We start from the raw sequence: 262,995 nt of genomic DNA, 5'->3' as shown, positions 1-262,995 counted from the left end.
AACACCTTATCTTCTTCTCTCATAGTGAGGTATGATGGGGAGAAGATAGACAAGAGATGCTCTGAAGTAATTTCTAATATCCAAATGAAAATACCAATTGCCTTGTTTTTTCTAGTTGAGTCTGATTTCTAACCCATTCTATACAAACAATAAAATATAACAGTTATCACGTACCTGAGTTGCTGAACTGCCAATACTCTCAGAAGGAGTATCAACAACCCTTGGAGATGGAAGCTGATCAGAGGACTCTTGGATTTTTTTCTGGCTTTCAGTGAGTGGATTTGATCTTTTCAAATTCTTTCTTGGTATAGGTATAAGAGGTTTTAGACGTTTCTTATTATAAACCTGAGTAGGTTCATCAGACTCCAAACTATTCTTTGAACATATTAAAGACAAAAATCCCAGGGGTCTTCTGCCAGGTCTAGAAATGCAAATGTAAAGATATTCAAGAATATCCAGGAAGATACACTCCTAATACCAACTTCTTTCCGTGAATGCTAAAATGGCACAGGTGATACCACATTAGTGGTATCAACATATCTACTAAAAATCATTATTATTTTGATCATTATATACCAGCAGCTGTTATACCATCATACCAGCATATGCCAATGCAGATTTTCTACCTAAAAAGTTAGTTTCAGCACTTAAAGTTAAGCTCTTGTTACACGGAATGTGTATTTATCTGAAGAGTCCTAAAAAAATGTTCACTACTGAATTTCCTTTGATAAAACTCCTTCCCTTTACATTACTGACAAAGGGATATGTTTATAAAACATCATCCTTAGTAGTGAACTTAGTCTTTACATATATGTTATATCCGTTGCATACAGGTTACATTTACCCGTTGAGAAAGAGAAATGGAGAGAAACATTTGTTAAAGATCATCTCACGGTACCTGGATAATGGGGTTTTTGAAGATGATGGGATGCTATCCATTTGTTCAGACTTCGAAGCAGCACAAGTTCTCTCCTCCTTATCAGACACACTCCTCTCATCCTGAGGTAACTGAGATGTACTTTTTTCTATATGTGTATCTGTTACTTTATCAGGAGATCCAGATCCTATACTCTGAAAAGTTGGTTCAAGTTGCTCTTTCTGAGGTTCTGGAGTTGTATGTGTGCTTCCTGAGGTAGGGAAGATACCTTGTTCCTTGTAAGACTCCCCTTCAAAAAACAAAGAGAAATCATAAGCACAGAGAACACATATTGAAATTTATATATCCGACTGAACTGCAATATTTGAAGGAAAGAAATCATGACATTCTATCATAAACCTATTCTAATAAGAGTAAGCTAAATTATAAATTATTAATATGTAAGTCATCTGGACTATTAAGAACATTGTAGCTGGTAAAAAAAAGTATGATTAGAATACTTTTTTCTGCTCCGCAGGAAGCCTGCTTCTCCCTCTCCCATTCCCCCTGCCAGTGTTCCCTCTCTCGCTGTGTCTCTCTCTGTCAAATAAATAAAATTTAAAAAAAAAATCTTAGAATACTTTTTCATTCAGATACAAAATAGTCCTATCAACATATTTTGACCTAGAAAATCTTTCTCGACAAATATATCTTCAACTAGCAAAATGAGAGTTATCACTTTCTGATCTCTGGGTAAACTTAAGGAACTATATAAAAACTCTTTTATCATAAGCTCAGCTAATTCCTAAAATATAATTGTTAAGCTTTTACAGGAAATCCTGTAGCCACATGGTTTTCTATTAATTATAGGATTAAAGTAGCTTCGTATGGCTATAGGAGTGCCAAATCCAAGATCTCAGCTGGAGAGAAAAACTTCTAATAATAAAAGCAAGATTCTTAGAGAAAGTGAGCAATACTCTTCTCTAATTCCAAATTTGAATAGAGGCATCAAAAACAGATAAATGTAATCACATTAAAATTTATTTCACTCACCTGTTTCCTCAGAAACATTTATCATTTCCTTTGAACACACCTGTTTTAAGAAAATTACCAAAAAAATTAAAAATCCTTTTATCAAGTAAATCTTTCTTTCTTTTTTTTTTTTTAAAGATTTTATTTATTTATTCATGAGAGACAGAGAGAGAGAGAGAGAGAGGCAGAGGGAGAAGCAGGCTCCCAAGGAGCAGGGAGCCCGATGCGGGACTCGATCCCAGGACCCTGGGATCATGACCTGAGCCGAAGGCAGACGCTTAACCATCTGAGCCACCCAGGCGCCCTAAATCTTTCTTTCTTTCTTTCTTTTTTAATAAAGAAAGCATGTACCTCCCAGAAACCCCTAGCATAAAAGATGTCTTATGGAAATTCTACCAACATTTATGAAAAACACATTGCTACTGCTACTTAAAATGTTCCAGAGCACGGCAAAAGAGGAAAAGTTTTCAAATGCTTTTTATAAACTAATATTAATATCAATTCCAATTCCGGGGCGCATGGGTGGCTCAGTCATTAAGCATCTGCCTTTGGCTCAGGTCATGATCCCGGGGCCCTGGGATCGAGCCCCACATTGGGCTCCCTGCTCAGCGGGAAGCCTGCTTCTCCTCTCCCACTCCCCCTGCTTGTGGGGGCTTTAATTTATTATTAAACAAATAAATAAAATCTTTAATATATATATATATTAACTGCAATCCCAATTACAACCAGTACAAAAATATCAAATATAATAGTACAAGCATAATTCAGCAACACATCAAAAGACTAACATCATAATCAAGCAGAACTGTCTCAGGAATGCAAAGATAATTCAATATGTGAACTAGTATAATTCAACTGAACTGGGGAGAAAAATCATACCCCCATCTCTCTGTTTATGGGGAAAGTGTCCAATAATATTCATGCTTAAAAAAAAAGACATTTTCTTAACACCATAAACTATAATTACTGCAATTCAAAACCAGCATCCCACTTCATAAACACTGGAAATATTTGCATTTAAATCAGGGATAAGAAAAAGATGTCTACTATCAGGACTATTTTCTGATATTTTTTGAGTTTTATTAGCTTATATAGAAAAGAGAAAGAAATTAAAGGTATACCAAGTATATGAGAAGGATTAAAATTGTATTTACAGATGATATGACTGTTTACTTAGAAAACCCAACAGAATCAAGTGAAAAATTACTGTATATGATAAGGGGAATTGAGTAAGCTCTCTACATAGAAAAGAATTCAATGATAACTGCAATAAACAAGATAAAATTCTTAGGAGATAACCTAGTAAGAAATGGACCAGAATTTAAAAGAAGAAGAACTGAAAATACCACTGAGACATAAAAGAATAATTAATCAAATGGAAAGACATACGTTTTTGGATTAAAAAAAATCCAACATGACAATGCTGACATCAACTTTCCCTGTTAACTGGTCAAGTTAATATGATCCTAATTTAAGTATCAGTATCAATAGTGTTTTTTTTTTAAGCTCTGAACAAGCAAATTCTAAAATTAACATAAACTTTAGGACATATACCCAACTAGGAAAAACTTGAAAAAAAAAATAAAATTACGTGCAGGGGAGAGAGAAACTTTCCATTTAAGATAGCAAAGTATTTAAAAACTACAGTAATTTAAAACACTGGGACACTGGCCCCAGAACAAATAAGTGAATCTCAAAGTAGAAGAAAATTCAGGAGGTATACCCAAATACATATGGGACTTAATATCCAGTAAGTGGAATTTTAAATCAGTGGAGAAAAAATGAATTATTCAACAAATGGTGCTGGGACTACTAGGTAGGCACCTGGAGAACATGAAGTTGGTTCCACTCTTCCTAACACCAAAATAAATTCTAAACAAATCATTAATGTTAACTCTTAAAAATTTACACTAAATCTCAAGGTAGATTTTCAATGTATAACACAGTCCCCAGAAGCCATACATAAAAAGAATGATAAATGGGATTACATAAAAATAAAAAATGTTTGCATGTCTATGTGAATGCAGTATGTGTGCATTCTAGAATTTACAATTATAACTTCAACATTTTATAAGCATTTTTTTATTGTTAGAATGCTGAAAACCAAGTTTAAAAAATAAAAATCACAAATAAGCTCAAAGACATTATACTGTTCTTATATACTCACATCAATGTACATCTATCATTTTTTTTAAAGATTTTTTATTTATTTATTTGACAGAGAGATACACAGCAAGAGAGGGAACACAAGCAGGGGGAGTGGGAGAGGGAGAAGCAGGCTTCCCGCTGAGCCATCTGAGCCACCCAGGTGCCCCTATATCTATCATTTTTAAATGGCTTATTATAAACTGGTAGCCTAGTTTTGCATATAGTAATGTACTATCATCCTTTCCCTATGTCACTGAATATACTTTTAAAACAGAACAATGTTTGGGGCGCCTGGGTGGCTCAGTCGTTAAAGCGTCTGCCTTTGGCTCAGGTCCTGATCCCGGGGTCCTGGGATCGAACCCCACATGGGGCTCCCTGCTCAGTGGGGAGCCTGTTTCTCCCTTTGCCTCGCCTGCCACTACCCCTACTTGTGCGCTATCTCTGTCCAATAAATAAGTAAAATCTTTAAATAAATAAGTAAATAAACAAACAGAACAGAACAATGTTTGCAAGGAATGCTGATAAATTGATGAAACTGGGTGACTGATACAGAGGGATGCGTTATACTTCCATGTGTATCTTTTTAAATGCTTGAAAATTTTCATATTAAAAAATCAGGGCACCTGGTTGGCTCAGTGGATAGAGCATGTGACTCTTGACCTTGGGGCTGTAAATTTAAGCCCTGCGATGGGTGTAAAGATTGCTTAAAAATAAAATCTTAACCGCACCCCCCCCCAAAATCAACCACAAAAAGTCTGCAAGAAAAAAAACACAAAAAGTAGAGTCAAAGGACAAAGTAGGGAAAAATATATGCAACTCATTCATGGACATACATAACATAAGAGTTCCTCCAAATCTCTATGTAAAAGATCAGCAACACAACTGAAAAATAGCTGAAGAATACAAAGTCATTTCACAAAGAAAGGAATACAAAAGACTCCTAAGCATATAAAAGACGTTCAGCCTTACTCATAATAAGAAAAATTAAAACCATCCTGTGATACCATCTTCTACCTATCAGGTATACAAGGATCCACTGCCTCTGTTGTCTACTCTCACCAAAGGACTACTGGTTTTCAACTGTCCCTTTGAGACTATAGATTCTAAATCAACTTTTCCAAAAATAAATTAACTAATTAACTCTTCCACAGTGTAGCTACACAGTGAGATAAATTATCATGAGTACTAGAAACAAAAACAAGGGGGTGCTAAGAAACCTTTAACATTGTGGCTGTTGATCAAACCTGCATACTATCTTCAGGCTTCCCTGAGGTAGTGATGACTGAGATAAAGACGTTTGTATGTTTGGCAAGAAAATGTTTCATAAAAAGATAATAAAAAAAAATGCCCTGGGACATGAAGAAATATGGTGCATTGAAAGACGGCCAATATGGTTAGAGAGTGAGGCACAAGGTGAGATCAGAGACAGAAATGGGCCAAATAGAGGGCCTTTAAGGTTCTGGTTTTTCCTCCTAAGAGCAATGCATAGCTTTAAGTATTATGATAATAGTGATGATGATACTACTATTACTATTTTACACAACGGAAAACTCACTCACAGAGACAACATATCCTGACTCAGGTCCCACAGCTGTCAAAGGGTACAGCCAGGATCCAGATTTACAAGATGCTTTTGGCCTTTTTTGAGCCAATAACAAAAAACTAGGAATGGGTTTCCTAATTAACGTCCATCAATTTTCACGTAGAACTATTGGAAATGAGAATCCAAAATCGGTTTTAGCTGGATTATTTGTGGTGAAAAGTATCAGAACTATCTTCATATAAAGAGGCTAAAGGAAGAAACAGAAATGTATCTGTTGTAATAGGACCATCTTATTTGCTTGATGATTCTATCTTACCTCAGAGGTATGATTTTGACAATCATCTCCTGAAGTGAGCAAACTTTTTTTGGCAGGAGGAACATGGTTACTTTCATCAAGCATACAGTGAAATCTCTTCCTAGATATAAGATCCAAATTAGCAGGAGGAGGCTTTTCAGAACCATCTTTTCCAGAATCAGATAAACACATGGTATCCTGACCAACTGAAGTTACTGGAAAACTAATAGAAAATGCAAACATATGAAATTAGCAAATCAGAAGCTACTTAATGAAGTAAAAGGCTGAGCTATTCCAGTGAAAACTGCCAAAAAAACTTCCAAGTAACTAATATATACATGGCCAAGGTCACAAAAATGTTAGTTTTGCGATCCATTCATACTTAAAAACTTGCAACTTAAATTCTGTAATACTGAATTAAATCCAAGGTATAAAAATACCGTTTTCCTTGTCTATAAAGTTAAAATTTTAATCTAAAATGCCTCTTACTAATATAAATGCCTTCAACATCTAATGCTACTTGACAGAGAATTAAGCACCTTAACCAATGACTGTAAAATACAACAATTCTATAGTAAGGAATTTAAAAAGCAGTATTAAAATATACAGAAATGGGGCGCCTGGGTGGCTCAGTTGGTTAAGTGTCTGACTCTTGATCTCAGGTCTTGCTTGATCTCAGGGTTGTGAGTTCAAGCCCTATGTTGGGCTCCACGCTGGGCGTGGAAGCCTACTTAAAAAAAAAAAAAAACACACACACACACACAGAAATGTTATCCTTCTTGCAACTTCTGTGAATGAATATTTATTTCAGACTTTAAAATATATAAGCTTACAAAGTAACCACACACTTTTAATAGATGACATTTTATAATCCAAATTGCTAAATTTTTTTAGCTTTCAAAATACTTAAGATACCAAACAAGTTTCATACAAAAGTATTATATTATACATTTAAATGGCAGCTTTATCAGGTTATATATAAAATCAGTAATTTCTTCTCTAACTTAACATATAATTATTAAATAAGATCTTTGGGACAATTACAAATAATGCTGGTGAACAGCTTATTCAGTCAATACTATTCAATTCATAAAGCACCTTTCCTCCTAGCAAAAACAGTTTAGGTCCCAGGTGATATATGGAAGTGTTGAATCCCCATACTTCACACCAGAAACTAATATTGCACTGTATTTAACTAAATGGAATTTAAACAGGTTAGCTCATTCATTACCTCATGTCACTCCTTTCTTCTGTATTCACGGATTTGATCAATATGGGTGCTGGCAGTAAAGGGTTTGGCATTAACTGTGCAGTGGTATCACTAAATTCTTCTACAGCATTGGTTGGGATTTCCACCAGAGTTAAAATGAATGCTTGTTCATCCTCACCATCTTGATGTACATTAGCAACTAGATTCACTATCAAAGTTTAAAAGTTAATAATGAAAAGCTGAACTATGAAAATCATTAATTTATTACATTTCTAAGAAGTCTCACTACAACTTATCCCCATGAATAAAAAGCAAATTACACCCATAAAAGTAAAAAGTAATTTCAAAAAGGATAAAGACGGTTCACTATAGAGGGGATTTATAATTCTGAATAACAAACTGTTCCATAAAATACTTCAAGTTTTTTTGTTTTTAATTTAAGACTGTCACAGACTAAAAAACTATTTTGTTTTTCCATAGTCAAATGAGGTAGAGAAGTAAAAGCTGTACTATTCAGTTCTGTGGTACTTTATTGAAGCACATTATCATACCTGCTAAGTCTTGAGAACTGATTACATTCTCTTGTTGGACTTCCAGCATACTAGTTGGTGTACCCTAAAAAAATTTTTAAAAATTAAAATGCAAAATGGGGTTGACCAAATTTTAGTTTTAAAAAATTTTCCAGACAACTGGATATAATAAGAATTATTATTTCAAAACTCAACTTTTTTTAAACGTTTTGAAACTTTTAGTTGTACCAATAACTTTTGATTCATTTATATAACCATATATGCACCAAGAAATTCTGGCTAAACTGTTAAATATGTGAATTTTATGAAATTATTTTTGAAGTAACAGGAAAGGGAGATTCAAACCTTCACTCTACCCCATTACAGCAGATCTTGTACTATTAGTAGGTGACATCTGAATGGAAGCAAACTGCCCGTCTCCTTGCCTCCAACACAGCTCCTTTGAATCTGTTTTCCACAAAATTGCCAACCCTGTATTCCCTAAAATGCAATTCTTATTGTAATTCTCTACTGCTTAAAATCTTCAAACTTTCAGGGGCACCTGGGTGGCTCAGTCGTTAAGCATCTGCCTTTGGCTCAGGTCATGATCCCAGGGTCCTGGGATCGAGCCCTGCATGGGGTTCGTTGCTCGGCAGGGAGCCTGTTTCTACCTCTCCCACTCCCCCTGCTTGTGTTCCCTCTCTAGCTGTCTCTCTCTCTGTTAAATAAATAAAATCTTTAAAAAAAAATTTAAAAAAAACTTCAAACTTTCATTTTGTAACCAACAATGTCAGTAATTGATTCAGGCAAGCATCACCAATGGATACTAAAACTACTGGGTATTGGGCACCTGGGTGGCTCAGTCGGTTAAGCAGCTGCCTTCAGCTCAGGTTATGATCCCAGGGTCCTGGGATCGAGCCCCGCATTGGGCTCCCTGCTCAGCGGGAAGCCTGCTTCTCCCCCTCCCTCTGCCTGCCGCTCCCCCTGCTTGTACTCTCTCAATCTCTCATTCTGTATCAAATAAATAAAATCTTTAAAAAAAACAAAACAAAACAAAAAACTACTGGGTAGAAGGTTGCTGGGTCTAAAATAACTTACTAACACAGTGTGCAAAAGATGCTGTTAAATGGAGAAATCTGGCAGGCACTTACATGCCTGAGGTGATGAAGACAACAACACCTAGGTAATAATTGTGCCAAACACTGTTCAATCTGAATCTAGTAACAGGGAAGACGAACAAAAATCCAGATTGTGAATTAGCCTGCAATGTCAAGTTCACAGAAGAGGGAAAAGAAGAACTACTCTAGATGAAAAGAGAATAAGGAGAATGACAACTAAATGCAGTATGAGAGCCCTGGTTGAAACTGTGTATTACATATTATTTTTAAATCAATATTAGATAGTATGGTAATACTGTGACAACAGTATCATCATTTCTGTATTAGAAACATCCTTAGTATCAAATTCAAGCTGGAGTATGTATGGGTGAAGGCTCATGTCTGCAACTTTCAAATGGTTCAGTTTCTTAAAAAGTATCTATCTACAGAGATGGAGAGCATGACAGAATAAGCAAATGAAGCAAAATGTTAATAATCAATAAATCTATATAGAGGGTCTATGAGAATTCTATTTAAGATTTTTGCAGGGGCGCCTGGGTGGCTCAGTCATTAAGCGTCTGCCTTTGGCTCGAGTCATGGTCCCAGGATCCTGGGATCAAACCCCGCACTGGGCTCCTTGCTCAGCAGGAAGCCTGCTTCTCCGTCTCCCACTCCCCCTGCTGTGTTCCCTCTCTTGCTGTGTCTCTCTGTCAAATAAATAAATAAAATCTTAAAAAAAAAAAAAAAGATCTTTGCAACTCTCAAACGAGTTTGAAATTATTTCAAAATAAAAAGTAAAAATAAACAAGCTGGAGGTTAGGGAAAATCCCGTAAATTTTGATATAGCCCAAACTCTAGCAAATCATAAAAACTCCTTTGATGATCTGCTCCCGGGATACCTAGCTCACTCATCTTTAACTACTTCTTCATTTATATCCTACTCATAACTACTTAGTCCCTGAATATGAAGTGCTGTTTCACACTTATTCTTTACACATGATCCTCTCCCTTTAACTGGTTAATTTACCTGTTCTTCTAGATCGAGGATTTTTTAGTCCTGGCTACACATCAGAATAACCTGAGGAATTTATTTATTTATTTGTCTGTTTATTTATTTAAGATTTTATTTTTTATTTATTTATTTGACAGAGAGAGACACAGCAAGAGAGGGAACACAAGCAGGGGGAGTGGGAAAGGGAGAAGCAGGCTTCCCGCAGAGCAGGGAGCCTGATGCAGGGCTCGATCCCAGGACCCTGGGATCATGACCTGAGCTGAAGGCAGACGCTTAACGACTGAGCCACCCAGGCGCCCCAACCTGAGGCATTTTAACAACAACAGAAAGCAAATGTCTACACCCTATTTCCAGAGGCTGATTTTACTGGATTGGGTTGAAGACCACTCCTTTATTAAGAGTCTTGTGCAACTTGCCTTCAGAATTTAACCATTCATATCCTCAACTGTTTCCTACAACTTTGTCCCCCCAGTACCTTACACAGTATTGAACACGTAGTAATAAAAATACCTGCAATGTGAAAGTATTTCTCAGATTCAGTGGCCAGCAAGCAAGAGGTAAATACTCTGTACAAAACACTTCTTTTTCAAAACTTTCACAGCAAAGCTACGTATTGGCTGTTTTATCTATGCTCCAAAGACTAAAAACACACTCAATAAAAAATTCTATCATAATACATTCTTGCAAAGGCAAAACTATAGGGAAAGAAAACAGATCAGGGATTGCCAAGTAGTCGGGGCGGTAAGGGGGGGTGACTAAAAAAGGGCCCTGGGGAATCTGGGGGATGATGGAACTGTTTATGTGTTGCTTACATGACTATATATGTTTGTCACAACTTGTAGAAGTACACACTGAAAAAGGTGAAGTTTATTTTTTGTAAATCCTACCTTAATTTTTTTTAAACAGGGAATAAACACCCAGCCACCCCATGTTATATTTTATATTCTTTTACCTCTGACACATGAACTGCAAGCACACTGTCTCCATTAGAGTCCTTTCTCTGGGGCTCTTTGATGGAACTCTCACTGAGAACCATATCTGAACCAAGTGTATGGGGCCTTGTCTCAAAGGAAACAACTGGAGCAACTGACGATATCTGAACCTTTTGAGATTCTTCTTCTTGATCATCGTTTCTGAAAAAGAAATTAGTATATATTCGAGTTTCAGAGTATGTATTAAAGTTCTATACTGAAACCAAGTGGACAACTACAGAGTAATGTTTAGAGCTAAGTGAATCAAAGATTTAATGGTGTTCAAATTTCTAAACTATATTTAATGCAACAGAACTCCCTTTTTCCAGTCAAATTCTTGCAGTTATAGCTAATGACTATAGTTGAAACATAATATAACCCAAATCCCAGAATCTCTCTTTTACCTTTCAGTTAGATTTGCTTCTTGAGAAATAGTCTCTTCAATACCATGTTCACAAGCCAATTTGCTCTGCTCCTTATTCTCTGCTGTTGTAAGTGATCCAAGGTTTTCATCTTGTAATTCCGTTGCTTCAGAAGCATTTTTCTCAGTTTCTTAAACAAAGAACACACTTAAGATATAGTCCAAAACAGTACAGCTAAAACTGCCATATTAGAAATATGTTCTCTCTTCAAAGACAGATCACTATATAGTGGCTCTTCCAAATTTCTCTTAATCCAAAAATCAAGCTTATTCACATGGCAGAAGAGTGGTCCTGGCCAATGAGATTTTTGATGCAAATGATTAACGAATCCTACACTGCACATATTTCACTTGTGGCTGCCACAGTTTTATGTCCACTCGATGGTGACGGCAGTGTAATTACAACCCCATATACAAAAAAGTTTAGAAGTGGGTACACATGAGGTCTGGCTAGTTCCACCTTGGGCAAAGTTGGGGAGGGAGCTATTCTAAAAAGAATATCACAAAGAAGAAAAAAATGACTTCTACATAAAAAGAGTTACCTTCAAATCGCTCTCAAAATACCAACAGCATTTATCATAAAACTAGACCAAATAATACTAAAATTTGTATGGAACCACCAAAAAGACTCTGAAGAGTCAAAGTAATCTTGAGAAAGAAAAACAAAGGTAAGAGGTATCACAATTCCAGATTTCAAGATCTAATATAAAACTACAGTAATCAAAACAATACCGTACTGGCACAAAAACAGATCAATGGAAGAAAATAGAGTCCAGAAATAAATCCACACTTATATGGTCAATTAATCTAGGACAAAGGAGGCAAGAATATACAATGGGTAAAAGACATTCTCTTCAATAAATGGTGCTGGGAAAACTGGACAGCTACATGCCAAAGAACGAAACTGGACAACTTCCTAACTCCATATACAAAGAATAAACTCAATATGGATTAGAGATCTAAATGTGAGACCAAACCATAAAAATCCTAGAAAAAAACACAGGCAATAATTTCTCTGACGTCAGCTGTAGCAACATTTTTCTAGATATGTCTCCATAGGCAAGGGAAACAAAAGCAAAAATAAACTACTGGGACTAAATCAAAATAAAAAGCTTTACACAGCAAAGGAAACATCCACAAAATGAAAAGGCAACCTACTGATTAGGAGAAAATATTTGCAAATGATACATCTGATAAGGAGTTTGTATCCAAAATATATAAAGAATTTATGTAACACCAAAAAACAAAACAATACGATTAAAAAATGGGCACAGATGGGGTGCCTGGGTGGCTCAGTTAGTTAAATGTCTGACCGCTGATCTCAGTTCAGATCTTGATCTCAGGGTCATGAGTTCAAGCCCTGCACTGGGCTCCATGCTGGGCATGGAGCCTATTTAAAAAAAAACAAAAAAACAAAAAAAGAGGCACAGGACCTGCATAGACTTTCTTCAAAAGAAGATATACAGATGAACAACAGACATATGAAAAGATGCTCAACATAACTAATCATCAGAGAAATGCAAATCAAAACCACAAGATATCACAACCAAAATGGCTAAATACAAAAAAAAACAAAAGAAGAAGAAATAACAAGTGTTAATAGGATATAAAGAAAAAGGAACCCTTGTGCACTAATGGTAGGAATATAAATTGGTTCAGCCACTGAAGAAAATAGTAGGGATGTTTTTCCAAAAATTAAAAATAAAAATTCCATATGGTTGAATAAATTCCAGTACTAGGTATTTACACAAAGAAAATGAAAACACTAATTCAAAAGATATTTGTACCACCCTGATATTTAGTGCAGCATTATTTACAATAGTCAAGATATGGAAGCAACCTAAGTGTCCATCAGTACATGAATGGATAAGGAAGATGTGATACACGAAATGGAATGTGACAATGCCATTAAAAGGTTGAGATTGGGCTGTTTGTGACAACATGGATGGACCTAGAAGGTATTATGTTAAGTGAAGTAAGTCAAACAGAGAGACAAATACCGTATGATTTCACTCATATATGGAACCTTAAGAAAGCAAATGAATAAACAAACAAAGAGCACATTCAGACCTATAAATACAAAGAACAAACTGATGGCTTCCAGAGGGGAGGGAGTAGGAGGACAGACACAGTGGGAGGAGAGTGGGAGGTACAGGCTTCCAGTTATGGAATGAGTAAGTCATGGGAATAAAAGGCAGAGCATAAGGAATAGTCAATGGTATTGTAACAGCACTGTATAGTGACAAATGGCAGCTCTGCTTGTGGTGAGCACAGCACAGTGTACAAACCTGTTCAATCACTATGCTGTATACCTGAAACTAATGTAACGCTGTGTGTCAACCACACTCAAATAAAAACAAATTTTTAATAAAATAAAAAAGGTAACTTCAGCCTGCACCCTGAAATAGCTTCTGGGTATTTCTGAACTCAGAGTAAATTAACTAACTGAATCATAAGCATTGCTGGTTGAAAGGAAATCCCAGAAATCAGGAACCCCAAAACACGGCAAAGATGATGCTAACTATCCAGATCGTCTACCTGTAGGGCTTAAGACAATCTAGACAGCCTACTACATACACTGTTTTTCCCGCTCTTACTAGCATGTGAAGGGGCTGGGCCCTTAACAGGGAGGGGAAGTGGAAAAGGAAGTAGGAGTAGAATTCAACATGTATAGCACAATCTAGTGAAGCCATTAAAAACACGAAAGAGAACAGTATGTAATCATATAGAAAGATCTTTTTCAATATACTAATCTTTAAAAACAGAGTGCTACTGGGGCACCTAGATGGCTCAGTCCGTTAAGTGTCTGCCTTTGGCTCAGGTCATAATCTCAGGGTCCTAGGATTAAGTCCCATGTCAGGCTCTCTGCTCAGCAGGGAGTCTGCTTCTCCCTCTGTGCTCTCTCTCCCTCCCTCACTCTCAAATAAATAAATGAAATCTTTAAAAACCGAGTGCTACTATATAAAGAACTCAATAATAAAAAAACGAGTATCCCAATTTAAAAATGAGCACAGATTGGGGCACCTGGGTGGCTTAGTCGGTTAAGTATCTGACTCTTGATCTCAGCTCAGGTCTTGATCTCAGGGTTGTGAGTTCAAGCCCCGCGTTGGGCTCCACGCTGGGCACTGGGCGTGGAGCCTACTTAGAAAAAAATAAAACAAAATTAAAAAAAAATGAGCACAGACATGAACACATGTCTCTAAATAAAATATATAAATAAGCACATTAAAAGATACTCAGTATCATTGGTCATGAAAGAAATACAAATCCAAATCAGGAGATACCACTTCAAGCTAACTAGACTATCTAATAACAAGAGTCAGAGAGGATACAGAGAAACTAAAACCCTCACAGAATGTTGGTGAAAAGACACAACGTTGGACCACCTGGATGGCTCAGTTGGTAGAGCATGTGACTCTTGATCTCAGGGTTTTTCAGGGTTTTAAGTTCAAGCCCCACATGGGGTACAGAGATTACTTAAAAATAAAACAAAACAAACAAAAATCTAAAAAAAAAGAAAGAAAAAAAAGAAAATACAAAATGTTACTACTTCTTTTTTTTAAAGATTTTATTTATTTATTTGTCAGAGACAGAGAGAGACAGAAGGAGCACAAGCAGGGGGAGCGGCAGGCAGAGGGAGAAGCAGGATTCCCGCTGAGCAGGGAGCCCGATGTGGGACTCGATCCCAGGATCCTGGGATCATGACCTGAGCCGAAGGCAGATGCTTAACCGACTGAGCCACCCAGGCGTCCCATGTTGCTACCACTTTTGAAACAGTCTGGTAGTTCTTCAAAAAGTTAAACAAAGAATTACCATATATTCCAGCAATTCCACTTGTAAATCCAAGACAAATGAAAACTTATGTCCACACAAAATCTTACATATGAATGTTCTTAGCACCATTACTTAAAACAGCCAAAAAACAGAAAACAACCTAAATGCCCTGAATGGATAAACAAAATGTAGTATGATGGAATATTTGGCAAGAAAAAGAAATATTTGACACATGCTACAACATAGATGAGCCTTGAAAACATGCTAAAAGAAACCAGACACAAAAGGCCACATATTATATGATTCCATCTATATGAAACGTCCAAAATAGGCAAAGCTACAGAGACGAAGTAGATCAGTGGTTGCCTAGGGCTGGGAAGGGTTGAAGGATGTGGGAAGTGGCTACTAATGGTGAAGGTTACACAACTTGAGGAATATACTAAATGCCACTCAAGTATACACTTCATATGGGTTAACTGTATGGTATACAATTATTTCAGTAAAACTGTTATTTTTAAAAGTACTGAACAAGGGGTGCCTACTTAACGCAGTAGGTTAAGCATCCAACTCTTGGTTTCAGCCCAGGTCATGATCTCAGGGTCATGGAATCAAGCCCTGCATGGGGCTCCAGGCTCAGCCCAGAGTCGGCTTGCAACTCTCTCTTCTTCTCCCTCTCCACGAGGTACTCTCTCTCTCAATCTTAAAAAATAAGTAAATAAATAAATGTGCTAAACAGTATATATGATATAGTTTGCTTATAATTTTGTTCTTTCTGAAAGGAGTAACATGTATTTATATACGTGTGTGTGTGTGTGTGTGTGTGTGTATTAATGTATCTATGTACACACACAGCCCCACATTTAGATGCTTATGTTTATAAAACACTTCTGGAAGTCCACAATAAAAACTTAATGGCAGTTTACCGCTAGACATGAGATTAGGGGACTAGGAACCAAACAAGTTTATTAAATTTTATACCTTATGGGCAATGTCTTATTTTTTGCCACATGCATGTATAGCTTTCTAAAAAATGTTTGCTTGAATATTCATGTACACAGACACACATAAAAAATACCTATGAAGAAAACATTAAGTAAATACAGTTAACCCTTGAACAACATGGGGGTTAAGGGCACAAACTTTCCATGCAGTAGAAATTCTGCATATCCGATTCCCAAAAAAACCTAACTACTAATAGTCTACTGTTGACCAGATAGATGCCTTACGGGTGACTTAAACAGATTAACATATATTTTTTAAGTTACATGTATTAGATACTGTATTCTTACAATAAAGTAAGCTAGAACAAATAAAATGTTATTAAGAAAATCATTAAGGAAGAGACGCCCAAGTAGCTCAGTCGGTTAAGCAACTGCCTTTGGCTCAGGTCATGATCTCAGGGTCCTGGGATCAAGCCCTGCATGGGGCTACCTGCTCAGCGGGAAGTCTGCTTCTCCCTCTCAGTCTCCCTCTCTCTCAAATAAATATTTTAAAAAAAGAAAAGAAAATCATAAGGAAGAGAAAATACATTTATAGGACTGTACTATGTTTATAAAAAAAATTCCATTTATAATTAAGTGTAAGCTTATATGCAAGAGGTATCTGGATGTTCTTTGTACTATTTCTTATTCTTGTAAGTTTTCTGTAACTTTGAAATTATTTCCAAATAAAATATATTTTAAAAGTTAAAAAGAAAAAAAAAATCCATTGTATAGGGGCACCTGGGTGGCTCAGGTAGTTAAGCGTCCAACCCTTGATTTCAGCTTGGGTCATGATCTCAGGGTCAATATCAAGCCCCGCATCAAGCTCCACGCTCAGCATGGAGTCAGCTTGGAATTCTCGCTCTCCCTCCCCACTCGCCGTCCCCTCTTTGGCTCTTAATTAATTCTTTTTTAAAAATCCACGTACAGTGGACCCATGCAGTTCAAACCCATGTTATTTTGGGTCAACTAAATAGAAAATAATAATGATGAATGAAGCTAGTTGACGGATTTATTGGTATTTCTTTTATAGCTCATTCTACTTTTTGAAACTCTTTAATACTAAATTAAAATAATTTTAACTGAATATTCCATTTGAAATGCAAATGCAACTTCTCCTGTAAAAGTAATTTTGTAGCTGTTTAAGGGAACGTAATTTACCTCTTTGACTTTCTACTACTTCTCCTTTGTTTACAAACACACTGGGAACTTCCTGATGAACACCAAACCTGTTGGTCCCTGAAGTCTCAAGATTTGGTTTAGGCTTGGCAAATCTACTTCTCATTCTCAAATTACCAGTCACTTCAGAAGTTGTATTCCTAGAAAAAGATGGGAAGAAAGAAATTCATCAACCATGTAATAACTATCTCTCTCACCTTCATACATTCTGATACAGTTATGTGCCACCTTCTCAGGTGCCACAATATCTGTAAGTGTTCATTTTTTAATGCTGAAAACATAGAGTGGTAAATTTTACTGACAGTCTAGAGAAGGGAAGAGAATCTGGACCATGTTTGTAAAATAGAGACCATATTTACATAAAAAACTATTTCATTAAAGCTTCAAAGATGCACATACTACATTTACTTTAATATGCAAACCATTAGGGGCACCTGGCTGGCTCAGTGAGTAGAGGATGTGGCTCTTGATCTCAGGGTCCTGAGTTCAAGCCCCATGGTGGGTGTTGAGTATACATTAAAAAAGTAAATTAAAAAAAAAAATGCAAACCACGGGCAACTGGGTGGCTCAGTCAGTTGAGTGTCTGCCTTTAGCTCAGGTCATGATCCCAAGGTCCTAGGATTGAGCCTCATGTCAGGCTCTCTGCTCAGTGGGGAGTCTGCTTATCCCTCTTCCTCTGCCCCTCCCCATGCTCATGCTCACTCTCTCTCAAATAAATAAATAAAATCTTAAAAAAAAAAAAAGCAAACCATTAAACTAAAATCAAACCAGCCTACCCTCACTTTGAAGACTGAGAAACTGGAGCACCTGGGTGGCTCAGTCAGTTAAGTGTCTGCCTTCTGCTGAGGTCATGATCCCTGAGTCCAAGGATTGAGCCCCATGTCAGGCTCCCTGCTCAGCAGGGAATCTGCTTCTCTCTCTCCCTCTGCCTCTCCCCCTGCTCCTTCTCTCTCTCTCTCTTGCTCACACTCTCTCTCAAATAAAATCTTTAAAAAAATAAAGGCTGGGAAATTAGCAGTGCCTACTTTACACTTACACAAGTATTACTCAAAAGCTATCAACTAAATTGATAGTTGGTTTAAATGTATTTATTAATTGAATACTATAAAACTCAAGAGTTTAATAAAGCAAAACAAACCTGGTTGATACAGCGTTTTCCTTTACTTTCTCCACTAAACCAATTTCTTCTTTAGTACTTTGCTCTTCCAATACAATCTTGTTTTCTTCTAATGAAGAAGGAGATGTACTATTGACAGGTGAAGAAAGCTCCTGACATTCACGAACAATTTTGTGATTTACATTATCTGGGCTAAAAGGAACACAGCTTTTATCCTTTGAATGAACATCAAGAAGTATACATACTCCTATTACAGAAAAGAACAGAAAATTAAAATTGACCCAATACAAGTAGATGTCCAAAGTAAATAAATCCCTCAACATTAAGCAACTGTAAAATTCTATATTATTTTTAAAGTTTACTCTTTTTGGTTCTGAATTTAAATATATGATCAGGGCGCCTGGATGGCTCAGTCAGTTAAAGGTCATGATCTCAGGGCCCTGGGATCGAGCCCCACAGTGGGCTCCCTGCCCAGCAGGGAGTCTGCTTCTCCCTCTGCCCCTCCCCCCCACTCATGTGTGTGCTCTCTCTCTCTCTCAAAAATCTTAAAAAAAAAATATATGATCATATAGTTTATGCCAGAGATCTGACTTGTTCTAAGCCTAATAATTCTTACAGACTAGAATTTTTCTGCTATTAGAAATAAAAATGAGGGATGCCTGGGTGGCTCAGTCAGTTGGGCATCTGCCTTTGGCCCAAGTCATGATCCCAGAGTCCTGGGATCATGTCCTGCTTCGCCTCTCCCTCTGCCTGTGCTCTCCCTGCTTGTGCTCTCTCTGAAAAATACATAATAATAAAATTAAAAAAAAAAAAAGTAAAAATGAATCTGTTACCTTGACTAACTACATAGCCTCAAATGAGTTTCAAGACAGGATCACCTTCATTTACAAATTTTTAAAACTCGTTTTTATGTACTAGAGATTTATGACAGGCTCCAAAGCAATCCTCTGCCATTGAGAAAGGAGCCGTATTCAGACACCTGCCTGGCTCAGTCAGTAGAACATGTGACTCTTGATCTTGGGGTCATGAGTTCAAGCCGCTCATTGGGTATATATTTTACTCAAAAAAAAAAAAAGAGAGAGAGAGAGCGCGCGCGCACGAGAGAGAAATGAGACTGTGTAAGGAACACAGACCAGAAAATTTACTGTATGGGGACTAATATAACATAATAAAAAAAAATTTCCTGATAAATATATAGTTATGGGCCTAGAAGTCTAACACCTAAAATAAATGGCAGGCCACTCATCTCCAGACAAAATAATTAACAGGAATATAATTAACTATCCATTTAGTAGACTTAAAATGGAAGGTATTCCATAAGGTCAGCCTAAAATACTGTGAAAATCTAGGTTGACCTATCTTTTGGCTCAGTCCAAACTAACAGAATAGTCGCAATTAAATTAGTTCAATGATTGTCTGCTATTGTCCCTTCATACTATATGTGATTATCAGGTTAACTGTGAAGACAATCCAAAGCAGAAGCTCCTTTGCTAAAGAAACATGTGTCAAGTGATCAGTGATCAATGAGCTCAGTTAACCAATGTTTATGATGAGAAAAGTAAAGGACTCACTAGATTATTCCAGGAATACAAAGTTTTCTTAATAAACCAAGTGCACTATTTTGAGATGGTGGCCACTACATCTAAAGCGACTAAGTTAGACGGAACAATGCACACATGTTACCTTTCTCTGGACAAAAACAAAGTTGGCAATGCCTACTTCAAATGTAAAAGGCCGGTACTGACTTATTACTCAACTACAGGTATAATTTCTTAAAAGTTGTATTTTAAGAGGTTTTTTCCAGTAGGACTTAACTTTCATTCTTACCATCACTCTGTTCTGTACCGATCTCTGATTGCAACACTAGATCTCCCATTGTAAGTAAAGTTATAGCAGCTTCAGTGCTTCCATCGTTGGTACCTTGTGAGGAAATATACCAACATTAAAACAGAAAAATGAAGCTGGAAATTGAAGTTTGCTTACTTAGAAAACATTTTTAATTCAAGTATTTATCCTTTGGAACAAGTTTCAATGTCCTGCATACCACTAATTCCTCACTAGAGCAGTGTTTGGTTACTACAAAAAAAGAAATCATTGTTAGCTTTTACTCATTGAAAATGCCTCCCTCCTATTAAATAACTTAATACCTTCAAAGAAAATATATCTGTGCAAATCAGAGGAGGGGAAATAAGTAATATTTCTTTATTAAACATTTAACTCTTAACTCACTTCAAAAGGTAATTATTCCAAGAATCCAAGTTTCTCCTGGAGATAACATATTCAACAGTTAAAACTTTTTCTTCAACTCTCCAGTGAAATTACTCATTTGCTAACTAACACCAATACTGAATCACTTTGTTAGTGTTAACTAAGTAGTTTTAGCAGTTTCCTTATTAACAGTTACCTGTTTCATCTTGGGTATGTTCACCTGTGTTGATTTCCTAAAAGAGGAAAAATAAGCAATGTCTTATGTATTTTCCCAAATATAGGTTCTGTGTCTCAAAAACCATGTTTTACAGTTCCTCAATGTTTTGATTACAAAGAAGTGGAAACTGTTTTTTCCCTATACAATTATTCATTAACATTTCATACAGAAATAATTTAAAAGCCAAGTTATTTTGTCTCTTGCTCCTTATTTTACCTTTTCCTTGTATGACATGCAAATTTTTAACTCTAATCATATAGCATTTACCATGTGCACCTACTGTTCTTAATTTACTTCTTCACTTTCATAATCCTTCAACTTCAGTCATATCTGCCATAGTTTTAAACCAGTGGAAACCAAAGACTTAAGAATACTGCCAATTTTTTAATTAGGTTAGTGAAAACTTAAATGAATTTTAACAAATGAAGAAGTTACAAGATTTATGTCCAATATGACATCATAAGGAGCTCTGCTGACCCTATTAAACACAAACATGTAAAGCCTCTGGAAATGGACCTAAGGCGAAAGAAACACCTTTTTGAGAAAACTGATGAAAATACAGTAACAAAGCGGAGAGACTGTGGTATTTGAACTAAGACTGCTCTCTCCCCCTCCTTCTTCTCAGCTCAGTGAAGCAGAGACCCCACCTCAGAACCTGCAACCAAGAAAATAGGGTCTTTTCTCCTTACCAGCCCCAGCTGCAGGGCTTTCTTCCTAGGAAGAACAGAACTTCAGCTCCTGACACCACAAGAATCTGGTGTCAGATTTGTAATCGAAAATAGAATTATTATGAACTTGCACATAAAAAAAAAACTCAATAAAATACCAGCAAACCAAATCCAGCAACATATAAAAATTGCAGGCCACAGCCAAGTAGGATTTATCCCAGGGATGTAATTTTTTATTTAACATCAAAATTCAATGTAATACATCATATCAATACAATAAAAAGGTAAAATCACCTGATCATCTCAATAGATGCAGAAAAAGCGTATGACAACTTCCAACACCCTTTCATGATAATACTGTCATGCAAACTAGGGAAAGACTAGAACTTCTTCAATTTGATAAAAATAAAACATCTATGGAAAGTCCACAGCTAACATCAAACTTAATGGTGAAAGACTGAATACTTTCCTCTAAGACCAGTAATGAGACAAAAATGCTCACTCTTGCCACTTTTGTTCACCAGTGTACTGGAGGTTCTAGCAAGGGCAATTTGGCAAGCAATAGAAATAAAAGACATCCAGATTGAAAAGTATCGTAAACTGGGGCTCCTTGGGTGGCTCAGTCAGTTCGTCTGCCTTCGGCTCAGGTCATGATCCCAAGGTCCTGGGATCCAGCCCCACATCAGGTTCCTTGCTCAGTGGGGAACCTGCTTCTCCCTCTCCCTCTCCCTCTGCCTGCCGCTCCCCCTTCTTGTGCTCTGTCAAATAAATAAAATCTTTAAAAAAAAAAAGGTAAAGTGTTGTATACTGAATTCTGTCACCCAGAAAGATATGTTGAATTCCTAACCCCAGTACCATGAATGTAACCTTATTTGGAAATAGGGCCTTTTTAGATGTAATAAAGTTAAGAGAAGGTCATACTAGATTAGGGTTGGCCCTATCCACTATGACAGGTGTCTTTAAAAGAAAAAAGTCACAGGGGCACCTGGGTGGCTCAGTCGTTAAGCGTCTGCCTTCGGCTCGGGTCATGATCCCAGGGTCCTGCGATTGAGCCCCGCATCAGGCTCCTCGCTCCACGGGAGGCCTGCTTCCCCCTCTCCCACTCCCTGCTTGTGTTCCCTCTCTCACTATATCTATCTCTGTCAAATGAATAAATAAAATCTTAAAAAAAAAAAAAGAAAAAGGTCACAGAGACACACATACAGGGAGATCACCATGTGGCAATGGAGGCAGAAATTGGAAATGTGCTGCCACAAACCAAGGAATGACAAGGACTGCTGACAACTGCCAGAAGGTAGGAGAAAGGCCTGAATGGTTTTTCCCTAAGAGCCTCCAGAAGGTGGCACCTTGATTTTGGAATTCTAGCCCCAGAACTATAAAAAAAATAACTTTCTGTAATTTTGAACCACCTAGTTCATGGAATTTTGTTATAGCAGCACTGAGAAACTAATACAGAAAGGCAGAAGTAGTTTGTCTCTATTCACATGTCATGATCTTATACGTAGAAATCCTAAGGAATCCACTAAAAAAAAAAAAACTATTAGAACTAAAGAGCTCACAATTCAGTACCAGTTTGTACATTTTAGAAGGCTTTTCACATTAACTGCCAATCTATATAATTTACAGTTTGACATGATGTGTTTGTTTAAAACAATTACAGAGTATAAACCCATTAAGGATCTGGGGGAAGAAAAGAAGCTTAATGTAGAACTAAGCTTTTAAAGTATGTTTTAGGGGCACCTGGGTGGCTCAGTTGGTTAAGCGACTGCCTTCAGCTCAGGTCATGATCCTGGAGTCCCAGGATCGAGTCCGCATCAGGCTCCCTGCTCAGCAGGGAGTCTGCTTCTCCCTCTGACCTTCCTCCCTCTCGTGCTCTCTCTCATTCTTTCTCTCTCAAATAAATAAATAAAATCTTTAAAAAAAAAGTATGTTTTATTTTTTAATTCTGGTCTTGGTGCAAATGTTAGTTATGCCTTATTCATATCACATTAGATCACCATGCTGTGACATGGTTTATATTCATGCTGCCCTAGATACTTTTGTAATTATTTGTTGCAAACTGTCACTATTAACTTTCTTTTATGTAAGTACTTTATAAAAGTTTCTTAAACTTTTGCTTATTTAATTTTGAATAAAAGCTAAATTCAAAAAAAAAAAAGAACTAAAGAGTTCAGCAAAGTTGCAGTACACAAGACCAATAATCAAAAATCAATTGTATTTTGGGGCGCCTGGGTGGCTCAGTCATTAAGCGTCTGCCTTTGGCTCAGGTCATGATCCCAGGGTCCTGGGATCGAGCCCCACATCAGGCTCCCTGCTTGGTGGGAAGCCTGCTTCTCCCTCTCCCACTCCCCCTGCTTGTGTTCCCTCTCTCGCTGTGTCTCTGTCAAATAAACAAATAAAAATCTTAAAAAAAAAAATCAATGTCAGTACAGAAGCTTGTATACAAATGTTTACAGCAGCATTATTTACAATAGCCAAAAGATGGAAACAACCTAAATGTCCATGAACACAAGAACAGATAAACAAAACGCAGTATTGTCTACATGGACTGTTATGTGACCACAAAAAGAATGAAGTACTGATACATGCTAGAACGTGGATGAACCTTGAAAAGAGTATGCTAAGTGAAAAAAGCCAGGCATAAAAGACCATACTGTATGAGTCAATTTATATGAAACATCCAGAATAGACAAATCTATAGAGACAAAAAGTAGATTACTGGTTACCTAACCCTGGGGAGGGCTGAGAGGAAATGGGGAGCAACTGCTTTGGGACATAAGGTTTCTTTTTGAGGTGACGAAAATGCTCTAAAATTGACTGTTACAATGATTGCACAATATCTATAAATATAGCAGAAACCAATGAATTGTACATTTTCAGTGGGTGACTTATTTGGTGTGTGAGCTATATCTTAAGTTGTTAAAAGGGGCACCTGGGCGGCTCAGTCGGTTAAGCATCTGCCTTCGACTCAGGTCATGATCCAGGGTCCTGGGATCAAGCCCCGCTTTGGGCTCTCTGCTCAGCAGGGAGTCCCCCTCTCCCTCTGTGCTCTCTCTCCCTCCCTCGCTCTCTCTCAAATAAATAAAATCTTTTTAAAAAAAACAATTAAAAAAATAAAGTTGTTGAAAAAGTATAATTCCCAATCTTCTTATCCAAAAACAAGAGAAAAACTAACCAAATAAGGAAGAGTACCAAACAAAATGCAACTAAATATATTTTAAGTAATTTATATTCAATATAGATTTAATGCAACAGAACTTTAACATAAGTTTATGAGGATCCTAAGAGTTATTCACGCGCACACACACAAAAATCAATGCCTTCCAAGTGAAATACAAAATCTATGAATTATTCACCAGTTTCTACTATTCATACTTACAGCTCCCTACATGAAAGAAATTAGTAAGAATGGCTTGTAAACTTAAAGATTTCAAAATAAATCTCCATTCTTTTGAAAGTAAACAGAGTTAAAAACAAAACATATTACAATGGATGCTTACAACAGATAATGCCTTCAAATTTTCTTCTTGTTTCATCTCCTGAGTAGTCACATCTGTGTTTGAGAGTGGATGTTCAACAACAGCTATGCCTATATCTGGTACATTCACAGTTATTTCAAGCTGTCAAAATGAGAAGTTTCATTATTTCATTTTGGCATACTACAGTCAGTAAAACAAAAATGACTAAGTAAAATAGAGTGTTAAACTGAATAAACAACCCACATTCATACACAATTAAAAACAAATATAGTAACTCGACATCAACTTGGCAAAGTAAAACATTTAAGCTTTGAGGGGTCTGTGATCCTTACAAATAGTAAACAGAATTTCCAAAGTAATCTTCTTAGTACCTAGCCTTTCACTTTCTACTATTCCCACTTTGTCTCTATGTTCCCATAATTTCTCTCATCAATCTGTGAATATTTATGGAGTGCTTCCTAAAAACTGGGCTACAGATACAAGGGTACAAAGCTGAAATAAAGCAAGTTTGGTCCCTGCCCTCAAGGAATTCACAATCTCACAAAAACAGACATGCAATTTTCTAACTATACACCATCTTCAGTGCTGTAATAAAGATGAGTTGAAAGCACTTTAAAAAGATTTACCGTACGTCCGCCCCTGCACCAAGGCAACTACCCTCTCCCACAACCCCATGATAGCCATGGCAATGGACACGTAAAAAACTGAATTCATTCACATTTACTCATGTAGTAGTCTTTTTGGTCATAGATCCCTATGATCTGGGGACTAAAGGACTAAGATTTATCTCCTAGACCATATACAAGACAATCTGGCTTCTAGTCTTTTATTTACAGAGAGGTAAGTATAAAAAACAATGATTCAATAGAAAGTGAGTAAAGAGTCAAGTATGAAAATCTGCCTTCATGATAGATATAATTACTATAGTAACACTTGTGCATTCTGTATCTGTTTTTTCAGAAGCAAATATTAGAGAAAAATCTTTGCTACTATCCTATAGGCCAGGGACGAATGAGAAAGTTAAAGTGATTTGAAAAAACCAAGTATTTTCTGAAGAGTTGGGAATGGATGACAAATGGAAATATTGTAGATATTCGAAAGTTGGCACTATCCAGTTTCAAAGCTTTATTTTTTTTAAACACCTTTACCGAGATAACGACTCACATACCAAGAATTCACCCATGTAAAGTATATAATTTGATGTTTTTAGAATATGCACAGATATGTGTAACCATCACCACAGTCACTTTTAGAACATTTTCATCACTTCAAAAATGAACCCCATATCCATTAGTTATCACTCTCTTAACCCCTCATCTCCAAATCCCTAAGCCAAACCACTAATCTACTTTCTATCTCTACAGATTTTCCTGTTTGAGACATTTCATATGAATGGATAATTATGTGATTATGTGATTCTTTTGCAACTGACTTCTTTCACTTAACAATGTGCCTTTCAACCAACAGAATCAGTAAAATACAAAACGTATAGCTAAATGAATTCTCATGCAGTGTTAACCAGGTGTCCTTGCAAAAAAATTAACTTTCCTTTTGCATTTTCTTGGTTTCAAATAAAACGTAAATTCACTATCTTCAACTTTGAACTTTCAGTTATAAGAAATTTCATTTTGCATCATTTTTATTTAATTTCAACCATTCTAACTCATTAACTTTATATCATCTAGTATGCGATTATTAACAGTGAATAAATAAACATGGTTGTGGACTTCCATTCATCATAAATGTGAAGTTACAGATTCAATAATCCATTAATTCTGGATTCAACATTACTTGAATTGGTTTAAGTTTCCTACTTCTTTCGTTATTATCATCACTACTACCTCAGTTAATTCCTAATTCTGTTGCAAATGACTCAGAAACAATCACAAATGCTTAATACAAAAGAGATGCAGTTGTGCTGCTCTTTAAGCCAAGTAAATTACTGAAAATTGAGGCAGAAACAAAGCTGGAATACTAGACCAAGAGGCAAAAAAGGAGCTCTTATAACAAAGTAAGTTGAAATATTATGTTCCTCCACCTCCTGTCCATTAAGATGGCTATTCTGAAAAATAAATAAAAGGGCTGGTGAGAATGTGGAGAAATCAGAACCCCTGTACACTACTGATAGGAAAGTAAAATGATACAACTGCTATGGAAACAGTATGGCGGTTTTTCAAAATAGTAAAAATTGGTGTACAATTTACCATATAATTCAGTGACTCCACTTTGAGGTATATCCCCAGAAGAATTGAGAACAGGGTTTAGAAGAGGTATTTGTACACCCATGTTCATAGCAGCACTCTCTGCAATAATAGCCAAAAGGTGGAAGCAACCCAACTGTCCACTGACAGATGAAAAGATAAACAAAATGTGGTATAACTACATGATTAAATACTATTCAACCTTAAAAAAAGACCATTCCGACACATGCTTCAATATGGATGAACCCTAACAACTTTATACTCAATGAAATAAGCCAGTTACAATGAGGACAGATACTGTATGATTCCAGTTACATGAAGTACCTAGAGTAATGTCATAAAGACGAAAGTAGAATGGTGTTTGCCATAGGCAAGAGGGGAGGAGGTAATGGGAAACTATCATTTAATGGGTACAGTTTTAGTTCTGCAAGACAAAAAAAGTTCTGTAGATTGGGACGGTGGTGATGGTGTAGCACAATAATATGAATGCACTTAATGCCGCTGAACTACACACTTAAAACGTGTGCTAAGATGATAAATTTTATGTGTATTTTACCAAAATTTTTAAAAAGAAAAAAATTTAAAAATGTCCCTTCTACATTCTCTACTAACCAGCCTCAGCCTATCAGAGAGTTAACAGAAAACACCTGCCAAAATGAAAAAGAAAAATGAATCAGAAAGTAGATTAAGCAGCCTCCACATACAAATGAAATTAGATTTCCATCCTTATTATTACAATGACTACCTCATGGTGGGCCTGGGTCACAGAGGTTAAATAATCACAGGAGGTTCCTTCTACTGGTTCCTTCAGATATCCCTCAGGCCTCAAACAAACTACATTTGTTAGAGGCTATTTAGAGAACAAACTTTTCAAATCTTAATAATCACTAAGAAGAAACAATGATACACTAAAAGAAAAAACAAGACAGAGTTCTAAGAATTCAAAAAACAAACTACCTCTTCCATCGTTTCCTCGATCTGAGCAGAAACAGGTTCAGGAGACCTGAGACCAATGGGAACAAACACTGGAGCTTTGTTTACTTCTTCTGGAGCAAGATGGTAACTTTCGTCTTCATAATCAGGCTCAAAATCTTCATCATCATCTTCATCTTCTTCCTGCGAAGCCCGAAGAGTCACCAGCGTGGCCTTGGAAGCTCGAGGTTCCTTCTTAAAGGTCTTACTTCGAACTCGTTTTGATCCACGCCCTCTGGTGACACTTGGTTTCATCTTGCGATGCATTCTCCTTCCACTATGATCTACCTCACACTCAGAAGCAGAAGAGACAGTTGCTCTTCGATCCAGACCAATTTTAGAGTAATTTGATTCTTTTAACAGCTGTGGAGAGCTGGATGTTTAATCAAAATAACAATTTAGTCATTACATGCACAAGGAGGATATTTTAATGAAATGGAAATTTCAGAATGAAATCAAACTTCAAGCCATTAAAATGAAAATGCCCACAACCCATAATGTCAAAAACTTACTCTGTGAAATGAAGAAAGAAATGTACTATTACTACTAGTTTCTTATTCAGAGTTCATTCTTAGTTATCTACCTACAAATTTTTCAGAGTAAGTTAATTCTGGGCCATTTTTTCCTTGCTATTTAAGTGAAAATGAGATACAAGGCTGGAAATTATTAGAAGAAAATGAGAAAAGGAAAATGGTCCCGTAAAACAAAATGAGCTCAAAAAGTGATACTACTGGGTAAACAGACTAGGTTAAAATAAAGAAAGGAAGGCAAAAAATCCATCAGAACAATGTTGTTTTCTAGAACTTAAGTTCTTTTCCACTCTCCTTAAAAACTACAGAACGTGAGTACCCTTCAGTTGTATTTGTGACCCCACTTGAACTAGCACTTTAATTACTTAGGTAATAGATACTACTCTTTGGTCAGGCTTCCGCTCAAGTCTAATATACTCAACATCCAGAAATTTTAACTGTAGGAAAGAAAAATCTTCCTAAGAACATCAGTAAAAGGTAAACTTTAGCAAATAAAAATCCTAAGTGGGAAAGGAACAGACCTGCAATTAACCAACAATCTACACTTCTGTTAACAGACCATCTTTTTACTCTACAAATAAGTTATGGCAGGACATCCATAAAATGTTATTTTTCTTATTCTGAAAGTATTTGTCAAATAAAACTTTACCTTGATAGTTTACTGAGACACTGCTCTTCAGCAACCGAAGACACAGATTTATCCCCTACAGTTTTTTCTCCGCTTCCTGATGGTCCAACTTCTGAAGGAGCATTGTTTTTGGCCAAAGAGGCCTCTGTGGAATCTACACAATCTTTTCTTGCTGAAACCTCCAAAGATGTCAGAAACTCAGCCTTTTCCTTAAATTTAAGAAGAAACAGCTAATATTACCATGGAAACAATCTTTATGATAATTTGGTTGAGTGGCTGGGCCTAAAGCTCTAAGCTTGCTTACACACACACACACACACACACACACACACACACACACACACACACACACACACACACACACACACACACACAGTGACTGGTTTCTAACTTTTTATAATATTAGAAAGTCACTCAATTTTTATAAAATTGGTTACAGTACAAAAGACAAAACTGTATTTTTTAAAATTTTCTCCTTCATGATCTTGACAAAACAGAGCCCACTGACAAAAAGTGTTTTTTTCAAACTTACTTTTTGAAGGAGATGAGTGTCAGAATCTCCTGGCTGCAGCAAATTATCTTCTGGCTTCCTTGCCTCACTCTGATCTGCTCTGTGTTTTTCTATGCCTGGTTCCTCTTTCTTACCATGTGCTCTTCCCAAATTTGGTTTAGCCTTTTGGAATTGCCTTCTTACCAAATGTGCTACACTGGGAACAGACCTTTTAGGTTCATGTCTAGAATGAAGTACAAATCATGATGAAAAACGAAAATCAGAATTCCTTATTGATAGGACAGCTGTTATATCAAACAATTTTGAACACAAACCAATACTATGTTCAAAGGACTATATATAAATTGGCTTTAAAACCAAGCACATAAAATGAAACCACACATGCTGATAAAAAGAATGTAAAAGCTTTTATAATTTCCATTTTCTGTACAGTCTGGAAAATAGTTTTCAGTAATATTAATCTTTTTTTACTTTCATTCATTGATTCTGGTGTGTAATGTCATGGTACTTTAAGTAATTTTCGGAGAAATAACTAGATATAAAAAAAAAGGCCAGTAGTTGAACATGGATTTCATAATGGTACTTTATACAAATATCTTCAACTGGGCTCTGAAGCATGAACAAATATACAATGGTCACAACATCCTTGATCCTTCTGGTTCAAGACCAGACTTAAAAGCCAGAGTCCATTCTCCCATCACAGACCTGTCAGTTTATGGAAAAGGGTTTAATGACAGCCAGTGTCATAGGACCTCAATATAATGATTTTATATCTGCCAAATCAGAAAAAGACAAGGTTTAACATTCGATAGAGTAGGTATAGCTCCCAAGACAACCCCTGAAGAGCTATCTTAAATTTTCCTGGAAACTATTTTAATAACTGGCAAGGATCTGAATTCTGAATTGGGAAGTTTAAAACTAATATAAACCTGGATATTATAAAGAAAATTAGGTATATAAGTATCTATCAGGAGTTCTCTGAAAGATTTATATTAAAGACTAATCTTAAGTAGTATTTCTAATAAATTAGTTACATTTCCAAATGTTCCAACTATGCTAAGCTCCTCCGGCAGTGAAACACAAGGAAGTTAACAGGAAATCCTAACAAGGTTATGACGCTGGCTAAATACATTCAAATGTAGGCCAATGTATTTAGGAAAATAGATTATATTTAATGTAAGCTATTTACAGTCAAGTGTGATTCTACAAAAGCAAGTAAAAATAAAATACATATATAAACCTAACATGCTACTTGAGTCAAAAAGGGACAAGACAATACTGGACTTAGGAACAATCTAATTTTAAAACTATAAAGATTTTTACTCTGAAGAAAGTATCAGTCATGATAAAGTGAACAGCTGGAATAAATTTCATGAACAGAAAAAGGTTTTTCAAAAGAAAAAAAGGGAGGTAGGGTGGGGTGGAGCATGGGTTTCCATAAAGAAATTAAAAGTTTGATTTCTCTCATTAAAAACACAAAAGTTCAGCATAAAATCTCTTGAAACATATAAGGTTTCTTTCAGGAAGGTCTGCTTATATAACTACACAAATCTGCTAGTCTGAAAGTCATAAATTCTGAAAACTTAAGTTTAAAAACTAATTTACCAATGTTATTTTGAACAAGCCATTCAAATTCTCTTGGTCTAACTAGTCAATTATAAATGCATTAGGAGAGGCTGACCTTGAAGGTCACTAGTCTTTAAAGGCTCAGTAGAGTCAAAATCAAATTCCTTACAATGGTCCTATATAATCTGCCATTCTCCCTAGTCAGCCTTTACCCTTTCCTACATCTGCTACTCCCTCCCTTTCCCCGTTTCATACTAGCTCCCTTCACGGTTCCTCAAACAAGCCAGGCATGCTCTTTCCTTAAGTACTTTCGAGCTGCTGTTCCCTCTCCCCTTAAACATCCCCTGGGCCTGCTGTTCCTTCACTTTTGGGTCTTCTCTCTAGTGGTACCCTTGCAATGAAGCATTCTTAGATCACTGATAATCAAAATGTAGTATTAAGGTGCCTGGGTGGCTCAGTTGGTTAAGAGTCCAACTCCTGATTTTGGCTCGGGTCATGATTTCAGGGCCATGAGATTGAGGCCTGCATGGGGCTCGGTGCTCAGAGGGGAGAATGCTTGAGATTCTCTCTCCCTCTCCCTCCGCCCCTCTCCCTGCTCACTCACACACATGCACCTACATGGGCTCGCTCTCTCTCTAAAACAAATCTTTTTTTAAAAAAAGTAGTATCAGTAATAATAAAGCAGATTGTAAGTAATTAATAAAAGTGGTAGAGTACTGAAAGATCTTCACCTTTCTAGTCTAACTCATTTAAAAGATACTATTCTTACCATTTGGTTTGGGACACAATTCTAAATATAGCAGATACTAAGTACCTGGTAGCAATTCCTACTTACGAATTTTAGTCAGTAGGATATAAATTTCTAAATATACAAAGAACTTAAGAACTTCTGTCTACTACTAAATTTTGGTTTTGGTTTTTTTTAAAGATTTTCTTTATTTATTTGACAATGAGAGAGAGAGAGCACAAGCAGGCTGAACAGTAGAGGGAGAGGGAAAAGTAGACTCCCCGCCGAGCAGGGAGCCTGACGCAGGGCCGGATCCCAGGACCCTGGGATCATGACCTGAGCCGAAGGCAGACACTTAACCATCTGAGCTACCCAGAGGCCCCTAAATTTAGTTTTAAAATAAAAAACGAGGAGGCTCACCAAACTTTGTACAGAAATTATAAATTAAGAGAATATCAATCACGCAACTCTTACAGCATTTGAAGAAGCATATTTAAAATATTGTTTCATAATTATTGCTTTATCCTTCCACAAACTTTTCTTGATGTCAAGTTATCCAAACTTTATCTTTAGAAAGTTTTACACTTTTCTGATTAAAAGCAAACTCACCTCATCTTTTCATCTAAAACACTTATTTTGTTAAGATGAAGAGGTTCTACAAGAACCATGTGACTCTGGTTTTCATACTGTGACTCTGAAACTTTGGAGGATACAACTTCAATTTCAGTTCCAATTGGAGAATTTGGCTAAAATGACAAAAGAAAAGTACCATTTTTTTTAACAACTGAACACACCTCCTAAAATATTTCAATCATTTAGAAAGGTATTGAGTTCTTCAAAACTAAGAGTCAAACTAGGTATGCAATGTTCATGTTTTGCTGTCCAAAATAAAACTAATTCAGAGAAAGTTTCAATTATTGCAATTATTATGTTTACAGAACACTTCAAAAACTAAATAATTATCTGTTGTGAACAGTCACCACCACCACCACCCCGCCACCAAAAAAGTTTAATGATTTTTTCCCAAAAAGTCTAATGATTTCTTCTGGGGATAGGGATGTTTCAAACAAGGATTACAATCGCTCTCAATCTAGATTTTTCCCTTGGTAGACAGAGAAAAAGAAGGACAAAGAAACAAGATCTGTTGAAAAGGGCATTACACTACTTAGATTTATACCAAAAGATACATCAATAAAAGACTGGTTAAACTGTCAAACAGCAGAATGTTATGCAGCAATGAAAAATGATGTATCTCCATACATCAAGTACCTGGTAGCAATTCCTACTTATGACATACAAAAAGTGACTTAATATATTAAGTAAAAAATAAGTCACAAAATACCATGTACACAATGACTTTACTATTTAAAAAAATTATTTTATGTTTCGGTAATCTCTACACCCTATGTGGGGCTTGAATTTACAACCTGAAGATCAAGATTTGCATGCTCTACCACCTGAGCCAGCCAGGTGCCCCAGAGATTTTATTATTTAAGTTTACATAAGTGTACACATATGCATGCATGGAGATATACCCAGTAAGATATGTCAGAAGGTTTTCAGGGGTTACCTCAAGGTAATAAGCCTGGGGTAGTCATTATGATATTTTGTATTAATTGAACATTTTCATAATGAATACGTTCATTAGTTAGGAAAAAAAAAATCTATTTTCACTTAAAAAAAAAATCCAGAATGGTAAATCTGGAACAGAACTAGATATGTTATATATTCATTGATGAGAGTGTCAGATGCCTATATTCTAAACCCAGTCTGAGCTGTCATTTCATATTTTAACATGCATTAAAAGGCTCAATTACATCACAATAACTTACCACAGTCAAGAACTTTTTAATTTCATCTTTTTGTACTATCGTTCTTTCTTCCTTAATTATGCCTTCAGCTTCACCTTTTTCTATTTGCCTCTGTCCAGTCTTTCTTATGTTTGGTCTGGGTCTCTGAAATCGGCTCCTTACTGTTTGAGCAGTTGGGATAACGCTTTCCTTCACTTCTTGCTGGAAAGTGCTTGTATTATGAGCCCTAGAAGAGAGGACAAAGAGAAAGAGAGGGAACTGGACTGTAAAAAGATGAAAACTACTGTAAAGACAAAAATTGAACCTTCTCTAACAAACTATAAAAAAATTTTGTATCATTTAAGGAAAATCAAATTACTTTAATGATAAATATATATTCTTTTATTTTTAAAAAAATAGCTATTGGGGCACCTGGGTGGCTCAGTTGTTCGTTAAGTGTCTGCTTTCAGCTCAGGTCATGATCCCAGGATCCTGGGATCAAGCCCCACATCGGGCTCCCTGCTCTGCAAGAAGCCTGCTTCTCCCTCTCCCACTCCCACTGCTTGTGTTCCCTCTCTCGCTGTCTCTCTCTCTCTCTCTAATAAATAAATAAATTCTTTTTTTAAAAAAAGAGCTATTTTAATCCTCAAAAGGTAATGAATTTTTTTTAAAGATTTTATTTATTTATTTGAGAGAGAGAATGAGATAGAGAGAGAGAGCATGAGAGGGGGGAGGGTCCGAGGGAGAAGCAGACTCCCTGCTGAGCAGGGAGCCCAATGCGAGACTCGATCCCAGGACTCCAGGATCATGACCTGAGCCGAAGGCAGTCGCTTAACCAACTGAGCCACTCAGGCGCCCAAAAGGTAATGAATTTAAATAATGTACCTAGAAGATTCAAATTCATGGAGACAGAAAGTACAAAGGTAGTTGCCGGGGAATGGTGTGGTCTTGTTAATGGGTAAAGTTTCAGTTGGGAAGATGAAAAAGTTCTGGAGATATATGTGGTAACTGTTGCAAAACAATGTGAATGCACTTTCTTGTGAATGTGCATTAATACCACTAGACCATATACATAAAAAATGGTTAAAACAGTAAATAAGTCTTCTACTACAATTTTTTTTGTAAAGATTTTATTTACTTATTCGACAGAGAGAACACAAGCAGGGGGAGCAGCAGGCAGAGGGAGGGGAAGAAGCAGACTCCCCACTGAGTAGGGAACCCAAAGCGGGGCTGCATCCCAGGACCCCGGAATCATGACCTGAGCTGAAGACAGACGCTTAATCGACTGAGCCACCAGGCCCCCTTTTACTATAGTTTTTAACAAGATAATGAATACAATCTTTATATACATGTATTTTTAAATGCAATGGTTTGTATAAAACCTTAAGCAGCTAATGGTGAATACAAGCAGGCAAGCATTAAAAGGCGTTAACTCAATGTGATTTTCTATTTTAGGCAGTCTGACACATGAATAAAAATAAACCAAGTATTCTTGGGGTGCCCTGGGTGGCATAGTTGGTTAAGCATCCTACTCTTGGTTTCAGCTCAGGTCGTGATGTCAGGTTCATGAGATCAAACCCTGCATAGGGCTGTGTGCTCAGCATGGAGTCTGGTTAAGACTCTCTCTCCCTCTCCCTCTGCCTCCCTGAGCACTCTCTCCCCCTCCCTCAAATAAATAAATAAATCTTTTTTAAAATAATAAAAAAGAGGGTGCCTGGGTAGCTTAGCTGTAAAACGTCTGCCTTCGGCTCAGGTCATGATCCCAGGGTCCTGTGATCGAGCCCACATCGGGCTCCCTGCTCAGCGGAAAGCCTGCTTCTCCCTCTGCCTGCCACTCCCCCTGCTTGTGTTCCCTCTCTCGCTGTGTCTCTCTCTGTCAAAATAAATAAATAAAATCTTAAAAATAAATAAATAAATAAAAATAAAATACTAAAAAAAGATAAAAATAAACCAAGTATTCTTGGTATTCACTTTTAAAATACATTAACACATCTTAGTAACAATGAAGAAATACTTGAAAGAATCCTCTCATATTTTAGATTTTCCTTTTTTTTTAAATATAAATATATTTTATATTTTCAAAGAAGTATCACTGTTTACCCTGTAGAAACAACTAATTCCTTTTCCTGGGCCTGTGTAGGCTGAGACAGCTCTTTAGGATCACAAGAACTCAAAGGTGAAAGGTCCTTTTCAGTCTGTATACATGGTAATATTACAGACTCCTCCTCCCTGTGACCTGATATGTCTTTTTCTCTTGATGTCATTAGGGAAGCCGCACCCTAGAAGGCAAATAAGAAAAATTTCACCGAGGGTTGATAAAAGTATAGGGAAACAGGAACTTTCATACACTACCAGCAAAATAAATTGGTAAAGTCTCTGTAGAGGACAACAACGGTATCTACCAAAAATTTTAATTCTCAGCAAATTTACTTCTAGAAATGTATCTTACAAAAATACTCAAGTAAGTATATGGAAAAGTACATACAAAGATATTAATTATACCCATTTAAATAGCCCCCCAAAAAAGCAAGAACAAAATCAAAACACTGGGAACAAGACAAACCTATCAGTATGGTATCAAATAAATTATAATTTGTTTATAATGGAATAGTCCAGAGCCATTTAGAAGATAGATCTGTATATGCTGATCCAAAAATATGTTCACAATATTATGTTAAGTGAAAAAATGAGAAGGCAAGTTATAATGCCATTTTTGGAAAACAATGGAAATACCCACACATTTTATTGTTTATATAAATAAGTATCTATATAGAAAAGGCTGGGTGGATATATTCAAAATAACTACATGACTGATTAACTTGGGAGGTAGAAATGAGACATTATAATGGACTCTCACTTTTTAGATTACATATTTTTTCAATGTGAAATTGTTATAATCAGATAGATAATCAATAAAAAAAGATGTATCTTTTTAAAATATAAGATCAGGCAGAAAAAGTACAAATTTTCAAGCATTGTAAGAACTAAGCTATTTTATCTTATTTGTTTTAAAGTGGGCTCCACACTGGGCTTGAACTCACAACCCTGAGATCAAGACCTGAGCCAAAATCAAAAGGTGGACACTTAACCAACTGAGCCACCCAGGGACCCCAGAACTAAGCTATTTTAAAACATAAAAGAAGGGGCACCTGGGTGGCTCAGTTGGTTAAGCATCTGCCTTCGGCTCAGGTCATGATCCTGGAGTCCCGGGATCGAGCCCCGCATCGGGCTCCCTGCTCAGTGGGGAATCTGCTTCTCCTTCTGACCCTCCCCCCTTCATGCTCTCTTTCTCTCTCAAATAAATAAATAAAACATAAAAGAATTTAATTACAAAATTGCACTTTTTAAAAAATACATTTTAATAATTTTTATGAACTTGCCTTTATTATTATTAAAGTATAGTTGACATACAATGTTTTATGTTTTATATGTACAACACAGTGATTCAACAATTATATACACCACTCAATATTCACCATGGTAAGTATAGTCACTACCTATAACCACACATATGTTACTATATTATTAACTACATTCCCTATGCTGTACTTTTTATCTCTGTTAGTTACCGATTTCATGACTGAAAGTTTGTGCTTCTTAAAAGATCTTATTTTTAAGTAATCTCTACACCCAATATGAGGTTCAAACTTACAACCCCAAGATCAAGAGTTGCATGGTCTACCAACTAAGCCAGCCAAGGGCCCTGGGAAGTTTGTACCTCTTAATCAATTCCCTTTTCCCCCCAACTCCCCACCCCCTTCTCCTCTGGTAACCACCAGTTTGTTCTCTGTATTTGAGTCTGTTCCTGTTTTTTTTTTTGTTTTATTTTTCAGATTCCACATGTAAGGGAAATTATATGGTATTTGGTCTTTCTCTGACTGACTTACTTCTCTTAGCATAGTATTTCACTTGACAAAATGGACTTCTAGGCCCATCCATGTTATTGTAAATGGCAACATCTCATTCTTTTTTATGGCTGGGTAATATTCCATTGTATATATATATATAACTTATCTTCTTTATCCATTAATCTATTGGTGGGCACTTTGGTTGCTTTCCTATCTTCTCTACTGTAAATAATGCTAGGATAAACATAAGGGTGCGTCCATCTTTTGGAATTAGTTTTTTCATATTCTTTGGGCAAATACTCACTACTAGAAGTACTGGATATAGTAATTCTTTTTTTATTTTTTGAGGACCCTCCATACTGTTTTCCACAGTGGTTACACCAATTTACATTCCCACCAACAGTGCATGAGGGTTCCTTTCTCTCTACATCCTTACCAACACTTGCTATTTTTTGTCTTTTTGACTAGTTATTCTGTCTGGTGGGAGATGAGAGCTCACTGTGGTTTTGATTTGCATTTTCCTGATGATTAGTGATGTTGAGGATTTCTTCATGTACCTGTTGCCCATCTGTATGGCCAAAAAAGTACTTTTATATTTAGAACACTCAACTTACAAGTGTTAACATTTCCATTCAACATTTTTGATATTATATCACACAATCTTAATTTGTTATAGAACAAGTTAACAAAGTAAATAAAACATCTCCTTTAACTCCTATCAAGCTTTTAACTTTTTAATTCACCTTAACAACAAAGTAAAATAAAGAATGACTATCAAACTCATTTTTTCTGTGAAGAAACTAGCTGCATCATTTGGCTATGGTCACACGATGAATAAAGGTCAGAACTTAGATCCCAGGACCCTTAAATTCCTTTCCATGACATACTTGCCCATCATGAGAGAGATAAGATTCTTACAAAACCACATGGAATGGTGAGGCACAGTAAGTATAACAAGACTAATACCACATGCAGTAGAAATTATATGAGAAAATATTTGTTAAATGTTAACCCCAGGTGTTTTACTTTAGTAATCATAATAGCTAAAACAAAGAACATCCACCTTGAATAGCACTCACATGTTGAGAAGGGAGACTGTTCATCTGGTCACTGCCCTGCTGTACCACAACGGTCTCAGTATTATCAGTTTCCAATTTCTTCCCAGATACATATTTTTCTGCTTCTGTAGTCTCTCTCTTTAAAGTTGCTCTTGCTAAGTTTGGTTTTGGTCTTTTGAATCGACTTCTCACAAAAGGTGCTGGTTTAACTTCAAGTGGCTTCTGCTCTTGAGGAAGAGATTTGCTTTTGGAAAAAAGATTATTGAACGTTAGAGTTGAAGGGGCAACAAGAACAGAGTCTTAGGACAACTTGAGAAATTGGCAGGAAATATTAAATCTAATTTTTTTAAAGATTTTATTTATTTATTTGACAGAGAGATAGCAAGAGCAGGAACACAAGCAGGGGGAGTGAGAGAGAGAGAAGCAGGCTTCCTGCCAAGCAGGGAGCCCAATGTGGAGCTTGATCCCAGGACCCTGGGATCATGACCTGAGCCGAAGGCAGATGCTTAACGAATGAGCCACGTAGGTGCCCCTAATTCTTAACAGGAAAAACAAACTGGACTATTTGGTAGATCCCAAAATATATGAGGAGTACAAATGAAGTATAAGCCTATCATCTGTGCAAAGAGGAAATACGGGTTCTCACAACCATATTAACTTAGGAGTATGTGTTACATACAATTCTGATGTTAGTAATTCTCTCAATCTACTGTCACAACGACCTCAAAATTCTCTTCCAAACATCCCAAAGCTTAAAATCTGTAACACTATGCTATAAATGATATGTCTCGAAACCTTACTGATAATCTGATAATATAACTTTAGATGCTTTGTCTTGGGTGCACGGGTGGCTCAGTCAGTTGAGCGTCTACCTTTGTCTCAGGTCATGAGCCCAGGGTCCTGGGATCAAGCCCCACATCGGGCTCCCTGCTCAGCGGGGGGCCTGTTTCTCCCTCTTCTTACCCTCTCCCTGATCTTGCTCACTCTCTAATAAATAAAAATCTTTAAAAAAAATAAAAAATTTAAAAAATAGATGCTTTGTCTTTAAAAGCATATAGACCAATATACTTGTACCTTAAATTAGTATCCGAAAACTGCTCTGGAACATCTGGAGATAGCATCCCCCGGTCTTCTGTTTTATCAGGTTCAGAAGTCTGCAAAGAAGTCTTCAAACAACTCAAGTGACCTGACAGTTCCTTTTCAGAATTTCTTTTTTCTTCTTCAGGTGTATGCACCATGGATAGTACTTCACTGCTAACGTTCTGGAGGAATAGTCACAGGAAATCAACCACAGTAAATCAGCACAAATGGATAATGTCACAACTGTGTGAACTTCAAGTAACTAGAAACTTTTGGGTTTTTTAAAGATTTTATTTTTAGGTAATCTGTACACCCAACGTGCAGCTCAAACCTACAACCCCAAGATCAAGAGTCACATGGTAAAAAAAAAAAAAAAAAGTCACATGATCCCCCAACTGAGCCAGCCAAGCAACCCCACTGGAAATATTTTATAAATTTTAGGGGCACCTGGGTAGCTCAGTCACCTGGGCATCCAACTCTCGATTTTAGCTCAGGTCATGATTTCGGGGATGTGAGATCACGCCCCACATTGGGCTTTGTGCTGACCATGGAGCATGCCTTAGATTCTTTCACTCTCTCCCTCTGCCCCTACACCATTTGCACTCTCTCTCACTGTCTTTCTAAAATAAAACTTAAAAATTTAAAAACAAAGAAAAAAAGAAAATTTAAAAGTGGAGTGGGGGTGGGGGGCACCTGGATGGCTCAGTCAGTTAAGCATCTGACTCTTGGTTTCAGCTCATGATCTCAGGGTTTTAAGATTGAGCCCTATGTCGAGCTCCATGCTCAGTGCAGAGTGTGCTTGGGATTGTCTCTCTCCCTCTGCCCCTCCCACTCACTCTCTCTAAATAAATAATCTAAAAAATAAAAAAGTAAAAATAAAAGTGGAGTGGGACAGGAAATAAAAACTGAGAGAGACATTTGGTCAAAAGAAATAATTCTAATGCATGTTCATACTAGAGTTACCATTAATTCGGTCCAATTCCCTACACTCCTTTAGCTAAGAGTAACTTCAAACTGACACTAAGAATGGTAACTTAATACACAATTAAATATTTTTTAAGTTTTTTTTTTAAAGTGCATAGTTTCTATAAGGTCCTAAAACAATTTAGGGCTGCAAAAGACTTTAAGCTTTTAGAGATTTTAAATGTTGTGGGATTTAAGAGCAATAATCACGGCTTTTATTCTGATAATTTTTCTCTGAAAAAGTGTTCAAAAACAGTTTTTCTAAAGAACAGAAAAAGACATACTTTGGTATTTAGTGAAGGCATAGTGCTGCAGCAACTACTACTGCTCTGCATTAAATCTGTGTCCGTTTGTCTTGAGGTCCTAGTCTCTGCTCCATTTTTCCTTAGAGAAATATCTATTTTTCCAGTTTTTTCCACATCTGCAGCCATTTCTTCAGGGGCATTAATCTCTTCTGATCTGCTTTTCTTCAGGGAAATGTCTCCTCCAGTTTCTTTTGATTCCGCCTCTGTTTCTTCAGTAGCAGTCGTCTTTCCTGATACCTCTTCCATCAGGGAAAGGTCTCTTTCTCCAGTTTCTTTCAAATCAATCTCCCTTTCCCCCATGGCACTGATACCCACTAGTACCTTTTCTCTCAGGGAAGTTCCTTTTTCAATTTCTTTCCAATCTGTCTCCATTTCACCTTGAGTCTCGACCTGTGGGGCCTTTCCTTCTGTGCCTATTTCTCTTCTTTCAGTTTTTTCCAAATGTGTTTCTCTGTCCTCAGTAGCATCAACCATCTCTGGTACATTTTCCCTTACAGAAACCTCACTTCCAGTTTCTTCTAAACCTGTTTCTACTTCATCTGTAGTGCTGACCTCCAGGGCATTTTCCTGTAGGGATATTTCTCTTCTTCCAGTTTCTTCCAAATCTGTCACTCTTTCCTCAGTGACATCAGACACCTCTGATATAGTGTCCCTTGGGGAAACCTCTCTTCCAGTTTCTTCCAAATCTGTCACACTTTCCTCAATGACATCAGACACCTCTGATATAGTGTCCTTTGGAGAAACCTCTCTTCCAGTTTCTTTCAAATCTGTCTCCATATCCACAGTGTTGTCCCTCATTTCTGGTATCTTCTCTCTGGGAGAGTTGTCTCTTTCAGTTTTTTTTAAATATGACTCCATTTCCTTAGTAGTATTAGCCTCCACTAATATACTCTCCCTTGGTAAGGTTTCTTCCACTCTCGTAATTTCTCCCAAAGGCGCTGTGAATTGCCCAGATGTAACAATCTCCTCTGACACCGCTTCCTTTGAGAAAATTTCTCTTCTTCTAGCTCCTCTTCCTATATTTGGCTTTGGTTTCTGAAATCGAGTCTTTAGAACTGGGACTTTATTATCCTCTTGAATACTATATATTAAAAAAAAAAATACACATTTTAAAGCATACTGCCAGCTGAAGAAAGGATGGTTGAGAAAATACTACTGAAAGATGAGGAATTCTCAAATAAAAAAATAAAAAATTAAGAAAGCCTCAGGTATCTCTGGGTAAAACCTAAAAATTAAAGGAGGGGGAAAAAAAAAACCATGTTTTGAAATTACAAATTTTTAAAATAAATATATCTAATCACAGAGAGACATGGATAAAGAGAAATCTATCAATAAGGTCACGTAGAGTAGTAGTCAAATGGCTCTGAACAGTCTCTAATTGTTATCCACACAATCCTTCCCAAATACTGGCTAAGGGTCTCCAGTCCTCTGCATTGAAGTTAGACCAATTTATGTCTACTATTCCTACCTCCTGGCACCTCCTATCTTTTATCCAGACATATGCCTTGCCATAAGAGTTAAACAACACATTTATGTGGCCAGATTTGACCAGAATCTAAAATAGCCAGATTGAAGTATGATCTGAACAAGAAAGCGTAAGAAAGGCCAGACTTCAAATGTAAAGATTGATAAAATACAAGTAATAGTTGAAACTACATAGTAATGCACACAAGTCCACTATTCTGTTCTCACTACTTCTGTGTACATTGAATATTTCCAAAGGAAAAACATTTTCCAAAGTATACTAATAATTCCATCGATTTTGTTTGGTACCCTCCAGAGGGGAAATAACAAAAGAAAGAGCCACATGTGGCTAGGAGAAGTACTGGGTTTCTATATATGGGTTTTATAAAAAATTTATGTGAACCTTAAATAAAGGTCATATGTGGATCAATCTAATCCCAAAGAAGCAAAGAGAAGAAAATAAGTTTCATTTCACATTTGGACACAGACATTTAATCTAACATGTATGTTAATTCAGGTCTAATTTATGATGAGTACATCAACTCATCAAATCACGAGTAACTGAGAAATTAACATGAAAGTTATGACATAAGGATGCCTGGGTGGCTCAGTCGATAAGCATCTGCCTTCGGCTCAGGTCATGATCCCAGGGTCCTGGGATTGAGCCCCCAGGCGGGCGCCCTGCTCTGTGGGAAGCCTGCTTCTCCCTCTCCCACTCCCCCTGCTTGTGTTCCCGCTCACTGTGTCTCTGTCAAATAAATAAATAAAATCTTTAAAAAAAAAAGAAAGCTATGACATAAATTGTCCCAAAAAGTGAAGTTATGTTGTGAATATTATGTAATTTGATACACAAATATTAATCTGATTTGCTTTCGAAAAATTGATTAAACATTTCTAAAACTTTATACAAAATTCAAAGATCACATAACCATTAAGATGATGCTTACCTTACACATTCATTAACGTTCATTTGAAAAAAATTATCTTCTTTCTCAGATTGTAATGTGATGTCTTCAAAGTCAAAATTTTTACATGACTGATCTTCTACTTGTTCAGGACTCTTAACAACAAACACATTTTTAAGGTTTCACAATGAAACACTCATTTATAAAAAATTGCATTGAAAATTTTCTCCAATTTGAGTACAGGGAAAATGGTAAACATTTCAAAATTATAAAATTATATTCAAAGGACACTTTTTTTAGTGTTATTTAAATATCTTTAAAAATTTCACAAGCTACACCTTCTACCTTATCTCAAAGCCCCCATTCTTTTCCTCTTATCAGAAAGCAAGTTACAGCGCTTCAGTTTCGTCTATTAGAATTATTCCCAGGGGTCTGTCTTCTGATTAGTATCATTACAGTACAGACCTTGAGAATTATAAAAGAAATTCAAATCTAACTATGATCTGAACTCTTACCCTTATCACAAAGACTAGTTATTATGTAAATAACCTAAAACTCATCATCTTTGTTCTTGGAATTCTATTTTAGTAGGAAGCTTTTAACATTTTACTGTGTTTAAGCCAGAGTTAAAATTCACATATCTAGCTCTATTTTCAAAAAGGAAGCATAATTCAAATACCTAAATGATGGGGAGGGGGAGGCAAATCAAACCCGAAGTAATAAGATCAAAGCAGATGCTCCATTATGTAAATGCCCAAAATCTAGATTGCTGAGAGTTAAATGGCTTTACAAGTAGCAAAGCTGCTGGCTCTGAGATTTTGGCTTTAAATTTAATATACAATGAACACAACTGTACAGTCATGCCATTTATAGAGGGAGGTAAAAGAAGGCTTAAGTACTTGTTTAACAAAAAAAATGGCAAGAATCAGAGTACTTACATCTCTAGTAATACAGGATTGACTTTCATTCTTTTTTACATTAGCCTCAATTTTTTCCTGTGATGCAAGAATTTCTTTTCTTTCAGCAGCTTTTCCTACATTTGGCTTTGGCCTTTGCAATCGACCCCTCATTAGTCGTGCTGGTCTGACAGCCTTCACTTGATCATCTTCCTGCAGACCAGTTTTTTCACTAGAACTACAAAAGAATAGAATTATGGTTATTCTGAAGTCACATGTTTATTTTCAGTATTCTCTTCTCCAAGGTATGAATAAGTAAACCATTTGAAATATAAAAATAATTACAAGTGTCCTCAAATACATCATCAAAGATACTCTTGTTTCTACACCTTAATGCTTTCGGACAGACATAATCCTGGAACCCTAACTATAAAAATCATTTCATCACAAAACTGGAAAAAAATCTATATTTGACAGACACTTAATACCATTCTCCACTAAGAATACTAGTTTGTAACGTACACCTCCAGGGCACTAGACAAAGATTATGGCATAAATGTACAGTCCAGAATCCAATGGTTCAAATTAGTATTAGAATAAGATCTACTCTGAATCTGCATTCCCAGGGAAATATTACCTTTTGAAACCTGCTATACATAAAATTATCCAGAAATATGTATCTTAACAATTAATCTAACAAGACTTTGTTAAAATCCTGTTAGTAAGTTAAGGAAGAAATTTAACTGCGAACCCAATGGATCCATATCATAATTTATTTCTCCAGTAGCATAAAGATCACTACTGAAATGTTTCAACACACCTACAGTTAAGAGAAGACTTAAGTACACTTAACGGAAATAAAATTCAGACATTCTCAAGTACAGAACTTATTAGAGTCATTCTTAAAAGCTACTACTTTTATTCTACTTCCTAAATACTTACGTAGATACAGTCTCAGCTTCTGGGTTCTCTCTCTCTCTATTCCCCATTCCAGAAACGTCCAATGTATTCACTTTATCCTTTTCCATATGATTCTATAAATTCAATTTTTTACATTTTATTGACTTAACATAAAAAAGTCCAAACTTCGTTTAAATAAATGGAAATTAAAACAATGACATTTCACTTTTTGTTCTTCTAAGAATTTTATAAATCATCAATGCAGCTGTGAACATTATAAAACATATAATCCCATCTATTAACTGACAGGAACAAAAATTGGTATATCCTTTCTGGAAAGCCTTTTGCCAATATGAAATCAAGAGCCTAAAAAATGTTCATACTCAGGGCACTTAGGTAGCTCAGTTGGTTAAGCATCTGCCTTCAGCTGGGGTCATGATCTCGGGGTCCTGGGATCAAGCCCCATGTTGAGCTCCCTGCTCAGAGGAGAGTCTCCCTTTCCCTCTGCCCCTTCCCCCCCACCGCTTGTGCACGCTCCTTCTCTCTCCCTGTCAAATAAATAAAATCTATTTAAAAAGTGTTCATACTGGGGACACCTGGGTGGCTCAGTCATTAAGCGTCTGCCTTTGGCTCAGGTCATGATCCCAGGGTCCTAGGATCGAGCCCCGCATCGGGCTCCCCACTCGGCGGGAAGCCTGCTTGCTTCTCCCTCTCCCACTCCCCCTGCTTGTGTTCCCTCTCTCACTGTGTCTCTCTCTGTCAAATAAATAAATAAAATCTTAAAAAAAAAAAGTTCATACTGTAATACCACTTCTAAGACTCTAAGTAAATATTTAGACAAAGTACAAGAATGTTTACTAGAACATTATATAAAATGCCAAACACTGCGAACAGACAAAATATCCAATAATGAGTAAATGGTTAAATTCAGTTATACCCACTGACAGAATATTATGAAGTCACTAAAGACCATGTTTTCAAAGGATATTTAATAATATGGAAAAATATTTAAGAAATGTTAAGAACCAAAGAAAGATACAAAACTGAATTAATACTACTAAATTCCGTAATAGGAAAAGGTGGAAGGATATATGCTAAAAGGTTAGTTGCAGCTGGATAATGAAATCACAAGTAATTTTTGTCTTAATTTTTACAATACTCTGTAGCTTCCCAATTTTGTCAAATTTTACAAGACTATAATAATATGATTATATTACAAGAGTATAATAAAAAATGTTTAACATAAGAGGGAAAAAAGCTAACACTTTAAAGTGTATTTGAGCAAAAATAAAAAATTTATAACAATATAATGCCAGCAGAGATAGACAAAAACAGGAACATTCATTTAATACCTGTAGCAGTGTAAATAAATTTTTTTGACTGTCATTTGACAATGCATAACAAAAGCCAAGAAATATTTAAAATACTCTGACTCATTAATCTCACCTCCTGTGGAAATTTATCCTCTGCTTTTTTCCTTAAGAAAGGGCTACTTACAAAACCATTTGCTTTTATTCATGAGAGTTTAAAAAAATGGAAACAATTTAAATGTCTACCATTAGAAAAATGCTTAGGTAAATTAATAATATGTTAACCTGATGCAGCTACTAAAAAGATAAACCCCAAGAAAAGGTTAATGAGTAGTTTCAGAGAAAAAAGTTTTAAATATTATGTATGTTATGATTAAAACCTACAAAAATGTTTTCATACATAAAAAGAAAAACAAAGATTATGAAGGATGGGAATATGTCTGTTTGCAGAAAGGACTAAGGATATAATTTGATGGAAAACTGGTTAAAAATATTTTGAATACAAAATTTATATAAGTAGGGGCGCCTGGGTGGCTCAGTCGTTAAGCATCTGCCTTCGGCTTAGGTCGTGATCCTGGGGGTCCTGGGATTAAGCCCAGCGTCGGGCTCTGTCGGGCTCCCGGCTCAAGCGGGGAGCCTGCTTCTCCCTCACCCTCTGCTGCTCCCCCTGCTTATGCCCTCTCACTTTCTTTCAAATAGATAAATAAAATCTTTTAAAAAAATTATTTTAATTTTTAAAAATTTAGGTAAGTAAACAAAAGAGATTTTTTACTACTGTGTCTGAAATGATATGTCCTAGGTTCTAAAGGCACAAACAGGAGACAAGACACATTTAATATTCATGTGTTCTTGTATCTTTGTTTTAGTATCAATTACATTATCATGTAGTTACAAACTAAACAATTTATTCCCAACTACTTAGGAAAAATTTTTGTAATTTTCTTTTCTTTTTTTTTTTTAAAGATTTTATTTATTTATTTGAGAGAGAGACTGAGAGAGAGAGAGCACATGAGAGGGGCAAGGGTCAGAGGGAGAAGCAGACTCCCTGCTCAGCGGGGAACCCAACGCGGGACTCGATCCCGGGACTCCAGGATCATGACCTGAGCTGAAGGCAGTCGCTTAACCAACTGAGCCACCCAGGCGCCCTGTAATTTTATTTTCTATAAAGTGTCTTACTCCGTACCTTTTCAACTGAAGTTTCTGCATGTAAACTCTTGCTCTCTGCATCTGTTTTACCTTGTGAAAGAACAGGTTTCTTCCCAACTGCCCTTGATAAATTGGGTTTAGGTCTCTGTAGTTGTCTTCTTCCCATCAGTTTAACATTTCTTGACTGATCAGTTTCCCTAGAAAATGAATTATTTATTTTTTATTTTTTTAATGAACATTATTTAAATCGCACCAACATGGAGACACAGTCAAATAAAATTCTGAAAAATTCCTTAAAAATCCACTCAGAGGCAGAAAAGTCCTTTAGGTTTACTTAGAGTAAGAGTAGCAAAAGAGAACGGAAAAACAAGAGCCATGAGGCGGTAACTTATTTTACCAGATGCTAAAAAGAAACTATTCAGCATCAATAATTAAAACACTGGTACTGATAATGTGAATAAACAGATAAATGAAACACAAAAGAAAACTTAGAAGATGACTTTAAAACACATGAAAGTAGTATATAAAAAAGGCAGCATTTCAAAACAGCGAGGATGAAATACAGAATAATGTACTGTTACAAATAATATCAAAGCAATGGTGATGTGAAAACTAACACTGGTGACTAAAATAAAATTAGCTCCATTCCTTGCACTGTACTCATAATATGTTCCAATGCATCAGAGTTAATAAAGCCACACAGTAAACATGGATGAATTCTTTTATAACCTTGAGTTGGGGTAAGCCTTCATAAAGTTTAACTAAGAATTCAGGAGCCATAAAAGAAAAACAAAACTGAGAAATATAACTACATAAAAATCAAAAACTTCTACACGACTAAGTCAGAAGTCAAACTACCAACCAAGAAAGCATGTTTTCCATATCAAAAAACAAGGCTAATCTCCCTAAAATAAAAAGAGCTCCTACAAACATTAGCATCAAAAACTCATTTTAAAAATGGACAAAGAGGGGCGCCTGAGTGGCTCAGTAGGTTGAGTGCCTGTCGCCAGCTCACGCCAGATCAAGCCCCACATGAGCCTGCTTCTCCCTCTCCTACTCCCCGTGCCTGTGCTCTGTCAAATAAATAAATAAAATCTTAAAAAAAAAAAAAGGACAAAGAATATGAACAACTTTAAAAAACAAAATAAAAATAGGTTTTAAAAAAAGCACAAATTAAGGGGGGGGAGGGAGATGTGTGCACCTGTGCAAGCAAGCACAAATGTAACATTAGGAATTATAGAATCTAAGGGGAATTATATACAAATGTTCATGGTTCTATTCTTTTGACTTTTCCTTAGGTTAGAAAATTTTAAAATAAAAAACCCAATAAAAACAAAGCATTACACACCCCTGCCTAAAAAGGAAGAGTGGGGGGGGCGCCTGGGTGGCTCGGTCGGTTAAGCGTCTGCCTTCGGCTCAGGTCATGATCCCAGGGTCCTGGGATCGAGCCCCGCATCGGGCTCCCTGCTCAGCGGGAGGCCTGCTTCTCCCTCTCCATCTGCCTGCCTCTCTGCCTACTTGTTCTCTCTATCTCTCTGCCAAATAAATAAAAATCTTTAAAAAAATAAAATAAAATAAAATAAAATAAAAAGGAAGAGTGGGATGGAGAGAGTATACGGAAGTATTATTTTTTAATCTATCAAGACCAGCATAAATCCTAGTTTGATAAACACCATTTTCTGTTAAGGGAGACATTTCTTACAATGTTGGTGGGAATGTAAACTAGTATAACTCCTATGAAGAACACTTTGGAAGTATCTCTCAAAATTCTAAATGTGTATATGTGTATACACACACACATATATACATTGCAGCAAGCAATTCCATTCTGAATACTCACCCAACAAATACAGATGACCTTTGAACAACACAAGTTTAAGCTGTGTAATTCCACCTATACACAGATTTTTCTCAATACAGTACTGTAAATGTATTTTCTCATTATTATTTTAAGGCACTTTGTTTCTCTAGTTACTTTAATTGTAAGATTACAATATATAATACATATAACATAAAAATATGTGTTAATCAACCAATTACATCATCAGGCTTCCGATCAACAGTAGACTATTAGTAGTTAAGTTTTGGAAGAGTCAAAGTTATTTGTGGATTTTCAACTGCAAAGGGGTCAGCATCCCTAACCACTGTGTTGTTCCTAAGGGTCCACTGTACTTATATACAGTCAAAGGTTAAAAGTTAAAGATTTTAAGCACTGTTTGAAAAAATAACCTATATAGCCATCAGTTGGGCTTTGATAATATAAACTCTAATCCATCTATACACCAGGACACTATGAAGTGCCCACTTCAGCAGCACATGTACACCAGAACACTACATACTATGCAGCTACTCAAAAATAATAAGGAAGATCTTTATGCAAAGATATCAAAATATAAAACCAAAAAATTGAAAAATGGTGTCTCACACATACACTATCATTAGGATTTTAAGAGGAGTAAAAAAATATAAAGAACATACATTTGTATTAGTTTTAAAGTACTTTTTTTAAATCTCTGAAAGAATAGCAGAAATAAATTACACAAGTTACTTAGAGTGAATGTGGACATGGAAGGAGGGGTATTTCACTCTATATCTTTTTATACTTCTAGATGTTTGAGCCGTAAGACCATATTGCCTATTCCAAAGACTAAATTTTTATTTAAAAAAAAAAAAAGTTTCATTCTCTGTGTGACTGTGCTTTACTGAAAATAAGTTTAAGAATTCATAAACTAAACAGCCTTTAAGCCTGTATGAGGAGTTTAGGAGGGACCCAAAAAAGAAGTCTGAATTTCTGAGCTATCTCTCTTCAAAGGCAGATTCTTGTAGTGCTTTTATTCTGTTTTTAGTGCAAATGTTAATCAGTATCTGCACACTAGAAAACATAATTTCTTTAAAGTCATCAATATCAAAAATCTACTACTTTGAAAAATTACTCAAGCCAAGTAAAAGTATCTAACAGCAAATGTTTAGGCTTCCAAATTATTTTAGGATTTCAGCATAAGTCACCATTGTACATAAAATTCCTATCATGGTTATCTATTAAATATGAAAGAGAATCTTTCTGTAATGAAATATAAAGTGATAAGCCTTTATGTCACAACCAGACCATAGTACAATTATATATTAAATGGTGTACGGTCCCTTTCTAGTCCCTAAAGAAAGCAACATTATCATTTCTTAAATAAGAAACCATCACAATTTTGAAAGTAAATTTTAAAATCCTACCATGTAAAATACTTACAATGATTTATTTTTTAGGTCAACACTGCCTTCTTCTGTACAACTACTTTCAACATTATTCACTTCACACAGTGAGGTAATGCCAGCTTCTGATAAAGGCAAATCTGAAGGGCTTGATTCTGAAGCTTCAGTTGCTAGTGAGGTTGCAGCACCTTGTTGATCACTAAGCAAATGAAAACACATCAGGAGGAAAAGAATTCTTGGTAATACATGTTTTATAATAACTACTTAAAATATTTTTTAACATATAAAACCAGTTGGAAAATGATACTTCATATTTTGGAATTATCAATATAAATATCTTGGCTTTTCTATGATCCTTCTTATACCATGTTGTTAAAAGCTGTATCTTTAGGGGCGCCTGGGTGGCTCGGTTGGTTCGGCTTCCAACTCTTGATTTCAGCTCAGGTCATGATCTCAGGATGGTGAGATCAAGCCCCAAGTTGGGCTCCACAATGAGCGTGGAGGCTGCTTAAGATTCTTAACTATAAGGAACAATCGGAGGGTTGCTGGAGGGGAAGAGGATGAGGTGTAATGGGATGATGGGCATTAAGGAGTGCATTTGACATAATGAGCACTGGGTGTTATATGCAAGTGATGAATCATTAAAATCTACCCCTGAAACTAATACTATATGTTAACTAACGTGAATTTATTATTCTTTTTAAAGATTTTATTTATTTATTTGACAGAGAGACACAGCGAGAGAGGGAACACAAGCAGGGGGAGTGGGAGAGGGAGAAGCAGGCTCCCCTCTGAGCAGGGAGCCCGGTGTGGGGCTCGATCCCAAGATCCTGGGACCATGACCTGTGCCGATGGCAGACGCTTAACGACTGAGCCACCCAGGCGCCCCAACTAACGTGAATTTAAATAAAACCTTAAAAAAAAAAAAGATGCTTTCTACAAAAAAAAATTCTCTCTTCCCCTCCCTCTGCCCCTCTCTCCCCACTCGCACACAATTCCTCTCTCTCAAAACCAAACAACAAAAAAAATTGTACCTACAGAGAAAGAGTAGCCACAAATTAACAGGCACAGGAAAACACTCAAGAAGTCAAAATGAAAAATTCTTCATTACATGGGGTTGACAAATCTATGTGTAAAATCAGAGCAATATTTAGGAATAATCTCTCATTAAAATCTTATACAGGCAGGCCCTGCTTTGCATGGTACTCTGTTAACCAAAAGTTTTATAAATCCAAGGACACAGTGCCAATATGCATAAGCTACAGTTAGCACTGTATGCCAAGAGAAGACCACCGTATTATGAAATATCCCAACTTATAATACCATAAATGATGGCCATGTACTAACTGGCACACAGAATGAACACATATGACTTTAACTAGATCTTGTTTTTCCCCTCATTTTTTCTACTGGGTGTTTGTCTTTTCCCAACTAATCAATAAGAGCTCTTTATATATTACTTTTTGGTTAGATAATACACCTAAAACCTCCCAAACAGTAACATGCCTTTCACATTCTTTATGAAACCTTTTGTCAAAAGAAATAGTTATGTTTACTGCAGTCAAATTCATCAATTGTATCTTTTTAAAGTTTTGCTTTTTACATCTTAAGAAATCCTCAACATCACAAAGGTATTTCCAAACACTTTCTTCTAAAAGTTTTCAAGATTTGCTTTATACATGATTTTATTTATTTATTTATTTATTTATTTATCAGAGAAAGAGAGGGAGCACACACAAGCAGGGGGAGTGGCAGGCAAAGGGAGAAGCAGGCTCCCTGCTGAGCAAGGAGTCCAATGCAGGACTTGATCCTCGGACCCTGGGATCATGACCTGGGCCAAAGGTAGACGCTTAACCGACTGAGCCACCCAGCGTCCCTGTAGCCTTTAATCTATCAGGAATTTTGCATAGAGGGTGAAATAAGGATCTAATACTATCTAATATTAGATAGATCTACCCATCTAATGAATATTTAATTCAATCTTCACCCACTAATTTCTAATGCTACCTTTGCTATTTATCAGATTCCTAAATTTTTCCCCCTAGGCTCTATATTCAGTTCTGCTGAGTCAATCTGTCCCTGTGCCAGTAACACACTAATTACTCTAGCTTAAAGTATTAATATATTTCCTCCCCAGAAATGTTGTTTTTCAAATTGTCTTTACCACTCATGACCCTTTGCTCTTGTGTAATTAATAATTTTAGAATCGGCTCACTGTTTTACAAAACCAGTTAGGATCTTAACAGTCATTACAGGGTTGTTTTTCCCCTAAAAATGCCATAGTACCTTTTATGTGTAGTTTATGAAATTAGTTGTATCTCTGAAGTCACAATTTAAATTCTGTCACCTAGCAAATTAAGGACCCAAGGTCCATGGGCTCAGCTTCAAAGAAACTATTAATCTTCCAAATTATATGAACAAACTAGCACAAATAGACAAGTGGGACAGTATCAAACTAAAAAGCTTCGGCACAGCAAAGGAAATAATCAACAAGGTCAAATAACAACCTATGGAATGGGAGAAAATATTTGTAAACCATATATCTGACACAAGCTTAATATCCAAAATATAAAAGGAATGCCTATAATTCAATTAAAATAACCTAATTAAAAAATATGAAAAGGAAATGAATAGACATTTCTCCAAAGAAGACATACAAACAGCCAATAAGTATATGTAAAGAGCCTCAATATCACTAATCAGGGAAATGCGGATCAAAACCACAATGAAGTATATCATATCTCAGTATGTCTGAATAACCATTTTCAAAACAAAGAAAAAAGAAAATAATAAGTGTTGGTGAGCATATGGAAAACTGGTATCTTTGTGCACTGCTGATGGGAAGATAAAATAGCACAGCCACTGTGAAACAGTGGGGAGGCTCCTCAAAAAGTTAAAAATAGAGGGGTGCCTGGCTGGCCCATTCAGTAAAGCATGTGACTCTTGATCTCAGAGTTGTGAGTTTAAGCCCCACATTGGGGGTAGATTACCTAAAAAAAAAAATTAAATGTAAAAAAATATTAACATCACTATCATATGATACAGCATTCCCTCTTCTGGGTATTTTTCTGTAAGAAATGGAAACAGGACCTCAAAGAGATATCTACACTCCAATGTTTATTTAAAATAGCCAAGAGAGGGGTGCCTGGGTGGCTCAGTCATTAAGCGTCTGCCTTCGGCTCAGGTCACGGACCCGGGGTCCTGGGATCAAGCCCCACATCGGGCTCCCTGTTCAGCGGGAAGCCTGCTTCTCCCTCTCCCACTCTCCCTGCTTGTGTTCCCTCTCTTGCTGTGTTCTCTCTGTCAAATAAATAAATCTTTAAAAAAAAAAAACTAAACAGCCTAAATGTTCACTGAGAGATGAATGAATAAAGAAAATGTGATATATGCACACAATGGACTAGTATTTGGCCATTAAGAAAAAGGAAATACTGTCAAATGCTGCAACACAGATGAAACCTGAAAACATGATAGGTGAAACAAGCCAGTCAGGCGCCTGGGTGGCTCAGCTGGTTAAGCGTCCCACTCCTGATTTCGGCTCAGGTCATGATCTCAGGGTTGTGAGATCGAGCCTTGTGTCGGGCTCCATCCTGAGAGTGGAGCCTGCTTGGGATTCTCTGTCCCTCTCTCTCTGCCCCTACCCTGCCCCCCCCACCCTCAAGCCTGCTCTCTCCCCTTACCAAAAAAAAAGAAAAAAGAAACCCATGCAAACATTAACCACAAGACAGCTATAGCAAAGTAATCATCAGAACAAAGAGAAATATCAGAATGATACACACAAATGATAAAAGAGTGATTTCACCAAGATACAACAATTCTAGATATGCATGCACCTAACGAACTTCAAAAGACATGAAGAAAAACAAATAGAACTGAAAAGAGTAACAGGCAAGTTCACAATTGCAGTTGGAGACTTCACACTCCCCTCTCACCTCAGTAACTGATAGAAGATGTAAACAAAGTCAGTAAAGGTATAGAAAAATACCTTGATAAAAGGATAGGGTCAGCTCTTTTCTCAGCTTTTTCACTGGAGGATAAATCCACAATGTGATCCATGTTTTGTAGGCAAGAAAGCTTCTGTTCCTTATCGACTTCATCTTCATTTATCTCAGTCCTTAAAGACTGATCTTTATCTATGAATACAAAATGCATGTTATTCTAAAAAATGAAAACATCTTCTTTTTAAAGCACAAAGGAATTTACATAAAAAAGTGATTTTCCTACAAATCATTAATCCATTCCACATTCAAGTTCCTATATGTAAGGCAGAGATCTTAATTTTAGAACATTAATGAAAAGATAATCAACTTAAAAGTGTGAAAGTTTTAACTGTGTTTTGAGGATCAGCCCAAATTTCCTGAGTAGTTTATAGCATTCTCCTTTTATCTTGCTTAAATTTTAAACAGTTAAAATTATTTGTTCTATATAGCTAGTTAGGAAGCTACAGGCAGACTGGCCTATTCTGCTCCTTCAGAAGAATCATAATTAATACACAGTAACTGCTATCATTTACTTAGTACTTACTAAGTGACAGAAACTCTAAGCCCATCAAATGCATTATCTCATTTAATACTGAAAACAGTTCTATTAAAAGGTGGTAAATCCATCACAGAGAAAAAGAACCTGAGTTCAATATCTTAGGTGACTTACCCAAGGTCATAATGAGCAAACAAAAAAGCTGGAATCTAAACCAAGGTCTGTTTGATTTCCAAAGTCCACCTTCTTAATTACTGAGCTATTCTGCTTTTTATGTAATATCTTTAATGGAAAACCACAAATGAGTATAATATTGTGATGCCTATAAATTATACTCTGCTACTACCACGACTCATTCATTAAAATCATATTGGTAAAACTGAACTACATAAAACTTACATTCTATAGAAAGGTTTTTCTGGTTTGCTACTACCTTCTTCTTCTCTATTTACTTGGTTATCCACTTTAAGTAATCTACATATGAATTCTTAAGAGACTAAAAATGCCCGAATCTCTTTGCCCTCATTCCCTAGCAGATCCTGGGCATCAAAATGAGGAATTCTTAATCTCAGACACAAACTGAGGGTTGCTGGAGTGGTTGGGGGTGGGAGGGATGGGGTGGCTGGGTGATGGACATTGGGGAAGATATGTGCTACGGTGAGCGCTGTGAATTGTGTAAGACTGTTGAATCACAGATCTGTACTTCTGAAGCGAATGACGCAACATATTTTAAGAAAAAAGAAAAAGAAGAAGATAGCAGGAGAGGAAGAATGAAGGGGAGTAAGTCAGAGGGGGAGACGAACCAGGAGAGATGATGGACTCTGAAAAACAAACTGAGGGTTCTAGAGGGGAGGAGGGTGGGGGGATGGGTTCGCCTGGTGATGGGTATTGAGGAGGGCACATTCTGCATGGAGCACTGGGTGTTATGAACAAACAATGAATCATGGAACAGTACACCAAAACAAATTATGTAATATATGGTGATTAACATAACAATAAAAAAATTTTAAAAAAATGCCTGCATTCTAAGGGAGATATAAAAAAAATAGAAAAGAAAAAAGAAAGAAAGAAAGAGAGAGAGAAAAAAAAGGAAGGAAGGATCGAAGGAAGGAAGGAAGGAGGAAACTGATTTCAGTAGCTCTTTTATAAAAATTAAACAACTAATTGTGGATTCAAAGGTGCTCTGTAGAGGTAGAATATGAACACCTGTGATTTATTAAGATACACAAGCAATATACAGTTAACTATATACATTGTCATGACTTCTAATCAGTTTGGTTTTAAGTAGAAAAAGATCAAGACCTGAGCTGAAATCAAGAGTTGGATGCATAACCGAATGAGCCACCCAAGTGCCCCAGAAACATACTTGAGAGAAAAATTTCCCCAGTTCACTTTGGTTTCTTTACCCCTCAACAATAAACTTCTTTCCTTTAAAAACAAAAGGATTTAACACAGTAACATGAATACAGAATACAAAACTTAAGCGTTACTAGTTGCTACTACTCAGAAGTATTTAAATTACATTTCATACTATAGTACACGTTTTCTCAAGTAATACAGGAACTATTAATATATTTAAGAAACTTACTTTTGTATTTTTCTCCTTTAGAATGACCTAACTGAACAGTGGCATTTCCTGAAAGATTTTCTACTTCCTGTTTACCAACTTCATCCTGATTCTTTCTTCTTCTTTTCTTTTGATTTAGGTTTGGTTCTAATGCAATCTGTTCTGAATCCTGTCCTGTTAAAGTCTGAGACTGTTGTTCTTCTTCAACTATCTGAGCATCCTTTTGAGGTGATTCTGTGTCTGAAATTTTGGTGCTCGGAGACACATCTGGATCATCATTTCCTCCTTCACTGGCAACTTTTTTCACTTTGAAAAGCAAAGATATTGTTATAAACATATAAATAACCTATAGAAAAAAATTTTTTAAGATTTTATTCATTTATTTGACAAAGAGAAAGCACACAAACTGGGGGAGCAGCAGACAGAGAGGAACAGGCTCCCCGCTGAACAGGGAGCCCGGCGTGGGGCTTGATCCCAGGACTCTGGGATCATGACCTGAGCCGAAAGCAGACGCTTAACCCACTGAGCCACCCAGGTGCCCCTACAGAAAAATTCTTGAAGACGGAGAAGATAAATACTGAAGGATAACTGGGCAAAAATTTGAAGACAACCCAACACGTCCAACTGGGAATGACTAATAATACACTTACACTATAAAAGTCCACACAACAAATAATAATGAGGTAGGCGTATAAGTAGTAATATGAAAGATTTCAAAAAAAATATTGTTGCACAAGAAACTCAAGTTGCAGAAAACATATATAGTATGATCTCATTTTTATTAAGCAAAAACAATTACATATCCTCTAAGACACACATACACTTGAATAAAAGAGTTTACTAATGGTTATCCCTAGAAAATCTGGACAATTTGATTTGAGGGCCGGGTACAAAAGAGAATTCAACAAATTTATTTTCTGCACCATTTGCTTTTCAATGTACAATCTTTTTAACAAATATTTTTAAACAATTTCTAGTGCCCTTTCTATGAAGGCATATTCACAGTTAACTGTATCAAAAGATGAAAACAAGGGGCACCTGGGTGGCTCAGTTGGTTAAGTGACTGCCTTCGGCTCAGGTTATGATCCTGGAGTCCCGGGATCGAGTCCCACATCAGGCTCCCTGTTCAGCAGGGAATCTGCTTCTCCCTCTGAACCTCCCCCCTCTCGTGTTTGCTCTCTCATTCTTTCTCTCAAATAAATAAAATCTTAAAAAAAAAGATGAAAACAATAAATTAAGTTTAAAAAAACAAACAAGAGAGATCACCATGGAGACATCAACCAAAAACAAACTTAACTTCACAACCATGGTCGATCAAGACATCTTCTCTAAAAATATCTAATCTTAAAAAAATAATAAAATTCAGTGTCATTTACTTTTGTTAAAAAAAGTCGTAACAATATTTTAAAACTGAGAAGACAACACTGGATTCTCTTACCAGAATAACAAACAATAATTTTTAAATTCTGAGACTTGTAATGATATAACTGAAAAGTTCTCACATTAAGTAAGATACAATGACTTACTTACGCTTTCATCTGTTACAGAATAGTCATGTTAATATATCTATTTTAATCTCTGAGGGCCATGTATAGTAAGTAAAAGAAATGACTGAAGAATGAAATAATTTTGTAGTTACCAATACTATGTTTAAAATGATACAGACACCATTCTCCAGAAAAAGAAATATTGACTCCTCTGTGCAGAAGAGAGTTAATGTAGCAGGCCTTACTGCTATCCCTTCAAAGTCCTGCTTAAAAGGTTGGCCTTTGGGCTGTGTCTGGAAACTTGGACTTGGGGAGAATTCACACCAGCCCGACGAAAGTGGCCTAAAATGTTTGTACAAACAATGCGGTTTATGCTGAAAAACTATTTTCGTTTTGGGAGTTCTGAAGTCTGGTATGTGCAAGGCAGAGGGTGTCTACATGACCAGCTTCCAATAAAAACCTTGGATATTGAGTTTCCAACAAGCTTTGCTGGTAGACAACTTGTTATGTATCTCATCATGACTTGTTGCTACAGGAATGAAGCATAACCTGTGTGACTCTAGGAGAGAGGATTGGTAAGCTTGCACCTAAATTCCCCTCCACTTGGAGCCACATGTCTTTCCCTCTGCTGATTTTATTCCACAGCCTTTCACTGTAACAAATCTCAGCTGTTTGTACAACTATATGTTGGATCTTGTGACTCTCTGAGCCAATAATCAAACCTAGCAGTAGTCTTGCAGACCCCCAAAGCAAGCTCTTATGGCCCTAGGCTCGAGTCCTGCCTCTGTCACTACTAAAATTGTGAGACCTTAGGAAAAAGGAACAAGATCTCCAGGGCTGTTTCCAGGTGACTAAAACAAATGGAAAGGGTCTGGGATGTGGACTACCTAACATACGAAGTTCCCTATAGTTCCATGATTCTTTAAAGTACTGGAATAGAGCTAAACATTGTCCTCCTAGATCAGAATTCAAATAATTAAGAAAATATCTGCCTAAAATACAAATACCTACATATAAACAAGGTTCTACCCAGTACAAGTCAACATTAACCCTCAGAAATAAACTGTGCTCGATATTATACTAAGCGAAATAAGTCAATCAGAGAAAAGACAAGTATCATATGATCTCACTGATAGGAGGAATTTGAGAAACAAGGCAGAGGATCATAGGGTAAGGGAGGAAAAAATGAAACAAGACAAAACCAGAGAGGGAGACAAACCATAAGAAACTCTTAATCTCAGGGAACAAACTGAGGGTTGCTGGAGTGGTGGGGGTGGGACGGATGGGGTGGCTGGGTGATGGACACTGGGGAGGGTATGTGCTATGGTGGAGCACTGTGAACTGTGTAAGACTGATGAATCACAGACCTATACCTCTGAAACAAATAATACATTTTATGTTAAAAAAAAAAAAAAGGAAAAAAACTGTGCTCAAACAATACAATTCAGTCCCAAGCAGAAGTATCAGAGTTCCATTTTTAAATATTAGAACTTTGTGCCAGGTTTTACAAAGGAAAATGATGATAAATAACCAAACATGACACCCCCAAATTCCAATGCTCTTTTATTAGCTACAACTATGCCCTAGATGCAAGAAAGATGTTAAATAGCCCAGCCATGCCAAATATAAAATTTACACAGAAGTACTATTTTGGGTGAGATAACTAAAAGACTGGAGAAAAATCAATTCTCCCCAATGGATGCCCAGATGATCTCAACTACCTAAAGGACATAGGAATGCTGAAAGACTTAAGGGACATTCCAAGTCTATTATTATTAATAGAACACACTTTCTTTTAGTTTACCTTTTACATTTTTCCGTGGTTTAGAAGATTTCTTCTCCTTTAAACTCTGATTTTTAACAGATTTTTGTTTTCTTTTCTCTTCTTCAGCAAGAACTTTCTGAAGCAAATGAGCAAAAAAATCGAAGTCAAAAGGGCGCTTTTCCTCTGTTATAAAAAAAAAAGGAAAAAGAACCTTCAAGTTTTTATTTTAAAAAAAGAAAGAATTTTCAAGTATCATGACATCAAAAGCAAATGGGCTTATTAGTAGGAGAATGCGTAACCAACTCTAGTCACTGCAGTAGTCAAAGGAAAATCAAGCAATAAAAAGGAATAAGCTACATTAGTTTAAAAAAATTTAAAAAGGAACTATGTACTGATATAAGTGATATGATAGGAAAATTTCAAAAAGGCAGACTAAAAGAAGGCAGACATAAAAGAGTACATACTGTATGATGCCATGAATAAGAAGTTCTAGAACAAGCTAAACTAATTAACCTATGATGATTCAAATAAAAACAGTGGTGGCCCTGCATCAAGATAGCTGTGGAAACTGACTAGAAAAGGACACGAGGGGCCTTTCTGGAGTGATGAAAATGTTCCATACCTTGTTTTGGGTGGTAGTTACACAGGTATACTCTTTGTCAAAACTCAAACTATAAATTGCACTGTAAGTAAATTATCAATCACCTTTAAGACTAATTAGTATGACTAATTCCTCAAAAGCCTCTCCACCACATGTCCTCTCTTATCACAACCCTTTCACTATTTACCCTTCCAAGTATCAACAAAGAAGGAAGCAAATGAATTTTGATCAGGACCACTCGCACTAAATATCCAACACCACCATTACATCAGAAAGAGCCATGAACGGGGTGCCTTGCAGTCTCAGTCAATAGACTGAGTCATGGGATTATTGATCTCAGGGTGTGAGTTCAAGCCCCATGTTGGGCAGGAGCCTACTTTAAAAAAGAAAAAGAAAGAGCCATGAACAAACCAGGAATGAATCCATTACAGGAGTCAAATCTTTGCTTAAAATCTACATCTAACAATACAGTGAAGGTAGAAAAAATTATGCTCTATATACATAAGCCCCAAGATTGGTTTAATTGCCTCAGAAAAAGAGGTATATAGGGGCACCTGGGTGGCTCAGTCGGTTAAGCCTCTGCCTTTGGCACAGGTCACAATTGCAGCATCCTGGGATTGAGCCCCGCATTCGGCTCCTTGCTCAGCAGGGAGCCTGCTTCTCCCTCTCCCTCTGCCACTCCCCCTGCTTGTGCTCCCTCGCTCTCTCTGTCAAGTAAATGAATAAAATCTTAAAAAAAAAAAAAAAAGGAAAAGAAAAAGAGGTATATACAGTAACAAAAATAAAGTAGCCTCAAGAAACCAAGCCCAAACCTAGGATTCCTGAAGGCCCTGTTTATTGTGGACCCAGCCTTTTTCTGTTCTGACCATCCACAACAATGATTCTGAAAAATACAGCATTAAAATCATTCTGACAGGATGGGGCACCTGGCTGGCTCAGTCAGCAGAGCATGCAACTCTTAATCTTGGGGTTGTGAGTTCAAGCCCCACAATGGACCTAGAGAGTGCTTAAATAAATAAACTTAAAAAAAAGTAACTCTCAGAGGAACTGAAAATAGAAGTTATATGTAATGTATGGTGATTAACATAATAAAATTAAAAAAAACAGTAAAAAAAAGAAAATAGAAGTTATAAAAGAAAAAAAATTGAGGTTTTAATTTTTTTTAATTTTCCACCACAAAGCACCCAAATCAGTGAATTTAAGTTATAATGGCTTTAACAATGGCTCCACACCCCCATAAAGACTTTACAGATCTATAGATTCTTTTCTGATTATAATGCACTGAATGTAATGCACAGTTTCAAGACCACCTCGCTGAAATGGAGAAGACTGACGACCAAAACAATCCAGATCTTCCAGGAGCCATTCCTGGAAGTCATGTCCCTGAGGACCCACAACAACACTGGGTGTAGAGTCCAGTCATCTACCTTAGTGTCTACTCATAAAGTAAACACACATGCTATACAACATCAGTCTTCACTTGAGGTTTTGTTCTGAGACTAGCACTACAGCAATACTGAATACATTTATTTATCATGAAACATTGATAACTATCTTCCAAAGACTATAGGTACTACTTTATTTTTTTTAAATAGGTATCAAACCTTTGTCTGTCTTTTAAGTTTATTTATTTATTTTTTTAGTAATCGTTACAACCAACATGAGGCTCTAATTCATGATCCCGAGATCAAGAGTCACAAGCTCTTCTGACTGAGCTAGCCAGGCATCAGGCATTCCTACAGGTACTATTTTAAACAATGCATTCAATTTTGTTTTTCTGTACAGATCTCTTGATGTTTTCCTCTGGACTCAAAAAGAAAAAAAATGTTAATTTCAATGAGGCTATTACTTAAAAGCTGAAAAATACCATTCCTTCAAATCAGGTATAAATTCAGATGCCATCTTTTTAGATAAAACGTTCCTGACCATTCAATCCACACATCCACTCTTCACTCCCTTTTTTCTTCTTCTCAGAAATTACTCACTTTCTGCAATTAACCATGCTTACTGACTTTATCCTTTCCCCCATCCAATTAGACTTACAGCTCTAAAAACAAGCTTCTCATATGCCCTGTTCACCAGTATATTCTCAATGCCTAGAACACTAACTAGCACACAGGAGGTATTCAGTATTGTTAACTGAATGACCACAAGAAGGAATCATCTATAGTATAAGTTCTTCCAGAAACAACTTCTTCTTGAATACAGTTCCCTCAAAATAAAAAACATTTAGAAATGGTATCTTCAGGGGGCACCTGGATGGCTCAATCAGTTGAGCATCCAACTCCTGATTCTGGCTCAGGTCATGATCTCGGAGTTCTAGGATCGAGCCCCGAGTCAGGCGCTCAGCGGAGAGTTGGCTTGAGATTCTCTCACTCCCTCTCTGCCTCTCCCCCACATGAGATCCCTCCATTTCTCTCTAAAATAAATAAATAAATCTTGAAAAAAAAATGGTATCTTCAGTTCCTTTATAACTTCTGGAACTCAGAGCTCTGCTTACTTGCTTCTTGATGTTTTAGCTTATCCCTTGCCCAAAGATCTGTTTGTTATCAGCTCCCAGACCTGCACTGCTAAAGAGAAAAATCTCCAGCCTCATTCTTCCTATGACAATAAAGAGGCAAAACAAATCTAAAACACAATGGACTAAACACAAAAGATTGGTCATTTTTTAAGATCTCCAAGTGGTATGTTATAGAAGAGGTCTTAATACTTACGAAAGGCTTTGTCTATTCTCCATCCATTTGTTTTCTCTTCACGTTTAAATTTATTCTGTTAATAAAAGAAAAAAAAAACTATAGTAATTTTCTCCCATTAAAAAAGTGAAGATTAGGGGCACCTGGGTGGCTCAGTTTTGGGCATCTGCCTTCGGCTCAGGTCATGATCCCAGGGTCCTGAGATCAAGCCCCACATTGGGCTCCCTGCTGAATGGGAGGCTTGTTTCTCCCTCTCCCACTCCCCCTGCTTGTGTTCCTGCTCTCGCTATCTCTGTCAAATAAATAAAGAAAATCTTTAAAAAAAAAAAAAAAGGGAAGATTACAGAGGTGCCTGGGTGGCTCATCGGCTAGGCATCAGCTCAGGTCATGATCTCAGGGTCGTGAGATGAAGCCCTGCTGAGGCTCCACACTGGACATAAAGCCTGCTTGAGATTCTCTCTCTCTCTCTCTCACATTCCCTCTGCCCCTCCCCCTTGCTCACACGTGCATTTTTGTGTGTGTGTGTCTCTCTCTCTAAAAAAATTAAAAAGTGGGGCACCTGGGTGGCTCAGTCAGTTAAGCACCTGCCTTCGGCTCAGGTCATGATCCCAAGGTACTGGGATCAAGCCCCATGTCAGGATCCCTGCTTAGTGAGGGGAGCCTGCTTCTCTCTCTCCCTCTGCTGCTCCCCATGCCTGTGCTTTCTCTGTCTCTCTCTCAAATGAATAAATTTTTAAAAATCTTAAAAAAAAAAAAAAGGGATGAAGATTTATACTGAGCTCCCTAAACCTCCTTATAATCAACAGCATAAATCAGTAATGGAAGCTAAGTATACAGAGAATGTAAAAAAATAAAGTCAATTAGCCTGGTAACAGATCAAACTGTAATCAATTAAGCTAACCAGTATTAGCTTTTTAAAAACTAATATATTCACATCAAGTTAAACATCTTATGTTATTATTCTAATGTTTGTTATGACATGGAGGAAAGACTGTACAGAAACAACTAAGCAAATTTTTGAGTCAGGCAGTTTATCTTTAGAGTCTTCTTTATATTAAGACACATTTCTTGATTTTCTGAGCACCAAAGAGCACATCATTCTCAGCTGAACACCAGATTAAGATGGAGATGGTTAAAGTTTAAGGTTCCATCCAAAAGTCATTATGAAGTCTGACAGTAGAAGCCTGTGTTTGAGAATGTCAAAAAATGTATGCATATCCTGGAGGAGCAAATAATCACTAATCTCTCCCCCTTCTATAGATCAGTAGTCTAAAAGCTTTTGTTGAAAATACAAAAATCAAACTTTTTATTGGAAAAAAATAAAGAAAAATCACACAATACAAAGCAGCACTTCGTGGCACCCTTCTTCCCTCTGAAAAAGTCTAACCACTAACCTGACTTTAAAAGAACTCACTTTCTTGCCTTTCCTTACTGTTTATCATTCAAACTTTAAACTCTTTAGTTTAACCTTGCCCATTCTTTAAAAACTCCATAGGACTTTAACATATTTTTATCTATAGGTTATCCTTCTTTTCCAGTCTTTATTTTCTTCATAAAACTTATTACCAAGTAACATCAAACTTTTCAAAATCATCTTTCTCCTATAAAGATTATATTATTCTTTAAACGTCTCGTCAAAAGTTAACCTCCATAAGGCTATCATCGCTAAATTAAACATCCTAAGAGAAATGCCAATCAGCTTTAGGCATTATTCAATTTTAAAACATTACTACACCATATTTTACCTAAATGAGAATATAATTGAGAACAATTTAAAACATTTTTAAAAATGTATTGTTATTTCATTGAATTTATAGGCAGGAACTATTCCAGACTAAATTCCATGATCGTAAAATAAATCCCATTATATCCACCTCTAACGCTGATAAAGTAACTGGTTACAGGCTTACTAAACACATCCAACCACACCAAAAATAACTTTACCACAATGGGCGCCTGGGTGGCTCAGATGGTTAAGTGTCTGCCTTCAGCTCGGGTCATGATCCCAGGGTCCTGGGATCGAGTCCCCCATCAGGCTCCCTGCTCCTTGGGAGCTTGCTTCTCCCTCTGCCTCTCTCTCTGTCTCTCATGAATAAATAAATAAAATCTTTAAAAAAAAAAAAAACTTTACCCCTGAACAAAACAAATGAATCAACTATTTCCAAACACTAGACAATAGCAAGAGCAAAACTACAACTCCACATTTCCAGAGAGAATGGAAACATTTAAGATGTGCCAATGTTCACCCTAGCTCTCTGACTGGGCTACATTTCCTAAACAATGAAAAGGAAATAAAGGCCAAAGGCAGCAGAACTCTCACTGAGCCAAGGAGGTAGAGAATCTTTGGGGGTTCTAGAGAAAAGAGAGCAATTTAAAAGGGGAGCCTCACAAGCCTAGTAGAAGTATCCCATGGGTCCTTATTCTATATGTGGGTTCCCCATGCCCAAAGCATGAAGCCTAAGAGAGAACAACTCCTCCAGGAATGACAGCAGAAGAAAGATACCAGCAGTCACATAACACAGTGAGGTGATAGAATTCTAGCCCACACAAATGGAAAGTTAACACCCAAACATTTACTCAGGACACCAGAAAAGCCACCTGTTAGAGATAAGGACCAGTCTTAGAGCAGCCCTTCTCAATTGGGGTTCTAGCAGGAGAATTAAACCCTAATGCCCTAAGGCATCCACTGTATGTAATGAATTACCTTCTCTCCTGTACATCTAGAACAATACTAATATGGCGGTCCTTCGAGAACACAGAAAACAGTAATTCAAATTATTTTCTATGATTCAGATGAGAAGCCTAGAATACGGACCAGTCTAGATCTGCCTTATTAAAGCCTGAAACCAAGCCTTGAAAGGCAAAGGAGAGTTGGGAGGACATTAGCTACCTTTTAGAATAAAATAACACCCTTTAAAGGAGAACAACAAACATAATCTAGATATTATCAAACATACCAACCACAATGTCTAGTACTCAATTAAAAAAACTACATAAGACATGAGAAAAGATAGAAAAATGTGATACACAAGGAAATAAAAGGAGACTCAACAGAAATAGATCAACATGACATAGATGTTGAAATCAGTAGACAAGAAAGTTAAAGCACCTATTATAAATATGTTCAATGATTTAAAGGCAAATCTAAAATGAACAGATAGGGAAATCTCAGAAGAAAGGAAACTAAGAAAAATAACCAAGTGGAAATTAAAGAAACGAAAAATATAACATGAGAAATGAAGCATTCACTGAATGGGCTTATCTGCAGATTGAAGAAAGCAGAAGACAGGGTCAGTCAACTTGTGAATGCAATAATGGAAACAAACCAATACCAAAAAAAAAAAAAAATCAGAAAAAAACAAACAGAGCTTTAGTAACCTTAAGTATAATGTTATGCATACTAACACACATAAGTGGAGTCCCAGAGAGCAAGAACAAAGTGGAAAAAATATTGAAAATACACTATCCCTGGGCAAATCATAATCATACTGTTGAACACCAGAGTTAAAGAAAAATATCTCGAAAACAGCCACAGAAAAACAATTTATCACATACAAGGGAAGAATAACATAAATATGATTCTTCATCAGAAATACTGGAAGCCAATGGACAATGGAATGACAATTTTAAAGCACTGAAAGGATAAACTGTCAAACCACCTGCATATCCAGCAAAAATATCTTGCAAAAGTGAAGCTGAAATAGAGACCTTAAGATAAATCAAAATTGAGAGAATTTTTCAACAGCAGACCTGCCATTCAGACCTACAAGAAGAAATGAAAAACATCAAAACTGGTGGCTAAATATTAAACATGGCTACATATTAAAACTAGTTTCTTTTTTTCTGCTCAATTTCCTTTAAAGATAAAAGACTTTAAGCCAAAATAAGTTGGACATAAAACTGGGTTGTGTAAAAGTGAAATATAGAATAGCACAAAAGAGGAAGGGTAAATAGAATATACCTTTAAGAGTTTATTACTTGTGGAGTATGAAGCATAAAGAGTAAAGTGGTACAAAAGAGAAAATAAAAAATAATATTAAAATTATCTGAATAACCCAAAAGGAGGCAGCAAATGAGAAGTGAAAAACAAATGGGGTAAGTGGAAAATATTGAGATGGTAGACTTAAACCCATTAAGCCGAAGGCAGTCACTCAACCAACTGAGCCACCCAGGCGCCAACCTAAATTTTCAACTTAAGAAGCTAGAAAAAGAGAAAATTAAAGGCAGAGTAAATAGAAGAAAGGAAAAGTTAAAAATTTGAAAAAAATGAAAATACACAAATAAATGAAAACGTATAGCTAAAAGTTGGTTCATTAAAAAGATTTTTGGAAGTCAAAATACCCTTAGCAAGACAAAGGAAAAACAAAAGGGAGAGAGAAGGAAAACATCAATTATCAATGAAAGAGGACTATCCACCACACATTAAAATTTTCAGTAAACAGTATAAAAACTTCATACCTATAAATTCAACAGCTTAGCATCAAAACTGACACAAGACAAAACTGAAAATCTGAGTATACCTATAGGTATTAAAGAAATTGAATTTATAATCAAAATTCTTCCTGCAAAGAAAATTACAGGCCCAGATGGTTTCACTGTTGAATTCTATCAAACATTAAAGGTGAAATACCACTAATCTTAAATTTGTTCACATAAAAGAGGGAATATTTTCCAACTCATTCTCTATGACCAGCATAATCCTAGTACCAAAACATTTTGGACAAAGACATTAAAAAAAATTACAAAATATCCCTCATGAACAAAAATGCAAAAAAAACCCTCAAGAAAATACAGTAAAATTCAACATACAAAAAGAATAATACAAGTTTGGTTCAACACTTGAAAATCAATATAACTGACTAGTCCATTTTTACTTTTCTATACTTTGCCCAAAGACCTGTTGAACTATACTAAACTTAGGGGAGGAGTCTAAATAATTTTAGAGAGAAATAGTCTAGTGACAAACTTATCATTAATTACTCAAATCAGAAAGCTCCCCTAGACCGTCAATTTCTAGTGTTAGGGCACCTGGGTGTCTCAGTTGGTTAAGCGACTGCCTTCAGCTTGGGTCATGATCCTGGAGTCCCGGGATTGAGTCTCACATCAGGCTCCCTGCTCGGCAGGGAGTCTGCTTCTCCCTCTGACCTTCCCCCTGTCATGCTCTTTCTCTCTCTTTCTCAAATAAATAAATAAAATCTTTAAAAAAAATTTCTAGCTTTAACATTTTGTTTTCTTTACAAAGATCAACATTAGAAAAGGAACATAAATAATATAAACAATTCTTCATCTTTTGCAGAAATAGGATGACCATTACATTGTACATGGTCCACAGGCGAAGGATCCATGCCCGGTCTAGTTCAAGAAAAAAAAAAATCTATCCTAATATTCTTTTAATTAATGAAGAAAAAAACCCATGGTTGAATAAGATGTCATCATAAATTGGAAATGCATTACAGCAACATAGTGTGCACTCAAATGCACTCGATCCCAGGAAACTTGTAATTTTCTTTTTTTTTTTTAAAGATTTTATTTATTTATTCATGAGAGACAGAGGAGGAGAGAGAGAGAGAGAGAAGCAGAGGGAGAAGCAGGCTCCCAAGGAGCAGGGAGCCCGATGCGGGACCCTGGGATCATGACCTGAGCCGAAGGCAGACACTTAACCATCTGAGCCACCCAGGCACCCAACTTGTAATTGAGTTTCTCGCAAAAAGAACAATAAAACAGAGAATGCTCATTCTTTCAGGCATATTAAAGCACTAATTCACACCACTGCTGTTGTTAATAGTGTCCCTGACTGTCCAAAAAGTTAAGATAGCCTAGAAAAACAATGGTTAGTTCAGATAAAGAGAATTACTTAACTTACCATGCTTCTCTTCATGCCTTCCGAGGAAATTCAGAAACACATTGTGTTCAGAAGCTACCCTTAACCCAAATATTCTGGTACATTTATCTTCTCTCTTCATCACTTAGCTCTTCTTTTATCTTAATTTCTTTGGTTTTATTGGTACTCCCTCAAATCCATTTTAGAAGTGGGCAACATATCAATAATATGCTAAAACCAAGGAGACTCTACTCATATTACAATTAATATTTCATTACTTTCTGAGCTATACAAAGGGAAAGATCTACCCAAAACATTGTAGTGAAAAAGGATGGACTGAGATTTAAATAAAAGTTAAAAAAAATAGTATTAGTAACTTTTGGCCCTTTTCCAATCAATGAATGTAATGCGTTTACTTTACCTTAATTTCTATCCTTGCTCTGTGAGGAAAAAGCTGTCCGATCATAGAAAAGTCAGTTCCTACCATGCTGATGGCTAAAAAAAACATATCTGTTTCTGTAAAAATATTTAGAAAGAATGAAAATTAATCTCAGTATGTCAGAGGAAAAAAATCTTAGATTAAGTATATATTTTGAGTTAAAAATAAATTTGAGAGTACTTAATAGTATTTAGGAAATCTTTAGTCAATTTTATTGCAAAGAACTTCATGAATCTCAAACATCTCTAAACTTTTATACAGGAACATGATAAAAGAAATTTCTATGTTCATACCAAAGCAGCTGGAATAAAAAAAAAAAAAAAAGACAACGACAATAACATTCTGCCTTTCTGGTCTCAAAGTGACCAAACTGTCAGTCATAGCCAGTATATTACTGCTTTAATGGAAGCAACTGAGATGTGCTAATTAGTATGCGAAAGAAAGTAGCTAGAAAAACACTTAAGAAACTACTAATAGAAGTAACCTCAACAGAATAGGACTGCGGAAGTGAAAGGAGGGAAGTATAGAATTTTCCTGTTGCCCTGTATTATTCTGTTGTTTTTAATTTTTTTTCTCAAAACAACTTGCATTATTTTTATAAGAATAAGCAATACCATTCGTAGGTATTACATGCTTTTTTAACAGCCTAATTTTTACCTTTACAAACGTTATTATACAATGAAGGTATAACATTATTATGAGTATTAAAACTATTAATAATTTTCCACAAAAATTTTGTTTTTTATACAGGGATTTGACAGAGAGGAATATTCCAGCCCAAACGACCATAACGCTAATTCCTAAAAACATTACTAAGATAAAGCCAGAGATATAGTTCTATGGTATTGGGAGGGGCAACCCCACTGGAAGGTGCCAGTAAAATTAGCTAAAGAGAAAATAACATGGTTTGTGTTTTATTTACTTACAGAAAATTATTCACTTTATTTCAAATAAATAACCTACACAATTTAAATGAAAATTAGTGGGGCGCCTGGGTGGCTCAGTCATTAAGCGTCTGCCTTCGGTTCAGGTCATGATCCCAGGGTCCTGGGATCAAGTCCCACATCAGGCTCCTTGCTCGGTGGGAGGCCTGCTTCTCCCTCTCCCACTCCCCCTGCTTGTGTTCCTGCTCTCGCTAACTCTCCCTCTCTGTCAAATAAGTAAATAAATTCTTAAAAAAATAATAATAAATAAAATGAAAATTAGTTACCTTTATTTGACCATGGTTTAGAGTAATAGTTTTTCCTAAAGCTGGAATATGTAGTTGTAGAACCACGCTCAAATATGGGGTCATTTTCCTCAACCACACAGGGGCCTTTTGTCCTTAAAACTTCTACAGTTAAACTGAAAAAGACACATTTTTAAATAGATCTGCACTAAAAACAGAGAAAAATAATAAATGATATCTGAATAGTTATATTTTGAAATTTACCATGGCAGAATCATATCAAAAGTATAACATATGAGGTATGCATATTTTCAAAGAATCTGCTAATTTTCACTTAAAATGTGATTGCCAAGGAATAAAAATAAATGCCAACATTTTTCCAAAATCCTTAATAGCAATATAAAATTTACACATTATCTTTGGGCCACCAAAAAATTATTTGTTTTATTAACTTGTGAATGTCTCCTATATTTAATATATATTTTATCATGCTAGACCCAGCAGAAAATATCAAGAAATATAAGCATTTGATATTTATGTTCCATGTTTCTATACACAAAGCAGTTCAATACTTTTAATTATTTAATGACCAGTAAAATCATCATCACAATATAAAACACACAAAAACAATTACTAATAGTATTGCATTAATGTTTAATTATCATAGAATTTTACATGCTATAAAAAGATTTTTTAACTAAACTGTCGAAAGACTTTCTATCACCCTTTTTTATTTACTTACTACCTGTGAATTTATCTTCTTTTTAAAAAAACATACTTTGGACAAACAACAAATTGCACAATGCCAAATTTGAAAAATTTAATGTTATAACTGAGAAATTAAAACTACAAGGTGAATTAAACCTTGTCCTAACAGAAATCATAGAATATTAAACCTATGATTCACTGCATTTTCATTACTTATTACCAAACAACAAAACATGGTATTAGTCAATAATATGAAAACCTGAATTTTGACTTCAAGACTGAATCAATTTTTGAAATCTATCATCAGTAGAGGCCAGCATATGATTAGTTCAGTAGCTCATCCCAATTACCAGTAAAGTTAGTAAACAATGGTGGTAGGTTAATGGATGACAGATCAGTAGTACCATCTTCTCATACAAAACATAGCATAAAAATTCCTAGAAATTATAAATGAATCTAACTCACTTTTCCATTTACAATACCCATTAGAAAAATATAAATATCAGTGTCTAAGTGACAATGCCTGATGCAGAAACTCTCTCTCTCATTAAACAAAGCACATTTGTTCTCAGGTTTTTGAAAACCACAGTCTTTTTTTTTTTAACTTACCTTTCTTCATCCAAAATAATGGAACCATCTTCTGCCACTTTTACTCGAGGAACCAGCAATGGTCCGTCATCTACCTCTTCTTCTAGTTCTTCATTATCTGCCGGATCAGGAGTACTCTTACCTTCTTGCCTACCAAATGTAAAGATAAGTTAATTCATATATCCATGAAAAGAGGTAATTTTCTGAATACTACGAACTTGTGAAGTAAATTACTTCAAATCCTACCTTCTATTTATTTCCAACTTTCCCTATAACCTAATTGAAAATATTACATGTTAAGGACGGGGCTATAAGAATTTCTCTAATTTTATCCGGTAGCACTTAGTAAAAAGCTTTTACTCACTTTTGAATATAGAGGAACAAATTATCATCTTTTCTGTCTCAACAAAGTATCAGATAAACCAAATAGATAATGGGTAATTAACAACAACAACAAAAAAAAACCTTAGTTATAAAGCATTAGTTTCCAGACCATTTTATTAACTCTTCATAACAATCCTTGGGCATTAGTATTTTCCCTTTTCTCTTAAGATTTTTAAAATTTATTTATTTGAGAGAGAGAGCACGAGAGGAGGGGAGGGAGAGGGAGAAGCAGGCTTCCCGCTGAGCAGGTGGGGCTTTATCCCAGGACCCCGGGATCATGACCTGAGCTGAAGGCAGATGCTTAACCAACTGAGCCACCAGGTGCACCAAGCATTACTATTTTCAAACCAATTTGAGGTTTGCAGTAGATAAATAATCTTTGCTCTAGATTACACAACAGTAAAGGCAGACCAAGAAGCTAAATACAGTTTTCCAGATAATAACTCTAAATCCCACATACCTTCCATTCAACTACATCATCTCCTTAAGGTTTTACAGAAGCAAACATAACCCATAAATCTGTAAAAATACAACCTATTACTAAAGTCTGAGAATTCTGCTTTAAAACAATATAAATTCTAAGCAGAATAGCAATCATAACTTAACAACCTTTGAAGTAACAACCAGAAAATCCCAATGTTTCTGGCAATTTTCCATAATCCCCCCCATCTTGAATTACAGAACTATAGTAACTTCCCAGGAAGCCTCTTGGAGACATTTCCTACTAGTAAGTGACCATTACTGTGCCGTGTGGAAGGCAACAAGAAACTTGTACATCTCTAGTGGCATCAAAACTATAAAAAGAAAAGAAAGGAAAGGAAAAAGAAAAATATATACATGCTTGTTTAGAGAGACACAGAATGGAACTAGAATGATACGTTAAAAAATCGGTAACATTTGTTGCCTCCACAGAAGAACAAGATGACAGAAAAACAGATCTGGAACACTTTTCTCAGTATACTTTTGTTCCATGTGGTTTTTATACCATTGTATTACATTATTATTCTAAAACAAAACAAAATCCTTTTTAATTCTAAAAGCTTTAACCAAAATCATACCACTGGCCATTTCCATATATAATACATAAACAGTGTGGATCTTTCATTTTGATTTAAATCAGACATTAACTTTTATTCTTGTTACTCTATTTAAATATTCCTATCACATGTAACTTGACTGTAACAAAAAACAGTATTTGATTTCATTTTTTAAAAACTACCCACCAAAGAATTTATTTAAAGAAAACTGTAAGATAAATGCTTACTCTCTTGTTTGGACTGGTGTCAATGATTTTTCAGTTTTCTTTTCTTGCTCCAGTGAAGAACTAACAAATAAATAACATTTGTTTTTAAATATGTAAAAAGATTTAATATTTAATATAAAAAATACTTTTAAGTAATTTGCACATGTCTCTTCTATGCATTAGCAAGAAAGAAATTATTTTAACTTGCTTTTAAAATTATACACCATAACATCATTATTAATGACAGTGTGTGGTCCAAGAGTCAATTTCTCAGTCAAAAATTCTGTCATCAAGTATAAATAGTTTGCTACACCCTAAGTACGGAATGTTTTTACTCTCTAATTCCTTAGTGAAGGGAGACTCTCTCAGTCCTGAGGCCTAAAGCAACCTACACATGGCTTTTCTCTATGTCAAATAACGCAAAACCTAGGTTTTTGGCCCTTCCTTCAAAAGGCCAACCTGAAAAAGACTATACTGAAAACATGCCAGTATTATTCCTACATCCACCTGCTAAACCATGAAGAACATAACACTGAAATTTATTATAAACTGTCTGCTTCTCCAGGCTAACTTTGATTAAAGAAGCTTTGTTCTTGGAGGATTTATTAATCAAACGCCACTATATTTAATTAGGAGGTAGGGCATAAAAATTAGACCATTCTTTTAGAATCAGGTTATAGTGTACAAGAAAGAGAATCTGTAATACTGATTAGAGAAAAATTGTTTAGTTGGTTTTACAACAACTTAGTAATATAAGAAACTTACTTTTTAATTTCAGAGGTAAAGGATACCATCCCAAGAAAGCAGTAACCTGAAATACCACTAAATTTTGTTAAAAAATTCTCTCTAAAAGAACATCATATGTGCTATAAATTTTGTCAACATGCTTTTGGAAAACATTGAACCTCTAAGAGTGATACTTAAAGCACTACATACTCAAAGAAAGGAAAAAAGTAAAGTTTACTTACGTCATTGGATTGTTATCTGGCAGGTAATATATGAAATCTCTCATAGTCATTTTTGAACGATCTGGTGGCTTCTGACTTTCATTTATGGCATATTTGTTTTTCCATTGCTTCTAGACACACAAACACAAACAAAAATCCACTTTTATTTTTCAAATACAGAAGAATTTCAAATGTTCTATACACCAAGGTATAGCTCACTGTTGCATTCATTCCAAGTGATTTAATATTATTCCTACCACAATTATTCCTAATTTAAGGAAAATTTTTCTTTTTTTTAATGCTTTTTCTTTTTAAGATTTTTTTTATTTATTTATTTGAGACAGAGAGAATGAGAGAGAGAGAGCACATGAGAGGGGGGAGGGTCAGAGGGAGAAGCAGACTCTCCGCCGAGCAGGGAGCCTGAAGCAGGACTCGATCCAGGGACTCCTGGATCATGACCTGAGCCGAAGGCAGCCGCTTAACCAACTGAGCCACCCAGGCGCCCTTAAGGAAAAATTTTCTAAAGTGAATATTAAAAAGTTGTAGCACAACAAGGAACCTTAAAAACTAAAGTGTCTAGGACTGGACAAAAGCTCAATGTATAAATCTTACAAATGTCTTCTAACGACAAGAGTTTACTAAGAATTTATAAACATACAGCTTTTGTTTACCCCGTAGTGAACTAGATTTGTGAATTTTATAAAATTCTTGAAGCAAATGTTTAATTTTTTAATTCCGCAGAATAAATTTACCTAAGCAGATTCAATAAACAGAACATTTTGAAATACTTCAATTTTAGAGGATATAGATTCAAATCCCACTGATGTTTGACACAAAGCAAGTAACCTCCATGAGCCTATTTCTGTGTAAAATAGTGTTATCTACTTCACAAGTGTGACAGAATTAAATAACAAATATAAAGCACGTTAAGTGCCTTCCTCTTAATTAAAAAGGGCATTTTGTAATTAAAAATAAGAGCTGACATGTATTTGCTAGACACTAGTCTAAATGTGTTTTACATGTATAAACTCATCCGATCTTTACAACCCTCCAATGAGATACATACTATCATCAGTCTTATTTTGCAGATGAGGACACAGAAAAATTAATTAAATTGTGCAAGGTCACATAGTAAGGAATTACTCCCAAGATTCAAATCTTAAGTATCTAACTGCGGATTTACATGCTTCACTATTGGTACAGTGCCCTCTTGGAAAAATAATCTTCAAGATTAAAAAGAAGATGGACAAAAAAGATGGACTCTACTATACACATACGAGCATATTTTTCCCATTTATAATTTCCATATTGTCAACTTAGAAAATATTATCAATTCATCTTGCTCAAGTATACTTGTCTTAATTCAAATAAATATAACTCATGTCACTTGGACATCATGAAAAATCAGATTGAAGGCTTATTTTATAAATATGCTTTGTATATTTTTCTATATATGTATATGTACAGAATTTCTATTTGTGGCCTTCACCAAAAACAATGAAAGATATAGATGAATATATAAAAATTAACATAGTGGGGGAAAAAGCTTATTAAGTCCATTGGGCTTATTAATCAGTTAACAAAAGGGATATTGACTATTCAATTACAGACCTACCTATACCCCTGAAACAAATAATATGTTAATAATAAAAACAAAAACAAAAAGGATATTGATTATGCTCCATTAAATGCTATAGATATTTTTACTCCAAATGATGCCTTATTAACATAAAAACAGAATTCTAGCAGGGACCAGTCAAAATGTGATTTTTGTCTCCCTTACCTTCTCTTTTCTTAATTCTTCTTTTAACATTTCTCTTAGTTTCTGGGCTTTATATAATCGGTATCTGTCTGAACATGGTTGTTCCTCTTTTGTTGAAACAGGGTTTGGCTGTGGAACTTCTTGATTAACTGTAGATAAGGGATGAGATTCTGAAGGAACATTGACACCAGGCTTAACCAGAGTAGGAGTACTTGATATTCTCTTTCTTCTCTGTGAAACAGTAGAGGAAGATTTACTGGATTCTTCAACATAATTCTCACTGTCAGTCTTTTCATCACTGTTGAAATTTTAAAAAAAGAAAAAAAAAGGGGGCACCATGGATCTTTCATATTCTAGTTTCAAAAAACTAGCCTGGTGAAAATCTAGAACAGTAGAATCTCATTATTAAAAAAAAATCAATAACTTGAAATATACATTAATCATGAGACTGCAATAAAAATTTTATTTAGTAAATGTTTTTAACAGATATATAAATTCTAAAAAAAGGTTGTTTTTTTCCTAAACTTCAAGTCCCTTACAGCAATAGAACATATTATTTCATGCTCATGCTAACTCTTTTAAGGAAAACAAAAGGCCAAGTTAGAAATTAAAGCTTAATTACCCTATTTTGAGCCACTGACAACTGTTTTTCTTTATAATCTATATTGACATCCCCCTGAACTGATCTATATTACTGAAATTTTACTCTATCAACCTGAGATCAGTCAAACCAAACATACAAAACTTTAAACTTCTAAAATATCTCTACTACAGTATTTGAGAATATACATTTAGCTACATTAATCAAACCAAATACTGCCTGAGGCAGAAGTCATTTATCTTTTTTTTTTTAAAGATTTTATTTATTTATTTTACAGGGAGAGACACAGCGAGAGAGGGAACACAAGCAGGGGAGTGGGAGAGGGAGAAGCAGGCTCCCCACTGAGCAGAGAGCCCGATGTGGGGCTCGATCCCAGGACCCTGGGATCATGACCTGAGCCGAAGGCAGACGCCTAATGACTGAGCCACCCAGGCGCCCCAGAAGTCATTTATCTTTTGTTGGTAACTAGTTACACAGCTATCAAACTCCTCACTCAACAAAAGTACTCAGTCACTCCAAATTACATATTAGGTATAGCTCAGATTGGATATACATATTTCAGGAATGGCCTGAAAGCAAATTAAGTCAAGAAGACAAAGGGTATAAGAATTAAAAGCAGTCAGGGCACCTGGGTGGCTCAGTCGGTTAAGCGTCTGCCTTGGCTCAGGTCATGATCCCAGGGTCCTGGGATGGAGTCCTGCATCAGGCTCCATGCTCAGCGGGGAGCCTGCTTCTCCCTCTACTTGCTGCTCCCCCTACTTGTGCACCCTCTCTCTCTCTCTGACAAATAAAATTTTTTTTTAAAAAGTGGAAAACGCCTAGACCTATAGAATAACCTTTCCAAGAAATCTCCATTTTTTTTTGAAGTTTATTATTTTTTAGTAATCTCTGCACTCAGTGTAGGGCCCAAACAACCCCAAGATCAAGACTTGCATGCTCTTCCGACTAAGTCAGCCAGGCACCCAAATAAATCTCCAATTTAAATTCTTATCTCAGCCTTTATAACATGATACATGGACCATGTGCATTTCACCCAATTATGTTGAAACCATAAGGACAAAACGTACGTCCTATGTTTTACAACTACAAAAACCCATAAAAAAGAAAAACGGAAGGTAAAACAAACAAATATACTCCCTAAATGCCAACTGTAAGAAACCAAATATCCTCAACCTCAAATGTCTCAAAACTACAGAACCTGAGTAATTTATTAAATTATCAAACAGCACGCACTTATGTGTAGTTAACAGGATCTGGGCAAACTTTATTAACAGGGACTGATATTTGTATTTCTTTTTTTAGGAGAAATTTTGAAAAAGTATTCATATAAGAAACTTGGAGATTACCAAGCATCACTAAGCTGGCAAAATAACACCCTATACCCAGCACCAGTATAGGCCAACAAAGTTTGGCCAAAAAGAAAGGGATAAAATTTTCACCTTCCTGTCAGAGCATACAGAGAATTTATACCAGCTCATTGTCATTTAATAGGGTCAGGTTTAACTGCTTTCCTCACGTTCATATTACAGAAACAGAGGTTATTAGTAGACCAACATGTCTTAACTTTAATTACTTTGTTAATTACTACCATTGCATTTATTTCAAACAAATAACTTTTTGTAAGCAACTATTCTGTCATGTCCTATGCAAGATAGTTTATGTCAGTTTTTTCTAAACTCCACAATAACTCTCCAAAGCGTGTAATATTATCTCCATTTTACAGTAAGTAAATTCTGCCTGGCCAAGTCTAATAAATTGCTAAATTAAGAAAAAAATCCTGAATCCAAATGTGGTACTGGCACATGCTCTTCCCTTCAGAAAACAAGGCCACTATAAAGGGGCATGCCATCAAATCAAAGCAAGTAACCACATCTCCTTTCCACTGACTCGAAGCAGCAGAACCAAAATAACATTGGTCTTCTAAGAATAAATGAATGTTTTAAAAATTTTAAAAACTACTTACCCTCCTCAAAGTACTCCGAAAGAATAAAAATTACAGTAAAGTAATCTAAGCTAATGAACATTACCATGTGTGGATGTTTTTCACTTCAAAACTGTTACATGTGGATTCTTCCCACCACACCTTGAAGACACGGTCCCCACTCCGAGAATCTACAAACCTTAACAAAATCCACATTTGCCACACCTTGTGGACAGAGCGACAAATTGCAGACGAGAGGAGGTTCATAGGGCCTCAACTCTAAGGCTTAATGCAGGCGACGGAGGATTCCTATGGTAAATTCATCTCGTCAGCTTCCAAGTGACAGGCCCGGAGAGGCAGGGCAGATGAAAATGCTCCCCTCTGCATGCACTTACCTGCTCCTGGGAGCCTTTTCTTGGGGCTCGGATCCCCCGCAGTCCACCAAGGGCACATCTGTAGACTCCGCTGGCTTCGGGGAAGAGGCCGCTGCAGGATCCTGGGGCCTCGGAGCCTCTTGTCCACGTTGGGGGTTGGGAGCGGTTGAACCCCTGGCGCCTACACCAGGCCTGACATTCGGCTTCACGCTAAGGCGTGCCCTGCGGAACATGGCGGAGCCAGGGGGCCCGGGGAGGCGGCCCCAGGGCCGCTCTCAGCCCCGAGCCCCGGCCGCTGCCCGGAGAAGGGATTAAGAACTACGCCCTTTCCACACAGCCACGCCAACAGGCCAGCGGACAGCTACCGCAGTTTCTCACCCCCGCCGCCTCCTCCTTCCTCCCGCCGCCGCCTCTTCTTCATGACCCTGCTACACTAAGAGCTAAGTTTCCCCCAGTACCTTGCTTCCCCGCCCTCATAGGGAGGGCGCCGGAACTGAGTACGCCATCAGCCAGCGCCGCGGAAGAACGTAAGACGCACATCTCCCGGAGCCATGGTAACTGTCAAACTATAGAGTTACTTGTGAACCGGAAATTGGGACGCACGGTGAACCGCGCTCCCCTCATCAGGAATCCCTAGGAGTTACTGAAAGGAGGGGAAGGAGGTAGTCAAGTCCTTCAGCCCAAATCTTTAGGAGACTATTAAAATCATGGGGTACCTAACTGGCTCAATCAGAAAAGCGTGGGACTCTCGATCTTGGGGTCGGGAGTTTCAGCCCCACGTTGCGGGTAGAGATTACTAAAAAAATAATAATAAAAACTTAAAAAAAAAAAAGGTCTTGTATAGTAGTGCCTGTTCACCAGCACACCCCCAGAACTTAGAAATTCTAAATTGAGTAGAACATAAATTACAAATTCAGGTGTGAAGAAACTGGTAAATTATTTCCTAGAATGGGAGCTAGGTTTCTGGAACATGTCGTGGGAGAAAGACCATTCACTGTAAACCTTTGTGCCCTTTTAAATATACCTGTTCAAAAATTATTATAGTTAAAATTATATAGTTACAGTAAATTAGTGTTCTTAATCTGCTTCAGGAGATAGCAATAGAGCAATAAACAAGGTGTTCCGGGTTGGGGAGAAAAAATACAACAAAAGAACAATTTAAGGATTTATTAAATGCTATGAAACAAATTTAAAGGGTACTATGACAGGGGCACCTGGGTGGCTCAGTTCGTTAAGCATCTGCCTTCCCCGAGGGTCATGATCTCAGGATCCTAGGATCCAGCCCTGCATCCAGCTCCCTGCTCAGCTGGGAGCCTGCTGCTCCCCCTACTTGTGCTGTCTCTCTCTGTCAAATAAATAAATAAAATCTTTAAAAATAAATAAATGGCACTATGACAGAGATTAATGGAAAGCTGGGTTACTTTAGGTAGTAAGTACTTTAGGCTTCTATAAGGTCAGGAAAAATGGCCATAGATGAGGTTGGCCCCACACAGTATGGGCCAGTTTTTGAAACTGCAATATAAATTCCCTGACTCATTGCAACAAAGAGGCCCGACTTCCTTCTTAGAAGGACAATATTTTACAAGAACATCCTGCTTGCTACGTTGATAACAAAATGTCAAATGAATTAAATCCTTTATTAATTAATCCTTGCTATGTCATCAAGAAGGAGTAAGAAAGGCAAGTGTTTTTGAGAGTAAGATAACAAGGATAGAAGCACAGAAGAGAGAAGAAATTCCTCTCAGACTGTAAAGAAATTGGAGGTCTGTGGATCCTGTGGGCTCCCTCCAATACCCTGGGGGAGGGACCAGGACATCAGATACACCAAGAGAAGCTCAAGAATTTGACAAAGAAACCCCTACTAAAGATGTCTCAGGAATCTTGGAGCCGCTACCAGGACCACAGAGCTTTGCACAATATATTCTGGTACAATGACACATTGCCTTTCCCCAAATGTTCTGTTCCACCTAAGAATCTAGGACATTCCCACAATTCTGTACATAAGGCAGTCAATAATGACAAAGATTTAATTTCTCACTAGTATAAACATGGGAACAAAGATTTAATTTTGTTATTAAATATAAAGTCAGGCGCACCTGGGTGGCACAGTTGGTTAAGCGTCTGACTCTTGATTTCGGCTCTGGTCATGATCTCCAGGTCCTGAGATTGAGTCCCGGGGCGGGGCTCTGCACTCAGCTTACAGTCTTACTTGTCCCTTTCCCTCTGCTCCTTCCTCCACGAGCTCGCTCTCTACCCACCCCTTCTCTCTTTCAAATAAATAAATAAATAAAATCTTTAAAAATAAATAAATACAAAGTCCTAAGATATTTGTTACACAACCAAGTTTGTGGAGTAAATTCATAATGGCATCACAGTAATTTCAAAAGTCTTCAGTTTTCTCTGGCAGACACACCCAACATTTCTTGTGTACATCATATGTAACCCTACAACTCACAAAGTATATTTGCAGCCCCAAAGAAAAAGCTCAATTAGACTGTAAATTAAGACCACACACAGAAACAACAATGCTACCACTTACCTTCCAATCCCAAAGTGCTTCTTTCCCTTCTTTATGAGCCAGGCCAGAAAGTCAATCTTTTCCCCCTGCTCGTTACTCCAAAAGTTGCTTAAGTGGAATTAGACATAAGCACTATTGAAGAGAGGTGGGGCTTAAGGAGAGTGACAAGCACACAAGGCTCTCTGAGGTTAAAAGAATGACAATAATAGGTAACTTACTGAGGGCAACCATATACTGGGCACTTAGTACTTCACATACATTAATTCAGTTAATTAAGGAGGTACATTTGCCTTCCCATTTTACTGGTAAGGGAGCTTTACTGCAATGAAGTAACATGCCCAAGTTCACATATCTACTCATTGGTAGAGCTGGGCTTTCAACCAACACATTCCATTTCCAGAGTTCTAAGTCTTCACCACTTTCTCCTACCTTCTCTAAAATAGGTGATTCTTAGGAGTTAAACATTATTGAAGCTTGGTCATATATACTGAGAGTGCATTGTAGTATTTTCTATACTTTTGTATATGTTTGACATTTTCCAAAATAAGTCTTCTAGAAACACGGCGATGGGGGGGGGGGCACCTGGGTGGCTCAGTGGGTTAAGCAGCAGACTCTTGGTTTGGGCTCAGGTCATGATCTCAAGGTCCTGGGTTGGAGCCCCAGCAACTTGCTTCCCGCTCAGAGGGGAGTCTACTTCTCTCCTTCTCCCTCTCCCTCCTCTTGTGCTCTCTCCCTCTCTCTCTCTTAACTAAATCTTTTTTTAAAATAGGGCAATTTTACGGTGTACAGACTAACTCTACACATTTATCAGTTTGTAATAATTAACGGGATAGATGAAGAATATAAGTATTAACCAATAGGCATCTTCCCACGTCTGTTTCTAGCTATGGCAAACGCACGACGGCTTTTACTCAGGTTCCAAGGTTATCCTGGGCTATTAGGAATGTGTGATAAAACTGCATTCCCTGCCATTCCCTTCACATCACACAACCCAAGCACAGAGCCATTAACCTAAAACTCCTAAAATACTGTCGACCATGACAAAGACACTGGGATCAAACGGGAAATGAAGAGACTTAAGAGTGTCTTAAATTCGATCTCACTTCTACAAGTCCCTACCTGTTAGGTCAGTCGCTCCTGGACTCAGAGTCTCAATCTCCTCTTCGTAAAATGCGAACAACGAAGCCTACGTTACAGGCTTGGTGCAGGAATAACGAAAGAAAATATGTAAAGAGCCAAACTGACTTCTGCAGAGTTAACCCTCAATCTGTTTTGGCCCCTTCCTCCTCTTCCCGCTTCTGCAAGGGATGAATAAACGTTAACGTTCTTTGTTGAAAAATGAGATATAGTAGCATTTATTGTTTTTGTCGTTTCCAAAAAATGGAGGCTGGCCAGGCCCCAGTGTTGGGTACACAGTAGGTAAAATCCACAGACGCGGGACCTGCTTTGTAGACTCGACCGTACTTCTGTGGCCGAATAACCCCAGAGAGCGGATTAATCTTCCCGACCTGCGGGTCCTGGACCCTTGGCGGGGTCCGCCCCGCCTACCTGGCAGCGCACGCGCAGTCGCTCGCCCGGCTCGCGGGCGGCCGCAGTCAGGCCGCGGTGGGCGGGGCCATGAAGGAGGGGAGGTGTTGCCCCGCAGAGGGCCCGCGAGGGCTCAGCCTTTAAGGGCCGCCAGTGGGGACGACCTCTGAGCGTGTTAGGAGGCCGTTGCTTTCCCGAGGGGCTCTCTTCTAGGCTCAGTCCGGTGTCAGCATGGCCCGTGAGTGTGCGGACGGGTGGGAAACGCGGCGGGGAGCGTCCGCTGCGGGAGGCTAGCTCCGAAGCGCCGCTGGACCGGAGGCGGAGGCTGGCTGGTGTATCCCCTTCGGTCCGGCGGCGCGGGGACCCTGTTCTCAGTACGCAAAGGGAGAGGAAAGGTTAGCTTCGGGTCCGCCTGAGAAATCGGGCTAGTACCTGCCGGTCAGGTGCGAGTTTACACGGTAAAGAACAGCTCTCCGAAGGTGAGGTGTGTGAGGACGGCAGTCCCGGGAGGCGTCCCGTTCTGAAAGGGGTTTCTAGCTGGTGCTTAAGGTCCTAAGGCCTGATGAGGACTGGAAGCTCCGACTGAGTCTCCTCCCTCGTTCTTTTGTTTGGCCCTTACAGGTGGTTTCTCGAATAGCCGCATTTGTTCGCCTAACAGTCGAATTGTGATGGACCAACTTAAGGAGCTGTGTTCCCTGTGTATCTATCCTTTCCATTCACGCTTTTCAAAAGCTAGACCTTAATTTGGAATACTGACCCGTATAGACTGAGGAGTGGAATGCCTGGTATTTACAGCCAGTGAACACATTCACTGGTATAATATTCTTAAGGGTTTACTTCCTCCTCGTCAGGTACCGCAACAGCAGCGTTCAGTGTAATTACTCTGCTGGGAGTATCTGTTAAAAAGCCAACTTCAGATGCATTTAAATAAGAGCGTTTTTACGGAATTCGTAATTTTTTGGGGGATGGGGAAAGAGCATGACTTTGACTTTGTAGGAGGAAATCAGCGAGAACTTGCCCGCCAGAAAAACATGAAGAAATCCCAGGAAATTAGCAAGGGAAAAAGGAAAGAGGATAGCTTGACCACCTCTCAGAGAAGGCAGAGGTAAGTGATACTAATGGAATTTTCAAGTCACTGAAGTTTTTGTTTTGGAGAATGGAGAGAATGTTTTAAATCCTTGGTAGAACTAGGCTTAGACTGCATATAGGAGTAACAGTTGAGCATTTGTTGCATGCACACTAAAACTATATATAAGGTAGTAATTATCCCAATACCTGAATGAAAAATTTCCAGCTCTCAAGCCATAGTCTTGAAGAGACTCTCAGGCTTCACTCACCACAACCATAAAAATTTCATTTAGCAAAATATTTGAATGCCTTCCACATGGCAGGCACTGTTAGGTACTAGAGATACAGCATTTTCAAGGGAGACATCCTACCCAAACTAGTCAAGATAACAGCTGACTCAATTACAGGGATTAAGGTTCTGAAGGAGACACAAAAAAGTGTATGTAGCTATATTGATTTCTGAAGATCCTTTGTGTTGGAGAAAATGCAGGTGCACAGTCTTGATGTACGATTATGTGAAAAATAATACAGAATTGCTACAGAAATATTTGGAGAGTGCAGCCTAAATTTTTTAAAAAAGCATTCATATTTATAAACAAGCTTAATTTTCTAAAAACAAACTTTGTCTATGTATAATTTGGAGGTCAGGTGGAGAATTGACTACACGTGCTTCAGTGGGGCTTCTCTGTGATCCTCAAGCCTGCACATTAGAACCACCTGGGAAACCCTAAAGGCTACTCAAGCCTGTACCTTAAATCCAGTCTTGATTTAATTGGTCTGGGGCTGGGCATAACTAGTGCTCTAGGTAAATTTTACTGTGCCCAAGTTAAACCTGCCTTTAGAAAAGGTCCCCAGGTGATTTCAATGTGCAACTAGAGTTAATCGTTTGGGGGACACCTGGCTAGCTCAACAGTGAAGAATGTGACTCTTGAGTCATGACTTCAAGCCCCACATTGGGTTAATTATCACTTCATGCTTTCTGTGATTTTAAAGTGATAAGGTTTTCCCTAAACTTCTGTTTACCCACATTGGAATAAAAGTGAACATGGTACAAATCAGTGACCCTGAAATTTTTAGTGGGGAACCCTAGTCTAGCTTGGCTCAGTAATAGTCCCTGTTAAGTGAACATCCACTTGTTAGAAAGCTCTGTACTGGGTACTCTATACATATTATCTCTATTCATTACCCTGAAAAGTGGTATTAGCCTCAATGTATAGAATAGGAAATGGGGGCTCTGAACTTGAGTATCCATGATACTTCATTTCTTGTAGCTGTCTTGTTTTTCCTTCATCCTCATTCCTCATCTTTGCTATTGGCTTTACAGAAATGTCTACTGTCATGGACAGAGCTACTTACCCTGAATTAAAATCTCACAGTAAATCTGTGATAACAGGAAAGAGCCTGAACTTTGAAATTGGACAAACTTGGGTTTTATGTGATTTAAGGCAAATTATTTAGCTCTAAACTTTTAATTTTTTTTTAATTTGAATCATGGGGGTGATAACAGTTGCTATGGGACTTAATCCAGAGTCAGCAAATTGGCACATAGTAGGTATTGATTACAAAGCCATTTAATGTATTTTTTTTTTTTTTTTTGAATAAGGATTTCCTGGACCATCTAGCCCAGGTAGTCTGGTTGTAGTTGAATTAATATGATATATGGAGGTTCAGCTAAAGACACAAAGGGTTAAGGAAATGCCTGAATATCCTGCTGTTTTTTAGTGTAATCCATTTTTAATCACTAGCTATTGCGCTTTCAGGCTTGTAAGAAACTTCATTGCTTCATAACATCTATGTCCTAATGCTAGGTACCATTTTGGATATCTAGAAGACTTCTTAAATGCTTCTTTCAGAGAAAAATAGAATATATTAACTTTGTTGACAACCAAGAGTAATTGCCATTATTTCTGTATATAGCTGCCTAATGTCAGGTAGATATATTCATAGCTATTCCACAAAACAACCCTAGTAACTACTTTCCTGATTTCGAAAGGTCATTATTTGCCCAAGATAATAACAATACAGATGGTTTTCAAAATAAGATGTGACTTCAAAGCCCTTCCATGCTTTGTTTTCCCATTTTGTTGCCATGAAAACAGAAAGATGTGAATCTTTCTATCTTTTAGATTGTTTTCTAATATGCTTAATGGGTTATGTATACAAAACAAGAAAACATAAAATCAGTTTTTCTGTAACAACTCACAGCCTTTTCCCCCATTATAGGGACTCTGAGATAATGCAACAAAAGCAGAAGGCAGCTAATGAGAAGAAGTCTATGCAGACGAGAGAAAAATGATGACTATTTGGAAAAACCTGGGTGTTATTGCCAACTAGGTGTATCATAAGCTCTAAGGTCAAAATTTTGTGGAGCAAACAGTCATATGTTATATCCTTATAAAACTATTTTAAACTTTACCTTTCAGCCTGACTTAGTGTAATGTTTCAGAACCATTCTTCAAAGAATAAAACACTAACCATTCATGTGATATATTGGTGAACGTTATTTTTTTTTATCAGCGGTGAGCATTTTTATAATTTGCTAGAGAGGTAACATGATATAATAGAATCTCCTATAAATCTAGAATTTTGTCATAAACTTTGTTAAAGTAGATCTTATTTAAAGTCAGCTTGATTGTATAATAGAATTTATGATATATTTATCTAATGTTGCTTTGTAATTAACTGGTTTGGTTGAAGAATTTACAAGAGATAGTACAGACCCACCTGGAATAGCAACTAAATACAAACTAAACGAAGAGTAACTTACTGAGAAAATTCTTGGAGTTTTGCTTACAGCTTTAAAATTTTTTGGAGTAAGTGCCTTTCTTTTAATAGACTATATTCTTTAGAACAGATTTAGGTTCACAATAAAATTGATTGCTCATGTATCCCCTGCTTCTATTTATACATAGCCTCCATTATGAATATGCCCTACCAGAGTGGTAAGTCTGTTGTAACTGTTGAACGTATATTAACACATGATCACCCAAAGTACACAGTTTAGTACAAAGTACAAAAGATTCACTCTTGTTGTAAGAGTATCATTTTTTAAGCTATTCTGAGACTGAAAAACTTGTGACTTAATAGTGATAAATATGGAAATACATTAACCTAGAGAAGGGTTTAAGACTACACTGTTCTGTTTTTTTTTTATTTTTAAGATTTTATTTATTTGAGAGAGAAAGGGAGAGCACGAGAGGGAAGAGGGTCAGAAGGAGAAGCAGACTCCCCGCTGAGCAGGGAGCCCGATGTGGGACTCCATCCCGGGACTCCAGGATCATGACCTGAGCCGAAGGCAGTCGCTTAACCAACTGAGCCGCCCAGGCACCCAAGACTACACTGTTCTGAAGCAAATAGGCATGATGACTGCAGAGTCTACCACTGTTGACAGATCTTGGCCTCCTATTTTAACAAAGGTTCTGGTAATCTTGACATAGGTCACTTAGCAATGGTACCACCTATTAATGGGGTGGAATCCTAAGTGTCTAATACTGAAAGAGGCAAATGGGAAGTTTTTATCTTCACATTACTGTAGCTTTTAGTTAAAGTAAAACTTTGTTCTATTTTTGGGGTTAACTTAAGTCTTCAAACTTTATATGATGGTAGTTATAAGGGCAAAAGGATTGCAACAGCTTAAGTTACTTTCTAATAAAAGGGGTGATGAAGTCTGATTGTACTGCAAAGATTCTTTATGGGTCTGATTTCGGTAATCCTATCTCCAGAATTTCTACACAGTGATAAGTCATGAGTACAAAGAACTTGTTATGCTTTCAGCTGTATACTTTGGGTTTGTTGTTTTGTTTTGTTTTGTAACAAATAATTTCCATGTTTAAAATGCCCTATGTAGTGGAATAACTTTAACTTTTTAAAAGTTAATCCTTATAAATCTGGGGAAAACTGCAGTTTCCAAAAGAACATGGATATTAAGATAAGGAAGATCTCTATGTTGTAATTAATCATTAAGACATAAATCCAAAACTGCATCTTAAAAAAAAAAATGGCACTTGAATGAATTCATTGTTAAGATAAAGGGTTTAGTTTTTAACTAAAACATGACTACACATTTCCTCAAGGCAGACAAAAAAGTTATCTGAGAAGAACATTAACTGTAATTGCTGTAATATATTGACACTTTAGTTTCTTTTCTTGTAGTATATTTAAGCAAGGTAACTAAAATATCTAAACTTCTAAACATCGTAACTGGTCAAGATATTTCTGTTAATATCTCAATCACAAGGTATTAAGGGAAAAATACAAGTGAATAATTGCATCCAGTCAGTAAAGTTAATTTATGCACTAACTTTAGATCATTCTTTTGGTATGTTGCTAAAGCAAGATAAACTTACTTAAATGAAGTAGTGCCAATTTTAAAATGTAATTTAGAAAATACTGAACTCCATAGAACACCCTCATAGGCATTAAAATTGCTACCTTGCTTTATCCTTAACACGGTAGTGGATCGTCATTAGCAATCTTCATGAGTCCTGCTGAGATATATGAGGGAGCAACTGCTACTGCCCAAGGTGAGAACAGTGAGGGCAGATTCATCAGTTACTTGATTCCTTTTGAGTACCTTTTCTATTGCATGTGTAAGAAATTGTTACCCACTCAACACACTATAGCTCGTTTTTAAAAAAAAAAAAAATAGGACTCACAGGAAATACTGATTACTGACATCATTTTTCTAACTTTTTAAGAATATATTTTGCTTTTTTTCTGCATGTTTTTATAGATGGGATGAAGTTACTCACTTGAGAAGAGTGAGAATCTATGTATTTTCAAGTTGTGCCTTGTAAAGAGTTTTTCTATTCAAGGCAGGGGTCATGCTAACACTGTTAGCTTTGAGTCTAAAAGCTGTTTGAAAACTACTGAACTTCAAAAAGCCTATACCCTCACAGTGTATATGTCTATCAAATTGTATACCTTAAATATAAACAATTTTATTAGTAAATCATACCTCATTGAAGCAGTGGGAGGGAAAATACTCCTAAAGTGAAAACCTAATATAAAATTACTTTGGCAGTCAGAATTTGAGATTTGTACATTTTATCATCTGTGTCAGCAGTGACTTAAACTAAGGGAGTGTGTGAACTTCTTTAGGTAAGTTCCTAATTGCCTTTGGTAATGAAGACAAAGTAAAAATTGAATTGAAAAACTGAATTAACTTTATGAAATTGTCAACCATAGTTTTCCATTAGAACAAAACAGAGTAAGAAAATTTATTAAGCTGCCTCCTGCAACTTAATCTTCTAAAGTACTTGCTATTTAGTCATTCCACATTGGAATATATTCTTTCCAGATGGCCAAGCCATGAAAATATCAATGGGGAAAGAGGAATAACTCTTAAGTTGCTGAAATGCACTTTCCCATAAATTGCACCAAGATTTTAAACTTCATGTAGACTTTTCCTTACGACTTTGCTTCTTAAAAACCTTTCACATACCACTAAATCCGCTAATACACATGAGAAGTTTACAAGTAGCCTATTAGATGATTTGTCCAGGAAAATTGAGATTTTAAATTTTGATTTTGATTATAACAGAACTTTTTTTTAAATTTTTTATTAATCACCATAAGAACTTTTTTTTTTTTAAAGATTTTGTCACAGAGAGCACAAGCAAGGGGAGCGGCAGGGGAAGCAACAGGCAGAAGGAGAAGCAGGCTCCCCGCCCAGCAGGGAGCCCGATGCGGGGTTCAATCCCAGGACCCTGAGATCATGACCTGAGCTGAAGGCAGACGCTTAGCTGACTGAGCCACCCAGGCGTCCCTACAACATAACTTTTATAGAAATATTTTTCATGCCTCATACTGTTCATGCTACTCTATCAATTGGATGTGACTTTGCTTAGTGGTGTATCCATACAGGAACATTTCCTGGAGTATTACTGAATGGAGCTTTTTTTACACAAATTTTCAGTTTATAAGAAGTTGCCCACCAACCTGGCTGTAATCAAGACAAAAATCCTATTGAATACTTTCCTTTTATAAACATATTGCATAACAAAGCCTTTTGTGAAGGCTTTGGATTTTGGGGGGAGAGAGGAGTACAAGCCTCATTTGGCCTTGTACACAAGATGACAGTTCAGATGGCTTATGAATAGACATTTAATATAGAGATGTATTTTAATGTATGCTTGAAAAAATAGAAGCACATCAAACCTGTGATTTGATGGTATATTGAAATTTCTAGTTGCAAACCAAATGATTATAAATAAACACAACAGCTCTTTGGATGAGAGACTCCAGAATCCAAGGAAAAGTTGAAGACTCAAGGCTTTGGAAAGGTCAAGAGTTGGACAGCCCCAGGCACTATGAAAATTTTTTATTCCACAATGCTCCTGGCAGGGTGAAGTTTTGACAACTACTTTCAGTCTTTATGTCATTCAGAGTTCCTCCAAGTGAACTTGTTGGGTTACGTGCCTACCCTTCAGCAAGGGGAGGGCAGGCACCTAAGATGATATAACCAAGAGTGTATCCCATGAGGAATAGGTGGTCCTCCTAATAAATCTGGGGTCCTGTTGTCAGAAAGGGGGGAATGGATGCTGAGCAGACTCTTATTGCAAGGCTAAGATTAAATTTAAAAAATGAAGATACACGATATGCACATCATGAAGGTGGTAAGGAAATGTCTGAAGTGTGGAATGAAGCTCATGCCATTCTTACATCTACCAGCTTTCAAACCTCCAAAATTCAGTGCCTGCTTATTATAAAAAAAAATTGGGAAAATGCAACAAAAGGGCCGAACTTTAGCCATAAATTAGTTACTCAGAAAACTAAACAATACCCTTACTATATAATCTAGTCATTGTGCTCCTGGGTGTTTATTGCAGTGAAATGATAGGAGTATACACCTTAAGTATACATTTTTACTAACTTGTACTAGACTCTACCCAAATCAAGATCCATAGACATCCTAGCACCCTAGCAGGCTCCCTTGTGACTATCATTGTAGATTAGTTTTGCATGTTTTTGAATTTCACATAAGTGAAATCATCCAGTATGCACTTGGGTCAGTCTGTCTTCATTTGGTCAACATGACTTGTGTGAGAATGCTTTGTCTTTTGTCAGTAGCTCTTTTTCATTGCTGTGTAGTAGTCAGTTATAAAAATATACCATGATTTAGTTATCCACTCTACTTTTCTTTTTAAAGATTTTTTTATTTATTTACTTAAGAGAGAAAATGAGAGACAGCATGAGAGGAAGGAGGGTGAGAAGGAGAAGCAGACTCTCTGCTGAGCAGGGAGCCCAATGTGGGACTCGATCCTGGGACTCCAGGATCATGACCTGAGCCGAAGGCACTCGCTTAACCAACTGAGCCACCCAGGCACCCCTATCCACTCTACTTTTAATGACGTTTGGATTGCTCTTAGTTTGGAGCTTTTAAAAATAATTCTGCCATAAATATTTTATATATATCTTTTAGGGGTCATAAATATGTATTTCTATTTAATATATACTTAGTGGGTCATAGAGTATATAAAATTGTCTAGTTTTAATGTTCATTTAAGCACTTATATAACTAAGGGTTGTGGGGAATTTCCTTGGGTTTCTGTAACAAATTACCACAAACTTGGTGCCTTACAAGAACAGAAATTTATTCTGTCACAGTGCTATATGCCACAAGTCTAAAAGCAAGTTGTCAGGAGGACCACATGCCCTCTGAAGATTCTAGATGATAATCTTTGCTTGCCTCTTCCAGTGGCTTCAGACATTACTTTGCTTGTGGCCCCATACCTCCTGTCTTTGTCTTCATGTAGTGTTCTTTTCTCAGGCTTCTTCCTGGTTTTTGTTGTTGTTTTTAAGTAGGCTCCACGCCCAATATGGGGCTTGAACTCATGACCCTGATGTTGAGAGTCACATGCTCTACTGACTGAGGCAGCCAGGCGCCCTTTCTTCCTGTTTCTTAAAAGGATGTTTGTCATTGGGTTTAGGGCCCACTCTAATCTAGGATGATCTCCTCTTAAGATCCTCAATTATATCAGCACAACCTTTTTCCCGAATAAGGTCATATTCACAGTTACTTGGTGGAGGTATCATTTTTGGGACCACCATTCACCCACTACAAAATGGGAAACAAAAACAGGGAAACTTAGCTATAACTTATTTTTCTTTTTTAAGCCGTGCCTACAGGTCAGTACATTCAGATCTAACCATAGTATGGATGTATAGTAATTTATCCAGTGATTTCCTTACTCATGGACATTGAGGTTGTTTGTAAGCATTTGCCACTACAGGGGCGCCTGGGTGGCTCAGTTGTTAAGCATCTGCCTTCAGCTCGGGTCATGGTCCCAGGGTCCTGGGATCGAGCCCCGCATCGAGCCCCGCATCGGGGTCCCTGCTCGGTGGGAAGCCTGCTTCTCCCTCTCCCACTCCCCCTGCTTGTGTTCCCTCTCTCGCTGTGTCTCTGTCAAATAAATAAATCAAATCTTTAAAAAAAAAAAACATTTGCCACTACAAACAATTCTGTAATACAGTCATACCTATGCAATGTTCTTTTATTTCTGTAAGAATGCATTCTTAAAGGTAGGATTCTTAGGACAATGGTAGAGTACATGCATTTGCAATTTTAAAGTATTTCCAGCAAGAAATAGCTCTCCATATCCCCGTGCCCTTGATAACATCAAATATTAATCTCTATTAATTTTGTCAACCTGAGTGAAAAATGGTATCTTAGTTTTAATAAGTAATTCCTTGACTGAAGAGGTTGAGCATTTTTTCCATATTTGTTGGACATTAGGATTTTCTCTTTGATCTACTCATGTTTTCTCTCTGCTTTATGCTTTTTATTTCATTTAGCCTTCACATGTAGGCACTACTATTATGCCCATCTGTACAGTTAAAGAAATTGAGGTTTTAATTATAAGGAATTTCCCCCAAGCTTAGCCATCTAGTAAGTGGCACATTAGGGATATTAAACCAGCCAGACTGAGTGCAGGATTAAGGCTTATTTTCATATTTATTGGCCACATTTGTTTTGTTTTTTCCCTAGGAATATTTTGTTTTGGCTTTTTTTTTTTTGGCAGTTTTTACTTTGGACAAAGCTTTTTTAAAATATATAAACATAATGTAATTATATAAATTATACTAAATATATAAGGGATAGTAACCTTTCTTTACATATGTGAAAAATATTTTCCAAACTATTGTTTGTCTTTTCATTGTATTTTTCTTTTGCCAGAATTTTTTTTAAGATTTTTTATTTATTTATTTGACAGAGAGAGACACAGTGAGAGAGGGAACACAAGCAGGGGGAGTGGGAGAGGGGGAAGCAGGCTTCCCGCCGAGCGGGGAGCCCGATGTGGGACTCGATCCCAGGACCCCGGGATCATGACCTGAGCCGAAGGCAGACGCTTAACGACTGAGCCACCCAGGCGCCCAATTTTTAACTACATAGTCATATGTCTAGTTACTTTATAAGTAAGGATGCGGACTGACAGCAGAGTTATCCTGCCTGATGCGTTAAAAAAAATTTTTTTTAAGATATTATTTATTTATTTGAGAGAGAATGAGAGAGCACGAGAGGGAAGAGGGTCAGAGGGAGAAGCAGACTCCCCGCCAAGCAGGGAGCCCAATGTGGGACTCGATGAGCCAAAGGCAGTCGCCCAACCAACTGAGCCACCCAGGCGCCCTACATGTTAAAATTTTTTAATATGAACTTGAATACCTTTGTTTGGGCAGAGACTGGGAGTAGTGAATGGGATAGGGTGGAGGGATAGTCTCCACCTAACTGATTACAGTACCCACGACCCCTATTGCTTATTCCTCAACTTACATTACGCACCTGACTCCCAAAAGGTATTTGAGTTTTCAGTGCTTGCGTGGTTTCATGTTTCTATCTTAAGATCTTCCCCAACCCAAGTTTATAAAAATCACCTAGAATGTACTTTGGTATATGATGTGAGTGTGAGGAATCCAAACCTCAGATCCTGAATGGTTAATTATATCTCTGTTGTTTATGAATTATACTACATTTGTCCATTACATCATTCAAATCCTCTTCCAAAACATCATTTTTAATTTTTAACTTCCTGCGGCTGTAACAGTTCTGTGCGCATTCTTGTACTAAAATCACCGATACTATCTCTGATCTCCTGCCCCTAAACCCTGATGACATAAGGGTAAGGAACTAATTGGGTTTGGGCTTGTCATTTGTTTATTCACTATTCCACTTGAAATTCAAATTGGAAACCTTATCACCAAGGATTTGAATCCTTTATTTACTCGTGGGCAAGTTCCAAGAGTCACTGAAGGTATTTTGGTATGGAAATTCCATTTGCACGAAGATCAGTTCCAGTTCATGAAGTTAAATTTGATGATTTCGTAAGTGCCTTCAAATCGGGTAAAATGGTTTTTCTTTGGAAGTTCACTACATTGTGCTTTGAGTGCTTTGTCTATCATATGAAATAACTATAAAATACAGTAATTCAAATGTAGAGGTCACCATCAGGAATCAGAGAACTTCATATTTTCTTCGAGGACAAAAATTCCATAGGTTCATTTTTGTTGATGAACCTGGTCCTGATAAGTAGAAATACTTTTTCAACAAAGAATCTGCCAATCTAAATTTAAGATACTATTCCTCCTTGAAAACCTTATGCTAAGGGAAAAAAATCCAAACACAAAAGGCCACATATTCCATTTATATAAGATATCCAAAATAAGTAAATCCATACAGAGAGAAAGTGATGAGTAGTTGTGAGGGGCTGAAAGGAGGGAAGAAGAGGGAGTGATGGCTAATGGGTACAAGGTCTCTTTTTGGGGTGAAGTGATCTAGAATTAGTGGTGGTGGCTGCATAACCTTTCAAATACACTAAAAACTAAGTTTGCTTTAAAATGGTGAAATTTGTGGTACGTGAATTACACTTCAAAAAATAAAAACCTCATTCCAAATTGCTCAAATTTCTTCATCAAATGCCATTGTGAAGGGGTTCCTGGCTGGCCCCATGGGATCATGCAACTCTTGATTTCCAGGTGGTGAGTTCGAGCCCCACATTGGGTGAAGAGATTACTGAAAAAAAAAAATGCTATTGTGAGAATTTTTATGATTGAGAAAAATCTCATTGGTTTTTAAAAAACATCTATTTCTGATATCTATAAAAGCCAAAGGCGAGCCCTCAAACTTCCTTGAGTAATTTTTTTTTTAAGAAAATTACGTGTACATGGAATCCATCTGGCAATCCTAAATACTTAAAGAATCTGGAAAAGTAAATGATAAACTCCTACTAAGATATAAAATCCTGCTTGATCGATGTAAAGACAAAAAAAAAATGCACCTCCTTAAACAGACAGTATTTGATCCCATTTTTCTTGTCTATCCCTTTCAATTTATCCATCACCATACTCTTCCCACTCCCTGTTGTCAGTTTATTCTCTATGAATCTGTTTTTGTTCAACTTTTTTAGTTTTCACATGTAAGTGAAGTCATGGTATTTCTTTCTCTGACTTATTTCACATAGCATGGAACTCTCTGGGTTTGTCTATGTTGTAAATTGAAAGATTTCATTGTGCATATGTGTATAAACATCTTTATCCACTCATCTGGTGTTTGCATCAATTTATATTCCCACCAATAGTGCACGAGGATTCCCTTTTTACATCCTTACTCTCACTTATTTCTTGTCTTTCTGATAATAGCTATTCCAACACCTGAAATAGCTCATTGTAGTTTTGATTTGCATTTTCCTGGTAATTAGTGATATTGAGCATCTTTCCATGTACCTGTTGACATCTGTATGTGTTCTTTGGAAAAATGCCTATGCAGGGCCTCTGCACATTTTTTAAGGGGATTGCTGGATTTTGGGGTTTGGGGTTTTTTTGTTTGTAGAGTTTTACGAGTTCTTTATGGATTTTGGATGTTAACCCCTTATCAGTTAAATCATGTGTGAGAATGTATTCACCCATTCAGCAGGTTGTCTTTTCCTTTTGTTGGTTTCCTTCACTCTGCAAAGAATGAAAGTTTGATGCAGTCCCATTTGTTTATTTTGATTCCTTTTTTAAGTTCAAAATGTAGTAGAGAAGATTTGGGAAAATGGATATTAACCCAAATGTTACGGTTGAGAAGTGTCTAAAGGCATGAACTCTACTACCTGGAATCCAGGCAGCTGTATGAATTGCTCTGTGCCTGTTTCCTTTTGGGGGGGGGTGGATATGAATAGTTCATTACTTTTTAAATTTTTTGAGGTAATCTCTACCACCTAATGTGGGACTATAACTCACAACCCCCGAGATCAAGAGTCGCATGCTCTACTTACTGAGCCAGCCAGGTGCCCCTTGTTCCTTTTTGTTGCTGAGTGGTAGTATATGGTACACATGTGCCAAAGTAAATTTCCTTATCTTTAAAATGGTTATAAAAGTCCCGCACTTATCGGGTTGTGAAAATTAACAAAATTTTGTAAAGCACTTTTTAAAATGGTAGCTATATTATTGGTTACTTCTAGACTTTTGTATTTCTTACCCATATTTCCTAAATTATCTGCAATGGACAGTATTTTCTATGGAAATTTGCTTAAAACAAAAACACCCTGGTCGAATCACTCAACGAACCTACGAAAAAGTGAAATCAAAGAATTGAAAGAAGGCCGAAAAGAAACAGCAATGCTACCAATCACGGAGACCGTGACCACTCCTAGAGAGCACGCGGAGTCCTAAAGGCCTCGTGGCCGGTCTCCAGGACACCGTACTCTTCCGCTCCCAGAGGTCCCGAGCGGCGGAAGTCGTCACTTCCAGAGAGACGGAGCCCACGCCGTGCACCCGGCAGTAGGCTCGCCATGGCGATGGGCGGAGGTGGCGGCGTTCCGGAGCAGGAGGATTCGGTGTTGTTCCGGCGTGGCACCGGCCAGGTGAGGTCTTGGACGGCACCGCCTCCCGACGAGTGTCCCGAGCGGGCTCCCAGAGCCCCCCTCCCAGCCCTCGCGGCTGGGCCGGACCTGGCGGGTCCGCTGATTGCGGGGCCGTATTCCAGGTTTCTACATCTTCACCCATTTGGGAACTTTAGCCACAAGCTCCTTCCTCTTGCGGCTTGGACTCCCTGATAGCTGAGAGACAATTCCCTACCTCACCTCGATCGTACCTTGGTTTGTCTATTCTCTCTGGGGGGTGTGCGGGGGGGCAGACCGGGGTGAAGCAGGCAAACCAGTTAGGAGTCTGTTGAAATGATCCAGTTTTAGACCAAGGTGTTAGGAATGGAAAGCAAAGTACTTGGATTCCAGGTGTAATTTGAATCATGAGGCAGTGGGGTTTTGCACATGGATTCGATAATGGAGATTTGAGAGAGGAAAGTCAAAAATAATTCCAAGATTGCCCTGAATCATTGAAAAGATGAAATTGCTTTTTACTGAGGTGTGCTAAGGAAGACTGCAAGTGGAGAAGGTTTGTAAGGGGGAAGATCAACCTTGGGTAAAATCTGATTGGAGTGAGTTTAGATCAGGAGAGAAGAAAAAGGAAAATTTATAAAAGTTGTAAATAGAAGGTAGAGAAATTGGACAATAGATGGAGGGGGGACTGAAATAGGATTCTCAGTTTCGTTTTTTGTTTGTAAGATGAGAGAAACCTGTTTCAACATTTTGTGGGCTGGTGGGAAAGATCCAGTAAGGATGGAAAACTTGGTGACACAAGCGACAGAAGACAAATGTTGAAGCACTGTTCTAGAGTAGCTAAGAGAGGATGGATTTGGCCTTTGTTAGAAACATTGACAGTTCAGGGAGGGGGTGGGGGGATGGGTTAGCCTGGTGATGGGTATTAAGGAGGGCACGTTCTGCATGGAGCACTGCGTGTTATACGCAAGCAATGAATCATGGAACACTACATCAAAAGCTAATGACGTAATATATGGTGATTACCATAACATAATAAAAAAATATTTGGGAGGAGGTTTTACTTAGATCCTACCTAGAAAATTCCAGAAATATCCTTTTGGATCTTCATTCAGTTAGTCATTTAATTTTAATGAGCTGACTTCATGTGGCAGGCACTCCAGTAGACGAGGGACACACAAAGCCACGTTGTCCTACCATCAAAGGGTTTACAGTAGAAGCAAGATGGAAGAGTGACCAAATATATTCAATGTGATGAAGCTCAGAGCAGCTGCAAGAGCAGGGTCTCAGAGCTCATCAGGGAGAGCATGAAAGGGGGTGCGGGGGATGCTTGGTAATAAAGGCAGAAAACTCACCAAAAAAAAAAAAAAAAACAGTTCATATGGTGATAATTTTGTGCATACAGACCTTTGTGGTTGGACAGATTTGTGAAAATTCTCTTTTGATTGTGGCTGTTCTTAGTAAAAGAAGTAAAGTCAGCTGGGGTGAGGGGGGACAGATGTTGGAGCTTGGAGCAGAGAGAGTAGGAACTAGGGAGATTGGATGGGTGTTGGACTAGGGAACTGTAATAGAAGTGTTGCTAGGCAACGTTAAAGATCTACTTGAGATTTGTGGCCATGAGTATGAAGGAGACTAGGCAACATAATTGTATTTTTCTCCAGCAAAGTTCAGTTCAAGTGTGTGAGGGCAGGCACAGAGTGAATTAATAGTTGAAATTAGGGGCGTCTGGGTGGCTCAGTCATTAAGGGTCTGCCTTCGGCTCAGGTCATGATCCCAGCATCCTGGGATCCAGCCCTGCATTAGGCTCCCTGCTCAACGGGGAGCCTGCTTCTCCCTCTCCCTCTCCCTCTGCCACTCCCCCTGCTTGTGCTCTCTCGTCCTCCATCAAATAAATAAATAAAATCTTAAAGGAAAAAAAAAAGGAGTTGAAATTAAAAGGGCTGTACTTTGGAGCGCCTGGGTAGCTCAGTCAGTTTAGCGTCTGCCTGTGGCTCAGGTCATGATCCCACGGTCCTGGGATCGAGCCCCTCATCAGGCTCCCTGCTCAGTGGAGAGCCTGCTTCTCCCTCTCCCTCTGCCCCTCCCCCCACTTGTGTTCTTTCACTCTCTTTCTCTCTCACTCTATCTCAAATAAAATCTTTTTTGAAATGGGGGTGGGGGCTGTAGTTTTACCAAGAGAATGTAAGGAAGGGAGAGGGAGAAGTACAATTGAATTGTCTTGATAATTGACCATGGAATTTAAGCTGGCTAAGAAATGGAGTGAAGACTTAGAGTAAGAGTTTAAAAAGTTGGAGGATGGGTGTTTTGTCCCAAGGAAGTGGAATAATTCTTCCAGCTACTAGAAGGAATAAGTTGCAGAGGCTAGAAGGTAAGAGTTGGAGAGTAGGATTCTTTTTTTTTTTAGTTAAGTTTTTAATTTTAATTCCAGTAAACTTAACATGCAGTGTTATATTAGTTTCAGGTGTACAATATAGTGGTTCAGTACTTCTCTCCATTACTTAGGGCTCATCATGGTAAGTTTACTCTTAATCCCCTTCACCTATTTCACCCATTTCCCCATCCCCCTCTCCTCTGGTAACCATCAGTTGGTTCTCAGTAGTTAAGAGTCTGTTTCTTGGTTTGTCTCTCTTTTTTTTCCACTTCATTTGTGTTTTTTTTGTTTTTTTGTTTTTTAAGTAGGCTCCACGCCCAACATGGGGCTTGAATTCACTACCCTGGGATGAAGAGTTGCATTCTCCACCAACTGAGCCAGCGCCCTGTTCCTTTGTTTTGTTTCTTAAATTCCACATATGAGTGAGATCATATGCTGTGTCTTTCTCTGATGACTTACTTCACTTAGCATTATTCACCAGGTCTATCTGTGTTGTTGCAAATGATAAGACTTCGTTTTTATGGCTGAGTAATATTCCGTTGTGTATATATACCACATCTTCTTTATCCATTCATCTGTCAGTGGACACTTGCACTGCTTCCATGATTTGGCTAAATAATGCTGCAGTAAACAGAGGTGAAATACCGATGAAAGGAATTTAAGACAATGCAAAGAAAGGGAAAGACATTCATTCCATGCTCATGGGTTGGAAGAACAAATATTGTTAAAATGTCTATACTACTCAAAGCAATCTACAGATTTAATGCAATCTCTGTCAAAATACAAACAGCATTTTCCACAGAACGAGCGCAAACCTAGAATTTGTATGGTACTACAGAAGACCTCGAATAGCCAAAGCAATCTTGACAAATGAAACTGAAGGTATCATAATTCCAGATTTCAAGTTGTATAACAGAGTGGTAGTAATTAAAACTGTATGGTACTGGTATAAAAATACATACATAGCTCACTGGAATAGAACAGAAAACCCAAAAATAAACCCACAGTTGTGTGGTCAATTAATCTTTCACCAAGGAGGAATGAATATACAATGGGAAGAAAACAATCTCTTCTACAAATGGTGTGGAAAAACTGGACCACGTTCTTTCACCATACACAAAAATAAACTCAAAATGGATTAGACACCTAATGTGAAACCTGAAACCATACAAATCCTTGAAGAGAGCACAGGCAGTAATCTCTCTGACATTGGTCATGGCAATATTTTTCTGGATAGGTCTCCTGAGACAAGAGAAATAAAAGCAAAAGTTATTGGAACTACATCAAAATAAAAAGTTTCTGTACAGCAGAGGAAACAATCATCAAAACCAAAAGGCAGCCAATGAATGGGAGAAGGCATTTGCAAATGACATATCCAATAAAGGGTTAGTATCCAAAATATGTGAAGAACTGATAGAACTCAATACCCAAAAAACAATCCAATTTAAAAACGGGCAGAGGAGGGGTGCCTGGCTGTCTTAGTCAGTAGAGCATATGATTCTTGATCTCATTGTTGCGAGTTCAAGTCCTATGTTGGTGGATGTAGAGCTTACTTAAAAAAAATTAACTAAAAATTAAGAAAAGAATGGGCAGAAGACATGAACAGACTTTTTCAAAGAAGACAGATGCCAACACATATGAAACGATGTACCTCATCCCTCATCACAACGGAAATGCAAATCAAAACCATAAGAAGGGGTGCCTGCCTGGCACAGTGGGTAGAGTATGTAATTCTGGATTTTGGAATCATGAGTTTGACCCCCCACATTGGGCATAGAGTTTACTTAAAAAAAAAAAAATACATTGAGATATCACCTGTCATAATGGCTAAAAAAAAAAAGTGCATGAGGATGTGCAGAAAAAGGAACCTTCTTGCACTGTTGGTGGTAATGCAAATTGGTGCAGCCGCTGTGGAAAACAGTATGGAGGTTCCTCAAAAAATTAAAAATACAACTACATTAAGATGTAGGAATTGCACTATGGGGTATTTACCCAAAAAAAGACAGAAACTCTTAAGGCAAGGGATACCTGCACCCCTGTATGTATGTATGTATGTATTTATTTTTTAAAGATTTTATTTATTTGACAGAGTACAAGCAGAGGGAGAGAGAGGGAGAAGCAGGCTCCCTGCTGAGCAAGGAGCCCGCTGTGGGACTCGATCCCAGGACCCTGGGATCATGACCCGGGCCGAAGGCAGCTGCTTAACCAACTGAGCCACTCAGGCGTCCCATGCACCCCTGTATTTATAGCAACATTATTTACACTAGGCAAATTGAAAGCAACCCAAGTGTCCATTGATATATGAATGGATAAAGAAGATGTGGCATGTATGGACGATGGAATGTTACTTAGTCATAGAAAAGAATGAAGTCTTGCCATTTGCAACAACATGCATAGAGCTAGAGAGTATAATGCTAAGTGAAATAGGTCAGGGAAAAACAAATACCATCTGATTTGACTCTTCTGTGGAATTTAAAAAACAAACAGGCGCCTGGGTGGCTCAGTTGGTAAAGCGTCTGACTCTTGATCTCAGCTCAGGTCTCTATCTCAGGGTCATGAGTTCAAGCCCTGCATTGGGCTCCATGTTAGGCCTGGAGCCTACTTTAAAAAAAGAGAGAGAGAGGAGAGAAAGAGAGAAAGAAAGAAAAGAAAGAAAACAAAGGAAAAAGATAAACCAAGAAAGGCTCTTAACTATAGAGAACAAACTGATGATTTTGAGAGGGGAGGTGGGTGGGGAGATGGGGATTAAAGAATACATCTATGATGAAATAAGAGGATTTTTTAAAATAAACATAGGGCTGCATATATCCTTTCAAGTTAGTGTTTTTTTATTCTTTGGGTAAATATTCAGTGTGGTTACTGGATCATAGGGTAGTTCTTTTTGCAGGGGGAGGGGTTGTTCTGTTACTAATTTGAATAATCTCCATACTGTTTTCCATGGTGGCTGGTCCAGTTTGCATTGTCCAACAGTGCATGAGGATTCCTTTTTCTGCACATCCTCACCCACACTTGTTTCTTGTGTTTTTGATTTTAGCCATTATGACGGGTGTGAGTTAATATCTCAATGGGGTTTTGATTTGCATTTGGCTCTTAAGTTTTACACAGTTTTATGTTTTACATTTCTCTGATCCATTAGGAATTAATTTTTGAGTATGGCTCAAGATAGGGGTGCACATTCTTTTTCTCTGCATAAGAGTTTCCAATTGTTTCAGCAACATTTGTTGACACTACTGTGCTTTCTCTACTAAATTGCATGTGTACCTTTGTTTCAAATCAATCATGTGTATGGGACTATTTATGACTCAGTTTTATTACATTAGTCTCTATCTTGATGCTAATATCACACTTTTTGATTACTGTAGCTTCACATATATCTTAAAGTCAGATAATATAAATCCTCCAGCTTTGCTTAGCTTTTTCAAAATTGTTTTGGCTAGGGACACCTGGGTGGCTCAGTGGGTTATGCATCTGCCTTTGGCTCAGGTCATGGTCTCAGGGTCCTGAGATAAGAGCGTGGGCTCCCTGTTCAGTGGAAAGACTGCTTCTTCCTTTGCCCCTCCCCCCTGCTCTCCCTCGTGCTCGCTCTCTCAAATAATTAAAATCTTTTAAAAAGCAAAAAAAATTGTTTTGGCTATTCTCGGTCCTTTGTATTTCCATTTGAGTTTTAGAATCAGCTTGTCAATTTAATAGATATTGACCCTTGAACAACACTGGTTTGAGCTGTGCAGGTCCAGCTACATGAATTTTTTGCCATAAATACAGTATGGTACTATAAATGTATTTTCTTTAGGATTTTAATATTTTTTTTAGTTTATTTCAATGTAAGAATATAGTATATAATATTTTTTATCAAATGTGTGTTAATGGGCTGTTCATGTTCCCTGTAAGCCTTCTTTCTGGTCAACAGTAGGCTATTAGTGGTTAAGGTTTGGGTGAATCAAGTTATATATAGGGATGCTTGGTTGGCTCAGTCAGTAGAGCATGTGACTCTTTATTTTAGGTCGTGACTTTAAGCCCCATGTTAGGTATGGAGCCTACTTTAAAAAAAAAAAGTTATACACAGATTTTTGACTGGGGTGGGTAGGAGGTGGGGTAGGGAGGAGTTGGCACCCCTGATCCCTCTACCCTCTGTTGTTTAAGGGTCGTGTGTACTTTACTTTTCTCTTAGAACTGCAGTTACATATATTTGATGCTAACAGCTTGGGGTTTGTTTTTTGTTTTGTTTTGTTTTAAAGACTTTATCTGATGGAGAGATAGCGAGAGAGGGAACACAAGCAGGGGGAATGGGAGAGGGAGAAGCAGGCTTCCCACTGAGCAGAGAGCCCGAGGTGGAGCTCGATCCCAGGATCACGACCTGAGCCGAAGGCAGACACTTAATGACTGAACCACCCAGGCGCCCCTGGTTTGGTTTGTTTTTTTAACCCAAGATTTCCCTATTCATATCTTAGTTGGATGAAGCTTATTTTCAGTAGATTCCTCTGCAAAGACTAATGAGTATAGTGTTCTTGCACATTGTAAAGTTAGTCTTGGTACTCTAAGGACAGGTAGGGTGTATCACAAGATACTTGGCTCATACTTTTTCCCATAAATTTCTATGGGAAAGTCTAATATTAATTGATTTTCTTTATTTTGTAAGTGACTTTGTCTTTTTGTTTACAGGCTCTACGAGGTTTTTTTAGAGTTTTTGTTTGTTTTTGTTTTTTTAGCCATAATTCTTCAGGGACCCCATTTATACATATGTTAAATATTCTTTGCTAGTCATCCATATTTATCATTTCACTTCTTATTTTTCTTATTTTTTTTTAATGGCTTTTCCTTAGTACCACTTAAGTTTTCAGTCAGATGTATTCTTCTCTGGGTACTTTGTAGCCAACATTACTTTTTCTTCCATTTCTTTCTTGATTTTTAACTCCTGATTCAAATCCTGGCCTTTTGCCGTTTTGCCATCTAAATTTTTTAAATATTTGATTCAAGGTGGTTTGTGGATGCTAGTTTAAGAATATTTAACTTCAGGGCGCCTGGGTGGCTCAGTCGTTAAGCGTCTGCCTTCGGCTCAGGTCATGATCCCAGGGTCCTGGGATCGAGTCCCACATCAGGCTCCCTGCTCAGCAGGAAGCCTGCTTCTCCCTCTCCCACTCCCCCTGCTCGTGTTCCTGCTCTCGCTGTCTCTCTCTGTCCAATAAATAAATAAATAAATAAATAAATAAATCTTTAAAAAAAAAAAAAGAATATTTAACTTCATTTTGGGTGTTGTTTCCCTCTTTTTGTGATTGTTATTTGGGAAGTTTTATTAGCTACAGTATTTTTTGTTTTAATAGCTTTGTATAAAATCTGAGCTGTCTTTTCATTTTGAAATGTGTTGTTTCCCTGATCTGACAGTAACCATTGGCATGTGAGGATTTTGAGTTGCTATATGTTTTACTCTTAAGAACGTCCTCTCCAAGGGCACACGGGTGGCTCAGTCGTCCTGCAACCAGCTCCCTGCTCATTGGGAGGCCTCCTTCTCCCTCTCCCTCTGCCTGTCACTCCTCTGCTTGTGTTCTCTCTCTCTCCCCCTCCCTGTCCCACTCTGTCAAATAAATAAATAAATATCTTTAAAAATAATAGGGGCCCCTGAGTGGCTCAGTCATTAAGTGTCTGCCTTTGGCTCAGGTCATGATCCCAGAGTCTTGGGATCAAGCCCACAGTCGGGCTCCCTGCTCCGCGGGAAGCCTGCTTCTCCCTCTCCCACTCCCCCACTTGTGTTCCCTCTCTGGCTGTCTCTCTCTCTGTCAAATAAATAAATAAAATCTTTAAAAAAATAAAATGAAAATTGATTAGTCACTATTAATAATTTATAACCTTAAACATTTTGAGAATTCCTTGAGTAATCTAGACATAGCGTAAGTCAAGGGGAAAAGAATATTTTTTGGACCACAGATTCTGTGGTCAGACTAGCATTACCATTGTCTGTATAAACTCAAGCTAATGGCCAGATATTTTCCCACACTGCCAAGCTAAACCCTTTATTGGCTTTATTGGCCATCAAACATGGGTTACCCTTGAACATATTCACTTACTCATTAAATTGTGGAGCATTCGACCGCTGCCACCTGAGGAGTGGGCTTGGGAAGGAAGAGGTCACCACGCTTGGAGCTTCGCTCACAAGCGTCTGCCTCCTCTTGCCCTCCCCCCCGGGAATGACCATGGATAAAAGTGAGTTGGTACAGAAAGCCAAACTTGCCGAGCAGGCCGAGCCCTATGACGACATGGCTGCAGCCATGAAGGCCGTCACGGAACAGGGGCACGAACTCTCCAATGAGGAGAGAAATCTGCTCTCCATTGCCTACAAGAACGTGGTGGGTGCCCTCCGCTCTTCCTGGCGCGTCATCTCCAGCACTGAGCAGAAAACTGAGAGGAATGAGAAGCAGCAGCAGATGGGCAGAGAGTACCGGGAGAAGATAGAGGCCGAACTGCAGGACATCTGCAATGATGTTCTGGAGCTGTTGGACAAATATCTTATTCCCAATGCTACACAACCAGAAAGCAAGGTGTTCTACTTGAAAATGAAAGATTATTTTAGATACCTTTCTGAGGTGGCATCTGAAGATAATAAACCACTGTGTCGAACTCCCAGCAGGCTTACCAGGAAGCATTTGAAATTAGTAAGAAAGAAATGCAGCCTACACACCCAATTCGACTTGGCCTGGCACTGAATTTCTCAGTCTTCTCTGAGATTCTAAACTCTCCTGAAAAGGCTTGCAGCCTGGCAAAAACAGCATTTGATGAAGCAGTTTCTGAATTGGATACACTGAATGAAGAGTCTTACAAAGCCAGCACCCTGATCATGCAGTTGCTTAGAGACAATCTCACACTGTGGATGTCGGAAAACCAGGGAGATGAAGGAGATGCTGAGGAGGGAGAGAACTAACGTCTGTTGTGCTTCGTGATCTGTTCAATGTCACTCTGTACCCTCCACATATATCCCTTTGTGTGATTTAAAAAAAAAAGTCATACGTTGACTTTGAATTTTTCACAGCCTCAGCTAGCAAAATGGTCCATGGGATAAACAGCTGGTGTTTGTATCTAAAACTCAGATTGGGGGTGCCTGGGTGGCTCAGTTGGTTAAGTGACTGCCTTCGGCTCAGGTCATGATCCTGGAGTCCCAGGATTGAGTCCCGCATCGAGCTCCCTGCTCAGCAGGGAGTCTGCTTCTCCCTCTGACCCTCCCCTGTCTCATGCTCGCTCTCTCTATCTCATTCTCTCTCTCAAATAAATAAATAAAATCTTTAAAAAGATAAAAATAAAAAATAAAAGAAAACTCAGATTGGTCACATAAATGCCACGGCATTCTGAAATTTTGATTTTGATTAACATTGATAGGATTACTGTGTGTTGAATTTTTTTTAAACTGAACACTGTGATTATGGAGTTTTGTAACTTAGCAGAACTCTTACTGGTAGAAAAACTAGACCTGAATTATGTGTCTCTTTTTGGAAAGTTTAATCTGATATCAAACTAGTCGCTGAAATAACAGTTCCATTGTAAAGTTGTACAAAAAGTTACAGATTATATTGGGACATGGAGTGAGACACCTGTCCTGTGACATTCAAGTGTGACAGCAACTCACAGTAGTTCTGCCTGTTTTTTGGGGATTACAGATACTTGGCCAGTTTGGGCTGTTGCCACTCGAAAGTTCATGACTGCAGATGTCCACAGTGTCTTCCTCTGAGTAAACTCAAAGCCTGAAATGGAAACTCTTTATGGCAGATAATTGGGTTTTGACACCATGAAAAGGTCCAGTGTTCCTAGAACACGTGACTGACACCCCTTTCCCACAGCCATCTTACTGATTTGCAATTTCTGCTCCAGTAGTGGAATCTGTTTTCCTTGTAACCAGGACCTGAAGAAGAAAAAAGCCGTGTATCTTATGAATGGCCTTATCTGTTTCCTGGGTAATACCTTTAAGAGTCATGTTCTGCAGAGATTGCCTTTCACTTAAGAAGTACTCAGTCTTTGGGTGCTTCCTAGCTTGGGGCTTTTAAATTTTGAAATCAGACATTCTTCCCACTGTCCTTTTTGACTGTTGACTTTGGTTTTTCTTTTCCCTCTTTAAGTTTCTGTCCTGTTTCCTTACATTTTTTTCTTTTTGAATTCTGTCGTTGTCTTCTGTTCTTTAATACTGTTTGGGCAGGGTGGGGGCCTGAAGGGGGTAAGCAAAGATGGTGAGCACTTTGGTCAGCAGGCCTCGCTTCAGAGTTGAGAAGAACTTCCAGCACACAGCTCTGGCTTCCAGCACACAGCTCTGGCTTCCTCCGGTTCTCAGCACGCTTGTTGCTCTTCAATCAGACCGAGATTGAATCAAAAAAGTGTTTTTTGTTTTTTGTTTTTTAAAGATTTTATTTATTTATTTGAGAGAGAGTGAGAGAGAGAGCACGAGAGGGAAGAGGGTCAGAGAGAGAAGCAGACTCCCCGCTGAGCAAGGAGCCCGATGCGGGACTCGATCCCGGGACTCCAGGATCATGACCTGAGCCGAAGGCAGTCACTTAACCAACTGAGCCACCCAGGCGCCCAAAAAAGTGTTTTTAAATACCCATGATTTCTCTCTGTGTTGCAGCCAGCCCTGATAATACTTGTTAGTACCTGTCACCAGATCTCCCAAGTGTGCTCCTCTAGCCAAGTTCACAGACCTGTTTGAAAAAGATCCTATAATGCAGAGAAGTTGTATGAACACCACAGTGGGGAGAGTCCAGAATAGCCAGGCCTACCAGTCTCACAGTACCCCCTCTCCCTTGAACATTCCACGTAGCTGTAGTGTCCACCTGTTTGTCCATCTGCTGAAACGAGAAAAGAAACATTCATGCACTGATTTAAAACCAAAAAGAAAAAAAAAAATCCCTCCCCGCTTTCTAGCTGAACAAAAGGTACAGTTAATACTTGGCGCTTGAAAATGCAGTAGTGAATGTGGAATGAGCCTGTCTGTATATCTGGTAGCTCTTTCTTCTGTTTTTCCTTAGCAGTATTCTGCCTCACGTTTCCTTCTGTAACAGTTATATTGCCTAGCAAGCACTCCTGTGGTTGTGAAAATAGTATAGAAAAAAAAAAAAGAAAAAGAAAAATCCCCGGTTATTGATGTACTAGATTTGTGTATGTCTTTTAAACAGTTCTAGTTTCCACCTTAACACGGAATAATCAGGAAAAGTGTAAAAATTCAAAAGTGAAAAAAAAATTTTATCAGTAAAGGGCGCCTGGGTGGCTCAGTTGGTTAAACCACTGCCTTCAGCTCAGGTCATGATCCCAGGGTCCTGGGATCGAGCCCCACATCGGGCTCCCTGCTCACGCAGGAAGCCTGCTTCTCCCTCTGCCTGCTGCTCCCCCTGCTTGTGCTCTCTCCCTCTCTCTCGCTATCTCTCTCTCTGTGTCAAATAAATAAGTAAAATCTTTAAAAAAATAATTTTATCAGTAAAAAAAATTGGAGCATTCACTTTTCAGTGTACCTCTTAGAGCATTTATATAGGTCTGACTTTGGGGGTAATGTCACATACTCTCTTAAGTAGGTAGGCTTTCTGTAGTTTTATTTAGGATTTTAAATACCTGTTTTTAGTGTAATTTCATTATGTCTGAAGTAAGATGGCTCCTGATACCATCTAACATACATTTTGATGAAATCCATTTAAATCTTGTTTTTGTTCTTTACACTTCCCAGAGTGATGATTCTGACATTTGGGATGATACAGCATTAATAAAAGCTTATGATAAAGCTGTGGCTTCGTTTAAGGTATGAAATGTTTACTTACTGTTTTCCTTATTTCCTCATGTTAATCATTTGGGAAAAAAATTAACTGATAACTGTTAATGTACATACTACTCAGTTCTAATTTTGAAGACCAATAGATATCACTGGTTAGTTGATAATCTGATAATATTCCTTTAAAAAGTTGGTAGGCTGTCTGTATTTCATCCCTTTAACAAAGAACTGAAGTAGAATTTTAAACACTAATTACTTGTAATGCGTTTGCATTGTATCAAACTATAGAAGTCCTCTAATTCAGATTAGTGGAAGGGCGGCCTGAATTATAATTTTCATTTAACAAGCCTTCATTGAAATAATAATGATAAATATCAGTAGTGCTATAATTAGTACTTGTAGAGTGTTTACAACATTTTAGGCACCGTTCTAAGTGCTGTGCTTATATTAAATTAATCTTCTCCAAATCCTGTGAGTTGGTTATCAAGTCAAGTGTTCCTGATGGTAGGAATATACTATTCTTTTAGGGGATGTAGTGTGTTTTTGTGGCCCAAACAAGACATTTACACAGTTGTCCAGCATTATCACTTTGCCTACCATGTGAAGTATTTAGTTTTTTTGAGCACCATGCATGGGCCATCAATAGTAAGAACATATACTCATAGAGAGCACCAGGTACAAAGTCCACTTCTTTCCTTTAGTCACTCCTGTAGCATGAGGTAAAGATCAAACCTGTATGTCATCCTTGAAGCTGAATTCCAATTTGTCAGTAATGCTTTTCAGTATACCCTTAGAGTAGAAGCATACTACTGCGGGGTTCTGTAAAATGCAGATTAAAGTGGGGCTCAGCATTGTATGGAATTGATGATATTGCAGAGGGAAGTAGTCTGAGTAGAGGAAAAGATAGTTTACTTTTATTTATTTATTTTTAAAGATTTATTTTGTCCATATATACAATGGAATATTACTCAGCCATCAGAAAGGACGAATACCCAACTTTTGCGTCAACCTGGATGGGACTGGAGGAGATTATGCTAAGTGAAATAAATCAAGCAGAGAAAGTCAATTATCATATGGTTTCACTTATTTGTGGAACATAAGGAACAGCATGGAGGACATTAGGAGAAGGAAGGGAAAAATGAAGGGGGCGGAAATCAGAGGGGGAGACGAACCATGAGAGACTATGGACTCCAGGAAACAAACTGAGAGTTTTAGGTGGGAGGGGGTTAGGCGATGGGTTACCCTGGTGATGGGTATTAAGGAGGGCACGAATTGCATGGAGCACTGGGTGTTACATGCAAACAATGAATCATGGAGCACTACATCAAAACCTAATGATGTACTGTATGGTGACTAACCTAACATAATAAAAAAGAAATAAAGATTAGGAAGCGTTTTTAAAAAAAAAGACTTAGGGGCACCTGGGTGGCTCAGATGGTTAAGCATCTGCCTTCGGCGCAGGTCATGATTTCAGGGTCCTGGGATCGAGCCCCCTGTCCGGCTCCTGGCTCAGCGGGGAGCCTGCTTCTCCCTCTGCCTCTCCCCCTGCTTGTGCTCTTTCTCTCTGTCTCTCTCTGTATCTCTGTGTCTTGAGTGAATAAATAAAATCTTTAAAAAAAAAAAAAGATTTATTTTATTTTTTTAGAGAGTATGAAGAGGGGATGGGGGAGAGGGAGAGAGAGAGAATCCCAAGCAGAGTCCATGCTGAGCACAGAGCCTGATGTGGGACTCAATCTCATGACCCTGAGATTGTGACCTGACCTGAAATCAAGAGTTGGATACTTAATCTACTGAGTCACCCAGGTGCCCAATAGTTTACTTTTAATTGTGTTGAGTGTGAAGTAAATGTGAAGATAGGAAATTGGTAATTGGAAATGTTAGATTGAATGAAGAAGAAATGTCACCTGGATAATAGCTTTAAAAGTCCGCTTGCATAGAGATTATAATTGAATTATTAGGAATAGATGATCATAAGCAGGTAAAGAAGGATGGACAGTTCTTTTTGTGAATGCCAAAGTTTAAGACTTGATCAGAGAGGTAATAAAGCATTGGAGTTCTGCATTGCTATATCATCCAATATGTCATAAATTTCAAGACAAATGATCAACAGAATATAATGTTCCAGAAAGGGTGAAAGTGAGGACTTAATTCAAAGGGTCCTTAGAGGGTCGCCTGGGTGGCTCAGTCACTTAAGTGTCTGCCTTCGGCTCAGGTCATGAGCCCAGGGTCCTGGGATCGAGCCCCACATCGGGCTCCCTGCTCAGCGGGGAGCCTGCTTCTCCCTCTGCCACTCCCCCTGCTTGTGTGTTCTCTCCCTCTCTTTCTCTTTCTCTGACAAATAAATAAATAAAATCTTTAAAAAATAAGTAGAATAAATAAAAGGGTCCTTAGAGCTGATAATCAGATATATGATGCCTTCCGAGTAGTTTCTGTAGTGTGTGGGATGGTGGAAAGAGGAAGTAGAGGCTGTCTGCGTTGATGGGGCTTTGAGACCAGCTTGTAGTGACTGAGTTCTTTTGTTAAACTTCTTTGATGTCTTACCCTGTAACATGTACATTTCTATTCTTGTTTTCATAGCATGCTCTAAAGAATGGTGACATTTCTGAAGCTTCAGATAAACCAAAAGGCGCACCTAAAAGAAAACCTGCTAAGAAGAATAAAAGCCAAAAAAAGAATGCTACAATACCCCTGAAGCAGGTTATTTTAAAACATTGAGATTGAACTTCAGAGAATTTCTTGTTACTGTTTTTAATAATAGTGTAAAATATTCTTAAGTTAAATTATTAGTATAGTGTTTTCCATTGACAGGTAATCACAAAATTTCTAAAATAGCTATTAAAGTTTCTATAGTTTAGGAACATACATGTTAATAAAAGCATAATGAATTAGGTGGGAATGATCCATTGAAGATTGTGTTTACTTCATGTGAGGGGTGGGGTTGAGGAACCCAGTGCTGTTTGGGAGGAGTATCTCAGAGCCTTAATCTGAATTGGCAGTATTCTGCTTAAGTTGAGAGATGGCTATGCTTTTATTTCCACCCTCCCTTTGGACCACAGCTTCTGTGGTCCCTTAAACTAATACCCAGGAACCAAATATTCTGGGTGGAATCATTTCTCCTATATAAAATAGTAGACCTGAAAGCTAAATATTTTGGTGTCTTATCAGTTCCTTTAGTTTTATCATTACCAAGGGGGAAGAGAGCTAACATTTGATAAGCTCTCCCTATGTGCTGGACCAGAGTGCAGGACACTTTACACACTTTTCCCCCCTTTCTGTTCTTCATAACAAGTATATGAGGTAGATTTTATTATAGTTACTTAACAGATAAGGAAAATGAGACTAAGACACTTGTCGACAATTATATAAATGGCAGATTTTATATGGCAAATAAGTGGCTTGATTATATAAATAAAATTATATTTATATTGGAAATTCATATTTATGTGTTTTGGCCACAAACCTTTTTGACTATATCATTCTGCATTCCAGATGAGGTAACTGGAGACTGTCCCCTCCACAACCTACTATACCCTACCTAAACAAGACTGCAGTTCATCCTCTTTAAAAGAAATATGCGAGTATCTTTGGTTTCTTTTATAGTGGAAAGTTGGTGACAAATGTTCTGCCATTTGGTCAGAAGACGGCTGTGTTTACCCAGCTACCATTGCATCAATTGATTTTAAGAGGGAAACCTGCATTGTGGTTTATACTGGATATGGAAATAGGGAGGAGCAAAATATGTCTGATCTACTTTCCCCAGCCTCTGAAGTAGCTAATAATGTAGAACAGAATGCTCAGGAGGTAAGGATACCGGAAGGGGGGGGCGGGGGGCGGTGAATTCTTGGAAGCCGACAGGGGATGAGAAAGTAAACACTATAACTAGTTGTTAGTTTGATCTACTGACGCACTAATTCTTTTTTAATGACACCTTTAGGGATGCCTGTGTGGCTTATTTGGTTAAACGTCTGCCTTCGCCTTAGCAGGGAGCTTGCTTCTCCCTCTGCTCCCCCCGCCCCCCCCGCCCCATTTGTGCACTCTCTCATGCTCGCTCACTCTCAGACAAATAAATCTTTTTAAAAAAATGATACCTTTATAACAAAACACATCTATTTTTTCTTTTTAAAGAATGAAAATGAAAGTCAAATTTCAACAGATGAAAGTGAGAATTCCTCTAGGTCTCCTGGAAATAAACCAGATAACATCAAGTCAAAAGCTGCGCCATGGAACTCTTTTCTCCCTCCACCACCCCCCATGCCAGGATCAGGACTGGGACCAGGAAAGGTAAATTTCTACCCAGAAAAGGTTTCCCAGGAAATAGTTAAGAACTTTCCACCCCTCCATTAAGTGAGTTTTAGCTTTTCTGTGAAACTTTTGTAGTTTTCTGTAGATACTATAAATCTACACTTGAAAATTCTTTGTAAAGGAAATAAGGTGGTAATGCAATGCAGAGTATTTTATACCGAAAGGCTTTCCCAACTATTTATGGAGGATTGCATATTAGTCTAATAATTTAGTGAACTTAAGTTAGAAAGTATTACGATGTTTTATCATCAGCAGGGTATTATGCTCTAGTTCTCCATGTCACTTGGGTAAGTGTGTAAAAATTGGAGGAAAACACAGTATTTACATCTAATACAGATTAAATCCTAAGGTGCTCCCAGATTGTTCCATAGATTAAAATGCAAAATTGTTTTCCTTTATGGTTCTTTTGGCTGTAAGTAACAAATAAACTTAAACAGAAAAGATTTTTATTGGGACACCTGGGTGGCCCAGTTGATTAAGTGTCTGCTTTCGGCCCAGGTCATGATCTCAGGGTCCTGGGATCGAGCCCCGTGTCAGGTTCCCTGCTCAGCGGGAAGTCTGCTTCTCCCTCTGCCTCTGCCCCTCCTCCTCCGCCCCCCCCCCCCCCCGGTTCGTTCTCTCAGATAAATTAATTAGTTAAATCCTTGGAGAAAAAAGATTTTTATTTTTTTAATTTATTTTTTATTTTTAAAGATTTTTATTTATTTATTTGAGAGAGAGAAGACATAGCGAGAGAGGGAACACAAGCACGGGGAGTGAGAGAGGGAGAAGCAGGCTTCCCGCCGAGCAGGGAACCCGACACGGGGCTCGATCCCAGGACCGCTCGGGAATCATGACTTATTAAAGCTTTTTCTGAAGATTTTCTGTGTCAGATTTCTTACTAGATTTATATTACAGTTTCTAGAAAGATCAGACCTCTTAATTTATATATCATACTTCATTGGTTTCAGGGGGCTGGTTTTTCTTATTAAATGAGAGGTTTACTAATTTTTACAATATATGTTCTACAATACTATATGTAACTCAGAGGACATCCATAAAAGGATTATACAATTTAATTAGCAAAATTGTGGGGGAGATAGTCTTTCATGTTTGAAATATCTTGCTAAATACACTACCTCTGATTTATTTGGTAATTAGGAGTCTTTCTTACTTTGATTTTACTTTCTGAATGTTTATATAGAAAGGAAATGAGGAATATTTAGATTTATGAGTCTTCACATTTGGTATATGAAATTCTGTTTCATCTTTTTTGATATAATATTCTGGGTGATTATTTTTACTCTTATGCCATTGAATCTTTTTCCTCCTTTCATGTGTAAATTGGTAAATTAATCTTCCTTTGGAATGTCCTTTACAGCCTGGTCTAAAATTCAGTGGCCCACCACCACCTCCACCACCACCACCACACTTCTTATCATGCTGGCTGCCTCCATTTCCTTCTGGACCACCAGTAAGTGCAAAAGAATTCAGATTAAACCTTGCTTTCATACATACTTAGGGATTTAGCAGCACATAGGTGATTGGGAAATGTCATTTTAGACCATCCCTATGGTCAGATTCTAATGTGTAAAAATTTGAACTAAACCTTAGGTGTTTGTTTTTAATGTACTTCTTCTACCCAGACTCAGTCTTCTTGCTCCCGATTCTGAGCCCGATATTGCCTGCTTCCTTCCTGTCAGAAATTATATCTCATTCTCTAGGGAGGTATCTCTTATTTGAAAGGATTTAATTGCACCATAAATAAGGATTAATGTTTTGCTCTTCCAGATATGCTTAGATGGTAACTTCACATAGACTGCATGGATAACGAATGGTAGACTTCTGGATATCAACAGCAGGATACATACAAGACACTTTGTAGCAAATTGTATGTGTTCCAGTGGGGGCAGCGCAGTTGTTCTACCCAAGACCTTTACTTAAAATGCTGTCTGGGTATTTTTTGAGTAAAACCATAGAAGTATATATACTTGTGATGCCTGGGTGGCTCGGTTGGGCATCCGACTCGTGATTTTGGCTTAGGTCATGATCTCGGGGTCGTGGGATTGAACCGCATGTCGGGCTCCATGGTCAGTGCAGAGTCTGCTTGAGATTCTCTCTCTCCCTCTGCCTCTACCCCTACCCCCAGTCGCACACACATGCTCACTTGCTCTCTCTCTCTCTGTCTCTCTCTTTCTGAATAAATAAAATCTTTTTTTAAAAAAAAAGTATACTAGGGCGCCTGGGTGGCTCAGTCGTTAAGCATCTGCCTTCGGCTCAGATCATGATCCCAGGATCCTGGGATCGAGCCCTGCATTGGGCTCCCTGCTCTGCTGGAGGCCTGCTTCTCCCTCTCCCACTCCCCCTGCTTGTGTTCCCTTTCGCTGTGTTTCTCTGTCAAATAAGAAAAAAAAATTTTAAAAAAGTATAATATACTTAGTCTTTTACCTATAGACTCATAATAGAACAGAATAATAGTTCAAAAATCAAAACAAAATACCTGACATTTTACATGATCTATTGTCTTTTGATTCTTACTCATTTTTATTTTGTTGGTCGTCTTTTTTTTTTTTTTAAAGATTTTATTTATTTATTTGAGAGAGAGAGAATGAGAGATAGAGAGCACGAGAGGGAAGAGAGTCAGAGGGAGAAGCAGACTCCCTGCTGAGCAGGGAGCCCGATGTGGGACTCGATCCCGGGACTCTAGGATCATGATCTGAGCCGAAGGCAGTTACTTAACCAACTGAGCTACCCAGGCGCCCTTTTTGTTGGTCTTCTGTTGTTACTGGTTGGCTTTCTCAAAATGTCAGGTGTTTTTAAAAGTTTTAAATAGGAAATGGCATGAAATGTAAGGGAAGATACAACTAATATCCAGCATTCTCTATGTAAAATGGATGTCCAGACTTCAAATTTTGTTTATTGACTTTAAAGCATATCTTTCTCCATTTCCAGATAATTCCCCCACCACCTCCCATATGTCCAGATTCTTTTGATGATGCTGATGCTTTGGGAAGTATGTTAATCTCTTGGTACATGAGTGGCTATCATACTGGTTACTATATGGTAAGTGACCACTCAGCATCTTTCCTGACAATCACTTTGTCATTATGTGACTTTGTTTTGTTTGTAACTAAAAAGTGGCATGTTATGTTTGGTAGATCCTAAGGGTTGAAAACTACCTTAAAGATTAAAAATACACAATTATTTGTTTAAGGCTTACCTTACTCTTCTGTTGTCCCTGCTAAGTGTAATTGTAGTGCTTTTAAAATATTATCTAAATATTATCTAAATATTAAAATATTATCTAAAATAATATCTAATATGAAAATATTAGAATATTATGAAAGTATTAGATATTATTAGATTATGTTGATAATACGTTTTCTAATTTAATGACACTCTTTCTAAATTATTTTCCAATCTCATTAGTCTTTCTCTTTCAGTCTGAAATAAAATGCATTGTAGGAGATAAAGAATGAATAATACCTAAAAGAAAGGAAAACAAATAGTGTTAGGTTCATTTTGTGCATAGAGGAAGGTCTTAGGTGATAAATGCCAAGCTGGACCTTAGGGACTGAAGCCCCATACTTGTCATTATGTAGTATTGTGATTTATCAAGAAAATCTTAATTTCTTAATTTTAAAGTCAGTAAATTTTTATTTAAAGAATTTTACATGTGATTTCCTTCCACTGCCAATCACTGCAGTTCCTCCAAAGTCAGAATCATAATCTTCAAAATAGCCCTTTTAGAAAGAACTTTGTTCAATCCACAGTTGTGTCAGTCCAGAGTTCTTTCAGTTGGGCTTCTTTGATCTTCCCTTGAATATGGACATACTTCACAAATTCCCCACCTGTAACCTTTTGGATCCAATTTCTTGACCTTAGGACCTTAGAAGTCAAATTGTAGGAAGTACACTGATAGCTATTTTAGCAAATGATCTAGAATTTTTATTCCTTAATTTTTTCTAATATTGAAAAGTCTTGTTACTTCCACTCTACCTCGTGAGCTTAGTGCAAAATGTTATAGGTCTCATTGTCACCACAGCAGTAAACTTGCTGTGATGGAAGCATAACCTGTGTCTCAAGTTGCCTCAATTTTTAAATTTTTTAAAAGGAAGCTGTTATGCCATGCTGAGATTATGATGTGATATTGTAGGTACTTCAATTTCTGGTTAATATATAGAAGAAGAAAAAAACTGACTTGAAGGAGTAATTTTTTAAGTGTATTACCTGTACATGCTCCCAGTAATACTATTATTTAAAAGCTAATCTTGAGCTGCTGTATAACCTTGGTATATTTGTATTGTATGATGAAGTTCCCCTTTTAATTACCAAAAAGATAATGGAAAGTAGCAAATTAACAGTTTGTAATTTGAGGCCAAGCACTTAACTTGCTAAGCTTCCATTTTCTGCACTTCACATTTCTTTGCATATATTTTTTATTATGAAATATTTTGAAAAATATTACGTAGGGGCACCTGGGTGGCACAGTTGGCTGGGTGTCACTCTTGGTTTCAGCTCTGGGTGTGGTCTCAAGATGGTGGTCTCAAGCCCTGCCTCAGGCTCAGCGCAAAGTCTGCTTGGGATTCTCTCTCCCTCTCCCTCCCCACCCCGCCCACGCTCACATGCTCTTTCTCTCTAAAATAAATAAATCTAAAAATATATGTATAACATATAAGTAAACTATTGATGTAACTTGTGTTTATTTTTCAATTTTTTAAAACAAAAAGCTCTTTTACCCAAATGCACCATATTTTGACTTATTTTCAGGTTCATATTATGCATAGGTTCATGGTTTTATTTGGTCATTATGGTAAACTTTTTATTGAAATACATATGCAGAAAACTGTATATATTAGAAGTGAACAGCTTGGTTAAAAACATTATTGGGACGCCTGGGTGGCTCAGTCGGTTAAGCATCTGCCTTCAGCTCAGGTCATGATCCCATGGATCAAGTCCCACACTGGGCTCCTTGCTCAGCAGGAATCCTGCTTCTGCCTCTGCCTGCAGCTCCCCCCTGCTTGTGAGCGTGTGCTCTCTCTCTCGGACAAATAAAAATCTTTTAAAAAGGAAAGAGAGCTGTATTTAAAAAAAAAAAACATTATCATAATCCTAAAGCCTCCTTATATCTTCTTCTAGTCACTACAATCCCTTTCCCAAGGGTAACCATCTTCCTTTTTTTTTTTGTAGAGATTTTATTTATTTGACACAGAGAGACACAGCGAGAGAGGGAACACAAGCAGGGGGAGTGGGAGAGGGAGAAGCAGGCCTCCCGCGGAGCAGGGAGCCTGATGTGGGGCTCAATCCCAGGACCCCAGGATCATGACCTGAGCCAAAGGCAGACGCTTAACCATCTGAGCCACCCAGGCGCCCCAAGAAAAAATCACTTTTAATACATCCTATGGCCTCTAAAGTATGGATTAATAGTAAAGTGGAAAGCTAATATATATGTAGGGAAAGTGGGACCTGTGGGAGCTAGAAGAGAGGACTAGGACACCTGGGTTAGACCTGACCGGGAAAAAAAATACTGAGTACGGATCCTGCTCCTTTTAACTTTTCAACTGTTCTTTAGTATGTAGTGGTCTCTAATGGTTCTATTTTAGTAAATGAGTGTGACACAGTGGTATTTTACTTGACAGAATTAGGGTATAAGTTGGCTCAGGAACATCACTGGACTTTGTGAAAGAAGAAAACTTCTTAATTACAGCCTAATAATTGTTTACTCTGGGATCCCTTTTAAAGCACATTTGAAGGTTATAAACTTATTTTCTGATGATATTTTCTTAAGTAGAATTAGTAAAATGTCTTATATGAACAAAGCAAAGCGTAAATGTGTGTGCTATTCTTTTAAATCCCTTTATGTTTCCTTACAGGGTTTCAAACAAAACCAAAAAGAAGGAAGGTGCTCACATTTCAATTAAGAAGTAAGTCTACCATCATTATAAAAGTGAATCTTTAGTATAAATTTCATAGTTTGTGGAAAACATATGTTTAAAAATTGAAATGGTGGGGCGCCTGGGTGGCTCAGTCAGTTAAGCGTCTGTCTTCAGATCAGGTCATGTTCCTGGGTCCTGGGATCCAGCCCCATGTCAGGCAGGCTCCCTGCTCACTGGGGAGCCTGCTGCTCCCTTTCCCTCGGCCCTTCCCCCCTGCTTGTGCTGGCTCTCTTTCTCTCTCTCTCTCTCTCTCAAATAAATAAAATCTTTTTTAAAAAATTTAAAAATTGGGCGCCTGGGTGGCTCAGTCCTTAAGCATCTGCCTTCGGCTGAGGTCATGATCCCAGGGTCCTGGGATCGAGCCCCGCATCCAGCTCCCCGCTCCGCGGGAAGCCTGCTTCTCCCTCTCCCACTCCCCCTGCTTGTGTTCCCTCTCTCACTGTGTCTCTCTGTCACATAAATAAAATCTTTAAAAAACAAAAATAAATAAATAATTGATATGTTAAAAAATAAGTTAATAGAAAACTATTAAATACATTTTTAATTATTTATTTTTAATTCAAGTACAATTAACATACAGTGTTATTAGTTTCAGGTATACAACACAATGATTCAACAGTTGTACACACTATTCTATACTCATTACACGTGTACTTCTAATTCCCTTCACCCATTTCACCCATGCACCCACCAACCTCCCCTCTGTCGACCGCGTTTGCTTTCTATATTTAAGAGTCAGTTTGGGGGCACCTGGGTGCCACAGTTGGTTAAGCATCCAACTCTTGGTTTAAGCTCAGGTCATGATCTCAGGGTCATGAGATTGAGCCTCATAATCAGGCTCCGTGCTCAGTGCAGAGTCTGCTTGAGTTTATCTCTCTTCTGTCTCTCTGTCCTCCGCCCCTCCCGCCTGTGCACTTCCTCTCTCTCTAATACATAAATAAATTCTTAAAAAAAAAAAAAAAAAAAAGACTCTTTTTTGTTTTGTGTTTTTTCTTGGATCCTTGGTTTTGTTTCTTAAATTTCACATATAAGTGAAATCATACGGTATTTGCTTTTCTCCCATTTAAATTCACTTTCACTATATTCTCTACATCCATCAATGTTGTCTCAAATGGCAAAGTTTCATTCTTACTTATGGCTGAGTAATATTCCATTGTATGTGTAATGTACAACACATCTTCCTTTTGTGTTTGTCTATCAGTGAATAGTTGGGTTGCTTCCATATCTTCACTATTGCAAGTAATGCTGTAATAAACATAGGGATGCATATATCTTTTCAAATTAGTATTTTTGTTTTCCTTGGGCAAATAGCCAGTAGTGGAATGACCAATCATATGGCCTATTTTTAATTTTTTGAGGAACCTCCATACTGTTTTCCCCAGTGGCTGCACCAGTTTGCATTCCCACCAGCAGTACATGAGGGTTCCTTTTTCTCCACATCCTCACCAACACCTGTTGTTTCTTGTGCTGTTGATTTTAGCCATTCTGACTGCTGTGAGGTGATACCTCATTCTGGTTTTGAAATGCATTTCCCTGATCATTAGTGATGTTGAGCATCTTTTCATGTGTCTGTTGGCCGTCTGTATGTCTTCTTTAGAAAAATGTCCATGTTGTCTTCTCATTTTTCAGTTGGATTGTTTGATTATTTTCATGTTGAGTTGCACACATTCTTTATATATTTTGGATATTAAGCCCTTAATTGAATATATCATTTGCAAATATCTTCTCCCATTCGGTAGGTTGCCTTTTCATTTTATTGGGTTTCTTTTTATTTTGGTGTAATCCCAGTAGTTTATTTTTGTTTTTATTTGCCTTACCAAAGGAGACATATCTAGAAAAATGTTTCTATAGTTAATGTCAAAGTGATGACTGCCTATGTTTTCTTTTAGGAATTTTATGGTTTCAGGTCTCACATTAAAGTGTTTAATGCATTTAGAGTTTATTTTTGTGTACAGTGCAAGAAAGTGGTCCAGTTTTATTCTTTTGTATATAGCTGTCCAATTTTCCCAACACTGTTTGTTGAAGAGATTGGCTTTCCCCCATTGTATGTTCTTGCCTCCTTTGTTGAAGAATAATTACCAAATGAGCGTGGGTTTATTTCTGGGGTTCTCATGTATATTCCATTGATCCGTGTGTTTTTGTGTGTGCGCCCGTACCATACGTTTTGATCAGTACAGCTTTGGAGTCTATCTTGAAATCTGAGTTTGTTATACCCTCCAGTTTGGTTCATCTTTTTTAAGATTGCTTTGGCTATTCAAGGTCTTTTGTGGTTCCCTACAAATTTTAGGATTATTTGTTCTAGTTCTGTGGAAGATGCTGTGTATTTTAATAGGGATTGCATTAAATTTATAGATTGCTTTGGATAGCATGGACTTTTTTTTTTTTTTTAAGATTTTATTTATTTGACAGAGAGAGACACAGCGAGAGAGGGAACACAAGCAGGGGGAGTGGGAGAGGGAGAAGCAAGCTTCCCGCCAAGCAGGGAGCCCGATGCGGGGCTCGATCCCAGGACCCTGGGATCATGCATGACTTGAGCCGATGGCAGACGCTTAACAACTGAGCCACCCAGGCACCCCCTGCATTTCTACATACTAATAATGAGCTAGTAGAGACAGAAGATAAGAAAACAATCCCATTTACAATTGCACCCAAACCAATAAAACACTTAAGAATAAAATTAACCAAGGAGGTTAAAGACCTGTACACCAAAAACTCTGTAACACTGATGAAAGAAATTGAAGATAACAAAAACAAACAGAAAGATAGTCCATGTTCATGGAGGAAAAATACTATTAAAATGTCCATGCTAGGGGCACCTGGGTGGCTCAGTTGTTAAGTGTCTGCCTTCGGCTCAGGTCATGATCCCAGGTCGTGGGATCAAGCCCCGCATCGGGCTCCCTGCTCCGTGGGAAGCCTGCTTCTCCCTCTCCCTCTCCCACTCCCCCTGCTTGTGTTCCCTCTCTCGCTGTCTCTCTCTCTCTGTCAAGTAAATAAAATCTTAAAAAAAAAAAAAAAGCAACAGTTTTCTCTACCTTGATTTTGTATCCTGTGACTTTACTGAATTCATTCATCAGTTCTAGTCATTTTTTGGTGTAGTCTTTAGGGTTTTCTATATATAGTAGTATTAAATACATTTTGATGTCAAAACAATTTGATAAAAGGTTGATCTACGTTGTCTCATGATGTCAAAGTATCATCTCAGCAAGTACTTGGTTAGTGGTGTGGAAAAAAAACATCTTTACAGTGAAGAGATCCTTAGAATAGTGATGATACTGCACCACTGTGGTGGGACAGCCAGACTTGGTTTTTGATTTATGATGCAGTATGAAATAGACTGAATCATCTATGAAGTGTTTTGGTCAAAAGAGTTTAACTGGAATTTAATTAAGCCTATAAGATCTTTTCCACTTACTGGAAACAACTGGGGATAGAGCAACAAGTTAAATGACCCCAGAAAAGAAATGATCAGATAGGTCTAGAATGTGAAAGGTTTTATTTATTTATTTATTTTTAAATGTTTTAGAAGGTAACTGGCTTCCTTTCTTCAAAAAGTCAGTGAAAGAGAAAAAAGGTAGGGAGTAACTGTTCTAGATTAAAAGTGACTTAAGAGGCATAACAGCCAAATGCATTGTGGCCGTGGTTGAAATTCGGTTTGAAGGGCCATCTATAAAAAGCTTGAGGGTTGAAGAAATTTGAATATGGACTGGACTTTAAATGAAATTAGATAATTATTGCTAATTTATGATATGATGAGGGTGTTGTAATATATGGAAGAATGTCTTTTTAAATTTGCATACTCAAGTATTTGTAAGTGAAGTGTTAAAATGTCATGAATATCTTTTTAAATGATTTAGCAAAATGTACATGTGCATGAAGCATATATGGCTATTGAATCCAAGTGGTGTGCACATGGATGTTCATTGTACTATTTTTTCTATTTTCTGTATGTTTGAAAAGTATGTAAGAAAAATGTTCAGTATTTTTAAATTAGCCAAAGCTGTGTGTCTATAATTGTATTTCTTTTTCATGTATTATTTTATACTTTCAGTCCATATTCATCTATATTTGATAGAGATGCCATCATAGCATTTTGTGCACACATGTGTATCTGCACTTAATATCACATTTTAATGTTTTTTTACATATTTCTGTCTGATTGTTTGCCTACATGTTATGCCACTGTTCTTTCAGTTAAGTAGTTTTTGGCATTCTGGATAACATTACAGTGGGTACCTTCTTATATGTGGTAATTTGATTTTGTTCTTTCATAGCCTTCAGGTAAATTTCTATGGTGACTGTGTGATAGAAGATTGTGGACGTTATGCTTCTTGATGGATGTTTCCATGTTGCCTTGAGAAGTAGATTTTGAAAAATGTTTTTTTCTTGTCAATTTCAAAATGAGTGTTGCATTCCTGGGAGGAGTGTTTTGAAAATTACACACATCATTACATTTTAAAAATATAGTTACCCAGGTGAACCTAGCTGGCTCAGTGAGTAGAGCATGCAACTCTTGATCTTGGGGTTGTGAGTTCAAGCCCCTTGTGGGGTGTAGAGATTACGTAAAAATAAAAATTTTTTTTACGATTTTTTTACAATTTATTTGAGAGAGAGAGAGTGAGCATGAGAGGAGGGACGGTCAGAAGGAGAAGCAGACTCCCTGCTTAGCAGGGAGCCCAATGTGGGACTCGATCCTGGGACTCCAGGATCATGACCTGAGCCGAAGGCAGCCGCTTAACCAACTGAGCCACCCAGGCGCCCTAAAAATAAAATCTTAAATTCACCAATGTAGCTATGCTTCATTGTCACAGTTAGAAACTGAATGATGACCCTGGAGCATGGCCTAATAGAACCTGGCGTTTGCCTCTTTTCAGCATTGTTAATGCTCTTGAGAGCATCTGCCAGGACACTGACGTGCGCCACTATGGCAGCCCGGAAAGATGGCGGAGAGCTATATTTCACTTTAAATAAAACCAGTTCTTGGTTTCCAGGCAGAAGACACATGTGAAGCATTGTACCTAAACATTAATGAGTCTTTGTGTTTAGATAACAATTTCTTGAGTAAATAAAATCTTACCTTATGGAATTTGGTTTCAATAGACTCCTTAGGTATATTGAGGAAACTAAAAACTGCCACATGAAATTTTTCTCCTTTTTATAAGTAATAATAATAGCCATATTTTTTGAGTGATTACTGGGTGCTCTAGGCATAGGTTACTTCATTTAATCTTTATAGCACCATCAAGTTAGATATTATTATTATTCCCATTTTACAAACAAGAGAAAGACTCACAGAGGTGAAATGATTTCTCTTTTGGCCAGAGTAAATGGTGGCACTCCATATGACCTCAGAACTCTCCCTCCAGCTCTCAGCCCCCCTGCAGCTGCTTCCAGGCTCCATGCTAGCTGCATAATCTAGGATTTGGGCGAGTTACCAAAGTAGAATTTTGACACAAATTTCTGGAGCTCCCCATTTTCTTTTTTTGTTTGTTTTTGTTTTGTTTTAAATTTATTTTTTTTTTTGATGTAGTGTTCCATGATTCATTGTTTGCGTATAACACCCAGTGCTCCATGCAGAACGTGCCCTCTTTAATACCCATCACCAGGCTAACCCATCCCCCACCCCCCCCCAGAACCCTCAGTTTGTTTCTCAGACTCCACAGTCACTCGTGATTCATCTCCCCCTCCGAGTCCCCCCCCTTTCGTTTTTCCCTTCCTACTATCTTCTTTTTTTTTTTGAACATATAATGTATTACTTGTTTCAGGGGTACAGGGGTACGGGGTACAGTGATTCATCAGTCTTGCACAATTCACAGCGCTCAGCATAGCACATACCCTCCCCAGTGTCTATCACTCTGCCACCCCATCCCTCCCACCCCCCACCACTCCAACAACCCTCAGTTTGTTTCCTGAGATTAAGAATTCCTCATATCAGTGAGATCATAAGACGTATATCTTTGTCTGACTGACTTATTTCGCTTAGCATAATACCCTCTAGTTCCATCCACGTCGTTACAAATGGCAAGATTTCATTCCTTTTGATGGCTGCATAATATTCCACTGTATGTATGTGTGTGTGTGTGTGTGTGTGTGTACACCACATCTTCTTTATCCATTCATCTATCAGTGGACATCTGGGCTCTTTCCATAGTTTGGCTCTTGTGGACATTGCTCCTATAAACATCAGGGTGCATGTACCCCTTCAGATCCCTACATTTGTATCTTTGGGGTAAATAGTAGTGCAATTCCTGGGTCGTATGGTTGGAGCTCCCCATTTTCAAATCCCTGCTCTCTAGACCCTACCTTTTCAGATACCAGCTCCCTTAATCCAGGACCCAAACTCTCTCTTCATTCCATGTATGAAGAACAGTACCTGTTCCAGCTCCACCTTCCATGCTGCAGTTTGGAAATCGTGTGCAGCCAAAATGGGCTGAACGGAAAACTCAGCCCTAAGTGTTTGCTTTTCCCCTGGCTCTCTGCCCTGTGCTATCTGTTGCCCAATGCCCAGTTTCATAATCTACGGCAGGAAAACAAGTACACTGCCAACTGTTCCTCCTATTATTTTTAAGTTTATGTATTTAATTAATCTACACCCAGCATGGGAGTCACACAGTCTTCAGACTGAGCCAACCAGGCACCCCGTTCCTTCTATTTTTAAACAAACATTTCATCGTATTTTTCTTGAATACTTGATTCGATGACACAGTTCACTGCATCACCTTTCCCATTCTGTAACAATTTTCTGTTATTCCATGTTTTTAAAAAGATTACTGTGATTGTTAAAACCAAATATATGAAACAATGATCTTATACTCTATATTTCTCAAGTACCTAAGAATAATGTGCCACATTTGGGGTCACTGCTAAATATTTCTACATGGCAATAATACATCTATTTTGGGCTTTTTTGTTTAACATAGTTCCATAGAATTATTTCTGTGTATTGATGATAATTTCATGTATTGAGCTTTAGATTCTAAGTAGTTCTGTAAGGATCATTGTATGTTGTCATATTGCTTCCCCCAGAGAATAGGCTAGTTAATGCCTTTATTCTTCCCACCTACCTAATTGCTAGAGTATCCACATGTTATAGCTTAAGAATTATTTCTTTTTCCATTGTTATTTATGAAATAAAAGTTCTAAAATAATTTGAATCTATTTTTTGAACATTACACATTTCCCCCAATACCTGGAAGTAAAGCATTTCTGTGAAACCTTTCATAATCTAAAATAGCATAAAGCCAAGAAGTACCATTTACCATTAATTTATATGGAAACTTTTTTAACATCCCAGATGACAGAAGTAACCTCTCAGGATTTTCTGGTACTTTGGTACACAACTTGCTAGCGGATGCAGAAAATAAATCGAGATAAAGCACAGATGCTCACAGTTCAGAAATAGGACAGCTGGATGCTGACTGAGACACCAGGGAAGGAGTCTAGCAGTGCCTTTGCAAAACACACACTGAATGTTGTTTCTCTCTTTTGCCTTTTTTCATAAAAACGTAAATCTTCGGGGCACCTGGGTGGCCCAGTCGTTAAGCGTCTGCCTTCGGCTCAGGTCATGATCCTGGGGTCCTGGGATCGAGCCCCGCATCGGGCTCCCTGCTCCGCGGGGAGCCCACCTCTCCCTCTCCCACTCCCCCTGCTGTGTTCCCGCTCTCGCTGTGTCTCTCTCTGTCAAATAAATAACTAAAATCTTAAAAAAAAAAAGTAAATCTTCGGATTTCTTTTGGTTAGTGAAAACAGGTGCTGCTAGTGTGGGTATTTGGTATAAAGCAGAGTGGCCTAACAAACTTTCAAAAAGCATGGGGATACTTGTATTCAGTTTATTTTTTTAAATAACTACATTGTTAGGGCACCTGGGTGGCTCAGTCGGTTAGGCCTCCGACTCTTGATTTTGGCTCGGGTCGTGATCTCGAGGTCGTGGGGACAGGCTCTGCGCTCAGCGTGGAGTCTGCTTGTCCCTCTCCTGCTCTTCCTCCTGCTGTGTGCTCTCTCTCTCTCTCAAATAAATAAAAAACAACACTGTTGCTTGTTATATAGAGCAATCTTATAGAAAGATCCATTTAAATGAAAAAAAGTAAGATGCAGAAGTGTAGTCTACCTGCCTTTTATGTAAATATACATTTACGAACATGTCTGTGTGTGCATTGAGGGTCACTTCAGGGTGATACTGAAGTTATCTCTGAAGAGGGACTAGAAGGTAGGCATGTGAGAGAGACCTCACAGCATACCCTTTGATGTCTTGTGCTTGTGTGTGTGCGCTGTGTACATTTACTGACAGTAAAAATAAGTATGTCATTGAAATAAATCTGGTAAGATGTTTCTGTTATTACTCCTTTCAACTTTTTAAATTTTTCATTTTTATAGGTAATTCATACAGTATTCTCTAATAGGTAAGTGCTTTTTCCTCAACATTTTTTGGAGAATACTCCATACCAGTATCTAAAACTGCCTTGTTTTTAAAGTTGCATGGTATTTTCATGTAGAGATGTGGCCCATACTTATTTGAGCTCTTATGGATGGAATTTTAGGCAGTTCCCAATGGTTTGCTATTTAATGCTACAGTTAGTATTCTTTTACAGAATTCTTTTTGTAGATTTGTGAATACATTTTTAGAATTACCTTAATAGAATCTAGAATTTTAATAGTTTTTTGCCATGTTGCTCTTAATAGAGACTGTCTTTAATATTCTCACCAACGTTGAGAGTTCCTGTTTCCCCCATTCTTTTCAATAATCTTAATGACTGAGCCACCCAGGCGCCCCCCCCTTTAAAGATTTTTATTTATTTGACAGAGATACGAGAGCAGGAACACAAGCAGGGGGAGTGGGAGAGCGCATTCTTTTCAATAATCCTTTGGATTCTTGTCAATCTAATAGTTGGAAATGGTTATGTCACTATAATTTTTTTATTTTATTGTAAAGTTCAGCATCCTTTCATGTGTTTAAAAGCTATATTTCTTTGCTGAAAACTTTATATCACCTTTGCCTACTTTTTAACTGGGATATAGATTTCTCCTTTTTGATTTGCAGGAATTCTTTATATGTTATGGAAACCATCCCTCCGTGATATGAGTTGCAAATACTTGTTTTCTAGTTTATCATTTATTTGACCTTGCTTTTGGTGTTAGTGATTATTGCCTTTTTAACAGATATGTTTACCTTCCTATATCTGTGTGATAATTTTCCTTTTATCAGTTTAGATATTTGTTTACTTTTAATTCTTGTTTTTCAAATTTTATCGATAGTCAATTCTCATTATTCACAGATTATGTATTTGCAGATTTGCCTGCTCACTGAAATTTATCTGTATTGCCCAAGTCAATAATTACAGCACTTTTGCCATATCATTCATAGACAAGTGCAGAGTGGCAAAAAATTTGAGTCATCCGACATAGACATTCACACTTGAGCTTGAGCAATGTTCTGTCTTCATCTTTCTTTTTTAAAAGATTATATTTATTTATTTAGAGAGCACAAGGGGAGGGAAAGAGAGAATCTCAAGCAGACTCCCTGCAGAGTACAGAGATCTCACGACCCTGAGATCATGACTTGAGCCAAAGTCGAGAGTTGGTTGCCTGACTGAGCCACCCAGGTGCCCCATCTTCATCTTTCATCTCATACTATGAACAAGCATTCTTTGCACAGTCTTTTTAGTGCTACATTTTTCACATTTCTGTGCTTTTTCGCTCTTTAAAGTGGCCCCCAAACATTGTGCTTTGTGTTACCAAGTGCAAGAAACTGTGAGGTGCCTTACAGAGAAAATGTGTTGGTTAAGCTTCATTCAGGCATGAGTTACAGTGCTTTTGGCCATGATTTAGTGTTAGAATCATCAGTATAAAGTAACTTGTCTTTCAACAGAAACACACATTTTAAAAGGTATTCATCCGTTGATAAAAATGTGACTAAAGGCTTGCCTGAGCATAGCTCTCTATTTCTTCTAGGAGCAGGGGCTCAGTTTTCACAGATTCATTGTCCTGTTGTTGTTTTTTAAGATTTTACTTACTCATTTGAGAGAGCGAGCGAGTGCGAGATAGCAAGCATGGTGGGGGGAGGGGCTAAAGGAGAGAGGGAGAAGCAGACTTCCCACTGAGCAGGGAGCCCCACATGGGCTTGATCTCAGGGTGGCGAGTGTCCACGCTGAGCGTGGAGACAACCAAAAAAAAGTAATAGTGACTTTTTTAAGATTTTATAACTTGAAAGAGAGCGAGCGAGAGAGTGAGTGAGAGCACAAGCAGGGGAGGGACAGACGGAGAGGGAGAAGCAGGCTCCCCGCAGAGCAGGGAGACCAATGTGGGACTCGATCCCAGGACCCTGGGATCATGACCTGAGCCAAAGGCAGACGCTTAACGACTGAGCCACTCAGGCGCCCCATATAGTGACTTTTTAGAACATAACTACCATGAATAATGAGAATTGAGTGTATTTATTTTGAAGTCATTCTACAAGCAGTTTACACAAGAATAGAGATAGTGAAAATAACTTTGTTAGTAACTTCAGTGAGAATTCAAATACAACAAACCCAAGTTTTTATTCCGTATTTTCCCAGTATTTAATGTGTGTGTGTGTGTATGTGTATCTAAAGTGGGTAACATTCTTTGGAGTCAACTTACTGTTCATTAGTTGTTATGCATGAGGCTGTATTTATCTTATACTGATTCTAGATTTCAAATACATTTTTTACTGTGCTCTTTCTTATTATTTTGATGATTCTTCCTGGATTTCATTAAAACAATACTTTTGAGATTTCATGGCTCATAATTTTGTTAAATGGACAGATTACAGGTCCCTTCTTTGTTGTGTAACAGCAAAATATTTCATTTTTACATTTATTAGCACCAGTAGAAATGAGCAGTCCAGTTACTGTTTTTCATTTCTGTATCATCTGTTAGCTTCCATTTACTTCTGTATACACATCTTTCTTCTGCATTTGTCCACTCGCAGCTTTATCAAGTGAATTTTGGTGCATAAGCCTCATAAAAGGTGAACACTGGCTGGGGAGAGGGGAAAATGAATACTGTTACATGTTTGTTTTTTAGCAAAGTGGGATAGTTCACGTTTTTACCACAAAATATTATGGTGAAATCCTCCCTGTTTAAGGACTGAATGACATTACTGTATTTCCTTTTTTGTCCTCAGAAATATATCAGTTCTTGAGTTGGAAAAAATGCACCTAAGTAGCATATGCCATTTTGAAGACTCATCATCTGAGACTTTGCTTATAGGAACAAGGTCACCACCACTGTTAGTCTACAGTAGGGATCACAAATTTTTCTTAAGGGCAGCTGACTCAGTCGGAAGAGCATGTGACTCTTGATCTTGGGGTTGTGAGTTCGAGCTCCACATTGGGTTGTAGAGATTACTTTTCAAAAATAAGAAAATGAGGGGCACCTGGGTGGCTCAGTTGTTAAGCGTCTGCCTTCGGCTCAGGTCATGATCCCAGGGTCCTGGGATCGAGCCCCACATCGGGCTCCCTGCTCCGCGGGAAGCCTGCTTCTCCCTCTTCCACTCCCCGTTTATGTTCCCGCTCTCTCTCTCTGTCAAATAAATAAAATCTTAAAAAAAAAAAAAATGAAAAGACTAAGAAATAATATTTTAAATTTTTTTTCTGGGGCACCTGGGTGGCCAGTTGGTTGGGCAACTGCCTTCGGCTCGGGTCATGATCCCAGTGTGCTGGGATCAGTCCCCACATTGGGCTCCCTGCTCTGTCCTCTCCCTATGCCTACCGTTCCCCCTGCTTGTGCGCTGTCAAATAAATAAAAATCTTTAAAAAAATTTAAAAAATTAAAAATAAAAATTTTTTTTTCTTAAAAGACTAGATAGTAAATACATTAGTCCATAGTTGTCCAACTGCTGGTCTAGATGTTGCTGTCTCTGCATTCATCTTCTAACTGGTTTAATAATTATGAAAATATTTCGTTTGCCAATTTTGTTCTCTGTGCTATTACAGAGAATGAAAAAGTCTGAACTGTCAACTGTTTTCAAGGAAGGCTTAAAAAAAAAAAAAAACTTCAGGGATGAAGGGCGGTGTCTCCAGACTTCCCTTAAAACATCTTGAAAATCCAGTACTTTGGGCAACAGAATAAGAGAACTGAAGGATGATGTAATAGTGATCATCTCATTGTTGATGATTTATTTCATCATCGTTTTAGGTGATTCTGTCCTTCCATGTTATTATTTCAGTCTTCTTTTTTTTAAGCATAGCTGCAGATAATCAGTGAGTGTATTATCTGTTGTTAAATAACAAATTACCCCATTTAGGACTTTAAAACAGCACATTTATTATCTAGTTTTTGTTGGTCAGGAATCCAGGAGCCACTTATCAGCTGGGTGGTTCCCATGAGACTTAAAGTTGTCTCAGGTTTTTGCTGGGACTGGAGAATCTGCTTCCAAGCTCACTCGTTTTTGTCTGGAGACCTGAGTACCTTCCTTCTTGAGGCTCTCCATACACAGCCTGAGAGTTACAACACGGCAGCTGGATTCCCCAGGGCAAGTGATCCGATAGAGAGTGAGCAACACCGCACCGTCCCTTCTACCTTTTTCTGTTCTTTAGATGTAAGTCCAAACCAATGCAGTCACAGGAGTGGGATGACAGAGTCAACTGGAGGGGATTACCAAGGGCATGCAGAACACGAGGCAGTTAAATCACTGGGGACAATCTTGAAGGCTGGCTACCACAATGAGTTACAGTAAAATACATACAGAGATGAAGAAGAATAAAGTGTTCAAAGATAAGGGATAATAAAATCACTAAAATTCTGTATTTTAGATTTGTAAAAGAATCCAGTAGCATTATAGCATAATTGCAAAATAGGAGTTTTATCATTATTATTCTAAGTAAATTTTCTCTGTTCTTTAGCAGACCTCTAAGAAATAGTCATGAATCCTTAGAGTTATGTTATTAGAATTCAAAAAAGAAACTCAAAAACTATAGTAGGACCCCAGTGGACCCAGATGATACACCAAGAATTAATTTCCCCTTTTTGCTTTTGTTATAAGTTTTACAAATTCCTTCTTATCTACTGTTTATTAAAATGGGTATCTTAGGACAGGTTTTCTCTGGACAGTGCTTTAGTTGTATTTTGTAGATTCTATTATGTAGAATTCTTACAATTTTCTAGATACTCAAACTTCTTATTTTCAACTCTAGAGATGTATAATGTTTTAATTTCTAGATGATTAGGTTTAATTACCAGTTGTATTGTAGTTAGGTGGTGATGTTTGTACTGTAATCACTGTTGGGGTTTTTTTTGTGTTTTTTTTGGTTTTTTAAGATTTTTTTTTATTAGAGCAAGAGAGAGCACAAGCTGGGGGTGGGGAGGGGCAGAGGGAGAGGGACAAGCAGACTCCTTGCCAAACAGGGATCCTGACACGGGACTCCATCTCAGGACCCCGGGATCTTGACATGAACCGAAGGCAGATGCTTAACCAACTGGGCAACCCAGGCACCCCGGTTTTTATTTGTTTTTTTGTGTTTTCTTTTTAATACATGATTTTGATCATTTTGTAATATTTTTAATTCTGTTAGGACAGATCAAATACCAGTGTTCCTTAAAATTTTTTTAAGTAGTCTGGCACATTTATTCTTGCATGAATTTCACAATTTGTGTAATTATTTAACTATCTTATAAAGATTGAATTTCGTATTGCGTTGTCTTTATATTAGCATATTTTTATTCTAGTTTTATTTCCCTTGATGAGTATATTGCTTTCCACTTTCTTTTTCTTTTGATTTTATAAGAAAATATTTTTTAAATTGCATATGTATATCTAGATCTTTTTTTCCCCCAAATTCAGGGGCAGCTCTCTCCCAAGGAGAACAGTATTTGATGCGCCATGGTCAACATGAACAAAATTTCATCTTCTTCTTCATGAACCGTTGGTTGGGTGGTATAATCACCTGCATTTTCCCTTGTTGCATGTGACTCATGCTTAAATAACCAGGCATGTGTTTCAAGGGAATAATCAGTTTGAATAACTCAACAATGGAAACGTGAGTAATTAAAGAAACTCAGTCACGTGTAGTACAGAAAAGTCAATCTGTGAAAATTTCAACTCAGCCCATTTGTATATTGTACCTTTCTTAGTATAAAGTATGTTAAGCTTTTTATTAATGCCTTTAAAAATAAATGGTGAATTTTTTTAACCTTGACTATATGAGTATTTTTGTTTAGAATATATATGGTGAGGTATATCTGTATAAAATTGTAAGAGGGAAAAAAAAAGTAGGAAGAGAACTCAAACTTGCTTAGATAAAGGGTTGTAGGGCAAAGATACAACCATTTGTAAAGCATGTTGTTGATAATCCAAGTTTAGGAAACAAACCTTATGTGAAGCTGAGTGTCACAGCACTGGACCGACCCAGGCAGGAACCATGGCTCTGTTCCATTCCTTAGAAGTCATATTGTCATTCTCCTCTCCACACTTTATCTGCCTCTCTTTTCTGGCCTCCAGATTTTCCTCGTGCACACTGCTGAACATGGCTGCCCATGCTTTAGTGCTTTCATCACTGCCTTGCAGTTCCGTCTACCATCCATTTGACTGTATCTCTGTCGGTTCAAATTCTCAGGAGAGGTAGAGAATCCTGTTGCTTCAACTGAGTCTAAGGATGGGTATCCATGCATCTGGGATTCTCCCTAGTTTTTTTTAGCTGGGGGAGAAGAGGTTAATAGAAAAAGTTCTATTTCTTTCAGAAGTTTCGCCTGAACAAATTAAATGTACCTAACATATTGTAGCGGCCCAATACATGTTTGTTGAATAAATAAAATGAATATTCAATTCCTGGTAAGTAAACTTCACAGAATGAGATGTTATAAGGCTTAAGCTTTCTTGTACAGGTGAGTAGATTTTTATTTTTCTTGACAGCCAGTATTTTAAACATTTGGCGTCTTTTCTTTGCCTAAGTGAGTGTGCCAGGTTAAATTTAGTTATGAAGATAGTTTATTTGCTTTTGATGACATTTTTGGAAACCCTCTTTTAATACCTAACAGTTGGAAGGTAGCTGTAGGTTCAGGCAAGTCATTCATTTCAGCAGTTACTTAGTTTTGTTTATGTGCTGGGTACTCTTCTACCTGCTTGGAGATTTAGCAGTAAACAAAACAGATCAAAGGTCTTACAGTGGTGGGAACCACTGGCAAACAAGTGAAGTGTGTAAGGTGCCAGAGAGTAATGCATGCCGTAGACAGAGATGAAGCAGGGAAAGGGGTTGGACAGAGTGCAACTGGAATGTGGATGCTTTTTTTAAAAAGAATGGTCAAGAGGGCACCTGGCTAGCTCAGGCTGCAGAGCATGTGACTCTGATGTTGGGAAAGTATGTGACTCTTGATCTCGGGTTTGTAAATTCAAGCCCTGTGTTGTAGAGATTATTTAAAAATTAAAATTTTTTTGAAGAATGGTCAGGGAAGCTGAGGTGACATTTGAGCAGAGATGCGAAGGAAATAAGAGCCATTCATATATGTGGAGAAAGAACCTCCCTGGCAAAGGAAATGATAAGTACAAAGGCCCTAAGAGTGAGTTTGGCATGTTCAGGGAATGGCAAAGAAACCAGTGTGGCTGGAATGGAAGTGAACAAGGAGGAGAGATTACAGAGATGGAGGTAAGAGAGGTAGCCAAGGGTCAGGTGACCTGTAGGCCACTGTAAGGTCTTCTGCATTTATTTTCATCTGAGATCCACTGGAAGGTTTTGAACCAAAGGTATAGCATGATCTGATTTATTAAGTGTCTTATGACTGCTGTGTTTGTGTTGAAAATACACCATAAGGTTCAAGGGAGGCAGCAGACTGACTGGTTAGGACCAGGGGTTGGTAGTGGTTGGATCCGAATGTATTTTTTAAATAGAGCTCAGCCCTTGCCAATAGACTGATTACATGTGCAGTATGAAAGAGAAATCAAGGCTGACTCCCTAGGTTTGGGGCTTCAGCAAGTAGAAGAACAAAGGTGGAATTTGCTGACATGGAGAAATTGGCATAAAGAGTACTTGCGGGAAAGGAAGGATAGGAGTTGGGTTCAGACAGGTGAAATCAGAGATGAAACTCTTTACTCATTAAGAGGAGTTAGATACGAGTCCAGAGTTCAGAGGAGAGATCTGGGCTAGAGATGAAAAGGTAGAAGTTCGCATAGACTTGGAATTTCAAGCTGTTCAGCAGAACCAGATCTCCAAGCAAGTGCACTTACATAGAGATGTTGAGAACTCTGGAGTACCCCCGGTGTTTAGAGGTCAGATACGAGGAAAAGCAGTAAAGGAGACTGAGGGAACTCTGAGTTAGGAGGAAACCCAGAAGCGGTGCCCTGGAAGCCAAATGGAGCGTTCCAGGAGGGAGTGACGGGCCACATCAGAGTTACTGCTGGGTCAGATGCTGTTAACAAAGTAGGATGAGGGCTGGGAAGTGTTCACTGAATTGAGCACTATAGAGATCACTGGTGACCTTCATAAGAGCTGTTTTGGTGGGATGGAGAAGAGAACAGCCTTGTGGGAGAGAATGTAAGAAAGAACAACTGAATATTGCACTATATGAACAACTCTTTCAAGGAATTTTGCATTTCTGAATTTGTTATATATTAGTAACATATAACGAGTTTTTTTTGTGACTCTTAGTTCATTTGTGTACTTGTTTATGAATATGTCATTTGTTTACATTAAATTTCTTACTGTGAGTCCTGGTAAAAATCTGAAAAATACGGAGTTAGAACAAGAAGATGTAGGTATTGTTTGGATAAGAGGTTGAGGACGGTAGGGGATGTTTCTCATGTGGGCACAGTGGAAGAACTGAGGGAGTTGGAGAGGGTTGTTGGAATAGGTGATCAGAAGGGGAGAAGTTTAGAAACAAAAGGGTGAGTGTCAGAGCAGTGAGTCTCCCCCTGCTTGCCTCTCCCCCTGCTTGTGCTCTGACAAATAAATTAAAAATAAAAAAATCTTTTTTAAAGATTTTATTTATTTATTTGACAGAGAGACACAGCGAGAGAGGGAACACAAGCAGGGGGAGTGGGAGAGGGAGAAGCAGGCTTCCCGCGGAGCAGGGAGCCCGATGCGGGGCTCGATCCCAGGACCCTGGGACCGTGACCCGAGCCAAAGGCAGACGCTTAACGACTGAGCCACCCAGGCGCCCCTAACATACCATTTTTAATGGTACATGCACATGGGAGAGAATTCAAATAGTACAAAAAATATGCAAGAATCAAACCTCCCTCCTCCTAGCCCCTGGCTGTCCTGGTCCCCTCCTTAAAAGCAACCACTACTTTGTTTCTTGTATATCATGTAAGACGTTTTTATAAATATGCATGTGCATATATCCTGTCAGTCAGTCTTTAAAAAAACCTAACTAGGTTCTTTTTGGTTTAACAGTTGTATCATTTATCAAGTTGTTGCTTCTCATGTCCAAATCCAGCCTTCAGTGCCTTCTCTGCAGTAATAGATCCGGACTCTGTAAAGACCTGTCCCCTCAGCAGACACAGTATGAAGTTCGGTCACTAAAGGGTAGTGGTGAGACAGCATTTCTTTTCCCCACAAGGGACTACTTTTCCTGCTCCCAGTGTGCTTTTTCTAGCAGCTCCCGGCCTCATGTGTTTTTTTTATTTCCTAGCACCCCCTGTTGGCAGCACGAGGCACCACCACAGGAATGGCTTCCTCTGGTACCCCCAAGGCATGTTCTCGGCAAGCTCACACCTTCTTGGGCTGCATTTCCACAGCTTCGACCGACCTCCATGGCTGTGCTCTCTCCACTGAGGTCTGAATCTTAGAAATTCTATTTCGTACTTGGTGCTGATTCAGTAAGTGTTGAATCAAAAGCCTCTGTACTAAGAGCTTTTTTCCTTAAAGCCTACCTCTACTTCCCACATTGGCCTATTATACCAGAATGAATATACCAAACAGATCCTACACAAGCATTAAGGAGTACCTCTTGGCCCACAAAAGATTCACCTGGACCCCGTGTTAAAGTCTTGTTTCATTCAGGTAGAAATGAAATTTGTCATTTTATATATAACTTGAATACTTCTTCCATGTTTTGGCTTTAGGACAGATCAGTGCACCTCACTCCACTCCCATGGCTGTTTTTGATCTCCCTTACCACAGTTAACCTGAAAACCAGCTGCTGATCCCGAATAATGGAGGATTAGGTGTATAAATTTGATTGAAGGGCTGATCTTTTAGTTGGGGAGGATCATTCAGGAACTGCAAAGGTACTGGCAATCTGTTTCTTAAGCTCACTGATGGACAAGCAGTGTTGATTTGTGTTTTTTTTTTTAACATGCCTTATTATAAGTATCCTTTGATGTGCAATGTTTAATAATAATGTTTTGGAGAATTAGGTTTTTAGAATTGACAAAAATTCTTGATTCAGCGGTTTTCAGCTAATTCTTCTGTAGCTACATGTTATATTTCTGAATGCCTAGAGAGAATGGCAGCATCCATTTCTAGTAAATACTTAAGTGTTGCTATTGAGGAGGTCTTTCTTTCATGGCAGTAAACACGTGATGCCTTCTGCATCCATGAGGCAACCCAACAGGCTAAGTGTGATGAGGCTTGGCAGGCGCCACACACATTGACTCAAGACTTAATGGTTGTGGCCTGAGCTCTGATTCAGTCAGTGAAATGTCTGGAAATAGTCAACTCTTTCGAGTGTGGCATGTTGTCCAGTGCTTGGAAAAAACTCCTGTATCCTTCCTCTGTAATCTTGTGACTGACTAAAGATTTAAGTTCTCAAGTTTCTGGAAACGTCCACCAGTTGCTACCTTGGCTATAAAAGCTGAGTGTTTTGCAAAAATAGAATCATAAGGACTTTATTTCAATAGTGGTAGATGAGGTTATTTGCACCAACCCGCTCCCACAACTACCACCACCACTCAAAGTAGAAAATGCCCAGTATTATCTCCTTAAAAATCCCAAACCACTAACAATAAAGAACTACCTGGCCAAAACCCAAGCAAAAAGCAGAAACCAGAGAAGTAAAGTTAAGCCCTACAGCACCGAAGCTACTTTTCCATGAGAGTTTTGCCATTCTGTGCTAATTTGGGCTTCTCCTTTTCTCTCACAGGAGAACATCACTTGATCCCTAGAAAGTTTCTCCTTCTAAGGCCTTACACCTGGAAATGTTTTTAGCACTTTCTAGCATCCCCTGGTGTTCCACGCTTATCTTTTACTTTCTGTGTCCAGTTCTTGTAGTAGCCATTTCTCCAACGACTCTAGTTCCTTTTAGGGAGGCCAGTATTAGGAGTCAAGATCTGGTGTGTGGGGTGCTCATTACTACTAGGTCCCTTTCTAGTGTGTAGAGATATATAGCTCACTTGTGTATATGTAGATTTATATACCTATATAGGTTAAAAACCTTGAGTCCACACCAGTATTCCCCTATCTAACACCTTAGAGTTCTTTGTAGCCTCTCTTTTCAGTATTTGTAAATTCCTTCTCCAACAATGAGGAAACTTGGTTCTCATTCTACTTAATGTATTATGTACTTAACTTGTATATGCCAGTCACCTCCTCGGCCCCTGGATCTTGCCTCTGTCCCCCTCAGCCTTCCTGCTCCTCCCCCAGCCACATGCTCCCTCCAAAGGAAGGAAAGAGAAGGGAAGAGCAAGACACCCAGGGGATCATTCAGCAGGCTAATGTTTAAGAAGCACTACTGCTCTAACTCCGTATCTCCACTGACTCCTCTTATATTCTCCTGTGTTAAAAAAAAAAAAAAGCCCAAAATGGAGTTGCTTCTGCTCGTGCCCCACATCACCAAACCAAGACTTAATTTATAGTTTGACCTCTCCCAGAAATGGATTCGTCCACCAACGAAACAGGAATCGCCCAATTAGCGCTAGTTAGGTCATCTGCCCAGCAGACCGCTGCCATCCCCCCTAGAGGAAAATAACCTTACAGTAACCAGCCCACCTGCTTTTTTGCCTGCTGTAACTTTGTTCCTGCTCCCGTATACCTGTAAAAAAACTTTCATTTTATACAGCTTCTCAGAGCTCTTTTCTATGTCCTTCATTCATTGGATGCTACCTGATTCTAATCCACTTTTGTTTAAATGAGCTCTCAAAATTTTTAATATGCCTTAGTTCATCTTTTTTTTATTTGTCAGAGAGAGCACAAGCAGGGGGAGCGGCAGGCAGAGGGAGAAACAGGCTCCTTGCTGAGCAGGAAGCCCGATGAGGGACTGATCCCAGGACTGGGATCATCCAAAGGCAGATGCTTAACCGACTGAGCCACCCAGGCGACGCCCCCCCCTTATTTATTTATTTGACAGAGAGAGAGAGACAGCAAGAGAGGGAACACAAGCAGGGGGAGTGGGAGAGGGAGAAGCAGGCTTCCCGCTAAGCAAGGGGCCCGATACGGGGCTGGATCCCAGGACCCTGGGATCATGACCTGAGCCAAAGGCAGATGCTTAACAACTGAGCCACCCAGGTGCCCCCCGAAGGCAGCTTCTTAACGACTAAGCCACCCAGGCACCCCAATATGCCTTAGTTTATCTTTTAACACCTATTAGAATTCTTCCAGGAGTACACATTCCTTTTGTAATCATAAAAAAAAAAGTAGGCAATTTCTATAATTATCATTTTGTTAATTCTGAATTTTCACATCCTAAGTTCTCTTAAAAGACAGTTTTACCTATATGAGGTCCTGGGTGGCTCAGTTGGTTAAGCATCTGCCTTGGGCTCAGGTCATGATCCTGGTGTCCTGGGATTGAGCCCCTCGTCGGGCTCCCTGCTCAGCGGGGCACCTGCTTCTTTCTCTCCCTTTGCCCCTCTCCCGGCTTGTGCTCTCTCTCTCTCTCTGTCTCTCAAATAAATAAGCAGGCTCCCTGCTGAGCAAGGAGCCCAATGTGGGACTCAATCCCAGGACCCTGGGATCACGACCTGAGCCCAAGGCAGACACTTAACTGAGCCACCCAGGCGCCCCAATAAATAAAATCTTAAAAAAAAAAGTGGAGATCGAGTCTAGATAAATACAGGTCCAGGACCATAAAGTGTATGTGGGGGTTTGAAAACCTAATGCAAATGCACTTAATCGCATACAACTATTTTTATAACTTTTAAACTTTGTGCTTGTCAGTTTCTCCAAAATATGAAATCCTTTGCATAAGTGATTCCAGACCTTCAGAACCATTGTGAACTTTGAGTTAATGGTAATGAACACCAGCACCTTGTTTATTTTAGCCGTATGTGGTCGTGTGATAGAAAACGGTTTTTCAACAGGAACTGCTCATCATAAATAAGAAAATAAGTTCTACAGATACCTATTAAGCACCTATCATGTACTAAGTGCAGAGGAGGAGAACACAATAAACAAGACCAGGCCCAGAGAGTGTATGTGGGTGTAAGCAGGCTCAAGAAAGAGCAAGGCCAGAGCTTGACGGAAACCCCGACTCCCTGCGCAGGAAACACCTGCTCTCGCCAGAGCTGCAGCTCCCGCAGGGGAAACAAGGGGCCAGTGCTTGAGTCCAGTCATAGCTCTTCACTAGCAAAGATGGTGGCGCTGCTGTAAGCTTGGAAAAAAAGCATACCGTGAGACCAGCTGGCGTTGTATTTCAGGTATCTGTTCAGATTATCCCTCGTATGTACACATGGAATGTGGATGTAGAGCATTTGTTTCAATGTGATTGGAGGAGGGCTTGGAAAAGACGGAAGATTATGATGAAGCAAGACCACATGTTACTTGTTGAAGCAGTGGTAGATACGTGGTGGCTGTATGCTACGGTCTTATTTCTGTGTGGGTTCAAGTTTTTCTATAATAAAATATTTGAAAATCTCTTCATCATCTAGCATCAGAATAAAACAAGACAATGCTAGAGGAGATTCCCTTTCTCCCCAAGGTAATGTCAAGATTTGAGAAAATCAAATTTTCCTTGTTGTCTCCCTTAAGAACAGGTAGGTTCATGTTTTGCCCTTTGGGGTATCCACTCTCTGAGGTAGTCTCCCTTAGGCTTCCCGCCTTGGGCTGGCCCTGGGGTTGGATTCCTCTCTTCTGTACACTGTGAAGACTTGAAAACTAAACAATGTTAATTTAGTTCTAGACATTTCTTTAAGATGAAAGCTTGCTTCACTGTTCCACCTTTAACCCCAGGATCCCACTATTCACTTCATTTTTAATTATTGAGTAGTACTGTCTTTTCCCTTGTGTCTCCTTTACTCTCACACAATTACCACACTCACAACACTGCTGAGACCAGATGTGTGGGGGTCCTACCGCTGCCCCCCAGCAGCAATTCTCTTGACACCAGCTGGGTGTACTACAATTCAACTCCGTTCTAACACTCCCCAGAGACAGTGTCAGACCCCAGAGACAGTGTCAGACCCCAGGGTTAAGAGCTCACCCCCACAAGACTGCTCCTAGCCCACTTCATTTGCTAGAGTGGTTCACAGAACTCAGGGAAACACTTACTTACCAGTTTATTAGAAGGTATGATAAATGATACAGAGGAACAGCCAGATGAAGAGAGACTCAGGCCAAGTCTGGGGGGCGGGGGATCCTGAGTACAGAATCTTCCATCCTCATGGAGTTGGGTGTGTCACCCTCCCATTGTGGATGTGTTCTCTCACCTGGAAGCTCCCTGCACACTATACTGTTGGGATATTTATGGAAGCTTCCTCAGGTTGGCTTGATGAATCATTAATTCCATTTCCAGCCCCCTCCTCTCTCTGGAGAATGGGAGGTGGGACTGAAAATTCCAACCTTCTAATCATGGCTTAACCTTTCTAGGAACCAGCCCCCACCCAGGAGCCCACCCAGAGCACCCAGGAGCCACCCACCTCATTAGAACAAAAGGTGCTCTTAGTGCTCTTACCACTTAGGGATTCACAAGGGTATCCAGAGCTAGGTACCAGGGGGGTGGGGGGGTGAAATCTATGTATTTTTCTATTATCTCACACCCAATTACTTAACACTGATTTCTTTTAAGAACATACTTAAAACTATTTAATCAGAAATTTTGATTGTTTTAAGGAAACTGTCCGTCAACGACCCAACCCTGTCATATTTCCCTATGCTCATTTATGCTAAAAAAAAAAAAAAAAACTAAGGCACTCCAGAAGAGTAGAAATCTCTTAGGAAAATAGGTTTTTTAAAATGGATTATGACACTGTAAAATGAGAATGAAAGAATGAAAAAGAAAAAAGGCAAAGGAAGAAATAAATAAGCGAAGCCTCTGGAATATGCTGGAGTCTTTACACCTGATGTAAGAGGTAACTCACTCCTGACCCAGGAATTTACAAAATGTTCTTCCTGAAGAAAAATTAAGATTCAAGTTATCAACTGTTTCACTTATACACTGATCTGTGAATAATAGTTGCTAGAACTTGCCCCACCCCCAATACAGAGTTGCATCGGATTGAGGGGCACGGTATTTGGACAATCATTCCTTTAATTTTCATTTCTATTAATGGAATTTTTTAATGCATTGCAAAAAAAAAAAAAACCAGAACACCTGTGAATGTTAATTTGAGCCAACAAGGAGCCTTCTCAGGGTCATGTCTTCCACAGATCCAGTTCAAAATCCGAATTATATTTACATTTCACAGATATACTTTGACTAATGAGGAAGTGTAAGCTACAGGGAGGAAAATGGATTCAGAAGGGTGGATAGGATCCAAGCGATCCTTCTGGTAGGAACACCAGATTTCTTTCTGAGCAAACACTCCTCTCCCACTTTCAGGTCATATTCTTTTCAGGGTTCTCTTTTTTTTTTTTTTTTTTTTTGAAGATTTTATTTATTTGACACAGAGAGAGAACAAGCAGGGGGAGCAGCAGGCTTCCCGCGGAGCTGGGAGCCCGACGCGGGGCTCGATCCCAGGACCCCGGGACCATGACCTGAGCCGAAGGCAGACGCCAAACAACTGAGCCGCCCAGGCGCCCCAGGGTTCTCATATTCTGAGTCCTCCTAGCCAATGAGTTCTCTTTTTGCTTCAGCCAATTCGGGATGGGTTTTCTGTCACTTGCCACTAGGGACTCCTTGCTAATAAGAGTATAAAGTAACTCGGCAGGCAGCAGCAGCTGTGAGGCCGGCTGGGGGTGCTGGTGCCTGATTTGAATGTCTTACGCTGGCCTTTAGGTGGGGGCAGCCAAGGACGGCTAGGGGAAGTGGCCTCAAAGAGGGAACATTGGCTCTAGTTCAGCAAGACAATGTCCATGTGGGAAACAAAGGCAAAAGAAATGCAGCTTGAATTAAAATCTCCTTATAGCTTGCAGCCCACCGAGAGGTACCTGAAACCCGCAGAGTGTGACCTTCCTCAAGGAACCCATGGCCGCCTCAGCACCTTAATGTTTAAAAGTAACCTTCATCGGGCGCCTGGGTGGCTCAGTCGTTAAGCGTCTGCCTTCGGCTCAGGTCATGATCCCAGGGTCCTGGGATCGAGTCCCACATCGGGCTCCCTGCTCGGCAGGGAGTCTGCTTCTCCCTCTCCCACTCCCCCTGCTTGTGTTCCTGCTCTCCCTGTCTCTCTCTGTCAAATAAATAAATAAAATCTTAAAAAAAAAAAAAAAAAAGTAACCTTCATCTTGGCAGCAGCGGCCCCTCGAGGTCCTGAAAGCCTTCCTTCCAGATTCCTTGGAGACTTGCACTCTCCCTAACCCCCACTAATTAAGGATACCCTCAGTCACGCCTCACAATCCCAGTATAGCTCTTTTTGCCCACAGGTCCTGTCCCGTGAGTAGGGAGGGGATGTAGGTGATGTTCGGTGGGGTGGAGTCCAGAGCTGACGACCAAGAAAGAATTCTTGAGACGTCTTTGGTGCAGAATGGGGGTTTATGAAAGCATGGGAACAGGACCTGTGGGCAGACAGAGCTGCTGCACCGGGGCTGTGAGGGGTGGCTGATATACTCGGGAGTTGGGGAAGTAAGGAAAAGGGAGGTTTCAAAAGAACTTTCATATGCTTAAGAGGACCGACCTATAAGATACTGGGGGCCTTGCCATTGTCAAGGTCGTTCTTCCCTCTAGCAAGGCATTAAGATTAAAATAGTGGGGAGATCCTGGAAGAATGTCACACATGTCCCACCCACGACTGGGGGTGGGGGGAGGTTGCAGGGTGTCAGCTTGTGCTTTGTCTTCGGCTGGCCTTCTGCTCCCACATCAAAGGTCTACCAGGAGAGATGGGAGGCCCCTGACTCCCCCAGCTAGGCTCGCGCAGGGGACTACGTGACCGGGCTCACAGAAATCCCAAATGCGGAGAAATGCTGAGGCATACAAAACCAGAGATAAAGGAACATGAGGAGACTGATGTAATTTTTGAATGTAGGTGAGGTTTGGTGGGGTGAGGTGCGGCGCTGACGGCCAAGAAACGCTCTTGAGACATCTTGGGTGCAAAAAAGGTGGTTTTAGGGGCGCCTGGGTGGCTCAGTCGATTGGGCGGCTGCTTTTGGCTCGGGTTGTCCCAGGGTGCTAGGATCCAGCCCTGAGTCCGCAGGGAGCCTGCTTCTCCCTCTCGCTCTGCCCCTCCCCTTGCTTGTGCTTGCGCTCGCGCTCTCTCTCGCTCATAAATAAAATCTCTAAAAAACAAAGGGAGGGGGCTATTAAAGCACAGGGGACAAGACCTGTGGACGGAAAGAGCTCCTGCTCTGGGGTTGTGAGGGGTCACTGATGATATACTCCCGGAGTTGGGGGAAGTAAGGAAAAGGCAGGTTTTCAAAAGAACTTTCATATGCTAAAGAGGACCTACAAGATACTGGAGGCCTCGCCATTGTCAAGTTTAGGTTGTTTTTCCCTCTAGTAAAGCATTAACGTTAAGACAGTTGGGAGTTTCCTTCTGGAAGTTAGGTTATTGACAAAAATGCTTTTTTCTTGTAAATCACTAAGACATTTTGTAAACTGAGGGAGACGGTGATCTCTGTTAGTTAACCATTTGTTTTCCCTTCCCTTAGCTTGAGAGCAGACAGGAGTGCCTGAGGAATGCCACACATAGCCCACCTGGGACTTGGGGGAGGGGGGCAGGTTGCAAGGTGTCAGCTTATGCTTGCCCTTCGCTTGCCCTCTGCTACCTCATCAGAGACCATCTCGTTACGTCTTTAATGTCAGAGACGAGATATCCCTAGGACAGTGACAGCGTGGACCACTAAAAATTACCAAACTTCAAAGAAAAGTAAACAGGGTTCTATGAAGTGGTAGAGACGTCAAGAAGATTTAAGTTCCCTGGTCAGTTTTCAATAAAAGGCTGCCCGTGAAAGCCCTCAGTGGCAACTCTCCCTCTAGAGAGCTTTTTCTTTTCCTTTCTGTTCTCACCTTCACTTAATAAACTTTCACTTCACTTCACCCTTTTGTGTCTGATGTGAGAAACCAAGGCAGAAGAAAAATTACTGAGTTTCCTTACTGCCTACAGCCCACTGACAAGTCCTTGAAACAGGCAGAGTGACATTCCACTAAGGACTCAGCTGCCTCGATGTTGACACTTTGCCAAGGGCAAAAAACAATCCTAGCCCGAAATGCCCTCTCTGCCCCCCCATCCTGTAAACTTACTTTAATATATACAAATTCCATTAGAAATTTCCTTTATCTCTAAACCCCCTAAGATACGGGTTGGCAATCACCACCCCCACCCCGCCGAAGCATATGACCCACCGATATACATCTGAAGGGTCTCATGACTGAATTTCTACTAAACAGTAATAAATGACCTTTCATAATAGCTAGCCCCCTCAGGATCTGGAAACCTTGTTACCGAAATACCTGGGAGGCTTACACTATCCCTAACCCCCTCCCAACTTGAAGATACATAACCACCACCCCTCATAACCCCATGGGTACTGTCCCTGTGCTTTAATAAAATCACCTTTTCACACCAAAGACGTCTCAAGAATTCTGGCCGTGGGCTTCGAACCCTAAGGTTCTTTCCTATATCATTGTCCTTGAGATTGATTCTTCGACTCGGTGAGACAAGAACCCTGCAATCCTGCAACAGTGTGATTTTCTTCACTCTGCCAAAAGAGAGGTAGAAGAAATCAAAGAAGGGAAGATGAAACAAATAGAGCCCAGGCCAAATAAGAATGCCACCCCCCTTGTAATTCAGATATTAGTGATGTGGTCTGGGAATATAGGTAAGGTTCGGTGGGGTGGAGTCCAGAGCTGACGACCAAGAAAGAATTCTTGAGACGTCTTTGGTGCAGAATGGGGGTTTATGAAAGCATGGGAACAGGACCTGTGGGCAGACAGAGCTGCTGCACCGGGGCTGTGAGGGGTGGCTGATATACTCGGGAGTTGGGGAAGTAAGGAAAAGGGAGATTTCAAGAGAACTTTCATATGCTTAAGAGGACCGACCTATAAGATTACTGGGGGCCTTGCCATTGTCAAGTTCAGGTTATTTCCCCCTCTAGCAAGGCATTAACAGTTAAGATAGTTGGGAGATTCCTGGAAGAAAGTCAAGCACATCCCATCCAGGAGTGGGGGTGGGGGGAGGTTGCAGGGTGTCAGCTTCTGCTTTCTCTTCAGCTAGCCTTCTGCTCCCTCATCATTAGCACGTCATCAAAAGCCAACCTGAGAAAGCATTTGCTGTTATAAATTAACACGACACCAACAAATCCCTCATAGCTTTGAATATACTGTGCAATTTCCTCTAAGGATTTCTTCCTTTGAAGAAATTCAGATCTGTAATTAGTAAACCATAATTAAAATTTACCTCAGTGCTACGTAGAGAGGTCTTACATCTTTTATTGTGGTGATGATTACACAATAAACATTTGTTAAAACTTACTGGATTGTACATCTAAAAATGATGAAATTTATCATGTTTCAATAAACTGTCAAATTTTACCTCAGCACTTATGAGACTCATCATTATTTTCATATAATTCTTCCTTCTTTTTCTTCCCCCAGTGTGCACTCAGTTGTTGGTTTATTTCTCAAGATGTGCACACTCCAGTGTTGAGTCAGCAGGGGCAGCTGTGGCTCCTCCGTACGTACAGCTCCTTCCGTGGCTCAGGTTACAGACAACTTCATAGTTAGGGCACGGCGCACACAAGATAAACAGGAAACCTAAAAACCCCAAGCTACTCCAAGAAGACACGCGGGAGGGGGAGGGAATTCTTCCTTACTTCTATTAGTGACAACATGTATAATAATTTAAAAATTCAATCTTCGGATTATCTTTTCCTTTGAAACAAATATAGAATACAATCAAAGAGATTCTGACTTACCGATATACATAGGCTGGATGTGTTGTTTATTTGTTAAACTACGGTTACTAAATCCAGTTCCTGTGGTTATGATGTGAGAAACTAAGGCAAAAAGAAAAATTAAATTTCCTTACTACCTACAGCCCACTGTCAAGTCCTTGAAACAGGTAGAGCGACATTCCTCTAGGGACTCAGCTGCCTCGATGTTAATACTTTGCTAAGGGCAAAGGCAATTTTAGCCCAAACCTCCCCACTCCAGCCTGGATCCTGTAAGCCTACTTGAACATATAGAAATTCCTCTGGAAACTACCTTTATCTCTACCCCCCTAAGATATATGTTAGCAATCATCCCCCAAGAATATAACCCACTGATATACATCTGAAGGGTCTTATGATGGAGTTTTTACTCAATAGTAATAAATGACCTTTTCCTAACAATAGCTAGCCCCCTCAATGTCCTGGAAACGTTTTTGGTTTTTTTTTAAGATTTTATTTATTTATTTCCAAAATACCTGGGATGCTTACACTATCCCTAACCCCCTCCCAACTTGAAAGTATATAATGGGCCACTCCTCGTGACCCCAGTGCAGCTCCTTCTGCCCACAGGTCCTGCCCCCATGCTCTAATAAAAACACCTTTCTGCACCAAAGACATCTCAAGAATTCTTTCTTGGTCATCAGCTCTGAACCCCAACATCTTTCCTACATCAGTTACACATAAGTTACTGGGAGTAAAGGAAATTATATAAAAAAGTACTATACAGGTTTCCTCTGCTACTCAAAAGTAGAGCATTCCCATTTTCATAAACCAAATAGCATAAAGCAAAGAAGCTATTATCATTAATTAATATGGAAAACTTTTTGAGCTTTCCCAGATGCCAAAGATAACCTCCGTTAGGTTTTTCTGATACTTAGGACACATCTTGCTAACTAATGCATAAGATGAATGAAGATTAAGCACCAATGCTCACAGACAGCTCAAAGCCGCAGCGGCTTGATGCTGAGACGCTGAGATGCTGAGTGTAGTTCCCAGGAAGGAGCCTGGTGGCGCCACTCTCATGGCCCCAAGAGGGGCACTGCACTAGAAGGGCTTGCTGCAAACCAAATGCTGAGCACTATTTTTGCTTTTTGTCTTTTTTTATAAAAGTGAAAATCCTCTCCGGATTTCTTTTTTTAGATTTATTTATTTGAGAGAGTGCACACAAGCTGGGGGAGGGGCGGGGAGAGAAAGAGAGAGACAGAGAGAAAGAAGCAGATTCCCTGCTCAGCTCGGCACAGAACCTGACTCAGGGCTCAATCTCAAGACCCTGAGATCATGACCTGAGCTGAAATCAGACACTTAACCACTGAACCCCCCAGGTGCTCCCAGACTTCTTTAGATTAGATAAAACAGGTACCAATGTAGGTCTTCCATAGAAGTGGCTTAAATGCAAACTTTCAAGAAGCAGGGATACTTGTATTTCATCTGCTGAATAAAACACAACTTCTTAAAAATGGAAATTAATGGGACACCTGCCTCTTGATCTTGGGGCTGTGAGTTCAGACCCCACAATGAGTGTAGAGATTACTTACATAAATAAACTTTAAAAAAATGGAAATTTTGAAATTTAAAAAAGAGTATATTGAACACCATTTACAAAACATATTCCTATCCACAAAAGTGAAGCAATTTTTAAGTTAACTTAAAAAAAAAAGTCCTCTATTTCAAATATAAGGGTCCTTTCTAGTCGTATTGTAGTAACAAGTGGTCTGGGAGTCAAGAAGCTAGGTTAGTCCCACTTCCAATACTAACAGGAAGGTGACCATTCTAGTCACTGTTCTCTCCTCACATGAGCAAATTAACTATCAGGTGACTCATTTATTTCTTCAGGGCCACCATCCTGTGGACAGCCAGGTCCTCAGTTTTAAGGCGTCCAAATCTCTCCTGGGATTTCCCCTGTCTATGCATAACCTGCCTGGCACATGACAGATGAGGTGGTACCCAACCCGCATGCTTGGTATGGACTTAGGAGGCACTCAATACAAGGTACTTTCTTAAACATTACAATAAAATCTACTTATGCTTTTTTTTTTTGAATATTTATTTGAGAGAGAGCACGAGAGAGAGCAGAGAGCACAAGCAGTGGGCTTGTGGGGGAGCGGCAGGCACAGGGAGAAGCAGATTCCCCGCTGAGCAGGGAGCCCGATGTGGGACTCCATCCCAGGACCCTGGGATCAAGACCTGAGCCGAAGGCAGATGCTTAACCAGCTGTGCCACCCAGGTGCCTCTGAATTCACATTTATACTTAATTTTCTATTTATACTAAAACTGAATAAAAGTAAATTAGAGATTCTGTATTTACTTTAATTATAAAGCAATGAAATTATCACATCAATTTAATCATAAGTAACTTAAATACAATAATGTGTGATGACTTTGAAAACATTTAACAAAATAATAGAAAACAAAATTAACCGAGTGAAGTACTATTAAATCCTGGGCAATTTCTGTGACAGGACACAAATTTTAAAATTTAATAAAATGCTACATTTTCTTTTCTTCCCCCCCTCGTCCCTCCCTTTTTTTTAAGTTTATTTTACCTTGTAGCAATCCATCGTGGGGCTTGAACTCATAACCCTGACATCAAGAGTCTCATGCTCTTCCAAATGACTGAGCCAGGTGCCCCAATCCTACATTTTCTTAGCAAAAAGTTTCTTCAATCAGATTTTCCTTTCAAACTGGTCTTCATATCTTAATTGGAGCTTCTTCTGAAGAATCACGTTATTAACAGTTGCAAATGTCCTTTTAACACATACAATGTGTACTATATGTTGGAATCAAATACTCGAAGAAGTTGGAATCTTATGAATGCACCCAGGACAACAGTGAAGAGAGTCGTGAACAAAAACATCACAGTCCACACAGAAAACATTTTGGCACACAGCACAAACATAGACCTGCAGTGAAAAGAAGAAAAGAAAATTTAGAAAGTAGTTTCCAGAAGTACAGCACAGCCAGAAGACATTCACGTTGCTCTGCTCTCTTATTGATCAGTTTTCCCCACCCATTCACCTACTTTATTACTTCCAATGTACTACTTATTCTCAAATCTAAGGTGACTATTTTTCCAAAAAAACTATCCCTTACAAATGAGAAAATTACTTTGTTTTCACACCTTAACATCTCTTGTATTGTAAAACATTCTTAATTACTTTGTTTTAAGTAATTATCTGGGGAAGACACATAAGCTTGAAATTAGTACTAGTTTCAAATGCTCATTCATTCCTCTGATTTGATTAAAAAGAAAAACATAAATCTTTAACACAGATTTAGTTATTGCCAGGGAATGACCTCACAGCTGCACAAATTATATTCTCCTTTTATTTAACTTAAAGAATATGGAAAAAGACACATTTAAGACAAAAAAAAAATCCATTGTTTTATCAGTATTACATACATGGATACTTATGTCTTGGGATGAAATTTCCAAGGCAGCAGCATACACAGGTTAAAAGATTATTACATCTCAAAAAGCAAAGAAGTAAAAATGTGTGGGTTTTTTTTAAATATTTTATTTATTTATTTGACACGAAGAGTAGGGAGAGCAAGCACAAGCAGGGGGAGCTGCAGGCAGAGGGAGAAGCAGGCTTCCCACTGAGCAGGGAGCCCGATGCGGGGCTCTATCCCAGGACCCTGGGATCACGACCTGAGCTGAAGGCAGACGCCTAACAACTGAGCCACCCAGGCACCCCAAGACAATGTGTTCTTAAAAACTGTCAAGTGAGGGACGCCTCACTTGGGTGACGCCTCACTGAGCCACTTGGGTGGCTCAGTCGGTTAAGCGTCCACCTTCAGCTCAGGTCATGATCCCAGGGTCCTAGGATCGAGCCTGCATTGGGGTACTGGCTCAGTGGGGAGACTGCTTCTCCATCTGCCTGCCGTTTCCCCTGCTGTGCTCACTCTCTCTCTCACGTGTACGCACTCTCTCTCTGACAAATAAAATCTTTAAAAAAACAAACTGTCAAGTAATTCAAAGGTGGCTCTAGTGAGGATGAAGCTACTGATGTCCAAGAGGCATGTAAAACTTAATAAAATTGTTTTATGAATTGTGAGAAGAGAATAAGCAAGCAGTCCTCCCAACTAATATTTCATACAGTGCATAAAGCATAGTTTTAAATATGGGCACATAAATTCATAAAAATTTAAAACTTAAAAGATAGGGACACCTGGGTGGCTCAGTGGGTTAAGTATCTGCCTTCAGCTCAGGTCATGATCCCAGGGTCCTGGGATGGAGCCCCTCATCGGGGGGGGGGGGTCCTTGCTCAGCAGGGAGCCTGCTTCTCCCTCTCCGGTTCTCCCTGCTTATGTTTCCTCTCTCACTGTCTCTGTCAAATAAGTAAAATTTTTTTTTTTTTAATTTAAGAGATATTTTCTCATTGGGACTATGGGGGACCAGCCTTCGGCTTATGGCCACCTTCAATGGGAACTTCAGAACGAACTGTGACAGTGCCTAAAGTACCATATGGAGAATAAACTTCTAATACTTCCAAACTAAATGCAGGGTAGCTTGCAAACTAAAGACTGTTTGTATGTTTGTTTGTTTATTTATTTTTAAAATGTAAGTGGGTATGTTTTTTTTTCATTTTAATTTTTTTTTTAAAGGGAGGTTTGTTTGAAGATTTTGTTTATTTGACAGAGAGACAGCAAGAGAGGGAACACAAGTAGGGGGAGTAGAAGAGGGAGAAGCAGGCTTCCCGTGGAGCAGGGAGCCCGATGCTGGGCTCGATCCCAGGACCCGGGGATCATGACCTGAGCCGAAGGCAGACACTTAACAACTGAGATACCCAGGTGGCCCAGGTTTTTTTTTTTTAAAGGTTTTATTTATTTGAGAGAGAGAGAGCACGAGAGTGGGGGGGGAGGGGTAGAGGGAGACAGAGAAGCAGACTTCCTGCTGAGCAGGGAGCCCGATGTGGGGCTTGATCCCAGCACTCTGGGATCATGACCTGAGCCGAAGGCAGACGCTTAACTGACTGAGCCACCCTGGCACCAACTAAAGACAGTTTAAAGTACCAAAATACTGTTATAGAAAAATTAAAATGCAGAATTATAAAAAAGACTATTTAAACCATTTTGCTTCCATTTTATCTCTACCTACTGTTACCATACTTCTGAGGAATAACCTGATATGAGCCTGATTTTCAGTAATGTACTGAAAACTTCTAATGCTATTTCCTCAATATTTCTTATATAATACTTAGTATTTATTTATTTATTTTTTTTGGTAAAATATTTTACTTATTTATTTGTCAGGAGAGAGTGCACAAGCAGGGGGAGAGGCAGAGGGAGAGGGAGAAGCAGGCTTTCTGCTGAGCAGGGAGCACGATATGGGACTCGATGGGATCATGACCTGAGCTGAAGGCAGATGCTTAACCAAAGCTTAACCAAAGCCACCCAGGTGTCCCAATACTTAATATTTAGAAAGCACATGAACTTACATGTTGGTCTTTCAATTCCCCCTGACATCCATAACAAAATCTGAAAAAGAAAGTTTAAGAATCATTTTGTTAGGAATTCACTCCTTAAAATAGCTCGGCAAAATCTCAATAACAAGAATCCTGTAATTAATAAGTAATTATCTTCACACATGACTTTTATGAGAAAAACAGAATTAACAATACCAATAACTTAAGAAAATTCTACAGTATATCCCAAGATCATCTCACAAAGCAAAATCCTACTTTAAAATTTTTTTAAATTTTATTTTCATCAAGGTTAAATAGGAGCATGATTTCCCTACTGGGATTCTGTGAGGGAATTAAGCCCTACAGAAAATCTGAGTGACTATTCTGCAACTCTCCTGAGAATAGCAGGTAGCTGGTATAACTCCAGATGGACAGAAGTTAATTTATGTGTGGATACCTAAAGGCTTAATTTTCAAGGAATGGTTTAAAGAGTTAAAAGTTCTCAAGACTTACTACAAAAAATAGTGGCCCTCTCCTTACCAACCCCACTTCATTTCCAGCTCCCCAAACACTTTCAAAACTTTTAACTGCTACAGTGCTATTTCTTGTGTTTTTCTGGCATTGGCTATAAACCTCCAACTAAGGAAGATCAGAATTTAATTCTCTTTCAACCCTCTTGATCCAACAGCATGTACACACACATAACTAATGCCATTCTCAATTCTTTCTCTGTACTAAAATCATTTTGAATAGAGTATTAAATGTTTAGTTTATTATGACTATATAAACATATTCAGCTGAGCCATGTAATACAATTCTTCCTCTCTTCAAAATATTTTTTTCCTGGAGTTGATAACTATACTGTTGTCCACAAGCTTAGTTTTCTATATAATTACCCCAACTCAGTCTAACCTTTCCCTGAGAATTCTAAATGTCGTCTCTACAGTCACCCACATCAAGAATTCTAGTTTTCGCCCTCTTGGTGACCTCTCTCCTGCAGCATTCTGACCTTCACCAAACTGGACTAGTCTCCACATCTGACACAAAAGTGTTATTCTGGAATCTCCCCTTATCATCAGCCTAGGGCTTTCTTAAGCCACGTTTGAACTAGATCAATATCCCATTCTCTTCCAGTCATTCTCTTTTTCAGGTCCTTTGAATCATCTCTTCCACAGCTTCCCCAGAGTCTCTTTTTGAGGCCTCGTTAAGTCTAAAAATGGCTTCATTGACCTAACTGATAGGTTTGCTAGGTATGTATTTTAAGTTGGTAACAACCGAAGGAAATCACTTCCTGGCAGTAGCCAGTATTGCTGAGACACAAAACAATTTTAATTCCAGATCATGTGACCTAATTTCCCCTCTCCAGAAATGTTTAGTTTTTTGCTGCCTATTCTAAAATTTCACAATGATACACTTTAGTGTGGGTCTATTTTCCCTATGTTAGACACCTGACAGTTCCTTTCAATCTATAAAGTTCTATCCTTCAATAGTAGACAATATCCTTAACTATTTCTTACCTACTCTTTATTTGATCTTTTCTCTGTTTCTCTAACTATTCTAATACTAAACCTTCCGGATAAATCCTCTGGTCTTACACCACAGAAATCAGATAAGGTTGCAAACCAGGACTGTTTTGTTGTTTTAGAGAGCTAATTTATCAGTATTTGACTATACTTACTATACAGAGATGGGCTTAGGGAAATTAATAGATTTCTGGAGATCCAGATCTGTTTAATAATGAGTCACTTCAGTCACAACCAAGGCATTCTACCATCTCATTTTCCAAATTAGAAGTAATCTTGCCCAAGTTAATGTGACTCTTTTTTAATGTAGTAACAACACATTCAAACATTATTCTACCACATATAACAGATATAAATTAATAAAAACTCATATACTTTTCTCCATTATGTTCTTCTAGAGGAAGTTCTCGAAAAGCATCCAAAGGAAATAAATGATGGTAAGACCGTGCCAAATGCGGAGCAGACACCAAAGTAAGACCTAACAAATAAAGCAGAGAATCATGTTTAATAGCCCAAACCTCATGAAGACAATAGCTGACATGTCAAATAATAGGCTAAATATTTTCAAGGTTTTTTTTAGGACTGCTGGTATTGATTTCTTCATTTACATATCGCCTTAAAAAGGAGATTCGAGGATGGAGTCTTACTTCTTTCACTAATTGTGTGACCTCTCTTGGCCATTTGCTTACTTAAAAATGAAACAAAATTCTACAATTCTATCACTTTAATTCCTCATTGTCCTTATATATATTTTGTGAAGGTTAAGAGCTACAAAAATGTCTACTAGATCTACTGCAAAGCCTTTAAAGAACATACTCATTTCAGAGGGAGAATCAGAAAACTGTTCTAGAATACCATGTTTATTCTAGAAATGGAGTACCGGGTACTCAATAAAAAAAATAATGCTTTTCTATTCTCACGGATTAAATTCAGAAATAATAGGCAGAGCTTAATATTTACATTTACTTTATTAGCAATATAGGTAAGAAGTTATTCAAGATTAATTTACTAGATAAAGAACAGTTGGTTTCTCACCACAGATTTTACATTCAACTGGAAGCTCACAGTACTTTGCCCGACACTGTGGGCAGAAATACCCTCCTAATGTAAGTCCTGGCTCAGTGTTGCTATCCAAGTGCCTGTGGGAGGAAACAGTACTTTTAAAGTGATATATAATGGGAATGGTTATAGCAAAACAAAATATGCTACCTTGATTTTAAAATCTTGAAGTTGTTTCATAGTTCATTTAAGCGGGGTTCATTCTTCTTTTCTCTCTGCATTTCTGATTTGAATAGTGTGTATTAATGCTTTTTTTTTTTTTTTAAGTAATCTCACACCCAGTGTGGGGCCCGAACTCACAACCCTGAGATCAAGAGTTGCATGCTCTCCATACTGAGCCAGCCAGGGGCCCAAACTGCACTAATGTCCTTAAATTCACTCATCTTTTCTTCTTCAGGGACTCATCTGCTGTTAGTCCCATCCAGTATATTTTTCATTTCAGACATTGTATTTGTTTCTAGAACTTTGATTTGGGCTTTTTTTGTAATAGCTGTTTTACTACTTTGCCTACTAATTCCATCAACTGTGTTGTTTCTGAGTATGTTTCTGTTCTATGATTCTCTCCTTATTATGGGTCATATTTTCCTACTTCGTTGCATGCCTGGTCATTTTTGATTGGCTGCCAGACATTATGAATTTTTGTTTTAGGTGCTGGATTTTTTGGTATGCCCTTAAATATGTTTGGGGTTCTTATAGAATATAGTTAAGTAACTTGGAAATAGTTTGATCTGTTCAAAAACTTGCTTTAGAGTTCATTAGGCTATCCAGAAGAGCTGTTAGTCTAGGGTTAATTTGGTTCCATTCCTGTGGACTCTGTTCAATGCCCACTGTTAAGATATCCCTCCACACTGACTGGTAGGACCATGAACTGTTCCCTGCCCCATGTGAGCTCCAGGGATATGCTGCCTGCTCCTATTCAGGGGTTCTTTCCTTGGTCTCTAGTAGCTCCCACACGAATGTGATGATCGTAACTCAGCTGATGACTCCTGGGGAAGTCTCTGCAATCTCGAGAGCTTTCTGTACAGCTCTTTACTTTCTAGCACTGTGCCTGGAAAACTACAGCCATTTCAGCCTCCCCAAACTCTGAACTTGGTTTCTTCACCTGAGCAAGACCTCCAAGCTCTGGCTGGGTTTTTCCCTCCCTACACTGCAGCCTGGAAATTCTCTCAAGGCAGTAAGCTGCACTCACAGGGCCCACCTCATTTGTTTCCCTGCCTTCAGGGATCATTACTTGCACTGCCTATTGTCCACATCTGAAAATCATTGTTTCATATATTTTGTCTGGTTTTCTGGTAAGAGGGAGGACAGTACATTCAGTCCCTATGGTACCTTTATAGCTGGAGACACAACTCTTATTTGTGATTTTTAAGAATTAGTTTAATTTTGTTTTATAATTATGTAAACTATAAAGCTCTAAAGTTAAAGCAAGATATGTTCAGAAAGGTCTAGGGGCCATCCCTTTGCCTTTCTCCACATACTGCCCAAGTAAACATTTTTTCAGTTTTTACTTTTTATTTCCATTACTGTTTTTATCATTAATATAAACAAGTATGTATACCCAGTCAAATCTCCACCCTCTTCTTACATGAGTGGCAGCATACAATACACTTTTCTCTACCTTGCTGTTTTACTTAGTAACAGACCCTGAGGATTACTACACAGGAGTAAACAGAGATAGTCCTCACTCCTTGTTACAGCTATATAGAAGGTAACCTTTATACAAAAGCCATTACACCCCAGCCCATATAACTCAGTTTATATTTTTTAATTCATAACATACAGAAAAGAATTAAAAATGTCAAACATAATCACTGAGAGTTTCAAGGTTTTTACTTACGCCATGCTGAAAGAGGGTTTTGCATCTTGATCAGACAGAGAAGCAATGGTATGCTGGGGAAATCCTTCATAGAAGAAAACATATTACTTTCTTTTTTCAAGCAAAGAGCAAAATTGTAGGATTAGGAACCTAAAAACGTTCCTACCAGAAAGCCCACAAAGTTGTACAAAAGTTCTCTCTCCTGCCTTACTTTCTTTTTTCAAGCAAATAGCAAAATTGTAGGATTAGGAACCTAAAAACGTTCCTACCAGAAAGCCCACAAAGTTGTACAAAAGTTCTCTCTCCTGCCTTTCAGATTTGTTTACTACAGTATGGTCAGGCTGACTATAATTCCAGGTTATGAGAAAAATTAAAAGTGGAGAATGTGGGGGAAAGATCTGTCCATACATATGGTTGCAGATTCTTAAGTCTATAACTATCTAATTTAATAGAACACACACTGCTTTTTAAAAATAAAATGTTTCGGGCGCCTGGGTGGCTCAGATGGTTAAGCATCTGCCTTCGGCTCAGGTCATGATCCCAGAGTCCTGGGATCGAGTCCCGCATCGGGCTCCCTGCTCCTTGGGAGCCTGCTTCTCCCTCTGCCTCTCTCTCGCTCTCTCTCTCTCTGTGTCTCTCATGAATAAATAAATAAAATCTTTAAAAAAAAAAATAAAAAAAATAAAAATAAAATGTTTCTAATTTTTAAATACTTCTGATACATTGGAGTAGTCTATTACATAGCTGTCCACTTTCATTTTATATAAGAATATACTTCTATGCTTAAAATTTTGGAATGCCTAAACCCATGCAGTTTGTTTTCCATACATATTTTTCAAATTCTGACAACACGTCCAAGAAAAGCAGAAACAATAAAAAAAAAAAATTTCACTACATAAAAATTTTAAGTCTATCTATATATCAAAACAAATAAGTAGGGGTGTGTGGATGCCTCAGTTGGTTAAGCACGCAACTCTTGATTTCGGCTCAGGTCATGATCTCAGGGTCATGAGATCGAGACCCACACAGGGCTCCATGCTCAGCATGGAGTCTGCTTGAGATTCTCTCTCTATCTCTCTCTGTTCCTCCCTAAGCTTGGTGCACACACTCCCTCTCTCAAATAAATCTTTTTTTTTTTAAGATTTTATTTATTTATTTAATAGAGAGAGACACAGCGAGAGAGGGAACACAAGCAGGGGGAGTGGGAGAGGGAGAAGCAGGCTTCCCGCTGAGCAGGGAGCCCAATGCGGGGCTCGATCCCAGGACCCTGGGATCACAACCCGAGCCGAAGGCAGACGCTTAACGACGGAGCCACCCAGGCACTCCTCAAATAAATCTTTAAAAATAAATAAATATCTATTTTATTTTATTTTTATTATTTTTTAAAGGTTTTACTTATTTGAGAGAGAGACAGAAAGAGCAAGAGCAGGAACGGCAGAGGGAGAGAGAGAAGCAGACTCCCCACCGAGCAGGGAAGCCCGATGCGGGGCTGGATCCCAAGACCCCAAGATCATGACATGAGCCGAAGGCATACACTTAACCGAGTCACCCACGTGCTCCTAAATATCCACTTTAAAATAACACAAAATAAACACTTACCCATGCGAATAAGTGAACATTCAGAACTTGAGCTAGCAGGCGGAGGACTGACATGATGTGTCAGCAATTCTTTATAATGGCTTTCATCTAAAATAACATGGTATGTGCCTAATTAGACAAAAAGTAAAAGAAAAATCAGCTTTCAGATATAAGTATCAATTGTAATTTCTTTTCTTTTTTTTTTAATTTTATTCTAAGTAATCTCTACACCCAGGCTCAAACTCACAACCCCGAGATCAAGAGTCACACATTCTATCAACTGAGTTAGTCAGGAGCCCCTAAATTGTAATTCCTATGTAATTCTGTAAAAGTTTTACCATCTGAAAATGTACATTTTCAAAATAAGTATTTAAGTTAAATTATCATTTTTCAAAAACCTCATTTAAATGACATCTCTAAATTGACTTCTCTGGGAATAACTATAATTACAATTTAATTAAAGCCAAGTTGTAAGATCTTTACAAAGTATTACATATTAGTGAAATTTCCAGCATTTCAAGAGTTATTAACACTTCCTCTCAACACTGACGTAACTACTGAAAAGTCCCTGCATTTTGAGGTATCTTATAGAATCAATGATACATTTAAGATATTATGGATTTCAGGACATGAAGTGATTTAAATTTAGTACTGTAAAAACAGATGAAAACATACTATTAATAAATTGTTACTTCTTACAGAGTAATTATGAATAAATACTGAGGAATCTAGATATATACCACCAGTTTCACGAGCAAGTACAGTGCAAACCCGAACCTCTGCAGATAATCCGATAACAGACACTCTAATTTTAGCTGCCTTTAGGGTCTTCATAAAATCCACGTAAATAAAGGGTTTCAGGGGAAGGAAAAAAACATGCAAAAATTAGTATGTTTGAAAAACAGAATTTTCTGAAAACTAGTAATAAATTCACTATAGAATTCTCTTTAGAGTTATAACTCTGGTTTTGATTACAAGGAAAGGTAGTGGTTCTACCTTGATTAGATCATAGATATTAGACGGATCACAAGTTGTGAGGCTGCTAAAGATGATTAGAACTTCTCTACTTGTATGTCCAGGCATGTGTCTACAGAAAGATAAAATATATTCCCATTAGGTATAACAAATTAATAAAAAATTTACCCAGACAAAATAGTACATATGGTTTATATATTTAGACTATAGAATATCTCATTTGTTTTAACATTGCAAAGGAATGAATTGAGTATACTCTAAACATGTTAAATTTTTCTAAAATTAGCTACACAAAAAACTGATTCATTTATTGTTTCCATAAATATTTGCTGAATACTCTTTTAGGTTCTAGGAATAGAGTAATAAGCAAGAATGAATGAGGTTCCTGACATCATGAAGCTTACAACCTAGTAGATTCGTTTTGTACAAAGTCTAACGTGTACACTGGAAAGTATGACAATACCATATGGATCAACTTTTTTTTTTATTTCATTAACTTAAATGCTGAAGAAATGTGTATTTCAAATCTTTAATTAAACTCATTTATCTGAAACATGTTTACACACAGGACAGATAGAGGATTTCAAGTAACTTATGGTAGAGTCCACTGTCCATTTAAAAATATGCTTCTTTCTTCCACAAAAACTCTGTGTTGAAAGGCAAAAAAATTTTCTTTTATACTACATAAAAGCTAGATGCAAACTTCTGAGATATATTTACTTCACTGTCAACTCTGATGCTGAAGCTGGGAGGCAGAGATGTCCATAGTTCGGTTAAATGATGCAAATAATAAGCTTCTGTTTCACTGAGATATAAATTAAAAGCCTTCATTCTCTGTATATCACAGCAGTACCAGACTTGACTGACTCTCACATCCGGTCACTTCTTCTTTCCTTTCCCTTTTTTACGTCCCTCTCCTTGCTGAAGACTTTGGTCACCACCTCCTGTTTTTTGTGTCCTTGTTTTTAGTTTGGGTATCATTTCTGCTACATACAACATTACTGACTTACCTCAAGGAATATTAAGTCCAAAAGCTGAGCACACATCTTGAATCTCAATAGCTGTAGGATTTTCAACAGCCTTACTTATGGGGATTCGCCTCCCCTCCGCGATGGTCTTCTTGTTATTTAAATAAGCAGGATAGATACAAATGAACCTGTCCTGATCGGCCGGGGACAGAGTGGCGGCACAAGCCATCTTCACCCAGGCCCGCACAGAGCCCACCCAAGACCTCCCGGGGAACGACCGGCCGGAATTCGGTTCTGAGATTTCGCGGACGACTCCGGCTTCCGGCCCATATGGATCAACTTTAAGGTGTGTCTTGATGATAGTAACATGCTTCTTTTTTAAAGGCTATAATTTAACCTCATGGTGATTCAGAGTGATAATATTCATAAACGTTAATTTTTGTCTATCATTTAATTAGATGATAATTTATAGGACTTTAAGACATGATGAACTATTTTCCCCTATCTAAATCTACATAAATAGATTTCTATGCAATCTTAATCTATGCAATTTTATCAGCTCTTTATAGCTTTCCTGCTTCTATCTGCATTGCTGGGCCCTCAGGTTTCATTTGTGGATGCTGCTCTTGTGCCTACCTCTAATATGGGTGTTAGCTCCTTCTCACCTACTTCAAAACTAGAAAAATATCTGTTATATAAAGCTATAAAAGTCAGGACAGACTATCCAGGGACAAAATATATGCGCTAGCACTAATGGAAAATTTCCATTAGGGTCTTAGCTACCTTCCACATATCTGAACTTGCTGGAAGAGTATGCTGTTAATTTGCAGATGTGCTACAAAGTTAAGAGAAGTCAATAAATGTGCAAAAAACTCAGTTATTATGCACATTCAATTTCACATACAATCTAATTTTTAACAAAATATTTTTTCATCAACATTTTATTTTGTACTAATATCGCTACAGTCTTAATTATATTTTTCTAAAACCTCTAAGAATCTATCTTACCAACTCAAACGTAAAATAAAAATTACAAACGACAACACACTAAACATCATAAACAACATTACATATTTCTCTTAACGGTTTCATTGCAGCTCGGTTATGGAGAAACATATTGATATGTGTTCATCTCCATTCAAAAAAAATGGACACCAATTATAAATAAAAAATGTAAAATACCAACTTTAGAGTTTGCATAGCCATGCTTAAGGAGTTATAGAGGGATGGTTCTCCATGACAGGTCATATCTACAGCTTTCTTCAAAGATGTTATATGTTTCCTTGGGTTTCCTAAAATAGAAATGGCATAATCTACTTACAATAACATTTTATATATACATTATAGAAATTTGTTTCTCCCCATATTTACTTATCTATGTTGTTAAAGAATAGAATCTCTTCGATTTACATTTTTAGCAAGTTGCACTTTTATCAGAGGTGTTGTTATATCAACTTTTACTTCATACTGAAAGAATAAAAATAATCTGTTTCTATGAACTAGCACATTTTTTTTTAAAGATTCTATTTATTTGACAGAGAGAGAGAGAGAGGGAGCACAAGTAGGCAGAGTGGCAGGCAGAGGGAGAGGGAGAAGCAGGCTCCCCGCTGAGCAGGGAGCCCGATGCGGGGCTCGATCCCAGGACCCCGGGATCATGACCTGAGCCAAAGGCAGACCCTTAACTGACTGAGCCACCCAGTGCCCCACATTTTTTTTTTTTAACATGGGGCTCGAACTCATGACCCCGAGACCAAGAGTTGCATGCTTTACTGACTGAGCCAGCCAGGTGCCCTATTAGCACATATTTTAAATATTACTAACTTAAAGGGCAAAACCTTTTACATTTAAGACTCATACATTTTCACATTGTCACATCTCTGAAGTCACGCTGCATCTCACCATCACTGGCAGCCAGGGAGCACCTGTGCGGCAGACGTCACTGCCTGCTCCCACGTGAGCCTACGCATGGCTACCGTGGTGTTGTTCCAACTGCACCTGTACATTGTGCTATTCGTGGCTAGTTTCACTGCCATTTCAAATGTTTCTATAAAAGGTTATTAATACAAAAGGTTCTATTTTTATGTAGAAAGGCAAGGAATAGAGCAGTGAGGTATATATTATCAGTGAAGCAAAAATTCACTGATGGAAGAATGATTGCAATTCCCTATTTTTCTTCAGGGGATTAAAAAAGCTTTAGGGGCGCCTGAGTGGCTCAGTCGGTTAAGCGGCTGCCTCCGGCTCAGGTCGTGATCCCAGGGTCCTGGGATCAAGCCCCACATCGGGCTCCCTGCTTGGCGGAGAGCCTGCTTCTCCCTTTCCCTCTGCCTGCCGCTCTGCCTACTTGTGCTCTCTAACTGTGTTAAATAAATAAATAAAAATCTTTAAAAAAAATTAAGAGATTTAGAAGACCTAAGAAAAGATTTCCGCAAATAAATACAGCTGTGTTATCTTCTGTTACCGAAATAACATCTGAAAAGATTGTCTATTGCTATTTTCTCATCCCAAGCAATATATTTTTTGGTGTGAACAATTTATATGTATCATCTGACACTGTATCATATTTTAACTGCTAGGATGTTTCCTTCTTGACAGCTGATAAAACAAAGGTATCTTACAAATGATGCAATCTTAGATTCAATGACATGGTATTCTTCTGACATTTTCTCCTATTTTAACACTGTCTTCATGTTAATGATAATCAAAGTATCATTAAATTGTTTGATCACATAATTCATCAAACTACCTCCATACTGTTGAACATGTCTTCCCAATTTGTCACTGCTGTTATGAAGAGTATATTTGTAGAATGAGGCTTTTCTTCTTTCATAATGTTTCTTAAGTATAAATTCCAAGGAACAACCATTTTTATATCTTTTCCCAAAAATGTTAAATAAATTAATCAGTCTATCAGCACTACAGGTATCAGTTTCTCCATGGTTCCACAAGCAATATACTGCTTTTTAAACTTCATTTTGTTCATTTAAAATATATAAAATAATAAAATGTTGTTGAGTGGTTTTGTTTTTTGATGACTTGTTTGGCTAAAATTTCTTTTTTAATAGCTATTTCGTTTCTCTTTTTATTCTGGTATGAATTATCTGTTGTCTTTGTCCATTCATCTACTTACAGCTTCTTCGTGTTCTTATTTATCTGAGTAAGTTTTAAAATACTAAGCATTTGCCATTATTTAATACATATTTCAAGTACTTATTTAGTCTCAGAATCCTAAGATTTTAGAAATGAAAAGTACAGGGCGCCTGGGTGGCTCAGTTGGTTAAGCGACTGCCTTCGGCTCAGGTCATGATCCTGGAGTCCCAGGATCGAGTCCCACATGGGGCTCCCTGCTCGGCGGGGAGTCTGCTTCTCCCTCTGACCCTCTTCCCTCTCGTGCTATCTCTCATTCTCTCTCTCTCAAATAAATAAATAAAAAATCTTTAAAAAAGATTCCCTTAAAAAAAAAAAAGAAATGAAAAGTACATCACTAAGTCCAAATCCCTCATTTCATAAGTGAGAAATGAATCTAACAAGCTAACAGATTTGCCTAAAGACAAATACCTACCCAGTGGCAGGACCAGCACTTAAACCTACATCTCCTGGCTCTCTATCCACTTCTCTTTCTACCATACCATACAAAATAGTTCGTTCACCTCCTATTGTATTGTGAGTATAGGAAAAAAGTGAACTCGATTACTGTCAGTGTGGTTTACAGCAGTGATTCTGATCAGACAGACAAGGAGTGCTGTCAAGAGGCCTATCAAAATATCCAGAGGATTTTTCATCCCTATACGTATGACTTCTCTGGCACCCCTAGAAAACTACTCTGAATGTGAGAAAGGTGCCAAGAGGGTTGGTCCTACGTCCCTTCCTGGGGGAAACCATTCTGTCCTCACAGTATAACAAACGAGCTGCTTACCCTGCTTCCATCCTGCTCCAGGAACAGGCATGTAATCCAGGCCTACCAACACAATACTGCATTCCTCTGGCCACTTTGCTCATGGGTGGGCAGATCAGAAGCAGGGTCATTCCGAGACCTCTGTGGGACTTGTGCTGAAGCTACAGACTATGAGGGTCATGGAGACTCAGGGCTAGTAACAGACATCTTTTCACCTCACTTAAGAGAATGAAGCCAAACAGAGCCAGGAACCCTGGAAACTACCATGTGTGAAATCAGCCCTCCTTTAGATGGGAGTCAATAATTTCCCTTATATGCTAAAGCTAGCTTGAGATTTTTTTTGGTTACTCATAACTGAATTTCTTGATCACTCCAGGCTAACATAAATTTCACTCCTTACTGCCATAGAGAAAAACTATTTATGATGAAAATAATGTCATTTCAAATTTATCTGTATTGGTAAGGATGAAAGGATGAGAACCACATTTAAGGGATAGTGTATTTCACAGAAATTAAAACAGAATTAGTGATGTGAATTTGTTAAAACAGCACCAAAGCTAATAAAACCTGCACTATATTTTAAGAGAATAAAATTCAGTTAGGCATGTCGTGTAAGCAGAAAAACTGAAATATTAATAATAACTGCAATTCAATTTTTAAATACTTTGCTCTTTAGAGGCTTAACTTCTAAAAAATTAATTTTAAGACTAAGTGGATTTCTGGAATGGTTACAGTAATTTTATCTTAATACTTTCAGGATAAGAATGTGTAAGTCTTAAATAAACATTTACATTCATTGCAGTAGTATTCATTACCGTACAGAACTCAATTTAAAACAGTTCGTCTTAGATACCAAGAGTTTACTGGAGGATTTAATCGAGGGGTTATTAAGTGTTTCACATGGAGAGCATAAAAGAAGTCTTCATTTTACTTATTAGGCAACCTTATGAACAGGGTTACAAGGTTGAGTAAATAGAGCCAAGTCCTTGAGTCCTATAAAGGTAATTTTATGCATACCTGAGAGTTCGGTCAGTTTTTCAGCTCTTTTACTCTTTGTTACAATTATTCCAATCTCAAAATAAAAACAAAAATGATTATTAACTTAACAAATTACTTCTTCTTCGTAAGAATGTACATGAAAATTAGTAATTACAAAAGACATAAGTAACATACGAGAAACTTTTTCTCATGATGCTTTTGACAGAAATTTAGCTAGAGTTTACTGTACATTATTTAACTTTTAGAGTTGCCTTGCTTGTCACTGATAAGTGTACCAGAAACTGGTACACAATCTGGATCACTTAATAATTCATAGAATGTATGCCCAACGTTTTAAAAATAAATTAGAATTGGCAGTAATAGCAGGAATCTAATTCTGAATTCCATCACTTATCTACATACCTGACTAATAGGATTTTGATCAAAATATTCTTCTACGAAGTATTCCAATAACTGTTTAAAGAAAACAAAAATACTAGATAAGGGCAAAATAATAACCATAAAGAAATGTTTTGTCAAACCTATTTATCAAGCATCACTTCTCATGAGATTAGGCTCATAATTTTCAAATATATTTAGTAAAATATTTTCAAATATTTTAGTAAAAATATTAAACAAAAATAAATTTTAAAATATTCAAATAAATAAAAATCACAGTATTAAATAAGCCTGAATTTAAAATGGTAAGTGATGAACTGCGTTTAACAGATAGAACCAGGGCACTGGGTTACTCAGTTGGTTAAGGGTCTGACTCTTGATTTTGGCTCAGGTAGTAATCTCAGGGTCATGAGACTGAGCCCCAAGTCAGGTTCAGTGCTCAGTGGGGAGTCTGCTGGAGATTCTGTCGGCCCCACCCCCACACCCTGGCGCATGCGCTCTAATAAATAAATCTTCGAAAAAGAAAAATAAAAGATGGAACCATATGGACTTGTGAGACAGATGTAATCTAAACATGGAAAGATCCTATGAAGCCAGAAACAAGAGAATGAGCATAACCGAGGATGGGTGTTTATAAACTGGGCGGAATGATCTGAGTAAGTCCAAAGACAATGAAAAGGGATAATTGACAAAGCAAGACGCTGACTGGGGTCGGAGGACAGAAATTAAGAGCATAAATATTAGTCATTTTGTTGTATCATTTTCCTAAACGATGTGATTAAACTTCTACTTAGCTATAGTTTGTATAAACTCAAAAAAATGCATTCTTTAAAAAAATTTCTTCATGGGAAGGTATAATAGTTACTCAAGGGAAGAGAGTAGACAGAAAAAAAGAACTATGACCAAGTCCTAGGGCATTCCAGCATTCTAAAGTGGGAGAGGGGAGCCTAAGACGAAATAAAAAGACTCTATATAATCAAAGTCAAAAGAAGGATGTGTGGGGTGTCTGACTAGCTCAGTCCTTAGAGTGTGGGAATCTTGATCATGGGGTTGTGGGTTCGAGCCCCACATCAGGGGTACAGAGTTCTTAAAAAAAAAAACACATATACACACACACAAACAAAAACAAACAAAAAGAACAAAAGAAGAATGCCTTTCAGGAAGGATTAAGTGTCAACTATTTCAGTTGCTACTAAAGATAAAAAGGAGTTGAGTTTCACATCCTGGAGGTATGGTGGACCTTGAAAACGTAGTTGTGAAGGTACCATTCCAACTGGAGTGTGTTAAAGAGAGAATGCTGTGGACATTCAACTGTGGAGAGTGGATCAGTACTGTAATAAATACACACACATTCACCAATAGAGAAGATAAAGGACAAATCCAATCTAGTAAATTTAGAAAACTCATGTACAAGAAAAGGAGCGGAGGATTCTGGAGCAGAATTGAGTCCAGCAGTATGATTCAGCATCTACTTCAGCCTACTCCTCTGAAGCCCCATTCCTGACTGAAAAAGGTCCTGGGAAATTTCGCTAATACTCTTTCTTGCTTTTGGAAAGAAGTGAAGAGAGTACTGTTATCTTTCTCCTCTTCTACCAGAAGTTATGAATGAATAGGGAAAGAAATTAAGAACTAACCTTCCTTTCAGAAGAGAAGAATCCAAGCTTCACACTTAATTGAGGAAAAGAGTTCCAAAGCTGGGAATATCTCCTCATGGAAATGCATTATATCCTCCCTCCCCTGCCCAGTTAGTTAAACAAGATACAGGACAGTTAATAAAATCTCAGAAGATAAAATGAAGCCCTGTAAATCCAGCAGAGTCTGCACACCACCCAAGCTGAGCTTCACCCCTTTGGTGCACACCATTTCATCCCAGCTGCTATTCTTAGGCCACAGAAAAGTGGATAAAACATAAACTACCCAGGCTAAAATCAAGCTTTAGAAGAGAAAACATCCTCCACATAAAAACCTGTTCACAGATATTCCCAGCAGCATTATTCATAAAAGGCCCCCAAAAGTGGAAACAACCCAAAGTTGTATACAACGGAATACTGTTTGGCAAAACTACAGAAAATTTGCTTCTGTTTTCCTTTCTTTTTTTTTTTTTAAGTTTTATTTATTTAAGTAATTTCTGCACGCAACATGGGGCTCAAATTCACAACCCTGAGACCAAGAGTCACACTCCTCTGACCAAGCCAGTCAGGTACCCCTGGGTTTTCTTTTTGTGATGATAAAAATGCTCTAAAACTGACTGCGGTAATAATGTTGTACAACTCTGTAACAGGCAAAAAATTTTAACAGTATATTTTAAGTAAGTTGATTTTATGGTATGTGAATTATATCTTAATAAAGATGTTATAGTAAAAAAAAATTTTTTTTTAGAATTCAGCGTCCTTTCTCACATTTAGTATAAATTAAAATGATTTTACTATACCTTTAAAGTACAAGTCAGTCTATTTGGCTTTAAATCTTGGTCTTCCATTGTTCTTGATCCATCTACTACCACATAAAGATGACGCATCTACCAAAAATAAACCACAAATATAACAATTTTCAAATTCAATTTTTGACCAAGAAGTAAAAATGGCATTTAGTATTTACATATTCTATACATATATATGTATATATATTTTTTTAAGATTTTATTTATTTATTTGACAGAGAGAGAGCCAGAGAGCACAAGTGGAGGGAATGACAGAGGGAGAGGGAGAAGCAGACTCCCCGCTGAGAAGGAAGCCGGATGTGGGGCTCTATTCTGGGACTCCAGGATCATGACCTGAGCCGAAGGCAGACGCCTAACCATGAGCCACCCAGGCGCCCATACACATATATTTTTAATATATTCTTCTAAAATATTTGTTGTCTTACTATTATTAATTCTGTCAAGACAGAATGCTTCTCTAACCCAACTAGTTCTGTACTGGTAAAGAAAAAAAATGTCAACATACCATTCCAAGTCGAACTTGTCCATGGTGCTCAAATACTCTGTTAAAATTATGCAAACATTTTAATGGAATGTCCTCTATTACCCAAAAAATCAATATAACTTTTCAACTAACCTACATTTTCTAGTGAAGTAAATTATCAACTTATGGGGTTCACATAACTACAGGCATTTTGGACAGTCCCTGAAGACCCATTTCCCTTCTGAAGTGCTAGGTTGCTGTTTCCTTCCCCCTACTCAAGAGTTTAAAGGTCAGTTTCTCTAGAATACAGCTGAAATGAAGTACTGAGGAGTGGGGATAGGTGGACAGAAAGGCTTAAAGGAATCTATTTTATCTTTAGTAACACACCTACAAAAAGTTTACATACCTTTTTCTCTTTGCTTTGAAGAGAATGTCTTCTATCGTAGCTTTAAGTGATCCTGATTCATCTTCTTTAAGAATCTCCCTATAAGCAATATTTACTTGTCTGAAAAGCTAAAATTTTATTAACCCAAAAGAAATGAAAACATATGTCCACACAGAGATCTGCACATGAATGTTCACAGCTGCATTATTCATAAAAGCCAAAAAGTATAATCAATCTAAATGTCCATCAATTGACAAATGAATGAATGAAAACATGGTATACAATATAATGCTATTAAGTAATAAAAAGGAATGCATTACTGATCCCTGCTACAACATGGATGAACCTTGAAAATACTGTTATATGAAAGAAGTGAGACAATACTGACCACATATTATAAGATTACATTTACATGAAATACCCAAAAAGGCAAATGCATAGAGACAAAAAGTAGATTAGCAGTTGCCTACAGCTGGAGGTAGGAATGAAGTTAATCAAAAATGGGCATGAAGTATCTTTTTTTTTTTTTTTAAGATTGTATTTATTTGACAGCAAGAGAAAGAGAGAGATCACAGGCAGGCAGAGGGAGAGACAGAAGGCGGCTACCCGCTGAGCAGGGAGCCCGATGCGGGGCTCGATCCCAGGACCCTGGGATCATGACCTGAGCCAAAGGCAGACGCTTAACAGACTGAGCCACCCAGGCATCCCTGGATATGAAGGATCTTAATGGGGTGGTAAAATTTTCTAAAACTGATTTATGGTGATGATTGCACAACTCAATAAATCTTCTAAAAATTAATGAATTATAAGTTGGAAACAGGTGAATTTTAACATGCATTAAATATACTTTAATAAATTTAAAAAACCAATCACTGAACAAGGAGAGAGATAAAGGTGTAGAAGAACAGTAAGAAACAATGTGTAAACGAGAAGGGAGTCATAATGCCCTACTCACCATGTCCTTTCATAGCCTCCTTCCCATCGCTTAGTTCTTTCAGGTTCTTCATCCATTTTTTCCTTAAATGTATTATTCAGTATCCTGTAAAAGTCACTGAGTGTGAATTTTCTAAAAATATCTGGCACAAAATTCATACGTTTTTTTTTAAAGATTTTATTTTATTATTTATTTGAGAGAGAGAGAATGAGAGATAGAGAACACGAGAGGGAAGAGGGTCAGAGGGAGAAGCAGACTCCCCGCAGAGCAGGGAGCCCGATGTGGGACTCGATCCCGGGACTCCAGGATCATGACCTGAGCCGAAGGCAGTTGCTTAACCAACTGAGCCACCCAGGCGCCCCAAAATTCATATGTTTAAATGTGAAAAGTAAAGAGAGGGAAGCAAACATACAAAGTAAAAAACAGAGAATGCAAGGTCATCTAATTCTTTGCAATTTATTCAATAATTGTTGTTGAACGAAAATACTTCACAAAATCCTCATGGAACTCTTTTTCCCGTCCGTTAGAAAAAATATAAACGTTTACGCAAAAGTTTGGCACTAAGAGAGAGAAGCATCTTTTTACAAACTTTTTTAAAGTTGTTTTAAAGATTTTTATTTATTTGTCAGAGAGAGAGAGAGAGCAAGCGCACAAACTGGGGGGAACGGCAGGCTCCCCACTGAGCAAGGAGCCCGAAGTGGGACTCGATCCCAGGACCCTGGGATCATGACCTGAGCCAAAGGCAGACACTTAATGATTGAGCCACCCAGGAGCCTCTCTTTTTACAATTTTTTTTTAAAGATTTTGTTTATTTATTTGACAGAGAGAGACAGCAAGAGAGGGAACACAGGCAGGGGGAGTGGGAGAGGGAGAAGCAGGCTTCCCGCCGAGCAGGGAGCCTGATGTAGGGCTCGATCCCAGGACCCTAGGACCATGACCTGAGCCGAAGGCAGATGCTTAACGACTGAGCCACCCAGGTGCCCTCTTTTTACAATTTTTAAAAACAAAAATGCATTATAGTCATAGGACAAGACCACAGAACTATGGAAAGTGAGTAAAGATATAGATGAAACAAGATTAGCTACAAATGATGGTTATTATTACAGCTGGGTGATGGATCATGGTGATTCACTGTACTACCTGTCCACCTTTGTATATGTGTGAATTTTCTTATAATCAAAAAAAAAATCTGGGGCACCTGGGTGGCTCAACTATTAACAACTATTATGATCTCAACTATTAAAAAAAGAAAAAGGAAATGTTCAGTAATTCAATACAACATGGTTTCATCTAGATGAAGGGTGATTGGTTTTTTGTTTTATTACTTTCTGTATTTTCATATTTTTCATATGAACATGTATTTCTTTAATAATCAGGGATAAAACTGGTGGTGGGGGAAATCTATTAACCAGAGCCAAGTAATAAACATTCTAGTCACATCTACACTTCCATCATCCCAAATGGAATCTCCCTCCCCATCCTATGCTCTCACTTCCTTCAGCTTCCTTCTTCCATATATGATCAAAGGAATCGTAAGGGCCAAGAAGACATTAAGGACAAAACAAACCCCATCACTGACAGGAGGAAAAATTAATTTCTGTAATAAGGACCATAAGCAAGACCTTACCCGCCACCTACATCGTGGTTTTCTATAGAAAAATAGATTTTAAAATCTAAAGAACTGACTTATAAATGGACTTTTGGAATGAAACTCTATTAACAAGTTGGAGACTGCTTTCATGGCATCACTGCTTTCTGTGGCACCTGCTATAATCAGGTATTATTTGCTAAAGTTCTGTATCTCTCAATGAATTAACAAACCATTCCCTGGCATTGGAAGAAATCTATTTGTTTCAGGAAATCTGGTGATCTACTTTACTATATACTTCGGTAGATTGCCTGAAGTAATGACAAGTGACTTAATTCTAACATTTGCGTTATTTCAACACACTGTGCTGGTGCTTGTAAGTTTAATGATGAGTGCCTGCACTCAGAGGATATGGTGATTAAATGAACTTTTTGATCCTCCATGAAAGTTTCTGTATTTACTGTGAATTACAAAATTCTGTATTTACTGTGAATTACAAAAATCAAAGCTTACAGTGTTCTTGATGTTTTTAAATTCTTACAAAGTCACTACTGCCATCCATCATTTCAATATTTACAGTATTTTATTCTTAGTTTATTACTTTTAATTTTCTTAAAGTTCAGAAACACAGTGAGAACTGATGAGCAGAAACTGCAAAGAGGAACACTTCTGGCTCACAACATCCAAGGACTGCCTAATTAGAGCTGACTGCAATGGGAAATTACAGGGATAGGACAGAGGTATTAAGCTCCCATAACTACAGATGTTCCAAGGGAAGCTGGAAGTTTATAATGCATGTTACTAATAGAGAAGGAAGTTATGCATCCTGGAGAAAGATGTAGTTGGTGACCTCTTAGGTCCGTATCTCCAAAAGCTGATCCGTTTCCTGAAACTCCAACTCCAGAAAAGCCACTGTGCCTAGCGTCAGCCTGTTGGTGTGATTCCTGTCACATGAGCTCAGAATGCTACTACAAACAAACGAGATCTGCACCAAACATCGCAATTTATGAAGCTTTTATTCACACCTTACCCTGCCAAGCGCTACTAGACATGGGTGATCACTATCCTGTTTTCATACATGGAACTCGAGGCTCAAAAGGCCGGTAACGCTCTCGAGGTCACACAGCTGGAGGCAATCAATCTCGAACCCAAGACCGCAATTCCCGAAACTCGCGTTCCGCTTTAGCGAAGGAGAGCCATTCCCTGGACTGCAGCCCTAGATGGTTCTATGCAGCTAAGAGACGGAAGTTGCCCTTCTCCCCCTTCACACGCTCCCTCCCACCCACAATCCACAAAGCACAAGAGGCTGGTCGGCCCCCTTCAGCCTCCGCCCCCACCCCCCGTCGCGCCGCGAAGGCCCCTCCTTGCTGCCGTGCTCCCCAGACGGTCGGTCCCCACCTTCGCTCCGCGAGAAGCTCTAGCCGCGGACTCACCGGTCTCGTAGGACGCCGCTCTACCCGGAAGCTCCGTCCAGTCGGCTCCAAGGCCTCGGCGGAAGTCCTTCCCCTGCGCGCGGCAGCGACGCACTAACGTTCCGGTTACTGCGAGCGTCGGTCGCTGGAGCAGGGCGCTCGGGGGCCGGGCGTCCCAGAAGCTGATGAAGCTGCGAGAAGGCGCCTCTTGCCCCACTCTCCGCTGTTATTCACAAAAACGCGGGAAAAGTGATCTCCGTTCGGCCGGGTAGCCGTCGACCTGGGATCTTAGGAGCTTAAATTTTGTGTATTATGTCTCTAAGGTTGGCATGAAGGACTGATCGCAGCAGCGGCAACTACGCCAGAACCTTGCGGTGCAAGAGTTTTCTGGGACTGCTCTGCGGCTCCTGTTCATGCAACAAGTATTATTGGGCACCTGCTTTGGGCCTGATACAGTTCTAAGCACTGAGTAAATAGCAATTAAAAACTAATCCCTGTCCCCCGTGGAATTCTTCTATGAATATATTTATCGAGAAAAACATACTGTACCACATGGTGATAGTGCAAATAGAGAAAAATTAAGCATGGAAGGGGAACATGGTCCCAGCTTAACAGTGTAGTCCGAGGAGTCCTCACTGACAGTTGAGCCATAACCGGAATAAGGAAGGGAGTTAACCATACTTATACCCAGGGCAAATCCTCCGGAGGCAAAGGGAACCTCAAGGGCTAAGGCCCTGAGGTGGAAACCCATCCGTATGTTTCTGGGACTGCATGAGAAAACGGGTTGAGCGATGGTAGCTGAAATCGGCCGCGGGCTCTGAACATTTTAGTAACTTTGGAGGAATGATAGTGGTTTGGACGAGGATAGTATGACTGCAGCTAGTGAGAAGGGTTGGATTCTAGATCTTGTCAATAGATGTGTGTTAGGAAAAAAGATCCAATGACCCAAAAGTTTTCAGCTGAGCAACTGAAAGGTTAGAGTTGCAATTTCTGAGAGAATGGGGGGTGGTTAAGATCTGTTCAGTTTTGGACAAGTTTGAGATGCTTGAGATGCCTGCTAATATGGAAATGGTAGTGTGCATGAAAACAGCAGTGCCTTAAAATAGGCTAAAGGCCTAAGATGTCAGCCTTCTGTGACTACCTGAGGTGACCTCAAGCGGAAACCAAAAACAAGAAGTGGAAACCAGTTAGGCAGAGGTCTGCAGGCAATATTTTTTTTAACAAATATGATAGAAACACAATGTATTAAGATGACCCAAGGGTTTTTCACATGTCTATGTGGAAATCAGTGAAGCTAAATTTTTACAATGGAACTGATTGTACCTTGTGACACATAATCATAATTAGAGAAACTGCTTGCAAGCACATCTACCCCTTCCCACTTTTGCGTATATAACCCCCTGTGAAGCTAAGTTTCAGAGCAGTTCTGAGCAATCTGAAATACTGTTTCCTGGGCCATAGTCCTCAGTAAGACAAATAATGCATTTACTAACCTACTTGGAGGTTGGCTTTTTTTTTTTTTTTAGACAACACTAAGCATTTCCCACACTTGAGAAGCGGAGATGCAAGGTCCAGCCAGAGCATCAGAGAAAGCTTACATCCACGTGAGGAACAGTGGGAAGGAACTGCAGGAACTGGAGCTTATTTCCCCATCAGCATATGCTCCCCTTCTGCTGCCTGTATTGCTTTGTTGGTACCAACATCTTCCCTTGTGTTCTGCCCCCTCAAAAACATAAACAAGCCATGCTGCATGATACTGGAAAGAAAAGACCTGGATTTAAAATTAGGCTCTGCCACACTAGCTGGGTGACCAACAAGCAAGTCACAAACTATGTTATGTATAAAGTAGGGATACCTTCACCTACACACGACATAGTGGCAACTCCATTACCAGCTTTTATTTCCCCCCAGAGGACAAAGGCCTTATTATTTTCAGTGTTGTCTTTAAAAAGGAGAGGAGAATTTGGCATTGCTGATTCTTTCCCAGTGCCAGTCACCTTTTGTTTTTGCCTCCCCCACATCTTTAACTCTTCACAGGACTCACACCTTTTCCTTGCCCTTCCTACTTTCCCTCCATCCTCCCTTCCTTTCACAAACTCCACTTTTTCTTTTCCTCCATTCTGGTTGGCCACCATGTTCCAGGACAGGATGCATTCCTATGGGACAACTGGCCACAACCCCAAGCCCCAAGCATGTATCTTGCATATGTTCACTAACCATCAGTCTGGGAAGACCTTTTTTTTTTTTTTAAAGATTTTATTTACCTGACAGAGAGAGAGAGAGAGCACAAGTAGGCAGAACAGCAGGGAGAGGGAGAGGAAGAAGCATGCTCCCCGCTGAGCAGGAATCCTGACGTGGGGCTCGATCCCAGGACCCTGGGATCATGACCTGAGCCAAAGGCAGCCGCTTAACCGACTGAGCCACCCAGGCGCCCCTGGGAAGACGTTTAATTAAAAATTTCTTAATTTTTATTTTATGTAGGCTCCACACCCAATGTGGGGCTTAAACTCATGACCCTGAGATCATGAGTCCCACGTTCAACCGACTGAGCCAGCCAGGCACCCCTAGGGAAGGCTTTTCTTTTGAATGAAAAAAAAAAAGTAGTCCCCAGTAAAGTATATTTGTGGAGAGGAGGCTGGATCATTCAAACTCACAACTGTGAAGTTTACTTTCCTCTGTATATATTTTAGTCATAGATCTTAACTAGGACTTGTACCAAGGCAAAACAAAACGTGCATAAATCCATGGTAATCCCTTGCTGTTAACTATGGCTGACACAACATTCTAATTGTATACAAACTGGGAGAAGAAATGGATCTAACCTAGCCTAATGTTTCAACTAGTAAAACGAAGGGGCAGCTATGAAGAATGGACCAGTCTGTTCTTTGCCCATGGGTAGCTGAACACAGTCCCCAAGGTTAATAAATTTATGAAGAACTCAGCCAGTGTTATTAGACTAAAATTCAGCATGCACAACTTTGGAGACTAGGAGAGGTGAACTTGATGCAAGTATCTGTAAAGATACTTTCTCACACAGAGACTCATTAAAAACCTCCACAACTGCTTTTAACAGAATAGAATAATCCTTATTTTGACATGTTAGAGCACTTGCTCATCATCTATTGTCACAGTGCCAAGCCTAATGCAATTATCTAAAATTCAAAAGAACTCATACCCTAACGCTGCACCCAGCACAGACCAAATAAGGACTTGGATGATACACACATTCTTAAAACACAATTTGTTTTTTAAAAACTTGTTTCAAGTCTCACCTTCCAGCTGTGGGAAATCGGTTTAACTGGCCATGTTTATTACATTCTGACAAGGACTGTTGTTCTAAGTCCTACGTTAACTACCTTCATTAACAACTGTGAGATCAGGTACACATAGTTCTTCAACAAATAAACTGAGGGGCAGGAAGGCTAAGTAATTTGTCCAGGGTCACAAAGCAAGTAATTGCTGCAAGGCAAAGCAAGAATAGGGCGACACAAGCAGGGAAGAGCGAGGGTCCTGTGACAGCGACTAGAAATCTTGGGGGACCCCTACATTGGGTTGCAGTACCCCCCACAAAATCAATTATGTTTCCATGCTTTTCTCTAACTGCAAAGTGGCATTATTTTAACTTAACAGTGCTTTCTAAAAACTACCCAAGTTAGGGACGCCTGGGTGGCTCAGTCGGTGAAGCGTCTGCCTTCGGCTCAGGTCATGATCCCAGGGTCCTGGGATGGAGTCCCACATTGGGCTCCTTGCTTGGCAGAGAGCCTGCTTCTCCCTCTACCTGCTCTGCCTGCCGCTCCCCCTGCTTGTGCTCTCTCTCTCTCTGACGAATAAATAAAAAAACAAAAAACAAAACAAAACAAAAAGAAACCACCCAAGTTACTTGGGCATTATTCTTTGTGAAAACTTCCCATTAAAAGACATGTGAACAGTATAAAACGCAGGAGGAGGGATGACACAGCCGTCCATCTAAGTCATTTGTCCTTCCACAGAAGTTACACAGTTAATGCAGAACCACAAGCTGCCAGGAGACGGGGTCTGAATCCTGATTACTCCAGCTGAGCTTTCAGAGATGTCCAGAGGAGATACTTCTATCACAGTGATGAAGGAGGAAGCATGTCTCTGGGTGAGGAACTCTTACAGCCTCAACTGAAAGTCCCCAGAGCCATGACTGGAGAACTCTTCTCCTGCTCATTCCCTTCTTTACACATGCACACCCATTCAGGTCTTTACAGATACTTCCAATATTTCAAACGAAGCATTTTATGTCAATTAAAAGTACTTAAAATGCACTAAAAATATATTGTATTAACACCAGAGTAATCCCATCTTACCCATGAATTTAGTGACAGTCAACCTAGATAGAATGGGAGTCCAGAACCTAATATTCCAACAGACCAAGATTCCAATCCTATTTAAACACTTGCTACTGTCTGACAGTGGACCAGTTTAATCTACCACATCATCAGTTTTCTTACCTATTAAATGAGAATGAGAAATGATTACATGTCAATGGAATGTTATAAGGATTAAATGATAATTTCATGTATGTGTGTATACAATGTAACTTTTACTATAAATACCAACAGGCTTCAATTTATTTCAAAAAATACAAGGCATATATGACAAAACTAAGACCTGTTCTTTCTGGCAGATGGATATGTTTATAGTTTTCTATTTTTCTTTAAATTTTTCAAAATAAAGAGAAATTAAAATATTGATCTTATCTACTTTGAATACAGAAGCATCTATGTAAAGGCATCCCTGTGTGCAGTTAACCTTTATCAGCAGGACCACATGCTTTCACAACAGAATTTCTGGAACAATCGTTTAAAATAGAAGGCAGACTGCAGACGTTAAGAACCTCAGGTCAGAGATGTACGAGACCTCCAACAACTAATCTAAACATCTTGTTGTCCAAACTAGAAATCGGCCTAAGTGGTTCTTTAGTTACATCCAGCTGGTTGATTCCAAGTGGTCTTTAAGCACCACATTTGAGAAATTATTTTCTTGTATTTTATTTCTAAGTCCAATTTTCTGACACAATTTTACAATGGAAATTCATGCTATTTGATTTTGTCCGTTGAGCTGTATAGTTTTGTCAGAATCCTGGCATCCTTGCCATCTTCATAATATAAGTACACTGACTTCCAAGAACAAAGAAATTTAAATTTTAGCATACATAAAAATGAGTTAAGTTGCTCAAGAGAGTCTTTACCATTCGGTGTGAAACCAAAAGGTATGAAAACTATAAACTCTTACCTTTTGTAATATGTACAGCACATGGAAAATTAAGAATTTCTTCAATTTGAAGAAATGAATCAATGTTATAATAGAAACATTATTTTAAGATGTATCTTTGGAAAATGATTCAGACTTGTATATAAAGAATTACACACTTGTCTGAATTGTATACTAATGATTATTTAAAGATTATTCTTCAAAAATTTTACAAAAACAGTTCTAAACTGAGGGGACAATCACAATCAACTGGGCTAGCTATATGCCCACTATCAGCTACTTTCACTTTACTAATAAAAGTTTAAGTTAAAAAAAAGTGATGGGCACCATCTGAAATAATTTGATGTTTTGTGGGATTGCCCTCTGTTTCCGGACAAATCAGCCTTCTGATAGCCAAAAGACTGGGAAATTTAGTAACCAGCATGGCACCCAAAATAGTTTAAAACATTAACAGATAAAACCCCAAACTTAATAGCACTAATAATGTCAAACGACTATATGAAAGAAGACAACACCAGGCTTAATACCTTAGGAAGTATATACAGAACTTGAACATTGTTTAAGATACAATTCAAGTCACAACTGAATTAGCAACGTCATCAGATACTCTGATATAATGAAAAAGCCTAGTTTAAAAAAAAAATGCATGTAAACCATAAAAGATTACAAAGTATTTTAGAATACACAACAGAATTCTAACCAGGAGGTTTAAATTTTGATTCTTAAAAGGTGAATATATATTTACAATCTTTAAGTTTCACAATTTGTTATTTTTACATGATCTTTATTCTCTGGATAACATAAAACAATAAAAAGCTCTTTTAACACCACTGATACACAGAAAAAAAAAAAATCAATAGGGAGGTTGGTAGAATGCACTAGCGATAGTTAGCTAACATACAAAAGGCCAGGGACTTTATTCATGGACTCAAGTCACAAAACAGACTGAAAAAAAAAACTGCAAGCCGGTTAACAGGCACTTTCCCTTCAGAGACTTCACTGCAGGGACAGAGTTTCCTTACCTTAGAAGGAATGGTTATAAATAACAATTTTGAAGGCAGAGTTCTGGGAGGAATGGATGAGATCACCTATGGGAACTAATGAGCGCACTTACGTGTTAAGAAAAGACTGTGCAAGTTCACAGCACAGGTCACCGTGGGACGTTCCTTCAAGGTTTAAAAACCTCAACCTGTAGTCAGTCAGTCCTTAATACAATAGATGAATTTTAAAGCACAGAATCCTTAATTGGAGTGTTCAGCCCAGTTGATTATCAAAAGCTATTTATAAAATGCTTCAATACTCAATACTGATGAATTAAAGCTACCAAAACTTTGTAATGATCACAAAGATTTGGCCTCCTGGGTTAAAATCCAAAGTCATTTTGCCTCTTGACAACATTGCAGAGATGTCAAATACTTCTTAATCTCTCAAACCGTGTGGCAAACCTTCTATGTTTTCTGTCTATCATAATCTCCGACCATCTTCTTGATGTGTGACAATTTGCTCTTCAACTGTTTGCAATAATTCCTCTTATTTTTGTAATCTGCAGACTAAAAAGGAAAAAAAAATAAACCAGGTAAATTTAACAAAATAAAAACAAGTTGTGTTAGGGGCTAGGGAGGCAGAGGTGAATAAAAAAAAAAAAAAACGTAGAATAGGGGCATCTGGGTGGCTCAGCTGGTTGAGTATCTGCCTTTGGCTCAGGTCATGATCCCAGGGTCCTGGGATCAAGCCCCACACTCAGCTGAGCAGGCAGCCTGCTTCTCACTCTCCCTCTGCCTGCCACGCCCCCTACTTGTGCTCTGTCAAATATATAAAATCTTAAAAAAAAATCGAATATTAGTCAAATAAAATTGTTGGGGGTGATGATACAGGCATCTGGCAGTTTCTCTGATCATATAGGTAGCTGATTCTTTTTCCTCAATCATACCTTCTAACCTGAGTTTTACAAAGCATACGCTAATTCCTACTGGTTTGTAAAGTGACCCAAGACACTTACTGGCCTTTTTGCGAACACATCATCTAAAAAATCAGTAAACAGGGGTGCTTGGTCAGCTCAGTTGGTAGAGCATGTGACTCTTGGTCTCAGGACTGTGGGTTCAAGCAATATGCTGAGTGAAGAAAGAACTTAAAAATAAAATCTTTTTTTTTTTTTTTAAGATTTTATTTGAGAGAGAGAAAGAGAGCGCACCAGCAGGAGAGGCAGAGGGGGAAGCAGGTTCCCTGCTGATGTGGGGCTCCATCCCCCAGAACCTAGAGATCATGACCTGAGCCAAAGGCAGACGCTTAACCATCTTGTCAGAGAGAGAGAGAGAGAGTACAAGCAGGGTGAGCAACAGGCAGAGGCAAAGGGAGAAGCAGGCTCCCTATGAGCAAGGAGCCCAACACAGGACTCAATCCCAGACCCAGGGATCATGACCTGAGCTGAAGGCAGACACTTAACCGACTCAGCCACCCAGGCACCCCCTCAAAATAAAACCTTTAAAAAAAATCAGTAAAACAAAAACTGGTGATATTGGTTGACTTGGGAAAGAAGAAATGGGTAAATGAGGAATTTTACTATATACTTTACTTTTTTAATTTTATTTATTTTATTTTTTTAAGAAATCTCTACAACAAGGGGCACCTGGGTGGCTTAGTTGGTTAAACATCTGCCTTCAGCTCAGGTCATGATCCCTGAGTCCCGGGATCAAGCCCCGCATCGGGCTCCCTGCTCAGGAGGGAGTCTGCTTCTCCCTCTGACCCTCCCCCCTCTCATGCCCTCTCTCTTTCTCTCTCATTCTCTCTCTCAAATAAATAAAATCTTAAAAAAAAAAAAAAAAAACAAACACATAATAGAAAACTTCTTCCTGAAAGAATCTTACAATCTGGGATACTTACTCCCTTAACTTGCTTCAGTCTATTGTACTCATCAGCAGCAGCCTATTAATGAGAAACACAAGAGAATATGTTTAGTGGGACATTTTCTCTTTCAAAAATAACATTCTTGATATTCTATTTTGGAACTAAAACTGACAACAATGCCAACAATACAGGAAATCAAAATAATGAAGTTTTTAGGTTCGTACAACTATTACAGTCAGCAAGAGGGCCTGAAGGAAGCCAGTAAAGAGAAATCTAGGACTTATTCCTCACGTTCCATTCACACAGACAGGTAACTATCTGTTTTGCTGCCTCTCATCTGTCCTCATGCTGGTCCACGTGCCATGCTGACACCAGAGATCTTCTGTAAAGCATAGCTCTCGTCTGGTTACAGCCCATTATGAAACTGGTCTGAGCTCCCTAGTAACTAACTTAAATATATATGTATATGCATATCTATATGGTAAATATATTTACATATACACACACTAATATATGTATTTGTGACGTATATATTAAATATGAGTTAACATATTACATATTATACATATATAAAATAATTTGAGCAATAAGTTAGTATTGGATTATAACCCGAAGTATAAAATAGATATCCACGAGTCGATACTGACATAAAACATAAGATAACTTCTTATCAAAGATGGTGTGTGTCTAGGTGCACTTTTGCATGATGGGGATATTTTAACAACTATTACCTTGGTGACAACCAGGTGACAGAATTTAAGACAGTTTATTTTCCTGTACCCGATTCTGTAATGTTAATATTTTACAGAAAGAATGAACTGTGTTTATAAATAGAAAAATAGTTTTTTTTTAAATAGGAAGGAATATATGTACATAGCCTATGTTTTGTACTTCTTAACTACATTAGTACACTCTTCAATTTGGAAAGATTTTCATCCAAGACTGGATTTCAGTTATTTTTCAATGAAATCAATTTAAGAATTGCTAGCAAAATCTGGTAACAGAAAGGATACTAGATCTTCATAGATTAGAATAACATCATATATAATATATAGTTATCAGGTTTGAATTTACCATGTACTCTTCATTTTCTTCTCTATAGTCATCCAATTCTTTATCCAGACGAGAGAGTTCTTTATTGACCTCATCAAGTTCTGCTTGTAAGCTCTTGTATTCCTGCAGGCCAGTGTCAAAATTTCTCTTGTAGAGTTGTCTTTGTTGATCTGAAGTGATGGGTGGATATTCCCTAAAAATTGAGAAAATGACTACTTATGACTCTAGCAGACATAAAATCCAGTGTTTCTTCATCAAAGATAATGAAGCTGGTGGGATGTGAAGAATGACAATCTCCTGTCTTCTTTCGTTCCTTATGGAAAGAGGAAGGTGGGATGCAAATAAGTTCTCTTAGGAAGATTATAGGTTAGGGGTGCCTGGGGCATCCGACTCCTGATTTTGGCTTAGGTCATGATCTTGGGGTCATGAGATCTAGCCTCTTCAGGCTCCAGGCTCAACGTGGCGGCTGCTTAAGATTCTCTCCCATTCCCTCTGCCCCACCCCACTGTTCTCACTCTCTCAAAAAAAAAAAAAAAAAAAAAAAGAATGATTATACATTTACACCACTGCTTATGCTTTTAAAAATACTATGCTGGGAGGGGGCGCGGGCAGTGCCTGGGTGGCTCAGACAGTTGAGTGGCTGACTCTTGGTTTCTGCTCAGGTCATGACCTCAGGGTCCTGGGATCAAGCCCTGCATCAGCTCCATGCTCCGTGGGGAGTCGGTTTGAGATTCCTGCTCTCGCTCTCACTCTACCCCTCCCCAAGGTCGTGCATGCCCTGTCTCTAAAATACATACAGCTTTAAAAATAAAATACTATGCTTATATAATTTTTAGAAATAAAATTAAAAATCATTTATGAAATTTAAGGTTCAAGTCATACAAACTCATTTATTCTAAATATACAACACCACATGATAATAGAATATTTACGTTTAAAGTCTTAAAACTGGAATTCTGGAACACAGTATGTTTTCATCATTAGAGTGACAGAGCAACAGACTGGCAGCTGGTTGTTTTCTGCTACCAACTACAGATTTTAGATTGTTTTTTCAATTGATTGATCTTGTTTTCCTAAGCAGAAATAACTTATTTTAAGTCCTTTGATTATAAAAGTAGACTTTAAATGTACATGTACAAAAATACATGCTCATCGTACAAATAATGTGGCAATGCACTAAACTGAAAATAACCCTGAAATTCTGTGTCACTTGTATCTCTCAATATACTAGCTATTTTTACATATCACCGTGATGCTATTAACTAATAATCCACTGAGGAAATACTCTGAACTGTTTCACAGAACTAAGGAACTTCATAGCAACATGGAATTTCAATTTTTAATATCTAAATTGGCCTAACATCTTCATTTTTACAAAGGGGAGAAATTAAATGGTTTGCTCGAAAGAAGAAAGAATTCAGGTTTCTTAAAAGTTTTCATTTAAATCTTCAATGATTCAAGTTAAAAAAGTATTTTATAGCTAGATGGCTGAATTTGGCCAAGAACTTCTCTTTCTGAAGATATGAGAGACAGAGAGCAAGTAAGTGTGTGGGGGAGGGGGAAAGGGAGAGAACCTCAGGCAGACTCCCCACTGAGTGGGGAGCCCCACATGTGGCTCGATATCATGACATGAGCCAAAACCAAGAGTCAGAGGTTTAACCTACTGAGCTACTCAGGCATCCTTGGCCAAGAACTCCTGTGAGGGGAAGGTGAGGTATGAGAACCCCCAGTGAGATTTCAAACTATACTATACCACTCATCGCCTCCTTACACCCTGAGAAGCAATGTTGTGATGAACCACCATTCACACCACAAATGTTTCTGATCTGTGTCCCATTTCTCAGAATACCTGGGCATCAAAGGGCTACACATCACACATGAGTATAGTTGGTAATGAACTGTAACTCAACCACCAACACCTAGGAACTTAACCACAGCCTTGGCCAGAACACTGAATTGTTAACTTAATTGTTTATATAACTGTTTGCCAAAGTCCTCTGGATTAAACTTTTAAAAGAATCTCTGGTCTCATCATGAAACCTTAAAAGTGAATGCCAAAGAAAGCCATAGCACTGGTCTGGGAATTTTATAATCAGTAACCGAAGTTCCTCTATACTGGTGTTTTATTTGTTTGGAAGACCTTTCTTGGGTGACTACTGGTGCAAGAGCACTGGTGAAGTTCATCGGTCACCTTGTGGAAGACGCTCAACGTGTTTCTAGGACACAGTTACAGCCAAGCATATCCCCTCCCTGTCCATCTTTATTACCAAAGAGTACTAAGGGGAAAAAAACCTAACAAAAAATATCTCTAGTCCTGGCTGTCAAACAATGAAAGCATGCCACCGCACCCCAGCGGAGCAGGCAAGCAGTCCCCAAGCTGGCTGACCAGGCCAGCAATCAGATCCCGTGCATGAGGCACCCCACTACCTGATCCAGTCCTCCTCCAGCTCGTCGCACGACTCGCCACCAGTTGTGTAGTCTGTCTCGTAGTGGTCCTGCTCCGGCCGCTTGGCCTTGCCCGCCCTGCCTTTCGTGGGGGCCCTCTTGGAAGGCATCTCGAAGTTCCTGCTGCTGCTGTAGTGAGGCTGCCTGAGGTCGCCCACAGCTGAGGTCACCGGCAGCTCCCGCACCACTTCAGGCACCCTGACAAAACAGCAGTCAGTGTTTGGGGATCGCGAGGCCAGGGAGCGCCCTGTCATCACAGAGGGCAGCAACAGCTCGCACCAAGAGACCTCCACACCTACGTGCGTTCACGCAAGCAGTTCACCTACTCGACACGAGGCAGATCCCCAGGCTCCAGCGTGCAGGTGAGCACCAGCTCAGGCCCTCTGGAACACACCAAGTGGCTGTAAGGTTCCGATGTAAGGGGAGCCCGTTTGTAAAACCTTCTAAGTAAGATGGACCTAAGACTGCACTTTAGGAAGCCCAGGCTGATCTGGAAGAGGTGTTTACCAGACCTGTGCCAGGGACTTACTCCACAAAAGGCGGTCAGGAAAATAACAACTCAGGATTCTTTTCTACAGGTTCTTCCAGTTTCATGGAATGTGGAGTGCTGAAGAGAAATGCATGTATCTGTCTACCTTCGGAAGCTAACGCTCAGAGGTAAGCATTTTTAATATTAATTTTAGACTCCTATACATCAATTTTCTTTTCAAGATACAATCTCAGAAAACTAAAATACTCAAAATTTAAACAACTGCTACGTCAATCCTATAGCCATGTAGACTGAATGGCATGGAAGGACTACCATTAGACTTATTTTTCTAATGCAGTAATTTAATATTGTATCAGATCTTTAACTGCATAGGTTTCTGCCACAAGCATGAAAATGAAGCCAAACGCGGAATAAAATAGCAAGAGCTGTGGCAACTGTTAAGTATCTGGTGAGTAACAGTGATGCAGAACTAAACTCTCCCTAGTAGCAGAGCTAACGGGCAAGAAGAGCACTGAAAGGAAGACAAAGAACACACCAGAGACTTTCTAACCCCAGCCTTGCTATTCAAATCAACTATTAAAAATGCCTGAAGTTTTTGTTTTCTCATTGCTTTCAATTTACAGAAACTATAATCTTGAGCTATGTCTGTTTTCTAGGTGATCCAGAACTGCTTGCTTCTAATTGTTGTCCAAGTCTTCAGATTTCTATCACACTTACTAATGTCTTGTAGAAGCCTAAAGCTTTGGGATGTGTGTGCATAGTTGGCGGTGGTAAATGGGATTCACGCCTTCTTTCTGAATGTATTCAGGTCACAGTGGCTTTGTGTGCTGTTATTGCTACATCTAAAGAAGGGAAAATGTGACTTTCTCCATGAGTCAGTGAGTAACAATTTCCTAGACACTCTGCCAAAATTGCCAGGTATTCTGCTTCTCGCTTTGGGAATGCAGTAGGTGTATTTGAGGGAATAGGAGCTAGAGAAGAAGGAAGCTAAACAGCAAAAGAAATTAGAAAAAAAAGGGGCGCCTGGGTGGCTCAGTTGGTTAAGCGACTGCCTTCGGCTCAGGTCATGATCCCAGGGCCCTGGGTTCGAGCCCCTCATCGGGCTCCCTGCTCAGCGGGAGGCCTCCTTCTCCCTCTCCCACTTCCTCTGCTTGTGTTCCCTCTCACGCTCTCTCTCTCTCTCTCTCTCTCTCTGTCAAATAAATAAATAAAATCTTTTAAAAAAAAGAAATTAGAAAAAAAACCCTAAAACATTAAAACAGGACTCCCCCCATAATTATATTAGATACTGATATTATAAATCTTTACTTTGTTGTGCTCCCTGCTCAGCGGGGAGTCTGCTTCTCCCTCTCTCTCTGCCCCTTCCTCTTGCTTGTGTTCTCTCTCCCTCTCTCTCAAATAAATAAATAAAATCTTTAAAAAAAATAAATCTTTACTTTGGAAGTTTTCCACCTCCCACTCTACTACATACTTTGAAACACTATAGAGGGCAACATACTCGATACAGCATAAAACCTAAACACAAAATGCTCACACGTATATATAAATTTAAGACTTAGGGAATTATGGGTACTGTCAATAATCTCTGAACCTACTTTTAGATACAAATTCCATTAAGTCATCATCTGCATGACCCTGAAGGGGCAACCAGCTGTATGCTTTCCCTGGTCTCCAACTCAAGTCTTCAGGTCCAGAAGTTCACCCTCGTGTATTCTTTCTTTTCTATTCATATGTTTTCTTTTTTTTTTTTAAGATTTTTTTATTTATTTTGAGAGAGAGAGAATGAGAGATAGAGAGCATGAGAGGGAAGAGGGTCAGAGGGAGAAGCAGACTCCCCGCTGAGCAGGGACCCCGATGCGGGACTTGATCCTGGGACTCCAGGATCATGACCTGAGCCGAAGGCAGTCGCTTAACCAACTGAGCCACCCAGGCGTCCCTATTCATATGTTTTCTTTACACACCCTCCCTCACATGCCTTTGGTGCTCCTACCTCACCCTGACTCTCAGTGTAGCTACTGTGCGTGTCTTCTGCCCCTGGTAGATTGCCACCTCCATGAGAACAAGGACTTGGTATTCCCAGGGCACCTAGCCAACTACTGTGTACATGGCAGCTGTTCAAGAGAATTCCTGAATTGAAAACATTCACAAGAACCCTCTTTTCTGATGACATCCAGTATCCATGAGGGAAAAGAAACAAGGCATGATCAACATCAGTGTCCTGATTATCAGAACAATGTCTATTATGTACATGGTATTTTATTTTTTACTTTTTATTTTTTTTCCAAAGAATTTATTTATTTGAGAGACAGAGGGGACAGAAGGGAGAGGCAGAGGGAGAAGCAGGCTTCCCACCGAGCAGAGCCCGATGCAGGACTTGATCTCTAGACCCTGAGATCATGACCTGAGCCAAAGTCAGATGCTTAACCGACTAAGCCACCCAGGCGTCCCCTACATGGTATTTCAGAACTGTCACCATTATTGGGGGGAATATCTAAGCCTTGTCAATCAGAGAACCCTATCTCCCTAGCCTTAGGAATGACAATGATCCAAAAAGGGCCAATCAGGAATCTTTCAATATATTCTATATGTCAGCTTTGGGAAAGAACATTCCATCTTCCAAATCCTGTGCTGGAAGGTCAATGTAGCCTGGAAAATGTGGATGACCATCCTGCTTTCATACAAGCTGTACTGACAATAAAGCCCACATAGCAACAGGAGTCGTAATATCTTTCTTCTGAGTTCCTGGCTCACGCCATTCCTGAAGTGAGACCATCCCTTGGTCTAATGCAGACCAGTGAACTCCTACAACTCGTATATAGTTTTTTTTTGTTTGTTTTGTTTTTTTAATGGTGGTTTATTAAAACACGGGGACAGGACCTGTGGGCAGAAAGAGCTGCTGCCAACTCATATACAATCCCAACAGATTATCCTACTAGCCTCGTACTGCTACCATACAAGGGTTCGTTGGCACTCCAGGGTGTCAGCCTGCCTTGAAAGCTCTGTGACATGTCAAACTCATCTTTCTTGACTTATAAAGATGAACTCACCCTGGATTTGGACAAGATAGAATGGAATGTACCTAATAGGGGGTATCTCCTAAATTTAATTAGAAAAGGTGGAGAAGCAACCATTTTCAATTAAATTCTGCTATCTCCTAACCCAGTATGAATTCTAATTGCCTTGAAATTCTAATATACAGGAGGACATTATGACGAGCACAAAGTGAGAGATCCAACTGTAATTACCATATAACTCCACTTTATAAGAGAACTTCAATAATAAACTCAACTAACAGGTAGTTATAGGCATCAAAATTGTGGTTGGGGGGATGGGGCTATCAATGAAGAAAGGGCACACGAGGACCTTTTGGAGTGCTTGATATGTCTCTCTGCTGGTGTGGTGGTGGTTACCTCAGTGTTCACACGTGCGAAAAATCATCAAACTGTATGCTCAAGATCAGTACTCTACTGAATGTGTGTTATGCTTTGGGTAAAAAAAAAATCTTAAGTGTTGAGCTTCCTCATCCTTACCATGGACCTCAGACACAATGTTCCCATTCGAATTCCTTGTCTGTTGACCATGATAGCAAGGAGAGGCGCTTGTGGGCCACTAAGCACCTTCATGAAAGCCTGAGGAGAGACAGCCTATGACTTAACGTGCATCTCTACCCCATCCAAGTGAATATGCTCTGAGTCTTCCAGAGCATACAGTACCCTGCCATGGGCAACACCTGGCAGTTTCTATTATTCCCCAGAGGCTGCAGGTTCCTTCCAGCATTAGTGCATACAACTCAGGAGATAATGAATGCCCCATCACATCCCTTAGCACCATCCCCCTCTCCCCTTCTTCTGGATTTTGAAACTAAGCATCACATTTGCATTTCCCAGACCTTCAAAAAAGTTCTAGGGTTTAGGCTGGGAATATACATTAGTACAACCCCTAGGGACTACAATTTGAGTATACCTATCAAAATGAAATAGGAAATTTCTTTCAGCTCAGCACTCCTGCTTTTAGTATTTTTCCTCTAGCTACATTCACATATGTGAAAAGGGATACATGTACAAGTTTATACGCTACAGAGATCTGTAATAACAAAACATTAGGGAAAAGTGTGCATCAATATGGGATTAACAAACTATAGTATATCCATCTGGTGGAGTATTATGCAGCTATAGAACAGATCAGTAAACTCTTTGTATACCGATACGCACAATCTCCAAAACATATGCTAATAATGCATTTAATATGCTAGTATTTTTTAAAAGATTTTATTTTTATTTGAGAGAGAGAGGAGAGCAAGGGAGCATGAGTGGGGGGCAGAGGGAGAGGGAGAAGCAGGCTCCCCGCTGAGCAGAGAGCCCAACACGGGCTTGATCCCAGTACCCTGGGATCATGACCTGAGCCGAAGTTAGACACTTAACTGACTGAGCCACCCAGGTACCCCTTAAGATGCTATTATTTTTTTAAAGATTTTATTTATTTATTTGGTAGAAAAAGAATGAGACAGAGAGAGAGCACATGAGGGAGGAGGGTCAGAGGGAGAAGCAGACTCCCTGCTGAGCAGGGAGCCCGATGTGGGACTCGATCCCGGGACTCCAGGATCATGACCTGAGCCGAAGGCAGTCGCTTAACCAACTGAGCCACCCAGGTGCCCTGCTATTTTTTTTTAAAGGAAGATATAACTAATGTACATTTTGACCAGCATATTTATTTAAAAATCATTTTTGGAAGGTTATATAAGACAAACTGGTGGGATGCCCGGGTGGCTCAGCTGGTTAAGTGTCTGGCTCTTGATCTCAGCTCAGGTTTTGATCTCAGGGTTGTGAGTTCAAGCCCCGCACCTGGCTCCACGCTGGGTGTGAAGCCTACTTAAAAAAAAAAAAAAAAGAATGAATGAAAGTGGTAACACTAGCTGCCTCTAGGAATAGGAACTAGGTAGCTGGGGACAAAAGCTATCACTGTGTCCCTTTTAAATTTTACATTTCAAATGTACTGTCTTATTCAAGAATAACTAAGATTTTTAAATTGTTCCAAATGAGTTTGTGAAAAATATCTTGGTTTTCATGAAAAGAGACAGCATGTGGAATGCTATGTGACCGTTCAGGCTTTATAATTAATTAAGAGGCACAGCTGGTCACAAGATGCATTATAAATATTTACTACATATGCACGGAAGTCATGCAAATCATAGCTTTAAGATTCTATCTCTACTTTGTACACCTCTGCCCCTAACAGCCTCAAGTGCTTTGGATTTTTGTCAAAATCCAAACAGAAGGAGAACAGAGAAAACACTCTTCCTCCAAATCATTCACAACTGAAACCAACAGCAAAGTCAATTCAGAAGACCAAAACAAAATATATATTGAGGGTAAGGCAAACTGCCATCTGTTTCCAAATTCCATTCCAGGGTAATAATAAAACCTATTGTCTCAAACTGATTCCATGATTAGCTTAGCTGCTGGTGTCATCTTCAGGGGTTCCAGGTGCCCAAACTACTCAGGGGGGATTTCTATCTAAATTGGACCAACTAAATGGGAGGGGTGGGGGGGTGGAGGAGGGAGCTGGAGATAAAAGTTTGAAGCAACACAAAGTTTTCCAGCAGAAACACCTTTAACTTAAAACAATCAAAGTAGTTAAAGGGAATGTTTATTTTTTATTTGTTAGCCTACAAAGGAATTTGGAGTTCTAGAATTATAAGAAGAAGAAAGGGTGGCTGCCTGGTTCAGTTGCTGGAACATGCGACTCTTGATCTCAAAGGTTGTGAGTTTCAGCCCCACGGTGTGTCTAGAGATTACTTAAAAATAGAATCTTAAAAAAGAAAAAAGAAAAAAAGAAGGGGCGCCTGAGTGGCTCAGTTGTTAAGCGTCTGCCTTCGGCTCAGGTCATGGTCCCAGGGTCCTGGGATCGAGCCCCACATCAGGCTCCCTGCTCGGCGGGAAACCTGCTTCTCCCTCTCCCACTCCCCCTGCTTGTGTTCCTGCTCTATCTCTCTGTCACATAAATAAAATCTTTAAAAAATAAAAATTAAAAAAAAGAAGAGTAATTTATCATCCTTAGGCAAAAATTATATCCAGTCCATAACAGTATTTCTAATACCCTTCCCTCACTAGTCATTAGGTTGAATTAGAAATAGCCATTAGGGTAAATTAAAACCACAATGGGGATACCATTTCAATAACCATAATGGCACCTACTCTAGGCCAGAAGCTCACTGTGAGGTTAATTACACTACTTGTAAATCTACACCTACAGGCTTTATCAGTTTCACAGCCATCCCCCAGCAACATGAAGGGTCTCGCACAGCAAGTGAGATCGCAGAATTCCCAATTTCAAAGTCTTCTCGTTAAATAAAAATGTATGTGGCTAGGGAGTGATCAACCAGCAATCTTCCCCAACCATTAATGAGATCTAGCAGTTACAGGCAAGGACAGACAGCTCTGCTTTATATCAATAACATCATTCACTCTTACCTCAACTTCAAACCCAGCAACAGGGAAGAAAACCCCTTTTTTAAAGCGAAAAAAATCAATTTAACGTTTCTCCATTAAACCAGCAAGAGAAAAAAAGCACTTTCAGCTTAGAAGGGGGAAAAGATCCTACCAGCTCACAGCCTCACCCTTCTCCGCTTCCAAGCCTCCATCAACAATGCAGAAGATCAGTCTCCAGCTTTGGGAAACTTTAAATTTATTTATTTTAAAGCAAATGGTACAACAGGAACTGATTTTCAACATATGCAAATGTTCATTTTTAAGACTCATTCTATCTGAAGGAGGAAGATGCTACTTACGGTGTTGATTTATAGGAAGACTCTGGATACAACCGCTTGTCATTCACTTTACCATTGGAAGAGTAGGCCATGGGACTGTCCACTCTCTCCACATATTCAGAAGGGGGGGGAGGCATGTCTTGTGTGCCTGCAGACACGTTCTTAACCTAAAGAAAAAGCCCCAAGGAGACACAGTTATTACTGAGCCTGTAAATTAAAGGGGAAGGAAATGGAAGAAAAATATCACATATAAAATTACCTAATACTTATTGGTCTCATTAAATATTTTTAACCTGCCTCGTTATTGTTAGTGTTAACAATCAAATCAGTATTCCTACCAACACACAAATGACGCCATTGTTAATTTAACAAGTCCAGAATTACAAAGAAGGAAAAAAAAATCCCAATTACCTGACTCATCCTGATGTGACCAGGCAGAATGATTATCCATTGCTCTACCCCATATACAAGGAGTAATCTCATTTTATCTAGGCTGGGTCTGGGTTCAGCAAAGAATTTTCATTTCTTTCTCTTTTTTTTTTTTAATTTTATTTATTTGATAGAGAAAGAGACAGCGAGAGAGAGAACAAGCAGGGGGAGCGGCAGGCAGAGGGAGAGGGAGAAGCAGGCTTCCCGTGGAGCAGGGAGCACGATGTGGGGCTCCATCCCAGGACCCTGGGATCATGACCTGAGCTGAAGGCAGATGCCTAACGACTGAGCCACCCAGGCACCCCTACCTTTTTAAGATTTATTTGATAGAACGAGAGAGCACAAAGAGAGGGAGTAGCAGAGGGACAGGGAGAGGGAAAAACAGGGTCCCCACTGAGCAGGGAGGCTAACATGGGTCTCCATCCCAGGACCCTGGAATCACGACCTGAGCTGAAGGCCGATGCTTAACCAACTGAGCCACCCAGGCGCCCCAAGAATTTTCGTTTCTAACAAGTTCTAAGGTAATACTTATGCTGCTGTCTGGGCACCACACTTGGAAAACAACTAAACTAGGACAAAAGACACTGGTTCCTCTTAATCCATCCACCCTAAAATGTTAAAACCACAGAAGAAATTAAGAAGCTCAAACTAACTTCTGCTATAGTTCTTTAATAAGAGATTTGTTTATTCTCCCTTAACATACATTCTCAATGGCTCTGTTCTTAACACATCAACCCAGTATCAGAAAAAAACAATCTCATTTAAAATGGGCAGAGGACCTGATAGACATTTTTCCAAAGAAAACAAACAGATGGCCAACAGACACATGAAACCATAAAAAACTGATGAAAGAAACTGAAGATGACACACAAATGGAAGGATATTTCATGCTCATGGATTGGAAGAACCAATATTGTTAATATGCCCATACTACCCAAAGTAATCTACAGATGTACTGCAATCCCTATCAAAATACCAACAGCATTGTTCACAGAACTAGAATAATACTGAAATTTGTATGAAGGCACAGACTCCAAGCCAAAGCAATCTTGAGAAAGAAGAACAAAACTGGAGGTATCACAACCCCGGATTGCAAGATACACTAAAAAGCTGAAGTATTCAAAACAGTATGGCACTGGCATAAAAATGAGGCACACAGATCAATGGAACAGAATAGAGAGCGCAGAAATAAACCCACACTTAATATGGTCAATCTATGACAAAGGAGGTGAGAATATACAACCGGGAAAAGACAATCTCTTCAACAAATGGGGCTGGAAAAACTGGACAGCAATATGCCAAAGAATGAAACTGGATCACTTTCTTACACCATACACAAAAATAAACTCAAAATGGCCTAAAGACCTAACTGTGAGGCCTGAAACCATACAACTCCTAGAAGAAAACATAGGCAATAATCTCTTTGGCATCAGCTGTAGAAACGTTTTTCTAGTTATGTCTCCTGAGGCAAGGCAAACAAAAGCAAAAATAAACTACTGGGACTACCCCAAAATAAAAAACTTTTGCATAGCAAAGGAAACAATCAACAAAACAAAAAGGCAACAAACTGAATGGGAGAAGATATCTGCAAATGATACATTCAATAAGGGATTAATATCCAAAAATACATGAACTCAGCATCAAGAACAACCAAATAATCTGATTAAAATGGGCAGAGGACCCGACAGACTTTTCTCCCAAGACGACAAACCGATGGCCGACAGACACATGAAAAGATGCTCAACATCACTCATCATCAGGGAAATGCAAATCAAAACCCAATGAGATATCACCTTACACCTGCCAGAATGGCAAAAATGAAAAAGAAATAAAAGACAAAACAACAACAACAAAAAACCCCCAAAAGACAAGAAACTGGTAAAGATGTGGTGAAAGAGGAACCCTCAGGCACTACTGGACAGAATGCAAACTGGTGCAGCCACTGTGGAAAACAGTATGGCGGTTCCTCAAAAAATTAAAAAACAGGCCATATGATCCAGTCATTCCACTACTGGCTATTCGCCCAAAGGAAACAAAAAACACTAATTCGAAAAGATATATGCATCCCTATGTTTATTGCAGCATTATTTACAATAGCCAAGATATGGAAGCCACCCAAGTGTCCAATGACAGAGGAATGGGTAAAGAAGATGTGATATATATGGAATAATTATTACTCAGCCACAAAAAAGAATGAGATCTGGCCATTTGCAACATGAATGGACCTAGAAGGCATTATGCTAGTCATATAAGTCTATCTGAGTCAAGTAAGTCAGATAGAGAAAGACAAATACCATATGATTTCACTCATATATGGAATTTAAGAAATAAAACAATCTGAATAAAGAAAAAAGAAGACAAAAACCAGACTCTTAAATACAGAGAACAAGCTTGTGGTTGCTCAAGGGGACGTGGATGGGGGGATAGGCAAAATAAAGGGGATTAAGTGCAAACTTCCAGTTACAAAACAAGTCACAAAAATGAAAAGTTCAGCAAAGAAAATATAGTCACTAAGATTGTAGTAATGTTGTTTGATGACAAATGGTGACTATACTTATCATATGAGTAATGAGTAATGTATAGACTTGTGGAATCGTTATGTCATACGCCTGAAACTAATATAACATTGTATGTTAATTATACTACAACTAAAAAAGAATGAGTGGGGGGGTCACTGGGGAAACTACTTTGTAAAGTTCTTTTTACTGCCCAGTAAGATGACAAGGTATCATATTTAGCACTGTACTTTGATGAGCATAGTAAAAACTCAGAAGATGCTGGATTCTGAAATTAAAGCCAGCAGATCTAAACAAAGAATTTTTATAAGTATTTGAAGGTGAAAGCAGACTTTTAATTGGATTATTTTGCTATTAAATACTTACAATTAGGTTCAGCATCAATACAGTGTATTTCCCTGCAACACACACACTTTACGCCTTGTTTTCCATTAAGCATAGCATTAATACATGATCTACTCCTTTCCTATCATTGCAGTAACACATACCAAGATTTTATTTACCCACCACTTGAAGTACATAAGGTATTCTTGATTGTTTAATAGTCCCTCAAGCAAGAAAGGAATGGGATCATTTCCTTCTGAAAGTGGAGTTTAGCTGCAACTGGGAAACCAGTGGGTGGGTTGCAAGGGAGTGTGCTTAGATGTCACTACAGCGGGGACGCGGAGGGGTGGGAACCATTCTTGGCTCCCACTGGATTCCCTAGGACCTGACACCACTGCCAAGCTTCACAGGCAAATATGCTCTGCCAAGTCAAAGGTCTATTCTTATTCTGTACACTTCAACAGAATTTAAAAAGACTTCCTTTTCTTAAAGACCCATTTAACACTCTTCCACGTTTTTCCTCTTCACAACTTGAACAGAGGATGCAAAGCTCAACTGTTCTGGCAAACCCGAAATCAAAACCTTACAAAAAAGGCACCTGCATGTCCTTGCAGACTCTTAACTGCCTGGAAGGGAATGTCCTTCCCCCTTCTTTGCCAGCTAATACTTAATTAGGCTTCAAGTTTTGGCTCACTACCCAGTAGTGGCCATGCCAATACCCCCCGGAGGCCTTCCACACGTCTCTGCTGAGTGAGGCAGCCACCTGCTCTCCTATCTCGCTCAACACCTGTGCACACAAACCTCCCACCGGAGCACTTAGACACTGCCAAACAATCGTTCCCATCCAGAATAATGGCTTGCTCTTGTCACTCTAACTTCAGGGGGCAGTGGACTATTCTTAAAGCTGCCTGCCTACAATGTGCCAAACAATGAAATGACAGATCATTCGGTAGGCACAGCCTTACAGGTAAATACTATTATTCCCTTTTTAGAAATGAAGAAGCTATGACTCAGGGAGCTAGACACCTTTTCCAAGCACCTACACTTAGGAAAAGGTTTTGCAGGATTGAACTATATGGCTCACTCAAAAGCCTCTGCTACGATCCACCACCTCTCCCTGGGCTGTCTCCTACCTTTCTCTCTGGGTCTCCAGAGCCCAGCATGGTATCAGGCACAAATCAGGAGCCCAGAACTGGCTGCATAAAGGTGACCCCATTTATTACTGCGGTACTTCTACGCTGTGTATATCCAAACATCTTATCAAATGAGCTGCTCTGAGCTGACCTTCAGCTCTTCAGAGTCAGCAGAACTGGACTGGCCTGACCCCTAACTTCACCCTCCAGCACAGGGCTCCAGTTTCTTAAACCTTTTTGATGCATATATACAGAAAATTCCAAGGCACTGCATGCTTTGGCAGAACGTATACTAAAGTTAGAACAATGCAGGGAAGATTAATTACTAACATGGCCCCTGTGCAAGGATGATATGCAAATCTGATGCACTGCAGATTAAAAAAAAAAAAAAAACAAACCCAGCCAGACTCAAAGATGAGTAAGAATCAGCCTTTGTCCTTAAAAGGAGCTTAAAAATCTCAAGACAGAGGCAAAATATGTTTGTAAAACAAGGAGTGAGGTACTCTTTTCCTTCCTATGCTTCACTTTTCCCTTAAGAAGCTAAATTACTACTTTTCTCATAGTACCAGTGCGCAGTATAAACCTGCTGCGCCCCAGTGGGGACTGACCAGGTGTCAGTAACGTAGACACAGAGTCCTCAGGCTGTGTTTCCTGGTGGGAGCAAAGGGATTTCTGAGCAGCACTGGTATTACTGACTGGGTCCCCAGTCAGCCCACAAAACTTGATGATGTAGCTCAAATTCTTGACAATAAGCAAACAATACCCACCATTCTAATAACTGTAGTAAATTATTAATACTCAACAGCAAATGGTGAACAGTTTTCAAGTAACTTGAGAAAAGCCCTAAGCGATTAGGGTCAAAAGAAAGCAGAGTGAAAACATGAAGTAAAAAACGGTCTTTTAAGTATTTTTAAGATTTTATTTATTTATTTGACAGAGAAAAGAGAGCACAAGCAGGGGGAGCGGCAGGCAGAGGGAGAGGGAGAAGCAGGCTCCCTGCTGAGCAGGGACCCCCCCCCCCCCCCGACGCGGGGCTCAATCCCAGGACCTTGGGTTTAAGTACTACGGGGAAAGAAAAGTTTGAGGGCCAGAGTTGCTGCTCTGAAGCCCAGTGGAGCCTCCTCGGGGCCTGGCTGGAGGTCTGATCTCCTACTCCCACCCCAGGGCCTTCAGCGGGGAGGAGACCCAAGTAAAGCAGGGGAAGGGGTGGGAAAAGGGGCGGGGGGGGAGGATGCTGCAGGCAGCAGAAATCCACACAGCAGGCCCAAGTGGCTTCCCTTAATTGGCTTCTGTTTGAGGAGGTGCTGGTCCTAGTGGTACACCATCCCATACCCAGTCTTTGTGAAAGGGAAAAACAAGACAGCAGAAGGAAGGGGATGCCTGGGGGGCTCAATCAGTTAAGCATCTGCCTTGGGCTCAGGTCACGATCCCAGAGTCCTGGGATCGAGTCCCGCGTCGGGCTCCTTGTTCAGCGGGGAGTCTGCTTCTCCCTCTCCCACTCCCCCTGCTTGTGCTCACCTTCGTGCTGACGAATAAATAAAATCTTAAAAAAAAAAAAAAAGAAAGAAAAAAAGGAGGGACAGACATGCTAAGAGGCTGAGGAGATAACATACCTCTAACCAACTAAAGAATGACTCAGACTCACTCTTGAGACTAACTTCAAAAAGGACAAGTACTCAAAACGAACACGTTTAAAGAATACAAATAGTTAATTTAGGGTGATACATAGGAAAGTTTCACTAAGATTCATACTCCCATCAAGAAAGAACTAAAGTGTTTCTGAAATGTCAAAATGAAATACATTCAAATAAAATAATTTCAAAAGATATTCACAAGAGGTAATTACAACGAGGACAAATTTTTATTCAAAATTTAATTATATTTGGGGCACCCGCCTTGGGCTCAGGTCATGATCCAGAGTCCTGGGATCAAGCCCCATGTTGGACTCCATGCTCAGCAGGGAATCTGCTTTTCCCTCTCCCTTTCTGCCCCTCCCCCTGCTTCTCTCTCTCTCAAATAAATAAATAAAATCTTTTAAAAACCTCAAATTTAGGGGCACCTGGGTGGCTCAGTAGGTTAAGCGTCTGCCTTCGGCTCAGGTCATGATCCCAGGGTCCTGGGATCAAGCCCCGCATCGGGTTCCCTGCTCCACAGGAAGCCTGCTTCTCCCTCTCCCACTCCCCCTGCTTGTGTTTCTCGCTGTGTCTCTCTCAAATAAATAAAGTCTTAAAAAAAAAAAAAAACTCAAATTTAATTATATTTACCAGAAGTGTTGATTACGCACTTGTGAAAAAATCTTGGTAACAAATAACATCTAACACTCCTTGCAGAGTTAATAAAAACATCTTATATCCCTGTGGGGTATCAAAAGGCAAACAAAAGGAGTGGCTCCAGAGCAGGTGTCCTCCCAATGACTGTCCTCCCTGCCCCTCCTCACCTGGATCCAAAGAATCTCCACTATCATGTGCGCCTATGCTACGGGCTTCTGAGCAGCCTCCCCACCCCGACTTCAAGTCAGGGACTGCACAAAAAGGTCAAGAAAGTTTTAGGTCGCTTTGAAAGAAAAACTTCTCTCTCCCAAAACCAAGTGTGAAGAAACTTCTCTCCATGCAAATCAAGGTCATGTGGAATTAGTACAACCAAAAAAGAGCAATGACAGCCATCCCCCATTTTTCTCTTCGCCCCGTCTTCATTCCTAGTTCATACAACACAGGAAAAAATTCGGGCTACACCTGCATCCAAGTGGTGGTAGCAATGTGACAAAAGTCATCTACTTCTAAGAACGAAAGGGAAAGTTCATCTGTTTGAGTATCGTCACATGCCTACAAAACCTGACCTTGTTTGTTGCTCACCACTGCCTGGAGAGATAGGATTATCTCCATTTTCAGATGAGGAAATTGAGCCTTTATGGTTAATCTGCCCAAGGTCACATGGTAGAGGGAGGATTTGAACCCTGGTCCACCTGATTCCAAAGACAAACTCTTTCTGGCACAACTAACTGCCATCTAGGTCACTTAAATATGGCTTGAGGTACTCCTATTGTCTAGGTACTCACTATTCCCTGTAACAAAAGGGACCATTCTCATTGCCTTAACTCCTCACCACACCCTAACGGGATATGACAGGAATCCATTTTGGAGAGTTTTACTTGCCTATTAGACTAGTGTTGTTATAGCCAGCTTTTTTTTTTTTTAAAGATTTTATTTATTTATTTGAGAGAGAGAGAATGAGAGAGAGAGAGAGCACGAGAGGGAAGAGGGTCAGAGGGAGAAGCAGACTCCCCGCTGAGCAAGGAGCCCGATGTGGGACTCAATCCGGGGACTCCAGGATCATGACCTGAGCCAAAGGCAGTGGCTTAACCAACTGAGCCACCCAGGCGCCCAGAGTCAGCTTTTGACAGAAAATTACTCTGGATTAAACAGGCTTGAAAATTAAAATGAATACGTGCTTTGTCATCAGGTGCCTCTGTTTAGATCAGAGTGTAGGAACACCCCCCTCAAAAGGGAAACAGAAAGGCTTTTCCTGCTTGGTAAGTTAAGTGGAGAAAATACATCAGACATCAGAGGAAGAGCACCATAATCTCAAAGTACCATCTCCAGTTTTTACCACCTGAGGTCCACCTTCCCTGGCACTACAAATTCTCAGAAGAGTAAGTGGTCCAACTTGTTTTTCCTGTTTCCTGTTGTTTTACACTCACAGATGCTCCCTCAACAAGAACCTCAAAACTGCCTCGGAAAGTACGGTCAGATGTTTCTCCACCCTCAGTTGGTTGAAAGCAGATGCTCTCCAGTGAACTAATCCCACAAATGAAGAGATGGTGGACCAGGCTTGAGCAAATCTAATTAATTTATTTTAATCAGATAGCTCTGAGGTTTTAGCAAACACAAGGTCCCCTACCCAAATGCACATTGCCCACAGGGAATTATTAACATACACCAGCAAAGGGGAATTCTGCAGCTCCCTAAGTTTCAATAGTTGTTCGAAGTTTGGGAGGGGGAGCAGTGTAGAAACCTCATGCTCAGTCTGTGATCTCATTCAAGGTCCCCTTGTTCTAGAAATGGAAGTCCTGGTGCAGACTCATGTATCTTGTGTCAGCACACCCCCACAGGTGTGCCATAAGGCACACACACCTCAGTCCTCAGAGTCTGTGGTCAGTCACCATCGGGGATCCAAACCCCCTTTAAGTTTACTACTCTGTACAACAATACCATTTTCTAAGTATGCTGTGGTGTGGAAAAGGCCTAGCCTTCCCTCAGAAGCTCTCTGGGGTCACAGTGCTACAGCTGCAGCTTGGTTCTACAGAACAATGGTTCTCAAAGCATGGTCCCCCCATTGGTAACATCAACGGTACCCGAGAACTTGTTAGAACCGCACATTCTCATGCACCATTCCTGAGAATGAGAAACAATGCGAGTGGGCCAACAAGCTGTTTTAACTCGCCCTCCGCGTGATCCTGATGCTTGCTAAGGTTTGAAAACCGCTGAGCACATACTTCCTCCATGTCACAGACAACTGTCCCACTTAGACCCTGGTAACTACGGTTAACATTCATTGCAGTGCTGGAAACGTAGGCATCTCTGCTCTCAGACAGCCACAAAGACACTGATTAGCTCGAGCACTTTCTGCCTCCCACCTCACCATTCATCACAACTCCCTGAACTGGCTCTCCACCATGCCCTGGCCTGTGGTGCTGGGACAGACGGGGCTTTCTGTACTCCATGCGGTTGGGTGCTAAGTCAGTAGAAGAACAGGGCACTCCTACTTTTGTTCCATTTTGTTCCCTCTGAGGCCACAGATAAAAGCAAAATCTTTCCTGGGGTGAGAACCTAGGATCCGGAAAGTCCGCAGCCCACAGGACTGCTTGTACATTAAAGAATCTTGGTCCTGGTTGAAAATTAAAAAGCTGTTCCAGTTTCTTCAGATGTCTAATGCTGATCACCAGTGCCACCCTGTCCCAGAGTCACCTGCCCCACACCCACCTGCCTCCCCACTCCCGGGTGTAGGGAGGTTAACAGGCAGAGCCTGCCTGCAACCTGCAGGAGAGCATTTGCTATTTTATCTCTTGTGGCAAGCTTACAAATCATGGGAAGATTAAGTTAATGAACCAACATTAAATGTATTTATATTTTGGGTACTCTTACCCAAGCTTCCTTATTCAAGCTCGTCATTGCAAACATGGACAAATTATCACTCTAGCTAAAATTTACTGTGTGTTAATAATTATGTGCTGGTTTCGAGCTAAGTCCTTTAATCATTACAGCATCAGCTTATCTGTAGATAAAACCTTTATTTCATTTACATATGAAGAATCTATCAAATGAAAAGACAAAGCCACCTGGGGCAAGGTGATTACCTTCAGCAGAGTCCAAGGAAGCCAAAAGTCACCCAATGGTGATCACAAAGGACAGGGTCCAAGATCTCCATCAGGGACCCCGTCCCTTTCTCTACGTTCAGCCAGATCATCCTCACTAGTTCCTATCCTGACAGGTAAATGCTGGAAACAATGCTACATAAATGATGCATCACGATGTCAAACCTTAAAAACTTCTAGAAATGAGACTACCTAGTTAACTAAGTTAGTCTTTAGATTTAAGTATTTCTTACTTAAAAACAGGATCTTATTTAATAAATTTCACTTACTACTTGGTAACAATGGAGAAATGAGGATGGCATGTTCTCTCCAAACTTAAGTCTATTCTTGCTTCTGATATAAATTAAGTAGCACAGGGCGCCTGGGTGGCTCAGTTGGTTAAGCGACTGCCTTCGGCTCAGGTCATGATCCTGGAGTCCCTGGATGGAGTCCCGCATCGGGCTCCCTGCTCAGCAGGGAGTCTGCTTCTCCCTCTGACCCTCCCCCGTCTCATGTGCTCTCTCTTTCTCTCTCTCAAATAAATAAAATCTTTTTAAAAAAAAAATAAATAAATAAAGTAGCGTAACCAGAAAAAGTGCAAATTAGGAGGCATGCAGAAAATACCCGCTGAGAACTGGATATGCTGGTTTGTAGCAGAACAGCACTTCACACATGTATAAACTCATTTTAATCTGTTAGTTTTATTATGTAAGTACTGTTTTCCCCAATTCTACTGGCAAAGAAAACTGAGGCTCAGAGGTTTTCAGAGGAAAAACAGACCAAAATCTACAAGTTAAAAGGCAAACACAACACTTGTCCTGCTGGTTGTGAGGACAGGTTTGAGACAAACTGTTGAAGCCCTCTGCAAACCTCAGTTTCCCCTTCTACAAGAAGGGTGCCCATCCTGTCAGGACTGCAGTTAGGATAATAATAATGTATAAAGCGGCTAGCCTAAAATGAATACTTGGGAAATGCTGGTTCCTTTCTTTTACTGTGATTTTTTTTCTTTGGCTTTGTTGCCAAAATTCAGATGTGATGCTTAAACCTGAGTTTTGTTTTTTTTTTTAAGATTTTATTTATTTATTTGACAGAGAGAGACACAGTGAGAAAGGGAACACAAGCAGGGGGGGTGGGAGAGGGAGAAGCAGGCCCCCCGCTGAGCAGGGAGCCCGATGCGGGGCTCGATCCCAGGACCCTGGGACCATGACCTGAGTCGAAGGCAGATGCTTAACAACTGAGCCACCCAGTTGCCCCTGAACCCGAGTCATCTTAATGGACTACACTGGCAAGAGCACTGAGAAAGCAGTCTCAGCAAAAGCAGCCTACACCTGACTCACCAGGTCACCACCAAGCCACCATCTTGGTAGTGTGTCCACGGGCAGACCCACAGCTGCCTGCACGGAAGGTCACCAAGGCAGACTGGAGGACCCCACCCTAAGGTCCCAGACTTCAGTCAGATTGTTTCACTTTACCAGAGCCAAATAAAAATTTATTCACAGGAACACCTGAAACTGAGGTGCTGAGGGGTGCCTGGGTGGCTCAGTTGGTTAAGCATCTACCTTCAGCTCAGGTCATGATCCCAGGATCCTGGGATCCAGCCCCACATCGGGCTCCCTGCTCCTCAGGGAGCCTGCTTCTCCCTCTCCCTCTGCCCCTGCTTGTGTTCCCATTCTCTCTGTGTGTCTCTGTCAAATAAATAAATAAAATCTTAAAAAAAAAAAAGAAAAGAAAAGAAAACTGAGGTACTGAACTTCTAGTTACTATTGCGCCGGAACACTGTAGGTGTCAGTAAAAACGAACCTCCAGTGCACACCTCTTACAATCAACGCTTTGATATTTACCATAGGCGTGGGCTTTTCCAATGCCAGGCCCCACTGATAAGTATTTACTCAAGAGAAAATGAGTATGTATATCTTGATATTTATGTTTATGACCTTCTGAATGCACAGGAGGGGGGAAGAGAGATTTGAACACAAAGATCAACATGAAATACTCATCTTCATGGGCTACTGAATATTAGTCCTTCCCAACTCAGCTCTGGCACCCAAGGCTGAAGAGTGCCCCCACTTGCATTGTCGGTGTTCTCTCAGGACATGGCTCCTTAGACCATGGTCCCCTGCCCTGGTAAGAAGCCCAACTCAAGCAGGGGCCGGAAGGGATCTGAGCAGCACGACACCCTCCCGGGAGAAGCCGGCAGAGTTCAGAGGGGCACCAGGTGAAGCAGGCACATTCAAAGCTGTTCAGAATCCCATCCTAAGCTATTCAAAAGGCACTTTGAATTTAGACCTGGCCACATGGCCAGAGCCATCAAGAATCAGAGGGCAATTATAATTAATCCATGTTGTCTACAGAGCACTATTTCTCTAGAAACCACCTCCCTACTCCACACAGTACTGTGGGAAGTACCATCTGCCATACTATGTTACAAGGGTCCTCCCATGAGCACCACGGGTTAGTGTCCCCCTGACCCCAGTCTCATCAGGGCCCCTTCCCCAGGCCAGTCTTAGAAAAGCACTAACATGAAAAATTCAAGAGCTCTAAGTGGCTGCTTTCTGCCCCTCTTCTCCAATAGAAACATGAAGCCTACCCAGATAGAAGGAAAACGAGAAAATAAATCATAATGGTGTTTAAATCCCTGATCTTAATTGTTCCTGATATCCGGCCATATCCCTGTCCTCTGTGGCTAAGTTGTTGAAGTTCTAAGTTATCGTGAGTCACCACCCAAAATCTTGCAAATAAATTCCTCTTTTTACCTATACTAAGTTCTATTTCTGTCACCTGTAACTAGGAAATTGCTAATTCATTCAACATCAAAATTCTTTCTTTTCTGTACATTCAATTGCTTTCAATATCCCTGGAAGACATACAACTATCCTTTTACTGGTCTGCATTTTCTCAGATACATCTCACATCAGTCTTGAGAAAGCAGATGAGATAATATGGCCCTATTTTATAGATGAGGAACCCAGGGTCCAGAAGAGTTAATCTGTTTGCCCAAGAGTGCTGGAATTCAGGACTCGAAACCAGAACTTCAAAGTCCTGTGCCACTGTCCCTATACCAGGCATCCATCTCCAAACCAGACCTCTTTCACATACATATTGGTTAAAATCAACAGAAACCACCTGCCTAAAGTCACAACAAAGGCAGTGAAGCTAGACTCCAAACCCTGGTATTGCCTCTTTTTTATAGGTCCCACAGTTTATTAATTCTTCTGTTTGGAACACATCAAAAGTGTATATAAACTCTATACAACAACAAAAAAGAATGTTTTATCTGAGTGGAGTTGAGCTAATACACTGCTTCTACCAGACAAAGGTAGAAAAGCCACCATTAGACATAAAGAGTAGACGAAAGGGGAACACCAACAATCCTATCAGGCTGTTTAGAACAAACTACAAATGAAGGAAGTGTCTCCTCTGCTCATGGCAATGCACAAACCCAGTAGTGCCTGGTTTTCTAGCCTGTACACATTGCTCAGAGCATCAACAAGGAGGTAGGTCTGCTCCATATGAGAACATCTGAGGGGATCTCCTCTGATCCCACTGGAACCATTACTTGATTCCCAGCACTGAGAAGCACCTCAGTCCCAAGGTCAAGACAATAATATGGCCCTAATCACCATCTTACCTAATTGAAGCAGGGAAGGCACCTTGGAGCTAGTTCACCTCTGGGGGCAGGTGAGTGGGAGAGCAAAACCCACAAAGGGTAATTAACTTAGACTTAATAATTCTTGGGTGGGCTGGTAGATCTGTAGGTGTCGATTTGGAAACAGATAAATACAATAAGAAGGCTATGCATGGACCAGAGGTGACAATGTCATGCAGCAGGATTTAGGATTAATTTGTTTCTGTGAACCTGAAGTCCAATTAAAAAAGAAAGAGAGAGGGGCGCCTGGGTGGCTCAGTCGTTAAGCGTCTGCCTTCGGCTCCGGTCGTAATCCCAGGGTCCTGGGATTGAGCCCTGCATCGGGCTCCCTGCTCCTCGGGAAGCCTGCTTCTCCCTCTCCCACTCCCCCTGCTGGGTTCCTGCTCTCACTATCTCTCTCTGTCAAATAAATAAAATCTTAAAAAAAAAAAAAAAAGTAATCATTAACGTTTCCCTAAGAGCATGCTGATATGGAAATGATCAATCAGGGTACTAGTCCTGGCTTTATCACCTACTATATAACCCTATATATGTAAATTAAAAAATGCTCTCCACTTATATAACAGCAAAGTTAACTTCAACATCAATTTTCTCCATTTTCAAAAAAATTACCATATACTTAAAGAAAATTACCTAATAACTTTTCTTTAAAAGATTTTATTTATTTTAGAGAGAGGGAGAGAAGAAGCAGACTCCCCGCTGAGCAGACAGCCCGATGAGGAGCTCGATCCCAAGACCCTGAGATCATGACCTGAGCTGAAGGCAGACACTTAAACAATTGAGCCACCCAGAAGCCCTGACCTAATAACTTTTTACACAATTATTCTCGTCAAAATTAGTTCATAAAAGGAAGAATAACCCAGAGAATTGACTTTCATCAAAAATATAAAAATTTTAGAGGATAAAAATTCAGGATGGCGGGACACCTGGGTGGCTCCGTCGTTAAGCGTCTGCCTTTGGCTCAGCTCATGATCCCAGTGTCCTGGGATCGAGTCCCGCATCGGGAGCCCGCTTCTCTCTTTCCCTCTGCCTGCCCCTCTGCCTACTTGTGCTCTCTCTGTGTCAAATAAATAAATAAATAATATCTTAAAAAAAAAAGTGAACAAACCAAAAGAAAACTAATAAGCCATGCTATGAATCAAGTAATTTAAGAATACAAACCGGGGCACCTGGGGGGCTCAGTCGTTAAGCGTCTGCCTTTGGCTCAGGTCATGATCCCAGGGTCCTGGAATCGAGCCCCACATCGGGCTTCCTGCTCAGCAGGAAGCCTGCTTCTCCCTCTCCCACTCCCCCTGCTTGTGTTCCCTCTCTCACTGTGTCTCTCTCTGTCAAATAAATAAATAAAATATAAAAAAAAAAAAAAAAGATTCTCTTCCTCTCTCCCTCTGCTCCTTCACCACTCCATACCCCCACTCTCTCCCTCTCTTAAAAAAAAAAAGGTATGAAATCAATAATGAAGAAAAGGAAAATAATTAGGAAGACATTGACCTTTTTGATATGGAACAATTCAAAAGTTCATCTGAGAAAATTCTTCAGAGAACATTAAAAAATATAAGAGTAAAATTTATCTGAATTTCCATTAAAAAAAAAAAGGATTGGGACACGTAGGTGGCTCAGTTGGTTAAGCTTCCGACTCTTGATCTCAGTTCAGGGCTTGATCTCAGGGTCATGAGTTCAAGCCCTGTGTTGGGCTCCACTCTGGGCACAGAACCTACTAAAAAAAAAAAAGAAAAACAAAAAGAAAAGGATATAAACCTGTTAGAAGTCATTAAGCAGGCCCAACGGAAATGGAGAGGAAGGAACTTTCACTTTTAATTTTTTTCTGTATTTGTGTTTTGTTACAATAAATTTGTATTGTTTTCATATTAAGACCTTCTTCCAGGGCGCCTGGGTGGCTCAGATGGTTAAGCGTCTGCCTTCGGCTCAGGTCGTGATCCCAGGGTCCTGGGATCGAGTCCCGCATCGGGCTCCCTGCCCCTTGGGAGCCTGCTTCTCCCTCTGCCCCTCTCTCTCTCTGTCTCTCATGAATAAATAAATAAAATCTTTAAAAAAAAAAAAAAAAGACCTTCTTCCAAAGCACCACAAACAAAAGCCATTATTTTAAAAAGTCAAAAATTGAAAAAAAAAACTTAATACTCAGCAACAGGGATTGGCCAAATACATGTGTGCCATGGAATGTTACTAGGAAAGGTATGTGGTACCAGAGTTTCAAACATCACTGCTGGTTGTATAAATTGCTTTAAAAGGCAATTTCAGTATTCAATTTCTCAATATTTATCAAAATTATATATATAAATTATACATATATACACATTTATACAAAATTATACGTGTGTGTGTGTGTGTGTGTATGTATGTTCTGACTCAGTAATACTCTGGAAAACCTATCCTAGAGAAGTATGTAACCAGACAGATGCACAAGGTATACACAGTTTTTAAAATCCTATCATTGACGGTAATATTAAACAGCAAATGTATGTGGCACCTGAGTGGCTCAGTTAAGCATCTGCCTTTTGCTCGGGTCGTGATCCCGGGGTCCTGGGATGGAGCCCCACATCGGGATCCTTGCTCAGCAGGGAGCCCACCTGCTTCTCCCTCTCCCGCTGCTGCTCCCCCTGCTTGTTCTTTCTCTCTCACTGTCGAATAAAATCTTAAAAAAAAAAAATAAATAGCAAATGTAACCATCAATGACACTGGTTGCATAAAACATGTTACATCCATACCAGGATGAGGCTATGAAGTGGTAAGGAAGTTCATCACAAAAGGTTGTAAAGCTCAAAGGGCAAGCTACAGGCAGAATGGTGTGATCAGTACACTTTTGTATAATTAAGCAGGGAGTCTATTTTTCTTTGATTTTATTTTCACAAAATAAAACAACGAAAGGGGGTGTCTGGGTGGTTGTCAGTTGAGGGTCCTACTCTTGGGTTTGGCTTGGGTCATGGTCTCAGGGTCCTGGGCTTGAGCCCATGCATCAGGATCCCCATTTAGTGGGTAGTCTGCTTATCTCCCTCTCCCTCTGCCCCTCCCCCACTCGTGCTCTCTTCAAAATAAGTAAATAAATCTTTAAAAAAAAACACACAATGAAAGGAATCATAAAAAAACTAAGAAGAGTACCTACAAGAGTGGGAAAGGGTAGAGAAAGATACCTAGAAATGAGCAAATGGGAATACAAGGATGGAAAGGAGAGATTTCCCCAAAAACCTGCTTTTTAATTTTATTTTTTAATTTTTTAAGTTTTAATTTTAATTCCAGTTAACATACAGTAGTATATTAAGTGTACAATGCAGTGATTCAAGACTTCCATACGACACCCATAAATATAAATTTTGTAATATAACTTGAAGTCTGAAATTGTGATGCCTCCAGTTTTTTCTTCTTCAAGATTGTTTTGGCTATTTGGGGTCGGTCTTTTATGGTTCCATACACATTTTAGGATTGTTCGTTCTACTTCTGTGGAAAGTGCTGTTGGTATTTTGGTAAGGACTGCATTAAATCTATAGACTGCTTTGGGTAGTATGGACATTTTAACAATATTTGTTCTTCTAATCCATGAGCATGGAATGTCTTTCCATTTCTTTGTGTCAACTTCAATTTCTTTCATCAGTGTTTTATATTTCAGAGTACAGGTCTTCCACCTCTTTGAGAAAACCTGTTTGTTTTTTAATTATAATTCTGACCACAGGTTTTTTGGTTTTTGTTTTTTAAGTAGGCTCCACACCCAGCATGGAGCCCAAACCAGGGCTCAAACTCAACAGTCCTGAGACCAAGACCTAAGCCAAGATAAGAGTTGGCTACTTACCACACTGAGCCACCCAGGTGCCCCACCTTTTTGTTTTTTATTTTTTAAAGATTATATTTATTTATTTGACAGAGAGAGACACAGCAAGAGAGGGAACACAAGCAGGGGGAGTGAGAGAGGGAGAAGCAGGCTCTCCACTGAGCAGGGAGCCCGATGCAGGGCTCAATCCCAAGACCCTGGGATCATGATCTGAGCCCAAGATAGATGCTTAACGCCTGAGCCACGCAGGCGCCCCTCCATAGACTTTTTAAAAGGGATTAGGAAAGTTTCTACCTTGCCAAAAAATACAAAAATTAAAAGTTATCATACTGACAGCCACAACAACATAAATGAATCTCACAGATACTATGTTAAGTGGACACAAAAACACACATTACATAATTTCATTCATATGAAGTTTTTTTTTAAAGATTTATTTATTTATTTATTTATTTTGAGAGAGAGAGAATGAGAGAGAGAGAGCACGAGAGGAAGAGGGTCAGAGGGAGCAGCAGACTCCCTGACGAGCAGGGAGCCCCATGCGGGACTCAATCCTGGGACTCCAGGATCATGACCTGAGCCGAAGGCAGTCGCTTAACCAACTGAGCCACCCAGGAGCCCTCATTCATATGAAGTTTAAAGAACAGGCAAAACCAACTGATGTGACAGGGTGATAGCTACCAATCAAACAATAATGAGAGGCACTACCATCCTCTAGGGGATACTGAGAAAGGGCATGAGGAAACCACGGACACTGGAATAAACTCTATCTTGATCTGGGTGAGTTATGTGTATGTATAAAAACTCACCAAGCTAGGCAACTGGTGTACCTACTGTACGTTACTCTCTACATACAGATATACATTGTACTTGAATAAAATTAAAAGTATCAAAAAATGAGGAATATTTAATGATGTGATAAAAAGCTTATAATGTTAAATCCAAAAGTAGAACTTCACACTGAGAGGGAACATTATCGTACTTCTGATTTAGAATAAGAAGGGGGAGGGATTAAAGAAAACACACCAAAATGGTACCTCAGGGTGGAAGAATTTTCTTTATAGTTCACTGTAGTTTCAAAATCTCTAGTTACCAAACAATAAATTTTAAAAATACATAAATATATGTTATTTTTAATTTAAATTCAGCTAGCCAACGTATAGTACATCTTTAGTTTTTGATGTAGTATTCAATGACTCCTTAGTTGCGTATAACATCCAGTGCTCATCATATCATGTGCCCTCCTTAATGCCCATCACCCAGTTACACTATATATATATATATATATATATATATATTTTTTAAAGATCTTATTTATTTCAGAGAAAGAGAGTGTGAGAGAGCACACGAGTCGGTGGGGAGGGGTAGAGGGAGAAGCAGGCTCTCCGATGAGCAGGGAGCCCAATGCCAGGACCCCGGGATCATGACCTGAGTCAAAAGCAGATGCTTAACCAACTGAGCCACACAGGGACCCCAATATATATATATTTTTTAATTCAGAAAAAGTACCAACTAGATCTGGAATTTGAGGACATAACAGAAAAAATAACACCTGCAAATTTATTAAGAGAACCTTCAAACATCTGATATACAACAATGCTGGTACAAACTTAAGTGACTGACTACAAAGGACCAGGTTAACACCCACAATAGTGTGCAAACACCGCCTGCTTATTTTATAAAGTACAAGATATCCAGAAAGGGGAAGGGGAAAAAAAAAAAAAAGCAACAACCCTAAGACTCCCTAGGAAGGCAAAGAAACCATGGTGCTGGAGATTCAGAGACAGGAAATTACAGAGTTGTACATTTTCCCACACATAATACCTAAGGGCTGAAGCCTGCTTAAAACTCTTAAGACACAACTTTTGAGGTGCCTTTGCTCTGAAGGTTCTGATCCTAAAGATTTTAAAAATCCAGGAAAGGCAGTAAGATCTAATAAAATAATGAATGTCTAGGCCTACCCTAATACATAGGGAAGAAGGAAACTAATTTTCAGTAGCTAATTATTCCTTTAGTAAGTCTTTCTCCCCCCGCCCAACAAAAAAACCATTATTAGCTATATGGGGAGTATCTTATCTCAGTCCCCTACAATTCAAATTTTATATTTTTATTTATTTAACTTTTTGAGAGTGAGGGAAGAGCAGAGGGGGAGAAAGAGAGAGAGAATCTTTTTTTTTAAAGATTTTATTTATTTGAGAGAGATACAGCGAGAGAGAGAACACAAGCAGGCTTCCCACTGAGCAGAGAGCCTGATACGGGGCTCGATCCCAGGACCCTGGGACCATGACCTGAGCCGAAGGCAAACGCTTAACAACTGACCCACCCACGCACCCTGAGAGAGAAAATCTTAAACAGGCTCCACGCTCAGTGCAGAGCCCCATGTTGGGCTCAATCTCACAACCCTGAGATCATGACCTAAGCCGAAAATCAAGAGTCGGAAGCTTAACCGACTGAGCCACCCAGGAGCCCCTAGAAGTCAAATTTTAGTCCTCACTTAGCACAAGTAATGAATGCTAAGTTTTCTTTCCATTATTTTAAGTGAAGATTATTTTTATGGTATTAATTTCTAAAAACCAAAAGGAAGAAAAATCACTAATCCACTGTCAGGCACTTTATATGCAGCATCAAACATTTTCACCTGGGCTATCGTTAGGACTTGGCCGACAGTTAGGCAGTCAGGGTAGGGTCCCCAGCAAGAAGATACGGAGTCAGGACAGCTAAAATAAAACAGCACTGACATCCTGTTCTGCAGCTTACACAGGACCTCACTAACATTCTGTTTTGCAGCCTTTGCAGAAATGATTTTTGCAAAACGACCTAAAATAAGACAATTAACCACAAAGCATTTGTCAATATCACCAGCAAGGGGCAGTTAAGACATAAGCTTCCAGATGTCAGTAAGAAAAAAAGACCATCAGCACAGAAACATTAACCTAACAGGTAGACAAATATGTGACCAAAGCCCTGATTGGCACGACTCAGCAAACCCTGATTGCTTAAGATAGCTCCTCAAAAGAGGTCATAATAACCCCTAAACTTAGAAACTCCGAGGGCAACCCACTGAGCCCCCCTCCCTTTCTGGGAGCTTTATACTCTTGCTCAATAAACTTTGCTTTGCTGCCCACCACTATTCATCTGGTCTACCTCTTCATTCTTGGAAGTGGTGTGACCAAGAACCACGGGCATTAAGGGGACTCAAATCCTGCCACATTATATTATCAAAGGGACAGAGGTGTTGAGCAGAATGGAGCAAAAGAGCACATAAAGGAGAGTTGTGGAAGGAAACAGAAGAAACAAGAAAGAGGGACTGAGTTCAGCAAAGTAAACTTGGGCAGGTAAGGGGAGAATGGATGGAAAAGCAAAATAACTGTGGCTAAAATCACCTCCAAATAGCTTATTTCAATAGCATTTCTTAGGCAGTGGGGAAGCTAAGGGAAGAGGAAAAGAGATGAGAAACCAGGCAGGGCTGGGGCACCTGGATGGCTCAGTCAGTGGAGCATGCGACTCTCGATCTCGCATTTGTGGGTTCGAGCCCCACACTGGGTGTAGAGATTACTTAAAAATAAAATCCTTAAAAAAACAAAATGATAAATTTAATAAATAAATAAATAAAAGTAAGGTGCTTTCTGCTTCACTGTCATTATCATGTCCATAAATTATTATGGCTATATTTTGCCCAATTATCAAAAGCACCTAGAACTGATTAAAACCGCAAGACAGTAAAATCAGATGAGAGGCCAAAGTTCACTGGAACTCTAATATTACCAGCACTAGTCTCTCTTGAGTTAGTTTTTTTGGTGTGGTTTTTTTTAAGCCTCTCGAAACCTTGAACAAACAAATCCAACAGCCAGTGAAAACTGACACACCCAGAAACTCTCAGCAAAACATTTACGTCATAGTTCACAATAGATTGTCCTATTCCATCTACAGGTGGCCTTGCCTGGAGCTAAAGGTTGAAAGAAAACACCTTCACACTTTATGGAGGAAAAAGAAACCAAGCAGGCCTCAAGGCAAGGTTAGGAACGTAGGAACTCCACTCTCAGTGGTACCCACCATTCGTTCTGATGTTCCTAAGACTGTTTCCTTTTGGCTCCTTAACTAGAAGAAAATCTCATCTAAAGTTCTAGATTTCTTAAAATCAGGCATTCACAGGGATGCCTGGGTGGCTCTGTCAGTTAGGCGTCTGCCTTCGGCTCAGGTCATGATCCCAGGATCCTGGGATCGAGTCCCGCATCGGGCTCCCTGCTCAGCGGGGAGCCTGCTTCTCCCTCTGCCTGCCACTCCCCCTGCTTGTGCTCTCTTTCTCTCTCACAAATAAAATAAAATAAAATCTTAAAAAAAAAAAATCAGACATAACAGAATGCCAGAGCTATGTGAGCCTTCAAGATGACCAATGTCTTTATCCCTGACCTGACCAACAATCCCCACCCTTTGCGCTCTTTCCTCCACTCCCACTGGCTAGAACAAACCTGTGTCCAGGTTTCTCAACTAACCCTCATGGTAAGAAGTCAGTCTGCTCAAAGAAACCTATGATGGCAGTTTCTGAGGATGTTTCCAACTGCTTCCTAACAGGGTTTCTGAGAAAGTCTCACTTCAGACATCTCTGAAGACATGTTAGGTATCAGTAATATATATTTCCCAGATATTTTTGAAGAGAGGAACTTCCTAAGCTTTCAGCAAATCACATCTACACATACTGGTAGAAATAACAATACAGTATATATAAAAAAGGGAATTGCTCTAATCTCTTTGCCTCACTGAAGTATTTCATAAGTATCCATGCAGTCACTGTAATTTGCTACGCTGTTATTGATGTAAAAACTTCAGAAGTATGGCACCTGCTACCACTCCAAAAACACCCTTCTTAACCCAAGACAGCAAGCACCCTAAGCAACAGTGTTCCCCTCCAAAATGACAACCAGGAAAACATACCGGGAGGGGGAGGAATGGTACTGTTTTGCAAAGACCAAGTTCTTTCTGCATGATTCCTTTAGAAGCCATTTCTTTTCAGTGCCTAAATACACTTCTTAAAAATGGAAATCTGAGGGGTGCCTGGGTGGTTCAGTCAGCTAAGCGTCCAACTTTTTTTTTTTTTAGGATTTTACTTATTTATTTGAGAGACAGAGAGAAAGCACAAGTGAGGGGAGAAGCAGAGGGAGAGGGACAAACAGACTCCATGCTGAGCATGGAGCCCAATGCCAAGCTAAATCCCACAACCCTGAGATCATGACCTGAGCCGAAATCAAAAGTCAGACCCTTAACTGACTGAGTCACCCAGGCGCCCCAGCACCCAACTCTTGATTTGACTCAGGTCATGATCTCAGAGTCGTGAAATCAAGCCCCATGTCGGGCTCAGTGCAGAGTCTGCTTGAGATTCTCCCTCCCCCTCTGCCCCTCCCCCTGCTTGCCCATGAACCCCCCACCAAATAAATATATAAAATCTAAAAAAAAAAAAATCTGGTTTTCATTTTGCAGTAAAACAATTTCCACTTATCATAGCACCTTCTTAAAGATCTGAGTAAAAACATGAGGGCACAACTTTTGCAACAAACAAAAACAGTAATTCTAAGAACATAGTTTCACAAAGCATTAAAGGTCAGGTTTAGAGACAGAAACCTGGTGTTTTAATAAAATACAGGACATTTGCTGATTTTTTTTTTAACACTTACCCACTCTTCAACATTGGGGGGTTGTTCATCATAAATATGTTCCTTGTCCCACAAAATATTCGACTTGTCATACTGGTCCATCTTTCTTCGAGTTTTCACAGCAAAAAAAATTATTAAAGCAAAAGCCACGATAACCATGAACCCCAGTACAATCGCAATTGCCTGAAAAGAGATTAAAGATATTGACACAGATTTTAATTGTTTACTTTATCCTAATCCACCCTCAGTAAAAACCTAAGGGCCTACACTACATATCTGTGGTTTAATAGATATAAAACTGATAAGAGTTACATTTTAGAAATATAAAATGTTGGGCTGAGGCTAACAACACATACACAGCTTAATTCAATACTCAGAACAGGCTTACAGTTAGGTACTATCATTCCCTTTTAAATTACAGAAATCTAGTTCCAAAGCTTGAGCACCCAAGTGGCCTTATTTTTATTAACAGATGAAAATGGCCAGTAAATTAACTCAATCATCAGTATCCTTCTAAAGGGCTTGAAAAATGTTACTCAGAAATAGCTTTAAATACATAACCATGTTTATAATCTCGTTCATAACACATACTGAGCAAATGTTTTTACACTGAATGTAAATTCCAGTCTATAGAGGATCTATCTTACCATAAATTATGAGACATGATCTAACCAAGCTATAAATTAAGAGAAAATGGATGAGTGATTCATGTAGTCTGGCAGGTGGTTTCTGTTGGAGGAGTCTTTTGTGTACTCACAAGAAAGGGCCCTGTGACAAGGAAACCTTTGCCCCGACAGTTCTCCCAGTGTCTGATAAGTATGTTAAGTGGTCGACTGGCCTGGAGACACTTGAAAGTGAGGCAGTACCAGGACCCTGGCCTGGATTCTGCTCATCGTAACAGGAGGGTCTCTGTGCAGCCACCTAACAGTGATATCCTTTTTCAGTGAATACAGGTTTTGGGCACACAGAGGACTAAGAGAGATGGGGGTGTGGTAAGAGAGGAGCACCAACCCTCAGCCCTGTTTACCAGAGATACATCTGAATGCCAACAACAAATATTCTGAAATTCAGAAGGAAAACATTTCAGTCTTCAAAATAATGGTAGTTACTGGATATGATCTCACCCCAAAAGAGTGATTCATTCAGGTAAAAGAGAATTCCTGAGTCAACGTAAGGAGAGGGAAAAAAAAATTAGGAAAAAAATTACAAATCAATCAGGAAAAAGATTAGCAACTTCACACCTATTAGCATGGTTAGAATCAAATAGACAAAACAATGCTGGTGAGCATGTGTAAAAAATGGAATCCTCACACATTTCTGGTAAAGGTAAAACAGAGCAACCAGTTTGGAGAACAGTCTGGCAGTTCCTCAAAAGCTTAAACACACAGAAGAGACATCATAAGACCCTGCAATTCTATCCCTAGGTATATACTCAAGAGAAATTAAAACACAGATTCACACAAGAACCTGTACACAAATGTTCAGAGCATTATTCATAAGAGCCAGTATGGACATAGCCCAAAGGTCCATCCATTGATGAATGAATAAAATATGGTATAGCCATACAATGGAATACTATGCAGCAATAAAAAGGAATTGATATAACATGCATGAACCTGGAAAACATTAATGTGAAATGAAAGAAGCCAATCATAGGGGCGCCTGGATCGCTTAGTCGGGAGTGCGGGTGGGGGTGAGCATGTGACTCTTGATCTTGGGGTTGTGAGCTCGAGGCCCACAATGGGTCCAGAGATTACTTAAATAAAACTTAAAAAAAAGAAAGAAGCCAATCATAAAAGATCACATACTGTGTGATTCTGTATATATGAAATATCCAGAATAGGCAAATCTATAGAATAAGATTAGTAGTCAGCTAAATCTCGGAAGGATTAGAGAAAGGAGAAGTTACTGCTAATGCATATGGGGGTTCTTCTGAGGATAGTGAAAATGTTCTAAAACTGATTACGGTGATGGCTGCAGAACTCTGAATATACTCAAATTACTGAACCAAACTTTAAGTGGATGAATTATATGGTATGTTAATACTATCTTAACAATGACACCCAGCCCCTCTCCACATTCTGATTTAAATACAAGTGAGGCCTTGTCATCAATACTTTTTGAAAGTTCCCAAAGTGATTCTGTTAAGCATCCCAAGTGCCTATACCCAAAGCAGGGGCAAGGACGAAAACCACCGATACCTCTTGGGGATCCACCACACAGTAGTGATACAAATATTGATCCATGTAAAGTCCAGTAGTTGCAGATGCATAAAACTGGTTGCAGATGGCATATATCTGTGCACTGTACATAGACCCAGAAGCCTGGGCAGTTGGGTTTACTCCCATTATATAGACAATTGTGGCAATAAACATCATGACGCCCAGGATAGCGCTCAGTATTATGACAGTCAAGTAGTATCTTCTTGTTCTAGATATGTCAGATCGTATTACGCTGGTAACAAATACTACCAATGCGGCAATGAAACAAAAGGCCACCATGGCTAGGAGGAAGCCCTTTGCTGCTCTTGGATCTGTGTAGCCTCCATAGCCATAACCATAGCCATAACCATAGGCATAGCCACTTCCGTAGCTCCCAAAGCCACTGCTGTAAGGGTAGCCTAGACCACCACCCAGTACACCAGTTCCATAGCCTCGATCCCAGGCAAGTGTGGAAGCAACACAGGCAAATATGGCAATGCACATCACGATAACGAGCATAGACAGAATCCGAATGACTCCTGGAGGAGAGGTCCATTTGTAGAAGTGAAGAATTTCATCTTCTGGGTAGAAAGAATACGCCGGCTGAGAGAGCATGGGTCGAATGTGCATGTCTCCACCATAGACATCATTGCTTGGTGCGTAATGATTGGGTTTGCTGAAATGCACATGAAAACACTTTCAAATTAATACTGTTTGGAGGAAGCAGAAAGAACACGGAATGGACATGGAAATAATTTAAACCATCTACTGGCAAAAAACAAAACCAACTTTCAGTACCGCCCCACTACAACAGGACACTTTATGTCCCCCCAAATTCAAATGTCAACATCCTAAGCCCCAATGTGATGGTATTAGAAGGTGGGGCCTAACTAGGTTCCGAGCTGGAGCTCCCACGAATGGGAACAGTGCCTTCACAAAGGAGACCCCAGAGAACCGTCCTGCCCCTTCTACCATGTGAGGATACAAGAAGCGGGCAGTATGCAACCCAGAAGAGAACCTTCTCTAGAACCTGACCACACTGGTACCTTATTATCATGGACTTCCAGCCTCCAGAACTGAGAAATAAATTCATGTTGTTTATATGCTACCCAGTGTGTGGTACTGTGTTATAGCACCCTGAAGCTACTGAGACACCCACTGAAGAGTTAAGGTTTCTGTGTATCAGAATCACCTGGAGGGCTTGTTAAAACATAGATTGTTGGTCCCCAACCCCAGGTTGCTGATTCTGCAAGCCTGAGTTGGACAAATTTCCAGATACTCCTGCTGCTGAAAGTCTGGGAGCCATACATTGAAAATGACTGCTCTAATTTCTACAGAGTAGAGGTTCTCGCATTTTCTCCTATTAGAGTCACCTGGGGAATGTGTATAATCCCCAGCTGGAGCACTCCACACCAGTTAAACTGTAATCCCTCGGGAGGGCACCCAAGCAGTTTAGAACAATGATGTCAACCCCTTGGCTTGTGTGATGTGAGACCAGTGCATTCAGATATGACACCTACAGTGGCCCATCCAGTGTCTCATCCAATTTCTGGCAGCCTCACTCTCCTGCCTGAGAAAGCAATCTTTCATTTATTCACATGACAGCTATTTACTGGAGCTGCCGGGCTGATGTGTGTGGGGCAGTGTGCTAAGTACTGAGGATACTACAATCAACAGAAGTGCCTCAACCCAGGCCCCCCACAGGTTAGTCTCTTCGAAGGCAGTAAGACATTACATCACCACATGATCTCTAGCTAGTTATGGTAAGAGCTACAAAATAAATCAAATATTCAGTGAGGGCTCATCAGGGTGATGCCTAATTGGATCTTTATCAAAAGAGCTTGCCAACTCTAGTGACTGAATCATAAACATCACTGGAGACACACACTGATGTGTGACACATAGAATCTAAGAAATGTGGATCCTGGCAGAGCAAAATTCAATTCCTAAACTGACCTCACCCCCTTTTGTTTTTGCCATTATTTTCTTGGTCCACTTCTCTCTTTCCAAAGCAAGACATCTTACAACTCGGTGTTGCCAACCACAAGAATTCAAGGAAATGGAGAAAGTGGAAAAGAACCCTGACAAGCTGGTCTTTGAAAATGTCATGTATGAAAATTCCGTAACTCATTCTTACTTGGTTATTTGGGATGTCTCCCTCTGGAGCTGTCATGAACAATGTAGATCTGGGCATCTTGAACACGTGCCCTCACACACACAAGCACTTCTTTTTCTAAGGTATATATCTAGGAGAATTTTTGAGTCAAATTTTTTTTTTACCTTCAGCTCTATGAGATAATGTCAAAGTGTTTTCCAAAAAAATTATATCACTTTTTTAAAAAAATAATTCTATCATTTAAAATCCCATTGACATTGTAACATTCACAGAAGCATTGTTTATGATAACCTGAAACTGGAAACAGTCCAGATGTTTACCTAGAGGGGAAGAGGTGACTGTTAACATATCCATAGGATGGAATGCTACAGAGATGAGCTGTCTAATATGGCAGCCACTAGCCACATGATTTACTGGGCACTTGAAATATAGCTGGTCCAAACTGAGATGTGCTGTTAAGTATAAAATACTTAGTTATCACAGTATAAAAAAAGAAATGTAGGGGTGCCTGGATGGCTCAGTTAAGCATCAGACTCTTGGTTTCAGCTCAGGTCATGACCTCAGGGTCATGGGATCAAGCCCCATGTCGGGCTCTGCACTGAGCAGGGAGCCTGCTTAAGATTCTCTATCCTTCTTCCTCTGCCCTTCCCTTCACCACTCATGCTCCCCCGCCACTAAAAAAAGAAAAAAAAATTTACCACCACCTAGAGAGAACCCTAATATTAACTATGTATTTTGGGTGATAATGATTTGTCAGTGAAGGTTCATCAATTTTAACACATGTACCACTCTGGTAGAGGATACTGATAATGGGGTAGGCAACGCAGGTATAAGGGCGGGGGCATATGGGAAATCTCTGTACCTTCCTCTCATAGTTTTGTTTTGAATGTAAAACTGCTCTAAAAAATAACGACTACTGGGGCGCCAGGGTGGCTCAGTCGTTACGCGTCTGCCTTCAGCTCAGGTCATGATTCCAGGGTCCTGGGATCGAGTCCCGCATCGGACTCCCTGCTCCTTGGGAGCCTGCTTCTCCCTCTGCCTCTCTCTCTCTCTGTCTCTCATGAATTAATAAATAAAATCTTTAAAAAAAATTTAAAAAACCAAATATTTAACAAAAAAAAGACTTAAAAAAGGAATGTAAACTACCTCATGAGTCAGTTTATACATGTTGAAATGATACATTAAATATATTAGGTTAAGTGAAATATTAAATATTAAATTATATATTATATAAAATTAATATGATTAAATTTTTTAATTCATTAGAAGAAAACAAAATTACACATATGGTTTACATTTATATTTCCTTTTTTAAAAGTTATTTATTTATTTATTTTAGAGAGAGACAGAGCATGGGGAGAGGGAGGGCAGAAGGAGGAAGCAGACTTCCTGCTGAGCAGGGAACCCAATGTGGGGCTCGATCCCAGGACCCCAAGTTCAGGACCTGAGCTGAAGGGAGAGGCTTAACTGACCAAGCCACCCAGAAGCCCCTCACATTTTATTTCTATAGCACTCCTTTGAAGCAAAAGAAGTTTGATAACAAAGTAAAACTGAAATGTATTGTTTAGGATATATAAAACAGTAAAAAAAAGAAAAGAAAATCAAGTGATAACCATATGTAAGGGGCGCCTGGGTGGCTCAGTCGTTAAGCGTCTGCCTTCAACTCAGGTCATGATCCCAGGGTCCTGGGATCAAGTCCCACATCCGGCTCCCTGCTCCACGGGAAGCCTGCTTTTCCCTCTCTTGCTCCCCCTGCTTGTGTTCCCTCTCTTGCTGTGTCTCTCTCTGTCAAATAAATAAATAAAATCTTTAAAAAAAAAAAAAACATATGGAAGAACAGTGGTTTCCAGGGAAAGGTGGGAACACACGGAAGGACTTGAAGGTGTTCTATTTCTTAACCTACATGATGATTTTGCTTTCTTTTTATTCATTATTTCATACACACGTTCTGTGCCATTGTCTATGTGTGTGTTATATTTCACCAATGTTTACAAAAGCAACCCAAAATAAGTCTCGGGTTCATGGAGCACTACTCAATTACTATATTCTCTAGCATAACTGAAGGACCATATCATCACAAACAACTGTGTCCCCATAATGTTCAGGTATTAGTCAAGAGGCAATGTAACAGGAGCACAACTCCTACTACAGTTATCAAAGAGTTGAGGCTACAAACTACTTAAAGGAAAAAGACTCTATCAATGTTTGGTAATAAATTTAAAATTTTTCACTGTTAAATTTCCAAATGACTAGTGATGCCAAGAACCCTCAAATTTGCTTCTTGTTTTATATAGTGGCAGGAATCACTCTTACAACTGACAATGTGGAAAACATTATGCCAAGCCAAAGAATCAGTCACATAGGACCACATACTGCATGATTACATGTAGAGGAAATGTGCAAAATGGACAAATCCAGAAACAGAAAGATTGGTGATGGCGTAGTATGGGGGGGCGGGGGGGGACATGAGGAGTGCTAATCGGTAGCGGTTTCTTTGGGGAGAGGGTGATGAAAATGTTCTGAAACTGATGTAGTGATGGTTGCACAACTCTGTGAATATGCTAAAACCACTGAACTGTCCATTCTAAATGTGTGAATTGTATGGTGTATGACCTCTACCTCAATAAAAGTATTACTTAAAAAATTAACAATGAGGGGGCGCCTGGGTGGCTCAGTTGGTTGAGCGACTGCCTTCGGCTCGGGTCATGATCCTGGAGTCCCGGGATCAGGTCCCGCGTCGGGCTCCCTGCTCAGTGGGGAGTCTGCTTCTCCCTCTGACCCTCTTCCCTCTCGTGCTCTCTCTCCTTCTCTCTCTCTCAAATAAATAAGTAAAATCTTTAAAAAAAAATTAACAATGAGGCAGCGTTAGGGTCAGTCACCTAAACAAAGCATTAAATCAGAAGCTTCATACCATTTGTGAAAAAACAAAAATGAATAAATAGACACACAAGTATCAGTCTAGATTATACAGAAGCAAACAACAGCAACAGGTGACAGTAGTTTGCCTCTACAGAGAAACACCAGCATCCTGCAACAGATGAATGGATGAAGAAGATGTGGTGCATATACACACAATGGAGTATTATGCAGCCATCAAAACAAAACAAAACAAAATCAAAATCTTGCCATTTGCAACAACGTGGATGGAACTGGAGGGTATTATGCTGAGCGAAATAAGTCAATCAGAGAAAGACATGTATCATATATCCTCACTGATATGAGGAATTCTTAATCTCAGGAAACAAACTGAGTGTTGCTGGAGTGGTGGGGGTGGGAGGGATGGGGTGGCTGGGTGATAGACACTGGGGAGGGTATGTGCTATGGTGAGCGCTGTGAATTGTGTAAGACTGATGAGTCACAGACCTGTACCTCTGAAACTAATAATACATTATATGTTAAAAAAAAAAAGAGAGAGAGAAAGAGAGAAACAAGGGAAAAATGAAGGGGGGGAAATCGGAGGGGGAGACGAACCATGAGAAACTAGGGACTCTGCGAAACAAACTGAGGGTTCTGGGGGGGGGTGGGGGGGATGGGTTAGCCTGGTGATGGGTATTAAAGAGGCCATGTATTGGGGGTGCCTGGGTGGCTCAGTCATTACGTGTCTGCCTTTGGCTCAGGTCATGACCCCAGGGTCCTGGGATCGAGCCCTGCATCGGGCTCCCTGCTCTGTGGGAAGCCTGCTTCTCCCTCTCCCACTCCCCCTGCTTGTGTTCCCTCTCTGTGTCTGTCAAATAAATAAATAAAATCTTAAAAAAAAAAGAAAAGAGGGCACGTATTGAATGGAGCACTGGGTGTTATACGCAAACAATGAATCACGGAACACTACATCAAAAACTAATGATGTATGGTGATTAACATAATAAAATAAAGAAACACCGGCATCCTGGAAGTTAAGCTTCGGGAGGGGGGGGAGGACTCACTTCCAGTTTATACACTTTGTTTTAATCTAAATTTACAAACACACATATTGTTATTTTTAATAGCAAACACTTAACAGATGAAAGTTTCAACTATACGTACTTTTTACACGTGACATGCTTAACAAAAAGAAAAAATCAAAAACTAAAGAATTACTTACAATTCATCAGGTCTATATGGAGGTGGACTTTCAAAAGGCCTCGATGACATGGCTGATGTCAATGATCACCTGATCTTCAGGATGAGCACTGCCCCGCAGCTCCCCCAAAATAAGCCAATCTAAGCAACGTAAGGAAGGTAATGGCATTACTACAAAGCTCAGAGTTTCCTTGCATCACTAAGAAAACTAATGATACCAATCTCAAGTAACTTCACACACCATGATTATTCCTCTTGTCCTTCTCAATGACATCCTTACACATTGGACCATCAATTCCTTGAGTACAGGAAATCACTGAGCATAGCAACCATTCAGTCTGGTGGTCCTCACAGCCCCAAGCACCCTGCTCTGCACACCACTGACATACAAATACTAACTTTAATGACTAAGTTGTAGTAATAAATATTTCACAAAGATTTTACAGCATAGGTAAAAAATGGTATTTTTCAAAACCACTCCTTCAAAAAACAAGAAATGTAAAAAATAAGAAAATTTCTTAAAATGTGTTTAAGTTTTGGTAACACCATTTTTTTTAATTTTTATTTTCTTTGAGAGCAAGCGAGCACACACACGAGTGGTGGGAGGGGCAGAGGGAGAATCTCAAGCAGACTCCCTACTGAGTGCAGAGCCTGACGTGGGGCTCAATCTCACGACCCTGAGATTAAGACCTGAGCCGAAATCAAGAGTCGGATGCTTAACCTGATGAGCCACCCAGGTGCCCCAATGAACCAGTACTTATTAAGTACTTACACTATACCATGGAAGTCTGTAGAAATACTACAGAAGGTCACACACAAAGAAAAAAACAACTACAACAGGTAGTTATTTAGTTATTAGGGCTGACTACATTATCAAGTGCAGGACAGGGAAAAGCAGAGGAGAAAAACCAAGACTTAAAGAAGAAGAGGAAGAAGCTGGGGGTTGGGGTGGGGGGGGGGAGAAGAAAGATCACTTGAGCAACATCTACAATCTGAGTATATTAAACTGTATACTATTTTTTCCTTTTCAAATAAAGTATGTGCAAAAAAGGTATTATGTTAGGAAAAGTAAATAAATTCAAACTCTCTAAATTGTGTTCTTTAGAATCAATGGCAACTATCCTCCACATCCTTAAGGACAGTCAATTCCAAATTTCTCAGAGTAAAATGTTGCCCAAATGTTTATCACGTAAAACCTCAAAGATGGAAATAAATTGAATGTTAGGAACACCAAGACAATTAGCATGATTTTCCAAACACAGTGAGGGAAGACAACTTCTTCATGTTATTTAAAAATGAAAAAACAAAAAAACTGTTTTACTCAAGTACTAACATACCAAAAAATGCACAAATCCTAAGTGTATAGAGCCCTGGAACTAGCACCCAAATGCACATTTAAATGGGCAACCCAGGCCATTAGCACATTACAGTGTTACGGAAGAGTAAAAGTCCAGACTGGCTTCCTGATGTTCAAAAAAAGAACATTAAAAAAAAAATGAATTTAAACACTATTAGGGGCACCTGGGTGGCTCAGCCAGTTAAGCAACCGACTCTTGATTTCCATGGCTCAGGATGCGATCTCAGGGTCGTGAGATGGAGCCCCTAGAGAGCCTCCACGCTCAGCACAGGGTCGGCTTGAGATTCTCCCTCTCCATCTGCCCCTCCCCCCCCACTCATGAGCGCAAGGGCACGCACTCACTCCCTAATGAATAAATAAATCTTTATTTTTTTTTAAAGATTTTATTTATTTGACAGAGAGAGAGCACAAGTAGGCAGAGCGGTAGACAGGGAGAGGAAGAAGCAGGCTCCCCGCCAAGGAAGAAGCCTGATACAGGGCTGGATCCCAGGACCCTGGGACCATAACCTAAGCCGAAGGCAGACCCTTACCCAACTGAGCCACCCAGGCGCCTCAATAAATAAATCTTTAAAAAGAGAAAAGATAAACTTAATTTAAACACTATTAAACGTAGGACTCCCGTTCTGAAGCTGAATGTCAAAATACTGACAAACGAACTCTGCCCTTTTATAGCTCCAGCTCACTCAATTCAAGACTATGACAAAAATTCCAGGCTCCACATTAGTTTTATAAGTCATCTCTACGCCCAACTTGGGGCTTGAACTCACGACCCTGAGATCAAGAGTCACATGATCTACCAACTGAGCCAGCCAGGCACCCCTCCATGGTAGTTTTTGGAAATTCTAAATTAATCCAGACTCAGGCTGAAGTTTAAATTTTGTCAAAAATCCAGACACCAAAATCCCTTTCCAAACTGCTATTTCATGGATTCGGAGTTTAGTTATCATATCCCCTCTAATACCAGAGATTTTATCTTGTGAAGCAAGTAATTTTAGGAAGTTTATCAAGAACAAGGCATGCCATATAAGCTTCATTTCCTCTTTTGAGGTTACCAAACTGGTAGATGAAGCCCTAGAATCTTCAGCACATCCCCGTACACAGACATTCCTCTGGGACTGAAAAATGAAATCTAAACAGGATAAAAGAACAGTACATTCATGACCCCAGGGTCCCGGGATCGAGTCCTACATTGGGCTCCTTGCTCAGCAGGGAGTCTGCTTCTCCCTCTGCCTGCCCTTCCCCCTGCTTATGCTTGCTTCCTCTCTCTCACAAATAAAAATCTTAAAAAAGAACAGAGAGGGAGGTCGTTTGGTGACCACAGACAAGATGGGCAAGCTTATCCAAATTTGCAGCTGACAAAACACCGGAAAGGATAACCAACCAACCCACCGGCTTCAAGTATATCAAATTCTCTGTGGGGCCAGACTGATGGGCTAAAACAAACCCAGGGGTGCCTGGGTGGCTCAGTCGTTAAGCGTCTGCCTTCAGCTCAGGTCATGGATCCCAGGATCCCGGGATCGAGCCCCACATCGGGCTCCCCGGTCCGCGGGAAGCCTGCTTCTCCCCCTCCCACTCCCCCTGCTTGTGTTCCCTGTCTCGTTGTGTCTCTTCTCTGTCAAATAAACAAAATCTTTAAAAAAAAAAATAAATAAACCCCGTGGTTTTAAAAGCTGTGAGTGGACAAATTCTACTTCTCTTCCTTGAACCTCACTACCCTCCTATGCCAAAGGGCAGGGGATAAGCCTGACCTCTAGGCTGGAATAATTAAGATAATATATTAAGGAAGATGAGAAAAGCATTCACAGCAAGGTGGTTATCTTGAAAGTGAGACATTCCAGTGTTTAGGCACTTAGATACACTGTATCCATTTTCAAATACTGGTGACATGAATAAATCATTTTATAAAGTCTCGGAGACTCACTTTTTAAAAGTGCATTTCCTTGGTAAGAATTTCAACAAAGTTAAGAAGTTATCCCAAACTTTGGCAGTAGTCACAGACAGGTGCTTCCATCTAGGAATGATACACTTTAAAAATAAACTTCTGCATAACCATGAATCTGTACATCGTGTTCCAATGAGCTGCTTCTCCTGGAGGTGACTGACCATTCAAGAACTAGAAAAACCATGTCTTTAAGACAAATGACTGAAAAAACAGGAAATGTTTGGCCTGGTCAAATCAACATTAGAAGGACCACTACAGCAGCCTTCAAATATCTGCAGAGCTGTCTTTGTAATGCTAGAAACCATTCTTTGAAGAAAAGATACCACAGGATCAGATTTCATGTCAATGTTAGGAAGCCTCTCCCTTACCCTGACTCCACACACCCTTCAAAAATAACAAATAACAATTTTTATCTGAAGCCGTGTATGCAAAGCTTAAGTTGTTTGATATTCTGGGGAGACTGGACTGAAGGAACTGTAATATTAGTCTCCTTCAAGTCAGTCTGGAACTGTGCCTTCAGGTCACAGCCAAAGACAAAAAGGACCAAGAACAGACTATTACCCAACCCCCTGCAGGGCAATATTAACATTATCTGCTCAATAAATGTATGTTGAGTGAAGGACAAAATAAAACGAATGTAGAGGATACAGGATCCGGCCTAAGGGGCTCAGTGGCCACGGTCACAGAGCCTGACCAAAGCAAGTGAAAGGGAACCAAGTCAAACAGCTGAGAGTCAGGGGCATAAGGGAAAAGATTGATTGACGTTAAAATATACAAAAAGTTCTCCCCTTAGGTTTACTGGCCAAAGCTGTCCTAATAAAAATCTAAGCTAAGGGCGCCTGGGTGGCTCAGTCGGTTGACAGTCTGCCTTCGGCTCAGGTCATGATCCCAGAGTCCTGGGATCGAGCCCCACATCGGGCTCTCTGCTCGGCGGGAAGCCTGCTTCTCCCTCTCCCACTCCCCCTGCTTGTGTTCCTGCTCTTGCTATCTCTCTCTCTGTCAAATAAATAAATAAAATCTTTAAAAAAAAAGAATCTAAGCTAAAGAAGAAAAGCCTGAAAATACTATGCCCCTGAATAATTCCTTAAAGCAACTGTCAGTAAGTAAAAGATAAATTTTATCATATTTAAGGAGAGCCTATTCCTTTTCAATCACATGCAGCAATAGTTAATTTGCCTCTAAGAAGTTTTTAAAAGTTGTGGCTGGTACTAAATGTTTCTATTTATTTTTTGGCACATAATTAGTAAGTTGTCTAAAATTTTAAAATTAGACAGATTTTGCAATAGACAATGGGCTCTGTATCCGAAAATGCATTTCAAATAAGCTCTCCAGATGATTCTTAAGTACACCATGTATTTCCAGCAGTATCACTGCCTAGATTGAAGGCGTCAATCCCAGGAAGGCCTTGATCTTGGTATTTCCTATCTATAATGGGCAAGAAGCAGCTGTTCTGCCTCAAATATCCCCTCCTCAGAGGTGCCCTCCAGGTCACCCATCCACCAAACCTGTTGTATTTTCAGAGCAAATTCCTCCCAATTATTTTTTATTTTTTAACTTTTTAAACTGCCACAATCTCCATCCCAACTGGAATACCAGCTTTACAAGCACCCAGATGTCTGTTTTGACCATCACTCTTCTGCCTGATCCCTGTTACAAAGTGATGATCAATCAACATCTGATTTATAAAACCAACAACCCATATTACAGTTGGGATTTCAATACAGCTGTGAATGTCTTTAAGTTCCTCACAATGCTAGCACTCAGTAAATATAATCCTTTACCTTCAACCGAATTAGTTAAGTGCTTACAATCTGAAGGAGAGAAGAGTCAAACACCAGCCATATGGACATCATTTGGTATCTTGTTGAAAAGCAGAATTCCAGGCCCCTCATCTGACCAATGAATACGAATCTATCTTAATAAGATCCCCAGGTGATTCATACCACAGTCAAGATTAGGAACCATGGGGTTAGGGGACAGCTGCAAGCCTAGAGGCTAAAACAAAAGCTGTAACAAAAGTCCTCAGGGTCGGGGCACCTGGGTGGCTCAGGCGTCTGCCTTCGGCTAAGGTCGTGATCCCAAGGTCCTGGGATCGAATTGCATGGGGGGGGGGGTCCCTGCTCAGCGGGAAGCCTGCTTCTCCCTCTCCCACTCCCCCTGCTTGTGTTCCCTCTCTCACTGTCTCTCTGTCAAATAGATAAATAAAATCTTAAAAAAAAAAATCCTCAGGGTCTTTTTACCCCAGTATTTCCATTAAATAATAACCTGGATGAAAAAAAGCCCGCTAAGGACTCTAATCAAGTAAGCCTTAAAATGCAACTTAAGAAAACTCCCCGTCTGGCGGGCTCGTGGGCAGGTCAAAGATTTTATAGCAGTTAATTTGTGTGGTCAAAAATAATCTCTTGTAATTTTGAAAGGGCAATAATTCCAACATTATCTTTAAAAGAAAACAGGAAGTTTACCTTCACATCAAACAAGATGTGGATTCTATGAGACCAGAGCGACTAGTCAAACGTAGAGTGTTCCAGAAAAACCCCAAATCCTTCTGGTGCTGGAACATCAAGGCCTGCTGCTTTTCTGGTATACCCGCCCCGATTAGCCGAAGCAGTTTTCAAGCCACACCTTTTGTAATGTTTCCCCTACCGGTGTTTTACCTTTAAAACGGAGTTCTAAGAAGATCTACCTTTTAGAGTTGTCAGTATCACCAAATGATACAAGGTAACAAACTCTTTTAGCACACTGGCTCTTAGTTAGGAGGCACTGCCCATCATTTCCCTAAATAGCCCAGAAGCTGCACAAATCTCGCCATCCTCCTCTCCATCACTTAACCAAGGCGGCACCTAATAACTAAATGCAAAAAACTACTCAAAAGTGTTGCTTTGAGGAGATACCTACTACCGTGGCTCCACCACTTACAATGTCTATTTTAAAATACCAGGAAGAGCAAATAAAGTTTCATCTGTACCGTGCAAGAGCAACACTGCGGTATTGGTAATGGGTAGCTTGAGACATCTACCTCCATCTAGAAAGGACTAGTTTTCAGTTACACCAAGCATCACCAAAGTGCCTTAACGGAAAGGTTTCTCTTTTCCAGGGATCCCCATAATACACCTATTGTGCGTGAGGGCCACACACTAACCTGGAAGGCTGCCTCTTCCCCGCCCCGGGTCATTTCCCAAGTTGGCAGTTTGCCCAGTCAGCCCCAAGGCCGGCCTGAGGATGCCGTAGCTTCTCGTGGTTATCGCTTCACCTGGGACACAGGGGCTCGGAATTGCTCTTCCACCCCCAAGGAGCAGAGGCCATTTTGGCCCCTCAAGCCCGCTCTCCCCGCACACTTCCTCCGACGCAGGCAACATGTCGGCTGGCCGCGCGCGGACCGGCCCTTCCTCGTAGGTGTCTAAGCCCCGCGGCAGGTCCGCGTCCGTGAGCCCCGGCCGGTGCGCGCCAGCGCGCGCCCAGCTGGGACTGCCCGGAGGCAGGTCCGCCCACCTGGCGGCGGCCTCTGGGTCACGGGTGAGAATCCGAAGCGTGAGCAGCTTCCCTCGAAACACAGCCTCACTCGAAATTAAATCCCCGCCCCCAGGCTTAAATTGACGCGGGCTCGCACAACTCCCACTAACTGGATGCCAACGAGCCGACCGGCCCACCCCAGGGTTCTAGCAATATTTCCCGGATTAAACCGGCCCCCGCTCTCCCCCGCCCGCGATACCCGAGGGGTGGGTGTGGCGGAATCGATAAGGTCCTCCCCCAGCCCCGGGATCCCAGCCGCCCTGGCCAGCGAGCGCCCCCCGACCCCGGCTCCAGCCCTCAGGCTAAGGACCCTGGAGGAGCCGGGCGTGCGCCCCTCTTCCTGAGGACCTCCCCGCATTACAGTCCGGAGAGCTGAGCACTGGGCTCGCCCGGTTCGAGAACCGCCCGCCCCCCATCAAAGCGACAAGGTGCCCGCGCCGCCGGGACACAGGGAGCTTTAAGCGTTTCCGCCGACGGAGCTGATCGGCGGCTCCAAGTGGCCCTTCGCCGAGGCAGCCTCCAAGTTAGACCAGCGCTGCTCCCCCAGCGGACTCGCTCCCTTCCCACTCCCGCCAGTCCCAGCCCAGAGCGAAACCGCCACCGAAACTAGCGCCGGGCGTCCTCCCCCCGCGCCTCCCCTACAGCACCGGAGCCACGACCCCGCGCGGGGACTCTGAGGCTACCGTGCGCCCCCAGCGCCGCGCCCAACTCTCACCTACTCACTGCAGCCCCGCCCGACCCACCAAGGACCGCGGGAGCCAAAGAACGCGCTTACTTGGCGAGCGCACCTGACGCTGTGCGGGCCGCCCGCACGCAGCCAGCGACTAGCCTAGGAATTCAGTCCTCTTCCACTCCTCCTCCTCCTCCTCCTTACCCCACCCCGGCCGTCCTGCCCCCGGGCATGCGCACCAACGCCAGGCCGGTGCTGGACGTTCGCTGTCCCGCGCGAGAGCAGCTCACCTGTTGCACCGGCGCGGGCCCTGGGGTGCTCTGGCTAGCTTTCCCTGGAGTCCCCCCGCCTCCTGCAGGGGAAGGAGAAACTGGCGGGGGGTGGACGCTGGCGAGGAAGCGTGTTGCAGTCGTCTCCGCCCTCAGTGACCCATTCACCTGAAACTCGGAAGGGAGGGGGAAGGGAGCCGTGGAGCAGGAGGCGGGAGGAACCAGCCCTTCTCCGCACACCCTCGCAGCGATCCCAATTAAAGCAACAGCGCAGCTTTGGGGACCGAGCGTAGAGGAACCGCCCCGGCTCCCCGAAGGTGCAGGTGGCCCTGGACCGCGCTCTGGCGCGCTCCGAGCTCCGTGGGCTTTGGGTAGAACAGAGGAGTATTTGGCCACGCGAGGCCAAGGGAGGTCTGGAGAGGACTGTTTGAAGGGGGTCCAAGGGTGCTCAGCCCTCTGACACGAAAGGCCCGCCTTACTCAACACTTTCCTGCTCAGAAAATTTTGTTACGATTTTGTTGGAAAGGGGCGCCTGGGTGGCTCAGTCGTTAAGCGTCTGCCTTCGGCTCAGGTCATGATGCCGGGGTCCTGGGATCGAGCCCCGCATCGGGCTCCCTGCTCCGCGGGAAGCCTGCTTCTCCCTCTCCCACTCCCCCTGCTTGTGTTCCCTCTCTCGCTGTCTCTCTCTCTCTCTGTAAAATAAATAAAAATTAAAAAAAAAAAAGATTTTGTTGGAAAGAAGCAGCCAGAAGTGGGAGATCTCAAAAGTCATTCGTGGGGCGCCTGGGTGGCTCAGTTAAGCGGCTGCCTTCGCTCAGGTCATAATTCCAGCGAGCACCGCATCGGGCACCCCACACGGCGGGAAGCCTGCTTCTCTCTCTCCCACTCCCCCTGCTTGTGTTCCCACTCTCGTTGTGTCTCTGTCAAATGAATGAATGAATGAATGAATGAATGAATAAAAATCATTCGTAAGTTAAGGAACTGTTTCTGAATCTCTGGAGCCAGACAAAAAGACCATTACTCAGAGTAGTTAGATGAAGGTGAAGGATGATAGATACTGTTGGTAAATTTGCCATGAAAAGAAAGTTCATACTGTAGTATATACATTATGACCAACTCAAGGTCCTTTGCCCCCCCCCAAGGGATTTAAACTATTTTAATATTCTCTTGGCTTAGAAAAAAAAAAAAGCCCTAGTTCTGTGTGCTATGCTCTATTTCTTGATCTGGAGGCTGGTTCCATAGGAGTGTTCACTCAGGAAAATTCATAATCTAACACGTAGCATTGTGTATCCTTTTATATATGCATGTAGTAGATCAATATATTTTTTAAATTGTACTCCAAATTCCTCAAAATTTAAAAATAACTACCCTATTATCCAGGATTTACACTACTAGGTATTTATCCACAGGATATAAAAATACAGATCCAAAGGGATACATGCCCCCAATGTTATAGCAGCATTATCAACAATAGCCAAACTATGGAAAGAGCCCAAATGTCCATCAACTGATGAATGGATAAAGATGGGGTGTGTGTGTGTGTGATGGACTATTCCTCAGCCATTACAAAGAATGAAATCTTGCCATTGGATGGAGCTAGAGTGTATTATGCTAAGTAAAATAAGTCATTCAGAGAAAGACAAATACCATAAATCTCACTCATCTGTGGAATTTAAGAAAGAAAATAGATAAACATATGGGAAGGGGGGAAAGAAAAAAAGAAGAGAGGGAAACAAGCCATAAGAGACTCTTACTGATAGAGAACAAACAGGGATGATGGAGGGAGGTGGGTGGGGGATGCGCTAGATGGCTGATGAGTATTAAGGAGGGCACTTGTGATGAGCACTGGGTGTTGTATGTAAGTGATGAATCACTGAATTCTACTCCAGAAACCAATATTGCACTGTATGTTAACTACCTAAAATTTAAATTAAAATTTTTTTAAATTGTACTCCAGAATGTTGCAATTTTAGTTCTTGCAATTTAACTATCTGCATTGAAGGCTAGAATTTCAGTTTCCTGCTCTATGTTGTGTTCCAATCTGGAATGTCGGCATTGCTAATTAATTTTTGTCCAATCCCACCCATTTCTCTGCCTTTAATTACATGGTTAGAGATGTGACTCTCCCATACATTAGATCTTTAGGCACAATTCAATGCTTAAGGAAGTAAAAGCATTATATAAATATAAGGTATTTGAAACGATGACAGCCTTAATGGGTAGTTAATCTAATTTGTGTGTGTGTGTGTGTGTGTGTGTGTGTGTGTGTGTGTGTGTGTAAATCTTTGCTACAATTATTTTAGCATGACCCTGTAGTTTTTGAATGATGCAGTTTAAATTGGTGTTCTTAACACTGGGGAAGTCAGGTTAATCCTCTTAATGTTCGCTGTCAGATTACTGAAATCTCCAAACATTCCATTCAGTTTATAATTAAACAAGGGAACGTTTCCTAATACTCTCAGACTTTTAAACACACATCTATTATTTTATAGTGTACTTTGATATGTTCTGAAGAGAACTTAGTTTTCTTCAACTTTTTAAAAATTGAAATATATTTCATATACCATAAAATTCACCCTGAATTTTAAAACATGCACACAAGTCAGTGGTTTTTCTTACATTCTCAAGGTTGTACAATTACCACCACTAACTCCAGAAATCTTGTGTCCATTAGCAGTCACTCCCCATTGCCTCTTGCCTCCAGACCCTGGCAACCACTACCCTACTTTCTGTCTCAATTTGCCCATTCTGGACATTTTATATAAATGGATAATACAATATGTGGCCTTTTGTGTCTGTCTAAGAATAGCATAATGTTTTCAAGGTTCGGTCATGTCGTGGTAACTGCCAGTACTCCATTCCTTTTTTCTTTTTTTTAAGATTTTATTTATTTATTTGACAGAGAGAGAGCAAGCAAGCACAAGCAGGGGGAGCAGCAGAGGGAGAGGGAGAAGCAGGCTCCCCACTGAGCAGAGAGCCCCACCCTGGGCTAGATCCCAGGACCCTGAGATAGTGACCTGAGCCAAAGACAGATGCTTAACTAACTGAGCCACCCAGGCACCCCACTCCTTTCCTTTTTATGGCTGAATGTATTCCATTGCATGGATATACCACATTTTGTTTAAACTTTCATCATTTGATGGACATTTGGTTATTTCTATTTTTTTGGCTATTATCAATAATGCCACTATGAATATGCATGTTCAAGTGTTTGTGTGGACATATGTTTTCAATTTTGGGGGGTGAATTAGGTTTTTATTTTTATTTATTTTTTTAAAGATTTTATTTATTTGAGAGATGGACTGAGATAGAGGGAGAGCATGGGGGGGGAGGGTCAGAGAGAGAAGCAGACTCCCTGCTGAGCAGGGAGCCCGATGTGGGACTCCATCCCGGGTCTCCAGGATCATGACCTGAGCCGAAGGCAGTCGCCTAACCAACTGAGCCACCCAGGCGCCCTGAATTAGGTTTTTAAATTAAACTTTTTATCATTTTAAGAGACCAGCTTATGCATAGAATGTTATTTTTCTTATTCCCACACTAAACCTAAACCCAAAGGCATATGTTAGGATAGAAGGTGAGTTGCCATATTTTATTTATGTCCCAAATTCATTCATTCAACCACCATTTTCCGAGGGCCTACTATATGAACAGTAGTGAACAAAATCCAGAAATCCCTGTCTTTGTGAAGCTTACATCCTAGTTATTGCCAAATTCATGAAGATGAAATAATCAGATTTATTAAGTTGAACTATATGAATTGGTAAGTTTTATCTACATTTTTAACTACAAAATGGCAATTTCATATGGTTCAATTTAATAGTGAGCTAAATTTCTATTGGAATATTATGTAGTATTTTTATTCCACTTAGGTTAATTTCCCAGACAATGCTCACAACATTGAAAAATCTAAAAACTTTGTTCTTTTAACTATTTCTTAATGGTGTGCATATTAGGTAGTAGTTGAAAATATTCAGAAAGAAAAGCTAGCCTGAAAACTTAAAGACATCATTCTTCAACAGCAAGATAAAGTTTGTTGAATGCTACATGATGCCATGTTCAATGTAATCATGTTCTATAACAAATTGTAGCAAAGTTTTAATTATTTTTAATCAAATATTCCTTCCCAGCAACTCAGTAGTATTTTCGACTATCATACACTATTGAACATTATTTGATGAAAATTCTCATGACTCAGAAACAAAGTAAATATTATTCTCAGAAGACCTGTGATTAGAAATTTGTTGATTTTACATGCAGCCAAATGAATGATAAGATTTAAAAACCAGTTTTTCTTCCTTTTTTCTATCTAAAGGAGAAAGTTCAGAGCTCAGAATATGCTGTCAGAAATTTGGGTTCAGATCTCAATGTTGTCACTTAGTAGCTAGATAACATTAATCCTCCAGGGAAATTAAACTGCATAAGCCTCTTTTTTCTCCACTGTAAATATGGGATGATGATAAGTAGTACTCTCTTCCTAAGACTGTTGAGCGGCACATTCATCAAGACAGACGATATGCTGGGCCTAGGCTTATATCCCTAGGACTAGTTTCAGGGGAGAGAAGATGAGAGATTTAGAGTATTTCCCCTCTGCTCTATCTGCTTAGTGAATGAATTCAGTGACTGGCATTTGTTCAAGGGCAACTCAGTTTGGAGTTGGTGAGGGCCTGGCCTAAAGTGCCTCTGGGTGCCCCACCCAGTCACGAGTGGGGAAGCTCCCAGTCCCCAGAGGCCAATTTCCTTGTACAGATTTATGGAGGAATTCTTGGGGAAGTCACTGGGAAGGCAAATTCTGAGAAGATGGTGACACATGGTAAGTTAAAGCTTTATCACCTCAATTGCTATGTACTGAGCAAGATCCTTCTGGAGGGATCCAAGGTTCAACAGAGTGAGCACCTGGATGGGAACTTCGACAAGTGGAATGATGGTACTGCAAACGCCATCATTATCCTGTGCCAGGCTCCGTGCCGTTTTATGGACTTTTTTTTTTTTTTTTTTTTGGTCCTTACAACAATCTTATGAGGTACTATTAATGTGGGGATAACTAAAGCTCTCAGAAAGTTCTCTTTGTTTACTCAAAATACCTGCTAAGTTGTAGAGACAGGATTCAACTCAAGGAATCTAATTCCAGAACCAACATCTTAACAATGTTACTATATCTAGAACTGCTTTTTTTCCTCTCTAAAAAATACCCAAACTCCTTTAAACTACCTACCCATAGAAAGATTTCAGAGTGCAGCTATAGAAAAAAAAAGACTTAAAAAATGGCTATGATGGCATGTTACAGATGAGAATGAGCCAATTAGAGAGTCCCCAATAAGTCTGAATCTTTCAAACATATTGAACAAAATAAACAAGCCCACCTCCCGCTCAAAAAAATACAGTATGATTTCATTTATATAAAGTTCAAAAACAGGCAAAACCAAGCTACGTCATTTGGGGATTCTATACGTAAGTGGTAAAACTACAAAGAAAAGCAAAGAAATTATCTTTCTTAAGAAAATAAGGTAAGAGTGAAAGAGAAGAGCAAGCTGTTCTCAGGGGGCTGGCAATATTCTATTTTCTTCACTTAGGTCCAGGTTACATGGCTATTAGCTTTATAACAGTTTGTTAAACCGTACATGTATGTTTTATACACTTTCTGTGGGGATTTTATCTTTCATAATAAACATTTTAAGGAATAGAGTTAGGGATAGTCTTAAAAGTTGGTTGGAGACCTACATTTAGTTAGTTTTGTGAATAACATTCCTTGATTACAAGCAGAAAAGAACTTTCTAGGGTCAGAATAAGTTGAGACCATCATCTAAAGAGAGAAGGGGAGGGTTTCAATCTGGGACAGACTGCAGCCACAATTATGTGGATGATGCAGAGAAAAAGATTTGGGGCTGATTTTGGTTTTAATTATATCAGTCATCCTTGCAGTGGAAAATTGACTTTGTAGGTTTTTTCAGGAACTGAACTGCCTGAATCTTTTAAGCTCAAAAAAAAAAAAAAAAAACAGAAAAAGGTAAACATTAACCAAATACTGCAAATACTGTGTTCTTATATCTAATTTTAACTTGATGGGGCTCTTAAGCTCCTGTGTCTCCAAACTTTAAAAAGTACTAATAATAGAGGCGCCTTGGTGGCTCATTGAGTTGGGCTTCCAACTCTTGACTTTGGCTCAGGTCATGATCTCGGGGTCGTGGGAATGAGCCCCACGTCGGGTTCCATGCCCAATAGGGAATCTGCTTGAGGATTCTCTCTTTCCCTCTCCCTCTGCGCCTCCACCCACTCATATTCTCTCTCTCTTTCTAGGATAAATAAATAAATCTTTAAAAAAAGTACTAATAATCCTTAACTTATCACAAGGAATACTGACCCAAGAAAAATCACTTGAACTGGGATGGTATGAAACTCATATACTCCAAGCAAACCACAACCTTCTCTTGACATTTTGTTGGTTATGAATTAAAATTCTCCTGTCATTCGTTACAGGGGTTTCTGCTTGGCAGCTTTTCTGACTTCATTTGGAGATTATTTAGGAGAAACTTTAGGAGCCTGCAAAGGGAAACTTACTACAGCTCCTGAAATGTTGACGCTAACCCACACAGGGTGTGGTCTGAGTGGCACATTTGCGATCTGTACATGGAAGGGAATATTTGTCACTCAAAAAATATTTACTCAGTACCAGCTCTGTGCCAGACCCTGTTCTGAACCCTGGAGATACAATGGACTCAAGACAGACAAGGTCCCTCACGGAGGCTTATACTTTAGTTGGGAGAAGACTTACAACAAAGATGACTAAACTGAAAATGAACAAGATAATTTCGAATAGTGATGAATGACTTAAAGAAGTGAAACCAGCTGGGGCGCCTGGCTGACTTAGTCAGAGGAACATGTGACTCTTGATCTCAGGGTTGTGAGTTCGAGTCCTGATTGGGGGGGGTAGAGCTTAAATAAACAAACAATTTAGGGGTAGCGCTTACTTACATAAACAAACAAACTTAAAAACAAAAAAAGAAGTGAAACAGGCTAAGGAGACAGAGAGGGCAGGAGAGGCAATGGACAGGAACTACGTAGGGTAGAGTGGACACCCATGGCTGTCTCAAAGAGGTGATATTTGAGCTGAGACTTTAGTGATGGGAAGGAGCCAGTCAGGCAGAGATCTGAGCCAAGAACATCCTAAAGCAAAATCAAGGGCCACTTCAGGCATTTAAAGAACACGAGGCCAGGAGAAGGGGAGTTGAAGTGTGTGGGAGATGAAGTCTGAGGAAGGTGGAGGTCAGGCCTCGGATGCCATGCCACCTGCATGTGTGTTTTCATCTAACAGAATGGGAAGGCTTTGGAGGGTTTTAGGCCTTTCATAGTAATGAATTTATGTTTTAGCATTTTGTGGAATTTTAACTGTCCACCTAAGCATTTTCCTGTTTTTTTAAATAATTTTTGATAACACTGAGGACTTGTCTTTGAAATTTGTAGCTTCTGAACAGAAAGGACCAAACCTGAGCAAGAGAGCCAGGGGATCTGAAACCAATTGATAGGATCTTGAGAAATGCAAACTGACTCCTATTTATCTTCCTACATGCATCTTCATTAGAAAGGTTGGTCTCTGTGCCTGAGAGGTACAAGTTGCTGGAGGGGCTAGAAAGGGAGGTGGTACAGGGATTTCTGCAAGTTATAGGATTATTTTTCATGCTTTTTCTATGTTTTCTAAAATTCCTCAGTGAATGAGCATGTCTTCTTTTTTTTTTCTTAAAGATTTTATTTATTGATTTGAGAGAGCAGAGAGAGAGAGAGCAGAGAGAGAAAGAGAGAGCACGAGCAGGGATGGAGGGGCAGAGGGAGAAGGAGAAGCAGGCTCCCCGACAAGCAAAGAGCCCAATGCAGGGCTCGATCACATGACCCCAGAATCATGACCTGAGCCAAAGGCAGACGCTTAACCAACTGAGCCACCCAGGCGCCCCCAGCATGTGTTCTTTTTGACAATTAGGAAAAACATAGGTTTTCATTTTTCATTTTTTCCTAAGTGACTGTGCTGGAAAATTCAAACGTACAGAAAAGTTGGTAAGATAGCACAATGAGCTATATCCTTCACCCAAATTCACCAGTTAAGACTGTTGTTGACATTTGCGCTTGCACACACACACATGCACCCACATACTAACATACATGGTAATTTTTTTCTCAATCATTTATACTCATTGATATCTTTTTTGGTTCAGCAATTTAAAACTTACTTGCAGATGTGGGGGGGTGACACTTCACCCCACATACTTCAACATGAATTCCTAAGAACTGAGACATTCTCCTACACAGCCACAGTCAGTTTGTGCTGCTGTAACAGAATACCAGCGACTACCCAGTGTTATAAATAATAGAAATTTCTTTCTCACAGTTTGGAGCATGGAAGTCGGAGATCAGGCTGCCGGCATGGTCAGGTTCTGGTGAGAAGCCTTTCCCGGGATGCAGATAATAGTTTCCTCTTTATGTGGTGAAGGGGGCCAGATCTCTCTCTGGGGTCTTTTGTGAGGGCAGGGCACTATTCCCATTCACAAAGGGTCCACCCTCATGACTTAATCACCTCCCAAAAGGCCCCACCTCCTAACACCATCAGGTCGGTTAGGATTTTAACAGAGGAATTTGGGGGGATACAAACATTCAGACCATAACAACCACCATAACATTAACAAACCCCTGAAAATGAACATTAATACATAATCATATCTAATATGTAAGGACGTACTCACGTAGCTACAGTTGTTCCAAAAATGTCTTTTATGGTCTGTTGTTGTTGTTGTTTAAATATTTATTTATTTGAGAGAGAGAGAGAGTGTGCACAAGCTGGGGGCGAGGCAGAGGGAGAGGGAGAGAAAATCTTAGACTCTGGCTGAGCATGGGCCCAGGCCGGGCCTCATCTCACGACTCCAAGATCAGGACCTGAGCTGAGATCAAGACTCAGATGCTCAACCGACGGAGCTCCCCAGGCACCCCTGTTGTTGTTTTAAATCCAGGAGCCAGGGTGCCCAGGTGGCTCAGTCGGTTAAGCGTGTGCCTTTGGCTCAGGTCATGATCCCAGGGTCCTGGGATCCAGTCCCCACATCGGGCTCCCTGCTCAGCAGGGAGTCTTCTTCTCCCTCTGCCACTTCTGCTTGTGCTCTCTCTCACACACACAAAAATAAATAAATTAAAGCTACATAAATTAATTAATTAATTAATTAAAATAAATCCAGGAGCCAGTCCAGGATCATTCCTTGCATTTCGTTGTCATGTCTCTTTAGTCTCCTTAATTCTTGAGCAGTCCCATTACCATTTTTGTCTTTCATGATATTGTCACTTTTAAAAAGAATCTGGTCCAATTGTCCCGTCAAACGTCTCACCATTTGGATTTGTACGCCCCCTCCTGCCTGCCAAATGTTAGAGTTAAAGCAAACCCCATTGGCAAGAACACTGTATAGGGGATGTTGTGGACTTCTTATTCCCATCACATCGGGAGGCTGACACTATGAAATTGCCTCAGGGCGAGTGATGCTAACTTTGAATCAGGTGGTGCCTTACCCTTTATAATCAAGAAGTACTCCGTGGGTGATACTTTGGCTGTCTTATTCTCCAGCAACCTTTCATCCAATGAAAGCTTTCAGTGTCCATTGCTGATTCCCGTCCGACTCAAGTATTGCATCAGCTGGTGCATGCTATCTGCTAGTACTATCAAGCATTAGCATCAATACTATTGAGTGCCACCAAGAAAAAAAAGAAAAACTACAAAGAATTTCCAAAGTGGAACACATTCTAAGTCATTAATATGTTGACCTCACATGCAAAAATTTCCTTTTTGTGATACAATTTTTTTCTGTGTTGCCTTTTTTGTGTGTGTGTGTGTTGCCTTTAAAAAGTCAACCAATTCCCAGGACACCTGGGTGGCTCAGTTGGTTAAGCAGCTGCTGGATTGAACTCCACATCAGGCTCCTGGCTCAGTGGGGAGCCTGCTTCTTCCTTTCCCCCCTGCTTGTGCTCTCTCTCTGAAATAAATAAATAAAATCTTAAAAAAAAATAAGTCAACCAATTCCCTTACCTGCATAATAGGTATAGTGAGTGTTTATTTATGAAGGAGGGCAGGTGATGCGGGGAGAATGCAAAGCCTACTTTTGTACAGCACTCTTCCCTCATGCAGCCTAGGAGATGAGGTGTACATTCATAAAAATAAATAATAATAAAACAAAAGGACAGGTAAGTGCTGTGTGAATAGTAAAGATAAGAACACTCTCTTTTCTAAGTGCACCTGCTCAGCTGGCCGCCCATACGAGCTTCCTACTTGTGTCTCTGCACCTTGCCCTTTGCTCACACTAATTCCTCTACCTGGAATGTTCTCCTTTCACCTTTGCATCTGCAGGCTCATGTATTAAGATATTGCCACTGCTTCAAGACTGAGCTACCCCCTCTTCTGTTAAAAAAAAAAAAGCAACAAAAACACTTCTTTATTTTCTCCTGTTCTTTAAAAAGTGGTTTCTCCCAATTCTGCACAAAGTCCAGAATCAACTTACCTAATCTCTTGGCTGTTCAGTCTCACACCACTTTCTAACTTGGATTATGTAAGTGGGTGGCTCCTCCTTAGCTACACACTGACTGCAGGTGAGCTCCCCTTCTGCCTTGCCTGGGCTCCCAGGGGGCCCGTCTTTCTGGTACTTGGCACTTGTCTTACTTTGAGTATATGAACAACAGTCAATGCTTCAATAAACTGTCCCTACGTTTGTTGAGGTTGAATTATGCTGGTAATAATCTTGATGAGAAACTCTATGTTTCCCCTCTGTGCTTACTTCTTTCCAAACATGTTCCTTACAGTAGTAAGTTAACCAGGAAGTTTCCTTTACTCCCTTCCTCTAGACAGAGGGAAAAAAATAACAGGAAACCAAGCCGCAGCAAACAATGAAGATGAATATCAAATATTTGTTCCTTTCCGTACAAGAGGTGGGCACAGTATTAGGTCATCAGAGTACCACATGAAACAATCAAAGTTGCTTTGAGCTTTAAGAATTTTCAGTAGAGCAATTTGGCTGTTTTATTGAAATGAGGTCACATTAAAATACAGCCTTTTAACAGAAATCAGTAGGTATTCCAAGTGTCCACAAGTGTCGCCTGGAAGCTGTGCTTAGTCTCACAGCTGTGATTCAGGAACTCAGCCTGAGGCTACTGGTAGATAACTTCCTTTCTTTCTGTGCTCCCATACATTTTGGGCATTGTAAGAAAAGAAATAGCAGGTATTATCAAGTAACTTTCCTGTGTCACTACAACATCACAAGTTAAATATTAACTCCGTTGTAGATAAGAAAACTCAGTTTCATAGACGATAAAAATTTGCCTCCAATTACGCAGCTAGAAAAGGATAAAGAAAAAAAAATACACGTCTTTCAGACCCAAATCCATGCCATCATCATAGGACTGTGCTTTTAAAAGATTTTTTTAAAATTTATTTGAAAGCGAGGAAGAGACAGTGAGCGAGAGAGAGAGAGAGCAAGAGAGCAAGGGGGGAGGAGGAGCAGAGGGAGAGGGAGGAGGGATCATGACCCCAGCCCAAGGCAGCACTTAACCAACTGAGCCACCCAGGCGCCCCAGGACTATGCTTTTTAGACGCCTGCCCCCTATACCAGACTGTGAGGTCCTTAGGTCCACAATACCTACTGCTATGGCTGGTGCATGAATACTGAATACGATCGATCGAGAATGTCCCAGTTTCCATTTCCCCTTTCCTCTCACCAAATGTCAATTTCAGTCTTATATTCACCCTCCTCAGGTAGCCAGGGGTTTTCTGGAGAAGTTGACTCCACCCCAGCTCCAGGGGGAGGGGCCTGGTGGCTAAAGATAATCCTAGTCCCTCTGCCAGTGATTGGCTCAGGAACTCACCCCTAACGCCATCAGCACAAAACTAGACACCCTGTTCCACTGCTGTTGGCAGCCATCTCACAACCACGAGGGGAACCAGCATAGAGATCAAGTCCACACCGGGCAAAGCAGAGACAAGAGAACCAAGAAAAACCAGAGCCTAGAGCCCACTCTGGATTTCCACTTATGTAAGATAAAACATTGCCTTATTCTTTAAACAACTTCAAAAATGTTTGTTGTTGCATTGAGTGCTGAAATGGTCCTGATATTGACGATACACACACTTAATAAATATCCATTGATGAATATTTTCTTTTGTGCCAGGAATAACCCTTCTAAGGTGGGTACCATCACCCTTGTTTTCTAGATAAGGAAATTAAGCCTCAGCAAGTTAAGTGATTTGCTTAAGGTCACAGAACTGGTGAGGTGAAAATGAATTTGGAACTCTAGAAACTAGGATCTTTTGACTCTGTGGGTCCCTTACCTACCATACAAATGAAGGGGGTGAAGTTCCTCACTCTGTGACACCCTTTTGCTTAAGGAAGAGCTCACACACAAGAAGTGATAAAACCATTTCTTGGCAAGATTAATTTTTCTGCCTCTTTTACTAAACAGACATTTCCACAAACTTTCATTGACATTGACCAAAACATCCATGTCCAAAATGGCCAAGCAATCATGGTGATTCAATCAACATAGTCTAGGTTGTGCTGAATTAACAAAAACCTCACAAAATCTTGGTGACTAAACACAACAAAGGTTTATTTTTGCTCATGTTCCACGTCTAAAGACAGTTGGTTAGGGGCACTGCGTCAGAGTTTTCTTACTCTAGGACCCAGGCTGTCAGAGAAGCCACCATTTCAAAGGTTAACATAGTAAAAGAAAAGAAAGTTCTGGAGGCTCTCACACTGACAATTAAATGTTTTAACTCAGAAGTGATGCAAGTCACTTTCATTAACCGTATATTGCCAGAACTAGACCTATGGCTCCATCCAGCCACAGTCTTCTGTGTGCCTGGAAGAGGAAGAAAACTGGGGATCTAAGTGGTGAACAGCGGTAATGACCACATGATCGGTGTAACTGATGCCTGTGTTAATGTTTGTTCTTAAAATAAGACAAAATAATGTAAAATGTAGAGCTTACAGATTTCACAGAGCCCTTCAAAACACTTTACCAAGGTAGTTTTACTAACAAGACCTCATTTTATCTTCACCACAACGCTTGAAGTAGGCATAGTAGATCAATGTTAGTATTAACCAATTTTATAGCACACTGAGGCTCATGGAGGTTTCCCAGCTTGTCCAAGATTATAAGTACCAGAGCTAAGAATCAAGAGTTGGACGCTGCATCCTATGTTACTTCCAGTACAGTATACTGTCTTTAAGGAGTCATCTTCATGAGAGAGTGTGAGCACATCAAAGTGTCATCAAACACAGGGACAAACAGTAGCCTTAGAAACAAGACAATATGTGAGGTTTCCTTTGGCAGATTCCACAACTCAATAAATTAATAGTACACATGGTAAGAGTCATCCATTATACACACATATAATTAGGCTGAAAGATAGAGGTAGCCTAGTTACCTACCAGCATCAAGGCCTTCTAGGGACAAAACCATATCAAGCCTTCTAAGAAGTAGTGGAAGAATGACCAAAATGTCTCTCTCCTCTTTCCTTCCCCTGTGACATCAGTCATGGTAGCAAGAGAGAAGAAAAGAGGAAGACTTCCTAAGGGAACTGGACTAGAAGCCAGGAGCCCCAGTTATACTCGGATCTGTCAGAAACCAGCTATGTAATATTTTTTCTCAGTTTATTTATTTATTTATTTATTTATTTATTTATTTATTTGAGAGAAAGAGCATGAGAGCTGAGGGAGGGGCAAAGGGAGAGGGAGAAGGAAAGAAGCAGATTCCCCGCTGAGTGCAGAGCCCGAAAGGGGGGGGGGGTGGAGTCTATCCCAGCACCCTGAGACCCCGACCTGAGCCGAAACCAAGAGTTGGTTGCTTAACCGAGTCACCCGGACACCCCAGAAATCAGCTATGCAACTTTAAGCCAGTCATTTAATCTGTCTTTACCAGTGACAATAAAATAATGTCTATTATTTTAAAAGGTTTTATTTATTATACATTTTATTATATATTTACAATGTCTATTATTATTATAAAAGGTTTTGAAAGTATAAAGTGCTATAAGTAGTTAATCATTCAGTATTTAATACTAAGCTGTTCTTTGTGCTTGGTCTTGGGGGAATACAAGATTAAGGCACGATGTATGCTATGGGCATCTGATGTTTTTGTATGTCTAGCTTCTGTTAAGAACACACAGCTCTGGGGCGCCTTCGGCTCAGGTCATGATTCTGGAGTCCCAGGGTCGGGATAGAGCCCCACATGGGGCTTCCTAATCAGCTCAGAGTCGGCTCTCCCTCGCCCTCTGCCCCTCCCCCCACTCGTGCGCGCGCGCGCGCGCGCACTCTCTCTCTCTCTCAAATAAATAAAATCTCAAAAACAAGAAAAAGCAAAAACCAACACACAGCTCTTCCTTTGAAGACTTGTCCCTTCCCCCACTTCATGAGGTCTGACAGAGCTGTGGGTCAGGACGCTGTGTCCCCACAGTGGTGGTTATGCTAATAAGATGTGGCGATTGGTTCAAAGATGGACGTAAGACCCAACCAAGGCCTATCAGAGGCTTCCCAGAGATGTGGTAGAGGATTGCTGGAAGAGAATCTCCTTAATCCCTGGACATAACCATGGTGCTTATGGGAGCTGAGCCGTCTTCCTCGGTTACACAGAAGTATAAATAGAGGAAGATGAGACTAATATGCTGTGAGAAGCAGAGAAGACAGAAGGATGGGCTGACAGGGAGCCAGGGAGGCTGAAGCCAAGTCAATTCCTGAACTGTTCCGTTCTCTAAATCAGTACATTCAGTCAGTCTCACCTTCTCACCCTGCTTTGTAAACGCATCTCAGGGCTCAACTCCAGCCCTACCTCTTTATCCAAATATTCTCTGGCCATTTGAGCCTACTGTAGCCTCTCTAGAGCTCCCCTCCCCCTCCCCAGAATTCCTGGCTCTACTGGGGTCTGTTAATCCTCAGATAAGCTCTATAAAAGTGCTTAAGAAAGAAGGATTACATAAATGTAAAAGTAAAGTAAAAGTAAAAATGGTATGTGTTGAATTGTTAAATGTATTCCCTCATCCTCAGCTCAGTAGAACTAAAAATGCTCTTCAAACTGCTTTAAATTCCAAAGAGCACTCTCCTTGCTAATACCAGCACACTTCATCATTCTCAAACCCTGTCTAGCCTTCACATTCTTTCAAGCTTGCCTCGACCAAGCTCTGTTTTTACTGAGAACATTTAAGGTACTTCATCCTTCTCGAAGAGTCTCTAGAGTCAACCCTCTTCTCTCCTCCACTCCTTCCCCCTCTCCCCACATCACTCACCCTCTCAGAGTTAGCTTTTGCTCTCCAAGTGCACCTCCTACGGGGCTTTCCACTAATCCCAAACTGGAAGTCCTTTCCTTGGTTCCTGTGTTCAAAAATGCAGGAGTTCCTTTTTTCTTTTTAAGGAGTAAATTTTTGTAAAACACCAAGTCACTAAAGTTATTAAAGGTAACTCATCTTTGCCATTCATATACCAGAGTATTGGCCCTTCACTCAAGTTCACACAGAACTTGATTCAGCATTGTGCTGAGAAGTTCAGTTGCCAGCAACTTTGCAAAGGTCCCACTATACAACTACCCGGATAGTTGGAATTCCTTAGTTTTCCAGCTAGAAAGCTTTGCTAAGGTGCATTATCAATGTTGACTCAGGTTGGTCTTTAGGTATTAGGTTGGCTTAGTCTTTCCTTGAAATGTCAATTATTGATAGTCTAGCTTTATTATTGTCCTTTGGTGTGTTGCTTTGCTAACGATATAGTTTTTTAAGGCTTTATTGTATCACTAGGATTTTGGAGCCATAATTTTCAAGGAACTAGATTTTAAGATGTGTATGGTTTGTATCCTAATAGAACTCTCTTATGCCTGTATGGCTAAATCAGATGTTTTTATAATTCCCTAGAAATGTGCTCACATCTTGACACCTCACTGTTTATATGCTTTTCATGAATTTGTGCTACTTAGATAACATATGACCTGGAATCCAGATTAAGTGTAATGAAACCACTGGGTTATTTTTATAAGACATTGTTTTACAATATAAAATCATGTGAACAAGCTCATATTCTTCCGTTATCAAGTAAATGTTAAGTGATTTTATGTTATGTACCCAGCAAATAGCTACCTTCATTTGTGTATGAGGAAAAGCATATTCATGATATCCCTAGTCTATAGTGTGGTATCATGTTGTGATGCAATATTGACATTTATTGTTTTGTTTAAAATATATTGCTATTTTATTTTTTATTTTTTTTAAAGATTTTATTTATTTATTTGACAGAGAGAGAGAGAGAGAGACAGCGAGAGAGGGAACACAAGCAGGGGGAGTGGGAGAGGGAGAAGCAGACTTCCCGCGGAGCAGGGAGCCCGATGCGGGGCTCGATCCCAGGACCCTGGGATCACGACCTGAACCGAAGGCAGACGCTTAACGACTAAGCCACCCAGGCACCCCTAAAATATACTGCTATCTTAGACAAGTGTGTCAAGACTATTCAGTGAGGAAAGGACAGTCTTTTCAACAATTGTTGTTGAGAAAACCGGATGCCCATAGCCAAGGAAATGAAGTTGTATGCCTACTTTAGCCTATATTTAAAAACTAACTCATGGCATCTGGGTGGCTCAGTCGTTAAGCGTCTGCCTTCGGCTCAGGTCATGGTCCCAGGGTCCTGGGATCGAGCCCCGCATCGGGCTCCCTGCTCAGCGGGAAGCCTGCTTCTCCCTCTCCCACTCCCTCTGCTTGTGTTCTCTCTCGCTGTGTCTCTCTGTCAGATAAATAAATAAAATCTAAAAAAAAAAAAAAAAAAAAAGAATGCCAACATAAGCAGGAAGCCATGGAAGAACTTTTAGTCTCAAAGTAGGGAGGGCCTTTCTAAGAATGAATTAAAACCCCCCAAAGACCAATAAATTGGACTCTATGAATAAAATGTCTTCATGGCAACATCTGACGGACTAACCCCCAGTACCTTAGAATGTAACCTCATTTGGGAATAGAGACCTTGCAGATATAGTTAAGATAAAATGGTATCATACTGGAGTAAGGTGGGTCCTGAATCCACCATGACTGGTGTCCTTACGAAAAAAGAAGAGACAGAGAGAGGCGCAGGGAAGACACCATGTGACAATAGAGACAGAGAGCCATGTGTGGCAGCTAGAAGCCAAAGAACGCCAAGGGTTGTCACAAACCACCAGGAGCTGGGAGAGAGACGGAGAAAGACTCTCCCCTACGGATTTCAGAGGGAACACTGACCTGCTGTCACCAGAACTGTTTAACAATGTATTTCTGTTGTTGTAAGCCACCCAGCTTGTGGTACTTTGTTACAATAGCCCTAGGAAACTAAGAGACCCAGCTTCCTTTCTGGCCAGTTCAGACAGCTAGTCTGAGCCTACAAAAGGTTTTGCTCTTGATCACTCTGGGAAAATGCATGGAGGGTAAAACACAAGGTATATTTATAGAGGCTCCAGAGGTTACAAGTGGCCTTGCCTAGAAGTATACTTATCGTGATGAGCCCTGAGCAACGTATAGAATTGTTGAATCACTATATCAAACACCTGAAATGAATATAACACTGGGATTTAAAAAGTAAATAAATAGACGTTTGTTAAAGTGGCCTCTCCTGACCCCCCAGTTTTAAGTAGCCATACAGCTCCTCTCTTTGACATCACAATTCCTCTCTGATACTATTCTTATTTACCTTTGTCTGCTTCACAAGAATACAAACTGCATGACATCAGGAGCCTTTTCCTTCCTGTTCACCACTATGTCCTGAGGAGATGCCTAATAGATGGTAGACAATCAATACTCTTTGGATGATGAATGAATAAAAATTGTAAAGAATTCTAGCCCATCACCGACTCTGTGACCTAAGGCATGTTCTGGAGCTCTTCCAGCTCTCTGGGTCTTCATCTGTAAAATGGGGAGATGAGTCCATGCTGCAGGTTGGGGGGCAATGGTGGGTGCCATGGGGAGTGGGGGTGTTTTTTGGTTTGGTTTCACTGGGCAGCAATCAACCAGACAGGGTTCTCCACCAGAGTCTGACTTAGTGCCATGTGCCCCATGGCTACTGTGGCCTGACACATAGTAGGTGGTCAACAAATTTACTGAATAAGTGAATAGAAGGCCTCTGGAGGTGAGGGTTTTGAGAAATATTTAGCATGTAAAACCTCGTACTGAACTGGATGTTGGGGAGATTAAAGTAGTGACGCCACATCCTCTCTTTAGCCTTGGGAACTGGTGTGAGCTGTCCACAAATTTTAAAACTTGTGAAGAAAAGGAAGTAACACCCCTCCAGGGCTTTTGAACCAGCAGGCCGTACCCTCTGATTTCCACCAGCCCAGCCCCTCAGAGAAGAAAAGACAGACTTTCAAAGCTGGCAAAATAACAAAGTTTGGTGTTTTAAATGGAAACAAAAACAAACATTGACAAACCTTTTTCCACTTCTCAGCCTCCTCCAGGCAAAAAAACCCACACCACTTTTCTCTTTACAATTTAATATATTAAATTAAGTGCATATGTGATATTCAAATATATATGATTTCAGTCCCTTAATAGTTATTTTGTAGACTAATAACACCCAGAAATTTAAAAATTATTTATTTATTCATGTTACATAAAGGTTTTATTAAGTGATTTTGGTAGAATTTTTTTTAAAGATTTTATTTATTTATTTGAGAGAGAGAATGAGATAGAGAGAGAGAGAGAGCACGAGAGGGAAGAGGGTCAGAGGGAGAAGCAGACTCCCCACTGAGCAGGGAGCCCGATGCGGGACTCGATCCCGGGACTCCAGGATCATGACCTGAGCCGAAGGCAGTCGCCCAACCAACTGAGCCACCCAGGCACCCTTGGTAGAATTTTTTAAATCACTTTCCCTCCTCTTGTTTGGACCGTATGTTGAATAATTATAATGAAATGGCTAGATAAAAATCGTTTTCTATAAAATTAGATATAACCAACTTTTGTGTTGCTATTTTGAAAATGTCCATTTTTGGGCGCCTGGGTGGCTCAGTTGGTTAAGCGACTGCCTTCGGCTCAGGTCATGATCCTGGAGTCCGGGGATCGAGTCCCGCATCGGGCTCCTTGCTCAGCAGGGAGTCTGCTTCTCCCTCTGACCCTCCCCCGTCTCATGTGCTCTCTCTCTCTCATTCTCTCTCTCTCAAATAAATAAATAAAAATCTTAAAAAAAAATGTCCATTTTTGTCAGCATGGTGCTTCAGTTATTTGTAACATTCATGCAACTGTTTCAGCACTTAAATGCTTGTATCGTGTCTTTAGTCTAGAGGCTTAACCTAGACTCCAAACAAGGCAAAGGTTACAGCATGAAAGTAAATATTGCACTGCCTCTTAAAATAACTCTGCCAACTGCAATATTCCCATAAAACAGTGTTTCTAAAACCAGCTCCAAGGGTGAAAAGCATAACTGGATGTTTTTAAAAATTTTAAAACTCGGGGTGCCTGGGTGGCTCAGTTGTTGAGCGTCTGCCTTCAGCTCAGGTCATGACCCCCCAGGATCCTGGGATCGAGGCCCACATCGGGCTCCCTGCTCAGCGGGAAGCCTGCTTCTCCCTCTCCCACTCCCCCTACTTGTGTTCCCTCTCTCGCTGTGTCTCTCTCTGTCAAATAAATAAATAAATCTTAAAAAAAATTTTTTTAACTCTATCCCCAAATGTTTACTTCTGAACAATTACTTCCTGTTCTCTTAGCTAATATTTATATATCTAAATGTCCATTCCTCAATGTCTCTGAAAGCGCTCCACTACAGTGTACTCCTAATTTCACTCTTATGTCTTACAATATGTCCACCAAGTGTATACTCTATCTGCTTCAGACCCTTTTGACTGAGTGAATTCAAGGATGATACACTGAATGACATACTGGAGCACTTCTTCCCCCACTACAAGCCAGGAACACCTCTGAAACTTCTCCCTTCATTTCCCACCGGTTCATGGACACTCGGGCTTAGAGTACAAAGGCCAGCAGCAGGCTTGGGTACCACGGTACCCAGAAAACACAGGTCTGAAAAGAGCCTTCACTTTTGTTGCTTGCCATTTTTGTGTGTGTGGCCTACTGTCCTTACCTAATCTGGCCAGGCCAGCCAGCAGTCTATCCGTCATGCCTGTTGACTGAAGTACACATACCCCCACAACATTAAGTCCCCATCAGATTCTATTATTTTATATTATGCTTTTGAAGATAATCTAGTTAAGATTATTTTCTGGAGTCTGTATTTATAGATTTTTCTAATAAACAAACATGGATTTATTTTTTATTTTTATTTAAAAAAAATTTTTAAAGATTTTATTTATTTGACAGAGAGAGACACAGCGAGAGAGGGAACACAAGCAGGGGGAGTGGGAGAGGGAGAAGCAGGCTTCCCGCCGAGCAAGGAGCCCGATGTAGGGCTCGATCTCAGGACCCCGGATCACGACCTGAGCTGAAGGCAGACGCTTAACGACTGAGCCTCCCAGGCGCCCCTGAACAAACATGGATTTAGTCAGGTTCAAAACTAAACCAAGTCCAGAACATACAAAGAACTTTAACAACTCGACAATGAAAAAAATAAAAAACAATAAAAAAGGGGGCAAAGACCTTACGTAGACATTTCTCCACAGAAAATATGCCTGTGATCAATAAGCACATGAAAAGATGCTCCACATTAACTAATCATCAGGGAAACATACATCAAAACCATAATGAGGGGCGCCTGGGTGGCTCAGCTGGTTAGGCGGCTGCCTTCAGCTCAGGTCATGATCCCAGGGTCCTGGGATCAAGTCCCGCATCGGGCTCCCTGCTCAGCGGGGAGCCTGCTTCTCCCTCTCCCTCTGCCTACGAGATATCGCTTCACACCCACTAGGGTGGCCATTTAAAAAAAAGAGAGAAAGTAACAAGTGTTGGTGAGAATGTGGAGAAATTGGAACTCTCATGCACTGCTGGAGGGAATATAAAATGGTGCAGCCACTGTGGAAAATACTTTAGTGGTTCCTCAAGAAATTAAACAGAGAATTACCCCATGATCCAGCGATTTCACTCCTACGTATATAAACCATCATAACTGAAAGTGGGGATTCAAACATATCAATATTCATAGCAGCATCAGTCACAATAGCCAGAAGGTAGGAACAATCCATATCCATCAACTGATGAATAAATAAGCAAATACCCTATACAGGCAAAGAGAATTCATCGGCATAAACCAAACAACCATGTTAGAAAAAAAGCATATTTTGTGAAAATTTGCTAAGCATTTGCAAATGTTTGCTCCGCCATTGTGTGCTAAGACACTGTCCTAAGTGCGCTTTACATGTTTTAGTTCAATTAATCTTTACAAAGGCCTTAGGGGGCAAGTGATGTTATTCTCATTATACCATAAGAAACCTGAGGCACAGAGAGGTGAAGTCACTTGGCAAAGGTTACACAGCACATAAGTGGCACTGCCAGGATTTGAACCCAGAGAGGCCGGTCCCAGAGCCAGTACTCTCGGTCACTCCACTCCAACTTCCCACAAAGTTCATGAGCATATGGGACGCAAACAACTTCTGTGAGAGAAAAAAAAACAACAGTGCTTACGTCTCACGCGTAGTGTAAGCAAAGCACCTGCTCTGTACAGGGGAGGTGCTCGAGTCACAGTCAACTAACATCACAAAGGGGAGATGGGTAGACCAGGCAGGCATTGCAAATCATTCCAGCCTAGATGTGAGCTGATGAGGACGTGAGCGTCACAAAGATGAAGAGGACTTTCTATTGTCCAATTGTGCAGTACCAATTTCTCATCATGAGAAGAGGGGAAAATCAAGGAGCCCCCTGCAGGGAAATAGTGGCACGATGCAAGTGACTCCTGAAGAATCACTCACTCACACGGGCATGTTGACAACAGACACCGACAAGCATCCTCTTGCAGTATGTGATCTGCACATCCTCGGCTTTCAAGCCCTTAAACCCCAGGGATTCTAAGAAAATCCAAGATATCACCACTAACTGTACCAACAGCTGCAGACCGTTTCCCCCACTCTGTTGCATCTGGGCAGCTGAACCCCTTGGCGGGCACCTTCCAAATACTTTTGAAGGCAGTTCTGCATAGCTTTGTCTCACTGCTTAACTTGGGCTTGCCCTTCGGCAAGAACGATCCACAGAGTACGCTTGAATATTAACAACACTGGCAGGCTTCCTGGTCACGAACACCATTTAAATAGGAAAGGGTTGCTGCTTTTCACACATTACTAACAAAGAGTATTTTCCTCACCAGCCATACATCCTGCAGCCTCTTGCCCTATGCACAAAGACGGTTCACAGACATGGATACAATGTTAGAGGAAAAACATGTCAACAGGTAAAAATAATTTTCAGGTTCATTCATTTGTAAACTTTCTGTTTTTGAGCTGCTCACAGAGGAAATGGTGAAGAAAATGGTTAGAATCTGCCATCTCAGATGTGGGAAAACAAATATTTAAATATGTATATACCCGTGTAACTACCATCAAGAACAGTATATAGAACATTCTCCTATCCCAGAATGCTCCCTCATACCCCTTCCCAGGTAATAACTGGCTCTCCTGAAGAAAAAAAAAAAATTAAAAAAACGGGAGCCCGGCTGGCTCAGTCAGGAGAGCATGCGACTCTTGATCTCAGGGTCCCGAGTTCAAGCCCCATGTTGGGCGTAGAGACTACTTAAAAAAATAAATTAATAAAATAACTGGCTCTCCTGAAGCCATCCCTATTTGTAGGTCACCCTTGCTTAATTTTGCATGTTTGGGGACTTTAGATAAATCAAATTGTGCAGTATGCATTCTTGTCTGGCTTTTGTTCAACACTGTGTCATGTTTTACATGTAACAGCAATTTGTCCTTTTTTTATTGCTCTGTCGTATTCTATGACTGTATCATAATTTAATCTTATTTCTGCTACTCTTTTTTTTCACTCTACTGTTATTTTTTCATAAAGATTTTATTTATGTATTTATTTTGGAGAGAGAGAGAGAGAGAGCGTGTGTGAGCCGAGGAAGGGGCAAAGGGAGAGGACCCCAAGCAGACTCCCCGATGAGCCAGGAGCCCAAAGCAGGGTTCGATCTCACGACCCTGAGTCAAAAGCAAGAGTTGGATGTTTAATTGACTGAGCCACCCAGCTGCCCCTCTACAACTCTACTGTTGATGGACATCTGGGTTATTGCCTATTTTGGGCTATTATGTGTAAAGCTGCTAAGAACATTCATTCATTCATTCATTCATTCATTCATTCATTTGACAGAGAGAGACATAGTGAGAGAGGGAACACAAGCAGCGGGAGTGGGAGAGGGAGAAGCAGGCTTCCCGCTGAGCAGGGAGCCCGATGCAGGGCTGGATCCCAGGACCCTGGGGTCATGGCCTGAGCTGAAGGCAGATGCTTAACAACTGAGCCACCCAGGTTCCCCAAGAACATTCTTGTACATGTCTTTTGGTAAACATTTGTACTCGTTTCAGTAAGAGGTACAGGTGTATTAGAGCATATAATAGGAAAATTTGACCTATTCTGGTAAGGCCAGGAAATTATTGCACTAAAACGCTTTTTGGGTAATAATGTTTACTGAATCTCAAACCCGGAGGTCAGGAACACATCTCCTATAACTAGGAAGTCAGTCCTGCCTTTTCTTTCAGTCCTAGAAGTGCTCAGGTTAAAGATGTTTGGCACTGGCTGTCACTTACGTATCTGGACTGTTCATAAATGAGCAAGATAAAGCCCTGACTACACTCACAATTAGGACAACTACTATTCTGTAGGTGATATTACTTTTCCTTTTGCTGTCAGCATCCAAATCCCTTCACACACTTGCGGAATTCCCCAAGTGATGACTCTCAGTTGGAAGGCCCAGCCCAGGTACTGAAGCTTAAAAGGCCCTTGCTACCCCAGTCTCCTTTGTAACCAGATCATGGCAGGTGACCTGCTTGCACAAATGCATCTGTCGCTCTGAGTCACCTGAATCTGGGTCAGGAGTGCTTCCAGTGTCCAAGCATGGCAGAGTTGGTGGTGCACCTGGCACACAGAGGGCAGCAGGAGCAGCAGAGCTGTTCCCAGCAGATGGGATTGTAGGTGTCATTTCGGACACTACTCCTGTTACATAGCCTCCAACTCAGTTCCTCAGCCATGCCCGCCATGCTGTAAGCAGACAGTACATGCTAATACATTCTTCTTGTCCTTAAATCAACCAGCTTTGGTTTCTGTGGCTTATAACTAAGAACCCTGACTGCTAAATCCTCCTAACCAAATTCTCCCATTAATGATGATTACAAATATTTATTGTTTTTATAGAACCAGAACAAAAAAACCCTAAAGACTGTATGAAGTCACAAAAGACTTTAACTAGCTAAAGCAATCTTGAGAAAGAACCACCAAGCTGGGGGCGCCTGGGTGGCTCAGTCATTAAGTGTCTGCCTTCGGCTCGGGTCATGATCCCAGGGTCCTGGGATCGAGCCCCACATTGGGCTCCCTGCTCCTCGGGGAGCCTCTGCTGCTCCCCCTGCTTGTGTTCTCTCTCTCGCTCACTCTCTCTCTCTTTTTGAAATAAATAAATAAAAACTTAAAAAAAAAAAAAGAACCACCAAGCTGGAGTTACCACAATACCAGATTTCAAGCTATACTACAAAGTTATGATAATCAAAACAGGAAGGTACTGGCGCAAAAAAATAGACACACAGATCAATGGAACAGGATACAGAGCCCAGAAATAAACCCACCCTTCTATGGTCAGTTAATCTACAACAAAGGCGGCAGGAGGATACAATGGGAGTAAAGACAGTCTCTTCATAAGTGGTGCTGGGAAAACTGGAGGGTTACATGCAAAGAATGACACTGGACCACTGCCTTACACATAAAAATAAACACAAAGTGGATTAAAGACTTAAATCTGAGACCTGAAACCATAAAACTCCTCAAAGAAAACATAGGCAGTATACTCATGGACATTAACCTTAGCAGTATTTTCCTGGATATGTCTCAGGAAATAGGTTTCCCAGGCAAGGGAAACAAAAGCAAAAATAAGTAACTGGGGCTACATTGAACTAAAAAACTTTTGCACCGTGAAGGAAACCATAAACAAAATGAAAAGGCAACCTACTGAATGGGAGAAGATATTTACTAAAGATATATCTGATAAAGAGTGAATCTCCTAAATATATAAAGAACTCATACAACACCAAAAGCACGAATCATCTGATTAAAAATGGGCAGAGAACCTGAACAGACATTTTTTTAAAAGATTTTTTTAATTTTAAGTGATCTCCACACCCAACGTGGAGCTCAAACTCACAACCCTGAGACCAAGAGTCACGTGCTCTAGTGACTGAGCCAGCCTGGGGTCCTGAATAGACATTTTTCCAAAGAAGACATACAGATGGCCAACAGACACATGAAAAGATGCTTAGTATCACTATTCATTAGGGAAATGCAAATCAAAACCACAAGGAGCTATCACCTTATACCTGTCAGAATGGTTAGACTCAAAAAGACAAGAAATGACAAGCGTTGGTGAGGTTGTGGAGAAAAGGGAGCCCTGGTGCACTGTTGATGGGAGGGTAAATTGGTGCAGCGAGTGTGGAAAACAGTATGGAGGTTCCTCAAAAACCTTAAAATAAAAGTACCATTTCTATTTCTGGGTATTTCTATTTCTGGGTATTTAGTAATTCTATTTCTGGGTATTTATCCAAAGAAAGCGAACACACTAATTTGAAAATATATATGCACCCCTATGTGTATTGCGACATCATTTAAAGTAGCCAGGATACGGAAGCAACCTGGCTCCTTCGATAGATGAATAGATAAGATGTGGTGTACGTGTATAATGAAATATCACTCAGCCATAAGAAAAGAATGAAATCTTGCTATTTGCAGCAATCTGGATGGACCTGAGGGTATGATGCTAAGTGTACTAAGTCAGAAAAAGACAAATACCATACAATTTCAGTTATATGTGGAATCTGAAAACAAAACAAACAACAAAAACTAATAAATGTAGAAAATAAAATCTTGGTTGCCTGAGGGGCGGGGGGTGAGGGGATAGGCAAATAGATAAAGGAGATTAAGACGGGCAAACTTCATTATCAAATAAGTCACAGGGATGAAGAGTACAGCATAGGGAATGTAGTCAATAATACTGTAATAACTTTGTGTGGTGACTACACTGATCATGGAGAGCTTTCCACAATGTAATTGTTGAATCACTATGTTGCACACTGGAAACTAATATAACATCATGTTATATGATTAAACATTTATATATGTATATATCTCATTTTAATTGGTAGCTCATTTTAATTGGTCTTTGGTGTAAAAAGAGAAACCTTGTATGCTACCTATAAACTGTCCTGGTGAATGCCTAGGAGGGGTCCAACATCTTGCAATAACTATAGTTTCTTCAAAGCAATTAAATGGTAGGGTTATCCATTAAACAAATTACAGGGCAAACAGAATGACATCTTTAAACACATACCTGGAGGTGAGGTGTGTGATAAGCTTCTCCCATCTGGTGGCCTTTTCCCCTCTTTTTTTTTTTTGTTTGTTTAAAGATTTTATTTATTTATTTGAGAGAAAGAGAGCATGAAAGGGAAGAGGGTCAAGAGGGAGAAGCAGACTCCCCGCTGAGCAGGGAGCCCGATGTGGGACTCAATCCCGGGACTCCAGGATCATGACCTGAGCCGAAGGCAGTCGCTTAACCAACTAAGCCACCCAGGCGCCCTTCCCCTCTCCTTGTAAAGAAGAAAGTTAAGGTGCCCAAATCTGCATTTTGTTAGTTGGAAACTGGCTCTCCTCTTCTCTTTCTCTTCTCTTTCCTCCTTTTGCTTTGCATCTGACCTTGTGGCTTTGCCAAATCTATCAGTTGAAATGGAAATGTTATTCGAATGTGTCAAAAGCCATTGTGGAGACAGTAGGCTGCACCAGAATATACAGACTTCCAAAGAAGCCCTGATTATATGATAAATGTACTCATTAAGAGCTCGAGTTATTAATAATGAACCGTAATTCTGCTAATGAAAAGTTATCGATTACATTATCAGAACCAAAAATGTAAAATTAAATGTAAGCATTTCATAGAGAATTTGTTTATGATATGATTGAAGGTATTTTTTTTTTCTCATATGCTCTCATTGCTCAGAAGAGTTAAGTGACTTGCCTGAGGCCACACAGTTTGGACCTAGATTTAACTCCCATTCCTTGCTTTTTATAATGTGAACATCAATAACTTTAAAACAGGGACACCTGGGTGGCTCGGTCAGTTCATCTGCTTTCCGCTCAGGTCATGATCCCGGGCTCCTGGGATCAAGCCCCTTGTCGGACTCTCTGCTCAGCGGGGGAGCCTGCTTCTCCCTCTCCCTCTGCATTTTCCCTCATCTCCCCATTCCCCCCGCTCCCCGCCACTTGTGCGCACTCTCTGTCTCTCTCAAATAAATAAAATCTTTAAAGGAAAATAACTTTAAAACAATTATGTAACTGAATTGCATTAAAATGAAATAGAGAACATAAAAACTCTAAATTCAGAAAAATTAAATGATCTAGTTTTTTTTTAAAGATTTTATTTATTTTTCAACAGAGAGAGAGAGACAGCGAGAGAGGAAACACAAGCAGGGGGAGTGGAAGAGGGAGAAGCAGGCCCCCCGCTGAGCAGGGAGCCCGATGCAGGGCTCAATCCCAGGACCCTGGGACCATGACCTGAGCCGAAGGCAGACGCTTAACGACTGAGCCACCCAGGCGCCCTAAATGATCTAATTTTAGTTAAAACACAACATACTATATAATAAAAAAATTTTTGTGAATACCAAAGCTCTTTTTTATGTAAGAAGTACATGCCTGAGCAAGATGAGAATGAAGGGATATGCTCCAAAATGTTACCAGGCACTATATCTGCAGGGTAGAATTATGGGCAATTTTATTTGTGTGTGTTTGGGAGGAAAAGTATGAGCTTACCTTCATTTTCTAAGTTTTCTGCAATAAATGCACTACCTATATACTTTCTGAAAAAGTCTTTTATTACTATTATTATTAGTGATTTTGCTATTATACTTTTAAAATAGCAAACTCATTATTAACTCAATGAAAAGTGTATTTTGAGTATCTAGTCACCACTTACTGAGCAAGCATCTTCCTGGTATGTTACATACATCATTCTGTTTTAATTTTTTTTTAAGATTTTATTTATTTATTTGAGAGAGAGAGAGAGCATAAGCAGGGGGAGCGGCAGGCAGAGGGAGAGGGAGAAGCAGGCTTCCTGCCGAGCAGGGAGCCCAATGCGGGGCTCCATCCCAGGACCCTGGGATCATGACCTGAGCTGAAGGCAGATGCTTAACCGACTGAGCCACCCAGGCGTCCCATCCCCCAACACTGCCCCCGCCACCGTTTTAATTTTTACAACAGTTTCATCAGGTAATAGCGGTATTGTCATGTCACAGATAAGGAGGCTGATGCTTACAGAGGTTCAATGGTCAAGATCACACAGCAAGTAATGGAGTCTTGGTTGTGGCGAGCTCAAAAGTCCACCTTCTCCGTCTGCTGGGCTGCACCCACCCTCCTACCTTCTGGCCACTCCCAGCTTCGCTAGTATAGGAGAGTTGCTCTGTCACAGGCTGGTGTGGCCTCTCAGATACTCTTCTTTAAAAACACATTGAAGGTATTAAAGTAGACAATTTAAAAATGATTACACACATCATAAAAAGACTGGAAGGATATGTTCCAAACAGTATATATCGCCAGGGAGTGGAATTGATAGTGGTGGGACTTTTATTTACTCATTTTTTTTTTTTTATTTGAGACAGAGAGAATGAGAGAGAGAGAGAGAGCACATGAGAGGGGGGAGGGTCAGAGGGAGAAGCAGACTCTCTGCCGAGCAGGGAGCCCGATGCGGGACTCGATCCAGGGACTCCTGGATCATGACCTGAGCCGAAGGCAGTCGCTTAACCAACTGAGCCACCCAGGCGCCCTATTTACTCATTTTTTAAAGTACTCTACCCCCGGGGCGCCTGGGTGGCTCAGTCGGTTAAGCAGCTGCCTTCGGCTCAGGTCATGATCCCAGGGTCCTGGGATCGAGCCCCATGTCCGGCTCCCTGCTCAGCAGAGAGCCTGCTTCTCCCTCTCCCTCTGCCTGCCACTCTGCCTACTTGTGCTCTCTATCTCTCTGTCAAATAAATAAATAAAATCTTTAAAAAAATAAAAAATAAAAAATAAAGTACTCTACCCCCAACATGGGACTTGAACTCACGATCCCAAGATGAAGAGTCACATGCTCTACTGAATGAGCTAGCCAGGCACCCCAATAGTGGTGGAACTTTTATTTTCTAAGCTTTTATACTTACTAGTATTTTTTCCTAAAAAATTTTTCTACAGTAGTTTTTTTTTTAAAGATGAGAATCAGAAAAAAAATTATAGGTTTTTTCCTATATTGCCTATCTTTTGAACATTGGTGTGTCTCAGTATCAGGTTCAGTACACAAATCATTTCTAGAAATGTGCATAACAAGAATGTACGTCATCACCAAGCCCTGGTCTTCTCACTCAGATCTCCTCTTGGACAACAGCCTCAGGTTCTCTGCTTCACTGACTACTGTATCTTCAATGCTAGAACAGCGATCTGGCCAACTAAAGCATTTGGCACATAACTGGCAAATGCATGACTGAAGAATATGTACTTTCTTCTAAGTTTTAGATATATTGACATATTCTCCTATTAAGTTTCATATTAGGATGTATGTTAAAGTCATCTGGAAGAAGGAAAATGTACCGGGAAATATCTTTGCTTCTGGATCTCACAACTTGCTAAAGGTGGCTGTTATGGGTTGAATAGTATCCTCCCCCCTGCAAAAAAATGTTCTAGCCTCTGGTACATCAAGATGTGATGTTATTTGGAAATAGGGTCCTTGCAGGGGTAATTAGTTAAGATGAGGTCATAGATGAGAGGGTGGGTCCATAATCCAATATGATTGGTGTCCTTAGGGAGAAGGCAATGTGAAGGCAGAGGACTGGGGTGATAAACACACAAGCCAAGGAATATCAAAGATTGTCAGCAAACCACCAAAACTAGGAAGGATTCTCCTACTGGTTTCAGAGAGAGCTTGGCCATGCTGACACCCTGATTTCAGACTTCTGCCCGCAGAACTGTGAGACAATAGATTTCTGTTGTTGTAAGCCACTCAGCCTGGGGTACACAGGGGCCTTGGCTTTGAATTTTTGCAAATAATGGGGGAGGAGGAAACTGTCACCTGAACATCACGACCTACAGGTTTTCAATGACTTTCCAGTTTGTTTTCTGATAATGGAAAATATTTTCAAGAACATGCCCAGTCAACACAGGAATGCTAGAAAAACAAACAATGAAGGGCACACAGAAAAAACACGTAGTTGAAATTTTAATATGCTTAGGTATTGACATAAAAAATTTTTAAAGTTAGTGTTACAACATTGGTTTTCAAAGATTAACATTTACGATTATAGTAAAATTAAGTTTCACAAAGTTAAATTTCTTTAACACTTTATTTCACAATGAATCTAGCTCCTTACAATCTATCAAAATGGTATTATTTCATGGGTTTTTTTTTTCCTTTTTTTAAAGCATTGGTGTGCTTCTTAAGTAAAATGTTAACATGGCGCCCTAATATATAAAACAGAAAGTGAAGCTGTTCCAGTAAAGGGGGGGGCTTCGAGAGGACCTCACACTTCCCCACGTGCCACCTCTTTAGACACTTAGGGCGTTAAGCATACTCTGGGAGCCATGGCATTAAAATATTAACAATAGACACACTAAATAAGATTTCAAAGATAAAGAAAAACTAGGAAGTCCATTCAGTATCCAACGCTTTTTAAGCCTCTGCTTTTCCACATGCTTTTCTTTGGTTTCACTGCTTTAGAAAATTCTCTGAACATCAACTGTCCAAATGGCAGCTATGGTGTACTTCTGCATCTAGTAAACTTGCCACAAGATAGACACTGCTAAATAGGATCCAAGAGCAATGATATTTTAAACACATTTTTTTAAGGTAGTCCATTGTTTATACTAATAAAAATAAAACACTTCTCATGGATAAAGCCCCACAGCCAAGAGAATGGTGGGGAAGATGAAGCATCACAATAAATCAAAAGGAGATTCTAAGTAAATGTAGGATCGTGGGGCCTTAGCCAATAGGGCAGAAGAGGCAACAATGGTCACACAATCCTTGCACTGGGTATGTATGGGAAGGGCTGGGCTGCAGGGAGGTGGACCTCTTTGCACAGTGATAGCGATTCACGATAGGAAGGGTGTGGTGGACCCCAAGGGGCACAGAACCACAGGGAAGCATCTGCTTAAGGCTACATGCGGTAAGAGTTATTCACTGCAAAAAAGGAAATCCATGAGACACGTGGAGCTTCTGGTTACCTGGTTGAGCGTGCACATTAAAAGCCTTTCCTTGGCAGTTTGTTCACGTCACAATCACTTCTACAGAATGCACGCGCTAATGGACTGCGTGTAACGTGCCAGGGTCTCTTCTAAGTGCTTAACAAACATTACTCATTTCATCTTCAGAACAACCCTACAAGGCAGGCACTACGGTTAGCTTCAGTTTTGCAGACGAGAAAATAAGCACAGAGAGATCGAGCAACTTGCCGGAGATCATAAGACTTGAAAATGTTGATCTCGGATTCAAGGCCCTTTCAAGAGAAGGCAGGACACCTTGGCTAGGAAGAGACACATGTCCTAAGAAAAACCCCAGGAGTCGGCCTGAGTTAAAAAGGGAAAAGCAGCACCAGAATGATACTCTGTGTGTTCATCACACTGTGAGGATATGATCTCTA

The 262,995-nt window shown here is 39.5% G+C and overlaps 4 protein-coding genes, 3 non-coding genes and 2 pseudogenes across 23 annotated transcripts in view; 4 read left to right on the top strand and 5 right to left on the bottom strand.

Moving 5' to 3' along the window:
• BDP1 (BDP1 general transcription factor IIIB subunit) overlaps positions 1-79,686 on the bottom strand; it is an 87,179-nt gene extending 7,493 nt beyond the window's left edge. Inside the window, exons 1-38 of the mRNA XM_028089637.2 lie at positions 79,287-79,686; positions 76,391-76,667; positions 74,629-74,738; positions 73,682-73,741; positions 72,055-72,183; positions 70,780-70,913; positions 69,552-69,646; positions 63,331-63,385; positions 60,055-60,198; positions 56,785-57,069; positions 54,706-54,853; positions 50,758-50,919; positions 47,554-47,713; positions 45,103-45,194; positions 44,203-44,398; positions 43,307-43,419; positions 40,875-41,976; positions 39,622-39,809; positions 38,569-38,791; positions 35,742-35,920; positions 33,684-33,888; positions 32,461-32,597; positions 29,580-29,781; positions 29,069-29,256; positions 27,875-28,262; positions 24,738-24,857; positions 20,549-20,585; positions 19,972-20,064; positions 18,166-18,391; positions 17,010-17,167; positions 11,078-11,225; positions 10,655-10,835; positions 7,636-7,699; positions 7,106-7,292; positions 5,896-6,097; positions 1,910-1,949; positions 899-1,166; positions 175-421 (exon numbers count right to left, since the gene is read on the bottom strand). Of these exons, the coding sequence (XP_027945438.1) occupies positions 175-421; positions 899-1,166; positions 1,910-1,949; positions 5,896-6,097; positions 7,106-7,292; positions 7,636-7,699; positions 10,655-10,835; positions 11,078-11,225; positions 17,010-17,167; positions 18,166-18,391; positions 19,972-20,064; positions 20,549-20,585; positions 24,738-24,857; positions 27,875-28,262; positions 29,069-29,256; positions 29,580-29,781; positions 32,461-32,597; positions 33,684-33,888; positions 35,742-35,920; positions 38,569-38,791; positions 39,622-39,809; positions 40,875-41,976; positions 43,307-43,419; positions 44,203-44,398; positions 45,103-45,194; positions 47,554-47,713; positions 50,758-50,919; positions 54,706-54,853; positions 56,785-57,069; positions 60,055-60,198; positions 63,331-63,385; positions 69,552-69,646; positions 70,780-70,913; positions 72,055-72,183; positions 73,682-73,741; positions 74,629-74,738; positions 76,391-76,667; positions 79,287-79,498 (7,155 nt within the window). The 5' untranslated portion in view covers positions 79,499-79,686. The remainder of the gene's footprint in view (positions 1-174; positions 422-898; positions 1,167-1,909; positions 1,950-5,895; positions 6,098-7,105; positions 7,293-7,635; positions 7,700-10,654; positions 10,836-11,077; positions 11,226-17,009; positions 17,168-18,165; positions 18,392-19,971; positions 20,065-20,548; positions 20,586-24,737; positions 24,858-27,874; positions 28,263-29,068; positions 29,257-29,579; positions 29,782-32,460; positions 32,598-33,683; positions 33,889-35,741; positions 35,921-38,568; positions 38,792-39,621; positions 39,810-40,874; positions 41,977-43,306; positions 43,420-44,202; positions 44,399-45,102; positions 45,195-47,553; positions 47,714-50,757; positions 50,920-54,705; positions 54,854-56,784; positions 57,070-60,054; positions 60,199-63,330; positions 63,386-69,551; positions 69,647-70,779; positions 70,914-72,054; positions 72,184-73,681; positions 73,742-74,628; positions 74,739-76,390; positions 76,668-79,286) is intronic.
• A 3,743-nt stretch (positions 79,687-83,429) lies between these two features.
• Positions 83,430-88,290, top strand: LOC114198263 (uncharacterized). Its single transcript, XR_003607072.2, has 3 exons — positions 83,430-83,548; positions 83,932-84,415; positions 87,540-88,290. It is a non-coding gene; the product is annotated as an uncharacterized LOC114198263 (transcript).
• An 8,823-nt stretch (positions 88,291-97,113) lies between these two features.
• LOC114198234 (survival motor neuron protein-like) lies at positions 97,114-133,658 on the top strand. Of its 3 annotated transcripts, XM_088023341.1 has the most exons (10): positions 97,114-97,217; positions 109,247-109,318; positions 111,866-111,985; positions 112,889-113,089; positions 113,414-113,569; positions 114,951-115,043; positions 116,522-116,632; positions 119,443-119,493; positions 127,876-127,901; positions 133,304-133,658. In XM_088023341.1, the coding sequence occupies exons 1-8, from the start codon at positions 97,146-97,148 to the stop codon at positions 119,488-119,490; spliced, it is 873 nt and encodes a 290-aa protein (XP_087879467.1). In that variant the 5' UTR covers positions 97,114-97,145; the 3' UTR covers positions 119,491-119,493; positions 127,876-127,901; positions 133,304-133,658. The 3 variants fall into 3 exon arrangements, with proteins under 3 accessions (XP_087879467.1, XP_087879469.1, XP_087879468.1); XM_088023343.1 differs by lacking the exon at positions 109,247-109,318; XM_088023342.1 differs by lacking the exon at positions 127,876-127,901.
• Positions 105,726-106,630, top strand: LOC114198236 (14-3-3 protein beta/alpha pseudogene; annotated as a pseudogene).
• LOC114198283 (small nucleolar RNA SNORA1) lies at positions 117,586-117,689 on the bottom strand. The gene has a single exon (XR_003607078.1). It is a non-coding gene; the product is annotated as a small nucleolar RNA SNORA1 (small nucleolar RNA).
• On the bottom strand, positions 129,914-173,519 carry GTF2H2 (general transcription factor IIH subunit 2). 11 transcript variants are annotated; one of them, XM_088023333.1, is made up of 20 exons: positions 173,428-173,508; positions 170,463-170,546; positions 169,529-169,606; positions 169,165-169,201; positions 168,651-168,737; positions 166,244-166,294; positions 165,860-165,914; positions 162,137-162,242; positions 160,004-160,094; positions 159,748-159,835; positions 159,029-159,136; positions 157,451-157,514; positions 155,590-155,693; positions 154,930-155,032; positions 153,065-153,104; positions 150,170-150,526; positions 147,230-147,692; positions 146,252-146,952; positions 133,832-134,156; positions 129,914-130,500 (listed from the first exon to the last, which is right to left on the bottom strand). In XM_088023333.1, the coding sequence occupies exons 2-16, from the start codon at positions 170,516-170,518 to the stop codon at positions 150,407-150,409; spliced, it is 1,188 nt and encodes a 395-aa protein (XP_087879459.1). In that variant the 5' UTR covers positions 170,519-170,546; positions 173,428-173,508; the 3' UTR covers positions 129,914-130,500; positions 133,832-134,156; positions 146,252-146,952; positions 147,230-147,692; positions 150,170-150,406. The 11 variants fall into 11 exon arrangements, with proteins under 11 accessions (XP_087879459.1, XP_087879462.1, XP_087879464.1 ...); XM_088023336.1 differs by having other exon boundaries at positions 129,914-130,496; XM_088023338.1 differs by lacking the exon at positions 133,832-134,156.
• On the bottom strand, positions 160,118-162,129 carry LOC114198237 (signal recognition particle 19 kDa protein pseudogene; annotated as a pseudogene).
• A 5,943-nt stretch (positions 173,520-179,462) lies between the features above and the next one.
• Positions 179,463-231,303, bottom strand: OCLN (occludin). Of its 5 annotated transcripts, none has more exons than XM_028089632.1 (9): positions 231,244-231,303; positions 223,497-223,615; positions 217,303-217,978; positions 215,123-215,284; positions 192,299-192,444; positions 185,004-185,219; positions 182,598-182,769; positions 181,560-181,601; positions 179,463-180,229 (listed from the first exon to the last, which is right to left on the bottom strand). In XM_028089632.1, the coding sequence occupies exons 2-9, from the start codon at positions 223,544-223,546 to the stop codon at positions 180,128-180,130; spliced, it is 1,566 nt and encodes a 521-aa protein (XP_027945433.1). In that variant the 5' UTR covers positions 223,547-223,615; positions 231,244-231,303; the 3' UTR covers positions 179,463-180,127. The 5 variants fall into 5 exon arrangements, with proteins under 5 accessions (XP_027945433.1, XP_027945434.1, XP_027945435.1 ...); XM_028089633.1 differs by lacking the exon at positions 231,244-231,303 and adding an exon at positions 231,059-231,135; XM_028089634.1 differs by lacking the exon at positions 231,244-231,303 and adding an exon at positions 231,072-231,135.
• Positions 196,952-197,059, top strand: LOC114198282 (U6 spliceosomal RNA). The gene has a single exon (XR_003607077.1). It is a non-coding gene; the product is annotated as a U6 spliceosomal RNA (small nuclear RNA).
• Positions 231,304-262,995: the final 31,692 nt, after the last annotated feature.

The sequence above is a fragment of the Eumetopias jubatus genome, unplaced genomic scaffold, assembly GCF_037043125.1.
Source record: "Eumetopias jubatus isolate StellerSeaLion01/CBP00866 unplaced genomic scaffold, mEumJub1_p1.0 scaffold_5, whole genome shotgun sequence".
Taxonomy (NCBI): domain Eukaryota; kingdom Metazoa; phylum Chordata; class Mammalia; order Carnivora; family Otariidae; genus Eumetopias; species Eumetopias jubatus.
This window is presented reverse-complemented; position numbering and strand designations above follow the sequence as displayed.

Excerpts from the sequence above, each read along its gene's own strand:
- LOC114198234 (XM_088023342.1), top strand. The coding sequence starts at position 97,146 with ATGGCGATGGGCGGAGGTGGCGGCGTTCCGGAGCAGGAGGATTCGGTG. Across the intron at positions 115,044-116,521 it reads CATTTCCTTCTGGACCACCA|ATAATTCCCCCACCACCTCC; the intron begins GTAAGTGCAAAA and ends CTCCATTTCCAG. Across the intron at positions 116,633-119,442 it reads ATCATACTGGTTACTATATG|GGTTTCAAACAAAACCAAAA; the intron begins GTAAGTGACCAC and ends GTTTCCTTACAG.
- GTF2H2 (XM_088023334.1), bottom strand. The coding sequence starts at position 170,518 with ATGGATGAAGAACCTGAAAGAACTAAGCGATGGGAAGGAGGCTATGAA. Across the intron at positions 169,607-170,462 it reads GGAGGCTATGAAAGGACATG|GGAGATTCTTAAAGAAGATG; the intron begins GTGAGTAGGGCA and ends TATTGCTTATAG. Across the intron at positions 153,105-154,929 it reads GAAGAACATAATGGAGAAAA|ATTTTGTTATGGATGTCAGG; the intron begins GTATATGAGTTT and ends TTTCTTTTTCAG.
- OCLN (XM_028089632.1), bottom strand. The coding sequence starts at position 223,546 with ATGTCATCGAGGCCTTTTGAAAGTCCACCTCCATATAGACCTGATGAA. Across the intron at positions 215,285-217,302 it reads GTGTGGTGGATCCCCAAGAG|GCAATTGCGATTGTACTGGG; the intron begins GTATCGGTGGTT and ends ATCTCTTTTCAG. Across the intron at positions 181,602-182,597 it reads AAGAAAATGAAGAGTACATG|GCTGCTGCTGATGAGTACAA; the intron begins GTAAATTCAAAC and ends TCTCATTAATAG.